The following is a 288,358-nucleotide window of genomic DNA, read 5'->3' on the forward strand; positions in this document are numbered from 1 at the left end:
CACTGAAAACTCTTACGTCATTACCAGTCTTGGCATTGAAATTCTTTTTAAACTGAAACAATATCGTGCTCACATTCATGATGGCTGCTTGTGCGCAAACTCCAAGGAATTGTGAGACAGCATTAACTCCTTTCCTTTCATAAAGGGTGGTGCAGTGTATGTTATGGTAGATAGAAAAGAAAGTGCTTTATCTTATCATTCAGATAAGGTGACCAGTTCTCATTTCTGGTATACATTATGACAACAGCCATTGTGTTGTGTTTGTGAAGTGCTTTGCTCCCCGAGCCTCTTGAGTCTGTCAAAGGTCAATGCCTGTAGGACACAGAATGAAAGTTACGAATAGTTACCTTAGTTGTAGGAGTACAGCTGAAGCCCTCTGGCCTCGGAACTCTTTTTAAAGTTGCTGACATTGTGCACGTCCTCTAAGAGAACATGACCAATTACACCACATATAGCCTGTAGGGGGCATAGGTCTGTTCTCATTAACCAACCAAGAACATGCAAATTTCAGTATGGTTCAACGCAAGACACGAGGGGTGACCAGCAGAGAATGTCAGAGGTTACAACTGGTAACTCTACATGTATGGGAATAAACATCAAAAAGAAAAATTAATGATCATTTTAAATCATGAAACTGTGGAAGTCAAGAAAATTAAGGAAATTAAAATTTCATAAGCATATATCTCATATTACTCTGCTCTAAGTCCTCTGAGAATAACAGAATCTGCATGAGTGCATGTTAACTACCCAAACAGAAGAAAGTAAATTAGATACCTGAACATTGTTAACAGGCAATTAGTGCTGCTGCAGAACCGTTCTTATTTTTTATTTAACAGATGATCAAATAATTTGTAGAAACAATGATACAGTTGTTTAAAAAAAGTATCCATTACCAGTAAGATTACATTACAGTACCTTCCAGTGTAATACATACTGTAACTGCGTATAAGTACAATACAATCAGTTAAATGATCTGAAAATATAGATCGTTTTCTCTATGGGGGGGTGGATGTTTCCTGTAGCTGTATAAACTTATGATGCCAACAAAAATAATCTGTGCAAAGTAGTTCTCTTAGTGCAGTACAATAGCACTTTCTCAGAGATAATCAAATGTGCAACAATAAAGTGGCTGTAAGACCTGCTGCTTCCTGAAGCCACACTGATATGACCAAACGGGAAACCAGGTGAAATGCTAGCACTGTACAACCTGCACAATCACTCCAAAAACTGTGTAGCCTGCATAAAAACAATCAAAAAAAAAAAGTTTTGTCAGTTAACATCATATCCACGCATGCACACAGTAAAACTTTCTCCTTTTGTTTTTGTTTTCCTTTTGGGGAGAAGACTAATAGGATAAAATAGGTGTTGTCTCATTTTCTCCATTCATCATACAAAGGAAAAGAAAAATAGATTCCCTTTTATCTGAAAAAATCACTGACAGAACCATATTTAGAGGGTTTCATTTCTTTAAAGAGAAGCATGTTTTTCCAAAACTCACTTTAGAATAATGAGAAAACACATTTTCTTTATTTTCAGAGACGTGAAAACTGGTTCACTGATGGCACCAAGCATTCTTTGGGGGGTGGTTTGGAGTGGGGGTGGGGACAAGCGGGATGCAGCACTGCACTCACTTTCAAGCCTACCATACAGTACCATACAGTAAGCCACTCTCAACAGGTTTCCAAGAGGTTCTACATGTCCAGTGAGGGAACAGCAGTACAACTTGCTGTTAAACATACTGTTATGTAACAGTAAAACAAAGTCAGCGATAATACAGGCCACAGTGTATTATCTCCATTGAGTCTGCATTGCCCAAAGCGGGAGTGTGAGGGCAGCCATCAGCAGCAGTGTGGAGGGTCTGCAGGAAATTGACTTGCCTGCGGCTGCTGCGCGTTCATCGCTCCTGTCAGCTCCGATCACAGGAGCCTCTGTTCCAACAAAACTGAACTCTGTTGTGCAGCCGTCAGAGCAACCGCTGCCACTGCCGGAGGTGCTGCCCTCGTCACCTGGAGCAACACAAATTAAAAATTACATGAAAATAACATTATTGGAAGCAGCTAAAAGTATGGTTCACTGCAGAGAGGAAGAGAAAATACACAATTGAGCCCAGGTCATGCAAGGAAGTGGCAACAAAACCAAACAAAAAAACTCACCCACACATCCTACTGATATATCCAGCAATGGGTGTTATAATTTGGTCGCTTCAGTTATTTGAAATGTTTTGTTCAGTTCGAATATTCACAATTACTGACTTTGTACTACACTATTTTTCTTTTTCTTGGCAAACCAGTAGCATCCCTGTCCAAATAACCTTCAGTATTTAGATCAGTAAGTGACTGGAGGATGTAATGCTGTCAGCTTTGGCACAGATTCCTGCTGCCTTCAGCTCCACAGCAGGTTTTAAGCTGCTGCTTCATCAGCTCAGTTTTGTACAAATGTAGAATGTTTGGTTAACTGCTCAACAGCAAACTTCATGCATCAGAGTTACTGAAATCTGAATTCAAATACAGCAACGCTATCATTTTTGTCAGTGAATGCCTGCTTCCAACCTTAAAAACCAGTAAGAAAAACAAGGTTGTAAATTGTTCCAAAACCTCATAGCAACAGCGTCACACAGTAATTACAGTATGTTGAGGAAAGAAGACGGAAGTATGTTACGGTTAAAATTTCACAGACTTTCTCAAACGTCCTACAAGCACTTCTTTACTCATTACCCTAATAGTGCCTCCACATGCATTTACTTGTTGATTCGGGAGAAGGGGACCCACAAAGTGTGCACATGATTTTTGTCAATGGTATTGTAGTAGGGTCTCTTCGATCTGAGGAACCGGCGGTACATAAGCTGAACAGCTTATTAGTGACTGCTTGTATGGCTAAAGTAGCTGCTGAACTAAGACTTTGCCAGCTAGTGTACCTAATGAGACACTAAGTTTAATATTTTTGTACTACAGACACCAGCTTCTATTTTGGAACAGCTCGACAGGGTGAGGTTAAAATTAAAGTGACTGGTACAATAAAGCTAATGAGCTAGGCTACCTTCCTCTGTTTTGGACTCTCCAATCCCTTCAAAGGTACTGTTGAGACAGTTGCTATTGTTCGGTGGTGCAAATTTACGTGTCAAAGTTATCCACAGACCTCAGTGTGAAAGACTTGCAAGGATTTACTTAGTGCCCATGAAAAGATCTGCTTTTCAGGGCAATTCTATTTTATTTACTTTTTGTGCTCTATTTAAAGTGGTGAAAAATGTGATTGTGGATAGAAGTGTGTGTACAGTATGTGTGTGTGTGTGTGTGTGTGTGTGGGGGGGGGGGGGGGGGGGGGGGGGGCATCACCAACAAAGCACATGTAAACATCCTTTTTTATGGTTTTCTTACTTTGCCTGCCAACCTATGCCATAATTTCAGGTGCTTCAGCATTGAATCTGTGATGTTGAAGCAGACACCACTCCCCAGAGAAAAACAAACATGACAGCAGCAAAAATGGAGCTGAAGCACAAATTATGGCGGCAGCAGTCATGCAGCCACACATTTTGTTTTGTAGCTCAGAGAATTTCTCCCATCTTGTCAGCTTAAGCGGATCCGCAGAATCAGAAAGAATGGTTTCTGTCATAGTAGCATTTGAGATGTACATCTTCCTAAACATAGGCTTGGTTGTCTGTCATTGTCTTTGTCACCACACCTAGAGCTATTTATTCTCCTAATAAATGTCAGTCTTGCTTCAGTGCAACACTAAACATCCTGCAGAGTTGTATACTGAGTTCCTACATGAATGACAGCTGAGATCTTATTTCAGTAGTAACAGTTCATATATTTGTGACGGTGCTGCTTGTGGTGTAATGTAATCCATATCTAAAGTATCACACAGTGAGGGAAAGCTTTTCTTTATATATTTTACTTATTGTTAGATTGCTTCCACCTGCACATGGTGAGGCTATGGAGTGGGCTGTCAGTCTACATGTCAACATGTCCTTGAGAAAAATACTGACCCACAAATGGCCTTCATCTGTGAGTGTGTGTGGAGTAGATAAAGTATAAAAAGCCACTTTCTACATCTTAACAAATAAGAGAACTTACTGGAGTCCTGGAAGTAGATGTCATTTCCATTGTAGGCATTCTTTAGCTTGTTGGTCATGACACGCAACGCCATGATCTGTTGCCGAATCAGTGTGTCAGGCCTGGTGATATCCACTTCCACCTCTGGGTTGTTTACCTGGTTGGTCAGACCCTCCTTCACCACTTCAGGGAAATATCTGGACACAGTGACACATCAAAAATCACCCACTATTGCCAGGTGGTGTCCCTGGAAGCACGATTAAAATGGGCTGTTGTGGCAATATTTTCCAGGAGTGTTACAAAATTCCTGACTGACGTATCATTTTGTAGATAATTTATTATTATCCTTACAAAAAATATTCAGGAAACATCTTGTATGTGTATGTTTGATAATCTGGCTCCAAAAACAGAAAGGAAAAAGCCTTCATCTCTGACACTAAATCTACTGTGAGGTGGCTCACTGTGCTCAACACTATGTAACTTCAGACCATACACACAGACTGAGACAGCAGGCATAAAGCACTTCTATTTATATCACATATTTTCAGTGTAACTGGTGAAATGTGATTCTCAGTTTGCTTGTTTTCCCACAGGAGATTGAAAAATCCCCATCTCTCCAATAGTAATCATAATGCTATATACATATACAGTTCATATACATGTCCATGTATATGAACTCTTACAGTTTCCACAGGAACTGAGAGGGTAAGTAGCAGCTAGAAAGCAAATCCACTTGATTAACTGAGCATCAAGAAGTGTGAGCACCTCTGTAAAAGCAGACATTTTAGCAGTTTGCTAGTCTGGAGAATTCAGGTGTTCATTAATACACTGCCAGAATATTTCCAGGGGTGGATGTCTCAGCAAATTCAACCCAAGGTCAGACCGTGAAAAGCTTAAAGAAATTTGCAAAAAAATCCAAAAGCACATCTCAGACTCTGCAGGTTCCAGTTAACATGTTAAATGTTAAAGTTTATGACAGCAGAACTGCTGAAAAAGTGGAGATATCTGGCCATAATGCACAGTGCCATGACTGCGCTGATATCTTGTGTTTGGCTTTTGCCAAACACCTCATATCAACTCTCAAGCACGGTGGTGGAGGGGTGATTATTTGGGCTTCTTTTACAGTCATGGGATCCGGGCACCTTGCAGTCGTTGAGTCAACCACAAACTCCTCTGCATACAAAAGTATTTAAGAATCAAATGTGGGGCCATTTGTTCGACAGCTAAACGATCCCAAGCGCAGCAGCAAATCTACAACAGAATGACTGAACAAGAAAGAAAGTATTGAAATGGCCCAGTCAAAGTCTCAACCTGATTGAAATGCTGCGGTGGAAGAGAGCTGTGAATAATGAATGCCTACAAACCTCAATGAACTGAAGCAACATTATAAAGAGGAGTGGACCAAAATTCCTCTGCAACAATTTGAGAAACTCATTATGTCATACAGAAAACAATTACTTGAAGTTATTGCTGCTAAAGGTGGCTCTACAAGCTACTGACTCACAGGGCGTACTTAGTTTCAGACTTCAGAGTCCCGTGAAAACTGTTTGTCTCATAAAATCATTTACCCATGAAGGTGACCTCTTTTGTAACTGTCATACTCAGTTGTTTTAAATATGTTTTATGAGGTAAAGGTGAAATGGGCCACTTTAACGAGTAAATCATAACACGAGGCATACAATACATATAAAGTTTAATCAGTTACTATAGGTTTTTCCTTTTTTCTTCCATATGGGTCATTTAGATGCAGCGTGCCATTTAAATGCAGCATATGCGTCCATGATTTGCAGTAACAAACTAAGTCACAAAGTAGACCAAGTGAAATTATACAGAATTACAAGAGCTATTCTTTCTGATGACAGATGCTTAAATCAGACAAAACACGGCAGTGCAATCAGGCTTAACAGTCTATTTCATGTTGGGAGTGGTTGCACTTCACACAAAGAGCTCTTAACATGCCAGAAGCACACAAATCGTTGTGTTTTGTCTGTTATAACTTACTGAATCAAGAATTATTCAACGACTTTGCAGTGATGCAATATTCCACTACAAAGACAGTCTGTGCTTCATCATCTTCTCCATTCATTTTGTATTTTATTTAATAAATACAAACGGCCTTGGACACAGTCCATTTTTAAATAAGGAGTGAATCCAACGATTCCACACGCTTCTAACACAGTTTGACTGTTACTGATGTTTTATTATCAATTTACTCACCAGATTTAAGAGTGGTGCTTAAAAATGTTACTGGCACAAACAATTGTCTTTTATTGCACCATCTGGTGAATTTGTTACTTGGAGAGGGCTAAAGTGATGAGGTGATATATTTTCTCTGCTAGCACCTCTGGTTCACTGTTACAGACACAGCTCACTGACCAATCAACTGTATGCTTTAGCTTCGCACTACAAGCTGCACACTGGTGACAAGAGGCGTTGGAGCTCTTCAGTCCTCTGGGGTATTACAGCCTCAGAGATTATAAACTGTACAAGTTCTCCATATGAGTACTAACACATTGTACTTACAGAGAGAGAGAGAGGGAGGGAGAGAAAGAAAGAAAGAAAGAGATAATCTTTGAACAGAGTGTGGTTATTTTAATCCCTGGCAGGCAATATGTGATAACAGGAGAGAATTGTGACTTTGCTGTGGTTATAAAGAGCACCAGAAGTCCTCACCTGCCCTTAGTGTGGCTGTTCCAGCACTGCTCTTCATCAGACTCTGTGAGTTTGCCCTTGGCACAGATGTCATCTGGCAAGTTGGACCAGAACCTTTTGGACTCCTTAAGCTTCTCTTTAATGTCACTCACCTGCCATGGGCCAAAACAGTGGACAGAATTATACTAGATTTCTTAATAAATAAAAGAAAGAAAGAAAAGAAGCAAAACTGTATAGTGAAATAGATACATATTAAGATATGAGTAAACATACATGTAATTACAGCACACAAAGTGAAAAGAGAGTTTGCTGGCAATAAGGTCCTTTTCAAATAGCAGTGCTATGGTGCATCAAAATCTGATGGTACTTTTCTATGTTCATAATTCCATCAATTTTGACAAGATCCTCAACACCACAGCCCCAAACCAGGCTTCTTGAAGGATATTCAAAGCTCTTCTTTGAATATTGGCTACCTTTTGTCCTGTTCTTTGCCAAGATGACCCCACACTGCTTCAGTAATATTATGGTCTGGACTCTGCAGCCCCAAATCATGACACAGTGTTGTCACAGTATTGTCAGTATTGCATTTACAATACTGTTCACTATATTGTCAGGATGGCTGTAGACACTCACTGCTGTAATGCTCTCCTGACCTCCTTCCTACATATTGGTGAAAATTTGAACCCCAAATTTCAAATTTGGATTCATCGCTCCATCAGACCCATTGCCACTGATTTTCAGTCCAGTTCTTGTGTAATTTGGCACACCTCAACCTGTTTCTCTTCCCTTAAAATTAGTGCTACATTGTTTGTTAATTATGTCTAGAAAAAAAATAACACACACGCACACAAATTAACACTCCAATATTTCCATCCCTGCATAAGAGCGCGGCGCATTCTAGACATTCACGCTGCTGCAAGTTTGTGTAGTTGCACAAGCCTGTTTTTAATTCATGCCATTAGGAGACCAGTACTCTCAAACCAACCCAGAGATCTTTTTCATTCCATTTTGCTTCTCATCTCTTTCCATCCATATTGTGTTCATCTCTGATTCATACAAGACTTGAGATTTCAAATTTGATATTTGGCATGAGTGGTCACCCCCAACTGATTCCATCTGGGCTCAGCAAGAAGTTTGAGCGCGTGATCAGAAAAACATTAGGAAAAAAACCAAAAAAAAAACACATGAGGACTCATCATGTACAGCAGTGCATTGTGTTGCTTTTGTCATTTTCACAGAGTTGGTAACAATCTTGAAGACAGAAAGCAAGTTATTTTAATCCTAACATAAGGGGTAACATATTGGTTTATCATTTAGATTTACTGTATTATGTGCCATATATATATATAAATAATACCGGAAAAGGATGGTACTGGTGAAATGTCTTCCTGTTTAGCTTGTTCATGAAGCATCCAATCTGTTAGCGCATAACAATTTGCTCTCACAAAAGAGTTAGATGACGCAGAGTGTGCAGTATGAAACAACCCTATATGAATAGTGGGAAATTTGATAAAAAATACTGATCCTGCTCTTACTACTATGAAGACTGTGAGATGAAGTATGGTGGATGAAGCGTCGGGATTTGATGCTGCTTTGCTATCTTGGAGTTGTGTCAGTTTTCCATCACTGAGGGGAAACTTTGTTCTCAAGATTGTCGCTGTACTTAAAGAAGAATATCAGAGTGGTTATTTTCCAGCTGAAGTTCAGTAGAAGTAGTGAGATGATTACACTAAACATCAAAGCAAAGCTTCTGCAGAATCACTTTAAACAAAGAAAATTCATCGTTAGGAGCCCAGAGCCTAACTCAGTACAGAGATACTGCGCGCTGATCTCGAGAGAGCCAGTCACAGCAGGCGACTTAGAGCAGCTCTCTTCGTTTTGGGGAAAATGGTTTAAAAAATGCTGACATATATAACAGAAAGAAAACTTTAACAAAGTATAATATTAAAGTGAAGACATGAGTGATTATAATTGTGCATTATTAGTTTAACATTGTCTATACTTGTCACTTTTTCTATCCACCATGTCCTGCATGGAAACCACAAACTGAGCCCTGTGTTAAACATATGATATATTCATTCTGTGAGTGTGTGTGTGTGTGTGTGCGTGCGTGTGTGTGTGTGTTAATATATATTTTGGCAAGAAAGAACATTGTTGATGGGTCACAACCTTCACTTTGAAATTCTATTGCTTTCCACAGTGTTGCAATTTTTTCTGAAAATTGTTTTGGACTTGAACCAATTTCAGCTGCTGAATACCTCTAGGCTCTTCAAAGCATAGACTGCAAAATATCTGTCTCATGCAATTTACAGCCATATATTTCAAAAAAAACATCATGTTATTGAATGCGATGCCCAAAACATCTCTTCTTAATCTTGGTTATATTTAAACTGAGTTGCCAAAGTTGCATATTCAGATGCATATATTTCAACTTTAGAGATAAACCCTGTGATGTTAATCACTGCTCTGTCAGGACGTTACCTGCCCTCACTGCAACCTTTACACCAGACAGCTGAAGCAGTGGTTGATAGATGTATTAGATGTAATTTTAAGGTGTTCTTTTCATTAAGTTCAGGCACAGTTCTGTGGTGGAAACAAACTAACAAGAGGAAATTACTCATTTCCTATTCCTCTCTACTTCAACTTCTTTAATGAACTGGTGAAGTGTGACTGACACATGCTAACAGCTCTCTCTCTCTCTGTCTCTGTCTTTCTCTCAGCAGGTTGAAAAAATTCATGAACAGATGGAGTTTGGTCATATGACATGGAGAAGAACCTGCTAACACACGTGCTCGGTAACCATACAACATACAGTATGCAATAAAGGTGAAAGCTCCAGAAAGAGCAAGTGAGTGGGGCTTCTTTACCTTTAAGCCTACATTAATGGAAAATCTCAAATAAATACTGGGCAGATGAAATCCTAGACACTGCCAATATATTAATATTATCATATATTTTTATATACAGTGCTGTGCAAAGGTCTTCAGTTACACAAAACACAGTGGAGGCTCTGTCATGGTTGGGGCTGCATTTCACCCAGTGGTGTTGGGGATCTTGTCAAAACTGATGGAATTATGAATGCAGAAAAGGACTATTAGATTTTTATCCACCATGCAATACCATCTGGCAACAGCTTCATTTTTCAGCGTGACAATGATCCCAAACACACTGCCAAAATAGAAATAGAAAATTGCACAATGGAACACTATCAGTCATTAGATTGGCCTCCCCAGAGCCCAGACCTCAATATTACTAAAGCAGTGTGGTATCATCTTAACAGACAAAGGGATAAAAGGCAGCCACCATCCAAAGAAGAGGTCTGAATGTCCTTCAAGAAGCCAACTATTCCTGAAGACTACTTAAAGAAATTATCAGAAAGCTCAGGCTGAGTTGAAGAATAAAGGTAATTACGCCATATATTGGCTTTCAATCTTGTTAGAATTGTACAGACTCTGTTTATTCCTGATGTACTTTTATTCCATGTGTGCTTGCAGATGCTTGAATAAATCACTGCACCTATTTCCCATTTTCCAAGCAAAATAATGAGGGGTGGCTCAAGACTTTTGCACACGATTGTATATTATCTTCATGATAACTTTGCAAACTCAGTCTGGAGTGGAGATCAAGTGACCTGACTGAAAGGTCTAAAAAAAAAGCTAGTTAGAAATTTTTGAGTTGTGGGTATTTTGGCTGTTTACGATTTCAAAGTTTAAAGAATAAACTTTGATACATTCAGTAACGCTATTTTTTTTTTTTAAATTAAAAACTATTAATGTGTGAATCCAATTGTATTCTTATATGAAAGCCTTTGACCTTTTCAGGAAAATGAAAAATACTGCTAGAAGACTTTAGCTTGATTGTAGTTAGTTACTTCTCCATGACTAGGCTAAAATCTTCAATGTAGCCTGCAGGCTTAATAAAATAATAATAATGTATTTAGGGAATTAAATGCGCAACTCTAGGCAACTATTGTATATCATACACTAGCTATGCCAGGCTAAAGCATTATACAGTAGTATTCTTATGTTTGAAGTTACATCGATGCAGACAAATACACTTTTGGATCCATATTTTTAGTTCTCTGAAAATAAAAAAAGGCAGTAATTTGTGGTTGTGCAGCATGTATATAAAAGAGTTATGTTTCAGCTGTCTGTCACAGATGCACTCTGTAAGTTGGAGCTTGAAAATGTTGTTTTTGCAGCATGTAGCACTGCCTGCTTTGCTGTGTGAGGCTGGTGGAGAGGGAGAGAGCTGAGAGACTGGAGCAGCTATCAGGTCATATCTACCAAGCCTGAGGTAATAACCCAGTGAGCAGCAACATTTCTTTATCTTGGCTTTGGCTCCAGGCCACAGTAACATTCAGCAAAGCCACAGCTGCAAAGACTAAATACCTCATACAGTGTAGCTCTGATTTTCTTGAGGGGGGGTCTAAAATATGATAACTTACTAGTTCTTTTTTATGACAGATATTTAACAGTGTAACACAGCTGCTGTTTTTAACTCCTAACCTGAATACCTGGTGTCAAAGATCCTTAATGATGATGGCAAACAGATTTTGAATGTAATCAAAATCTGTTTGCCATCATCATTAAGGATCTTATAGCTGATTATGGCAGATAAAGCTAATACAGAACAAGAAGTCCAAGAAGTCGGTACAGCTGATTTGGGGGTCATCTCATTGTTGCCCATATATATTTAGTTCTGTTCTGTATTAGCATTATCTGCTATAATCCCATTGCTGTATTTTGTATTTCTCCTAGCTGTTACAATTATATTTTCATGTCTGAAATGACAACTCAAGTCTGAAGAAGGGCATTCCAGCCCGAAACGTCACTTTTTTAAACACTGATTAATTAAAATTTCTCAAGGAGCTTTTTGGTGTGCGGACCTCCTCCTTTTTCATTGAGTTTTGCTTGTATCCAGCACCCTGGTTAATTTTTTGGATGTGCGTGTTTCTCTTTTATGAAATGACAACTTTCCCACATACAGCTCATACTGCGGTACCTCCATTTCTTGTGGAGTGCTCTTTTGTCCAAAGGATTTGGGGAGATTTTCTTTCCCTGGGATCTGTTGCTGTTGTGGGTCTCAAAAGAGCCTGCTGATATATTGTATGCTTAGTGTACAATGCAATATCATAGGTATGGCAAATGAATTTCACTTAATATGTTGAGCTCTTCTACTCTTCTTGATCAATCAAAGATTTTTATATATGCATATAAACACTGCTTAGTGGTTCTTAGTAAAGAACACAGTGCTTTATCCATCAATCACTTCTTGTTTTTTTGGAGTGGACATGACTGTTTAGTGACGTCTCACCATTTCATTTCATTTCAATTTTATTTATATAGTGCCAAATCACAAAAACAGTCACCTCAAGGCACTTTATATTGTAAAGACACCACAATAATTACAGAGAAAAGCCAACAATGACTCCTATGAACAAGCACTTAGTGACCGTGGAAAGGAAAAACTCCCAAGGAATAAACCTCCGGCAGAACCAGGCTCAGGGAGGGGCAGTCATCTGTGGTGACTGATTGGGGATGAGGGGAGGGAGACAGGACAAAAGACATGCTGTGGAAGAGAGCCAGAGATTAATAATAACTAATGATTAAATGTAGAGTGATGTATAAACACATAGAGTAAAAAGAGGTGAGTGAAGAAGAAACACTTAGTGGATCGTGGAAAGTGGGGTGTTGATTCATTCAAACTAACATATTCATCCTGCTGTAACCAGGCTTCTTTAAGGCATAATTAATCAATATGTTGATCAATTATTAAATCATTTACTAACAGGGACTTAGAAGAGAGAGAAATGCTGTTTAATAATCCACATTTAATTGTTCCATTCTTTGGTGCAGTTGAGGATGCTATATTGTTTTCTTTGTGAATTTTTATGTCTAAATTGTTATTTGCTTATTTTTGGTTTGTATTTTGGTGGTCTGGGAGCAGGCACCATTTCTATGTGGATGGGGTTTGGGGGGATGGCGGGAGGAGAGAAGCTGCAGAGAGGTGAGTCAGACTGCAACTCTGCTTCCTCGTCTCAACCCTGGATAGTCACGTTTTTTTTTTGGGGGGGGGGGGGGGGGGGGGGTGTTACTAAATTTGGCCAGATTTCTAGAAATGAGAGCTGCTCCATCCAAAGTGGGATGGATGCCGTCTCTCCTAACAAGTTACACACGATTCAATATTAACTTTATTGACCTCCGATTTGTTGTAACTGGGTATCATTAATGCCTATGTGAATGATTATTTTACAAAATCTATGTTTAGTCTTAGCCAGCAGTTTCAGATTTCCTTCCACGTTGCCTGCTGTGGCCCCTGGAACACAATCAACTATGGTTGCCGGTGTCGCTACAGTAGCTTCATGTTTCTCAAAACAGAGTTGCCAATATCCAGAGTTTGTTCCTCGGCAGGTGTGTCACCGGGGGCTTCCGCCTGCTCGGAACAATCTTCTAGGGATGGGGGTGGGGGATCTGAATGTGTCAGGCCTGATGAAGCATCGTGTTGGACCATCTTTTTTTTTTACCTCTGTAGAGGTCTCAAGGACAGCCTCAGTGCTTGTTGTTGTGTGGTGAGCCTCACTGTATTCCCTTATCTAAACGGGATGTAAAGGGGGAATAAAGAAAACTCTGTGGAAGGAAAACCTTCAGCAGGGGCATGACCCTCCCTGCTGTAACATGTGTGCTCATTTCTCTTCTCCTTGAACAATTTCCATCAAATGTTACATGTATGTGCAGTTTGGTCCATAAATATTTGGACAATGACACTTTTTTGCCTCTGTATACCATCAGAGTGGATTTTAAATCAAAGATGCAACAAGATGCACTCTGAAAGTGCAAACCTCCACCAAGGCAGCTCACTCTGCAGTAAAAATGTGAAAAAGTAAAAATTTGTGACATGACAGATGTTTTCTTTGATTACACAAACATTTTTTAGGAGTAGGTAATGGATACTAGCTATTGTAAATAACTGGACATGAATAACTTGAGTTTATTATATAATATTATACTACAGTATATTTCTAACTAACTAGGCAGCTCATTTCCATTCTCATGACAATACTGTCTATAAAGATACTGTATGATGCATTATGCGTCAACTTGAAAAAAGGCAGATGTGAAATGTAAAAGTGAGATCAGATATTGTGGCGTGATATCTGGATACAAACTATAATGTGATATTTAGAATCCCCATATATCATTCCCTATACATATGTTGTCAAAATAAACAAAAGCAAATCAAAGCATAGTTTTAAATAGCTCTATATAGCAATAGTATCACTTTGACCTTCAGATCAATAAACTGCCCTTGAAGGAGAGGTCAGAGGTCAAATGTGACATGATATTTAAAGTCTTTATATGATACTTTCTATATGCTGCCAATACACAACATACTTTGTAAGATTTAGAGTTAGTTATAATAATAAAAAAAAAATCAAAATCAATTTTCAACTAATTAAATGGACTTTGAAGACCTTGGTGGATGTAAGCCTAATGGGTTGTTAACATGATCCCACTCTACACCCCTACAACTTTTTATCAGAATTCATTCAAACTTTTTTGAGCTATCATGTTTACAGACAGAACAACACACAAATGCTACCAAAAAATAACTAATTAAGCTGCAGACTTTCAGCTTTAATTCAAGGGGTTTAACAAAAGTATTTCATTAATTATTGAGGGATTGCGGGCATTTTCATACACATTCCGCCATTTTCAGAGGTTTAAAAGTAACTGGACAAGCTACTGTAAGATAATTTTTTATTCTGCATTCAGTTTTGTCTTCAGTAACTGAAAAGCCTACTGTACTGGCATGCTCTAGACTGCTTGATTTATAATCCACTGTGGTGGTGTGCAGAAGCATAATTACAAAAAGTGTGCCATTATCCAAATACTTGGACCTAACTATATTTTATCTGTGTCTCCATCATTGTACTCACTGTTTTTTCCATGCATGTAGTAAAAATGGTATCAAGATTTTTCATTCTTCTAAAGAATTCATTTTCCCCAAGGGTCCACATGAGAAACTGGGACAGTTGTGAAGGGCCGCACCAATAAGCAGGACTATTAATTTTACATCTTTATAAACGGCTACTGATAAGAGTAGATATTACAATTAGGCAATAAAAATGTGAAACAGGATTAGTAGAAATGCCAACATTTCATCACTATTTAATCAACATTCCCCAAAACAGTTGTGAACAAAATGTGCATGTTTTTGCTGAGAGAATCCAGACAGCTGAGAGAAGATCTATAGCTGAATTTGTTAAACTTCATCACTGAGAATGTTTGTTCACACATGAAGGAAGAAACATCTTCTGAGCATGTGTGAAAAGTTCTCCTCTCTGCGAGAAGAATAAAAATCCAGCAGACACACTGACTTGAAGTACTCTGCCAGCAGTGGATCAAAAATGCAACAAACTGTCTGTGATTCAGTGCTCTCGCCTCGATGAAGTTAACTACACTGCTAAAAAAATGTAAGGAACACTTTTTAATCAGAGCATAGCATGAAGTTAGTTAAACTTCTGGGATATTGATCTGGTCAGAGCAAGAGCAGAGGGGGTAGTTAATCAGTTTTAGCTGCATTGGTGTTAATAAAATTAACAACAGGTGCACTAGAGAGACAACAATGAGACAACCCCCCAAAACAGGAATGGTTTTACAGGTGGAGGCCACTGAGAATTTCCCCTCCTCCTCGTTTCTATTTTTTCACTACTTTAGGGTCAGTGTCACTACTGGTAGCATGAGGCATTACCTGGACCCTACAGAGGTTGCACAGGTACTCGAGCTCCTCCAGGATGGCGCATCAATACGTGCCATTACCTGAAGGTTTGCTGTGTCTCCCAGCACAGTTTCAAGAGTATGGAGGAGATTCCAGGAGACAGGCAGTTACTCCAGGAGAGCTGGACAGGATGGTAGAAGGTCCTTAAACCATCAGGACCGTTATCAGCTCCTTTGTGTAAGGAGGAACAGGATGAGCACTGTCTCTGCAAAATGACCTCCAGCAGGCCACTGGTGTGATCAAACAATCAGAAACAGACTTGGTGAGGGTGGCCTGAGGGCCCAGCGTCCTCTAGTGGGCCCTGTCATGCTCACTGCCAGACACCTTGGAGTCTGATTGGAATTTGCCATCGAATATCAGAATTGGCAGGTCCACCACTGGGGCCCTGTGCTTTTCACAGATGAGAGCAGGTTCACTGTGAGCACATGTGACAGATGTGAAAAGGTCTGGAGAAGCCGTGGAGAATGTTGTGCTGCCTCAGCACAACCAGTGTGGTGGTGTGTCAGTGATGGTCTGGGGAGGCATATGGAGAGATGCATAGACCTCACTACAGACTAGGCAATGGCACTCTGACTGCCATTAGGTATAAGGCTGGACTAATGGACCATCCTGCTGCATCATTTTTCATGTTCATTTTTGGGGTGTCTTTGAATTCAGCCCTCTTAATGATTTTAATTTTCATCAAATAATGTTGCATTCTTTCATTCCTAGCACATTTCCATGTCCATATCAGTATAGATATCCAGCATGACCCCCCCGCTTTGTTTTTCAAACGAAGCTCCAGATTTCCTGCAATATCATTGATCCATCTTGTTATGGGTTGCATAAAAAAGTGCACATTCTTAAATGATTCTTTATTCTCAGAACATAATAGCATGACAGAGTCCACCAAATACTCTTTGATAACCTCCCCATCAGAGAAATGGCTTACTTTTTTTTTTTGCACATTTGGCCACAGCAGCTTTTGTCTACAGTGGAGAGTGACAGGAAATGGGGAAAAGATACAGGGGAAGACATGCGGGCAAATTGGCGACGGGCCGGGACGCGAACCCGCGCCACCCGCGCCGCCCGCACCGCAACGCGGCGTGTGTATGTGGTCACCGGCTTCACCACTAAGCCACCCAGGTGCCCAGGCTTACTTTTTTTTGCCATTTCTGTGTAAAGCTTGGTAAAAACAGTCCTTATTGCTTTTGCATCTTTGCTGGCAAATCTTCAGATGCCAGTTCCAGCACCGCATTAGTCTCATAATGGTAATTCAGATTGTAATAGTTGAAAACAGCACTCTGCTCTTCACAAACTAAACACACAGCTTTACCTCTGACTTCAGTGAATAATTATCACCCAAAGCTTATTCAGGCATCCTGCATATTTGTCCACAACATCAGGATTCTGAGAATTATGAAAAATATTACTCTGAAAAACATGATTAATTCAAAAAACTGAAGTGCTTCTCTCTTGTTTTGGACAACAATAATACATTAAAAAAATACAAACTAGTGAGGGGACACACACACCAGCATATGAACTTATGTGCGGACACACACACACACACACACACACACACACACACACACACACACACACACACACACACACACACACACACACACACACACACACACGAACCCTCATAATGTCCTTGTTACACTGGGGATTTGAGAGAAGTGTATACAGTGAAGCCTTGGGTCTTAACAGGACATGAAAGGGCCTGTACCAACAGGATGCCACTGCAGGAGACTGCCCTCATATTTGATGTGGTAATCCTGTCATGGAGACACCAAAGCTGGTTAGGTTTAACACATGCTGGTGTGGCTCTGATTCACAATAGCCCACAGCGTCCTGGCACTGACAACAAAATATGGATCAGATCGCAATGTGCCTGGTTATTTTGCTCAAACTTTAAAATTTAACAACAGTAATGTGATATTGATACGGTGCAAGAAGGAGTATTTCAGGTGGACTGGAGAAAGGAAGGAAGGATCATGCGCACACATATGTAAATAAATTCATTTCTGATTCGTTTTGAAGTGAATGCTTATGGAAGTTTAAAGTGGTGTTTTCTATGTACAGTCTACATAAGCAGTGTCTAAAGTTCAGCTCAGTACAGCCATTTCAACTGCACAGATACAGCAGTAAACAAACACTTGTTCATGAATAAATAAATGCAAACATACACACAAGCACACAAAGCCACACTGTACCAAGGGCAAATTGTGAAGACAAAAACCTAACCACGAGTCTTTACATGAGTGCCGAGGGCAGTGAGTTTGACTCCAGCTAGAATGGTTGCTGCCTTCACCGCACATCTATGCTGCAGCTGCGAGATTAGATGCTGCTGAACCTTCAGCATTTCTCTACGGCTCACTGGGAGCCCAGAGGTTGCTGCTGCTGTGCGGCTTTACAAGAACCTTTAAATAACTGATAATATCACTGGTAGGTTCAAAACTACATCACTCACAACAGTGATTAACATGTGTCGATTGCACATTCGATTTCTTAAGCATGCGCTGATAAAACAGCTGCAATCTAACACAATTAGCAGTCCTGCAATAATTGATCAAGGTTATCATGTTCAGGTTTATTTATTTATTAGGTGTTAGTTCAGCCACATGGAGGCTGCACATCCTGGAGGGTATCTGTGGCTTGCATCCATTAAAAAAAATGGGTGTAACAATACTTCTTATATATATTTGACATCTTTATGTGCAACAATATCAGTTGGATGAAATCATTTCATAAAGTCACAACCTTATATTAAGTTAAATGAGATTATGCTTGATTTATAACAAACAGCGAAAAACTGACTCATATCTGTGATGTTTTGTCAGCCACAGTTAAGTCAACACACGTCTCACTCAGCAAAATACAACTCCAATTCCAAAGAAGTTGGGACAAGTTGTGTAAAATGCAAATCTCATAAACTCATATTTTATTCATGATAAACCATAGAAAACAAATCAAATGTTTAAAGTTAGACAGTTCACCATATCATGAAAAATTGCAGGCAAACTAGGCAAACTGTAATGCCACCCTGACTAATATCAGTGGTATCTAAAAACAAAAACTATAGCAAGTCTCTTGCAACCCTTTCTCACTACTAAGTCTTTAGGCTTGGTCAGGACCCTTAGGCATCAGCGGGCACCCGTTTGGTGTCATTTTTAAGGCTGGTTGCAGATTTTTATACTAACAATTCACAACACCTCAAAGCACTTTGTATTCCAAGGTAAAGACCCTACAATAGGTCAGTATGAGATGAGTTTGGAGCAAGAATGCATTGGAAGATGCAGTAATTTTATTATTAGCTATCAAGCAAAGGTTCCAAGGCCTGTATTCACCTTGAATGTCTGACCTGATATTAAACTCACTAAATGTGCATTGAGAGGGCCGACAGTCATCGTTAATAATCAATGAATTCTCCTTTTCAAATAGGCCAGATTTGTAGTGCCTCCACAAAAGTCTACCTTAACTGGTAGCATGTAGAGGAAGACTGATAACCTCAATTTCCAACTCTTTTAACATATGATAAAATATTAAAATGGAAAAATGCTCCAGTGATTAATTTCAAGGTTAACAGTTTAATTCTGAAAATGTTACAGAGAGTTACATATGAAGATAAGCGTCTCAGCATGATTTTTTTAAAATAAAAATCACTGACTCATTCAAAACTAGTGATATGAAGCCCACGTCGACGCCACAAGCTTCCACCAAATGTCAAACAGGACCTCGATTCCATTAAATAACTAAGCTTTATTCTAACCTGCCTTCCCTTGGTTTTGCTGAATCTTGGAAGTGGTGTCAAGTGGCTGATGAGCATTCAGCGCATGTAGCAAGTAGGGCAGACTCCAGCAATGCATGTTAATTCAGGTTCAGTAATTTTAATTAGGACTTTCACAGGTCAGATCCACCAGCTTCGATTCCAAATTTCAGACACAGAACTGACTGTAGATAGAGGCAGTGCAGCCTTATTAAACACAGAAGCAGCCTTTATTTGCTTGTTTGTTGTGTTGCATTTGTTGGCTCAGGATATCACAGGCATATAGCCCTGAAATACGATCAGCGCTAAAAGTAGGTGCCCATATTTCTGTTAATATGTGCTTGCTTGTCACCGTGAAGTGCTCCATACAGATGGGGAGCAGAGTTATAGCTCGCTGAAGCAAGGATTAAACAGTGTGACTGGCCCCTGCTTTGTTTCTGCTTTCTGTGTTAACAAGTGTGATTCCCTTCCCGAGCACACACATGCACCATTAACAAAGCCAATCTTAATCGATTTCACAAAAAACCCCACTTTGACTCACTATGAGTCACTCTGAGCAGAAAGCATCAATCACAATCAAAACACACAACACCAGTTTGTCCCTCTTTTCAAATGACTCACACAACACACAGTTTTTTTTTTTTGTTTTTTTTTATGAAGAATGAATAAGAAAAAGCAAGAAGTCAATATCTTTAAAACAAGAACACATGAACACTATATGGTAAAACAGTGAAATCAGAGAAATTTTACTCAATGACTGCTTAAAAAAGATGAAGTTTTAAATAAATAGGATACTGGGGCGCACCTCTGCCTTCTCATTACAGTGCCAGCATCCCTTTATCTGAGTTTACACAATCATATTGGGCTTTGTAAGATGATCTGAGGGTTTGCTTAGGCTCATGCCGATTTAAAAGCCCGGAATGTGCTTTAAATACTATCAATAGAACTGAAATCAATACAGATTTTCAGAGGGAGCCCGCGTCAGAGAGCTAAAATTGAGATAATGTGTTTCCACATTGTAGATGCAGTGAGATGTCTGGCTGCAGCTTTCTCAACTATAGATGCGATCTAGAAATGCTCTACCTTAAAATATCAACAAGGAAACAATAATCAGTCCGGCTGAGACAAAATCACACCTGATGATTTCCTGGATGTTTGAAGTTAAATGCAATATATCAAAGCACATTTTCTCAGCCAGCTTCTCACTTTAGTACAGTATGAGTTTTATGGGCACATAATCATGTCACAATGTAAGGATATTTCACCTGAGAGTTTTCCTTAATTGTCCAAGGACTTGCTCAGTTAGAAAAACATGACATCATTTACTTCTATGCACCAATCCAAATTAGGCAATATGAATGCAAATGCGATAGCAGTTGTGGGTTGCTGGTTTCCGTTGCTGGGCTGCTCTTAATCAAATCTGATCAACACAACACACACGCTTTTGCATGTATTACCATTATTGCTTATTTAGTCATAAATATTTAATTTTAAAAAACAATCATTTACAGGAGTTTTCAAGCCTATGGGCTTAGATTATTGGTAATTTTAAATCTATGCAAACACCACCTACATGTATTTATTAAGGCTATTTAATAATGCATTTAATTAAATGAATTAGGCATGGCAAATTGAATGTAGCAATCAGAGTAATACTCTGGACTGTTTTTTTCACTGATAGTTATAATGAAGTTCGTGCGCAAGTTCAATAAGGAAGACCCGTGTTCACTCGTCTGCCTGCGCTCCTGGGCGCTCGGGCTTCTAGTCTTTTATTTAAATCCCTTCTGCTTTACCACGCTGTTGAACTCAATTCTGTCGTCATCACTGTGGCCCAATAATTTTCTCGCCCCCCCCCTTCTGCGAGCCTCAGTTCTGTGCGCTTTAAAACTCATTCTCATTCTCTCGACCCGCCTCCTCCCCATCTCCACCTCATCCTGGTCACCCATCTAAGTCTCCATCTGCTTCCCAGCGACCAGCATCTAGATTCTGGGGGGGGTCCTGTCCTACTTCCTACCGTTGTTGGACTCCGCTGTGCTATGTAACTTCACTGGAGTCCCCTCACCAAATAGTTTATTACTCAAACTCTGTACTTCAATAAATCATGTCCAGTTCTTTCAAATGATCTCTCCTTATTGATTTGGCAGTTAAAAAAGTGGCACTGGGATCCCTAGTTAATAGCCAGAGAGACATGTGCATATGAAAAATGTTTGACTTAAAGCATTCATAAGGCTTGTGGATTAAGGTGAAAGTCATTAAAAAAATTTGTAGTCTAAGAATTGATTCATATTCAAAAACTATAAGAAAAAGAAGCTTGCACATTATAAGGAATATGGTTTTATCCACCACAATATGCTGTTGCTATCTGTGGAATCACTGATAATCAGAATGTATGGCTTGAATGGTGAAGATGCTTAGATACTAACCACGGTACTCAGAGGCAGAATTTTCCAACTGGCTCATGCTATGACAAGCACAGAGGGTCAAGGCAACAACTGCACATCGCGATATCTATGATCTTTCAAGAGCCTGCAACTCTCTCACCATTACATGGAGAATTTTAAATATGTTTTGCACTTAGACTGTGAGAGGTGAACGGAAAGAAGAGGAGAGTCCATCCTTGTTGCTGTAGGAGTGAGAGGGTCTAGAAGCCTCAGAGTTGTTTGGTTTTCATTTTAAACTGAAAGAGCAGTTACCACAAACAGATGAAGCTGATCAACATTCTTCCTTTATGGAAACGGGATTCTAGCAGGACAAAAAGAGCAGCATTTTTCAGGAACTTAAGGCACGAACTCTCCTTAAGATGTCATCTCATCTTTTAATGCAGCTTCTAGTCAAAGTGATATGGCATTAGAGTTGAAATAACACTGCATTACCTTCTGGATGGAAACCCAAGGACTTTGATGAAGTTAATGTAAATACGCACATCTCATCATTAGGTGTTTAACGTGTTTCAGCGGCTGTAAAAATAAGGCAGCTATTGGTCATTTCTAAATAAGCTAAATATCCCAGTTATTACTGCTGTGACTTTCACAACAGGTGAACTTGTTAACGTAATATTTTGATCCTTTTCCTGATTATGTACACAGCTAATTACACAATTAGCGGGGGTTCTGTAAGCATAATGAAATATCCCACACATCTGTTAATTCCAGCAACAGGCAGCAGCTATACAGTAGTTAGCATGCACAATGCAACTTCCCCCATGACAACAGCTTTATCCAATAGCCATCGTGTACTTTACAGCACTGTGTGCGTGTTTGTGCACACTTGTTATTTCTGTAATCTTATGTCCAGTAGTTGTTTCAAATAGAAATTACTTTGTACTTACTGTAATATCGGTCAGAAAGCTCATACAGTTGACGTATAGATTCTCAGAATTTAGCTTCAATGGGAGAACAGACCTAAGATAACTGATATAAAACACGTATATGAAAAACAAAAAAAGAAGAAGTAAGGATTACAGGTGGCTGCTTTTACAAACTCTAAGTATAAAAGCATTGAAATTTCAGAGCAGGAAAGAGTCCAGGACAAAACCCTGCTGTAACTAAACAATTAAAGCCATAGCAGATGCAGCAGCAGGAGATTACACACTAAACAGGGTTGTTCCACCATAATAATAATACCAAATGCATGTTTACAATGCACCTGTGAACTGCTAGAGGCTTTCGGATTTGAAGTGTTCCTCTGTTTCCTTAAAAACTGACCAATGCAGAATAAAAAACTCCAACCCAGACTGTATAAATACTTAACTCAAATAACTTGTTTTTAATAAAGTGTACATGTCACAATATAACCTGACTCCATAAAGCTCTTACTGGTTACTTTAATATCATTGTAATGTATGCTCTATGAGGTATTTTTGTGCTATATACACTGGAAAGTGTTTAATTCACATTACTATAAAGTAGAAAAAATGGACCTCAAATGATGCAGACACTGAGCAGTTTTAGTACAGCACATTCATGCTAAACAAACCGTGACCTGACTAATGTAAGCACAGATGGAAGTTTCATACGCAGCTGGTTTTGTGTCCTATCCCAAGGGTAAACATACCATTTGGGGGAAAAAAAAAAACAAAAAACACCTTTATAAACAGATGCCTCTCTGTGACGTAAAGTTACTAAACCAACTTCATGGAATAAATTAGTTCAGATCCCTTGCATATTTTAAACTTGGGAGGCAGGCAACTTTAAATCAAAGTAAACATGTTGATGTGGGGGGAAAAGCCCCTTTATCAATGCACCTCTCGAAGTAACTAAGACTAATATTAAGGAATGAATTTATAATGGGATTATGCCGGTACTGACTGATCTTAAAGGAAATCTGGGTCAGTTGTTCTACTCTTTGGTTCAAGACAGGGCGGCTCAATCTTTTATCTGTTGGAATTATTCAGACAAAAAATAAAATAAAATACAAGAGAATTCAAGAATCTTAGAATTGTTTCTCTTACAAATTTTCCTTGAGTTAGTGCTTGATAACAATTTTACTTTTCTCCCTTAATGCAAAACACACAGTACTGTGCAAAGGTCTTGAGATACCCTCAGTTCTTTATATTTTGTTAGGAAAATAGGAAATATATATATTGAAACACGTGCAAGCATACATGGAAATGCAGTTTATAAGGCAAAAACATTTAATTTCTAACATGACTGAAAGTCAATATTTGGTATATTTTACCACCTTTACTCTTCAACATAGCCTGAACTCTCTTAAACAAGTGTTCTCTTAATTTCTTTAAGCAGTCTTCAGAAATAATTCTCCAGGCTCCTTGAAGGACATTCAAGGCTCTTCTTTGGATGTTGGCTGCCTTTTGTTCCGTTCTCTGTCAAGATGATTGCACACTGCTTCAATAATGTTGAGGTCCGGGCTCTGGGGAGGACAATCCAATCCATCCCGGTTTCCCTTCTTTGAGAATGGCTTCTTGACAGCCACCCTTCCACTGAGACCATTTCTGATGCGGCTTCAGTGAACAATGGATGGATCAACTGAAGGCCCAGATGCATCTCTCAAGTCCTGAGTCAGGTCTTTGTTGGATTTTTTCCCCCTGCTTATTAAGGACTTTCAGATATTGCTCACCTGCTGTAGATACTTGTTTTTTTAGACCTGCCACTTCTTTTGTCCTCAACTTGTCCAGTTTTCTCTGATTTTTTTAAGGACACACTGCACACCATGCTGACATAAGTCAAGTTTTTGGCTATAGCACTTTGAGAATCACCTTGTTGGTGCAAAAGTTCTATTTCATGCCTGTCAAACTGGGTTATCTTTGGTATTTTTCAGGGTTTCAACTAATCAAATGGGAACAAATGATATGCTTTAGTAACAGGCTGCTAGTATCCTGTGCCTAAAGATGCAAAACTCTCTTTTTGTTAACTTATGTGGAGAATCTGAAAATGGTCGGGTACAGAGATTGGACTGAAAATGAGTGAAAAAGCAGCCAATATCCCCCAAAAAGTTTAAAGACCTTCAGAAGGTCTGGAGAACTATTGTTCAAAACCACTTTAAAATCATACTTTAACATCCAGTCACCCTCTCTATCCTCTAGTAAACTTTCAAAACATCAATTTGTCAAAAACTCTAGGAGACCTTAATAACACAACCACTTATAGCCACCATCTAGCTTTACCTTATTTGCCCAGTGAACACATTAAACACAGAAAACTTTAGTCATCTTAGAACATACTTCATGCACTATACTAAATATTTATTACACAAATAGAAGAGATACTGCTGGAAGGAATGTGTGTATTGACCAATCTTCACCAAAAATGTGTTATATAACCTTGATAAATATGCAAGGATATCCTGCAGGATCACTTAAAGTCCTGTAGTTTCTAGGTCACATGGACACCACCAGGAACCAGCTAATGGTACTGTGGCTTGAACCAGTCTGCACCGGGGGATTTAAATTATATAAAGCATAGCAAAGATGGGCTTTGAAAAAGTAGGAAAATCTCCAAAGAGAAGCAGCACAAATGGTCACTTTCTTGTTATGCTCACAGCAATTGGGTTAGCTTACTTCAAACACAATGGCCCTGCATTTTGTGATTCAGTGCTTTGAATAATGCGCTAAATAGGATTTTCTTGGCCACACTGGTTTATTTCAGCTTGCCTGCCAACCTATGTAGATGAGTTAAGCTCACAAGGCTCTGCAGTGTTAAATCAAGGTAAACACCTTCTACCTTTAGGCAGGAGTGATAACCACACAATGTCAAGGGAAACAGTAGTGGGCTAAACAGCCTGATGATGAGAGGAGATGCTGGAGCCGAGGCAGATTCCAATAAATGCTGCGACTTTCTGGCGGCACAAACACACAGACTGCTCAGAGGGCAAAGCAGCCAGGTTTAGCTGAGCAGTTTGTGCCCAAATTTAGCTCGAGTTGGGAAATTCTCATTTATACTGAAAATGAAGATGATGTGTAGAGAACAGGAGAGGTTGAGCTTTCTTCATTATTGCGAGGAGATATGAATGAATAAATGATCTATGATAGATCACTGTTTATCTCATGGACATTTTGCGTCTTTGATGGTACTGGTCTTGAAAAATGGCAGCACAGATGTTAGATTACAAGGAAATTTTCAATCACTGTTATATGACAGAGTCTAATGACCAGTTAATTAATCAGCAGACTGAAAGTGCTACAGTATACTTTATGTATAACATGCTGTATGTACAGTAGCAGCATGTTAATTAACCTGTTTTCTGCATATGCATGCATATAAGACACAAGGGAAAGATATTAAGAGTTAGGCAGTGGTTCATCAGTATCAAGTATTATCAGAGTTGTTATTCCAAGTAATACTGCAATGCCAGACTGACATTTGCAATCTTATGATGACAAATACACAAAGGGAGGTGAGCTAGATGAAGGATGCAACATGATGAAGGGTGGGGGTGGGGTGTGGGGTGGGGTGGGGACAAGAGGTTTTATTGTGATTTTATTCCAGTCAAAAATGCAACGAAACTTTGTGCCAGCAGTGAAATGCATTCAACCATGAAAAATACTGCATCAAATGTATTGAAGCCTTTGATATAACAGTACAGCAGCAATATAGAAACAAAACCTGGTGCAGAAAAGGAGGTGGAGGAGGATTTTAGAGCAGGGCACGGTGGTGGAGAGTCATTAAGTGGACAAAATCCAAAAAAGCTTGTTGGTGGTTTGCAGTTATACAGTCTGGCTGATTACCAATACCGGATATTAATTACTGTTCCAGTAAAATTGGTTTGGTTAAAAGGAGCTGGCTAGAAAGGTTCCATGTCCCTTTTTTTTTTTGAAAGGGTGTGAGTAGTAAAACAAAAAAAAACAAAAAAAAAACTAACCTTTCAAACTTTTCTAGTGACTTCCCCCAATATTAAATTGCTTGATTAAAATATATTAATGGTACAGTACAGTACTGTACCAGGGTGCTTTAAAAGAAATTCATAGTAGTTTGTTTACAGTGCCTTTCCCTCAGTCACTAGATTGATTGTTCATTAAATTCTAGGAAACTTCAGAACTAACTGTCCACAATTGTTTTTTTTATTGTGTATTTTTTTATAAGAAATACTTTTTTAAAATTGTTGCTCATCTTACCTCCTCAGTTTTGCTTGACACAGCAAACACATTTTTCACATCTGGATTTGAAAGAGTGTCACTGATCTCATTGTAGTTCTTGGGTGAGACTGGAAATCTGGCAGAAGTTTTTGCACTCTCTCAGTCAAAGAATTTTGAACTCTGTTGATTCTGTCAGTAGAATATCATACAGTGCTCTTGCACTGTAGTGTAAGATTTGTAAAGAGCTCCCAGAACAGGGAGCAGCAAAAGCCCAGAAGAGCTTGCAAATAACTCAGGCAGAGTAGCTGGAAACCAGCAAATAACAAAACATCACCATGGTTTTGTAATTTACTGGAGTATCTCCCTGCAGCACGCACCATACTGTGCACATTTCCCAACCAGCTGTCCACCACAATAGGTGTCTAGCTTCTTTTTTTTCCCCCCTCCTCCAGCAGAACAAGCACACTGAACAGAGAGTTCTGCAAACTAGTCTTTCTTTCAAGCTATATTTTTGCTCAACTGTGTGTTTTTGTGAAATTGGGAGCATTAAAAATGCAAACCACCACAGACAAGGAAAATATTTCACCGTTTAATACACGGTCAATGATGCATCATTTAGTGCTTGCACTGGGAACTTGGCAAAGTGAAAAAGTATTGGAGAAAAGACTGCTTAATGTGAAGAATACAGACGTCGTTGGGCAATTGCTCAATTGGACTTAGCATAAGAAAGAAGCAAGACATAAAACTTAAACTATACATGAAATAAAAGAGCAAACTATCCCAAATTAGCCGTGCTGAATTAGAACAGGTGAAGCAAAGGAATGAGTGCAATGGAAACTCCTTTACTAAGGAGTTAGAAGGTGGCCACATTGATCTGTTGAGTCTGTCCATGTTCATTAATCCTAATTCATTGTGTGAGACAGGTTTCTGTTGAGCGAGCATGGTTGATTACACATCAATCACTGTCAGATTTTCATCTCTTTTGACAGGCAGAATTATCTCTGGACAGTTGAATTCATTGCCCTCTATATAGCCATAGAGGGTAATCCCGAGACAACCCAGTTCACACCATCCCATTATTTGGAACTCCTCATTAATAGGTATCAGATGAAGATTTAAAACAGCCCAACGAGATGTCGGATTGGCTAAAGGTTTTCGAGCTTAGTTCTTAATTTAATTTGAACTCAAGAGCCCTTCCTTTACTGGAGAACTCAATGAAAAAAGACTGACAGTAGCAAAGAAAATCTTGTGTAGCTGTGTGGTTTCTCCCCACATACACAATCCTATAAAAATAGAGCTGAACTGAGGTACATCATCAATCAGTGGATTTCACTTTTCTCAGGTCAAATCCAGTAAGCTGATGTCCCTATCTGCAACACGTGTGACCATCTGAATAAAACAAAGCCTTAATTGAACTGGAATTAACTGATTTAGTAGATGATATTATGCTGCAAACTGTAGGCATGCATACATTATGTCCCGCTTAAAACGCCAGTATGATGAGCATCATAAGCTCATAAGAGTATAAACACTGCAATGTATGGGATTCTTTCCCCCCAGATCTCTGTCAGCATAATCTAAAATAGAATTTAGAAACCCCAATAGCACTCAAGCCCTTTGGTTGTTACTGCTTCTAAAACATTAGCTCAGCATGCCCAGTTTTACGAATTAGCATGCCAGTGCGATTAACTGGTCTTAACACTTGTTCTTTTTTGCCTGCTGATCTGCACAGGCTATAAAAGAGAAAAACTGTAGAGAACAGATCTGCATTACATGCCAGAATTTCATTAGGGCTGTAACTTGATCCATTTTATGGCATGACTCATGGATTTACCCAATTTGGCTCTGCTACCATCGGTCATAATTGGCAGTTGTGTCTACAATTGCACTGGGCGGAGTGATTTCTATATGACTGATTATTCTGGCAGAAAGAAACTTTCATGTGGGAATAGTGATGCCGGCTGCCATTCAGAAGCTGAGGGATGCTCAGATCGGTTCTTTTCATACATTCAAATTGACAGTGTGTTTAGCTAAATCTCTGGAAATCCCTTCATTCTTTCATGATAGTGTGGCTATAGAACGGTTGCACAATAAAGTACATATAGGTGGTGCCTTTCAACACTGGATTACTGTGATTGATTAAGAAATAAACACTGATCATTTATTTAACTCCATTTCCTTCCTGAGAAAAATGGCATTTGCCAGATCGTTTCCCGGTCCTGGCACTCTGCTAAAAGAATGTGAAATGGAGCATGGAGAAAGGCCTGGCCACTGCTAATGACTGATTTACTTTCTTTTCAACTGCATCCCCATTTCAGCAGTGCACAGCAACAAACAAGCCATTAGGGAGGCTCAAAATATTTAGAATTTAGTCAAATAAATCAACAATTGAATCACCTAAAATCCATCACATTTTCTCTTTTTTTTTTTGGCAAGCATTTGTGGAATGGAGAATCTGACAGTAATGTCTGGTCAGCAGTGTTAAACAAAGTCATTTCTGTAAGAATTGTGCTATCAGACATCTGCTTATCATTGACAAAATAAATACAGAATATAAATGTTGCATATTCGAGGAATACAATCCTTTTCGGCCGCCTCTTGAGTGTGAACATGGAACACATGGTGGATGCTATGCTCAAATACTGCTGTGTGCACTGAGCAAAAGGATTTATCAGTTAATGAAGACTAATGAACACAGAGCATCTGCGTTACATTTCACCTGCTGGACAGAGGATCTTATTGAGCTTATATGAGTAAACAAGTGTGTTGATTATACTCATTGATGTGCCTAAATTAATGGCAGTACTTTGTAAATCAAGGCCAAGAGTCCACAGTGAGGCTAGCAGCCCTGTGAGGCTGTGCTTATCCACAGTGTTATTTTGGGGTTACAGAGAATGCTTAGCAATTCTTTCTCTTATATATATATATATATATATATATATATATATATATATAGTGTGTGTAAAAGAAAGACTGGTTATTTTTTGTCTCACTCTTTCTGGAGTTTGGCCATGTGTACGTTATTGAAATCTGTGTGAATGGAGGGTTTATGTATATGTACATGCTTATGGTGCTGAAGAGCAAACAAAAGTGCACGGGGAAGGTGTTTTTAAAGGCATTTTTGGCCCCAAATTTCCCAATCTAAATACAGATTTGTTTAGGCTTTTGTTTGCATCACAGGAACTGCACACACTATCAGCACTGGATTGCAGCCGCCAAAGGTGGGTGAAACCTACAAAAATAAGTGTTCATAAACAAAAATGGAGGGACCTAAGTATAAGTTTCTGTTGGGCAGTTCCTTCTGTAATGTTTAGTGTCTTAATGTTGTCAAGCCTACATTATATGTCCTGGGTGCAGTGACTCTACAACGATGCATTACTAACTGGTAAGCATAACTTTCCAGTTACAAACACTGCTATAAAGCAGAACCGTCAATCTGCCCCTGCTGACTCCAGAAGAAGCCCTTCTTTGAATTACAAAGATCTCATTCAGTCCCAGTAATGAATGGGCCCTGGACAGATTTCATTGAAAACACTTCATGGCCGTACCATTAATATACATCATGCATTATCAGTAAATTAGAATTTAGCAGTCACACCTCAATTATGTTTCACAAACAAAGCAAAAAAAGACACACCAGGCATTTTTTTTTAATTTTTTAAACAGTATTTGAATTTACTTACACAAGTCAGGGCTACTGTGTGGTCAGCTGTTAGGACTTTGACAGTCTGATCCACCAAGTCAGGCTTTCAGCTTAAAATTGTTCAGGAACGAGGCAGTTGAGATAGTGGAGTACTCAATACGTATTGTAGAACTAATTCAACATTATAATGCCTTAGGGCCTTAAAGTCAATAATTTACTTACTAAATGCTTTGCTCTGTGTAAAGCTGATCGCTTTTACTTCAAACCAGTACAATCACACAAAGACTGTGCCACCAAACCACACCTTTTGACCGTTCCTTGACTTGAACGTGTGCTGAAAGTCAGTCTCAGACACTGATTATGTAATCAGCAGCTGCTTTAACAAATCAGACTGTAATCACATGCAGAGTGTGAGAGAGAAGTGAACAAAGGACTCAGACATTCACCCTAAAACTGAATGCAATGAGACCTTCAACTGCTGAAGGTTTGGAGACTTTTACGAGAAATTACTATCACAATTATTAATACAAATAAATATATTGAATAATTAATGTAGGTGGCACAGTGTTGCTGTGATTACTGCTGCAGATATCAAGAAGGTCCCGGGTTCAAATGTGGCCTTTCTTTGTGGAGTGTACATGTTCTCTCCAGTTACTCCAGCTTCCTCCCACAGTCCAAAGGTGTGCTCGTTAGGTTAATTAGGGATTCTAAATTGGCTGCAGGTGTGAATGTGAGTGTGAATGGTTGTCTGCTCTGCAGTAGAATGGGGACCTGTCTAGAGTGTACACTGCCTCTTACCCGGTAACAGCACTGACCCCACGTTGGATAAACACTTAAGAAAATGGATGAATTAATAATTAATTAAATAAAATCAATACTAATATTGATGCAGTACAGTATACACACTAGGGTTGTCACCATACTAGAATTTCAAACTCAAGGAAAATTCTAGCTACTCAATACCATTTTTACCAAGGAAAAAAAGAAGACAAAAATAAGGTGCAGAATTTTTTCATTGCTCATCAGTTGGAGTCATTAAGGTAAGTTGTCTCTGTTTCTGTCTAGATGCTGCTAGACCTTTCACTGCCTTCAATCAGTAAATCAGGACTTTAAAAGAAACCTAACACTTTTAAAACACAAGTTTATGTGTGATCCTATTAAAGTAACATCGTCTATTAACATTACAGACTGACAGGATTGATAATGTTGGCTGCTCAACTGCCTAATGTTATCATTTTATTATTACCATAGCTGCTAGCTGCTACCTTAATGATAACAAATGGATAATGTGGGTAACAGCTAATAGTTCATCAACTAATGGGAATGTGTGTCCTGGCCAGGTTAATATTCATAATAACTCTCTGATACTTCAATGTTGTCTCAAAATTCTTCATAAAGACAGCGTTGTCAGTGTTTAAAATGCTTTGCCAAGTTTGTTGCTACTGTTCATGTGTTTGTTTAGCTGCCTGTGTGGAGAGGGGTTGTGTGAAGATTGGTCAGCTGGAGGAGGCAAAAATGCCACTGTTGGTATGAATACTGCTCCAAATGATTATCTAATCCAATAGTAATTTTCAGCATCAATTAGTATCCTTTTGACAACCCTACTCGGTGCTTATGCTGCCTACAGCACCCATGGTACTGACGTACTGTCGTGTTTTCAGAACTTTGGGTATCCAAAGGTACTATAAGAATCAGTTACACATAGGCCATTGAACTTGAACTTATGTAACAGGCAGTAATGTGGAATTTGTTTCCGAATCTGACAAAACAAATAATCATGTTTTACACTTTTTGCCAACATAGTTTCAAGCAATTTATGTAACACTCATGACAAAAAGTGGTGCAGCTGACTGCTGAATGACTGTTTGCTACAGCAACTGATTAAATACTGCAATAGCTATTGCTCCGTACAGTACACATTTCTTAAAATCCCTCAGATTCTTCTGAATTATACTGAAAGACTCGAATAATTGCATAGCTTGTCTACACCCATACAAGGAATCCAAAAAGCCATGCACAACAAAAGCAAAAAGAACAGGGAATACTCATGCACAACACGGTCATAGCAGTGTTAATGTGTATCAAACCTACAGTACAAGCAAATTATTTAAAGTCTCCAATCGAGTTGAGCTACCCTTTTAACAGTGGGAGGACCATATAGGAAACCCAAAAAGAAAATCCCTCCAAAGCTGGAGGGCAACTGCTGAACCATCCTGCTGCCAATATAACCCGTGTTAGACCAAATAAGATGCAAAGAAACACAGTTCTAAATATTGGTTTCAGCTGCTTATAGTTTAATTGTAGTTACCGAGAAACCCAAATAATTCAAGCAAAACTAAAAAAGCAGACTTGCCACAAACAAGCAATCAATTTCAACTTTGAATAATGCAGAGAAGTGAAGTGCTATTGGCAAGTTGATTAAAACACCACAAGACAGATGACATTGTGAATGTAAGAGGAGGAATAGAAGGCTTACACTGTGTTGCATTGTCCTCCAGACAGCCCTCTGAGAGCAGCAGAGAATGAAGAAGAAAGCGATTAATTGGACATCAGAGAAATAGAGACTGAGAGAGAGAATAGGATCAAAATAATGACTATTAGTTAGTGAAGCAAAAAGTTAAATGATAAATGGTGCTGTTTAAAATATTCTATTCACCACCCTATGAGACTGAGTACCTCAAACCATTTTATTCACAATACATTTTCCAGTGTGAAATCAGCTGCCATCAAGTCTGATCAATGCGAGGATCACAACCTGCATACAAACAGCAGCCTGATGTGGGAAAGCAGGCTGAAGTGGACTAATGCAATGTAGTCCAATCAGTTTAGTAACGATATACCAACTTGTTTAATACTTAAGTGTTTCACACTTAATTGTACTGTAAGTATATTATACACAGTGAAATGCAAGTACAGTGAAAGATGGGATAGATGTTTTCCTGAACAACCCAGCTCCCTTTTCTTGAAAGAAGTTTTCAAATGTTTTACGAGCAGTGGACTGGAGTGCATGGAAACATAAATTATTAAAGAGAGTAAAACCAGTGGATTTTCTCTAAATGTACTTTTGCCTTTTAGATTTTTTCCCCATTCACACACATCTTGATGTGTATGTGATGAATCAGAAAACGCGGACTTGGTTATATTGCTGATATTTCAAAGAAGGCCTGCATATAAAGACGTGATGCGTTCAAGAATAACATTTTAAATATTCTGGGCATGTTTTATACAGACATTGTGGTATACTTAACATGTTTCTTTCTAACAATTACAGCTATTTAGTAGTAAAGACTACTTAAAAAGACAGCCACAATACACTCTGCAGCCTATAATCACTTCTCTGCTCCTGCTTATTTTCCATTTTAATCCCATGGAGCAACTTCACAGCAGAAGATTATAAAATGTACCTTTTATTTAAAAGACAATACTGCGTTTAATAAATGGATTTGCTAGTTGGAGTGAGGATTACATAAAGAAACATCCTCTAAATGGATTGGCCAGAGGAAAAATTCACAACAAAAAGAGCTTTTCTTCAATCATATCCAGTCTGTATGAGCATACACTTCAGCTGATATTCTGCTATTATTACTTTATGTCTTCTGGCTGAATTTATTTGAACATTAACTGTTGTGCAATATAACATATTCATGAAAGGTTTGTGGGAACACCAAATTACGTTGGGGATAGTCACAGACTGTTGGTGCCAGACAGGCTGGTCTGAGTACAGTATTTTCAGAAACTGATGATCTACTAGGACTTTGCTCCACAACCATCTTTAGCGTTTACAAAGAATAGCCTGAAAAAAAGAAAATATCCAGTGAGTGGCATTTCTCTGGGTGAAAATGCCTCGTTGATGCCAGAGGTCAGAGGAGCTGATAGGAAGGGCAGCAGCAGTAACTCAAATAACTACTCGTTACAGTCAAGGTAAGTAGAAGTGTCTCTGAATACACAACACATCAAACCTTGAGCTCCTTAGTACCAACTGAGCATTGTTCAAACACCACAGCCAACCTAAGTACTGTTGTTAACTGTGCTCATCCCTTTATGACCAGAGTGTGCCCATCTTCTGAAGGCTGCTTCAAGCAGGACAACATACCATGCCACAAAGCTCGTATGTTCTCATACTGATCTCTTGGTGGAGGGACATCCCTGAACAGGATAAGCGGAAGAGGATGGATAGATGGATGGAAGTGTAATCTCCTTTGTTTTTACTGTTGTCAGATACAGTATTAATCAAAAGTTTGGACACACCTTCTAATTTTGTGGTTTTTCATTTTTTAAAAAGTGTCTGCATTAATACTAAAGTCATCCAAACTATGAAGAAATATATATGGAATTATTTAATAAGCAAAAAAGTGTGAAAGAAACCAGAATGAGTTTTATATTTTAGATTCTTCAAAGTAGGCACCTCTTGCTTAGATAACAGCTTTGCACATCATGGCATTTTCTCAGTCACATTTGTGAGGTAGTCACCTGGAATGCCTTTCAGTTAACAGCTGTGGCTTGTCAAGAGTTTATTTCTTGCCCTCTTAATGTGTTTGAGACCATTAGTTATATTTACAGTGAATAGCCCTATTTGAGTAATGTTCTAATCCATATTATGGCAAGAACTACTCAATAAAGAAAAACGAGTCCATCATTACTTTAAGAAATGAAGTCAATCTGAAAAATTTCAAGAACTTTGGAAGTATCCTCAAGTGTAGTTGCAAAAACCATCAAGTAGTACACACATCTCAACATCAACTGTTCAGAGAAGACTGTGTGAATCTGGACTTTATGGTTGAATTGCTGCAAAGAATCCACTTCTAAGGAAGGAAAACAAGGGGAGGAGAATGGCTCGGGTCAAGGAACACAAGGACTGGACATTAGACCAGTGGAAATCTGTCCTTTGGTCTGATGAGTCCAAATTTGAGATTTTTTGGTTCCAAACTCCATGACTTTGTAAGATGCAGAAAAGTTGAACGGATGTTTCCTACATGTGTACAGTAGTTCCCACCGTGAAGTATGAAGGAGGAAGTGTGATGGTATGGGGAGGTTTAGCTGGTGATACTGTTGGTGATTTTTTTCAAAATCCAAGGCACACATAACAAGCATGGCTACCACAGCATTCTACAGCACCATGCCATCCCATCTGGTTTATGCTTAGTGGGACCATCATTTGTTTTTCAACAGGACAATAACCCAAAACACACCTCCAATTCAATTCAATTCAATTCAATTTTATTTATATAGCGCCAAATCACAACAAACAGTCGCCTCAAGGCGCTTTGTATTGTGGGTTAAGACCCTACAATAATACAGAGAAAACCCAACAGTCAAAACGACCCCCTATGAGCAAGCACTTGGTGACAGTGAGAAGGAAAAACTCCCTTTTAACAGGAAGAAACCTCCAGCAGAACCAGGCTCAGGGAGGGGCAGTCATCTGCCGCGACTGGTTGGGCTGAGGGGAGAGAAAAGACATGCTGTGGAAGAGAGCCAGAGATTAATATCAATTAATGATTAAATGCAGAGTGGAGTATAAACAAAGTAAATAAGGTGAATGAGAGAAACAGTGCATTATGTGAACCCCCCAGCAGACTAGGCCTATAGCAGCATAACTAAGGGATGGTTCAGGGTCACCTGATCCAGCCCTAACTATAAGCTTTATCATAAAGGAAAGTTTTAAGCCTAATCTTAAAAATAGAGAGGGTGTCTGTCTCCCGAATCCAAGCTGGAAGCTGGTTCCACAGAAGAGGCGCCTGAAAGCTGAAGGCTCTGCCTCCCATTCTACTCTTAAGTATCCTAGGAACCACAAGTAAGCCAGCAGTCTGAGAGCGAAGTGCTCTGTTTGGGTAATATGGTACTACTGTATGAGATCTTTAAGATAAGATGGGGCCTGATTATTCAAGGCTATGTAAGGGTTATTTGACCAAGAAAGAGGGTGATGGAGAGTTGCGTTAGATGACTTGGCCTCCACAATCACCTTATCTAAACCCAGCTGAGATGATTTGAATCTCAGAGTGAAGTGATGACCTCATGAAGCTGACTGAGAGAATGGTAAGAGTGTGCAAAGCTGTAATCAAAGCAAAAGGTGCCTACTTTGAAGAATCTAAAACATATTTTGGTTTGTTTAAACAACAAGTTTACTACACGATTCCTTATGTGTTCCTTCATAGTCTGGATGACTTCAGTATTAATTTACAATGTAGGGGAAAAAAAAACATTGGATGAGAAGGTGTGTTCAAACTTTTGACTTGTAATGTATGTAAAAACACATGGTGGTTTAAACATCACTAATAAACAACTAAAATGGATGCATCATGAATGCGTTACTTATTACCAATAACACAGCAGTGACGTGTGTGTGTGTGTGTGTGTGTGATTAGATTCCATGATGCACGAAGAGGAGTAAATACAGAAAACCAAAGAGTATAACGACCCTCAGACTGTGTGGAAATGAGGTCAAATTATTCATATCACACATCTAACATGTGCAGTCATTTAAAGTGGGGTGGGGAATCTCAAGGAACTGTGAAACATTCCCAGTAAATATCGATATATAAGGGAGAATCTGAAAGCAGTTTTGTCATACTTCATGTTATCTCTGCATATTGCTGGAGTTTGGTTTCATTTCTAGTCTTTCCTTTAACCTATTTCACATGCATAACAATAATTCAGTTGACATGAAAAGCAGAAAGCATAGTTAATATCAGGTAAATCTCAATGTCTAAAATGTGACACGCAGTAGGCTTTTGTGGAGACATCACAGCAGCATGTATTTTATTGCAGTAGCTGCTCAGTCGTGGGCTGTGAGGCTGTGAGGTTTAACATTGTGTCAACTTACGGGCTTCTGCGCAGCTCTATAGTGAAGCTTTGATGTTGACAGCCTCCTACACTATGTGCTTCAGTAGCATCGGGGCTCCGTAGACCTTTTTTGTAGCCTCAATTAATGTCTTAGGATTTTTCATCATTTTGAAGTTTGGTGGGTGGATGCTGAATCTTTTGTAGCCTCTTGTTCACTCAACATATTACAAATTCTGGGATAAGGCTTGGGCATTATCCTGCTAATAATGCTCATGCTGAGAATATGCATTAAAAACGCGACCGTGGAAAAGCATGTGCTGTTGTGATTTTTCTGCAAGCACTGGCAGCGAGTGCAAGAATGGAAATATTTTAAACTCTGAGTTACAGCAGCAGTGGAAAGTCACACAGCACCTGGGGGCTATATATGGACTATAGAACAAGCCTCTATTTTTTCTGGCCTTTTTGACAACATGAGCCCCAGTAAGCGACCCCTTAAATCAGCATGCCACCACCAAGTCTGCCTCCGCCAATATAAAATTTCAAAAACGCACTTCTTCTGTACAGTGGAAATCAGTTGAGCTTTTGAAAAAAATGTGAGAAAGGAAGCATGTTCTGCAAACTATGGTGGTAGAATTCAGGCTTCTTTATTGGAAATCATTATCATTGTTTCAGCATGTGTTAGGCTTTGAAGTCAGAGCCCTATATTAGAGGTTATTTAGGAATGCATTAGTTCTTCCACATAAATGATTCCACCTTTCAGTCATCTCTGGAGTGTTGTTTATATCACACAGTTATTTATTATATAACTACATTTTCAACTCAAGGTTGACAGATATTGGCGATCTTATCTAGTCTCTGTGCTACCAGTCTATCCAGGCTTGTTCCAGCTGCTGGGTTGGTTCTCTCTTTCAGGGGTGTAGGGCCTGAAAACGAGCACTGAACACATCTGAGATGCCCCGCGGCAGACCTGCCTATTCCTGATGGCTTTGGTTGGCCACACCCTTGAAAAACCTAAAACAGAAGAGAGGTATATAAAGTTACCACAGAGAAAAAGGCAGACACAAGGGAAAAAGAGGGAAAAAGTGGGAATTGCCCAGTTTTGCAAACAATAATGCAATATTTCCTGATAATGATGAGAGTGTCCTTTTGCTGTGATAAATAATTTAGTCGTCAGCATTCAGAGGATGCACAAACTCTGCACTGAGCCGGGGCTGAGTCTGTTACTTTGTAGATTACACATCCATTTGATCCCACAAAAGTTGTACTTGCTCTACCGCTGATATTTTTTTTTCCCTCTGTCAATTTGCTCTCAGCACCATTTCTGCTCTGTGATTTGAAACAGTAAAGCTGCAGAGAGCCAGCCTGGAACCAATGCTGTCTATCAGTGATGAGTCTCTTTTAAATGAAGTGTGATATTGGTGGGAGAAAAGGAGTGACCCCTTGATATGTTGTTGCTCAGCCATTGTTATAGAAAAATATAAAATTAAGGAAATCTGACATTCTCTGTCATATGCTGGTTATCACAAAATACAACTGAAATGAGGCTGTCAGTGTACAGAGGAGATAAAGTAAAAGGCTTCTTTTATTCTGAATTGCATATAGGATCATTTTGGCAGAGGAAAATGTAGAATTGTAGCATTTGTAATTTTAGTATGACACTGCTGAGCAGAAAGTAATACCTGAGAACAATGCAAACCTGGACCAGCACTGGCTTTGGTAAAAGGAAAGTTCTTAAACACAAAAGTTGCATTGTTTATGGTATGAGAAGTGCAGAGGTTAATTACTTGAATCTTACATTATCGATTGTGTGGCTCAAAGAGGCTCATTTGAACAATAGATTGCTTTTAGGGCCCTAAACAACACCACTCCAGGACAGCACAGCTCATTAGCATTCCTCCCTGGCTCGTTCGCTTGGCCCCTGGCTCGGTATGTGATGGAGCACTCTGATGTATAAGATGGCTGTCATGACAAGAGAAATGTCTTTTCTCTAAAATTTAGCAATTTTTCACCATGATTACAGGTCCGATATCTTGGACATCACACAAGCAAAAAAGATGATTTCCACAGGTTTTGAGGAGCAAGACACGAAGCTCGGGGAAGGACTACGCATGGTCAAAATGTGAATGATTGTTATCTGGGTCCAATCTGTCAGCACAAGCACAGCATCGGAGGAGTGAGACATCAAGTGCATTGACAAGGGGTTAAGTTGCACACTGACAGCTGTTTGATATGGGAGAGAATGGGATGTCTAATTCACAGCGACTTTTGTAACTCTGGCATGGAGATATGAGCCAAACGAAACGATCAGAATAATAATGACGAGGTGAAAGAGCTGCCTTTTGACAAGAAAGACAGTGCAAAACTATTCACTGTGTGATAATATCCTAATTGTGCCACTTCATATTTAAAATATGCCAAAGTCTGATTAGCAATTTGAAGTCTAAAGAGGACAAAGAGAAAATCAGCAGCTTCAACTGCATGTTAATCTGTCTTCTACAAATCACCTCCGAATGGCTCAATACATTCATCCAGAGGAAACGTGAAGACCAGAGGTTGTGTGCTGTGTGGACTCCACAGATGGATCGCAATTTTGGTGATATACCGGAAACGTTAATATGTTCTGTCTCGGATCTTAGACGTGGATGTAAAGGAGAATGCTGACAGTGAACAGTTTTCAGTGCCATATTGCGACCGATATGATTTTGGAGAGTGCTTCTTTATGTTGCTAAAAAGCCGCGATGAATGGTACTTATTGTCTAAAGAAGCAGTATGGAATTGTGATGTTTAGGAGATTGTGTGTAAAACCTTGCCTCAGGGTTCCAAATATATATTTACATTTCATCATCCAGTGGAATATTATTTTCACTCATATCATGGCGATTCAGATGAACAAAAACTAAAATAGTGCAATGAGAAATAGATACGTTGAAGTCAGTTAATACAGTCCAATTATTATGCCTATTATTTCCTCAGTGAGATATTAGATGAGCCATTTTTTTAATGCTGGCTGTGGTTTTACACTACTTAAAAACTTAAATACAGTTTATCACATCAAATATTGTTTTCAGTGCAATGTCAAGACGTGCATGACTACTTCAGGATACAGTACCTTGGCTGATACTTGCATGCTGTTGTCCTGCATAGTCATAATAGCCTCAGAGATCTTGATGTCAATTGGTTGTATAACTGCTTCAATATTGAAGGGGCCTTGCAGCCTGTCTGCCACCAGCAACATGGCATCTGTCAAAACACAGCGGACACATGTCAGTTCAGAAATATTTAACTCGAATGGATTTGCTCTACATTATGAGTGAATATCAATATGTTAACAGCACATATGAGCATCATCAGCTTTCAACAAAACCCTCAAGGTACTGAGCTCTAGGACTTGGTTTTTAACAAAAGCACAAACGACTGTCTTGAGAGTGTGTTGAGAAGAAAAAATGAACCTGCCATCCCCTTTTTTTTAGGAGGATATGCTACATCAAGCAGAAAATAAATTGCAATGTTCAAAGCTAACAAATGACTCACACAGAAAACAAATCATTGCATCTGCACACATGTTAATGGCTCCAGTTAGCATAAGACCAGATTTATTAAATTATCTGTATGAACTCGTGTTTGCATGTCTAAAGTAGAATTTAACTAATTTCTGTAGAAAAAATGAATCAGATAGATGGAGTTGCAGTCAGTTATTGGCAGTTTGTGAAATAGTCATGAAAAAATTATTTTTTTCCCTTCAGGGACATGGATTGTTGTGGTTTTTGTATATATCCGTGAATATGAATTTGCAAGTGACACATTTCAGTAGGAAATATTAAAGTCAGAAGTATGTATTTTTTGTATTGAAAGCAGGGAGGCATTACCATGGCAACCAAGAAAACAAAGTTTTAAAAGACTGGCAGCCCTTGTATTTGAACCCAAACCATGTTTTTTAATGCCCAACCTTAACCAAGTAGTTGTGGTTAGGAAGCTTGATTAATCAGGTCAAATTAGTTGTAAGTAATAACGTAAAAAAATGGTACAAATGATGTGTGAAAATTGTGTCATATATAAATTAAACTTGGGTCTCTGGTGTAAAAGTCAAACTAGCATAATCCTCCACTGCCCCACCAGCATCTCCATACTTTTAACTTTACCTTTGAATTAGAACACGTGAGTGCAAACTGATTAAAAAAAAAAAAAAAAAAAAAGTTGTATTCAGGGATGTGAAATAATGTGGGGGAAAAAAAGGAAACAGGAAAAAAAAAAAAAAAAAAAAAAAAAAAAAAAAAAAAACAAAAAACAAAACCTAAAACAATAATTTGCGCTCACCAAACAGGAATGAATAGATTTAAGGTGAGGACTCATATCACAAAACTGCCATGAGGAACCAGGTTGAATTATTAAATATCCTTAACCTAAGTTTTGTGAATACAAAATAATGTAAATATTTAAATGATATAAAAATATATACAGTATAGTAAATTATAAAAAATATTATTATTTTAACAAAAGCAACATATTAATAAAAATCCCTGGATGCTAAACAAGCTAACAGTAACATCTTCAGGACTCTGTGGTTCCAGAAACATCTAGGGTGTCGTTATGATTTTAAATCCTTAGCTGCTTAAAATTTGCATTTGACTTCATTTCTGATTGCTTGCTTCTTTTTTTTTTAAATCTGGACAGATTATTTTCAGTGAATATCATATCTTGAGACTCAAAAGGGCAACTGAATGATGCTCCAAGAATGAATAATGAACTGATTACCAATCATCAGGGGACTAAGCCATCACATTCTCTTCAATGGAAAAATTTTTTTCAAACAACATGACATCTTGATTCATGGCTCCAAAAAACAGTCATGGTTTAGTCTCACGACTGTTAACAGAATCCTTCAATCTACAGGGCTGATCTATACTTTCTTCACATTAAGGTCAGCTCGTATTTTCTTATAGTCAGTAAGAGTGAGCAGCAAAATGCCACCACGAAGTCCACGCTTGCAAAACAAGGACAATGAGTCTTAAGGCATTTTAGCAGCCTTTTGATTCTTGCACGCTTCCCTGTGAAGAAGACAGATATTTCCTAGATGTTCACAGTTTTGATTTCCATGTGAATTTTTAGCCTGCCCTCCTTTCCAGCAACACCACCTATAAATCATCTGTGTCATGTTCTTGTGTTACTTAAGTGTAGATGTTGTATTTTATTTTCAAAAACCCCCGATTGAAACCTTCCAGCTGAAAAAATATAGCTATGTAATATTTCCTTGACAAAGTCCTTGCTTGTTTAGTGTTCTTATACTCTGCAGATTCTTTGTTCCTGTTTTCATTAAGTCTTTGGCAGTAAGTGTATATCCAGGGAGGTTTCCTGCTATACAGTGATTGTGTATCGTGCTGCCAAAAAATGTATCTTGGAACTTGACGTCTTTTAGCAATCTTTTTTTTTTTAACCCCAGTGCTGTGGTTTTTAATGAAATAATTTTATCTTAGCTTTTGAGACAGCCTTTATCTTATCCAAGTTTTCTACAGACCGTGGACACCTGCATAGGCGAGAATAATGTCTGTACCACAGGATGGTCTGGAGTTCCCAGAAGCTTAATTAATTATGTTTTTCAACAATTTGACGGCCTTATACTATAAGTTTATTTTGAAAAAAAAAAAGGTGGTGATGTTTTGTAAATATAAAAAAAAGGGCAACATTTTTTTTTTTTTTAGAAGCGCATGATGGCAGTTCCTGGTGCACCATCTCATATTACTTGAAACGAGCCTGCAAGCTCCTTCTCACAACACCAAAAACACCCTCCCAATTTAATGCTTTATATAAGCATAAAAATGTCCCCATTTGCCACTTGTGCCCCACATTGCTGCCTGTTGTTTTGAACTCTCCACCACCACCCCGGCACCCACCTGTAGGCTCTGGACAATATTTGCTCATCCACTTCCCAGTGTTCTATGTAGTATATTCACAGAAGTGATGAGCACAGAGCCTAGATGCTAAATCTAATGGTATTCTGCTGCTGTAATAAATGAATCATTAGGTTATTTGCAAATGCTCGGTGACATAACTGAGTATAGGAAAGAGCACACCAGAGAGGGCTGAGTCATGAAGAAGAAAAGGTAGACAGGGGAGTTAACCACTTTGTGAGACAATGCAAGGGCACATAGTTGAACAGTGTAACTGCTGCAGAGTGTTTTAAAAGAGGTAATTATACCCACTGGCAGGCATGTGTGTGTGTGCCCGTGTGCACACATATATACACATACATACATAAAATAGGGTGCATGACCTTGGACAAGTCTTTGCATGAATCATACCTAAAACAGATTACCCACTGAACCTGACACTTTTCATTTTCATTATAAGACTGTGATATTAATATGTTCATGCAGAAGAATGGTGCTATTGATTGAGTTGGGCTGGGAGATGTCTGAGGTGAAATAATGTGTTTGATAATAGACTGTCTTGTTGTCTCTCAAAAAGTAATTAAAAGTCTTGTCTGTGGGTTTAGCACTGGTTAAATGGGAGGGTAGAGATATCAAGGAGACGTCTATCTCTGCGCAGTGACATTTGCAGGAATGTGAACAAATCAGGAAAAGCCTATTTAGCCTAAAGGGCAGAGGAAACACTGTTCTGGCTCCACTGAGTCCTCAGTAATATTTGAATCAAATGTGTAAGTCATTAAATGCGATGTGATTATAACTGGGGTTTTGGCTCAGAGTGATAAGCAGCCTGTAGGTCTGAAGCCTGAGGGGGGGGCACAAAGCCTGCAGTGACACTGCCAAAAAGCAGAACTTCCATCATCCACGGACACTTAAGTCAGGTGTAAATGACTATTTTATATAAAATGCCCAAACAACATCCAAAATTGCTTCTGCTAACATTTAACAAATGATTTAGTTCATATGTTACCTACTCAGAATAACCCAAAGCACAACTAAAGGAAAAAAAAAAAAATCAGTTACTTTTTGGGATCATCTCAAAATTAGACACAATGCCCGAGTTATAAATGAGCAACATATCAGTTGTGACACGACAACAATGGAAATCTATGGCACAGAATCTGCGTAGACAATACCTGTCATTTGAGTATGCTGTTGGTTTTTGGCCTTTTTGTGGAATCTGTTAACAGCGAGGAAACTATAGTAAAACAGCATTGCATCAGTGCATTGTCTGCTGCTGTCTTATCACTGCTGTTGTTTTGTTGTTTCAAAACAACTCAGTAGTTTCAGACAATTGAGCACTTCAAGAAAATCAGGACAAGAGACCCTTATATCTAAATGACAAAGCAGGTCATTTGTCAGCATGATTTTTTGAGTGCATGCTAATCGGACACCCCTGTGGTTCAGGCATGATTATGTTTAGGTAACTGAAATTACTTTGTAGCGGTCAAAAAGTTGTTGATGTTAAACTGAAACCAAATCAATACTCACTGATTGCTGTTAAGTGAAAGAAAATAAATTCTCATCTAGGAGTCAAAACCGAACTCTTTATCCCCCCTCAGTGACTGCTGTGCAGAACTTTTCTAATACTCAACTGTAGAAACTCTGGTTTAATATTATGCATTTTAGCCGTGGGTGGAAACTTCACTTTGTTGACTAAGAAAAGCTTAGAGGTCTTGTAAAATGACAAATAAGATCGTTGGGGTAAGTCAGTTACAGCTCTCGCAATTACAGTGCAACACGCAAGCGCTGAGGAAAGCCAATACCATTCAAGACTGTCCTGACCAGCCATTGTAGAATGTGTTTAGTTCTCGCCTTCAGGCCAGCATTTTTGAGTGCTTATCATGAGATTTAAAAAATATAAAATGCCCTTTCTCTCAGTGGCAATTGACAGGGCAGGATATTTAGCTCACCCACCTGACTAAGAGGAGTGATTCAGGAGACAGATGAGTACAGAAGAGGGAGTACTAGCCTTTTTCAAGAGGGGTCTATTAAAAACAAAGATTAAATCACTAACCTGGTATGAACAAATTAACAAATTAAGCTGTAATAGCTTTCAGGTCTAGCAGAGTTGTGCAACAGCTACTCTGCAGTGCAAACCTCATCAGAAACAATGATAACATTATAATATCCATTATTAAATCCCTTATTTAAACACATTGTCTCATTGACATTGAGATCTCTTTTTCAGACCTTTGAGACCTGCGTACAAAAAACACACAAAAACTGAGACAACAAAATAATAAAAAGGCACCTTATATATGATCAGAAATTAACATATTCAGGGGTAGTTGCAAATGAATAAATATAACCCTTTAAAATGTTCCAATGAAATCAGAGAATGTGGCTTTATAGGGTTTTTTTTTTTTTTTTTTTTTTTTTTGTAGCTTGTTCAGTTTAGAGTCAGAGTCAAAGTATTAAAGTTGAGTTTTTCCAAGTTCAGTGTGAATAAAAGGTACAGCTAATGTTAAAATGTCCTGTGGCCTGACAATGTAATAACTGTGTTTAAATTCAAAGAGCAGAGGTAAGCAGGCAATCTGCGCAGTAGAGTAGTGTAAATTAGCATCATACAATGCTGCTGTCTTTGATTCTTTTGGGAAGGACATCCCACTTTTTCATAGGAGATAAATTGGTGGAGAAAGAGTCCAGAGGCTTCACGGTGGAGGTAGAAGGATGCATATAAACAATGTGACCAAAATCAAGCGCAGAGAAAATTGTGGACACACACACAGCATGTCGGAAAGTATGAGAGAACAGTGCAAAGTATATAATGATGTTTGAGTTAAGAAATCTTTAACTTTATATAAGTGTTGACCCATGATAAAGTCACCTCTCTGACCCCATTTGTGTATCGTTTGTTTAGTAAAAGATTGTGGTCGACTGTATCAAATGCTTATTTAAAATTTTTTTTTTTTTTTTAAGATCTAAAACTTGTGAAGGTGGGAGATCTGGGACCTCTAAGTGGTATCAAGTGAGAATATAGCATTATTCTCCGTTGTTTTTTTTTTTTCAGTGGGTTTTCTCTTTTATTATAAGTCATAAGAGCACAAAAGTGAGTTGTTAATTATGGGAGTTACTTACGACTAAACAGCAAACTAAGAATTATTTTCAGTTTGCACAAAATTTGTCGTTGTTTTACTTTGTAATATTTCTGTTTTTTATTTACATTTCAACAGTTGTGTGTTAATATTCTTTACACACACACACACACACACACCACACACCACACACACACACACACACACACACACACCACACACACACACAGTGCATATTATTTAATTTGTTTGCTGCTGTAATCACTATCTGAAAATGCCTCATTAGGCCTAACAGTTTATTTTCTGAAGTTGTTAATAAATTGCTTTTAATTTGAGACTGGCTATTCTTCATTTGACATTTTGCTTGTTTAAGAACAGAAATTAGAGTAACAGGCAGCTCACACAGAGGGCATTTGCAGCATCTCAGACACCAAAGATCAGATTTTGACATAAAATGGAGGATTTATTTAGTATGAGTGTGAAATTTGAATTTATTATTAGTCTCTTTTTAGGATGCTAAGCTTGAATGTTATTTTTTCTTTGTGGCGTTTGCATGTTCTCCCCGTGTCTAAGGTTTTTTTTCTCAGGCTTCCTCTCACAGACCTACAGTTAGTGGGGTTATGTTAATTAGTAACTCTAAAATTGCCCATAGGTGTGAATGTGAGTGTGAATGGTTGTCTGTCTCTCTGTGTTAGTCCTGCAACAGACTGGTGACCTGTACAGGGTGTACCCTGCCTCTCGCCCTATGGCAGCTGGGATAGGCTCCAGCCCTCCCTCCTGGCCCTGAATTAGATAAGCAGATGAAAATGGATGGATTGAAAGGTTATTTACATGGCTAGGCTACAACAGCAACATTGATTTTGATAGCAAAAGGGATCTGTCTATATCTGTCTAAATATATGTGTTCTTATTGACTATAATTCAGTTCACAATTTTTCCTGCAAATTATCATTCGCATAAACATGCCTATGTTCTATGTTGTCTACTGTATGTCAGGCCCCTACTTTTAAAATGTACTGAGTCAATACAGACACAGAGAGTCACATTCTTTGGTCTGTTAGTGGCTCTGCCTTTGAAAAGCGCTCCTGTTTGTTTACTCTGTAGTCTCAAATTGGGCGTGATGCTTGGGTAGATTTCCATCAGGAGCTGGCTGGAGGTCATTGCAGGGTACCAGCTCTAGTCCTGTGAAGTCTTCAGTTGCCTATGTTTAGCAGAGTACTTCTCTAATGCTTTTGCAAAAAAAAGCCTCAGTGGGATTCAGTGAGAGTAGAAGGGAAATTGGCAGCAATTCTGTTACACATTCCATAAAAGACTCAAAGACCTAAATGATATCCTCAGTGGAGTTCTGACAGCCTATTTTTCATATAGCTTAATGAATATTTGATGGATTGTGAGTATGAGTCAGCCATATGAACTGTTAGGAGGAGGTTACTTCTACATGCTTAAATAACTTCTGAAAAAAAAATCACATACAAGAAACATTTAAAAAATATTTGTTTAAACCATAAATGATATTAAAGTTTGCATATTGTTTCAGTTTCTCAATCTTTAGTTCCTAACTTATACAATCTATGCCATTACCCTTCACTGCACTGGTAGCAGCCATGTGGGAAAACTTATTTATTTTTACTTGCTTCCTGTCCTGGACACTGTTACTCAGTTTTAGATGGATAGGTTGTTGCCTATTGTACTTGGAATTCCACTGAATTTACAATCAGTAATGACACCTTACACATAATTTAAACACAGATATTTTGTGATTCTGCTTATGGAAACTATTTAAGATTGCAAAGTATCTGTGACAATACACAACATAGTAAAATTATTATAAAAGGCAAAAGAAAAGTCTGTACGTGACCTGTATAAATTCACTTCAGCTAGATATGGGTCCCTATTTCTGTAGAGCCTGCCATTTGGTTCAGAACACAGTCCAGCTCTCCCTGCTCAGTGCATCTGTGGTGTGTCAAACTTTACTTTTGGTGGTTTCATTGTAGGCCTGTTGGTACATATTAAGTGTGCAGTGTCATATAGTAGATTATAGGCAGGCACAATAAAAGTTAAGAAAATTGTGGCCAATCACAATAACTACTTCTACACTCTTTTAAAAAAATGTTGCACCGATAGTATGCAAGAAGGTTTTTCTCAGGATCCAAATATGAATATTGAATACAACAGTGCAAACATACTCTGATGAAGAAATCTATTTCAATTAAATTCTGGACATCACATCCTGGAGCCATCACTGGTGATCAGCAGAATAACCTCAGGCATTAGATATGTAAAATATGACATTTGTGGGAGTACCATCATAAAACATGATCTAAATGTTAGGTATTTAAAAACTAGATGATGTGTGCAGCTGCTGATAGGATAGCTGGGTGCAGTGGGCTTTTCTGTGTACATAGATCTGTTAATGCCCTCCATTCGAGAAACAGATCTGTGATTGTGGTTTCACAGTGCACAATCACTCCAGTTACACTGTACCTTTAGATGACTGTAAAGAGTAATAAACCAGAGTAATGAAAAGACCTCTAGTATAGACAGCTTACTGAGTGCCATGGATTATAGAGCTGGTACCATCCATCCATCCATCCATCCATCACATTCCATCCATCCATCCATCCATCCATCCATCCATCCATCCATCCGCCAAAGAATAATACCGGAAAGAGGGGGAAAAGATGATAAGGGGTTATGTAATTTTAGTACTGTATGACTTATGTGAATAATATGGAAGTGCACTGCGCTGTTACAGTACCTGCTCTAAATTGCTCATTTGCAACTCCAAAAGCCCCAAGAATTAACTTTAAATGAGGATCTGGACTTTATTGAAAATGGTTCCATTTGAGATTTCTTTCTGGAAATGCCATTCTTAGGTTTTGAGACAACAAAGATTGTGTTGACTTTTATGTTATTCAGATTTGATTTGTTGGACATTTTTCTGTCTAATGACCAACAGATTTACATTAAGAACAAATGTTTAACAGAGTTGTAGAAAAATGTGATTTACATCAAAATGTTTTAGACAGGGACTTCTGATACAAAGGTCCTAAAGGTGCGCACACCAAGAGATTTGCTTTCATTAGTATTTCTGCTTCATTCTTTCTGACAACTTGAGATTTTCTGCAATGACAAGCACATTTTTCTTAATAAACTGTTTTAAAAAAGGCTTTTCTGTAACTGATCTTGAGTAATTTGGCCTTAGTTTATATATATATATATATATATATATATATATATATATATACATTGATAGGACACAGTGGGCCATATTGGCACAGCTGTTTAGGCTAGCTGCACGGTTGCCAAACATTGCTTCAGCAGGCTTTCTAGAGTTGTTTTCTAGCTGAAAACTCCTTTTTTGTCACTCTGTGGGATCTGGAAAGACTCCAATATACTACCTGCAAGTGTCTTTGGGATACACAGCAGTCATCCTTGGATGAATCTGTGAAAATCAGCTAACTCTGATGTGAAAATGTTGGAGAACAAATAAAGGGCAGCAGTAATTAATCAGCACAATTAATAATAATGTTTAATAACTTTAAATTTTAAAATTTTTTTGTGTAAGTTTGTGGTTTAAATGGCATATTGACTCCTATTGACTTTGAATTTTGCTTATTTTCACAAGAAGACAATTTTTTTCCACCGACCAAGGTTAATCCTGACCCAGGTAAGTATAAAATCAGGTATAATACACAACTCACAGTATGTGCTTGTTTCTTGCTATTGAAGAACCACAAAGCCAAACCAAACCAAACCAAAAAAACAAAACTACATATGAATAATTTTAGAACATGACAAGAACATGACAAAAAGTGACTCTGTGCCCTCCTACACTGCATTTAAAATGTCATGACATTTTACTAATTCAAAAAAACACTTATTTTGATCTTTCTATCTTTTTTTTGATAATACAATAAAGTGAAGTTTTTAAAGGTGCTCTACGAAACTGTAGCAGCACAAACTAGATTTAACCTACTTTAGTTAAACGACTGAATCAACTATATTAAAATGGGACTTGTTTGTAATGATTTCTCTTCTCATTCGCTGACTCCCCTGGAATCACACTCTGATGTAATTGGTGGAATATTGGACTGTTTCACACCACACCACATAAGCCAGACTGGCCCAAGTGAAAAAAGAACAGGCTCACTGAGCTGTGCATGACTGCTTGGAGTCGGTGGAGGAGGAGGAGTGTCAAGTCAAATGCACAGAAATGGTCCCTTCAGGCCATTTTATCCATTGTATTCAGCTCAATGCCTCTTGTGTGACTGGGGTTCTTTAGAATTAAATTAAAAGCATTGCAGTGTTCCCAATTAAAATGAGATTGTGGCATTTTTCATTTGTAATGTAAAGATTACTCAGAGCAAGTTGTTTATAGTTTATTACAAACAAGTAAATCAGTGATTTTTTTGTGTATTCCCAATACATTTTGAATTTATTCAAAACTAAGTATTTTTTTCGAACTTTTCTCGGCTGTACGGTGCCATGAAAAAGTGTTTCTCTGTGTCACAATTTCTTACTTTTTTCCTCACACTTAAATGTTTCAAAATATCCACACAGCTTTTAATATTAGTCAGAGTAAATGCAGTTTTTGAATGATGATTTCACTTATTAAGGGGAAAAAAATTCAAAAAACACCTGGCCCTATGTGAAAGTATAATGCCAACTCCCATTTTGTTAAATCAAAAACAAAGTTTACTGACATCTGTCAGTCTGGAAAAAGTTACAAAGCCATTTCTAAGCTTTGGGACTCCAGCAAACCACAGTTAAAGCCATTATCCACAAATGGAGAAAAACTTGGAACAGTGGTGAAGCGTTCCCCAGAGTGGCTGAACTACCAAAATTACTTCAAGAGCTCATTGATGACTCATCCAGGGTCACAAAAGAGAATCCAGAACAAACATCTGAAGAACTGGCAGGCCTTCACTTGGTCAGTTAAGGTCAGAGTTCATGATTCAACAATAAGAAAGAGACTGGAAGAAATGACGAAGAGTTCCAAGGAGGAAAACCACTGCTGACCAAAAAGAGCACAAAGGCTGTCTCACATTTCCAGACAAAAACATCTTGATGATCCCCCCGAGACTTTGGGAAAATATTCTGTGGACTGACGAGACAAAAGTTGAACTTTTTGGAAGGTTTGAGGCCTGTTACATCTGGTATAAAGCAACACATCATTTCATTAAAAGAACATCACAGCAACAGTCAAACGATCGTGCTAGTAGTGTGATGATCTGGGGCTGCTTTGCTGTTTCAGTGCCTGGAAGACTTTCTGTAATTGATAGAACCATGAGTTCTGCTCTCTAGAAAATCTGAAGGAGAATGTCATCAGTTTGTGGCCCGAAGTGCAGGCACACTTGCTGATCAGAAACACACCAGCAAGTCCACCTCTGAATGGCTAAAAAAACGAAAGCAAAAAAACAAAATGAAGGGTTTGGAGTGGCCTAGTCAAAGTCTGGACTTAAATCAGATTGAGATGCTTGGCATGACCTTAAACAGACCGTTCATGCTCAAAAAACCCTCCATGTGGCTGAATTAAAATAATTCTGCAAAGAGGAGTGGACCAGCATTCCTCCACAGTGATGTGAAACACTCACTGCCAGTTATCACAAACAAACCCGATTGCAGTTCCCTGCTTGCAGGTATTAGGGTTATGGGCAGTTGCTTTTTCACACAGGCCAGGAACGTTTAATAACTTTTTTCTCTTAATAAATGAAATCACCATTAAAAAAAAAACTGCAGTTTGTATTTACCTATCGTTGTCTAATATTAAAAATCTATTGGATGATCTGAAACTTATTGTGCAAATATGCAAAAAACAAAAACAAAACTAGGAAATCAATACTTTTTCATGTTACTGTATGTTTCCAGTGATCATTTTGTAGCAGTTTGTTTTTGCAGCCATTGCCCTTCCAGTTTTAATATGAATTAATGAAGGGATATTCAGCCTATGCTATAAAATGATGAAGCTGATGCTACACAGCACCCATAAATATATGTCTGCCTAGTGATTCAGGGTTGCAGTGATTGAAAATGGAAAGAATCTGCCAGTGAAAACTGCAGAGATTGTCTGCACACAAACACCTGGAAGCTGGAAGTCTTTCTCCACATGCCCGAAAGTCGTCATGAAAGGTGTTACAAAAACAGCGCGTAGATGTTTACTCTACACTCTAGTCAACAAATGTGTCTCAGTGAGGATCAATATGATAAATTTATTCATAACTTCTATTTTGCTTGCAATTGTGATGAATGGAATGAAGAAGTGAGACTCGCTCCCTTTTAAGAAATGTGGGTTGACAAGTTGACAGTAGGAGAACATGGCCAACGAACGTGGTCATCAATTAAAAAAAAACAACAACAACAACACTGTGATTCAATATGCAGAAGAAAGCTCCACGTCAGGGACAAATCGCTGCGTCACTGCACATGCTCGGGGATCATTGTTATATTTGCTTGCTATTTTGACAAACTACGCTGGCTTTGTCAGTGGTGGAATGTGTCATTAAATACAACAGTGCAGTGCTGCCTCCTTTCATTTCGTGTCCTATCACGCATATAAATTGCTAGTCAGCACCTGCTAAGCATTCATGGAGTGGGCGTGCTGTAAAATGCAAACATATGTGCAGAATTTTGATCTTTACTGTTTAATTTTAATTTAAACTCTAAGTTCAGCTGTGTCGTAGGGGTGCATGCTAAATTTTAAAACAGAATAAATGAGAAAACTGGGAGGCCTGCAGATGGTTTTAAACATTGCGTATGAGGCATATGACATATGAGGACCTTAGAAGACTAACTGGATAAAGCCATAGAATAATTTTTGCCCACGGGGCTTGCTGATCTTCCTTTGAAGGGCTGACAGGATGAAAACATGCCAGTGATTACACATTATGGTTCTGCAGCTGTGTTCCCCAGTAAAGTGGCATATTTGTACTTTATTTGAAGTATGACAGAATAAACTGACATGCACATGTTATATAATGTTTATCATCCTTCCTTAAAGACAGGCATGGTAACACTCGTGTTTATGAAGATAGCTCATAAACCTCAACCTTCCACTATTACTTCAAGGCTGCCTTGAAGTAGTCCAGCTCCATATTTTTATCTTTGGACTTTCCCAGAACAGCTTTGCATGATTCACAGCTCAAAAAAAAATCCTTATTTATCTTTTACTGGCTCCTCATGCAGCACCTCACTTCATCCTCAGTCTGAAACAAGCCATCTCATTGCAGCTCTCCTCTCTATAAGCCTGCTTTTGTCCGACTTCCTGCTGCGTCACCTCGTTACTGCAAACAGAACCTGGTGCCTGTGAGCGCTGCTTCCTCTGCTGCTTGTGTGTAGGTTTTAAAAACAAACTGTAAATCTACTACAAACATAAGTTCTTCTTCTTCATTAAAATTGTTACTTATCAAACCCATCCATTTATGTTGAGACCGAATCTAGTCTGGAACATGAGAATGGACAGCACGAACATCTGCAGCAAATCCTGCTTCATATTTCATACTTCCTGCCTGAATGGACAGATGCATAGGGTTGAGGTTGAGGCTGGGATGACAAAAATAGATTATAGCCACTGTTGTTTAGTGCTTTCTTCCCTGGAAAAAAAGGAAAGCAATCAAATTAAAATTTTACTTTATAACCAGCAAAGCAGAACAACAGAAAAAAGTTAGACGCAGCAGGTGGTTGCTGTACTAAAAAAAAAAAACCCACTTAAACCCCATTTAGAGCAGCAGCCTGAAGCTGCTTTTGGTTCACAGAGATAAGATGTGCATACACTGACACTTGAAACTGTATGTGTCTAACATTCTAACAATATTTACATGACAGAACATGAGAGAAAGCAAAAAAGGTCCACTTTAAACATTGCTGTCTAAACAGATTCACTGACAAAACTATTATGCTATCATGTCATTTTCCTGTAACATTTTTTTTTTCTAGTGTGCAGTTGCAACAAGTGAATCAATTACAAAAGATTCACTACATTGCCAACATTTCTGTCTGTCTTTTGGGAGCCTGCACAGCCATTCTCTCATGCACTTACAGCTGGATTGTAGCTCAATAACAGCACCAACAAATAATTCTTGATGGACTTTTTTCAGCTTGTTTGACTTTCAGCTATGTCTGGTTTACTCATCTGACATCTCAAATACCATGTCTGTTCTTCCACATACTCTGTCTTTTTACATTGGCAATTTTTCTGCTGCAAGAAAAAAAAATCTGCTGCCTCTCTGTTAATTTTCCTGTTTCCCTGCATGGAAACAAATGTATACTGGTAAAGGAAAACATTAAGAGAAGATGCAATACTCACTGTGATGGATAACCCCAAAAGTAACCGTATTACTAGGGGCTTATGTTCTGCAGTTTCATAATCTGCTAACACACATCAACCCCACTGCCCCACATGCAGCAAGTACAGAGCTGGGTTTTTCACACTGGTGAACATAGCACCTTGGGAACATAAGAATGGCCTCTGCATAACAAATTGAACTCAAGCTTCAAGCATGTTGCAGTTGAGCGGGTTGAATATGATGCCACAAACCTGCAGCTCCCTAAAAGGTAGTAGGAATCATCTTTGGGAAATGGCTACTAGTAGGTTAGTTGGGAAAACAACTGTATGTATTAAACAGCTACGTATCACGTGTCAATCAATGAGCAGCTAGGCAGATGTCTTTACAAAGAGCCAAGGAGGCTTTCCCCTTATTTTCAATGTTTTTAAGTTAAGCTAACTGGCCTTAGCCTTTATTTTACTGTCTTTATTTTAATGTAATGGATGAGTATGTTTCCAAAAATGTTGACTCATTCCTGTGCAATCTGATTACAGTAGGCCACAACCTTAATAAATATGTAAAACAATATGCTCCACAATATGTAACAATACGCCTTCTGCAAATGTGAAATCTGAGGATGAAATCTTGCCACACTCAGTGTGCCTGTGTGAATGTAATCAATTAAATAAATGATCACTGACCATCAACTTAGTTATTTCAGAATATTATAAAATGCATGTGATGCTTGTAAATATAAAGAGCAGCTGTGTGAGAGTTCTTGCTAGAGATACAGGAAAGCAGTACTCTGCAGATCCTGCAGAGCCAGTAGCAATTACAAAGAAAAGACATTGGTTTTTGATGATGCTGAAGATATGGAGATCACTTCCACTCGCCTAAGTGAGTCATCCAGCCTTTTCAGGTCTTTGACAGGAAAAAAAAAAACAAAAAACACTAGCTACCTTGTTTGTTCCTGTCATGTCTGTTACTGAGACAGTAATACTCGATACTTGTTTGAGTGCCCATGTGTCTGTCTGTGTGTGTGTGTGTGTGTGTGTGTGTGTGTGTGTGTGTGTGTGTGTGTGTGGGCCTATTAAATGTTACAGCTTTAATTTAGAGATACAGTACTTCATGGCATGCTTGAATGAATCTTAATTCCTCTAGAAAAACTGATGTTGGTTGAAGTATTTTATGGGTTAAAAAAACATCAGTCTTTGCAGAATAGTACACAGCTTGAAAGCTGTGCAGTAAAGTGAAAGTAAGCATAGTTTCTGCCAAGTTGTCTATACCATTTAAAGCACTGACACACTGTTCATCTTCATGATCTCAAAGACATCACAGAAAGTCTTTCTTGGAAGAAGAAGAAAACATTGGCTTCATGAACTGTGGGTTGTGGGAAGGTACAGTTACACGGGGACCCAATCCGAGCAATTAAAAAGAAATGAGCAAATAAAATCAATGAGGATCACTTACGCTGTGGTGTCAAAGGACTCACCAGAGGACAACACAAGTCTATATCTTAATTAGGAGAAATAATGTGTCCATGGGCCCAGCACAGAGAAAGAAGTTAGGAAAGTACACTGGTTTTTACAAATCACATTTCATTTAAAGCTAAAGAGAGCTGATTATTTCCCCTGCACATTCTTTTAAGTATGTTTACTATGCACCATGCCCTCTGCAGGTACTACACATCATTGCTATAAAACAGTTTTCGTGTAAAGGTCTTCATTATTTAGTGAGGGTGCACAAATGTTCAAATTTGAACTCTGCTGAACTTTGTGGGTGCAGCCAACTGAGCACGACTGAAAACTACTCATACTAAAAAATAGCTTGGTACAAAACATCTCAGTCACAGAGGCCTACACAACAGAGTCGGTCATCCCCTGGCAACCTCTGGATGCTAGGGAAAAATGTGTATTTCCTGACCAAAAGTCTTGTGATTTCTTTGGTTGTCCATAGTTCGAACGAAAGATGCTGACCTGTCTGCAAACACTCACCATTTTACTCTCGAAGCTGTAGCGAAAAAGTGCAACAGGCAACAATCACCTTCAAAGTAAAAGTTGTGCATAACTGCTGCAACCAACACATTTCAAAAGGTGCAACTTTTACCGTGAAAGAGAACGGTCTCTGTTTCTGGTTTGCTTCTCACTTTTCATAGTTTCACTAGTGGTTTGGAGGCAAGTCAGTGTCTTACACACAAGCTACAGGCCACAGTGACAATCTGCTAGTGACTGAAGTAATTGCAAGGCTTTAAGTGCAGCACCACATACCTCTTTGAAACCAATTTTACGCTAGCAAATGATAGCAACCTCCAGAAACCTCTCCCCAACTGGTCCCAAACAATACACAAGACTCCCTAGTAACCACTGTTTGCAAGGGGGGTCATTGACTGCTCTCTAGGCCTGTATAATTAGAGCTTTAGCAATTGATATCACAGCAAATACCCACAACCTTTAGTAACTTTAGTAACCCATTTTTGGGAAACATACATTTTTTTTTTTTTTAGCGACCTGTGGTTGCCAGATGTCACTCACTGGTCTCTAGTCTTGTGTGACTGAGGTCTAACAATTTTGTTCTCTATTAATAGTTTCCCCTTTGATATTTGATGTTTGAATTCTACAATGGCTGATTTTCTAACTCCTCTTGGACGTTCAGCAGTTTAATGTTAGTACATTAGATCATAACTTATATTTTGTTCAAATATTGTGACTTTTGGCTTCAAAAAGCTAACAAAAAACCAAACCAAACAAACAAACAAACAATAATACTGAGTCTTCCAAAAGTGACTGTTCAAAACCAGCGGGTAACATCATTGTGGCTGCATCATCATTTGAAATTCTTTGAGCAATTTTGGTAGTTGTCAGTTTTGTCTGTAACTGTAACTATACAATTTTATCAGCTGGTAATAGCTAGCTACTTGGCTAGGTACCTAAGCTAATATAAACTCCAGTTAGAGAATGAAAATTGTGTCTCTAGGTGATATTTCTGTTCACTGTTGGCTAGCTTTGAAATGATCAGAGTCTTTTGGTTTGTTGTAACACTGTTTAGCTGCCAGGTTTGCAGATTCAATTGCATTTTCTAATAAATAATATGTTCACTTTTAACAAGAAAGAAAAAAGCAGTATGTATGCTGAGTGTTACTGAGTGTTAGCTGGGGCATTGAACAAGAACATTAAACTAGAATTAAGCTAATTAGTTGAAGATGGTAAAAACACCCATCAGAATCATTACATATCAAGATTTTCTCTAATATGAGAGCCAATGAAAAGCCTATTTTTTGGAGCTACAGCTGGAAAGCGATTTTTAAAACTGCTGTTTGAGAAACGGCTTTGTGGTCAGTTATTATATCTTCCATTAATTTTGGCCACGTGTAGCTGAAATTGTTGTTACACTGATGGCATTTGCTTGTCAAAAATGGCATTGATCACGGTGTAGCCTAAGCCTAAAAACCTACTGTAGAGTTTGAATAATGGCATGCGCGTCCCTTCCTCTTTCTCTCTCTCTGTCTCTGAGGGTATTTTAACAAGGTGCTGACAAGAAAAATGATAATGATGTGTCTGTCATGATGCAGGGCTGGGTAAATTTGTCACAATGGCAGGTGACTGATGGTCTAGGATCATCCAATGGCCAAACCCTGAATTCTTTCCCTGAACATCTGAACACACACGTAGACGCGCACAAACACACACACAAAAATCACTCAGCATGGGTAGCTACAAGCAGGTAAATCACTTTCTTCCTCAGGTTTATCCTCATTGTTCACTGACTTGTCTGTCTTTTTTTCAGCCTGGAAGGCACAATGTCATTACAGTAACCTTTACAAAGCGTAAACTACTGTACTGTGACTGTAACTTTATATGTATGGAACGGAAGCTGTGATTCATTCTTCTTCTGCATAGCAATATGTAGGCTACATCAAAGTATTCACCAAGGTCATTACTGCTTCAATGTTACACAGATTTCACGAATAAAGCAGGAACACGTTTTCTCCCCTCTCCGCTGTAATGCTTGTTTCACATTGTGATTCTGATATCTTAACATGCAAACTGCTTGCGTTTATGTGTATAATAACATCAGCAGTTGATGTTAATTTTTTTTTGATTGCCAAGATTTTAGTTTATATCTCAAGCTGATGAGCTCATGGTGGGGCCCTGTTAATGTTAAGTGATGTTTAATGGTTCTGTAAAGCATTTAGAGCAATCCCATATTTTTTATTCAAAGGCAAACATAGACTCTTTTCACAGCAGCTATTCTGATATGAAAAGGTAGATAAAACACAGCTGTTGTAAGGACATTATGAAGGTTATTATCTGCATTTAACTATTTCATGTCAAAATGGCTGCTATGAAAAAGACTTCCTGTGTAATATAAATAGGAATTAAATAAATACTTATTTAGTATCACTGCGATATCATTTTTTAATTCTTATAATATTAATATTTTAATTAAGGTTAAAAATATATATAGCAAGGTGTAAAAAGCATGGCTTAAAAAAAAAACAAACAAACATATTTTATAGATTAAGATTGATTAACTAGTACAGTGGATCCTTGATGTAAAGACCTGTTTTATTTTGGAAGGCTTGTAAGATATTTTTGTAACTTACCTTTAAAATATATATTTTTTTCTGCTACAAGAGGCATTTATAGCATGTTTCTAAATTTCCAAAACATCATCACCCAACAGACAAATAAAAATCCAATCACAGCAATACTAAAATTACAGATCTCTGTTTCACATGTTAAATGAAGGCCAGAGTGTTTCTTATGGCAGACAAATCCTGACCATCATTTTCCCAGCAAATAAAGGATCGGGTGTGTAATGTAACTTTTATGTGCTGAGAGAGAAAGGACTGATGTCACTGTGTGTGTTTTGTGTTTGGTGACTGAGCGACATGCAAAGAACATTTTCATAAATGTTTGAAGAGAAAGCAGGAAAGCAACACTGTTTTCATACAGTGTAGCAGTCGCTCTCCATGGTTATAAAAATCCAGCTCTCAGTGTTTAGGTGTATTAAAGTACAATATAGCATGTAGCCAGAACCTGATTATTTTGACACAATTTTATTTCCATTAGTCTAAATGGCATGTGTAATAAGTTTAATAAGGTTAATGCCATTAACATGGTGAATCCACTGGCATTTAGCAAAGCTTGGCTAGTCCAAAATATTTTCAATGTTAAGAAAAATCCTTCTGCAGAAAGAAGATAAATTTAAAAAAAAAAGAAGAAAAATCAAGGGTTACAAATAGGAAAACAGCCAGTTAATTATCTGGCAAAAAACAACCAAAACAAAACAAAAAAACTCAAGGTGAAGAAAAATGTCCAATTTTGTCAGTTTTGAAAAGAAATCTGTTTTATGTCTTCTTCAGTGTGATTACAGATCACATTTCCATGGTGACTAGTAGGCATACAAGCCATGTAACTAATGACATTATGATTTTATTTTAAGCCAGAAAGCCTGCATGAGCAGGGCTCTGGGATCAAATCACCTTGATGTTATTAACTACACCTGTGCTTTTTTTTTTTTGCCATGACATTTCAGAACAGCCATCATTAAAAATAGATCTATCTATCTATCTATCTATCTATCTATCTATCTATCTATCTATCTATCTATCTATCTATCTATCTATCTATCTATCTATCTATCTATCTATCTATCTATCTATCTATCTATCTATCTATCTATCTATCTATCTATCTATCTATCTATCTATCTATCTATCTATCGTAAACACACTGGCAAGAATTTTAGTTACCACAAATCAAATGAGCATTTATTTAGTTGATTTAGTGTAGTAAACCTAAATTTAGGTGCATCTGTTTGATTTTTATTAAAAATAAAAAACAAAATCTTTCCATTAAATAAATGCTCCTCTTGTGCTTTCTGTGGAATAACAAAATTTAAAAAAAAAAAGCTTCTGTGGTTGTACCAATCAATGATATCAATAGTGGCATTTAAACGTGAACAAAGTCCACAGGTAAATGTCACCGGGGGTTCGTAAAAACCGAAGACTATGCATTTAATCTAACCTCCCCTAATAGTTGATGATTGAAAAGGAGGACAATGACAGATTATGTAGGGGTTCAATCCATACATTTCTATAATGCAAAGATATGCTTCAGTGGTGAGAACTGACCTGTGATACATTTAGAAGTTGTCTCTGAAGGCAGATCAATATTTCTTGTGAGCTGCATAGTAAGCAAATTGAAGTACAGTACTTTAGCAACAGATAACAAACACAAAATGTCACCAGACATCAAAAACAAATCTTTGTAGCAAAAATAAACATCCCCTGGGCTCCACATTTCTAATTATAATACAATGAACAACACTGGCTTTCCAAAGCAAACCCATGTCTATACAAAAAATGATTTAAAATAATAATAATAAAAAAATCTTTTTCAACACCCCAAGGGTGCTTGGGTCTAACTAGATTCATCATTCCGTTGCAACAACAGCTTTTCCCATTACTGTCAAGCACATCATCCCTTTGCGACAATAGATTTTCTTCTTCACAACCAAACAAGACACTAACTTTTAACACATGTCATAAAGCTGTGAGACATCTCATTCAGTGCATGGGGGCCCATGTTGATCTGAGACTTCAGACATGCCATTGGAGAGAACAAACGGTACGTCATCTCATGGTTTCTCAAATGACAGGCTTGTCACAGAACAGCGAAAAGCTTAGAAGTGCAGTTCACTTGACACACAGTCTTTGGGGATGTCTCTTAAAAAATGGTGCCCCGTTTAAAAAAAAAAAAAAAAAAAAAAAATCTGTTAGTGCGGGTGGGAGGATGGATTGGGGTACATAACAAATAAAGCACTGGCCTACAAAAGATCCAGAGGGAACCACTCTATATGCCTCCTTGGTATCCATTTAACAGGAGGGCTTACAGCAGCCAGCTGCTTACAGCTGAACTGAAGTGCTATATTACTCACCAAGCTCAGCTGGAAACACTATAGAAAATGTGTTTGCCTAGGGTATACTCTCCTTTATCAATCCCAAACAGCAGGGACCAGAGCTTTAAGCACTATGCCAGGGTTCCAGCAATAGCAAACAACATTTCAGACAGAAAAAGAAGAAAGGTTTCACAAATAAGATTTCAGTTTGTCCTGTAAATCCTTTAAAGCTGAATCTATCACAGCGCATCCTACTGAATTCCCACCGAGACTATTCAAAGACACTGCCTTGGAAAAGAAACATGTAGACTTAGACTAGAAGTACAAGCTCAAGTTTGAACACATGCAGACGAACCTACAAAGGAGAAGAAAAGGAAACAGGCGCAAGGGCACTCGATTCAAATCTTACCAATAAAGAGGTTCCATTCAGCGTCTAGGTCTGCCTGGTTGCTAGACAGCCTCTCATAACGTTGTGGCAGTAGTTGGGACAGGGTTTCAGCCCGGCATTCCACGACAGTATGGACAGTACAGCATCCTGGTCAAGGCTTTAACGCATGCTGGAACTACATTCACCTGCAAAGCAAACAGATGCTTTTTCCGTGCTTTTTAAGTGCTTTCATCTCATTAAGCAGCAGTAATCATAAGCAAAAATCTGTTATGATTCCAAGAGAAGTTAGAATGTGGAATGTAGTCACATTTTCACAAAACATTAGGAGGTTTCTGCAGGGCACCAATGCACGCCAAAGCATCAACAGAAAGAAATGCAGTTCTATTTTGAAATTATAGAAAGGAGGGGAATTGGACGGATTTCAACTTTTGACAAATACTACACTCCATCGCATCTTCTGAAGCTTGAAATGTGAAAATCCACAGATAAAACAGCATGACAAGGTTTACATCTCTGTCCATCTCCATTCATTGTGAAGGCTGTGCCTTTTGTTGTTGGGGCCATGTAACTGTACTGGCTTGAGTAAAAGTGACAGGATTCTCACATCTGCTTCCCCTCAGAGGTGGGGATGCAGAACGGGGAGTACATCTGATAATTGGCCTGTCAGCCTCTATATTCATGACTTTAGATTTTGAACAGCACACACTGGAGACTTCTTGTGAGTGAGTGTGCATTTGTGTGTGTGTTGTGTGTGTGTTTGGGGACGGTTGCAGATCGGTCAGAAAAGTAGGATGGTTGCAAAAGACAAAAAAAAAAAGAAAAAAAAGAATAAAAGTAAAGCTAACCAACGTCTTACATCTGATCTAAACTGTTTCTATAAGCTGGTAATCCAATTTACTTTTATTCATGTTGCTAAACGTTCATTTTTTCCCCACAGCTGTATTGCTATATTGCTATTTAAATCTTTGGTAATACAGGTACTATCAGAAAAAATAAAATAAAATAATAAAAAACGAGGACAGACAGCACAAAGCATGTGACAAAAATAAAGCACAAATAAAACAAGAATAAAAGAAGATAAAAATGAGAGGGAACTGAAAAAAGAACAGTTACTGTAGCTCCATGGCATCTGAGGCTTTGCTATGACACTACATAGAGCCTGCGTCTGTTTTAACATTTCAGTTTGTCTTTGATTTCACTCATACCGTGACCAGACCACCTGTGTGTGAAAGTGTGAGTGTGAGAGAGGAAAAAAAGACGAGCGATGGGAGAAAATGAGACAGAGAGAGAGAGAGAAGCAGAAGGCAGAGATGAGCGCTTTTCATGTACTTGCTTCCACTGCTGCTCGGCACCAAGCAACAAGGATCAAATGAACCATCTTTGACATTTGCAATCTGCCACTGACATCACGCGATGCCTTGTAAGAAGGCCATTAAACCAGGTTGCTAGCTGTCAATTCTACCCCTGTATGTCATCCGCTGGTATGTGTTCTTGTAAATTGTTTATATCTCTCTGGGAGTGTAGTGAACATATGGAATTTTTCAGGAACAAGGTTCATTTGACAACACATTAGAAAGCTGACATGCACGGAAAACCGGAGCGTTGTGTTTGAAACCGTTAAAAATATGGGGTACTACTGCATTATAGACAGAATTAGGAAGATACTACTACTGGAGAGTTAGAAAGACACACACACACACACACACACACACACACACACACACACACGTGCATGTGTGTCTATGCATGTGTGTGTGTGTGTGCTTTACTGTGCTGACATTCATTTTGTACTCACACACCACAGTCCTACTTGGATTCTTATGATGCCGATGAGGAGTTGTAGATGTTGACAATATTTTTATAATCAGTTAAAATCTGCTTATAGCTACATTACTAAGTGTTATAATTCATTTAAAACTTGCTCATGAGAGCTTAATATAAAACAAATGCTGCTTATAGACATATTTGTAAATGATTCATATATTTAATATGTAGCTAATTAAATATATAAATAAGTGACATATTGTATATTCACTATACTTTTATGGGCGTATACTATAAAATATCATGGAAACATATACTCTCATTGCACTGTGTAGTGTATTATTGTAATTTAACATCTACATTTTCTGATTCATAAACAGTGCTGGAGGAAGTTTTTTTTTTCCTTCCCTAAAAGAAACAGTAGAGCAAGAGAGAAAACAGGCTGTAGAGAAATCCTAAGATGCTGCCAAGGATGCAGAGCAACAAACACCAAGAAAACAGAGAGACAGATTCAGATGAAGCAGACGGAGAGAAAACCGGACAAGACACTAGCAGACAAACAGAAGGAACAGCAGGTGCTGTCACCACGTTTGGACAGAGAAACGGGACCAACTAAATGCCAATCACAGTATTTGGTTTGGAAAGAACAGCCTCTAAAATTCCACAGACTTTCTGCTTCCAAATGCACACTTTATGATTTTCAGGATCCAATATATATAACACTAACTAAGCTTTGGTCATCTATTTACAGACTTTGCAGTGACACTGCGCTTATCTTTGGATCTCAGTCTGTTTTTTTTCCCAAATGTCTTCACTACTTGTACTTTATAAAAATCAGTATCACCAAATTCACAAAGTCTTCCTGCTAAATGTACTTCACCATTGTATTATGACAGTTTTCGATTACACTCCCACCCACATCCCTGTGTTTCTTCAGCAATATCTCTTGCCCGCTCCCTCATCAATGACTCAAATCCCAGATACATATGCAATAGATAGATACATTATCTTATCAAGCATTGGAATCATTTTATTTCACAGATTTAATTGGCATATAATATGTTTTGCATAGTGACAGAGGACAGAGGGAGGGAGAACTCCTCCCTTTTGTTTTATCTTTTGGCTCATCGTGGCCGGGCTACTGTACCTGAGCAGCAACATTAAATCCAGTTTAAACACAATTGTGAAGCAAGAACCAGTTGACAGCATGACTTTGGAATATACATGCTTGATAAATTTCCTGTTTCACTGCTGTGGTATAAATGATGACAACATTATAGAGGAGCCTAATGAAAATATAGTTTCTGCATCATTTACTGAACACAGCAAAGCACTGCAAATTACATTTTGCACAACTTAACATCAGTGTGCAATTTCTTCCAACTTGTACAATAAAGTACAGCATTTATTCATTAGAATATATATAATATATATATATATATATATATATATATATATATATATATATATATATATATATATATATATATATATATATATATATATATATATATATATATATATATATATATATATTTAAAAAGTCTATGATTAATCTCCTTCGTCAATTCAATTTGATTCAACTTGAGAAACTTGGCCCAGTTTTCTCAACAGACACAGGGAAAAGAGTGCTACAGTTTTTTTTTTTTTTTTTAACCACAGTCCAGTTCCAATACATGCTTTATATTTGATGTAGGTTTTTTTTGTGGCAACTGAAGAAATACATTTAATACTGCAAATGGGAAAAGTGCTTTAAGCTGCCCTAAAGCTTTGTGAGCCTTTGGAAATTTGCATTAAAATGGTGCCTCCTAACACATTATCTTAGTGGGATTTTTTACATCATTGCTGTTACTGTGCCCAGCAGTCGTCGGATGCCCTGGATGATGAGTAATCTGATAATCTTGTTAGCCCTTATTTAAGGTTGAGTAGATAAAATATTTCACAGCAGGCTGAGGGTAGAACTTGGAAGTGAGATGCCTCAGAGTCAGAGTGAGATTAAACACTAATCTACTCATCTGATGTTTAAGTGCAACAGTAACGCCGCATGGAGAGCATACACTTATGTGCGAGCCACTGTGTGTGTTTTGCAGTCGTGGAGGAAGGATTCAGATTCTCTAATCAGAAAAAAAAAATCTAAATTAAAGTCCCAAACTGATAAATATTACATAAATCTTATTGTCTATTTTATTAGAAAAAATGTAGTTCAAGTTTTAAATGTATTATATTTTTTAAAGTAAAGCTAAAACACTGCATAGTTAATACATGGTAAATTTTCTTGCAAATTCATACTGTTTTGTTGACATTATGTGATTTTCACTTTGTTCCATAAGTTCTTTACTTAAGTGAGTGAATGCATTATAAGAAATAATAACGGGGTGAGCCATAAACAGCAACCTGCTCTTTAGCCTGCTTGAAGATGCGGTCAGCTCCTGATGTAAGCATAAAGATACCTGAGAATTCCAAGTGTAAGATTTTAAATGCAATGGGCCTTATGGGCAACAATATAGCAAGCTTCAGGCTTTCTAATGGCATCCCATAAAGGCCACAGTCAGGAGCCATTACACACACCTGAATTCAATCAGCAATAAGACACATCCATGATGGCTGAATCATTAGAATAAGAAGAAAGGCCTTACTGTACCATTAAAATACGGGATAACTCCAAAAGACACTCGGAGGGACATCACCTCGTCTCTCTGACAAGGTGTTGTCATGCGTAAATGGTGTAAGCTCCCTTTAGGGGTAACAAAGTAGGAGAGGCACAGACGATGGAAATTGCTTTGAGCCACCAAGTAATGAAGTTATGAGAAATGACAATGACTTTGCAAGCCACCAAGGCCAATCAAGGGGAACACTTGTGGGACAGTGAGGCTGTCGCCAAAAAATTGTCTCAATAGTTCTGTCATAATTATTGTGACAGGTTGTGTTGCTTCGCGCTGATTGGACATGGATGTAAGACTGCATTGCTGCCCCAGTGTCCCCATTCAATTCTACAGCCATTAGTGTCAATGGCAATATGAGTGATTTGTTACTGTGCAAATAAGACTACCATCTGCTACCAAGAGAAACATGTGCTTGGTTGCATAAATCAACAGTGTAAAACTTAACCACTTATTTCTTCCTAACCAAAGGGTTGCATTAAGGGATATTACAACAAACATCTGATATTAATCCTACAAGTCATAGAAAATGCTAACTGTAGGAATACGATTAGCATTTTCATGGAAACGCTCATGTGGCATGTAAAATCGGATTAAATTATTTTTAATTTTGTTGAAGGCTCACTTTAAACATAATGTGACAAATACAACTTTAAAATAAATCCAAATTTAAAAAGTAAAATAAAATAAAAATCTAGACTAGCTCATGCACAAGTCAGTCCTTGTAGAAACAAGGACTTGGGGACCATGGGAACAATTTTGGTGATGAACAAGCTTTATTGTAATGGCTTGCCAAATTGCCCTCTCCAGAAAAGTATTGCGTTCGTTTAACCATGAAGGTGATATGACCCTGACCAAGTAGTATTACTTCTCTAAACATAGCCACATCTTAATCACAAGGGTGCCAGAGCAGAAAATACTCATATGGGTCCTTGTAAGAGGTGCCAACAGATGTCCTACATTGTACTCTATGTAAGTAGACACCGTGTGCTCCAAATTGATGTATGTGTTTATTTATATATATATTTATTGTATCATGTATCTTACATGGACAGTCAAATTCTGAATTTTTGATTTAGCCATAATGTATACCAAGGTATATTAGAAAAAATGTATATAATAGTTTGGTATTTGCATAGCGGTATTTGTATTGTGTGTAATACTATACAAGAAGAGTCACAAATAATTTTGTTATAATCAAAAGCCATTCCAATATAGAAATATATTTAGAGACTTACATTTACTTACAACAGATTTAGAGAGCTGAGGTTAAAACAAAGTCAACTTGAGATAAATATTAATTCTTCAGTACACACAGACCAGGAAAAATAAATGAACCAGAGTTGTCACTGAAAATAAAACGTGGTCTGTAGCACTTTCACTCTACTTTCACTAATCACGCTTCCTTTCTGTGCTTCTCCACTAACTTCGGTCACCCTCCACTCTGCATGTTAAATGTAAGTTGGAGCCAAGACAATTCCAGAGGGGTTGCACTAAAATCAGCTGCTGTCAAATCAATGAATGTCTGAGACAGACAGAATAATCCACATGTGAGCAGCTGTGCCTCAATGAAACAACACAGTGTTACTTGGGGGACCCCTGTGACCCACTCAAGTCAGCTCAAGTGTCTGTCTTTGTTGAGACACGGGCACACCCGTTGATCTACCCTGACATATACCATGTTATTTTGCATGTCTGCAGCAGCAGTTGGGTCTGTTTCTTTAATTTACAACGACAAGGGGAAACATGTTAAAAACCAACCTCGTGCTGCTCATTGACTAGGCACAGTGTACCATGAGTGATTCACCATCTCTAGTGGGTACAAGACCTTCATACACTACATTGTTATCCATCTGCCGTGGTGCCTCCTGGATTTAAGCGTAGCGCTCGCCCTCTGTCCATCTGACTCTAAAGGTCCGCAGCCCAGCCTGAATGTCAGGGGCAGACAAGTCTCAGGGCTGCCAAGAAACCTCTGAACAAATGTCACAACACTGCTGCTGACAACCTTCTCTAAGTGCTTGTTAAATAAAGATGTGGTGCCATACACTTTAAATCAAGGTGCAAAAAGTTGTCATAAGAGTGATGTGGGTTGCTCCAGTCAGATGACATGTTTTCACAAGTGGATAAGAGATGGATAAGAGGTATTTTAAAGGACACGTTAAAATATGATGGATTATTTTTCAAATTTTTTGACAAATTGCCATCCTTTTGTATTTTGTTCCAAATTTCCACCCACTGCGTATCTGGCTCACTGTGCCCTTTAGAGTATACTGAAAGGAAGATAGCGCAGCCTACTATAGAGAGGAGGATACAGTATATTTCTTTATTATCCTTTCATATAATGTTCTTGTATTTCAGACCACATGCTGTCTTTCATTTTTTCCAACATTCTGCAGTTCACTACAGATCAAAATCTTTTAATTAAAAAGGACATCTTTGGTGCAGCACATTTCCCGATGACGTGCCAACCTTTTTGAGCCAGTTGCCATCTGCCGTCACAGCACTGTGGCTGAGGCCTTATCCTCAGCAAGCTGTGTGAGCTTTGAGCCAACAAGGGAGAAGGAGACAGACAGAGAGAGAGAGCGGGAGAGAGGAAGTTTGTCTGGTGCATCTGCATGTGTGGACCTCAGCTAAGAAACACGGATGGACCACACTTTCTCACGAAGGAGGTCACTTAATCTAGCCCTGAGCAGAATCTGCTGTCAGATTGCTCTGGTCCACTGTTTGGTTGTGCAACATATTAATTACAAGTACAGATACTGAACTACAAGATCATATGGATGCATTCACACTTTCTTAATCAAATTAAGGCATTTTGTATTAATGTCAACAAGAAGTGATATTTCTGTAATTACTAATTCAATCTGTAAAAACATAACTAGCTCCACTGGCGCTGTTTTGCAGTACCAAAGCATACTGCAGTGCCCATTATGTGAATCTTTTGAGGTGTGATTACAGAAACCCATTTTGGTCTATTACAATTTCCTTTTCTACTTAAAATTATATCATAATTTTTATTCTGGCAGTTGTTGTTTTTTTTCTTCCATTAATTGGGTAATGGTTTTGTCTATAAGTATGAGAAAGGAATGAAAAATGTCCAGCCACATTCCCAGAGGGTTGTTTTGCTCCAACCACAGATGCCTGTAAATATATTTTCTTTATTTACTTTCAAATGTCAACATCCTTGCCTTTAAACTGCTACTTGAGTGATGAATGTAGAAACATTATACTAATATTATTTTGAAACAAATTTAATTCAATCTGATGTGAAGCCAGCAACTAACTTCCACAACCCAAATTAACTTAGGAGGATGAAAATTAACACAGCTATCTAGCTGAACTTAATGAGGTCATTTCTGGTTTGGCTTTTGCTGGACAAACATTTTAAAAGGACAGCACTGGCCAATAAAATCCCTATATTTAAGGTGCATGGAGTAGCAGCATAAAGTAGTCAAAACTACAAGACTAGAAATATATAATGAACAACCTCATCAAAACACACCAATGACTGCCCTTCACTGAAACAAATTTGTGTAATTCAAAAGAGACTTTGTCAGGTACACCTGTTCAACTGCTTGTTAATGCAAATATCTAATCAGCCAGTCACATAGCGACTCATTTAGACATGTGGACATAGTCAGGATGACCTGCTAATGTTCAAACAGAGCATCAGAATGAAAGGTGATTTAACTGACTTTGAATGTGACATGGTTAATATGGTTAACAGTGTCAGTCAGGCTGGTCTGAGTATTTCAGAAACTGGGATTTTCCCACACAATCATCTCTAGGCTTCACAGAAACTGGCTCGAAAAAGAGAAAATATCCAGCGAGTGTCAGCTTTCTGGGTGAAAATGCCTTGTTGATGTCAGAGGTCAGAGGAGAAAGGACAGATTATTTTAAGCTGATAAGAAGGCAATTACAACCTCATTACAACCAAGGTATGCAGAAAAGTGTCTCTGAATGCACAGAACATTGTGTGTTGACGCAGTTGGACAGCAGAAGACCACACCAGGTGCCACTCCTGTCAGCTAAGCTGAGGATACAATTGGATACTGGAAGCTGAGGCTACAATTCACATGAGTTCATCAAAATTGCACTACTAGATTGGGGAAAAAAAAATTGCCTGGACTGATGAGTTTCAATTTCTGCTGTGACTCTCGGACGGTAGGGTCAGAATTTGGTTTAACGACATGACAGCATGAATTCATCCTGCCTTGTATGAGCAGTTCAGGCTGCTTGTAGTGTAATGGTGGATATTTTTTGGTACACTCTGGGCCACTTAGCACCATCTGAGCAGTGTTTAACCGCCACAGCCTGGCTAAGTATTGTTTCTGACCATGTCCATCCCTCTATGACCACAGAGTGCCCATCTTCTGATGGCTGCTTCCAGTACGATAATGCGCCATGTCACAAAGCTCAAATCATCTCAAATTTGTTTCTAGAACATGACAGTGAGTTCACTGTACTCAAATGGCCTCCACAGCCACAGATCTCAATTCAAGAAAGCACCTTTGGGATGTGGTGGAATGGGAGATTTACATCATGGATTTGAAGCTGATAAGTCTGCAGTAACTGTGTGATGCTATCACGTCAATATGGACCAAAATCTTTGAAGAATGTTTTCAGCACCTTGTTGAATCGATGCCACGAAAAATTAAGGCAGCTCAGCGAGCAAGGCGTAACTAGTAAAGTGGCCAGTGAATATACTTAAAAAACACAAACCACTGCAATGATTTAACTTTGTAATGCTCAAAGTTTGCAAAATCAAGTTAAAGCTGAGGGTTGCCTTCCAGTTTACACACAGTATAAAAACCTCAGCAGGGGTTGAGCTGTCACTTGAGAAAGCATCATCACCAAAAGAAATCCTTTTAGAAAAAAAATTGTTGATGCTCACAGAGCACAAGATGGATACAGAGTTATCACAGCGTTTCCAAATGTTACAAACTGGATTGACAAGTACCATCAAGAAATTCAAAGAGAGCCATAGTACAGAACAAGATTTCAAAAACTAGTGAGAGATGTGTCTGAAGACCCAAACCCCCCCCCAAAAGAACAAAAAAACCCCAAACAAACAACCAAGACATTCGTGAATAAGACTGGAATTGTAGTCTCAAAGAAGACAATCACTAGAACCCGGCAGAAATGGACTGCAAGGTTGCAGACCAAGAAAAACTCGGAAGTATGCTAAGGACAACCTGGAGAAAGATTATACATTCTGGAAGTTCACCCTTTTTGGCCACAGAGACGCTGCTTGTGTTTGGACAGAGAAAAGAGAGACGCCAAAGAACACTGTCCCCACAGTGAAACACGGTGGTGGGAGTTTTATGCTGTTGGGATGCTTCAAAGTGTCTGGAACTGGGAATCTTGTAAAGGTAAAAGGAATCATGAAGAAAGAAGGACATGTCAGCAGCAAAACTGGGTCTGGGACGTTGCTTTGTTTTCCAACACAACAACAAACCAAAACATACATCGTTTGTGCTGAAGAACTGACTGGCCTGCACAAAGCCGTGACTTGAATTCCACTGAAAGTCTGTGGGGTGAACTGAAGACCAAGGTCCAGGCCAGAAGACCATCAAATCTGGTGGAGCTTGAGAGATTCACCAAAGAAGAACCAGCTGGGATTGCTCAGGAGACATGTACTGTATGAGGCGTGTTGAAAACTACAACAAACAACCTCAGGCTGTTATCCAGCAAAAGGATACACAATTGACTATTAGCTTCAGGGGGGGCTAAAAATATTGACCCTGGTAGGTTTTGTGAAATAAGTTAGTTTCTGTGTGCAAAGTGGAAATAATGAAAGCGTCCAAAATAAAACTAGGATGTTTGGAAAAGCTGTGTTAGAAATTCTTCTGTCTTTTTAATAGCAATTATAACTACAACTGGTGTACAGTTTTGAACCTGAGACACAGCACTGATTCACACTGATTCACTGCAAAAGTGAAAATATATAAAATGTGTAACATTATTTCCAAAGAGTAAATTGAAGTTTTATCTGATTAGATATTAAAGTCAAACAAGCACACATCCAAACACACAGGTCATGTGTCGGCAATCTGTGTTTTTCTATCTTTTTTTTGTTAAACATTGAATGCACTCAATGATCAAACTATTGTAGGACAGTGAGTTCAAAAAGCAGAACCACAAAACATGAAAATCTATGGAAAGCACATGGAACTGATGATGATATTTCTCACATGTCAGCAAAGTAATCTGGCAGCGCATTAATCTAAGGTAAATGTTGTGTAAAGATTAGAAACTGCCTCAGAGCTTAATGTGAAATTATCTGACAGTTCATGGTCGGAAATGAGTGTATAATGAGATCACCGTGGCAGTATAAGCCATCAGGGAAAACAAATCCCTCTCCACAAAATACCCTACTTCCTTCCATCATCACGACTAAAAGTGCACCACGGAGTAGGCCAGCTTCCAATGCGTATGCAGAGTGAGTGATAAGTGCTTTAAATGCCTGAACTTTAAACCGTTCAAAAATTCCAAATCCCTACAATCTTCTTTGAGTAGGTCTTAATGTAGTTGGACTGTGTTTTAAGTACTGCTAGGATAAAACTCCTAATGGTCATCATAAACTGTAATCCAGAGGGATTCTGCTCTTAATCCGGGATCGAGGTCCAGGAAACTGTTCAGTGCAAGTCTAGTGCAATCACATTTTATGGACTGATATCGCTCCTGTTCCGACTTCACGGCACACAGAGCTGTCTGTTCGCAGTAAACATGTATGGCTCATTATTGTCAGTGCATAATCCTGATGTAAAGTAACATGGAAAATTAAACAGACAACTGGTTAAAAGCAGGCATTACATGAGGGGGGGGGGGGGGGGGGGGGGGGGGGGGGGCATGTTTTGCCATTCTAAAATATGGGTTTTAAATCTTTAATGATCAATTTGGATATTTGAAATTGAAGCCCCAATGGTGACTTGTTAGAGTTGCCCACTAAGGATCATTTGTAGTATGCAACACTTTACATATAAATTAGACTCAAAACTGGTGGCAAATGACAATTTATTTCTCCATTTGTCTGCAGTGCTCCTGATAAACCTGTTGGTCTAATGATCTTTCACTCTCAACCTGTAAAGCACACACATAAAAAAAAGAAAAAAAAATCAATGGCAAGTGAGAAGACTCCATCTTCTAAGACTGCCTCTAAGTGGAGTTTGTGGTGAGACTCTTTTGTCAACTGGACAAGCTAGACTGATTAAATCATGCTCAATCTTAATGCTACCTTCCATCAGGGACAATAATACAGTTTTATAAATTATATGAAATATTCAACTAATCATTTAACTAAATTATCTTTATTACCTATTCATTGATTTATCATTTGTTCTGTAAAATATTATTTACTGTAAAGTATTGCTTACTTTTTATGTCTCAAGAATAATTTTAAACTAAACCTGCAGGAGAATAAGTACACAGAATTTTACCTCCGTGACAGATGGTGAATTTGTCACAGCAGTCCAGCTCTGAGGTATTTTTCAACACTATGTGTTCGCAAATGGTCTGCTAATATAACACACTGCCAAATGACCAAACACTGATTTATAGAGCCATAGTAATTGCAGTAGTAACACAAAAGAAATGTTGCATTCTGCTACAAAGCACCTAAAAATTTCTGATTCTTGTGGATATAAAATTGAGCGGGATGCAACAGTGTGCTTATACACACGAATTTAGAAAATTGGTGTTTACTCTAACAGTGTGCTGTAAAGAGATGCAAGTGGATTTCTGCCAGTGAAAACAGCACGGCACCGAGGGTGATTCTTAGGTCAAGGTGATTTGTCATGTCAAACAACTTTTCACCTCGACTTCTACGGTTGTTCACCAGCCTGACAGCCTTCAGCAATGCCGCACTGTTTCCAGGCTCCGCTTCATAATTGATGAGGAAGAAGGGAATATGGGATTTGATCCAGAGTGGCGGCGCCTTTTGGGCCTAGGACAGATGTATGGAGGTGCTCATTTTAACTCTTCATCTGAAATGGCTATGCCACTCAGGAAATGGTGACTGACTCAGTGGTAAGCTAAAAGACATTATGAGCATTAAAAATGACCAACTCTTTAGGGATAATGCATGGTGGTAGAATATGACAGAGCACTTTAATATGTACATAATATTGAGGTGGGAAAATTCACAATCCTCTGAAATAGAGCAAGCATGGGGGGGTGGGGGTGCATAGGGGGAGGCTGGTCATATATCAAATTGATGGTAAAGGTTCAAAGATAAAATATAAATTGAGGATGATTTGGTGTTTGGTCTAATGAAGAAATATGAAGAAATTAGAGAGTGAATTTAAATGTAACCATTTCTTGTGGTTAATGATAGTGTGACTTCTTATAAGTCATAATATGGTGTACAATGTAACAAATCACCCTGCTGAATTATAGAGAACCACTGCCAGCTATATTTGTCAGCATGGAAGTCTGCGGTGTACTGACTGTAATGCAATTTTGTTTTTAATTGTAGAGAATATTACAGTACTGTGCCGTAATTATCTAAAGTAAGGATTTGAGCCTTACAATATACAGTATTGGGCCTAGTCCTTGAGTTTTTGTACGATGACTGAAATTAGGTTGTGTGACATTATGCATTATGATTTCACTTATATGGCAGACATATGCCATCTTGACTTAACGTAAGAAAAATATCATATTGCATTCTAGCTTGCTATTCACAATTTATTCCTGGAAAGCATGAGAATTTACAGCATTCACTGTACTTAAGAAACATTACAGCACTAATTTTCCTCTATTTTTCTAACAATATGCTTGAATGACATCCAAATGATTAAAAAAAAAAAAGAACTGGAAATAACGTAAATCAGAAGCACCACCATCAAATGATACAACTGAAAATAACATGCAAATCGCTATTTACAATGAAACACAGAAAATTTGGGTGAAATACCGCCCCAGGTGAAGGTTGGCTGTGTGGTTTTTGTTAAAATATTATATTTTATGTAGTCATAGAGCAAAAGTTCTAATATAAATTTAATGCATTCTGTTGTGTTCACATCAGGGTTATAATAGTTTTGGATTTTACATTATAGTTTAGTTTTAGTTAGTTTTTACTTTTTTTTCTCTAATTCAGTTAGTTTTAATTAGTTTTCAGAGTGGTTTTGCTCGTTTTATTAGTTTTTATTTTTGGTTTTATGCTTAGTTTTAGTTAGTTTCAGTATTAGTTTTAGTATTTTCATACTTAATCAGGTACCCTTTAAAGATACCCTTTAAAGAAATATATTCAGCAACCAACTGTTCACAGACAGCAGAACTACATGCTAAATGTGTGTAATATTAAGGACACACATGAACATCAACAGGGAGAAACTGCTAACAATATGAACTCCAAAACTCAATAAATTCTACAATAAACTCCCAATAAAGTTCAGCCTCAGTGCAGCAGATTAACAACAGCTACATGTGGTGTTTGACAAAAACAAACTCCTTGAAGGAGTCAAAGCTCAAATCCAGCTGCATCCTGATGTTCTCTCCACCTGATGCTGCTTCTGTTTTGGAGCTAGCTTGGTTAGATGCTCGCTGATTAGACTTGCAGGGTCTTTGCGGCCTATGTAGCCTACGGAAGTGTCCGACCTCATGTCCGCATTTATGCATGTATAGCTGGATTGCGTGTGTTAATTACCTTGTGGTTGTGTGCTGGGGTTTTTTGGTCCTCGCTCTTTGTGCTGTTTTTAGGGTGCAAACATATTTGTTCCTGTTTTTTCACTTTCTTCGTTCCTTCCATTCCCATAGTTTCAGCAGCTCCCTCCAGGAATTTGCTGACATTTGTGAGTCCTTATATCGATGCTTTGATTATTAGTCCTGATTGTTATTATCTGACTGATAAAGTAGCCGGAAACGCACAAGGACTAAACACAACATTGTGGCTGCGTTGACCCGACGAGTAGTCACGTTTCTCTGGAGGTGCAGGCCAGGTTGCCTTGTAGGATGAGAGCGGTTTCCGTAGCTGCCTTGTGTGCGCTTCTCAGGTCTACTTTGATGTTGGTGTTTTTTTTCCTGACTAAGAAGTGTTCCGTACATCATCCACAACATCATCCACAACAAGACACTCGCTGCTATCTGTGCTATCATAGTAAAAAAAAAAAAAAACACCACATGGGACACTATGAGGAGCAGCGCGGTGTGCGCCCCCACCCACATGCGCACCCATTTGCCCGACGGCGTTCCGAGCTTAAACTCGGAGAGAGGAAAAAATGATTTCATATCAATCCACAAGACTTTTGAAAAAATAACAATATCTATAATTTCAGTTAGTTTTAGTTAGTTTTGTAAACTCACAATTCAGTTTTAGTTAGTTGTCGTTTCTTCCTTTTAATTTTAGTTTTTATTTATTTCAGTTAACGACAATGTTTTTTCAATTTCAGTTTTCGTTATTTCGTTCGTTTTCGTTAACTATAATAACCCTGGTTCACATTCTATGATCTGTCTCTACTTTACACAGAGAGTTAAGTCTCCAACATGAAAGTGAAGTGCACACATCATTTATTTTTTGCCCTGCCACTCTTGCTTCCACTTTCTTCTTCTTTGCTCTTCTTACAATTTCCTTCCCTTGTTGAATTGAAAGGGACAGCGAGCTTTAAGCTCAAAAGGAGCCCGCAATGAATCTTATCACCGCTGAACTCTGAAGACATTTTTAAAACTTGATGTTTGAACTTGTGAACAACTAGTTTTATATAATCCGCATCTAAAAGCAGGTGAAGAATATTAATTTTGGAAGGGCCAGCACTTTCCAGACTAAAATTGTCATTGTGACTTATCAGTAATTTAATTACATTTTTAGATAGATAGGTTTCTGCAAAATAGTTGGTTTAGTTTCTTTTTCTTTTTTTTTTTAAAGATAAATCTGCTTCTGTAATCCTTAAAATGTGCTATAAGTTTAGAGCATGTAGAAAGTATTTTACTGGGAGCTTGCTTTTTTAATTTAATGCTCATAAATATTCCAGAAGGCTTTTTTTTGTGTTCCACAAAGTGTAAACCAACAGAATCAAAAGCTGATGATGAATATAACTAGAGGAAACTGCCTTCAAAACAGAACTCTGTTTAATTGAGCTTTCATTTCCATATTTCTCTCCACTGTTTTCATAAACACACTCGCTTTTAAACTAAATGACGGAATCCAAATGTAAATAACTCAAGTTGGATCATTAATACCAGTGTTTGAATCTACTTCATGATGCAGATTCTTTCTGGAACTCTGCAATGCTCTGCAAACAGCTGAGGTTATATCTTTTTTTCCTAGTTTTGACGTCCACTAAAAACTGTTGTGAAACATTTTGTGTGTACCATGGAATTAGAAAACCTAACAATTAAGCCTTTGAAAAAACATTTGAAATCTTCAGTGTTTGACAAAAGCCAATCTAATCTAATCTAATCTAATCTAATCTAATCTAATCTAAGTTTTCAGACCAAACTATTATCAGTTTTAAATGATTTAATTAACTGTCACATTGAAATGATACACATTTTTACTCATGCACAATGCAGAAAAAAGTGATATAATACAAACTGCAAAGAGGAACAAATGCAAACAGAACCCCTACAGGAAATCTCAGCAGATATGTGCTTTAAACCTTTCCCTTTTGCAAAGCTTTGCTCTCTGAGAAAGAGTAAAAATAATGTGTACACCATCATATATAATATGAAAAAATGTCTCAAACTGCCTTCCATATCTTGTGCATCCACAAAATGATCTTCACATGGAATGAAAATCTTAAAGCATAATGGTGTAAGTGATTTAAGGAACAAAATCACAAAGCAAAATCACACCCGAAGCAGCTATGAGATAAAAAAAAAATTAAACTCACCTTAGCAACCCTGTTGGCAACCTCCCGACCCACCATTAGCCCCTGGACAAATGTTCGTGCGGCGATGAACGCTCTGGTGACCTGGGCCTTAAGTTTTCTGGGAACATCTCCAAAAGGCTTAAGCTGATCTGTGTATTTACTGACGCACTCCAGGTAGTCATCTGTAAAGTGGTACTGGGAGTTAAGTAACTGGAACATGCGTTCCAGCAGCCTGGACCAGAAGTCATTCAGCATCTCTTCCAAGTTGACGTTGCCTCCCGTGTAGTAGCGCTTTAGCTCAGTGAACAGGTCCTGGAATACTTCAGAGTTCTGCATATACAGCTTCCCGTATGTCCGTGTGAACATACTGTTGAGAGACTTCTCGGAATTGTCCAGCAGTTCCAAGAAAAACTCTATATGTATGGATGTTTGGGGAGATGGGAGAAAAGGAGGGATAGAGAAAGACACAAAGCTGGGTCATCACATCATGTTAACCTTCTTCTTTCCTACAGTTTAAACCAAGCAAAAGTCTTCAAAGGCATAAAAATATCTACTCAAAGTATGGCTGTTGTATCTCTGGTAATTCAGTGACTTATTTTATGGGCCTATCTGCATATACAGGAGCAATGTATAGCAGCCAACAAAAGGTACTTGATTATGTGAAGAAAGTCAGCCCAAGGCATTAATAATTTAATAGCAGAAATAATGGGCCACAAGGACTATGAATGATTAATGTAAAGTTTCTGATTGCATACTGTAACAAAATATTCATAAGTTTTAGACACAGACACTAGTATACATTATCATCCTGGGCACCCACCATTATTCCCAGACGCATTAGTTTCTCACTGAAACAATTTATTTGTCCACTGAGGCAGCTGGCCAGTGAGCCTATAATTGAATATTGCGTTACAGTGCCTTTATTCCCTTTGCATTATCTGAATAGTATATTACAAAATTGTTACTCTAATAATCTTTTTTTTAATCACCATAATTGTCAGTGAGTCAGAACATAAACTTTACACTGTGCAACGCTGTCATTTAAAAAAATAAAGCTTTATATCAAATATCTTGGAACACAAATTCTTGCATTTCACAGTCATTCAGCAACTACTCAGCACTTCATGCACATTAATACAAAGAACATCAAAATTCACAAGTGAAATTATACAATTCAGATTTAACATTCAAAGCAATTATATTAGTGTTTCTTTGTCATCTGTCTAAGTGCCTTTCTTCCATGTGAGCACCTGATCTCTGGAGGACTAACTCAGCCAACAAAGAGAAAAACAGAGAGAAAAAAAAGTAGAATTAGCTGGGGAGTCTCACTGAAGCCTAGCTAATAGGATCCCATGTTCCTGAGTGCACAGGCGTAAATGTTGGGAAGATTATAACACATCTCTCCAAGTACAAATGTCAAATATTCCTCCACTCTTCTTTGTAAACAAACACTGCAGACGTTTTACGTGTCATGCTTGCTAATAAACCATCAGAGGGGCTCGTCTTCTGGTTGGTATTCTGGGTGGCTGACATTCCTTTGCATTGTTAATGATAGCTGTCATACCCTTACATGGTGGGCATGTGTTGTTCTAATAATAGAATTTGGTTTAATAGTACAACAACTCATGAGTCATAAAGAATCAGTTCACGCATAGCCAAGCAGGGCTTACCTGTGAATTATCAAGGAAGACACAAATCTAAAAATCATGTGGACTTAAAAAAATAATACTATGAGGTAGAGTACAGTTAATAAATTGTATATGATTAACAATAAAACTACCATTATGCCCTACACATTACACTCGTTCTTTACTGTGTGCATCATAAGATTCATTTTGACACATAAGTAGAAATAATTTAGATCTTTATATAAAAAAAGCAATGCTTAAATGAACTACTGACCATGTCATCTGAAAGGATATAAATACTCCTGCAGCTGTGTTGAAGAGTCAAACTTTGCAAAGTTTACATAAGAGTCCCCATATCTGCACAGTGAGCTCAGCCACCAGTGTCAGAGTTTGAGAAACATACTGTAATAACAGTATATCTGCATATTCACTGTTCTACTTAATATTACCACAGATTTGCTCTTACGCCACTTTTCGCAGCAGTTCACATGCGCCATGTGACCAACTTTGTATTTCTTGCACTTTTTCTTGCAGATAGTACAACGTGTCCACACCAGCGACACCTAGGAGTCCAATCCCTAGTTGCTCATTCTAGTTTCTTTTCAGCTAAATGACCTGCCACTACACCAACATTTGTTTAAATATTAGCAGCCTGCAGGGCCTTTTTCATTCCATTTTTCCAATTAGATCTGAATCAAGGACACGTAAGCCCCTGTGTATTGCACATTCTTTTGTATTTCTACCATTTAACATGCGTGCACAATGAGCAGTAAATATGGAAACTCGTACGCAGCACCACGTACGGACATTTACACTAGTTGTGTCTAAAATTATTTATACTTAATTATATTCTGAAATATTTCTAAATATTTGGCAAAGGGCATTTTGAGCATAAATACTACATTCATTGTGTTGGCTAAGGAATTTATTTAAAGTAACTTGACACTAAAGTGCCCTACTGAGCAGCATCAAAACATGAGCAGGTGAAGTCCAAACTAATCCAGAAATCCATCATGATGAGCTCTCACATTATGGAACTTCACTGGTGAAAAATGCCCCCTTATAGTCAACTTTATAGCACTAAAAAAAGCACAATTGTTGCCACAAGCCTGTGTATTAGAACAGTTAGAACAGAAAAGATTTGGGCAGTAAAAGATGATGAAGTCCTTAACAGTTAATTCCCTGAAAAAACTACCTAAGGAATAAGATGAATTTTGCTAAGAAAAAATTAACACACAAATTTAATCAAGTTTTACACAGCCTAATGTGGTCCCGGGCAATGCTATGAGTGGTTAGAAGTAGATTACACACTATTCTGTTCAGCGGTGTCAGGTTAAGTAAAGTGACTGCTAAAAGATAATAATTAGATAAGATAACCTGATAAGATGCCCTCAGGACCTGAGCTACTTACTGTAAATGACACTGACAGTGTTTTACATACGCAGGTGAAAGCCAGTGGCTAATGACATTCAGGGTTCCTGTGATTATATGCAGCTGACTACACCCAAACCTGGGGATGCTAGACGCCTGCAGTTCTTGATTTCCCCATCGAAATATTGTTAAATGAGACCTGCTGGCTTGAATGCTCTTATGTAATTCATGCTTTTATGCACTAAAAAAACAGAAAGAAATGGAATGCCAGAATTTTACCTTGTCCATAAAGTATTTTTAAAGGCATATTTTATAATAACTCGTGTTGAAAGTACAAAGTAGTTTCAGCAAGTGACAAAAGTTTAAAGTTTTGTATTCTGAGTCCAAGAGTTTTTGAACTGATGAAGTACATAATAAATAAACTCCAGCCTTGTGTTTGCATAACTGTTTGGTTTTTGTGTGATTTCAAGGCCCGTTACCTGGAAAACTGGCTGTACTGAGAGTTTCACATAGCAGCTGCAGCTTGCCAACTCATGGAGAGTGAACTGCTCTCTGCTGGCCAAAGCACATATTTGGGAGAGAATTATCATTGAGTGTTATTGACCTTGGATAACATTCAGCTACCCGGTGGTTAGGGTCTTAATACCTGGAAACATGTCAAACATGTTGGAAACATACAGGAGCGTATGCTTACTGACACAAATCATTTAGGAATCATTCAGCATTGAAATTTCTCAAGTTATGAAGGTAAGTTTTAAGATAAAAGATGTACAGATATGGTATTAAATTAAGAAAAGAACACTACCTGCTCTGTGAACTATCATTTGGATCAATAAATTCAGCACATCTAAAAAAAAAAAAAAATAATAAATTAAAATGGAAATAGATGAAACCTACAGTAGTTAACACAGCACATGTAATGCTTTGCAATTTTTTTCCCCTGTTTTAGTGTCACTTAATTTAATCAAATGAAAAACAGGTTTCAAACTTTTATTGTGATTTTTGATTACTGTATATGTAATCAAATATTTAAACAGTATTTTAATGCATAATAATTCTGAATTTTCACTTTCGTGGTGAAAAAAAACCCCACTAACCATCGGCTAGAAGTAGACAAAACTTAGGGAAAGTTTATGATTCGTCCTCTGGGCACTGTCAATATCAAAATTTTCAAGTTAATCCACCAAAAAAACTTTGCACAGAAAGTAAGTAAATTTGTGCTTCTTTGCAATAAATCTTATAGTGTTGGAAAGCCTGTTTATTTCCCCTTAAATGCATTTATGGCTTGAGCAGCAGAGTTTAGTATGTGGGCTGCGCCCATGAAAAACATGACAAATCTTCTCTGCCAATGCCAAACAGCTTATTCTGCTAATTTCTATTGGTTTGAGCTTCTGGTAAACCAGGGGCTGACAATCAGGCTTATCATCATTGGAGGTAATCTCAATGCAGAGGCATGAAAATCTGCGACCATTGGCAGTCCCAGATCTCCACAGTCTGGGACCAAACTCAATCCATCCTGAGATGACAACGCTCGCGCCCACAGAGCGGGTTTGTCAGAGACTACCTATCAGAGGATGGGATGGCCTGCCTGCAGTCCTGACCTCAAATAAACTTGTAGGATCAGCTTGGGCATGCTGTTTGTGCCAGAGTGACCAACACAACCACACTGGCTGATTTGTGACAAATGCTGGTTGAAGAATGGGATGCCATCCCACAGCAGTTTATGATCCAGCTGGTTTACCAGCATTATGAGGAGGTGCCAAGCTGTTGTGGCTGTGTGTTGATCTTCCACATGTTACTGAGGCCCTTATTTGTTAATTGAATAAACTGTTAAATTGCCAGTACATCCGGTTTCTTCAGATTTCAACAATCCAATCCAATAAACAACACCAAACAAGAACAGTAGCAGAAGCTCTTTGGCATTGGCAGAGATGATTTGTCAAGTTTTTCATGGGCGCAGCCCACATACTAAACTCTGCTGCTCAACCCACAAATGCATTTTCCTTACAAATGTGGCACCATTTAATAAACAGGCTTTATAACAATATAAGATTTATTGGCAAGAAGCATTGTTATAAGAAAGAAATAACTGACCAAACACAAAGTTTAGTTGTTGAGCTAAATCAGTGTTAGTTTGTAAGCTGAGTGTAAAAGCAGCCAATGTGCAAAGAAAACCTGTGAAAGACCTTCAGAAAGCCTTGAAAACTATTTTTAGGATGATCAATTAAACTGTATCTTTCGCTTCTCTCCTCTCACTCGTGATAAGTTCTTGTTTAAAACAAAAAAAAATTAAATAAATAAAAAAGGGAAAGTTTTTAGAGTGTAGTACAACCTTCCTAAAATCTTGAGGCATATAACTCTAATTATGTTCCTTTTTTATTCTTTTTGGTTTTATGTAACATCTTAGTTATGTAACATACAGTATCTTTAAGTTCTGTAAAGTGCATGAAAAGTTTATTACATAAGGCTTCAGTATAAACACCATTGACGAGCACTGTAATTACTATTAATCATCTTGTCACCCATAGGTTTTCTTTGATTTTTTTAACCAGGAAAAACACAGTGAACAATAAGCTGTATAAAAACTGTGATAAAGTGAAGCTCCGGTTTAGTGCCAGTCATAATTGAGGGTGGACCTGCATACAAAACACACATGGTGTTCGTACCCTTGAAGCAATTCTGAGTGTGAAGAATCAATTTTCTCCGAGAGCGGTACAAAGTCCTCCTTTGATATCTGGCCTAATTACTGTAAATAATTATTATGATTAATAAAGGTGACCTTTCTGTTGCTCTGATAATAACACATTATCCACAAAAAGAAAATGTGTACTCACCCATTAATTTTACTTCACACATTTTGAGAACTCAGTCGCTCTTTTTTTAAATGCCTCAAACAATGAAATTCCTCATTCTTTGTATGGTTAATTAAGACAAAATTTCAATTACTGGTTCGCCAGACTTGAATGACCAGAGGGTTATTGTATAAAACTTAGCATAAATATTATTACATTTTATATAGTCTAGCCTGGTAATGTCATGGATTTTGAATGCAGACAGAGACACAGAGCTGTCTGTATAATACCAGAAGAAGCTCAGTGTTTTACGGTTTCCCTATAGAAAAGGAGATATTAGAAAATGAGTAAAAGTCAGACAAATATATGTTTTTGCCTCATTCACGTTAACATGATGTGTCTCCATAAGATATCCATCACTTGAAGCTGTTTTTTTTTTTTTATTTATTTATTTTTTATTAATACAACGCTTCAAGGGCTCCTGTTATCTACCAAGTAGGATTCATCAGATGAAGATTGCACATGAGCCTCCCATTGGCCATAAAATTCCTCCCCTTCCACTATCTCGGTATTACCCTTTTTTCAAAATCCCCTTTACTCTGGGAAAGAACAGCTACCAACCCGCATGCAGTAAACAACAAGTCTTGAAAAAGATTTGGGTGGTGCAGTAAAACATGTGCACTGGGTTCTTTCATTGAATTAGCCACTTTAATAACAGTGCTTACATCTGTACCACCAAAACGACAACCGCTTGACTCCAGTGAACTGCTTCAACTGCAAGTAAACGCTGTTTAGTATTCCTCTACCATGCTTTTCACAAATGGAGTACAATGTCAGACAGGCAACAAATTGCAGTGAATTGTTCTGTTTCTTGTGAGGTTTTTCAAAACCAAATGGCACAGCGGTGTGGTTGTTAGCCCTGTTGCCTCACAGCAAGAAGGTCCTCGGTTCGTTTTGACTGTTAGGTTTTCTCTGTAATTATTGTAGGGTCTTTACCTTACAATATAAAGCACCTTGAGTAGACTGTTGTGATTTGGCACTATAATAATAAAATAAAATTGAATTGAATCAAATGTACTGGCCAGCTGGGGCCTTTAGGTGTGGAGTATGCACATTCTCCCTGTGCCTGTGTGGGTTCTTTCCAGGTACTCCAGCTTCCTCCCACCGTCCAAAGACATGTATGTTTACTGCTTTTAAATGGGTCATAGGCGTGAATGGTTGTCTTTCTCTCTGTGTTAGCCCATTCACATTCACATCTATGGGCAATTAAGACCTGTCAGTAATAACACTGCTGAAAATATTGTGGTCACCTTCTGTGCTGACCAGTAAATTGTGCTGGACAAGCACCTAACAAACCTCTGACCTTGGCAGCTCCTATGATACAGATCCTCTTACAGCTGTGAAACAGAAGTGTCGCATATTCCTGGTTGAAGAAAAAGGTTGTATTTCGTTTGCTGTTATCTTCAGTGTGTCACTTTACACTGGTACCGACAATAAAGCTATTTTAATGCATGTTTATTAAAAGACATCCCGGCTAAAACAGAATGCATTGGTTAATCACACAGTAAACCTTTAATGTTGGCTGTTATGTGGAAGCAGAGAGAATATTAACTGGGTTTTACAATATATTGTAAAATAAGTGAAACAAGGGCACATTACACATTTGAAAAACATGAAATAAAATGTGTATTTAAATCAATATTTATCTTGTTACATTCTCCGGTTTCTTTTATAATTTGAAACTTGTACTGCACAACTAAAAATAACAGAAGTATTCCTAAAGGGGCAATTTTCTCATAAACCTTAATGCTGTTTGGCAACGATAAGCTACATTACTAATAAACATAGTCTAATCATAAAATCCATGTCATTTCCTGCACATGATACTGCACATTGCCTGATTAAATATTCAGAAACATCTGTTTTCATTTGTGTCCGTGTTGATGTTGATGAATTCCAATCATTCATTTAAGGGTGTAACGACAACAGGACCTTAATTATCATGAATTAACATATCCTAATGACACTAGATGAGGAACAACAGATTAGTCAGTGGTGAACACCCAAATTTATTTTCAAAAGGACCATCATGACATTGATGAAAGAAACAAATAGAAGCCTCAGGAATGCTGACTTCCAGACAGTATAATGGGTGTCAATATTCAAACAATCTAGCAGCAGAAGCAAAGACAGTGCTGCCTCACAAAAAGAAGAGGAAAAAAAGGATCACAGAGGCAGGGAACCAGCATGTTAGAGAACCAAACATACAGGTATTTTGATTTTGCAAAGTGCAATGTGCCAAACAGCAGCGCAGAGGAAAGTTAAAGGCCACAGCAGAAGATACCACTTTGCTTTCCCAAACTGATACCGCTTCCACTTTGTTTCACGTGGGAACAGTGATACCCTGCACTTTAACCACTCACCAACTGATGGACTCAAGGAGAGAAAAAACTAAACAAAAAAACCCAAAATGAAATAACAACAACAACAACAAAAAACAACAACACTGCTGCCCAAGAATAAAGGAAGTGCCTCTTCACAGTGTCACTGCAATCTGTTTTTAGCCTTTGGAGTCACAAAAAAACCCCGAAAATATCATCTACAATAAATGGACATTTAATTCCCCAAGCTTTGCACTAATTACAACCTTGTGCAGTTCCCAGTTTACACACATTATACTGAGCTAAATGTAAATTAGACTCAGACATCAGAATAAACTGGACTACAGTAAATGTTAATGACTACATTTTTCACACAGTTTTGAACTGCTTACTGTGCAGAATGGATGCAGCGCTATTCTTCTTTGACTGACTTAATTTCTAACACGATGCATTCAGGTGCACATTCTATTTTGTAGTCATTGCCCTTTAGCTTCATTTCTATCTTAAAAATACTGTAGTGACTCTACATTTAAGTCAGTCCATCTCCCAATGAAAATGGTGAATAAAACTTTAATTTAACCTTTTAGTTATTATATTGAAGTATGAAGAGTACCATTTCTACATGAAATTAATTTTGCTGTTATGGTAATATCTAACCTAATATAACAGAAATTTGCTAGCTGTCACAGAGTTGCTAAAAATAACTAACCTGTACATGTTACATGTTATCTGGCAGAATTGTCAACTCATTATATTCAATCTTCATCTTCAGGCTGACATCGCCACCACTCTAAATACAGTAACATCCATGAGGGAGGGGATTTGATTTTCAGCCACTAAAATCAGCCACTAATGAACCAAAGTGTGAGCCTGACTCCTTTGTAACGACTAATGCCCAGTGACATCGACACACTGGTTATGGGTTTTCAGAGTGGAGTGGAGCGACCTAAAAAAAAAATTGTGTCAGGTGATATTGAGGATGCATATCACATAGCCATACAGCTGGTTGACACTGCTGTTATTACTTCTCCAGATAGATAGAGACCTGAGGGTGAAGCAGGTCTCTAAAGAATGAAGTGGTACTTCGTGGTCAGAGTGTGATGGATCTGGTGCACATGTCCAATTCCAGAGTAGGCAAAACATCCTCAAACTTGAATTATCTTACCACCATATTTCACTTTTCTTTATTTTCCTTTTTTTTTTTTTTCTCTATTTTTTTTTCTTTTTTGTACAACAATGTATGATTCTGTCTGTCCTTTCATCTCCGTGAATATTTCTCTCACAGCCAGAAATTTCAAACTAATTAATTATTAACTGGACTTTTTTCAATAATCTACTGACCAAAAGTATTTGGCCTCATTTCCTCTCCTGAGAAGTAGTTTGGAGATCCTACTCATCATCTGACTAGATTGGTCTCTTTTGGCTTTGCTTTTGCTGATTCAAGTCTTGCGTCTATTTATCAAAATAAGTATCTGTTGCGAAGCTGTTTTTCCATTTTGCAGTTGACAGAGCTGAAGTATTGATCTTTTGATGGTGTGCTCATTTTTTTTCTTTGCCAGATCCAGTGTTTGTAAAACTGTTTTAGAGTGCCATGCTGCACCCCCCAAAAAACATAGTTCTCTACTCTGCCACTTTTTTCAAAATGACAACTTATTTATTTTCCTTTGATAGTTTCTTACTATCACATTGACACCTGGTTAAAAAAAAAAATGCTCTGCTGGAAATTTGAGCAACAAGCCTCTGAAAATGAGTCCACCTGACCATCATCTGAATGCTGCTGCCATGAAAGGGATACAACTTGGGCAAATTGACATTTTGTACAAAGGGCATAACATCTGATTGCTGATTGAGAACTAGCAGGCAGTCTATAATATCTATTTCTCATTTTAAATGTGGGAAGTTTGTGCGTTTTAAATGATTCTTTAGGTTTACGTGAAAATATTCAATGAGCCTCAGCTGTATTTCTGCAAAGCAGTATCTGCCTCACATGCTCAAATAAACATTTATTCTATCATCATCAAAATAATATTAAGATATGCTTATTTATTTTAACCTAAAATCATGATCTGGTTTGAGATCTGTGCATGTGGAGCAACAGATTCATCTCACAGGACATGGCCAGGCTTAAAGCTTTGGACGCTCAAGTTACAACTCTAAAAAGAGTTTTTACTATTCGAAATGTCAAACTGTAAAAATAAAAAAATAGTTTTAAATTTCACAGTGATTTCCAAAATACTTTTTTTTTTAAATCCTGAATGACTTATATTTGTATGCACAGGGAAATTGATTGTTTCCATGAAAAACAGACACACAGAAGGTAGATACTGATTGAACGGCAAGTCAGCTCATGCATGATTGTTCATCAATCATAATCAAATTCACTTTAAACTATGAATAATAGTAAATGCATGAGTGAATATATGAATACCAAAGGCCTTGATCCCCAAGCAATATCACTCCACACTGATGACAATGCATTTTCAAACGATGACATTGTGTGCAATGAGACTGCAAGCAGCTGGCTGCCAGGTGGTAAAATCCATTTTCCTCACATACATGATGCATATCACAGTGGAACTGACAGCATCGATACAAGGGGCTCGTAATTAAAGCCCTCTGCTGTAGGACACAGACGAACTGGAGGCAGGTTTCTCACAATCTATCAATCACAGAGTGGCAGCTCATTTGAAACATCTTTAAAATTAAAGTTGCAGCAGCCACCGCCTTTTACAAAGAGCAATTGTTTTCTGACAGCTAAGTGAATCTCTGCTTTAAATCTCGGAGAGAAAGGTTGAGCGTGGAATTCTTTTATGCCGAGAGCTGACAGATTGAATTGAGAAGAAGCCTGTTCTCTGCTATCAAAGAAACAACTTTGGCTGTACTTGATGCTCTCTGATAGCAACAGAGAGGGAGGTCACATATTTGCCTTGGATAATGGGCTTTTAGACATAATGGCATTCAGCCAGCTAGCCAAAACAGAGATATTTCACAATTCAGCATCTGCTGTATTAAAAGATACTTGATGGTATCCAAACGTACCATCTGGCCGTGTAAATATCAGATGAGTGGATATTCATCCCAGTTCCTTCTGCAGATTTGTAAGTTAGATGAAAGATAATGTGTATCCAGTAAATCTTAATGAAGGATTTTAATCAAATTTTGTCTAATGCGGTACGCCATCTGAAGAAAATACTACTATTATTTGAGGTAAACAAAAATACACTGTTGTAGATTAGTCTATACACCATTGTTACAGTCTACTATATAACTTCCATCATACAAGGGGCGATCAAAAAGTTAAACCTTAATCGGATTTAAATTTGGCTGCCCTTCCACTCAAGATCATTTCACCACAGCTGCAGTTTCTTTCTCGAAGTCTTGCTGTGTCCCCTTGCATCTGTGCGTCTGTCCATCCGTGACGGCTGATGGATCTTGTTCACACCACCAAATTACTTGTATTCTCTTCTCCTCAGGCTTGGAAACTGTAGTCTCTTTGACTTAAAATACCTGAAACAGCCGGAGACCAGTGATGATCCGTCACACAAAATCTGGGTCAGTTAGAAGGAGAAGTTGGATTTCTGTACAAGTTTGATGTTTATGTTGTAATCGCTGAGAGCACAGGCTGAGAGGTCCAGGGTCAGGATATCCCAGGAGCAATCTAAAAGTAGCAGCCGAAGTAGAAACTGTCATGACATGCCCAAGAAGATGTTCTTGAACAGGAGATTGACCAAATTTAAATCAGTAAAGGCTTTTCATTTTGACGGACCTGCTCCCAGACTTTTTAAATCGATCCACGGCCTCGGTGCTGGTACTACTGCTGGTGCCAGAGTATAGACAGGTCTATAGGTGCCACATCTTATTTACTCACAGACAGGTTTGACACCTGAATTATTCTGAATGTATACTAATGTATCATGACATAACAGAAGAATGTAAGGGATGCAGCTTTCTTTCTTTCTTTCTTTCTTTCTTTCTTTCTTTCTTTCTTTCTTTCTTTCTTTCTTTCTTTCTTTCTTTCTTTCTTTCTTTCTTTCTTTCTTTCTTTCTTTCTTTCTTTCTTTCTTTCTCATGTCACTGGTTCTAACTTTGAGACAGTAACTTTTTGGTGTGGTGCCGATTCCTGCTATTAGACACCACTCTTTCTTTCAGTAGAAATGCATGGAACCCATTTCTATGGAACAGAGTTAACACATGAGGAAAATATGAAGTTCTAAAGCATGAATTCAAAGCATAATAAATTAGGTTAGTCTACCTGAAAAATTCATGGATAACAATTCATTATTTCTCTTTGAAGATGCTCTTTGAACACAGGAGGAACACATACTTGAAAAGCGTTAAGATTCACACGCTGGTATAATCATGGGAGAGCCACACACCGACGTTGTCATTTCTCACATGAAGAACTGCTGTCATTAAAGCCTGACGCCTTGTACCTTGAATTTATATTCCAGTCTACAACTGTATTCCCTCACAGCAGAGGAAGAAGTAGTGTATTATCTCAGTGACAAGACAAATCACTGAAATGCATTAATAAGACCCTGTTTGGATTTGTGTAGTGTTGTCGTTTGAAATGCAGACATGTCAGAAATAACGTGTGCATTAAACGAGTTCCATGATGGCAGGTAATAATCACCGCGCCACATGGTAACACTGCCAGCACCTTTACAGGATTTGCATCTGTTACATTGTGTTTCTTTCTCTGGCTTGCTTCAGTTCATCTGCTGAATTTCTGAGATACTGTATGTTACACAAATCTAATACTGAAGACACATGGCACATAGATCAATTGCAGGGATGGCCACCATACTCAGCCATCACCTACTATAGCTTTTTAATTAGGATTATAAATGTAGATGTTGGTGGATGAAGGCCATTTAAACTAGGTACGCTGAGCGCCATCCGCATTTTCTCACTAAATTAAGGCATGTTAGATGTTTGAGTGAAATGCTTTCCATGGGATATAATTAGGTGATTCTATAGCACTGTAACAACAACTTGAGGCAAAAATATGCAATTTTTGCCACCAAGGTGGTTGAAATGCTCTGTTCATTTACTACCTTCATCACTGCAATGACATTACTTACTCTGCCTTCAGGTATTGGTAACTTCTGTTAAAGCATATGGCTGTGACACAGATGCTCATTCATGGGTGCAAACTTGCAAAAACTACATTTACTTTACTTGAGTAATTAAATTTACATAATACTTTTTAAGGTTAGATGTCCAAAAAGACAATACTGTAAGAAATGTTTTTACAGTATTAGATGGGTATTTTTACAATAAAATATCTGAGCTACTGTAAAAACTTCACTATAGAGGGCTGATCAGGAGAATTTAAAAAAAAAATCTTTATACATTTGCTGTTCTCGTAATTTTGAAGCTGGTTCCAAAGAAACATATGGTGTGATGCTGGCTTCAGCACAAGAGGCACCAGGCGGGCACAAAAAATGAGCAGCTAAATCATTTAAAGAGAAGAGTGATTTGTGATAGCCTCCGGTGTGGGTAAGACAGGGCAATGATTGTTTAAGACATGCTGAATGATGGCATGAACCAGGAGGGAGTTGCCTTTTAAATAACGGACGGTGCTAAATTATATGAGAGGGCTGAAGCTGAAAGGCATGGCTTAGGCATAAAAGTGAAAGAACGAAAGGGGGGGAGACATCTCTCTGCTGGGTCTTTCATTAAGTACCAAGGCTTAATCAAAGAAGACGTTCTTCTCTTGTAAATTTTAACATATTGACCCACACTAGATCTACATGATTACTAACAAGTATGATCAAAACTTCATTACCATGCTTGAGGCAATTCAACATATTGTATTCACACCTAATTCATCTGTTTTTATTAAACCTTCTTCTATTATTACATTTTAAGGGAACAAATCTTGGCAGATGCCTTAATTTTCTAAGTGCAAGTGCAGTTGTGTTTCAGTGGCTTGTGTTTCTTCCTTTGTTCTGTGCAAATGAAGCAAGTCTGAAGCTCTGCAAACAAATGGTTGATCCAATTTTTAAAGAAAAAAAAATATATATAAAAGAGGAGACTAGTTAACTGAAAAAGTAGAACAAATATGATCTGGAAAATGGTTATTATTAACAAGCATGCAAAGAAGGATGAATGATGAAAAGTGGTTCGGATGGCTGTGAGCAGGCAACGGTCTGATATTCCGAATCCTTCTTTAATCTGTTTCAAAATCAGCAAGTCTCATTTCTTATAGCATGGAAGTTCTTTTAAAGAGAGGGGCAATCTGTTCCCAGATCCATCACTCCTGCCACCCATCAGCACCCTGTGTGACAGGACTGGGAGCAAACGAGCGGTTGCTACATGGGCCTTTCATTGAGAATCACAGGAGATGTGTGATTTATGGGCCACAGAACATCAGGGCCAACTGGCTGTGTCATAATTTTTCTAAATAAATGCTTTATAAACATCTTTGTTAACACTGGTGTAATATAACTTAAGTTAAACAGGCAATAACACATGTTATTGATTACTGATCTCTTCAGTGCACATGTTTTTTTTGAAGAAAAAAGAAGAAAAATAAAGCAGCTAACCAGATCTTCCTGTTAAAGTTTAATATATATATATATATATATATATATATATATATATATTTGTAATTTTTGGTTGGTGTAGATTGTTACACATGAACAATGGTGACAAGGATTTCTTCAGAGAAGTGAATTCAGCTTAAAATTAGATATTGCCTGCCCTTGGCTGCAAATATGAGGTGCCATATATTTGTGCTTTGCAACTCCCAGACAAGGACATCTGTTTTCTCTTGGGAGAATCCACCCTTTACTCTACTTTCAATTGCAAAACTAACAGCACACCATGTAGAGAGAGCTCTGCTTATTAACAGGAACGAGAGGTACTGATAGTGATAGACAATGATTGATGCTCAACCTGAACACACCTGCTGATAATGTGTTCTTCCTCATCCCAACTCACTCCTTCCCGCACAGCAGGTGAGATGTATGCCGGTGTCCTAAAACAACAGCCATAATCACCCTGGTATGTGTTTCTGTATGTCAATCACTGCACGGTGCGTGCAAGTGTTTTAATATGCCAAGACAATAGATATTAAAAACACTGACACTTGAAAATAAATTTATATGTTACAGTAAGACTTTTGTGGTATTTCAAAGACATTTGTCATATACAATAATGCACAGTGAATAATACAGAGTAACAGCAGAAATAACAAGAATTACAGAAAAATGATCAATTGGCTAAAATCCACACTATTATTTTTATTATTATTATTATAATACAATATCAACCATTATCAAACAGTCAGCACACTGTATAATGCATTTGGCTCACTTGTCTAAAAATGTTCAAGTTTTTCAATATATAATCCAACAGTAATGACTGCTCTTGCTGCAGTGTATTATTATCATAAGTCATTCTACGCTATGAATATAGTTGCCTCAAATAAATATATGCTGCATGGCGTATTAACTTTGTCGCCAGGGATGATGCTATAGTGACTCTAGTTTGGGCCTGTGGGGATAATTTTCCTTCAAAACCACCTACTAGATTGAATTTTGAGAAGTTCTTGTCATTATCTTAAAGTACTAAAATAATTGCCCTTGAGGAAATTAATTACCTTTGTGCACTGTTGCACTCTGTGTGGAAAGTGATTTAGTTAATGAAAGCTGAAGTACTGTCATCTCTTCCATTGTCCCCCATTTTTCAAGCTAATAAAGTCACTGGAACTGGTGAGTTATTCCAAGCAACTGAGCGCCCACCTTGTTCACGCACACACCATTTAACACCTTCTTTGTCTTGTTTGTTTGTGCCCATAAATAAACCAGTAAAAAAAGTAAATTAATTTCTTTATCAACACTTTTTTAGCAATATGGTGAAAACAGGGTGTAAAATCATCTCAGTCACGCGCTTGCTTTACCTTACATTTGCGAAACAAGCAGCAGTCTCTACTGCAATGAAAATTAGTAATGCGAGGATAATCACAGACAGCTAATTGCATTACACTTTAAAGATTGAGATAAGATTATGAAGGATGTGGCACATCATACTGTTATCAGGCGTAACTGTAAAAGCAATTAAAATTCTACCATTTTTGTGTCACAATAGCTTCTGTGAACGTCTGAGATTCAGTGTCAGTGAGCATATAAACCATTTGAGGAATTAAGTGTAAAAGAAATGAAGATGGGATGTATGTTGGCAGATAAGCTTCAGTCTCTTTAAAATGTTACATAACTAACCATCCTATTAAAGCAACGAAGAAACCACCCTCATGTAATCACACATATCCATCACTGAACCAGCCAATCACACAGCAGGATACTTCAGATACAAAAACAGCCTGAAAGAATATCTCACTGTTTTAACAGCATGCAAATTATGACCTATGGAAACAGCATGAAAAACGAGTGTTGACTAGTGTCGTACTTTCCCCGTTTCCAAGTTTGTGAAGGTCTGCTGAGTGCAAGTGATGCAAATTTTGTCCTCAAAGGGTACAAGGCTTTAAACACATGTCACGTGACCTTCAATTTATTGTTGCTGGGTACAGTACCTGTGCACTTAGAAGGGAAGTAAACACCGTTTATTTGTATAACTCTTTTAACAGATACGAGTTGCAACAAAACCAAAGTGGATCCGGTTTGCATGTGAAGAGGTTCATTGCTACCTCTGTCTATACAATTCTTCTCAAGCATGATACCTGCTGCAGGCAGTTTGCCTAAATTTTGGAAAAAGATGCCAGCGTGCAAATGTATAAAATGTGTTTTCCAAGCAAACAAGAAAACAGAACAATAAAAACAACTATGCATCTGTGGGGATCCACATGCACATCCACAAGGGAGTCCCTGCCTTTTAACCACTGCCTTTTTTTCCATCCAAATACACTGAGGTATTTCACACCCACATCCATGTCAGTCTGATCCTCTTATTTGCTGTGAGTGCGTCCCATCAGCCTAAGGCTCAAGAATGGAGGGCTGAAATTCTTCACTTTTAGTGACTATTATATCTAGAATCTGAGGGGAACTAAAGGTGAGATATAGCCAAGATGCCCACAGGCTAGGGAGGGCTGCCAAGCATAAACTAATTAGCATGTGCAATGTTGAATGGGAGAGCATTAGTGGAGTTGAAGTCAGTTACAGCTGCAGGAGCAAGTTAGTATCCCCCAAAACCTTTAGTTTGTTTGATTTACTCCCTAAAATCTCGTTAAACTCAATTCTCTGTCCAGCTGCCATATACGAGTTTTTTTCCTCCCAAAAGATCATCTTTTTTTCATCACCATAACGTCAATGAAAATGTTCGTACACTCATCAGAGTCGCCTCCTGGGGTTAAATTTGGACTTGAGACTAGTATAAGTCTGTGGATTGATTATGACTGGGGTTGCTTTTACAGACACAAAGCTCACAGTTTTTTTTTTTTTTTTTTGAAGAGACTATTCTTCAGTAAAAAAGCACCCAAAGGAAAACTGTAGACACTGTTCTGTGAATGTAAAATGTCCAGAGTAACAATGGCACAGTTTCTGACAAGAGACGCTCCTTTTGAATTATCCACGTCTTTTTTTTTAATGCAAGCCCACAAACTAGCAGCATCTCCTCTCTGAATAATCATATATTATTAATGAAGGATTAATAACATTTCTACACCAGCAGTAGTAAAGAACAGCAGTCTTTGTAGATGCCCTATTTATCATAAATCATCAATGACTCAGTTTACATAAGACTTTCATAACGGTTTTGTTAAACTCTCAACAATAAACACCACAACCAATTTAATCATGATTTGAACACAAGGCAAATGTTCAAAAGGTTGTCAGTAAATACGTCTTCTGTGCCTAAAGCATCAATGCCATGAGCAGGTCATGGAATTAAGAGCAGAAAATTAATAAGAAACCCACCTGATGACTAACAGCAGGAATCATAATCCCATGTATGAACATTTAATTCAGCAGTAATTTGTGCCTAGCGGCAACATCCCAGCCTCCTTGAGTCACACTCGTGGTGTGTGTATTAGTCATTAATTGGCACGTCGACAATAACCTAAAACCATAACCTCTGGAGAAATCTGTGAAGCATTTCACCTGTGTGTAAAATATATGGATTTAAAATAAATAAATAAATAAAATGGCTATTGTGAATAATTTAATTCTAATTCCATGATTTAATTTATATCAATTACAAATCACCACATGCATGTTGGTCAAATTAAGATGTTTTGTCATGCATTAATTACACAGTTTTTCTGTTTTATAAGTCCAGGTTTATTTTAAAATGGATCTCAATCGACCTTTTCAGAAGACCACTCCGGATTTTCACTTATATTCAAGCCACACTGCTGGCACAAAGTTTGATGCGATGAAAGAATCTAAAAGGCCAAATCATGTTTAAGTGGCATTTTGATGACATTTCTTTGGCCTGTTTAACCTTTGGTGAGTTTCATTTTTCTTGTGCATTACATCTTATCCATGCAGAGCCATTTCTCATTCCCTCTGCTACAAAAGACTATTTTTTATGACTTTTCCCCAATCTCTCCACAAAACCCTCCTGATAAATGAAAAAAAGAATCCCAAAATGCATCAATACAGCTACAGAGCTGAGAAAACTAGAGTATGAAGAGTGTGAAGTTCAGGGCGCAAGAGTGTGTTTGTATCAGGCACTATGGAAGAAAGCAACGAATCTTAATTTTCTCTGTTTACACAAGGCTCCAGGCTGTAAACATGTTGCTTGCCTGCTAAGTCCATCGAGGAAAGATGAGATAAGCAGTGTGGAAAAGTGCAAAGATGCTTCAGACCAAGACTGATGTTAGCCTGCTCTCACTGCTTACATTGTCTGTTGTCTGCATCCTGTCTTTCATTGAGGGTTGTTGCTTCTACTGTCTCTTACTGCATATCTGGGAGGAGGTCTTCTGAACCAGGTGTCTGTACTAAAGTACAAGATTTCTAGTGCAGCACTTGTTTTGAAAAAGCTGAGTCTCTGTCGCTAGCCAAGTAAGAATTCAAGACATAATTACAAGTGTCTGGAATGCACATTGAGAAGCTTCAGCTTTTAAGGTGGGGATGAGATCTGTCAGTATGTCTGCACAGCACTGACTAACACTGATTTAGCTCAACAACTATTTGGTGGATTAACATGGAATTTTGACATTCATGGTGCCCAGAGGATGACTCATTAAATTTCCATGAGTTTAGATCTACTGCCACCCAACCATCAACGTTTTCACTTTTCCTGTAAAATATCTTATCGTTTGGCGGTTTATTGACTTTTCTTTCACTGCTGCTGTTTGGGCATTCATGCTTTCTGACGCCAGCTTTCTTGAGAACTGCTCATCCAAACAACATGACTGAGTGATTTAAGTTATTGGTCACCTTCCCACATAAGAAAAAAAGTTCCCAATTATGTGCACTCATTTCACGTCATCTCAACTGACTCTCTATCGTGCATAGCTGTACTAGTTTCACTCTGTGTGTTTCATTTTAATGATTCTGGCTTATAGTTCATAAAAATCAGAAATCCAGTATCTCAAATTTTTATAAGATTTCCTATGGTCAGTCAGAAAGGATTTATAATACAGATATGCCCGACTTCTGAAAAGCGTGTTCATTTATACGCTCAGTGCTTGGTTGGGGCTCCTTTACCACGAGTTACTGCATCAGCGTGGAGTAGCATGGAGGTAATTAGCTTGTGGTGCTGCTGAGCTGTTTAATGAAGTCCAGGTAGCTTTGATAGTGGCCTTCAGCTCGTTTGTTTCTCATCCTCTTCAGGGTAGAACCACATAGATTCCCTATAGGGTTTAGGTCAGGCAAGTTGGCAGGCCAAGCAAGCACAGTAATATGATGGGCAACAAATCATTTGGTAATAGTTTTGACTCTGTGGTAATGTGCTAAGTCCTGCTGGAAAAGGAAATCAGCATATCCATAACGCTTATCAGCAGATGGATGCATGAAGTGCTCTAAAATCCCCTGGTAGACTGCTGCATTGACTTTGGACTTAATAAAACACAGCGGACCAGCTACCACCAGCAGACGACATGGGACGGACTGTGGAAACTTCACGCTGAACTCCAAACACCCTGGATTCTGTGTCTTTACTCTTCCTCCAGACTCTAGGATCTTTATTTCCAAATGAAATGCAAGATTTACTTTCATCTAAAAAGAGGACTTTGGGTCACTGAGCAGCAGTCTAATTCTTTTTCTCATTAGCCCATATAAGGAGCTTCTTACATTGTCTCTGGTTCATAAGTGGCTTCATATTAGGAATGTCCTGAAGACGTCTGTGCATGGTGGCTCTGATACCAGTCTCACTCCACTCCTCATGAAGCTCTCCCAAGTTCTTCAGTTGACTTTTTTTTACAATCCTCTTTAGGTTGCGGTCATCGCTGTTGCTTGTGCACCTTTTCCTACTACATTTTCCCTTCCAGTGAACTTTCCATTAACATACCTCGATACAGTACTCTGCAAGCAGCCAAGTCTTTTCAGCAGCGACCTTCGGTGGCTTGCGATCTCTGTGGAGGTTGTTGATGATCGTCACCTGAACAACTGTCAAGTCAGCAGTCTTCACTCTGGTTGCGTTTACTGAATTATAATTTACTCAAACTCAAAATGAAATACTGTATTTCTGATTTTCATGAACTATAAGCCACAATCACCAAAATTAAAACAAAAAAATGTGTGAAATGTTTCGCTTTATCAAATATATGAAAGATTGCCTTTGTGAATCAAATGACAAAATGCGTGTGTGCCATTTCTCCCACACACAGTAAAGCAGACCACTTAACAGTTGCAACACAAAGCTGCTTATCTGAACAACCTTTAAATACAACACAGAACCGATTCTTTGATTTATTAAAATGATAAAAATCAGAATGTAATATTTCAATGTCCACACCATAGTGAACTTTAAACCTTGCTGCTGGGTACAAGAGACACCACATAAAACATGAAACTTTTTCCATTATCATCCGCCTCAGTGACAGCCCTTTCCACCAAGGGCTCTGTCTCCCTGCACGAAGTGCAGAGCCTTTTCTTGGCTCAAGCAAACGCTACAAAACATTCACAGCAGCTAGTTGGCTTGTTTTCAAAGTTAATGAGGCTTGAAGAGTTTTAGGAATGAGAAAAGTAGAGCACATTCTCACACTTCAGTTTTCCAGTGAGAAATGGACACTGTTCTTTTTATACATAAGGTCGTACTTCAGATTTAATGAGACACTGCGTGCATATTTGGGTACTGAAATAAATGCTGTAAGGCAGAAACATGAAGCCAAGAGAAATTTAAGATCTACATTTAATATTAATAAAGGGTGTTCCCGACCTCTTGCTCAATGCATGCTGAGATATTTTTCAGTCTGCACAACACTCAGCAGAATGAGTGGATATAGAAAATAAACACAATTTGAAAAAATGTTTACATTTGGATGCTAACATATCTGCCTCGGGTTTCTACTTGTGACTCTGTTTACTTCCTTTAATAGAATGGCCGCTTTAAAGATTTCTTCAATTCATGCACTCCAGCCTAGCTAAAAAGAAAAGAAAAGAAAAGGAAAAAAAAAAAGAAAAGAAAACAAAAGAAAAGAAAAAAAAGACGGGAAATAACAGCTATGAACAAAATGCAGTTCAAAATGCCCAGGAATTACACTTGAATTTTGCGATTAATTGTTAGATTTTGTTGGAACTATAATTTGTGTTTGTTTATTTTTATGTCTCTTTTTTATTCAAGTATATATTAAATTGCCATTGTGAACTTGGTTGCACTGAACAAAGCCCTGACAGCGAGCTATCACAGCAAACCAAACATTTATTTAGCCCTTTACTTTTCCTTGTCACTCAAAAATGAGGTGACTCAATCTCTCATCACACAGGCTGAAACACCGTGACTTTTAACTGCAGCTTGCCTCTTGTCCTCCACCCAGCCTCTTGGCTATGAACCCTAGAGAACAAAGGGCTCATAACCAACCACTGTTTGCCGCTCTTTTGTTACTTGTCTTTATTAAAGGTCTTGTGTTCAGCATTTTCACTGCCTGCTGATTTGCCTTCTGGCCCTGTTGATGCTTGAAGAATGTTCTAACACTGACAAAAGTTAAAAAAAAAAGAAAAAAAAAAGATTTAAATGGATAAAAGACAGCACTATGTACTGTATGACAAACCCTAGATACTGAAAGGTACAAATGACAGGATCAAGAAAAAGTTTGTTAAAGTGTGTAACAGAGCCCCATAAATCAGTGTTTGTGTGTTTCTGAAAGCCCGATGGCCAAAGACCTACGCTTGCATTAAAACCAAAAGTTAAATATTTTGGGGCTGACTGACACACCTGCAGAGTTGTTTGTTTAAGATCTCACTCTTATTTTTTTTTTTCTGTTGAATACTTAGCAGAATCCCTGTTCACCTGACATCCCAGAGCTCAGAGCAAGCTGTCAGCACCAAAAGATAAAAATGGTTGTTGTTTTGAAAAAAAAAAAGGAAGTGGAATGGAATTAGTGTTACTTTATTCTGGTAAACACTGTTCTGGGATGGAGAGTGCCAAAAACACATTGCTCCAGAGCCCAGGTTTCAGTGTTCCCAGTGGGGAACAGACAGAACTGGGAAGAGAGCCTTAGATGGAGTGTTATTAGAAAGGTCTGACTCGGAGCCATCTCTGCTGACCATTTTCTCCCTGCTCCCGATCTGCCTGAAAACTCTAGGTGAGACTCGAGAGAGCTGATGAGGTCTGACAAGTTGTCTAAAGACTGCATGTTTGGGGGTGTGGAGTTATTACCTGACGTACGTATCTGCTTCTAATCTCTGCTTGAGGCTAACACCTCAAGGTTACATAACACACACTGATCTCACAAGTAACTGTGAGCATTTGGGCTGCAGTGAACACAGCATAGTATCACTCTTATCATCATATCGTGCATCGTTTTTTATATTTTTTAAACTGTTAGCAACACACTGTTACTCAAAAATGCAACTAATATGATCCAAAAAGTATTAATTTATTTTGATGCTAGCTGAGGCACCTTTTATAAGCTGGTGGCATCTCCACTAAAAAGTTAATCAGTTAATGCACTGATTGCTCAAGATACTGCAGTACTTATTTTTCCTAATAATGAATCTAATACTGTGAATAACTACAATATAAATATGAAAAAAAAGTAATATTACCTAACATGCAGCATTGCCAAGGCAAAATGCATTTGACTGCATTGGATCTTAAAGTATAAACCATTATTCTGGGAACACTGTTGTATTTAATCCTTAAAACACAAAGCAGTTATTAACTTAACTGCTTTCAGACTCGGCTCTGTATTGAAACTTGGTTAGCGAAGCCAGTTCTTTTATTGTTATTTTAAAATCCCACCTTTGCTGAGGGCATCTCTTTATCTTCCAGGATCTTGACACAGAGTTCAGTGTTGAGAGGCATGGGATAAGTCAATAAAGAAGGCTCTAAAAATCCTTAATTCTTTTCATGGGTGATATTCATACAATTTGAATAGCAAGGAGCAAATTGGCTGCACACACCATTACATTACTGTGACCCTGTGGATAAGCAGCTTTGTCTCAACCTGGCTGTTGGAGTGCCTCTCCCCATGAAAGCTTCCATGCAGAGCTTTGTCAGACTAATCCATCCTCCAGAGTGTTTCCTGCGCCTGACTGAGAACACTGAGGGTTTCAGAGAGGAAAAAAGGGAATATAATTTTAAAATGAAGGTTAACTTTTGACTAGGCAAGATCAGGAACTACACTGGCTGTGTCATCTTACAGTGACACAGCCAGTGATGTTAGTCAATCTATTATGAGAAAATTACACTTGCAATATGCAGTACGCTCAACATTTGTATGTATGATATGAGTGACTGCAAATCTTTTAATGCCTTAAGGGCAATCATGTGCAAGAGTGAGTTTTGTGATCTGAGAATGAGGCAACATCAGAAGAACTGCACAAATATTTCAGAGAAAACACACAACACCATGTTCACGCACGGGATTTGGAAAATTTGCTGGAATATATTTGCTGTGTAATACATGGTGCGGTGCTATACAGCCAAGATAGAACCTGAATTTCCTAAAAAAAAATTTAAAGTCTAAATTATTGTTTTGATTTGTTTTTAAACTAGGAAATATTTCTTTATTATTTCTCAGTTGTACCTTTGTTGTACTCGGATTGAAATGAGCCAAGAGACTAGTAATTTCTCATTTTATCAACTAAATGGGACCTAAAGCATTAACTTTCAATAAAACAACTGCAAAAAAATAAGCACTTCAGGCAAACGGGCAAAAACATTAAATCCCAAACAGGTCAGGGTTTGCCATCCAATAACAGAAAGTTCTCAATCTTCTTATTTATTAATTTAATAACTTTGTTATTTATTAAATGCAACACTCATGATGCTACAAATGACTTGTGAACTACATTTAAAAGACCTTGAAGCGAGCGTTTTGGTGGCCATAACTCTTTTCTCTTTTTGAAACTGGGCATAATGGGGGAGCAGTAACTCTAATGTTACACCACCAAATCTAACATTATAGACAAATTATAATCTAACATTATAGACAAATATCACCAAAAAGTATATAAAGATGTGAAAATGGTTCAATCAGCAGTGCAGGAAAAAAAAAAAAAGTTTTCTTTTTTTAGCTCTCCTGATGTCAACTCTCTCTTGCTGCAATCTATGCACATGGCATGACATGCCAATTACTCACTGTCACATCGCAAGTGAATGCTGAACTAAAATGATACCAACCTCAGAGTCACCGTATTCAGTAGAATTTAAATGACATGTGGAAATCAAACGGAGGTGAAACCGCAGGAATCTATGAGGGAAGCATATCAGCAACTTTGCAAAGGGGGGGTGATGGTGGTGGTGGTGGTGGTGGGGGGTAACATTTTTCATCTGTTGCAGCAGACGGCATGATCTCAGCTTCAGTCTGAGCAAACTCAATATGCAGAGGATAGGATTTTTTTGTAAGTGAGTTTTCACAGTGTATGTGTTTCAATATCTGACACAAAGTTTAAATTTAATAAATTTATTGAATAGAAGGCTCACATTGCATCAGACCCATGTATTTCCTCCTCTTTTCGCTACAGCAGCTTGTGGAAAGGCATACCTCTCACAGCCTCTCCTTGAAGCTCACCAGTGGGACAGACTTAACAGTGTCCAGACCATACAGAGCCATCCATCCTGAAGTGCAAAAGTGACACTGGGCTGCAGCCTGTGCCAGATGATGGAGGCTGCCACCAACTCCCAGCTAAAGCACTACTGGACAGACCCCATTCACTCAGTCCTCGGAGATTTACCGTCTCCCTGACATTCACTTAGGATAACGCAGGGACACCAAAACAGAGGTTATTTATTTATGAATATTTCCAGGAACTGTGTGCCCTCATGGTTTTAGATTTCATTAGAAACTAACATGTGACAGTAACAGAGGTTTCAACTTTAGGGGTTAAATCAATGCATGCCCTGTCCTCACCAGTGTTCTGCCCTGTGTAATTTAGTGTCATCTCCTGTGTAATGAAGGTCTTGTACCATCCAATGGTTACCAAGTTGTGGAGTGTCCTTTGTGTCCCATGCATTTGTTTTATGTCCTGTGTAGTGTGTCCTCTAATAGGAGATGTAGAGGTTACAGTAGAGTCATGATGTCATTGTTTTGCCCATTTTACCCTATTAAAGTTTTTTGGAGCAGTTTTTATGTTAATCTGGGATGTGTGATGCTGTTATGTTGTATCAGTAAAGCCCTCTGAGGCAAATGTCTAAAGAATTTTTTGTACACAGATGACATTCCTGTCAATGTTTCAGTGCTCTTTAGGCAGTAATAAAATACCAAGACAAGATAATACAAGGTAATAAAATAGCAAAGACAGAAAGAGGCATTCTGGTAGCAACATTAATCTAAATTCTTGTAAGAAAAGAGTTGTTATACACAATGTGTTTTGGTAAGTGACAAACCCTAGGTTTATATCCCCTCACAGTATAGCAACTTAAGACAAGTTTTTATTGATTTATTTTTTACTATTTAGAATAGTAAGTAAGCAAGTAAAAATTATGTATATAGCACCTTTCTAGATAAGGATCATAAAGTGCTTCACAACAACAATCAACAAATAAAAACACAAATATTAAAACTCAACAATGATACTAATCACAACAATATATACTCATCGGCCACTGTTCAACTGCTCGCTAAGGCAAATATCTAATTAGCCAATCACATTACAGTATCTCAATGCATTTAGGCATGTACTGTATGTAAACTTGGTCAAGATGACTTGCTGAAGTTCAAACCAAGCAGGCAAATGGGGCTTTAAGTGACTGAACATGGTGTAGTTTTTGGTGCCCCGATGGGCTGGTCTCAGTATTTCAGAACTACTGATCTACTGGGATTTTCCTGCACAACCTCTAGGGTTTAGAGAGAATGGTTCAAAAAAGAGAAACTAACCAGTGAGCGACAGTTCCCTGCCTTGTTGATGTCAGAGGTCAGAAAAGAATTGTCAGACTGCTTCAAGCTGCCAGGAAGGCAACAGCAAACTAAGGCTACAATTCACCAAAATTGGACAATAGAAGATTGGAAAAATAGTGCCTTGATTTCTCCTGCAACATTTGGATGGTAGGGTCAGAATTTGTATCAGCAGTTCAGGTTGGTGGTGGTGGTCTAATGATACACTTTGGGCCCGTTAGTACCAACCGAGCATCATTTAAACATCACAGTCTGCCTGAGTGTTGTTGCTGACTGTGTTCATCCTTTATGACCACAGTGCACCAGCTTCTGATAGTGCATTATCCTGCTGGAACAAGCTATGTCACAAAACTCAAATCATCTCAAACTGGTATCTTGAACACAAAAATGAGTTCACTTCAATGGCTTCCACAGTCACAGGCTCTGAATCCTACAGAGCACCTTTGGGATGTGGTGGAATGGGAGATTCTCATTATGATGTCCATAACTGTGTGATGCTATCATGTCAATATGGATCAAAATGTCTGAGGAATGTTTCCAGAATGCTGTTTAATGTCATGCAGAATTAAAGCAGCTCTGAAGGCAACCTGGTACTAGGAAGGTGTGCCTAATAAAGTGTCCAGGGAGTGTATATTAACATATCTAAATTCTGTTTAATTAGTGGTAAAAAAAAAAGGAATTAGTGGTATCTATAACTGAATTAAAGATATTTGTAAAACAATTAGTCAAAATGTACTTTTACAATGTAAAAAAAAAAAAAAATTCTAAATGAAAACTAAATAAACTATCTTACACTTTATTTTACTTTTGTTCCCCAAAGAGAGTGATAAGTAAGAACTTTGGACTTTCAGCCTTCTTGGTCATGTCGTCTGTAAAAAAAATTACATATTGAATATAATTAGTCCATTATCATTGCATTACAAATTGATTTTATTTTTAAAAAAATAAATGTGAGAAGTACTATCATATATCAATAGAAATGTGAATGTATGCACATTTTTCGGTAAGCGTATGTGGTGAATTCACACAGTTTATCTCTGCTAAATTTAGTTAGCAGTTAGCCATGGCGGAGAAACAAACTCAACGAAACTGTCTAAACAGGGCAAAATCTTTCCAGAATTCTGTATTGTGTATGTGAAGTATGTGAAGTATAACCCTCTCATTAAATTTATTCATAGATTCAATTAATAATGCTGGCTATTATATTATGCACAAAGAATAATGGGAATTACAAATCAGTCCACAAACTCAAGTATTCAGTTTGCAACAATGGACCGTGTGTGTGTGTGGTGTAATTACATGTGTTCAAGTTATCATTTAAAACTGCAGAAGCAAAACAGACGTAACCCATTAAACCGTGGATATTAAGGATGAGCTTTAAAAGTTTTAGCTAAACTCTGTGTTTACCTGCTTTCAGAAATTATGATGTGAGCAATGACAAAACTGGTGATTAGAATTCTAGTTCATAACTTCAGAGCTGAAGTGGGGCAATAGCATAATGAGGACCTTTGAGATCCTGTTTTGATGTAACTATTTGATGTCAGCAATGAACGGTGGGCATTTTCAAAATTTCACTTGCTAAGTACTTCAATGAATGTCATACATAAATAATAAATGTAAAAGAATCTAAGTTTGTGATGTCTGGGGAAAATTACCAGGGGTTTTATACATCAATAAATGGTATATGAACAGATACACTGTAGGATACAATGGCTTTAAATTCAAGTCAGAACATGCATTACGCTGTGGTTTTTTTCCCCTGTAGCCAAGAGGAACCATGCACAGAAAATGTATGAAAAATGCTTTGCTGTTAACATTGTGCATTAAATCCATACAGATTAAAAGTTTAACTTGATGTCTTAAAAAAAGTATTATTTATTCCTGTACTAATAAGGGGTCTCTGCTTGAAGCTCCAATCAAAAGTGAAAGTTTGTTGAGTTTGTTGACTTAGATTAAGAAAGAAACATCTGACTCACCAGCTACATGTAAAAAGAGGTTAATTGAATCTATTCTAGTTTTAGCTTAATGAGGACAGAATGCACAATAGTTAAAGCAAAGACTTTACTGTGGGACTTTACTGTTAAGACAATCAGTTACTGTATGTTGGTTCACAGACCTCCATCTTTCACTCTGATTCTGAAGTGCAGTGACTCCTCTTCCCCTGGTTTCCCAGCAGAGATTTGTTTAAAAGAGACCACAATATCATGTACAAGGCTACTATGCTGCATGCTATTAGCTCCCACTTACTCCTCTTTCATCCCTAAAAAAAAGACCTAGGTGCTTATTCCTCAAATTCTTTGACACATTGTGTGATGCACAAACAACTCCAGTGCACTAAACATATCATGCAAAAAAACAGCAAAATTGAAGTCAAGGAGCCAAGAAAAACCCACAGAGGTTCAGCCCGTCCAAAATGATGGATTTTTGTATTTGATATTAAACCAATAAAATCATTTATTTTATGTCCTAATCAGTTCACCTATAAATAAAATAAAGAGAACCTAAATCTGTGAAATGCAATAACTCCGGTGGTGCTTTCTCCCCATCTGTCAGCTTACACAGTCCAGTAGGAGCCCGTGAATTTGTAAAGATGACAGATTAGAGAGAATAGGGTGCTGTGTTCAAGTCAGGCCTGGTTTAAGTCGTGTGTGAATAAGTGATTGTTGAAGAGAATGAGGGACACAACACCTCTCAGCGTTGAGCAGAGAAGCTCTACTGAGGCAGGATCAAAGAACTCAGTCAACCAGCGCACTGCTCAATGCAGACTGTAGTCAACCAACCACGCGCTCTAATCTCTTGCCGAGGTCTTGCGAGAGAAAATAAAAGTAACAACCAAACTGAATCTAATGAGCATCTACCATACAACGGGAGCAAATGGCAAACAGAAAGGTAGAGACAGATGTCTCAAATTTCTCTCCAATTCTGCCTTTTAACTTCTAACAGACCCACCAATGCTCAATTACACTTTGAAAAAGGTGAACAAGAAATCTGAGTTAATGCAATCTTGCGACCATAAAGCAGTGACATGCTCTATAATTTTACTAAATGAAAGCTGAAATATTATAGCTTGAAGCAAAGAATAGGAACAAAATGACAGATTAAATTCTTATGAAGTGAGGAACTTTTGCTGTACCTTACAGCTACTGATATGAAAATTTGAGGTTAAATTTGTATCACACTATTAACCCTTGTAAGTGTGAGTCATAGCGATAGCTGAAACCTCCTAAACCTCACAAAGAATGTAAATAGATTTTCTATGTGTGTCAGTTAGAATCCTTATTTATATTGTCACTTGATTGCCAAGACTTTGCATAAATAAATAAATACTGTGATGGCCTCGGGTCAGAGCTAGGTTAAAGTTAAAACTATGGCGATAGGGTTTGGGTAAAGAATCGTATAATTTTTAATAAAAATGATTTTTGTGAATGGGGGTTATTTTGCAGGTGTCAGGTGTCTCAACTTGACACCTAAAAAATAACCAAAGCACATTAACAAATACACACTGATTTAAATCAGCTACATTTGCTGGTAAGTCACACCACGCTACCACACATTCAATCCATTTTTGAACTCTCTTTTTTTGGCAGAGCAAAAATTTCTTTACAAAAAAACCAGAAACATTATCAATTGCACAAGTGTATCCGCAGTGTTACTAAATTACACACAACTAATGTACAGAAATAAAACATGGGCATTGCTTTAGAGGTCACGTCTCTGAAATGGCGCTCTTAATGTAGAAATATGCCCCTGCCTTCAAATGATTTTGCTGAAAATTTAAAGCAGTCTAATATCAGTTCCATAACCTGTTAAACTTTTTTACAAAAGAAGAGATTTGAAAACCAAACCAAATCCGTCCGTTTCTGAACTCTTTCACTCTTTCCATTTTTACATGAACCTCTTTTGGCAAAGTTTCACATAAAATGCATTATCTGCAGACAGCGATGCGCATCTCTCAAATAAACTGTTTTACATCAGTGTCACATTGACGACTGATGTGGAAATCCAGGTTCACTCATACAGGAAAAACACTGATAATTCTATTTACCTTTTTTAAAAGTTGTTCCAAATATTTTTATTTAGCGTTACAAATCTTGTCTTGCCCCACCCTCGTTTGTCAGTGTCCCCACTTTTTAAGTTCTTTTTAAATGAGGACATTTAACTTGTTTTAAAACGAGCTAAGCTGTTAGTTTGTTAAAGACTACTTCTGACTGGCTAAGGGAAGTCCCAAATCTAGCATCAAAACTGTATTTCCCAATGATCAACAATACAGTACATACGTGCATTCGTTAGTTTGATTTGTTTTATAACACAATTCTGTATTTCCAAAAAGTAGGCTTCATCAAAAATGACAGCTTCAGTGGCTACAAACCAGTCTGTGGTTTCAATCTCAAATCAGTTGACTGAACATGAGGCACCTTTCATCATGGTTCATCCACAGCAATTAATCTTTAACAGATGCGATGCAGCTCTCTCCCGCTCTGCCTCTTTCATGCACCAAGTCTGTTTTTCTGCATCTCAGTGTCGCTCCAGCTTTCACTCTCACACATAAATACTGCAAATATTTATCACATTTCTTGTCCTTAATTCAAGTTACCTTAGAGCACCTACTGGGCCAAACAGAGAGCACTAATACTTTCAGAGAATTATAAAAGTCAATTCTTCGGTGGAGAAAAATGGAGAATTGCAGCATGCACTGCAAAATTGGTTGTGAGGCTCTCTTTTACAGCCTCTTCTCTGTCTTGGGCTGGAATATTACTGGACTCCAAGTCTCTGGGAGAATATATGGCATACTGAGAGATGGGGTAAAAGGGTCCTCAGCCAGATTATTGGACATGCAGAATACCCAAGCCTAAATTCCAGAGTGCAACAGTCATTTATGGCTGCAGGATTGCTCAATAATGCATCAAAACCCACAGGCCTCCAGGGGAAGCAGTCAGTAATCAAAAAGTAAGTTAAGGTTTTCATAATAGGGCCCTATAAATAACTGAGGACAGAAATGAGGGCATGTAAAATTGATGAGGGATGATTCAAAGCCCATGAGGTGGATGGAGCTTAACACAAGGAGAAGGGATGTGATGTTGAGTGGCCCGGTGATACGGGCATATGTAGAAGGTGGAATTGCACATTTGATTTGTGTCCCCAGTGTTACCATATAAATGTACAGATATACACTGTGGACATTGCTCTAGAGGCAATGTCTCTGAAATGGTGCTATTAATGTAGAAATACACCCCTGCCTTCAAACTATTTTACTGAACATTTAAAACAGCCTGGCAACAATTTTATAACCTGTGGCTGCCTGTTAAGACTTTACAGAAGAAGAGCTACATCTTTTTTATGCCCCACGTTTATATTATTTAATCAAAACTGTGGCTCAAAAATCTCATACATGTTCTCATAAAAAGCTACAATACGGCAAAACCGTGAATTACAAGTTTGTTAAATGTGTGAATTGATTTTTGTGTTCTGTGCATTTGATGTACGGGTATGATTAAAAGAAAATAGTAGTACGACAGTCTGACATCTTGGTCATTGCCACTTAGTTCAAAGAAGACATTAAAGTGAATGTTTTATCTTAGTTCATATGCAAAGGTACAGAGAGCACTAATCAGACAACTGATATAATCTGTCGTACAGCAGCAGTGGCAGTTTATATGACCCACTGATAGTGGTGTTTGTCATTTTAACTGGTTAAGCTGCAGTTTTACTGTCAATAATTTATACACATAGGTTGCACCCTTTGTCTAAATTCTCCACTCTCCATTGAAAGCAATCTCTATCAGGTCTTCAGTCTATGTCTAAAAATTATACAAATAAACTTATTTTGCCAGTTAAAACAATAAAAACAGAATTTCTACTGCACTGTTGTTCCAAGGACACGCAGGTATTGTCCTCACTTGACTGCCAACCTGTCAGATGGCTCATTTAACACTTGGCAGTAACAAATTTGACAGAAACTACCTTTGATGGTTTTGGCCAGTAAAACATTGATTTCTCTTATTCCAGCTATACTCACTACAGTTTGTATCACAAAAGGCAAAAAAGGAGATTTTAGACCCGTAGTCAGCCAAGGATGACAGAAATGCCCTAATTCAAGATTCATTAGTGTCTATATTTTGTACTGAAGGACCGGCACGCAGAACATGCAGAAGACTGACAGAATTTTGGTTTATAGAATAGAATAATAGAAAGCTAAATTAAGCAACCATTTCATTTTTTTTAAAGATTTATATTCAAGGATTTTTATACAGACAAAGGGGGAGTGTACACAATAGCTTTTCTTTTTCTCCAGAAGCCAGCATAGTTTTTCAGTTGTTCACAATTGGATCACCTCATATTTATACAATGCTGAAAACACCCGGCACTCGAGGCAGTGAGCTTCTAATTTGCAATAAGCATCGCATATTTGACTGCCCCCCCCCAAAAGTAGAGACGTTCATCTCTGGGTAAAACACTGTTTGTCACAGTCCCTTCTTTACACAGCCATCCATTTACAGAGGATGGCTGGACAAATAACACACCAAGCAACTGCCACATCTTATTTGTACAAGTGCGAACAACAACGGAGGAGGTTAATCCTGCTGGTCTCTGAGTATCCATGTCTGTACCAGATGATATCTAGAGACTTAAAAAAAAATTATTATATATATATATATATATATATATATATATATATATATATATATATATATATATATATATATATATATATATGTGTGTGTGTGTGTGTGTGTGTGTGTGATTTTGGCTCTGCACACCACCACAATTACTTTTAAATGAAACAAGTTGTGTCTGATGTGCAGGCTTTCAGATTTTATTTTAGTATTTTATTTCATTCACAGCCTTGGAGTTTTTATACATAGATCCCTATTTTCAAAGGTAATGTAAAGTAAAGTAATTGGACAAACTAACATGATTTCAAAAACACAAGAAGTGTTTTTAATACCTGGATGAAAATCCTTTGTAGTGAACGACTGCCTGAAGTTTAGAACCCATGCACATCAAATGCTGCATTTCCTCCCGTGAGATGCTCTGCCAGGCCTTTACTGCAGCCACCTTCAGTTGCTGCTTGTTTGTGGGTCTCTCTCTGCTTTCAGTTTTGTCTTCAGGAACTGAATAGCGTGCTCTGTTGAGTTGAGATCATGTGACTGACTTGGCCATTGAAGAATAATCTCATTACTTTAGCTTGAGAAACTCTAGTGTTGTTTTTGCAGTTTGCTTTGGGTCATTATCTACTTGCACTGAGGAGTGCTGTCTGATCAGTTTTGTCTGAATCTGAGCAGAGAGTACGGCCCTGCACACTTCAGTATTTATCCCGCTACTTCCATCAGCAGTCACATAATGGATAAACACTAGTGACCTGGTTCCCCTGGCAGGCATACATGCCCATGCCATCACATTGCCTCCACCATTGACAGATAATGTTGTATGCTTCGGATCATGAGCTATTTCTCTGCTTCTTCATACTTTTCTCTTTGCATCACTCTGGTACAAGTTCATCTTGGTTTCTTCTGTTTTTTTCTTTTTTTTTTCTTGCCCAGGACTGTGCAGGCTCTATTAGATATTTTCTGACAAAGTCTAATCTTTCTTTCCTGTTCTTGTGTGTAACCAGTCATTTGCACCTTATTTACATTCATGGAACACCTACCTCCTCAAGAGTGTTCTTGACTTGACGAGTTGTGAAGGGTTTTTTCTTAATCAAAGAAATAATTCTGTGATCATCCACTTTGGTTGTCTTTTGTGGTCTGTCAGGCCTTTTGAATAAACTCCAAAAACTTCTATCTGCTTATTTTGTGCTTAATTTGTACCGGCCATGACCTTATCAGTCAACTGCCCAATTACTTTCTATCGAGATCTATCTAGCTCTACTGAAGAGGACTGAACTTAAACTGAGTAACTTTTTCAGCATTTGAAACAGCTCAGCAAACACACAAACTGTTTCTGTACAGCTTGGTACACAATCTGTCTCCTACCTTAAGGTACAGAGGCTCTATTTTCCAGTGAGGGAAAAAAATACATTGATATGTAATAACTTTACTCTCAGAAATGGAGAAAGATGTATAGCAAGAGAGGACAGCAGAGGAAGATTGCAGATTACTTTCAAAGGTAAGGACTGTTCTGCAAGTAACATTTAATAAACTGGAAATGTATAGCTTACATCTCCACATTAGTGTTGGATTTTTTTTTAAATCAGGCAATTGCCCTGTACATGCTAAAGTTATCTGGTTATATGGGTGGCACTTTCAAAGATGTTTTTGAGTGAGAAAACATTATTATATGTCCTGATTATTTGTCTTTAAGGGACCCTGTGCATACACAATGTTTGATTTATTATTTCATGTTAAGTTAAATAGAATTCCCATCAGCACGTAACCAATGATTATCATTACATTAGTTATGGTAGTGTTGAAAGCTGAATGGTATTAATAAAGCAAACTTTAATTCATTTTCACAGAAATCATTTTATTAGTAAAGGACAACTAAACTGAAATGACATCTGGTCAAGATGTAAAAGTAAGCAAATGTTTTGCTTTTGTTTCCCTTCATAGGTCTTATGGTGTGATCAGAGCATGCATACAGAGGCACTACATCTCGTATTTGCTCATTAATGAATCTTTTGTGAACTATGATTTGAAGAGTTAGACCACCATTCAGCCTGTATACAGTGGCTATGTATATACTGTTTTTTTTTCTGAGTGGTGTAATATAAAATAACCATAACACCTATGTTTGATTCATGATTATAATATTTGAATTTAGCAAAAACAGACATGGTTTTCTGGTCCTCGGTTTTCAATTGTAGGGATTATTACTAATAATTTAATAGAATCCTATAGTTTGCAAAATGTAAACTATATGATTCTATCATATACAAACTATATGATTTGCGCCACCACATTTCCTCACATTACTTTAAGTTTGATTTAATAAGTTATTAACATGGAATTAGACAGAAGCGGGCAGCTTTGCTGGGAACATGAGGTAAGATTAGTTCCAGTATTATAATATAGTAATCTTCGTCTTCTTCTTTCAGCTGCTCCCTTTAGGTGTCGCCACAGTGGATCATTTGCCTCCATCTCATCCCAGCCCTAGCATTCTCTTCTGTCACAGCAACCCTCTGTATGTCCTCCTTCCCTACAACTACATCCATGAATCTTCTCTGTGGTCTTCCTCTTTTCCTCCTGCCTGGCAACTCCATGTTCAGCATCTTTTGTACAATATTTCCACTGTCCCGCTGCACATCTCAGCCTTGCCTCTCTAACTTTGTCTCCAAACTGCTCAGCCTGACCTGTCCCTCTGATGTACTCATTTCTAATCTTGTCCATTCTGGTCACTCCCAATGAAAATCTTAACATCTTCAACTCTGCCACTTCCTGCTCGCCCTCCTGTCTTTTTGTCAGTACCACCGTCTCCAAACCATACTTCATAACAAGTCTCTCTACCATCTTGTTAATGTTCCCTTTCATTTTTGCTGCCATCCTTCTGTCACAAATCACCCCTGGCCCTCATTTCTACCCACTCCACCCTGCCTGCACTCTCTTCTTCACCTCTCCCGTCTGTTGCTTTAGATGGTTGAACCCAGGCATTTAAACTCATCTACCCTCACTTCCTCTACTCCTTGCAGCTTCACTGTGACACCTGTCTCCCTCTCATTCACCCACATGTATTCTGTCTTGTTTTTACTGATTTTCATTCCTCTTCTCTCCAGACATACCTCCACCTCTCCAGACTCTCTTCCACCTGCTCCCTACTCTCACTACAGATCACAGTGTCATCTGCAAACATCATAGTCCACAGATACTCCTGCCTGACCTCGTCTGTTAGCCTGTCCATTATCTTAGAGCTGATCCCTGATGTAACCCCACCACATCACCATCATCACTCCTACTGCACACCTCACCACTGTCTTGCTGTCCTCACACATGTCCTACACCAACCTCAAATACTTCTCTGCCACTACTGACTTCCTCATGCAGTACCACAGTTGCTCTCTTGGTACCCTATTATACACTTTCCCTAAATCCACAAAGACACAGTGCAACTCCTTCTGGCTTTCTCTATACTTTTCCATCAACACTCTCAAAGCAAACATTGCATCTCTACCAGTACACTTTTTCTTCATTCCTCAGGCATTCTCTCACTCTCCAGGATTGTGTTAAGCAATCTGGTCAAAAGGTTCACTGCCCTCTCTCCTAGACATTTCCATACCTCCACAGGTATGGAATCTGGACCAACTACCTTTCCACTCTTTAGCCTCCCTATAGCTGCCCTCACGTCTCCGTACTAATCCTCTGCACTTCCACAGTCTCCCATCTTTTTCTGATTGTACGTTCTGTATAAGATGTAGTGCACCTGTATGCACCTTCCTCTACTCTTATGTTACTCTATGATGCTCCCTATTCTTAAAGTACATCTTCAGCAGAGCCATTCCTATTCTTTGCAAAGGCTACTACCAACACTTCCTCATCACCTCTGTTCCCTTCACCTGCATGGCCATTAAAGTCTGCGCAGTCACAAATCTCTCCCCTCCGGGGACACTTTCTATCACTTCATCCAGCATGCTTCAGAATTCCTCTTTCTCTCCTGACTTAAAATCGCTGGGTACCTGCACTGACAATATGATGATAATACTATCTTAATATGTTAAAGCATCAACCAATATTACCTTATAAGTATGTGGTTGCTAGTTTAAAATTAGTATATAAAAAATTTAAATACACATACATTACCATTTTATTGCTCATAGGTTATCATTGTTACCAAAATACTACTATACTATTGCTAATTAGTTTCAGCTATACTCAGCTCAGCTATACTCAGCTATAATTATTGTTGATACAAGGTATTATTTGGGTAGTAGTTTGGTAATAAAGAGGTAATAACTTGCTCTTTCCATATTGTTACCTTCTTGCTATCTGACTATTGTCACGTTATTACTGAGTAGTAATAGAAAGTGCTACCATTATTTGCTGTCTTTGAAAGCAAATTGGGTTGTTTACAGTGTTGTTTTACAGTTTACAGTGATGTTGTACTGGTGTAGGGCAGACTGTGGTATCCACAGTCACTGTTATGCTCTATATTTATCAGATTTAACTACAATATTCTGTGCATTGAAGGATGTGTTTCAGTATGGCTGGTGACTTAGGTAGGAGTCAATTTGAACTTAGGTGATGATATTTTTTGGTAACACTTGCCAAATTCCACTTTTATACTAGCTTTTTATAGTGATTAGCAGTTGGAAATCTGCCTTGATGGATAGTGTAACATCTGTTTAGATATTGTAGAATGTCGCTGGCTCAATCCACAGAGAGCCGTAAACCTCAAAACCAGCAGTAGAAAAGGCCTGCTGATCACAGCCTGTTCAAAAACAAAACAAATCTACTGGAGCTCATAAAATAAATTATAATGGGACTTATTTCAAAATGAGTCATTTCCCCACATTGTACTGCTGCACCAGGCTTAGGCTTCTCCCACCTGCCAAATCCTAGTTTAACCCCTCGTTATAGAGACAGGTTCATTAGAATGAAAATATTTTCTAAAGCCACATTAGTGTCATCTTTTACTGTCAAAATGTCAGTAAATTCACGGTGTGCGTGAGTAAAGAAGAACAAAAATGATAGCTAGCTAGAAAGCCCTGTGGATAAAGAAAATGCAAATAATAAAACACTGTAGTGAAGAAGTCAAATTTAAAAGCAAGGCTCCAGAATAACCATCTTCAAACCCAATCTGCTCATTTCTTATTGATAACAGTCAAAGTAATTATTAATAATGGCATCAGTAGTCTGTAGTTACTAGTTTGACAGGGCTCATCTTAGTATATTCAGCTTAGAGTGGTGGTGTCTGGGATACCAGTTTCACAATCTTTGCATGTTAAATAGATAAAACAATTCAAACTACTGGAACTTACCATCAAACTTTTTATGCCTGGAGACAAATGTCGTTCTCATTTTATGGCTGCTCTCCTCAACCAAGTTCTCAAACTCCAGTTTGCTCTGCTGGTTAAGTTTGTCCTCCATCTCTGACGTGCAGCAGGTGTATCCCTGAGGACAGACACGCAGGTGCTCACCTGAAGAAGACAGAGGTACACAGCAGCATTTTAACACACATCGCCGCCTCAGCATTCAGATGCTTGAAAAGGCTAAACTGAGTCTTTGATCAAAAGTCTCTTGTTATTTTGTCATTCTCATCACTGAGGCAATCAAAGTGGGACAGACTGTAACAAATGGGGCAGGAAAATATTTGTCAGTCATCTGTAATCACGAAACAGAGCGTACCTTTGATACCCCAGCGCCTACACCTCATGCAGAAAATTCCTTATATCACAATGCAAAGCTCTGCAATGGTGACAGCTCAGCTTTTATGAGTGGTACATACATGAAATGAAAGGAACAGCATTAAGAAATGTTTGAGTTTGTAGAAAGTGCTAAGTTAGGTCAAGGCAGTTTTATTTATATAGCCTAATATCACAAATTGCTCTGAAGGGGCTTACCAACGTGCCCTTAGCTATGACATCAGCCAAACGTTTAATTAATGTGATAATCCTGCATGAATGAATTATGATGACGTGAATTCAGCAGAGCAAGCAGTAAATAAACACTGACACTACAATAGAAACACTTGCTCATTTACACAGTCACCACATACTGAATGACATTAAATTCCATTTCAAGGCGTGCTTTCAGACACCTGATGAAGCCAACTCTCCATTCAGTTCTGCTCTTGGTCTTTATCAACACTGGAATTAAATATTTGTCATTCTGGCTGCCAAATGCACCATCATCTTCACCAGCTTGTTACTAACTGTGTGTTTGCTGTTTGGTTCGGAGCAGGAAGGCTACAATGGATTTATCATAAATTTTTTCCCCCCTAAAAACAACTGTGCTGTGAAGATGAGACCAAAAACAATATAAAGCTGCTAGACAGAAAGCTGAGAATATTGTTTAACAGTTTATGGTGATGGACTATGTTGCACTGGTATCCATGGTCACTGTTGGGTTAGCTCCTGGGTAGCAGCAGGGACATTACATGCGCTGAAAAACTCCCACCACATACAGTATATACACAGTTTACATTCAGTGAACTGTTGCTAATGTAACAACACCATTGTAAAGATTTATTCACTCAGATTAATTTTTCTTTGCCTTAATGTCATTTAATATGCTCAGGTAGTAAAATCACCACCATTAAGACTATGCATGCCACCTGATTGCAATTAAATTAACTCAAGGGCAGCAGCAGTTCTTTTTGAAACAATGCCTTGCTTGTTTGCTTACTTTTTCAATTCCAGGCATCACTGGGAGTGGGTTAAGAAATACTTGCTGTAGTCCCTTAAAGAAAATTAAAGATACTATGTGTTTATAATGAGATGTTTTACAGAACCTTAGCCTCTCAACTCTTTCTACATAATTTGGTGTTGAAGCATCAGTTGAAAATGTTTAACAAAGTATGAAGCATTTACAGTTAACAAGTGGTAAAAAGATTAATCTAAGCTGCAGTTACAGTAAGTAAGTGTCTGGAAATCACTTTGAATATCTTTAAACTATTACATCAATCAGAGAAATAGAGAAGTGTAAAGCCAAGCAAAAAAACTTACTGTAAGATTCAAAGAAAGAAATACTAGATCTGCACAAGTGTAAAATTTTCCAGATTTGGAGAATTCACATCAGACTATTTTTGTTTAATTGAAAAAAAATTGCTCAATTATACTCTGCTGGGTTTTGAGAAAGGCAATAATTAGTTAATTATGCCACATATCTAAATCTCTTCTCACTAAAATAAGAAGGGGTTATTTTCATAACTGTGGCTTATTCTTTGTGAATAGAGTAGTTTGTCAAAAGACATCTCGACAGCAATAATGCCCAACACTATCTGGCAGAAACCGGGCTTAAACAAAAGTGCATTTAAACTAATCTCTACCTCAGAGCACAGTGATCACAGGCTAGTGTGAAGGAGTCGGGAGACATAATACAGGAAATGATGATTTCTGACAAATAAAAGAAACATTGTGAGAGTGCTGAAGTGTGACATTGTGAGATTTGGATTGAGGATACTTGCAGACAACACTAACCTAAATCGACCAAGCGTGACTTCATTTTGCAGTAAATAGATGAAATATACAACCAGACCCAAAGTTGCTTCAAAGCTGTTTGACAAAAACTGAAATGAACGTTTAATCCAAGCAGTCTTTAGTGATAATCAGTGAAAGTGGCTATACAGGGACTGAGAGCAGCATGGTGCATACGTACCCACACCAAAAACCTGAAACCAGACCAGTGTTTTTTTTTCTTTACACAGAAACTATTCATAAGGTGTTTGTATTTTCATACCACTACCTACATTTTTCAAACTCTATGGCCAAAAAATGCTCAGACACCCCCCCCCCCCCCCCCCAAAAAAAAGTAAAAAATACTTACTCATAAAGTATTTTATGTAGTATTAGTATTATATTATTTATTTTTGCCTAATTTTGGCAATTTCTTTGGAAAATAACTGCCAGAATGCATATGTCACCTCTTCTGCATATATGCAGTATTATATCTACTGAGCGCATCAAACATAAAAAAAAAGAAGCAGTCACATGAAATATTTTGTTTTCCCCATTCTATCTATTAACATTTGGGAAACATGAAATGGGCATCAATTTAACAGTGGAGGACAGAACAGAGAGATTGTAGGATTTTATTTGAGGAATCCTACAGTGCAGGCACTTGCAGGCACACTGATGCTCTGTATGCATATACAGTAAGCTGCAGATAAAGGAGCTGTGTATGGATAATGAAACAAGGAAGATGCAGTATGTACGTGCTGGCACTCTCAAACGTGCTTAATCCTTAATCAGTCCTTAGAGAGGCACCGAGCTACAGTAATGAGGTGCACCATCAACAGCTCAACACAAACTCATTTCTCCAGAGTAATGCACAAGCCTCCTGGCCACAGAATCCAAACTCTCTACAACACAAAATAAGCTGAAATGTACCAGTGAGTTTCTATTAGGTGATTCTTTAAGGCTCTTTTGTTTCTTTACTAAACAGTAATGTTCTATGTTTTAGCAACAGTCATAAAACTGTGGAAATTCAATCATTTCAACAAATGCACTGTATAGGCAGTTGTAAATTTTACAGTAACGTACTGGCAGCTGGATCCCAGAAACTTACTGTAAAAGGCATTTACAGCAACTTTACCGTAATTTACAGCAAATAAAGTGGCTACTGTTAACTGCATTTACAGTAAAGTTACAGTAACTTTACTGTTGCTCTAATTACATTTACAGTAATTCTACTGTAAGTTAAATTACAGCAACTTTCTAAAATGTAAATTAAGTTACAGTAAAGCTGTAAACACTTTTTACAGTAAGTTGCTGGCATCCAGCTGCCAGTAAGATACTGTATTTTCATTTACAGTATTTTCTTACAATATTTTTTTGTACATTTCAGATTTTCTACACATAAAGCTTTGGTGTCTTTGGCTTTTCAGCCAATTCTCATGTCTTTCACCAAGTTGCTTCAGCTTAGGTTACATTTAAGCTCTCACAGACAGAAGAACAGGATATTTAAAGTATCAGTGTAGTACAACCTTGTCAGTTGGGATTATGATGGCTGACTTGAGGTCATTTTCAACTGGCATTAGATGGTTGGCATGTTTTTGGGCATCTTAAATTACATGGTCATGAAACACTACTCTAGGATGACTTTGGCACACAAGTATAAAATTTTATTGTCATGAATGATGAATAAGCCGAGGAAAATTACATTTTCTCCACATTGTAATGTGAAGCTCTGAAGTAAGTCAATCTCAGTTTGAAATTTCCGTTGATGCAATAAATGAATTTAACTTGTCACTGTAAGTAGAATACTACTCTTGGCCACTAAAGGGTGGCAAAAAGAAAAAAGTAAAGAAAAGAAAAAACATCAATAACAGACAAAGCTGTCCTTAAGTGTGAATGACAGCTGAAAGGAATCTGTGGTGCTTTTAGCTTTCATAGGCTGTGCACCACTCTATTCATCTCTCAGTCTTGTTTTGGTATAAACACATAATTTGACATATCCAACTATTTTCCTGTTTTGAAAACTGTTGTAAACCAACATAAAATAGAACTTTGTGAGGAGCAGGCACAGGCGTGAGCTGCATGTTTATGATGCTGCGACTTTGAGTTTACATGTTTTCCCTTTTCTCTTTCTCTCACCTGCGTATTGTCTTCCTGCTTCCACAATACAGATACAAAGATAAATAGCAGAGTATATAAAACAGTAATGCAAAAATGCACAGCAACAACATCAAAAAACATCAAAAACCCTGTTCAACATTTCTGTGCATGAAACTTTGCTGCACATTTTCCCGATATACTTTTTGTGTGCGATCTGTTCCCAAAGAACACCCCCCCCTCCCAAAAAAAACCCAACCAAACAAACAAAAAAAAAAACATAAAATCCTACCTTGGTGAATTTTGGAGGTAATTGTCCTCAAATCTAGATGGGATTTTGGCTCACTAGAGCATATCTGTCCTGTTCTAGCTGGTTGCTTTGCACCCGAGATGGAATTTGAAACCACACTGTCAATATGCTGCACACTTGTGAGATCACACTTGTGCGCGGTCTCTGTCAGTGAGAGTTAAACTTGTAAGACTCAATACCAACAGTGCCAACAGAAATGAAGACACAAGGGTGGACACAACAAAATGATGGCTAAAAGCGCAAGGGTTGTTGCTATAAAAATATATTAACAAGGTGAATAAAAGGAATTAATGTGCTTACTTAGCTGGCAACAGCTCACTGACACCCACTTTACACCTGTCTCAAAGCTGTAGGATACTATATAGTTTTATAGCTCTTATATAAATCAGTCGGGCCATTTGTTACTGAACATTTAAATTAATATTTTTAAAAAAGCTGAATAAAGAGCAATTTGTGTAAAATAACATTATGTTTATCTATTCAAAATTTCATTAGGAAACATAATAAAATCTCACTCAGTCAATTCAAAAGGAATATAGAAATATATGCTTTTTCTGTTGTTACAGATTTTTACAAAGAGCTGTAGTAAAGTGAAGCATTAAGGGGGGGTGGGGGGGTGGACACATAATTTTACTGCTAGTGAAGAGGAGCAAGCGGAAAGTTGGGAACAATCCCAGCGCATATCTGTAACATCTGTTAAAATGGCCTGCCAGATCAGCAATGGCACCACAGCTTTCACTGCTGCAGGAACTTTTGAACATTTATTAAAAACACATTAATGGGGTCTCCAAATTTTGCCAATTTCTAATAAAATGTATTAATTTTAAAATGCACCACTTTGTCTCTAATAAAGCTGCCTTTTCTCTGTCTGTAGCAACCACTCTGCAATCTTGAGTAATGTCACAGCTGATTTGTTAAACATTTGTCCAAGTAATAACATTTGATGAACACATTTACAGAGTGGGTTTCAAGGTGAGATAGCAAATATTCTCTAAATCACCAAAAAACAAACAAACATAAAAACCCCCATTATAATCCTGTGGTCTATGTCTATGATGACCACTGTGCTTTGGTTTAAAGTTAGCCTAAATATTTCTGGATAATGGATTGGAATAGTGCTTTTCTGGCTTTCCTGATCACTCAATACCAGCCACATTCACCTTTTCACACATATTCTTCCGGCGTGGAAGAATATGTGAGGAAGCCTGGAAGCACTGGAAGCCTGGAAGCACTGTGAGCCTGGAAGCCTGGAAGCACTGTGAGGATCATGTTCTTTGATTTCTCCAGTGCTTTTAACACCATCCAGCCAGGACTTCTGAGAGACAAGCTGGAACTGTCAGGAGTGGACCACCACATCTCCGAGTGGATACTGGACTACCTCACTGACCGCCCACAGTACGTGAGGACACAGGGCTGTGTCTCTGACAGGCTGGTCTGCAGTACGGGGGCCCCACAGGGAACTGTGCTGGCACCGTTCCTCTTCACCCTCTACACTGCAGACTTCTCCATCAACTCCCCACGCTGCCATCTGCAGAAGTTCTCTGACGACTCTGCCATAGTTGGCCTCATCACAGGTGAGGATGACTCAGAGTACAGACAGTGGACTCAGGACTTTGTGGACTGGTGCCGCTAAAACCAAGGAGCTGGTGGTGGATTTCCGCAGGCGCAGACCCACCACACGGACACCGGTGAACATCCAGGGAGTGGACATTGAGATAGTGGACTCTTATAAGTACCTGGGTGTTCACCTAAACAATAAACTGGACTGGACTCATAACACTGATGCGCTCTACAGGAAGGGTCAGAGCAGACTCTACCTGCTGAGAAGGCTGAGGTCTTTTGGAGTGCAGGGGACACTCCTGAAGACCTTCTATGACTCTGTGGTGGCATCAGCCATCTTCTATGCAGCAGTATGTTGGAGCAGCAGCTTGTCTACAGCTGAGAGGAAGAGGATAGACAAGCTCATCAGGAAAGCCAGCTCTGTCCTAGGATGTCCTCTCGACTCAGTGCAGGTGGTGGGAGACAGAAGGACTCTGACCAAAATAACATCACTGATGGACAAGGTCTCCCATCCCATGCATGAAACTGTTGCTGAGCTGGAGAGCTCCTTCAGTGACAGACTGCTGCATCCTAAATGCACAAAGGAGCGTTACCGCAGATCCTTCCTCCCAGCAGCTGTAAGACTTTATAACCATCACTGCTCCCAACAAAAACCACAATAGCCTACACAATGTAGGATAATATATAATATACTGTAAATAGTCCGGCCTGTTAAGGTTCAACACACAGGCACATCATGCACATTGTATATAGTGTTATTATTAGTAGTATTAAGGTTAATATTGTTTGTTGATTCTATATATATTCTTTTCTTAATAGTGTGAATTATTATATCTTTATTTATATTTATAATAACTGCGGCTGCTGTTACACCCAAATTTCCCCTCTGTGGGACAATAAAGGCTGTTTCTTCTTCTTCTTCTTCTTCTTCACATTTCACTTTAGCATTTTATTTGCCTTGCATACACACCTACAGTATGGCCAATTTAGAATCAGCAGTCTTTGGACAGTAGGAAGTAGCACCTAGTGTCACAGAGAGCATACAGAAAGGCCCGAGGCAAGCATTACATTTAAATGCAAACAGTGCTTACAACTTTACCACAGAGCCCCTAGCATAAATATTAAATATTATGCAGCATAAATAAGCAAATGCATTTGAATAAAGTGTTGCAAGTTTTGTTATTTTCAAGATTTTATTGCAAATTTGTATTGATTCCAAATATCACTTATCCGTCTCCAGGATTACCGCTTATTAGGTTTGATATCGGCTTGAATAAAACATATCTGTCAACTCCTAATCTATTTCTGACAACCTAATAGGCAAAGGGAAAAATGAGTGTATAGTCTGACTTTGACTGAGCAGCAGAGAAATGCACACTGTACAGTAGCCTGTGGTGACAACACTGACAGAAGTGCTAATATGATGGTGTCATATCAGATTTTACAGAGAGAAGCTTACTTCTGTGCAAATGTGAAACAACAAAGCTAGCTTTAGGTCTGGCACATGCACCCACCATCCTGATTCATTGTACACCCGGCATGATCAAAATAATGCATCAGCACACACAAGCATAGGCACATGTACATGATGGATTTAATCACAGATGATTTATGAGTAAACAGTTATGTAATCACTGGAAAATAAAGGAAGATAAAATCTGTCACTCATATGTTTAACCTAGTCCAGTTTGCTAATGTACCACTCTGTCCTCGAACGCAGATGTCAGAAGACGCTGCTGCGCATCTTTCAGAAAGAGCTGATTAGAGATTTAAATGTATGTAATTACAGAAAGCAAGATAATTAAGGACAAATGGTAATCTTCTTTGGGCATTTTGCAGTGAAATGTTCTGGCATTAACTCAAATGTTTCTTAATCAAAAGGAAGTAAGGCAAAAGAAATATTGCTTTGTTTGCAAATGCAATCAAACACTCATTGTTTTGTTCCGTTTCTTTGATGTGCAGATGTGTTTGGTTGCTCTCGATCACTATCTTCATGATGTTCAAAACATGACTGAGGCGTCGCATTATAATTAGGTGAAATTGCTGACTAGATTCAGACAACGTGCAGATGGACCAGTTTGATGCCTGTTTAACATGCAATCAGCCACACAGGCACTTTCATAGAATTCAAAGTCCCCTGAACCCATTATAAATGTTACTTTAAGATGATTTTTATATAATATCTATGTTTAGCCAACCACACAGACTAACTGCTAACTAGGAATATGTAGGTCAGATGACCTAGAGGTATGATCAAGCAAAGATTAAAGAACTAACTTCATATGGCATGCTTTATTTCAGCTGCCTTGTATATGGCCTCGGTTTCCTTTGGCTTCACATCCCTTGATGTTAAAGGAGCATGTACTCAGAGTGTTTGAGGTTTCACATGCAGGCAAGGCACATGCTGCAATCGTGCCTAATGGGCAAGCAAAAAGGATGGCACATTTCTTATCCTTTCTAACAGTGGTTCATTAAAATTGGCAGCAGAGCCTACAGTTTGTTAGGCAGCCGTGTGATGTTAAAAACGCAACAACTGGAGCACATTCCCTGGTGACATGCAACAGATCTGAGTTTAGAAGTGCCTCAGATGCATTAAAGTGGAGGACTGCCACTGAGGTTTAGATTTTGTGTGTAAGTCTAGGTAACCATTTCTCACAACAAATACAAAGATTTGTTTTCACATATACATGTGTTTTCTTGACTAGACACATCAAACTATTGACAGCAACACCAGTTATGCCTTTAATGCCATCTTTTTGTTGAGGTTTTCCACACGCCGTAGCCATCGACAGTTTTTTTCAGTTTTGCAAATATTGCCAACATTTTCTGTTTTACATTTTTAAGTAGTTTTAGGATGTTAAGGGAAAAATAAGAGCTGCTGTGTATACACTGTAAAGAATTTTGTTTCTGCAACACTTGCAAAGATAGACACTAAATTATTCATAATTATAAGAAGTCGCATCCGCTGCAGGTAAAATGACATAAATTGTAGCTGATAAAAATTTAAGTTTGAACCAGGTTTACATATTTTAAAGGCTAACGTCCAATCACACCAAATTCAACAGCTGACACTTTTTTTGGCAATCACCACTCCCTGCTAAAATGCATGATTAGTTAGAGAACACCCCAATGAATGTAAACATTACTAGCTGATTATTTCTACAAAAATATATTAAATCTCTAAAGGTAGTACTGCACACATTGTGATGGTACATGCTGAAAATTATTCAACCTCATTTATTGATTCACTTTGGGTCATTTTATTGCCAAAAAACAAGTTTTTTTATATTTCAGACCCCCCCCTCCCCAAGATATTTTTTTGTTGCCTAGGGGCAATGTTGTGCAATAGTGGTTCAAAACTATAGAGAAAATTATTAATTCATAGATCATAAGGCTACTGTTTCAGACCAATAAAAACACTAGAAGTGTTTCCAAAAATGTTAACAAATGATGAAACAAAGAACTGAAAAACACTCGAAACATATTTGCATATGATATACATATTTGCCATGTCGATTATCATGTTGTAAGTCATTGCTGTCATTCTGTGTGTGAAACTTCACAAAACAGTTCTTCTGTGCTGTAAAACAGAGGTGCGCATTTTATACACATTGCTTTTGGTGTTCCTGTGCACCTATTAAACCTCCATCTTCCTTTGTTCTCACATATTGTTGGCCAGTGTGATGTACTGTCCAAGTGGATATCATGATTTGGAATGGAGGCCATGGGTCTCTGCTACTTCCTCTTCTCCTCATACTTTTGAGATCTCCCACCTCTGGATTTGCACACACTTTGTGCAATTTGGGATTTTAATCCATACACGTGCATGTGCTCACTTTTTGTCATCCCATTCTCAGTGCAGTCCAGTCTGTAGAGCAGCCAGTATGTCACCACTGCCATGTATATCAAAGGAAAGGCAGCGACACCACTCCGCCTGAGTCTCCCTCAAGAAGTACTGCACAACGTTTCCCTGAGGCAACGAAAAGAAAACCTGAATTTCTGAAAAAGCAAAATTAAAAAAAATCCTGACAAAATCCCTCTCTACAACTTTATAAACACTCCTGTATTTTATTTAGGATTTCTGTCATTTTAAATGATTACTAAGGCAGTTATTCCTACCTTCCTCTCACACCACGTGCTCCTCAGACATTGTGTCAGAAAAGGATATCCCGCCTTCAAATCATGCTTGATAGTGACTCCAATATGTTGTTGGACTGAAATTCAGTCCTTTTTAAAAACCATTCTGATTGGTTTGCATCATTTAAGTTCACATGTACTGGGCAACTTTCTGTTGCCCCAAGGCAACGCTGTGCTGTAGAGGGATGGATTTTTAAGACTGAAGCTCTGAATATAACACATATCTGATATCTTAGGTCTGTATCAATGACACTAAATTTGATAGGGTTCACCTGCTACAGATCACCTTTTCCTGTCCATGCAATAACACAAGGGGATGTAAGCACAAATAGTGGTTCTATAATGTAAAATTTTAAAATTCAAGTGTTAGAAACAGATTTTTCCAAAAATGTGCCTGTTTCACTGAGAAAAAACAAAAAAGTTCTGCCAAAGAAGAATCACAGCTATTATTATGTATTGTATTGCAGCAGGGGGTATGCAGGCATGTTTACAAAACTTGGGCCATTATGCTGAAAGATTTTTCTCCTTTTGTTATAGGCAGAAAGTAAACACAGGCGACAAATATCCAGACCAGTGGGGAAAACTGAAAAGAAATGTTTCTTCAAGAACTCAAGTGACTCAGTGCAAAGCAATGGCGTAACATAGACAGCGGACAGTGGTACACATGGACATGTGGGCCTTACTGGTATTTGCTCAGTAACTGATCTGCTTGGTCTTCCAGCGAGTGAATTTCTATATTGTGTTGTTGTGCTACAAGGTGGGGGACCTCACTAGTCATAGTGCACCGAGATGAATTTCGATTAGTTTCAGTCACTTTGCCAACTCATGATAAGCCTTCAAAGGAGAACCTGAGGATAAAGCATCAAAGCTGGATTTAAGGAGGTCCTAAGATATCTACTTGAACATGGTAGATCGGGTTAAGCGGAGAATCTGATGCAACAATGAAAATGAAACATTGCTGTACCGTTCTTTTTTTTTTTCTTTTTTTTTGGCCACAATTTAAGCGTTTCTTGAGAAATTGCCTATTGGGTAATTTTTTCAGCTTCTCCCCTCTGACCTTTACAGTCTGGATTTAAAAGTGCAAACTAATTCAGTACATTCAGCCTGTTTGTGTGTTTGTTGTTATTTTTCCTCAGAGCCTGTGTTCCCAGTGTAAATATGTCAAATTCCACTGTACCACTGAAGTAATGGAGATGTCGCTTGAAGGCAGAGCAGATTTAAACAGCCTGAAAATAAGGCAGCAGAATTCTTTTTATTTTAGTATAATTATATAATTTTAAATCTAAATCCAGTATCATCAGCATAACTCACATCAGTGACAGACCCCAAAATGTCCATCACCAAGTAATACAGTACATATAGTATAGAACTGGTTATGTTGATCAAGCATACATTATGACCACCTCTCTAATATTGTGTTGCTCTCCCTTTTGCTGGAACACAGGCCTGAACCATAGAGGCATGGACTCCACTAGATCCCCGAAGGTGTGCTGTGGTTTCTGGCACCAAGATGTTAGCAGCAGATCCTTTAAGTCCTGTAAGTTGCGAGGTGGGGCCTCCATGGATCGGACTTGTTTGTCCAGCACATCCCACAGATGCTTGATTGGATTGAGATCTGGTGACTTTGGAGGCCAAGTCAACACCTCATGCTTGATCTGTGTATATTCTCCTGTTTGAGTGATTTTACAATACTAAAAATATTTTTTTGTTTTTCCCAATTTTATTTCTAGAGCTTCAAACATAAATTAAAGTGGAATATTTCAGGGCAGCTGTGGGAAAAGGGTGGGTTCTACGCCCACTGAGAGTCTAATGCCAGATTAACTCCCAAAAGGGATTCATTAGTCTACCTGGCCAAAGGGCAAACTGCATATGGGTGGTGCCATCTGGTACATCACTTGACCACTCTTGCCAGCATTTATAAAGTGAAGACATTCTTGCCAGAGCTCCATGCCAAACAAGCCAACAGGTCATGAAGTCGAGAGAGAGAGAGAGAGAGAGAGTGTTCATTCATGCTGAAAATTCATAAAAAGATGTAGTGAGGCAGTAAATGAAATTAATGGCTGCAGACTGTAGCAGCATCTATTGTACCATGAATGGGTGAAATGTATTCCAAATTCATTACGCTTAAAACAGTTTGATAGAAAGAGCGTATGTGCACACTACACAGTAGATACTATGCAAGTAACTTGTACTGAAATATGGATTTGTTTTTATCAGGTTCCAGCATTTCTTTGACTGCTGCCAGTTAGTGCAGTTTTCACACCACAGAGGAGCCATGCTCGATAACTAGGAAGCACCATCTTGAATGAATCACATTTATTATCATTGATCTACCACCAAATTCCTGCTCCAGTCTCATTGAGGCTGCCTCCAGAATATTGGCTCTTCACTGCTCTTATAGCACAGCTGCCATAAAGTACCAATGTGCACAGAGACTCACTGACTATGAATGAGGGCACAGGCCTATAGAAACGGGTCCATGCTCTTGACATTTTAATTCACCAACTGAGATTAGTCTAGCGCCATCTCATATGGCATCCAAAACACAATTTATCTTTAGCTTTTTTTCCCTTTGCTTTTAGCACAGATTCCATTCATAAGCTTTACTACACGGTGTTACATACCAAGAAGTATATTGTTATCCAATACACACACAAAAGAATCCATTCAAATCCCAGGAAACCACAGGATTCTTTTTAACACAGTGGAACTAAAAATTATAAAACAGAGCTATTTTAATATCTGTGATTGAAAAATTACTGTATAAAAGCTGTTGTTCACCTTTTTACATACTGAACTACTGTTATATTTAGGTCATCTGTGTCATAATTAAGTTTCAATTTTTCTGTAATGCACATATATATATAAAACTGCACTGTATATACATATATATATATATATATATATATATATATATATATATATATATATATATATATATATATATATATATATATATAATTTATATATAGAATAAATATATATATATTTTTTTAGAAAATATATACATACTGTATGTATGTACATTGATCCAGGACTATATATCCTTTAGTGACCTAACATGCATATACTCACATGCTGCACAAAATGCTCTTACAGGTATTACTCCATTACTGTAAATTTCTTTACATTACTTTTTGTCTGGTTTTTTTTCTGAAAAAATCCCATAACTGTCAATTTAATGAATTGAACAACCTTCAAAGTAAAGTTTATTTAAGCTTCCAAAAAACATACACTTGACAAAACTATACTGAAAACAGCTTCACCGACATGTCGGTAAATGACAGTCCCTGACAATGCTCGTTATTGTTTTTCCACTTTCCACTTCTCTCTTTCGCTCTTTCTACTCTATTTAGCCTAAATGGCACAGGCCAGGTTCAGCACACTGGGCAGTAATAGCTAAAAGACTGCTTGAGCATGTGAAAGGTTGACACCTCTATCTTTGAGATCTATTGACTCTGGTACAGCTAAGGCCCCCTCTCACATCTGAGCCTTGACTATACTTTCTTTATTCGAGCTGTGGAACATTTTAAAGGCCCTTTATTCAGCTGACATGACCTACATTAGAGGGCAAAAGGGAGCTCAATCAAACTTGCAAACAGAATTAAAGGTTGTTGAATGATGGAAGCCTGTGTGAACACTCTGCAATGTTAAGAAGGTGGAAAAAATGGCTCTGAGCAAACCAATGCACTGTTGTGGGATTAATACGCAAGATGAAATGTTAACTTTTAAAATAAGCATAATGAATGACTGTAATCAAAGGCATTCTGGATGTAATGGGACCTACTTTTTCCCTACACCGATCTAAGAAACATTTAAAATGCAAAGTAAAAGTGGGTTACCAACTATCTGATCATACACTGGTTCCGGCTCACTCTCTGCAATATACTACTCTACATCATATTTTTCATTACCTCCAGACATTTTTCAATTCAAAAAGTTTAGCTAGGAAATTAAAGATATTAAAATACAGCATGTGGTTTGCAGCCTCTCAAAAATCATATTTTTATATGACTGGATGTAACTGAACGTGCGCCCTTTAACAGAATTTCACGTTGAAGTGTCCCTTATGAAATTTATTTCCATTATTTGATGACTTCTATTGTAGGGCCAATAAAACAGGTGCCCTGCAATATCTTGTAAAGCTTTATCTTGCAACTATCAGTAATTAGCCATATGCAGGTGCACATTTTAATAAAAATATTGCTGTCACTCTAAACCAATTATCCCACCAACCTGGTGTACTGTGGTCACTACTTCCTGATTCTGACCCCTATTCTGTAAAACATGACCTTGGTTTCCTGGATAGCATTAGTAAACTTTGAAAACTCAAGCTGGTAATGCTACAGTCAGTGGGGGGAAACTGGTTGAAGAGTGCAGAAATTACAGCAATTATGTGCAGTGAACTTGTGATTTCATTGTCTTTGAAATTCTTGCTTTGAAGACAGGGACCAGGTGTGTGACCGACCGCAGTCAGGTGCTGTCTTGACTTTATTTTGGTGCGTCAAGACACCAATAAATTGGCAATAAGATAGTGTAAAGCTGGCAATTACATGCAATATGGCCAGTAGCTGTGATAAATCAGCAAAAATCACAAATCTGTTGCTGTCTGCACGCACAGAAATTCACCGTAACTATTTATATTCAGAATCCAACCAGAATGTCAGCTTTGAAACAGAAATTCAGAAATTTGGTTTTTCTATCCATGGCTGCTCCAGTCTGCATGCCAAAGTACCTTGGGCAAGAATGAGTGTGAATGAGACATGTTGTATAATAATAATAATAATGATAATAATAATAATAATAATAATAATAATAATAATAATAATAATAATAATAATAATAATAATAATAATAATAATAAACAACAACAAAGAAGCGCTACATAAGAACCAGTCTATTTATTTAATGTTTAAGCTTTTCCTGTGGCATCTAATGCCACATTTGCCAATCTGGAAAAATCCATATTTATGTATTTCTTTGGAGCTTGCTGGAGAAAACTGAACAAAACTACTTGGATAATAAGTTTATTGTTTAAGTCTTTTTCACACGTTTGATTTCTGCCAGTCAGATGTTGTTTTTCCAGTTTTCATTCGTTGGATTATTTCCTAAATGACAATCCAAACAACCCATCTTTTAACACTATTATGTGTGATTTCTTACTATTTTATTCTTTAAAAAGAGTCAAGGAAATAAATCTCTTGATTAATCAATAACTCAAATATCAGCTGCAGCCTCAGTATTCATCAATTTAGTCTTTACATCAGTAGAAAAAATTTTATATCCTAAAGTACATCTTTATGTAGAAAATGAACTCTAAGCCATAAACAATTTCCTTTCAATGGCCTATTAAACCTGGAAAAATGATTGATGATAAATTGTTGGAATAACACATGAAACAATGCATACTTAAGAGCTTTTACAAGCATGTTTGCACATTCTTTTTACAGTTTTATTACTTGTCAACAGAAATCCGCAAACTGCAAGTAAACCCAATTACTGAGTTAAATCACATCTGTCTGCATGTTGAAGTGGGAAAAATGCATCGAGCATGATTGATCTTACTGCTGCTCTGCCATCTGGATCTCCTCTCCATCACCCAAATCACCCACTTTCAACTTTTTCCACAGGGGCCTGAGACCCAAATTGAATATGTCCAAACAAGATGACACAGATAATTCCCACAATTGCTCCAACCATATGTTACCATATTTGGAGACTACTGAAAGATTTTCTAACTTTCCGACAACTTTGAAAAGTTGGAAAAATGTGTTACAGTAATGTATAGATACAAATATGTTTCACAGCAAAGCAAGACATAATGCCTGGAAAACAATCATCCATTTCATCAAGTTCATAATTTTATGGTGCGTTCGCATATCTCTTGTCAGCTCTGCCCTCCCTTGGTCCTGATGAAAGGCCGGTGTACTTGACACAGCAGCAGAGAAGGTGCTAATACAAACACTGCAAATATAAAAATACAAAAGACAATGTGCAGACTGTTTTGTTGAAATTATCTCTTGCTTCCATTAATATAAACTGAGAGCACAGCAGATAGACAATAACAACAGAGGAGGTAATTACATCTGCGGTCTGTTCAGTACATCTATAATCAAATATGTTTTTTCACTGTGAGCCTACACAATACAGGTGTTTTGTTTGGGTTGAAATCCCGAAGGGCACTTTTTCCTTTTTTATTTTTCATCCGAAACTGTTTTACTGAAACAATGATAAGTGCTAGAGGCATTTCCATTCTGTACAATAAAATATCAGTACTAGCCAGTTCCTGTACTGAAAAATCATTTTGCCTAAATGAGAAGCTACTGCAGATTTGGCAATATGAAAAAGCTGTATCACAAATTGTAGGAAATTGACATGAACCTTAGATAGCAATTCTTGTAGGAATAAAAGAGAAGCAATTTAACAGTAGTGACAAGCACAAAGCAAAACTCTCAAGTCTCTTGCATGAGTTTACATGAGTCACTATTTTTGTTCTAATGATAGAATAATGCAGACAATAACATAATTTTGAAGTTGTCTGATGCAAAGGAAAAAAATATAGTTAATATAACTGTAAGGCATACTGTATGTATGACAAATATTTCAAAATCATTTTGAGGTTATTCAAAATGATTAAAAAATATATGTTTCTAGATAGTTGGAGGTAGTGCTGTTCTTCTGGTAACTTGGCGCCACATTTTCAATACTGATCAAATATAGCTGGTAAGGTGCGCTGCCACAAATAATTATGTTATCCGGCCAAATTAAGAGCATCGATCGATGTTACAGAACTAAACTAATAACATTTGCTGCGTATTTCCAACATGAACCTAGTTTTATTAGCCATAGCTGCAAGCTGCTACCTTAATGATAACCTAACAGATGGCTAATAGTGCTACTGGGTTACTGCTAATAGTTAAACAGTGGGTGGGTGGCTGAGCCAGGTTAACATTTATGGTACTGTAACTATTTAATATTTCTAACGGGAGCTTGACCGACCTCTTGAAAATTCCTCATAAAGTGTTGTTCACAGTTGTGAACATCATCTACTGTTCACAGCTGCTAGTGAGTGGAGAGGCCGTGTGAAGTCTTGTGCTACCTGGAGGAGGCAAAGATAGCACTGCAAGTGAGTATCTAATGAGTATCTAATCTAATCTAATCTATAGATAGAAACACTTTGGATATATACAACAAAAGTTGTACAATGGCAGTTACTGTAAACATGCTCTTCTAGAAATTCAATTCATGCACTAATGGATTAATTCTTTTTTCTAATGAACTCAATATGAGGGAAATAATTATTATATTATGCTCACAAGATGTACTTCACAAAGCCAATAAGGTGAGCATGTTTTGGATCTTCCACCTAGACCGCAAACTCTCTCAAACCTTAAACCAAAGTTCTTCAGCTGTATCAGTTTAATAATGCCCCAGTTACTAGGACTTATTATTAATGTAATGGTGGGCAACTTCAACTACTCTTACCACACTCATTCTTTCATGTATACAAGGAGTACCCACTGAGCTTTTAGCATGCCTCACATCTGGCGCCTTCATTCTGCACCTTTTAACTCCATTTCTTATGCGTTATTGCTTAAATTTTCATTGTTGAATTTCCAAATTAGAGCCTTGAGAAGAGTTCTTGCATGCAGCCTTATAATGTGTTTGTGAACTGTGCAAATTCCTAGACTTCTTTTTCTTTGAAAAAGTTTAAAAGATAAGAGATTGTATGCATCACACATCAAACTGTCAAACTCAGCAGGAAGAAAAATGTTTTTAATATTCATTTAATTATAAATTTCTTTCTTTCTTTCTTTTTAATATTCAACCAAACCGTCTGAAGTCTAAGTCATGATTATTTTACTGGATTCTGTTATTACTTATTCCTAAAGCTTGTTAAGTTAATGATTAAGTTAACACGCTTTTCCTCAATTGAAAATTAATTCAAATATGATGTAAGTTGAGCATTAGTCAAAATGAAAAAAAAATGAAAAAATGGTATTGAAATTAATTGCCTTACTCCCACTTGTATTTACTAATTTCAATTAATGGTCAAATACAGTGTCATTGTACCAGTGTTCTTCTGAGCAAACTCACAAGGCACATGACAGCCTGCAGAGGACTGACAACTCATTCTGGAGTGGAGTACACTGATACCTGTATCGTAAAGATTTATTCTAGAACATTAGTGCAGCTGCCTAGTCAAGGCTGATGCTTTGTGTAAATTCAGGTTATAAAAATGTGGTAAATCTTTGTGGATATCTGGTAGGGAGGAACGGTAAAAGAGGAAGTGGTTATTGTTGACAAAGTAACCAACACCCATCCATCCACTTATCTACTGTGGTGGGGGTGGGCGCCTGCCCTAGCTGTCATAGGGCGAGAGGCAGGTCACCAGTCTGTCACAGGACTAACACAAAGAGACAGACAACAATTCACACTCCCATTCACACCTGGAGCCAGTTTAGAATCACCAAGTAACCTAACGTGCACGTCTTGGGACTTGGGCACTTCTTGGGCAGGCATAGGGAGGACAAACGGTTGGTTAGTTAGTTTGCATCGTAAGATGGCTGCACTGACGAGCTCCGAGTCATCTCAGCTAAAAAGTTATTTGCTTTTTATTTAAACACATTTCATTGTAATGTTGACCCTGTGTTAACGTACATGTGTCAAAACTGAAACTGAAATATGCAAATTGCACACAGAAAGGCTCCAGCGGTGGTTTCAAACTCAGGACGCACTTGCTGTGAGGTGATGGTGCTCACCAACGCATCGTGCCACCCACTATTTGCAGCTTTGCTCTTGGACTATTTTTATCTGTAAATTTCATTATATTGTTTGCTGTGTTGTACTGGCCCTGTACGTACTCCTCCAAGAAACTAGACACACTTGGACTGACGGAAATTGTCAGCTTCTCTTTTCTAATTACTTTTTAAATAATTTCACAGTAATTCATCCACACAAACTGATGCAAGTGCGACCTGAAACAACATTATAAACTGACTTAATTAATTAATTTACTTGATTTAATTTGCTCCAAGTCACTCTCTGTGTGTGTACATGCTCTTCATCAATCAATCTCTTCACAGTGATTAATCAACACCTCTAAAATAAACAGTTTAAAGGTATGCCTCGCTCTTGTCTTCAAGATGTTTGGTGGAAACTTTTGCACTGCTGTATTTTCACCCCAGTATGTTAGTGCATTTCATCACGCTGGTTTATAGTAAAGGCTAGGAGGGAAGAGGAAGAGACATACGGCGAGGTTAAAGCTTTGTACTCACGCTCTGGATTCATCATGCTAACTGGTGCATGACTCAGTCCTAAACACAACAGCTGGTGGTCTGAAGAGCCCGCAGTAGAGCCCCGGGGTGTGAGTTGACCAGCCCACTCATTTACCGGCAGCTTACACAGGGGACACAAAACAGCGGGGTTCTGGGAGCAAGAGATGAGTCTGGCATCTTTTCAGATTCTAACACCCTGCAGCTGCCAAAGAACAAAGATGAGCCAAGAAGCATCACAATGGCACCTGTTTCACCTTTCGTGTAATGAAATTCAAGAGTTAAAAAGATTTAAACACTGAACAGAGGCTGTTCAGTCGTAACAAACCTTTCTGAAACACCGGCGCCTCCTTTCCAAGCACTAGTAAAGCTGAAACTCTTATTGCTGATGGTACTCTTAATCAAGCCGCATCAACATTCTTTGAACAGCAAACTAGTCTTCAACTAATATTAAGACTACAGAGGCTTGTCACATTTGTCGTAGTTGGGCGCTCTGGAGCTACACTATGTGGCACCACTCAAGTCAGTGGTGTGAGTCTAGTGAGGCTAAATATCTTTTCTTGCAAGACTTGTAGCTGTACATTCTCAACAGCTATAAGGATAGGTGATTTAACTGGTTTGCTGGCTCAGCCCCCGCTGTACTTCTTTAGTTCCAGATGAGTTCCGATGTCTTTAGCACATTGCAAGTTGTACATCGAACATGCCTCATTACAACCCAATTTTATGAAAAAGAAAAAAAAATGCAATATAAAGAGCGTTCATACATGCAGGATGATGGCTCCAGTTATACAGAGCTATTATAACAGACTCTCAAAAAAAAACTCTACATGCTTTTTTTTAGGCAAGCAGAATCTTTAGAAAGATGCATTTGCAATATTATCTAAATTGCAGAGCCTCTTTGGAAATTTTTTTTTTCATACTACAGTGTAATTTTGGTTCTCATAGATTTCTATGTGTATACAGTAGAGAAATTATGCAACACGGGACGAAGGAAGACGGAGCAGACCTCTGACACAAAAAACAGTGTCACTATATCCCCTAAGGCATTTCACTGCAAAGCCTATTATTTAGTGTTATAATTAAAGCTCACAAATGTGACTGGGAGGGTTAAGATCTGCCCTCGACATATTTGCATTAATATAAAAATAAGAACGACCTCCAATTAGTCTCTCCACCTCAAAGCTGCAAACGCGATCACGCTAAACTAGGTCGTGAACTTGTGTAATCAGTATAAATTTCCTAATTTATAACCGGAACAGCGTGTCTTATGCTGACTAACAACTGCTGCTATTTGAAAATGCAATTTAGAGCAGATTGTCAGATGTGTTGCAAGGTTGGCACTGTGATTTCCTCTTGTCTTGTTGCTTTGTGAGCCAACATCTATTCACTGGAGAGGTATAGTCTTACAGTTTAGACTCTTTTGTTAAGACTGCTGCAGTGCTGCTTAAACCAACGAATTGGACTTAAATAACAATTTTTGAAACATTACAGCATGCTGCCAGATATTATTAGGATAGACTGTTTCGGTGAACTAGTGCATGTGACATTTAGCTCATCTTTTACTTTTTCATGTTTTGGAAATGAGCGAAGCACAAGCAAACACAACTTCACACAAGCAGCTTGCTGTGAACACAAAGCCCTTTTTTTTCTTCTCACCCAATCTCCCAAACTGAACCTTCACTGGCTCTAAAAAAACACAGCATAAAAAAAGCATCCACCAAAAAGATCTTAATCCAGTCATCAAGTACCTTAAGTGGACATAATTAGATTCTTATTTCAGTCATGAAAAAGTTTCTGGTTAGAATGCAATTTGCTCATGAGTCATTCGACTCCTGCATGGCTTTGAGTTGATTTCACTCGTTAGACACGTTGCTTCTCAGATTGTTGAGTACTTTGGGTTACAAGAACAGAATTAACTGATTTTCTGGAAGAAGGAAGATGGTTTTTTTTCCCCACAAAAGAAGAAAAAGCCAAACACATTTTAGTGTGAGACAACAACAACAACCTATTCTGAATATCAATGTCTAGCCTACTTATAAAAGTTTAGAGTGTTACAGACAGAGTTTGGTGACAGCTTTTAACAAAATGCTCCATGTGAAGGCCCTGACCAACAATAAATTGATGCCAGTAGCAACTATAATCTATGCAGCCAATATATTAGTTTATTCGTCTGTGTTATGCAACTTTATTATTGTGCAAAAAAACTTTAAAAAGGCCCCTTTGCTGAGTCCACACTGGACACAAATCGCTCATTGCTTTGAAGCTGACAGTCGGTGGTTTGCTGACGTGCCAGGCTCTGGTTGCCTAGGTAACCCCCTTACCATAGACAGTAAAACACATGTACACAGCGTCCGGATCAGAGAAATGAAGCCAGGCAAGAAGTGCCTTAAACCTGCATTCTCTCTGAAGGCCACCAGATGGCACTAGCTGTTGTTGCAAAAAGACTTCTGGCGCTATAATTGGCTGCGGGAAATTAGCTAATGTGTTTGTGTTGTGACCAACAGACCCGTTCCTCCAAGTCACATCTGGTTTTTTTGCAACCAAAGACGATTATGAAGAGTCTTCAAAACAGACCATCACAAACCAATGGGTTACGTCATAGCAGCTATGTCAATTTTTTTTTATATTGTCTATGGTATTTACTGTACTGCTACTGCAAATCACTGCTATTCTTTACTCTCATTGGTAGTCACTTTGGTCGTTCATCTGGAAGTTGAGAAAAGTTTATCTTGGGTTCCGTAAACTTCCCATCGCTAGCAGCTATTTTGCCCATCACTCACTTTGTATGGTGTCTCTGTGGACGCAGCTTTAGAATGTAGAGCTCGCTAGAAATAGCTCATAAATAATGTGTAAGTCTGAGTTATGTTTTGTTTTTTTGGTTTTTAAATAATACTTTTCATTTTTTCTGTGACCTGTTTGCAAAGGTTTAGGTTTTCAGTGGACCTGTAGTAGAAATCTATGTGCATGCTGGAAAAGTATTAAGGAACGGACTAATGCACAAGAGGCCCTTCCATAGGATTTGTTGACAATAATAACTGCTCATTTCAAGACATTTTTTTACTTAACATGACATAATAATATGTTTCTTGTTTTTCAACTCTTCCCCTTTTTTTCATTTTGTTAAAAAAGCAAGATCATTACAGTATTGAAATATTTAATTTGTTTTGCTGTGGTTTTGTTTGTTCTGGAAAAAAAAAAAAACACATCTAGATGTCAGAGCATCTGCCCTATTGATTTTGATACAACAACCCCCTGTGGTTTCACTACAGTTAAGCCACCACTGAGGCCTTTCAGGGTTAGACAGCGTCTATGTATCTTTAACACAACAAGCATGTCATTTTCAGCTCTGTGATGCCAGTGACACCATTGCTGTCTGCATTTGTTGACAGCATCTGATGTTTCCATGACAATTTCGGTGCACAATGTTTATTTGTACTTAATGCTTGTTTACTTCCAAGTCTCTGAGGGTTGGCTTTTTTAACAGATCACCTCAGCCATGTGTACATATCTGTGTCTGAAAAACAAAAATAAAAACTCCCCAGTGTGAAATGTATTTGCATCCTTGACACCTCGATGCAATATACCCATGTGGGTTTCCCAGAGCACCGTGCGGCTCTCATCTCACTAAGCCCTATCATTGGTGTCAGGCCTGGGACTTCTATTCAGAGACTACCCTCCAGAGGCAAAAGGCTCTATGGGTAAAAAGAAAGACCATGGCAATAAAAACAACAGAATGCATTGGTTCTCTAACATGCATAATAAATAATGGTAGGAAAGCCACAAACACTTGTTTGTCTAGAGGGTAAAAGAGAAGTGATTAGTGTTGGCTGTGCAGTAAATAATGTGTTTGATATGCCTTTAGGTCAAACCCAAGACATTAGTAGGGGAGCAGCCATATAATCATGAATAAACACATCTTATTTCCTCATGTCAACCAATTATTTGACAATGTGACACCCACTTATTTTTCCTGCAGCAGCCACCTCACCCACTGACAGAGGAATCCTGGGGGTGGGGCTTTCCTTCTGTAACAGCTTTTTTTTTTTGGGGGGGGGGGGTGCACAAAAGGCAGCATATAGAAATACTTTGATAAAAAATAAACAACACATCAGGTCACTAATCCTTCAACTTCAAACTGTAACTAACTTGCTTCACTGTATCCAAGAGCCAGTCTCACTATCATTTCAACACACGGTTACTCGATAATGCTCTCCATTACAAGGAAAGCTTTATTTCATTAATCATTAATTAAAGCTAATTTTCCTTTGTCTCTGTTCCAACCATACAGTCACACCCAAAACTGCTTCAGAGGGTAGAAATTCTTAATCCCCCCCCCACCATTACTGATTTAGGCCAGCAGTTGATTGAAAACTGGAAAAAGTGCTATAGCAGTCTCCTACGCTAGCCGGAGGCTTTTCACACTACTTGCAAAAAAAATAAAAATACATGGTACAGAGGAAGGTTCCAGGAAGCTTGCAGCCCATGTGCATTTCAGGCATGAATGCCTGCAGAGGGCTGACAGATTCTTCAGGTCAGGACAACTGTCAGACATTCTTTCACCATATCTGAACAGCACCACAGGAGGATTCACAATCAGACTCATTTGGCTCTTCCATGCACACAATCTGTTTCACCAAATGAAGAACAAAACACTTTTTGTCATTTTCTACTACAATAGAGATGCAAAGCGAAAGAAAGACCCAGATAGTGAGGCTAAACTGTTGCAAATACACACGCAGACAGAAGCACACACACACACACACGCACACACACACACACACACACACACACACACACACACACACTCGCACACAGCCTAATCTCTCTCACATCTAATTAACTGTTCTCTCTGAAGATGTATACAGGCTGGCAAGAGACTTATTTCCAATTTGGCAGAGCCAAGAGTATCTTAATGGGCTCTGGAAAAAAAATTGCCCCTCAGAATTTTTATATGGATATTTGCTGGGCAAGGGCTTTTACAGCAGTATTCCCACACTTTCAGTTGAGGTCTGATGTGTTTCCATTACTTAGTGATTAGACACACACACACACACACACACACACACACACACACAAATAAATAAATAAGTAAATAAATAAGAGACAGACAGACAGACAGACAGACAGATAGATAGATAGACAGATAGATAGATAGATAGATAGATAGATAGATAGATAGATAGATAGATAGATAGATAGATAGATAGATAGATAGATAGATAGATAGATAGATAGATAGATAGATAGATAGATAGATAGATAGATAGATAGATAGATAGATAGATAGATAGATAGATAGATGGGTCTTGAACAATCAGGCCCCATCATATATTGCCCCAATAGAGCCCTTCACTCTCAGACTGCTGGCTTACTTGTGGTTCCTAGGGTATTTAAAAGTAGAATTGGAGGCAGAGCCTTCAGCTTTCAGGCTCCTCTTCTGTGGAACCAGCTCCCAGTTTGGATTTAGGAGACAGACACCCTCTCTACTTTTAGTTACACTGCAATAGGCCTAGGCTGCTGGAGGGTTACCATGATACACTGAGTATTTCTTTTCATTCACCTCTTTTCACACTGTTCTCTGTCAAGATGATTCCCCCACTGCTTCAATAATGTTGAGGACACTTCCCAGGTGCCATGTGACATATTGGAACCCTTCTGCATTCATAATTTCATACATTTTGACAAGCTCCCCAACACCACTGGCTGAAATGCAGCCCCAAACCATGACAGAGCCTCCACCATGTTTTATAGATGGCTGTAGACATTTTCTGCTATCTCCTGTTATCTTCTCCATACATATCAACAGTAATTTGAACCAAAAATTTGGATTCATCACTCCATGAGACCTGATTTTTCAGTCCAGTTACTGTGTAATGTGGCATACCTCAGCATTTTCTTCCTGTTCCCATTCCTTAAGAATGGCTTCTTGACAGCCACCCTTCAACTGATACCATTTCTGATAAGGCTTCAGTGAAAAGTAGTTGGATCAGTTGAAGGGCCAGATGCATCTCTCAGGTCTTGTGTCGGGGCTTTCCTGGATTTTTCCCCCTGTACCTTAAGGACATGACTTTCAGATACTGTTCATCTGCTGCAGATTTTTTTTACACCTGTCACTTCTTCTTTTGTCCTCCACTTGTTCAGGTTCCTCAATTTTTAAAGGACACATTGCGCACCATGCAGAGATATGCCAAGTTTTTGACTACTAGGGGCTACTGCTGGCTCTTTGGGAATTGTGTTGTTGATGCAAAAATACTATATTATGCCTGCTAAACTCTTTTATCTTTGGCATTTTCCATAGATTCAACAAAAGAAATGAGAAAAGATTATGTGCCTCTGCAACAGGCTGCTAGTAACAAAGTGCCTAAAGATCATTTTTTTAAAATTAGTTCTTTGCTAAGTTGTTTGTTTGCACTGGTTCTCATAGGTCAGTGTTAAGTGGCAGAACAAACAAGAAAACAAATAAAATCCTCTGAAAATGGTCTGAAAAAACAGTCCAAAGAAAGACCTTCAGAAATCCTGGAGAACTATTGCTCAATACCACTTTAACAATTACAAGAAAGTCTGGCTCCTTGGAAGCAAAATATAAAGATATGAGAGGTGGCCTAAGACCTTGCACCACACCACTCACACACTCACATAGAGAGAGAGAGAGAAAGAGAGAGAAAGAGCAAGAAAGAGAGAGTTCATAGTTCAAAGTTCATCAGGGTCCTACTGTAACAAAGTACAAACAGCAGCGTTATCTGATATCTGGGTTGTGTTTAGAGGAATTTGGGGACTGCACACATCTACAAGAGCCAAGCACAGATCAGAGCGATAAACAGATGGAGCATCAGGAACTCACACGAGGAAAGACAATGCTGGATTGTATAACAGCTAATAACTGTTCTGTTCAGACAAATCAAATAATGTTCTTTAAATTTGCTATAGATGAACCCCAAAGGTAATTGTTATTCTTGAAAAAGGAAACAGAAGACTCTGCACTGCACTAACAGGAACTGCAGCGCATCGAGCGATTTTGTTTGAAAGCCGTAGCAAAGAGTCAAATCCACCCATGAGAATCCCAACTGCTCTGTGCAAGTAGATGTTAATATTAACAGCAAAGCCTCAGAGAAAGAGCTCCATGGCAGGGCCTTAGTGAAGCATTCACAAGCAGCTGTGTCTTTGAACAAAGGGCTGACAATCACGCAATAATGTGTGTGACGCTATAAAGGCTGAGAGATGAGCAAAGGGGTGATCCTCACAGGCTAGCTGTACTGTTGCTTGACTGCTGTAGAACACACCAGGCACAGGATGGCATAACAACAGAATGGACACACAGTAGAGGAATCACAAGTTCAACCTGGTGGAGTTTAATGAAGTTGTCCAAGAGCCTGTTTTAGACATTTTTCAGATTCACCCCAAATCCAACAGTGTATTTCGCTACCTCCACTCTATCCTACCCACCCGCTCTTTGCACAGAGTCTTGGCACTCTTCCAAGAGACCTCTTACTGTATGAAAACTAAAGCTGGTAGGATTTTTTTCTTACTGCCCTCTACATCTCACTGCTCCTGTACTTTAAACCAGTCGAAGCACTTAAGAATCCTTAAGCAAAAAAAGTATCACTCTTCAGTCAATGAAGAGGCTAATCTCCATCTAAATAAGTTCATTCTGTCAATTTATCTAATGTCTGCATTAGTGCTAGTTATTAAATCCCAGAGTAAAACATTTTGTGTAATCAAAGTAAACATCTGTCATGTTAACCTTATCTGATTTGTAATGCACTACAGTCTTCTTAAAGTACGCTTAAAATAAAAAGAACAAAGCAACATAGTTAAAATGTACAAAATACTAATCACTTAAAAGGGAATACCACCCAGAGAGTGAGCTGCCTTGGCAGAGGTCTGTGCTCTCAGAGTGCATCTTGTTGAGTATATGTTACGTCTCTTCACAGTGCACAGTAAAACCATAGATGTAAATCTGACTGTCTCAGAAGCAGGAGGGTAGTTTGTGCTAAATGTGTTGATTTTATATCAAAATTCTAATTGTTAGCAGTTATTAATGCAGGCCCCTCTATCATTAAAAAAATGACTAGGTACCATACCATACCATACCATCTTTATTTATAAAGCACTTTAAAACAACCACAGCTGACACAAAGTGCTGTACATTAAAACACAAATAAATAACAATTTAATAACTCTTAGTTATAAAATACATGGAAGTGCAAAAACTATTTTTCCCTCTGCTTTACAGATTGGGATTTTAGAAAAAAGCCACAAAGAAATGATGCAGTAGCCGGCTGTAATCCATGGAACATCAGTTTGAGATCTCCCTGATGGTGCTCTGATGGTTTACCAGGTTCTTTACTTTCTGGATAAATTTTATGGCCCTAGAACCCATGAGACTCATTCAGACTCGTCTTCAGGTACCGCTGTGTGGGTGGAAGAGAGCTTCCATTTAGAATGCACTCACCAAAATCACATATATAAAAGAAAGGTCAACTTTTTCAATCTTTGTTCTTTTTTATTTCATTGTGATTAATTGTTCTAGGTTTATTTTAATTAGCATTAAAGTGTAGATTCAATAATTATCACCCTGTTATATTTCATAACAGATAAACATGTGGGTTTGTCACCTCTGAAATAATGTCGCCCAGCTTGTCAGTGGCAGAAAGCTGTCAAAATAATTAGCTTATGCAAATGGGAGCTTAGGACCTGAGGAAGCCACCTCTGCAGAAATAATAAACCTGTGTGTTTTGTATCTAGAGGCATAGCAGTAGCATGACATAGCAAATGATGGAGGGATGAGCGCTAACGCTGCTCATGCTGCTTACCACACGTTTGTATTGGCATAGCTAATTAAGCATAATTGAGTGCTTTCTACTATCCCTTCTCCTGAGGCCCATATCTACCCTCTGTTGTATTTATGCAAAGGTTATTTGGAGACAAAAAAAATAAATAAAAAAATCCAATTACACAAAGACAATAGGCTTTGCAAAAAAAAAACAAAACAACAAAATGCAATAAGAACTTGATCACAGTACCCTCAAAACATCTTGCTCTCTAATAAAACCAACAGGCTTTGACTTTACCTTGGTCAAATTCTAAGCAAATTTACTCCTTTAAGAGCTGTCAAACAAAATTAAAGCAGCTGCACAAATGCTGTATTATAATAATCTAACAGGACTGAATAAATAATCCAAAGAAAAATTCAAAAACTGAACTTTGAACAAGAACTTTGTTCATGTTTCAGTATTAGGCTGGGTAATTACACTACAATTCACTGCAGAATCCATGCGCTGCCAAATAAATATTTAGAGTTCTTTTACATTTTTGGACAGGCTAAGTTCAATCACAAACCATCACTTAGCAACCTCCATAACAAAAATGAAAGAGGAAGACATCAGAAGCCACCATGCCTGCCTTCATTTAGTTCTAACTAAAAAATACGATAAATTCCTGATATACAGACACCCCCCCCCCCCCCCCCCCCCCCACACACACACACACACACACAGGCTAAGATTTAAACACACATTCGATCATCAACAGAATGATCATATTCCCATCATGCCAAAACCATGTTAAAACCATATAAGAGGGCTCTGTGATCATTACGGAATGACACTGCCAATTACCAACACAGCATTTCCGTTTTGTCTGTAGAGGCAATAGGGGATTAACTTCAGGACACTCTGCCTCTCCTCTTCCCTCTCATGAAGCAGGCTATGTTTACTGACTAATCTCTTTTCTTGCTTTAACCATAAATGTGATTACCACTACACAAGAGATAATAAAACCCCATATCTTAGCAATACCAAAGAGCATGAATTAAAACCTAAGCTGTAGCCTTGAGGAATATCTAAACCAAATAAAATCCACAGCATAAAAACTATTTCATGTTGGGTGCATACAGCCCCCTACTGGTAAACTCTATTCACTATTTAGCCAAATCCAACACAACAAGCTCCATGATCATCTTCTGTTGAATATGAGCAACAGGTATGCAGCCACTTTCCAAAGGTATGTTCTTGTGTAGGTGTTGCAAAGTCAGTCCATTACTTGCCCCGATTAATAAACTTTAGATAATCTCAAATGTGGGTTTTAGCAGACACACTATGCTTTCACATATGAGTCATGTTACTTTGATTCTTGCTGTCACCTCTGTCACCAACTCTCAGAGGAGAGGAGGACCCATCTTTAATTGTCAAACAAGTTCAAATAGGTTAAAGGTCCAAGTGAGCTGTTGTGTGAATTAAATTTTTGTGCAACTACCAAATATTTAAATTGGTTTTGAAAATGCAAAATTCAAAAATACCTTTAACACATACTTGCACTACATACTGTAGGCGATTATACTAAACGTTTTTACATAAAGAGCAAGGTGACTGATGCTTTTACGCAGGTGGCTCATTTTTTGTGTCTATTTGATGGAGGATAATATACGAAAGGCAGTTCAATGTGATTCACCACTGAGCAACTCGGAAATGGAGAGGATCATACTGACCTTCAAAAAAAAAGAAAAAAAAAGAAAAAGCATATATAGATCCGTTAAGCCGCAATGGCATTCACTGGTTTTATGACACTTTTTAAATACGAGTAAGTTCAGTTTAACGCTTCGACAAAGTCGATCTCATGGAACATATTGCAATTTTCTCACACTCACACTTTTTTCCTGAAACCACGGACTCTATACGAATCCGTTATTAAAATGAGGGGAAATGCAGCATGTTAGTGCCAGGGCATATTGAATGGTTAAATGTCTGAGGGGGGATCAGAGTGATTATTATGAAATTGTTTGATTTGAGGGGGAAACGAGACGTGACACGTGGTGAAGGGGGCCAAACGCAGCGATGATTTGCCAGTTTCGCCTACCTGATATTTCCTGATGAGGTACATTGACGAGGCTGTATCCTTTAGCGTTATAAGCTTGTCTAACCTCGCTACAGCTCCGCGCTTTGCTTTCACCACCGGATGACAGGGACAGCACCGACAGAGTACATAAGGCGACTTGCAGTCTCCACATCGCATACATCAGTGAAATCCTTGGTAATGTTTCACAGAGAAATGCGAGATCCGATAGAATAAGAGAAATCCAAAAGCCTGATTGAACGATTTCTCCAGTCTGCGCAATAAGATTTTCATTTAAAAAAAAAAAGGAAGAAAAAAAAAAGACTCCTCACTTTAGATGCTGGTGCTCCCACCTCATTTTTCCTTCGAAAAGAAAAGAAATACCCAGCGAGTCAGATCGGTCCTAGTTTGAACAAATCCTTGTGAAGAATCTACCTGGTGCTCAGTGTGCCAACAACTTCTCCAGCGCACACACGCCACTGCCCCGTGTTTATGTCAGTGTGAGGAAAGCGAAATGCAACGGAGACGCACACTGCACAGCGAGCAGAGCGCACAGGGCAGGGCAAAACATGGAGTGGAGTGGCTGCGACTTCAGCAGCTCACATCCAGGGGCGCGTACTGTCTTCTGCCATTTATGCATCCTTGGTAATGCACACTACTGCACATTAGAGTGGAAACACATGTCGGAGGCGCGGGAGAGTGTGGGTGGAGTAGAACGACACATTGACCAGACACTTGAGGTTATTTTCTTTTAATGTCATCAATCCTTTGTTGGTGCACAAAGTAGAAGAACCCTCTGTGACCATTCCGTGTCTTTTAATGAATCTAATAAATGGAAGTAATAAGAGAGAGGCTAGAAAACTTATCTGAAGAGGAGGCGCAATATGATCCTAGCAGCTATAAACATTTGTAACGCACGAAATCCTGTTTGCACCACCTCAGAGGACTGCACATTATTTCCTGGAGAAATAACCCTAACACAACCTTTGGTTAAGAATATACCAAGTATTAAAAAATTTAATAGTTTAGGCTGCATTATTATTCACGTTCCCCTAAATGTAGCAATGTAAAAGTCAGCAACACAACTAATACAAAGTGTACACAGACACCCACATCATTTAACAATGACAGTAACTCAGCATAACACAGTACATCACACGTCTGATCTCTCACCTTTATTTGCTATTTTAGTTAGTTTAAGGTAATGCTCTCATTAAGTCAGGACTGTTTGTCTGTCTTATATTTATGAAGATGATTTGACCTAATTTAACTACACTACCCACAAATGGCAACGCTCAACTGACTGATCACACTATAGCATCAAAGTGATTTTCAGCATCTTGTAACAATGAGGTAACTTTGTTAGAAGAGGAAGGGAAAGTTTTACAGTCATAATGAAGAAAATCTAAGAGGAAAAGTATCTTGTTATAATGTGAAATATTTCCTCCTGAGAGTTAAAAAAAAAAAAAAAAAGTAGACCGAATCTCATAATATTCAGTATAAACATTCCCACAGTGTTTTTGTGTTTCGGGAGCTACTGCTTGCTTGTTAAAATCAACTTTAAAATACACCACATAAGCGCAATTAGCCATAATTCAGGGCTGCAAAAAGCAACGGAAAACTGAGAAAACAGTGCAGAACGAAATCACAGAACGCATAAAAATTTGAGGAAATTATTGTGTCTTAATTTGTTTGGTGTTAATGCAACATGAAATTATGCATTTAGTAAGCAACGTAGATGGGACTCATCATTATAGAGCGTGAATGCACTGATGCTTTGATTATTGCTTCAGGATGTACAGAAAGACCGATCTGCCCCAGTGAAAAGTGTATCTCATTTTTAATATTTGATTATTAGGATCTTTGAGCCCTGAAGCAACACAGCATCCCAGGATCTTTCAGTAACAGGCAGGCACATTTTTTCCTGGCAAATACAAAATGTATGGTGTCATAAATACTTCAGACTTCAGTTATAGTTAGGACCGATAATTAGAAGCTACCTGTCCAGTTCAAACATAAATATTCAGATGTGGGTATATTTCTCAGCTTATTTGAATTCAGCTCCCTTTATCCACACATCTACTTTGAATCATTTGCCCTTCCCTTGCAGTTACATAACACAATAATCCCGAGTAATAAACATCCTGTAAGTAAACAAACTTTATTGAATTTTTGTTGATACTGGAATAAAGGTGTGTCAGATTAGCCTCCAGGCCAATGAAACTGCTGTGCACTCAGCTAATGTTGGTAATGATTAAATACTGTGCAGGTCAAGCAGTTTGATACTTTACAGAATAACATGATTACACTTTAACTACTACAATAATTGTTGACGGTGAAAATTTGAGGGGAAAAAATTTAATTATGGTGAACTTTGACCTTTATCTGCAGAGGTCAGCCAAGAGATCAAAATAAAACAAGAAACATGCGTTTGAATTGCCATCTGTATCTAAAAGGATTTTAACTGAAGCAAATATAAAGGGAGATTTGTAAAATGACTGTACTACAGCAAATCATTCCATCAATAGAGGAACCGCGATTGGAAATCTTTCTATAGGTGGATGTATGTCATCTTGCTTTGACTCTCCATGGGTTGGTCAAATTACCCAGCAGGCCTATTGACAGATAAATGGGCATGTGTCTAAATGACAGCTGTTACCTAAAATTGTAGATGACTTCAGTATCTATAAGCGTAACATCCACAGGCGTAACAACTCTGTGACAGATCCTGGGGCAGATATTTTTGGGCCCTGCAAACACGGCATCTCACATTCTCTCTCTCTCTTTCTCTCTCTCCCTCTCTATCTTTCTCTCTCTCTCTCACACACACACACACAAACAATGAAAGTGCAAATATTATACCATTTTGATCAGCACCATGGACAACAACTGCAATCAGAGATTATGGTAGTGATACATTTATCTAAGCTTATGTTATAAACTTCTTCATCCAGGCTACCACAAGCCCAAAAGAGATTCAGCCCTGCTAAAGTAACACATAGACAGCTATAACATCTATAGCATGAAACAAATGAGAGAAGCTCATTATCCGGAGATCCTCACAGACTGCCTGGATGGGATCACCGTACCATTTATGGAATTCCTCATTCAACAGTCACATCCAATGGACTAGTTTCTCTCTCTCTCTCTCTCTCTCTCTCTCTCTCTCTCTCTCTCTCTCTCTCTCTCTCTCTCTCTCTATATATATATATATATATATATATATATATATATATATATATATATATATATCTATCACACACATATTACCATATGAATGCATATTTTCAACATGTAAGTGATTACAATGTTTCAATCCATTACAAAAGCACAGACTACTCGCTCATCAGAACTTCACCTTTCGGGCCCAGCAAAGTCGTTGACAACACTTCTCAAATCCTGGTGGTATATTCATCTCGCTCTCTTTTTCTCCTTCCTATTTTGAGCACCACCTTTTTGCTTTGGCTTGCTAAACATATTTTATAATGCTGCTGCACCAAACTACTCCACAAATTACTCACTGAAAAACAAACTGTTGCATAGTTCATGTTAGCAGTTTCACAGAGGAAAGAGCAAGGTCAGGAAGTAGAAGTAATATATTTCCCAGCATGCCAATCTGCCATCAAAAATCTTTGGAAAAAAGCACCTATTTTAATCAATGGAGTGTAAATGACTGAGTAAATAATTGCAGCTAAGATTAAATTCATAACAAAAATATATACTGCAAAAATAAAGTTTGACTTTGGTTCGAAAGCTAGAACCACGACATAAACATATAGCCAAACTCATATAATCTGTCCACGTTAACTCTATGAATAGGTGGTTTCTGTGTAGTGTGTGTGTGTGCGTGTGCGTGTGCGTGTGTGCGGGTGGGTGGGGGGTGCCGTCAAGAGGGCCTGTTCTGTCGTTTGGGCCCCGGGGCTTTCCCACTGCTACCCCAGCAGAGTTTTTGCCTTTGGCCATGGAGATTTAAAGCAAAATGACCTATTGGCTTCAAAAATCACAGTGTGAAGACATTATGGCAAAGTAGCTCTGTTAAAGTAATTAAATCTCACAAAAATCTAACACTATAAGTAAATCAAGATTAAAAAAATTGAATTACTTGAATCCATTTATTCACTGGCTTTCAACCCATGACACAGCAGTCTCAGCATTCTGTTTCTTGGTGGTTTCATTGTGGCTGTGAAATGTGATTGGTTGATATAGACAGGATACACTCCATGCATTATAGGTGTCACCCATGTTTCTACATGTAAAGTATTCACACATAACAAGCAAGTGTAAGAGCTGTAAAAAGGACCACGATGAATGAGCGTAGAGCACCATACATGCTTGAGCATGTATGTCAATAAACTGATTATTTTACAGCCTAATTTACATTCATTTTTCATATAAAATCTGTAGATTGCCATATAGTACTGTGCTGCTGTCCAGAAACACAAATAAAATGATCTTCCTTAGATAATAACATTTCTCATTAAAAAAATAAGTAAGCTCTTGTTTTGAATTGCTTTCAAAAAGGACCATGGGGCATCACTACATCTAACCTATAAAACAGTAAAGGAGCATAGTGACAACCACGTCACTGTTAAGGATGCAAACATGTAACCAGCAGCTGTCAATATAGAGGGACTAAAAAGTATTTCTGTTGGAAAATTATCAAGAAGAAAAGATCTCCATGGACCTAAATCAGGCACAAGATATTAGTTCTCTGTGTCAGATCTGGACATTATATTGGCACTGCTGAATATGACAGACTCAGTCATTTGTGAGATCTAAATTAAATGGAAAATGAAATTAATTTTCTCTCATTCTATTATTTTTGTACAAGGCCTTTGTTTCACAAGATTAAGAAGGAAATCAGTTTTTGTCCACAGAGGATTGTAAAGAGCAACAGTGACTGAAAGGGAAACATCTGGTGACGATTTAGAAATGGCTCAGGAATTTCTGTTTCTCTTGTGAACAATTGTGAGTAAATTAATTTTTGTACTAATTACACTTCTATTTATTTGGGAAGTTAATGGCTGCATTGTTTAACTATATTCAAATAAAGGGTACATGATAGGCAGATATGTGATTGACTCTTTGCCACAAAATTTGGCAAATGGGCATTACAAATTTTCCTCATTGAGATCTGTTACAGGCACTGCTGCTTACAGTGTTGGTCAGTATAATATAATATAATATAATATAATATAATATAATATAATATAATATAATATAATATAATATAATATAATATAATATAATATAATATAATATAATATAATATAGCCTCCATACTGATCAACAACTCAAAATCAGGTGGTTTTATCTGCTTTTTGTTCAAATCATCAGCCCAAAATATTGTAAGTCTGAACTAAATTCTTTATGGTATCCAAAATGTTTTATCTTCAGGCTAAATTCAGTTATCTATTCTCTTTAGTAAGAACTTGCCAGTCAGGCATAAAACATGTTCTCCCTGTTCACCATGGGTTTCATCTGCACAGCACTGTAATAGCCCTATTCGGCTAATAAGTCCTTGTTAATGATGCCTAAAGATGATGGCCAGAAGGTGATCCTGGAAGTGGATCAATAACTCACCACGAGGAGTCAGCACAGAGTTCATCATGCACCACAGGGAAAACTGAGCTTTTACCATCCAGATTTGCTGTTTCATACTACAGTGTTAATTGTCAGAAATTTGATTTCACTTTTTCATGAGATAAGAAAGTTTCATTTCAAATGCGAATCCATCCATCCTGACCACGGCAGCTGCACTGATAGGTAGACCTAAAGATAGATCGACCAATCAGTCAAAATCAATAGATAGAAAATCTACCCATGAGACACCTAGAAGAAAAACAGCTGACTGACACCATAATTTATACTGTGGATGAGAGGATGGTTATATATGCTTCACTGATGGATCACCATGGATATCACAGTAAAAAGAAATATCTGAATCAAAGGTCAGAGATTAAATGCATAAACAGACCCCAAATTGTTAATATTTCTCTTTTAACTTAGAGTACAATGCACTGTAAACAGAGCTGCATACGAGCTTGCGGCACCTCTGCTTCCTTTTTTGTCTTTTAAACAGTGTGGCATGCAATGTCATAGCTGGTATGTGAGATACACGGTAAGCAGATGAAGAATAAGGTCATTTTGTTCACATTAGCACAGCAAGCAAGGGCATGAATAATTAATCATATATTTATAATTCATGAATGTTTAAGACAAATATGTGCAATCGCTTTTTCAGATAGAAGACCCTTACTTTTTGATGGCTGTACTGTGAATACAAAAATTGCCAACACAAATATTAAGTTAATTGTTCTCATTGTTTTTCATTGTCATTAAAGACACAATAGCTATCACTCTTTGAGAGCCACATCGATTCATCTGTTTGCATTACTTAAGAATGTGCTGTACTAAAAAGAGTGTCCATGTTTTCTTCTTCCTGTTCATAATGCCTGGAATATCTCCACATGGAGAAATCATTGCACCATCAAAAGAATATATTTAAATGATCATATAACAGATTTTATTCAGCCAACAGTTTGTTCTCTGTGTCTTTAGCTGAACCAGGACCTTTTTATCCTTTTTATTTAGCCACTATCAAAAGCTGTAAAGACATAGCAATTAAACCACAGTTTAAGGAAACGGCATGCAGCTTAGCACTACAACTTTCAAATAAAAGTATTGTTATGTCATCCAGTGTGGCTTACAAATTTGTGCCATATTTTAATTGGCTTGTAGATGTGTTTTCTTCCATGCGGGGAAAGTCTGGTCCTAAATCGCTGACACTTTCAGAATATTACATTTAAATATCGAAATACCGCATGGAAAAGAAATTTTTTTAAAAATTAAAAGAACATCCCATTCCCTTCAACAATAAAAGGTAGTTTCATATTTAAGTCCTAAAATGTATTGATTCATACTTAATGTATAATCAAATTATGTGGAAAAAAAAAATGCTTAATTTATTGTATGAGACATATGTAAGTTTTATGAGGCACATGGTACATATACAAAATAGCAATTCAATTTCTTCCTGTACTTATTTGTGCAAAGCAGTATAGACTATAGAATATAAAGTGATCAAATAGAATCAAATATATTCCAAGAAGTCTGCGCCGTCTAATGATTTTGGATGTGAAGACACAATCAATAAACTGCATGGTTTCTCAAATGTTAAATCACAGTAGGCCTTGTCCTTAATCATTTTCACTCAACATGGAAAAGGTCATGTCAGAATAGCATCAATCCACTGCTGACAGGCATTAATTGGACTAAACAGGCGGATTTTGATCTATTTTTTTTTTTTCTGATTAGGCCTTGGTTGAGACTGCCAGACATAAAAACACAGTCAGTGATGTAAGAAAAAAAAAAAAAAATCAACCATTTAAAACCATCTAATATCAAAAGACGATAGTGGTCTATGAGATTTAAATTAATGTATTTGTTTAGCTTTTCTTAGCCTGGGCTAGGCTCCAGACCACAGTAGTGACCCTCTACAAGGAAAAGCAGTTAGAGTTGATGGATCAAATAAATCAGATATGCCAACATGCAGTGATGTAAATGCAAAAATGTTTCCCCTAATTCTTAACACAACATTTCATTTTCTCTGATATGCATTTAAACCTTGATAATTTATTCAAATTATTGCAGTGTGAGCCATTTCTATGTATCATGCATAATTCAAAATAGTTTCAGGTGGTTGTTTTCATGGAGTAAAAACTGTTTTGAGCTAATGATTAATGATGTCCTAGGGCTTGGTAATTAGGGATCTGAAACCTTTTGTAAATAGGGTCTGAAGACTTATGGAGACTGTTGGAAGAAAAATAATCATTCTAACATCAAAATCAGTTAGTGGCTATTTGAGCTAAAGTTCTGTTTTGCAGAATGTTAGAAATTTCACAGGACCTGTTGAATACAAGTGGAGAAAATTTTACTTTTCGGTGTATAATATGCATATTTTATGATGGAATTGGAAGCTACGAAAAACCTTCGCCACATGAGGAAGGAGGCCCTCCAGAAATTTCACACATCGAGGCTGTGTTTTGAAAATGTGGTGCATGTTTGAAAGCCATCAGCGTTTAATGAACAGAGATGCTTTAATCAAAGCTGCTATCCGTTTGAACTATAGAAAATGTAAACTTCCATGTTTCTGCATCCTTTGTCTGGCAACCTGTAACAGTCTGAAAAGCCATGCTCACTAGATGGGGGAAAAATTCAGCCCCACAGTATGTAATGGAGGACTGAACCACTCACTATGTAAAATGGGTATTTTAGCAAGCTACTGTATTTGCTCATGCATTTGCACAAAAATGTTTATATATTGTTTTTAGACTGTTGGCAGTACCACACAGAAGTATTTAGTCTTTTTTTTTTCTAGTAGGTGGAACTCACAAGGATGTGCCTTTACAAAGCCATACAAAAGACAACAGAGAGCTAGGAATTGTTTCTCCTTTCTATAGGGACAAGAGGCCTGTGCCAGTGGGTGATCTGATCAAGTATCAGAAAACTACAGTAAGATGAAGCCCTCAAAAGGGGTTGCACTGCTTAAAAGTTTAAGAACCATCAGGTCAAGTGTCTAAAACAGTAAAATCACAGCTGTAAGTACAGTCCTCTGAAACAGAAAGCTTTCACAGCACTGCACAAAAATATGTAAACCCATCATTCGGCAGGTTGTAGAACCACTTTTAGCAGCAATAACTGGAAGTAATTGTTTTCTATATGACTTTATTAGTCTTTCACATTGTTGTGGAGGAATTTTGAGCCATTTTTCCTTTAGAGCTTTACTTCAGTTCATTGAGGTTTGTGGGCATTCGTTTATGCACAGCTCTCTCGAGGTCAAGCCACAGCATTTCAGTCAGGTTGAGGTCTGGACTTTGACTGGATCCTTGCAACAACTTGATTCTTCAGCCATAGCTGCTGTGCTTTGGATCACTGTCCTGTTGCATGACCCAGTTTAGGCCAAGTTTTAGCTGTCAGGCAGATGGCGCCACATTTGTCTCCAGAAGACTTTGGTAAACAGAGGAGTTCGTGGCTGACTCAGTGACTGCAGTGTGCCCAGGTCCCGTGGCTGCAAATCAAACCCAAAACATCACCCCTCCACCATTGTGCCTGACAGTTGGTATGAGGTGTTTGTGCTGATATGCTGTATTTAGTTTTCACCAAATGTGACACTGTGTTTTATGGCCAAAAATCTCCACTTTGGTCTCATCTGTCCAGAGGACACTATTCCAGAAGTCTTGTAGTTTGTTCAGAGGCAACAATCTTCCCAACAAGCCATACTTGTTCAGTCTTTTTCTAATTCTACTGTCATGAACTTTAGCTATTAATGTGCTAACTGAGACCTGTAGAGTCCGAGATGTGGTTCTTGGGGTTTTTGCAATTTTCCTGAGCATTGCACAGGCTGACTTTGGGATGAATTTGCAGGGATGTCCATTCAAGATTGCGGCATTATGTTAACACGCATGTGTGTTAACATAATGCCGCTCCAGCCTCTGACGGGGACGGTCGCATTCTATCTCTCTCCCTGTCTGTGTAGATTCTCAGTCATCCAGGTCATAGTAGTCTCTGGAGCTTGAAAAAGGCGACTGGACTTCTTTTTGTTTCTTGAAGACGTTTCACCTCTCATCCGAAAGGCTTCTTCAGTTCTCAACCAAATGGTGGAGAGACCCAGGTATTTAAACCCCTGTGGGCGTAGTCCCCTGGAGGTGGTTATGACCCTCTATTGATCATGTGCGTGAACACATGTGCCCAGGTGTGAACTGGGCCTTCATCAAATCAGCTAAGATGCACAGGAATGAAGGCCAAACACAAACTACAGAGAATAGGAAGGACAAGAGGAACAACATTGTCATCCCATATGTGTCAGGCTTGTCAGAGAAACTCAGAAGAATTTTCTCCAAGCATGACATCTCAGTATACTTCAAACCAAGTCACACCCTAAGACAAAAACTGGTTCATCCCAAGGGCAAACCCGCCAAACACAAGATCAGCGATGTAGTGTATGCTGTTCAGTGCAGTGAAGAGTGCTCGGACCTCTACATTGGTGAAACCAAACAGCCTCTTCACAAACGAATGGCACAACATAGAAGAGCCACCTCGACAGGACAAGATTCAGCAGTACATCTGCATCTGAAGGAAAAAGGGCACTCTTTTGAGGATGCCAATGTCCACATTTTGGACAGGGAAAACAGATGGTTTGAAAGAGGAGTGAAAGAAGCCATCTATGTCCACTGTGAACAACCATCATTGAACAGAGGAGGTGGATTACGTCACCAACTTTCCCCCGCTTACAGTGCTGTCCTGAGCTCCCTTCCCAGACGTCTCAACCCCCATTCACACCTTTGTTCCAGTGACCTCAATAGGCCACAGGAAACAATGGAGCGGAGTCCTAAATTGGTTTCAACTGAAACCACTGATTAAATATGACCCACGCCCCCTTCACACCTGGGCACATGTGTTCACGCACATGATCCATAGAGGGTCATAACCACCTCCAGGGGACTACGCCCACAGGGGTTTAAATACCTGGGTCTCTCCACCATTTGGTTGAGAACTGAAGAAGCCTTTCGGATGAGAGGTGAAACGTCTTCAAGAAACAAAAAGAAGTCCAGTCGCCTTTTTCAAGCTCCAGAGACTATCTCTCTCCCTGCCCTCCCTATCTTTCCTGCTTGCTGCTTGCTGTGAGAGCGTCTCTTGCACACTGTTCGAATAAGAATAAGATTGAGAGCAATATGGATTTGGCAAACTGGGCCTTCAAGACCATTGATCGAATTTTTTCCACTATGAGATCTGGGAAAGGGGAGCCTGCGTGTCCGAGTGGAACAGACCCGGTTGGATACGTCATCGATTCTTGGAGCTCGTGGAGACCTGTGTGCTTCTCGGCCCTCGAGGTGGAAGACGTGGAAGACGCTTACATATTTGGCTATCTGGTAGCGGTATCTTTTCTGTTTGGGCTCGGAGGATACCTGATTTACCGAGAAATCAAGAAAACCTGGACGGCAGTTCGACATCTGCAGAGGCTGCCGACCCAGGTGGATGGGCTGACCAGAACCGTACAGACTCAGACTCAAAGCCTGATGAACCTGAGCCGTAGACTTGGGGAGTAGCAGGTGAGAGGGGTTCGATCTGGAGATAAGGTACGGTTCTGCACAGTGAGGACGGTAACTAATGAATTTGGATTATTGGATTTATTGAATGGTTTCCCAGTGAGACTGAAGGCTGTTGAAAAAACAAGCAGCCTGTTCCAAAACAACATCTGCATTATCAGAATTCGGCTCCCTAGCCGGCCTTGGCTGGCAATCATATCTCTCCAGAGCTATGCATAACGGCAGCCCTCCCCCTCAGCCCTCTCTGTGATTTGTGAAGCTGGATCTGGTGTACCAAGGCCGCTGATGAACTTCCATCACTATCAGCGAACTGTTTGGCTAGGAGCTGGCATCTGGGCTCCACAATGCCCCCACCCTCTCGTCTCCGTCTGCATCCCCTCCTGACCCTGACCCTACCCACCATACTGCTATCCCGGCTTTATATGTGCAATATGCTTTTTGCTGAGGTGTTTTTTGGAACCTCGTAAGGTGTTCTTTATGAACACAGTATGAGATGATTTTTTTGAACCTAACTATCCCAATGTATCTCTTTCTGTCTTTCTGCTAAAGGTAGCGCCGTTGAGAAACGGTTGCATGACCTCAGACATCTGTCCCCCCTGTCTGTGTTATGTTTATGCTTGTTTTGGATGGATGTTCTGTTAACTGCAATTTCCCCATTTGTGGGACTAACAAAGGCATTCTTGATTCTTGATTCTTGAATGCTTCAGACCAGCAAACTGCCAAAGCTTCTGTTTTTATAGAGGAGCTCACACTTGCTGATGATCAGTTAATCAAGTGTATTTGAACAGCACCACCTAGCTGCTACTTACTCTCTTAATTCCTATAAAAGCAATAAGGGCGTATACTTAGTTTCTCACGTGACTGCATAGAATCCTGTGAAAACTTTCTTTTTCACGTGACTGTACATATATGTCTGTAGTTATAGACAGCTAACCCTCAGAGCAACGATGGCAAATTTTCCAAGATGTTGGAATGATCTCCCGCCGAGAGCCATGAAAACAGTCCCATATACCTTGGTGCTGCTTTAAAGGCAAAGAATGGTATACAAAATGTTCAGTCAATTTTGTTTGTTTTCATTTACTGCAAAAGGTAATGGGTAAATAAAAAAAAAATGCACTCCTGTAAAGTATCTGCATTTTAATTTATTTCTTAAAATCTATACTTTATCTCTGTTGTAGCACTAAAAATGCTTACGTTTATATTCATTTTATCCTTCTAGAAGCATTTTATTGGGTTTCACCAATGTTTTAAGTTGCGTTTATAACAGTAACCTATACACATAAATATATTCATTTGTTCTCCTCAACTTGTCAAACAGATAGATGAATCCATGCTCAAAAACCAGGTTTTATGGACTCAGCTATGGTACGCTCCTGTGCAGTGTGAATGTACATAACTGTGACAGATCTTAACTGCAGTTCATTCATCATAAATGATTTTCTGCCTGTACATTTATTTATGTGTTTTAATAATGGATAAAGGAAAGTATGTCAAGTTGAGATATGGTTCTAGGTACCAAATCTTTACGCTGCAGCATACTTTGGGCTTTATAGAGATCCAGAGTTAAGTTAGGGAAGCTGACTAAATCTCTGTCCTAAGTTTGTAACAGAGGATGCACAGCCTCCTGCAAGAGTTTGATATTTATCACTTCAACACTTCAGTTGATGAATAGGATGACTCTACTCATTAATGACACGCCTGGGGGTGACACTGATCAAAGATACAATCTGAGAATGAAGTGATAACTTGAGCACTATATATCCATGATAATGAATGACTCACACGTGAACGTGTCTCTTGGGATACCCTGCAAACCCAGGATTGAAGGTGCCTGAGGGTGGTGCAACTTCTCTTTGAGTAAGCAACACGTTGGGAAAGAGCAATCTTTTGGATTCTCTTTTTGTATCTTCAAACAGAGCTCTGAGTTTCGAAAGGTGTGAGGCAACCTCTGGTAACATCTTACTTGTGGAATTATGTCCTTTAATACATCCCCTGATAAAGTTGGTCTGTGTAAGTTTGTAAGACAGGAAGGCTGTGGCAGGTTCAGTTGATTCTTTGGCCATTGATTTTTCTCCAAGAACATCAAAATTGTTACCGCTTGACAAATCTCCTGGAAATGCTTGGCTGTAGCAAACCCACATCTTTATATAATTCAGCTTTCCGTCACACTTTCCCTGTGCTAACCACCTCATCTGTTCACGGTGGTGTATGTGCTTCTAAAATATTGCTCAGTTTCCTACGGTAGAAGCTACAGCGAATAAAAAAAAAAGTAATTACATCCTGTGGAATCTGTTGTACATACTTTATGTAAGAAAAGGAAAAGGAGGACTTTGTGGAATGTTTCTCTAGTGTCCCTACGTGCTGACAAGTTTGTTTTTAGTGAACTATGCTGATAACTGTCAGACAGCTTGCCAAGAAATTTAATACAGACATTCCTACAATTCTTTGGTTTATAACCAAATACCTGCAATTCGCCTTTAGTGCTACAAGCCCTGTGTTGCCATCCAAGCAGAATCCTCCAAGGCTGAAAATTTAGGCCAACCACAAAGTATCAAAATCCTGTGTTTCAGGTATGACTGCTCTGAAGCTAATTAATCCCTAATACCCCTCCAAATCCTAATAATAACTAATAACTCATCAAGTTAGATACTGGATACTGGTAAAGCTTGAATTTGGAGCTGAGACAGACATTTTATACTGTAGGTCAATTTAAAACAAAAACCCAGGAGTACATATATTCCATCCAATCAGACATCACACTTCAAGCCAACCCTGTTGACCAACCCTGTGCACACCTCAAACTTTCTTTTGTAGTTCCTGCTATCTTTGAAGCTGTGGATATTACCATCTGATGCAGATGATAGCAAAGCTCACTGCAGCATTTGAAGGAAACCAAGAAGCACAAGTTGCCTACAGTTACAGTTCTCACAGAGAGTAAAGCTTACATAAAAAACAGTCATTTTGTATTTAATTAATTGTCTATTTAAATAATTGTTTGTTCATTTAATAATTTTTTATCAGCTTCTAGTATATAAAAAAAATACTTTTTTTTGTGGTTTTGTGTGCGTGTTGGCCATTTTAAATGGGTTTTGAGCTGGCAGCACTGCTGCTAGGCTTTATTTAATTAAGTCACTGAACTTTACCTCTCTGTCGTGCTTGTGCTGTTGGTGCCTATTGGATCATTTTTTTCAGTTTAATTATCTGCCAAATTCTGTGGCTTGCTGTGTGGTACAGCACATTCAAGAAGTCTGAGGTTCAGTTTTGTTGAGTGAAATTCTGGTATTTTATTTGCTACTCAGCACTCACTAGCAGGTATGTGGGTGTGTGTGTGTGTGTGTGTGTGTGTGTGTGGGCACTGTTTACGCACAGTGTATGAATGCAGCATGCTAAAAAAGCCTAGTCACCTTATTTGATAACTTAGCACGCCAATGTCTTGTCCAAATATGGTTCTGTAACACCCTGCCCTCCACACACTCCCACACACAACCCCTGCTTAACATGTGCACATTAGCAGTAACACTGTCAGCATGCTATTGTAACAAAGAATAACATTTTCTTTTCTCATGACTGGAATACTTTTGGAATCTACAGCCACTCAGGCTGAGTTTGTGTGCATTAAAGCTCAATGCATTCCTGAGATGTCAGTTTGTGTTACCATTATACTGCGACAACAATTAGTTTGTCTTGGTCTCAGCTGGCAGATTAAGGTTATTGCGACAGTACTGCAAAGTCGTTTACCTTCGTTTACCTTCATTATACCTTAATATCATTTTTCTATTTCTTTGCTTGCATCTTTGGAGATTTGTTTTGGTCTATAGCTGTAGTCTTGACTGCTTTTTTCTATTTTTTTTTAAAGAAAGTATGTCGCTACAGTAAAAGAAATACTGGCGATGACAGCACAAAAAGTTGCATCTGTCATTATCAATGACAAGCAGGGCTTTTTTTTGAAACTTTACCTCACTTTTTTTTTTCTTCTCCCAGTCAGACTTCACAGTACTTTTCTTTCAGTCTTTCAAGAGATATCACCCTGTCATTCAACCTTTTTAGAAAAAAATATTTCTTTGGGACGTCCACCTAAGAATTTTTATCTTCTCTGTTTGGTTTGTTTTCCTGTCCTTTCAGATTCTGCTACCTTATAGGCACGCTATTTCTTAACACACACACACACACACACACACACACACACACACACACACACACACACACACACACACACACACACACACACACACACACACACACACACAGAGCCTTGTACTGCACTTGCATTGGTCTATACCTAAAACTCCAATACATATTACTGGAAACCTCGAGGTTTATTTTTTTCCCCCTATTTTTATCATCTAACTAGCCAAACAAAACTCTTATTTTGTACAATAGCAAAGATTAAACTATTTCAATTTTAAACTCCTGTAATAATGTCAGTGCTTCCTGGTTTAAATGTGCAAATTTGCTGCCAGTTAGTCGAAACAATTACTGTGATTGTCTCACTCTGAGCTTTGAGACTATCTGAATATTCGACTATCTGATTTTTTTTTTTTTACAAGAATCGGTTCAGATGTTTTCATTCTTTGTGTAGAAACCAACAGCAGCAAAGCAGTTTGGGAAGAAAATAAAATAAAAAAACTTGCCAAGTTTACAACTGACCCACTTAGCTCACTGTGCAAGTTGCCTGACAAAGGAACAATAGCAAAACAACCAATGACAGAAAAACAGAGCATCTTTCCAGCTTATACACAGAATTCACTTTTTTGAAAAGTGTCTTGGCTACTGTAACACAAACATTATACTATTAAATACTATGTACTGTCATCTGCAGGACCAGAGACTGGTTGGCGACTCCCTGGCAGCCACTGGTGTTAAGAGAAAGATATGTATTCCCCAGAGGTTAAATTGGGATTTCACAAGTGGGGGAACCCTAAGATCAGGTGTAGCAGTGCAGCATGAGGAAAGTGAAATAAAGAAAGAAATATATCACCACTGTTCTGAATCTTTTCAGCTCACTTTAACCCCTGGTATTCCACAACTGGTAAGATATTGCTGGCTGTTCATGAGTAAAATGGGTCACATAAAAAAACCTCCTTGTGATCCTTGTGATTACTTTGGTCACCCGATGATTGCCAAGCAGTCGCCAACTGGTCTCTAGGTCTGTGTGACTGGGGTTTAAACAGTTTTAGCAAATAGCCAGTGATGTAATTTTTCTATTGACTAATGCATCTTTCAGTCATGATTAGCACCACAAAATGCTTTTCAAGGTTTGTAAATGTAAGTATGAATGCAATGGCATACACATGTAAAAGTGTATGTCATTGCATAAAATGCCAGTTAAGTGCCACTCATATGAATAAAGATGTATTTTAATACATGGGAAAATAACTTTGAACTAGCATGGTGTCATTTCCATTTCATTGAAGAGGCATTTCAGCAAGGGATCCATTTTTAGTCTCTCACCCATCACGGGATTTTTTTTTTTCAATATTTAGTCTGATCTGAAAGACGCCATTCTTGTATCTCTTTCCAAAGACAAGGTTGGCCTTTCTTACTCTGTTAAACTTAGAATAAAAAAAGGGGGGGGAAAAAGTTACACATCATATCAGCTCCAGGACTCTAGATATTACCCTGACCTTTACAGTTGCAACAGGGGAAGCAAAGAACTCTGTCTTTAAACTTCAGATGCATCATTCTGAGCTCTTGGGCAGTTAAAGATTGGCTGTCAGAAGAATTAAATTGGCTCTGTAACAGGCAATGGAAATCTACTGTAGCCTCATTACACAACAATAGATTAGAATTTCAATGCAACAAGAACATCAAATCTTTAAGCAGAAAAAGGTTATTCTTTGCTCCATTATACAAAAGTAAAACAGGAACACGTAAATCTGTTTGTGCACAAGAATGCTTTTCACTGCAATTCTAAAACAATAGAACTCCTGAAGCAGCTGTACTGGATTTGTGGCAAAACACCTCCAGATTCAACTTAAGAAATAATCCAAAAACAGCTCTGGGGAGAACAGAGCATGCTGTCCTGTGCTGGTTGAATAGTCTAACTTTTCACAGCAAAGCACACAAGTGAGTTAATTGAAATACCCTCGTTTCCAGCAACATACGAGAGGGTGCGATTACCTACTTGTTGTATAATACCAATAGTAAAACAAGGAGTATAGAAGTTGCTTGCTCTCTGGGAATTTTGCTTAAAGCTGTATTATTCTGGATCAACAGTGCAGTTCAGCTTTCAGGGAATCTGCAATGGGTAATAGAAGGCAACTTCTGAAGAAGCTGGGCTTAAGGGCAAGATTATACCATGGCTGTTAATGCTGAGAATGCTGCTGTAAGCAATTAAAATAACCCAAAAAGGAAAGATGAGAGTTTTAGAGCATTAAAAGAAAGGTCCACAGACATGTTATAAGAAACTTATAATTCTAAAAGGTTCATTTAGAATATACTGTGTGGGTGTTTTTGTTTTGTGTGTTTGTTTTTACTATAAACTCGTGTAAAAATATGTGAAGTCCACAACACTGGTACAAAAGAACTGTTTAAAATTAAGGGAGGTGGATTAAGTATGTCTTGTCTGCCAATTATGTCCCTACAAGGCAATGATTCCTTTATATATATATATATATATATATATATACAGTATATATATATATATATATATATTAAAAAAATAATATGACAATGCTTGCTGGGAAAACATATTGATATTACTCTGGATTGGGTTACAGTAACAAAGGACATCAGGCCCGTGAATCTACAGAACCATCAGGATGAAGGATCATTCATGAACCAGCTAATCCAATTTCTCTGGTGGTTAATGTTTTGTATGTCACCACATTTATCAATGGACACCATCTAGTCTACTTAGAGTGAAGAGACACAGAAAACAAATAACTGGAAAGATATACCAGTCATTCAGATGCTTGTAGGCTTGATGGCTTCATAGAAGAGACTTCCAAACACAACAATCACAAAAAAATGTGGTGTTATGTTTCATTAAATATTGTTGCTTGCAAGTTACTGACATGTTTGCAGAGCACATATAGGTTTATAGTCTGCATAGCATACATCCCCTATCTATAAACTCACGATATGAATATTAAAAAACAAACAGACTTAATATTCGAGTTACAGTAATGACTGACTGACAGAGACTCAAGCTGATACTGATACCGATATTTGGTGATTTAAAACTCTGCTCTATCAGCTGATATTTTTTTTTCCTTTCAAACACACAAAACGTAGTTATTTATAAGTCCTTACTAAGATAATATGACAATGAAATTTAAAAATAACCTTGTTTTTATTGTTTTGACAAGTCATGAATTACTCATTTATACCTTGCCCAACAAGTTGCCAACAGGGAAGCTGCAGAATGCCCTCTGCTGGACAAACCATGCAATATCACTTCTGATAACATGGTTACAGTGTGTTTCTCCCATCTCTTCTTTACTTTTAAAATTTTCTTTCAATACTGATATAAAAGCTACTATTAGCTGATTTTTTTGGATTGGGCTCTGGTTATAGGTGTTATTTATAAGTGTTAGGACAAAGACACAATTTTTTTTCATTTTTGCTCTGCACAGCACCACAGTGGGATCAATCGAGACATGATTCACTTACAGACTTTCTGGTTTAAATCAGTGGCTTTAACAAAAATTATCAAAAGCTGAATGATTTGTAGCCACTTTTAAACATTGTCTCCCTTTTATAGTAATTCAGTAGTAACTGGACAAACTGAGATAATTTTAATATAAGGATTTCTTTATGCAGTCAATGACTGCCTGGAGTCTAGACCCCATGGAAATAACCGAACGCTGTGTTACCTCCCTTGAGATGCGGCAGTCAAATGATTAATTAACACTAGTGGCCTGGTGCCACTGGCAGCTATACATGCCCACGCCTTAACGAATACTCATGGACCCAACTGTGATCATAGGAGCCTGCTTAAAGAGCCACTAAAAGATCACCTTTCCAATACAACTCATGTTAAGCTATGGAGAGTCAATTATTCTCTGTAGATAAGTGCTAGTCGTTGCTACTGAGTGTTTGACTGAAATAAATTAACAGTTATTACAACAGAAGAACTGTTAAGATGATGTACAAAGAAGGAAGATTAAAAAGCAGAGGCAGAGACCAGCATATATTAAAACTTTTACAGCATTGTGTACTGTAATACAGAAGTTGAAGCCACAACATGGCATAAATTAAAGCAGCTCTTTTAGACTGCAAAGAGGCAAATGTAACTTTAAGGAATGTTTATAGTTTTCTTCCTGAGAAACTAAAAAGTGACTCAAAAAACATTTTGGGCTGGATTTGGTATAGAGTTTTAGCATACTTATTTTTACAGCATAAAAGACCTGCTAATATTATATTGAAGTAGTTCTCAATGGTAAATAGTATAACTCCTGCATTCTAGTATGGTATTTCAGGGAGACTTTAGACAGTAGACACTGTATATAAGGTTGCCAGCAGATAATATGATATCTGTGCAATTAGAAACCATGTGGCACATGACACATTGCATAGAGATGCTGATAACTTCTTCATGGGTTATGTCACGAGTAGGATGACCAGATCACAGAAACTTAAATGAAGAGCAAAGAGCATGTTCTCTTGGAACTATTTTAGAATAGAATAGAATAGAATGCCTTTATTGTCATTATACAGGATGTACAATGAGATTTTGCATTTTGCACATGTTACTAAGAGGTTGCATGAAATGTTCATTTATGATTTAAGAAAAGAACAAAACAATAACAAACTATGCAGATACAAGCATGTACGTATTTGAATTGAATTTTCCCAGCTTCTTAGAATCATAAGTTGAAGCTAAATTTTGTATTTATGGGCTTGTGCAATAGTCTTTGTACACTCTGGTATTTCCTTTTACTATTGCAGTGAGTGTTAAATTAGCTGCTGTTCTGTCAGCTACTCCTTTTTGGGTTTCAGTGGGGCTTCATCGATACATCAGCACATCTCTCTTGAGCCACAAGTTTATTGTGAGGCATGTCTTTACTTTTGTAACCCACAGCCAATAAAAATGTGGGACATTGTCTCAGTATGTGGGATGATGGGACAAGAGATGAAATTGCTGTAGAGTCTCAGTGGGATACCTGGTCAACATAGTCATGAGTGGCACAGAAATAGAACCTTACCAAGTAAATGTTTTCTCTTAGGTTACTTGAAGATAGATATGTTTAGACATGCATGCTCACACAGATCTGTAATGCATATGTCTTACTTAGCTTACTTATAAGGCAGAGAACATTTCTGATTTCTTTACATTTTGCTTGGAAAATGGGAAATAAGTGCAGCACAAACACTGAAACATGCACAAACATAACAGGAAATATAAAGCAAAGGCAGAGTTTGTATAGTTTTAACAAGCTTGAGCACCTTTTTTCTTCAAAACAGCCTGAATGCTCTGAGGCAGCTTTCTCGTAATTTCTTTAAGTCGTCTTCAGGAATAGTTCTCCAGGCTTCATGAAAGACGTTCAAAGCTCTTCTTTGGATGTTGGCTGCCTTTTGTTCTGTTCTCTGTCAAATTGATCCCACACTGCTTCAATAATGTTGAGGTCCGGGCTCTGGGGAGGCCAATCTATAAATGATAGTGTTCCATTGTGTGATTTGATTTTCTAACAAGGTATGTTTTTACTGCACTGGAAGTGTGTGTGGGATCATTCTCATGCTAAAAAATTAAGCTGTTTCCAATCAGATGCTTTCTAGATGGCATTGCATGGTGGATTCAAATCTGACAGTACTTTTCTGTATTCATAATTCCATCAATTTTGACAATATCCTCCACACCACTGGCTGAAATGCAGCCTCAAACCATGAAAGAGTTTTTACTGTGTGCTACAGATGGCTGTCAACAGTCACTGTTGTATCTCTCTAATGATCTCCTCCATACATGCTGAAAACAATTTTAACCCCAAATTTTTCATTGATTCATCACTCCATCAAACCTGTTGCCACTGATATTCTGTCCAGTTATTATGTAAATATGCATGCCTCAGCCTTTTCTCCTTGTTTCCCTTCCTTAAGAATGGCTTCTTGACAGCCACCCTTCCACTGAGACCATTTCTGATGAGCCTTCAGTGATCAGAAAATGGAGCAACTGTATGGTGCTAAACTGGGGCCATAAAGTTTGTTCAGATTCAGATTGTTCAGATTCAAGTTTTTTTTTGTTTTTTTTTGTGCACTTTCAAATTTTTTTTTTTTTTTCCAAGTTCAAACTTTTGGTCCTGTTTTGGTGTGGGGACGGAGCCTCAGATGACGGGGCTGTGTAATGAACGGGCCGCTTCCCCGGGTCCCATTTCCCGGTCAAAATGCTCTCAATCCTGCTCTGGTGGAACTTGGGGATCGAGGGCGGGATGCTAAATGATTTCACCCGGCCACGGCTCACTTCCCTCGGATACAATGTGTGGAGGAAGTGCCTCCCCCTTCAGCGGAGGTCAGGGAGGCGGGCCCGGGGCCGTGCGAGTGTGTTTCCCCAGTCCCTCATCTCCTCTTTCTCTTTGGAAGGGGAGATGTCCCTCATGTCGAGGGACCGGGATGGCCACACACTGTATCCGCGGATGGTGAGCCATGGCCAGGCAAAAAAATTCAGCATCCCGCCCTGGAGCCCTGAGCTCCCCCAAAGCCGGAATGAGAGCATTTTGACCAGAAAATGGGACCTGGGGAAGCGGCCCGCTCACTCGCACGGCCCCAGGAACCCTCCCTGAAGAACGATAAATATTTGAATGGGCGTCGGACCATCTAAAATATTAAGTTAAATTTAAACGTCAGTCGTTTTTATTCGGAAAATCCACTCCCTTTGCATGTGGTTTCATTGATTTAAGGGTGACTTGCCACTTCCAATATGGCGGAGAGGCCAACTTATCGCAGTGACACGGTCCATGTCATGCTATTTCTGTAAACTGCTCAGGTATCAACAGTGAATGTATCTGTTCTCATTCCTAGCATTTGTTTCGATGTCTCACTATGGGATGCGCCTCCCTGCATATTCCTCAGAAGCATTTATCTCATTCCGCCAATCCTGATTGGCTGGTGATCGCGATGACCATGTCGGGCAGAGCCACCCCTGCCTTAAGTAGCCTGTGCTAAAACATAGTCATTATTCAAAAACCTCTTCTCGCTTTGGAGCATATCTCAGGCAAAAATAGGCTAGCTAGTTTAGCTAATAGTTAATAGTTTAGCTAGTAGTTCCACAGACAGGAGCGCTATCCGACTTCTCCATCGCCAGGCGCTAGCTGCCCTCTTTTTTGCTTGCCTCTTCACCATAGACCAGGGCATCTTACCACCTACCCTCTGGTAAGGCGGTTATTTGTACGGTTTGGCACGCCAGCTAACACCGTTCTTCTTGCTGTAGTTAGCAAACCAGCTAACACGCTGTCATCATAGTTAGCACTCCAGCTAACGATGATGAACCCGTCATTCCCTCACACCAGAGGAACCGGAGACTCCGGGGCTCGACTCTGCATTTGTGGCAACAAAATCTTAAGTAAAGACACACACCAGGTCTGCTCTTGCTGCCTTGGGCTGGAACATGCCCAGCTTTTGCTCGAAGCCCCCAGTTCATGCGTACACTGTGCCTGGTTCACCATGAAGAGTCTCCGGCGATGGCTAGCGCACCAAGCCAGCCTGTCGGGAGCGGATCCTTACTTGCTCACAGCCGGGACCGCGGCAGATGGTGGCGACAAGGAAGGAACCGCGGAAGCCAAACCGTGCGCTAGCACCAGCTGGGGCTCACAGCTGGAGCTAGCCGCGGCTGCCCCGCCGATGGAGGGCGTGCTAGAGTTGGATTATGAGGATGACGATGAGGACACCTCAGAGCTCCTCATATCCAGCGATGAGGCGGACGAAGATGAAATTTTCGTTCCCTCTTCTCAGGCTGCCAAGCCTAACACTGCGGCCGTCTCCTTGGGCGAGTAGGACAGTGCACCAGCTTCCCCCGCTCCCAGCATGGATTTGCAGAATGTGTGCAAATGCGCTGCGTCCAGGCTAAATATTCCGTGGCCCGACGTCGTAACGGAGACCACCAGATCACGTTATGAGGGGAAGAAATTGCCCCAGGCCACCAGGGCGGCAAAGCAGTTACTTCCAGTCTTTCCCGAGTTGTTGGAAGAGATAGCGGTCTCATGGAAGGACCGCCTGTTCAGCAGCAGGAGCCCAATACAAGTGGCTTCTTCCCTGGATTTTGAGGGCATGGAGAAGCACGGCTTACTCCGCATGCCCCCTATGGAGCCGTTAGTTGCAGCCTACCTCCATCTGCGGCGAGCAGCGGGAACCCCACACTCCCGTCACAGGCAGACCGTTTTCAGTCTGCCATGACTGACTACAAAGCGGCGGCTTTGATGGTTAGGGCGCTGAATGTTTTGTCTATGCTTGCTGCTTACCAAGTGGAGCTGTGCGAGGATAACCGAGCCGATGCCTCCTCCGGCCCCGCGACAGACCTTTGCACAGGCTGTCTCTCGGCCACCCCCTCAGTTCAGAATCCCAAAACGTACAAAGCCCCAGCCACCCCCCGTAACCCACCGAGGCAGCAGATGGGGCAGGCTGGCCGCGGAAAGGCCCAACTTAGACGGCGGCTCCGCCTGGACAACCAGCGCAGCCCCTGAGTCAGCAGGCCAGGAAGAAGAAAAGAGCAGCCTGACAGGCTGCTCACTTTCCTCATTTGAAGAAGCTGGATGTTCCCCGTTCACCAGCCCCACCTGCTATGTTCTGGAGTGTGTTCCAGGGGTAACCACCCCATTGACTCCCTGTTGCTGTGCGTTATGCCCATACGGAGCACACATGTCCAAGCCACAAGGAAAGGAGACTTTGTTTCGGGAACAGCAGATCCTGTCCCTCTTCTAAGTCGCAGAAACACACACTCCTGTTATTTAATAAACAATGTTCCACTGCAGCATCCAGACTTAAGCTGTGTCCAAATTCAGGGGCCGCATCCTTCAAAGGCCGCATTTGTAGGCCGATTACATCACAGCAAGGTGACGAAGGTTGTCCAAATTCGAAGGCTCCTCCAAATGCGGTCGACGAATGCGTCCTTCTTTTCTCGAATTTGAAGGATGGGTCCGGTGTATCCTTCGTGGCCTACCATATCCCCTGATTCATTGCGCATCAAAACTCAAACAAAAATGGCGGAAGATAGCGGCCAAAAAGTTTGAAAAATAACTGTTTCTGTGACACAAAGTAAACTTTTAAGATGTTTTCAGGTGAGAATGTAAATGTGTAAACCTCAAATATCAGCTTGTTTTATCAAGATATTGCTTAATTGCAAAAAGTGCTCCGCTGTTTTCGGAGCTGTTCATTGCCGCTGCTCTACCAGCAACTCGCCTCGCTAGCTGTCAGCTGACCGGCCTATCGAGGCTCGTTTAGCTGGAGAGAATGCCCGACTGCCGGCACATCATTCTTAAAACCCAGCTGGCTTTTGCCGCTGAGTGGAAGTTTATAATTCACTCAAATGATCTCTAGCTGCTGATGTTTGGTTTGTTTCAGTGTTTCATTTGTTCCTCAGCAAATCGGTTTGCTTGAAAATTAAAGTTAAGCATCATAACTGGATAGTTTTATTCAACATTAATGTCTCACTTAATATAGTTGGAAATTAATCATTCGCTAAGCTGTATTCCTTGATGTTGAAATGTGCTACATGTATGCTTGTTTTAACAGCTTATTTTGAATTAAAGATTTAAAATCAAACCACAAAAAGGAGCAAAACTTCGTTCTCCGTTTAGCCAGCTGCTTTTACACAGCTGTGCTTCGCACTGTCACGGTTGCTAGGCAACATGAGCTATGCCGAGGTGGGGGCAGGTGATGCTGATATGAAGGCTAGACCGTCCAATTTCACAGCCGCTCACTTCCGGCCTTTGCGGTCTTCTGGTCTATGGAGGACGCAAATCCTCCATAGACCGCAAATCCCGGATCCTGGATTGGCGGGCTCTGAACGAATTTCTCAGAAAGTACAAGTTCAGGATACTGACTCATGCATCTCTGATACGTTTGGTGCACCAAGGCGACTGGTTCACTTCCGTCGACCTAAAGGACGCATATTTTCACATTCCCATTTAACCTCCACACAGGAGGTATCTGAGATTTGCTTTTCGGGGCATCTGTTACGAGTACAGAGTGCTGCCCTTTGGCCTGTCCCTGAGCCCCCGAGTGTTTGTACACTGCACCGAAGTAGCGATAGCGCCGCTGAGGCAGCAGGGCATTCGTCTGGCTACATATCTAGACGACTGGCTCCTTCTAGTGCGATTGGAGCAGGAATCTGCGACACAGATGTTTGTCGTTGTGAAGCATCTAATCAATCTGGGTTTCATAATAAACACAGAAAAGAGTGCGTTGTCTCCAGCACAATATATAATCTTTCTGGGTTTATCTCTGGACTCGATCTCCTTCACAGCCAGTCTGTCAGCGGAGAGAGTGAAGGCATTCAGAGCGTGCCTTGCTCTTTTTCGTCTACACAAAACGGTCCGCTTCAGGCTGTGCCTTTGCCTACTGGGACTGATGGCTTCAGCCATCCTTGTAGTGCGACTGCATATGAGAGATTTTCAGCGCTGGGTAGCTTCACTCAGACTGAACCCCGTGCGTCATGGTGCGCGGAGAGTTACAGTAACAGTGGAATGCACAGTGGCTTTATGCCATTGGAGACATCCGGATTTTCTGACTCAGGGGGTACCCATGGGCACTGTTCAGTGTTGGAAGGTGGTCACCACAGACGCGAGCCTGTCCGGTTGGGGCGGTGTCTACGAAGGGCGATCTGTGAGAGGTCTCTGGAGCGGCACTCTCCAATGATCCCACATAAATTATCTGGAGCTTCTGGCGGTGTTTCTCACCCTCAGGCGCTTTCTCCCATTCCTACAGGTACATCACGTCCTCGTAAGGACCGACAATACAACGACGGTGGCTTATATCAACTGTCACGGGGGACTGCATTCACACCAATTGCACATACTGGCACGCAGACTGATCCTGTGGAGCAGCAAACATTTCCTGTCTCTGACGGCGACGCACATTGCAGGCTCTCTAAATCTGGGAGCAGATCTGCTATCCAGAGGCACTCTGCTATACAGCGACTGGGCCCTGCATCCGGCCATTGTAGAACAGCTGTGGCTGTGCTACGGCTGGGCTTCGGTGGATCTTTTTGCTTCAGAAGAAAACGCGCAGTGTCCGCATTTCTTCTCCTTGCACGATCAAAGCGGGCCTCTCGGTGTGGACGCGCTTGCACATGTTTGGCCACCCGTGCTCCTGTATGCTTTTCCTCCTCTGGCGTTAATATCTCCCACTCTGTCCAGAGTGAGGGAACATCGCCACACACTGATTCTGATAGCTCCACTCTGGCCGGCAATGCACTGGCTAGCGGAGATATATCAGCTTCTGTGCGGGCAGCCGTGGCAACTCCCGCTGTGCAGAGATATGCTGTCCCAGGCACGGGGGTTGATTTTCCCCCCCTTTCAAGAGTGCCTGGCACTTTGGGCCTGGCCCGTGAGTGGGTTAATCTAAGCATGGTGGACTGTCCCTATTCAGAACGCTAGGGCATCCTCCACCAGGTCTCTGTACAACAGTAAGTGGAGGGTGTTTGAGGACTGGTGGCCCTCCATTTGAGCCCCTACAGGAGACTGATTTAAAGCATCTGTCCCTGAAGACTGTGTTGCTGCTTGCTTTAGCCTTGGCTAAGCGTGTCAGTGACATTCAGGCCCTTTCAGCACACCCTTCATGCACTCAGTTTGCCCAGGGGCAGGCTAGGGTGCTGCTGAAGCCCAACCCGGCATATGTTCCTAAGGTGGTTGGGTCATTTGTGCCAATTATCTTGACAGCATTCTCCCCGCCTCCTTTTTCTTCTGATGAAGAACAAAGGTTGCACATGCTGTGTCCTGTTCGTGTTCTGCATGCTTATCTGGACAGGACTAAGAGTTTCCGAAGAAGTGACCAGCTTTTCATTTCATGGGCAGGTCCTCACAGGGGAAAACCTATCACTAAGCAAAGGCTCTCACACTGGATTGTGGAGGCGATTGCGCTGGGGTATTCGAGTCAGGGGCTGCAGGCTCCAGAGGGCCTGTGGGCTCACTCCACTCGTGGTCTGGCAGCATCCTGGGCCCTGTTTAAAGGGGTGTCAATCCAGGACATCTATGCAGCCACAAGCTGGTCTTCACCTCTCACTTTCGTCCGGTTCTACAGACTGGATGTCTCTGCTCCAAGTGTAGCCCAAGCAGTACTGAGCTTTGGGGCCTCACTTGGATAGGTGGACTACTTGCTTTTTTGCTGGCGATTGCTAGAGATAAGCTTGTCTGGCAATACGGGAGTCTCCATTTCCCATAGTGAGACATCTCACTCATGCTAGGAATGAGAACTTTAGGTTACTTGCATATCCCCGGTTCTCAGAGTAGCATGAGTGAGATGTCTCACCAGACAGCCCTTCTTGCTGGGGCGAACCGAGAAGAGATGCTTATCTTGAATAATGACTATGTTGTAGCGCAGGCTACTTAAGGGTGGGGTGGCTCTGCCCCGACATGGTCATCATGATCACCAGCCAATCAGGATTGGCGGAATGAGATAAATGCTTCTGAGGAATACGCAGGGAGGCGCATCCCATAGTGAGACATCGAAACTCATGCTACTCTGAGAACCGGGGTTACACAAGTAACCTAAAGTTTTCTTTCCATCTCTTTTTATTACCTGATCACTGCTAACACCCGCAGATGAAGATGAGGCTTCTGCTTTACTTTGAGAGCATGGGAAATCTCCACCACGGACTTAAAATGCTGTGCAAATCTGTCAAGATCATCATATTTTTTCCTCTGAGATTTGAGTGGTGTATTCACATAAGCTGCTTGTATCGGTGAAGCATGTTATGTTTCAAAACCAATCACATACATCGATGATGCGTTAAAGACATTTCCAGTTCTCACGGCCCCTGAATGCAACAGCTGGGACTATGTTGTTCAGCCACTGTGTTGAGCTGTCAGTCATGATTCCACACCCCCATCACCTGAGGCTCAGCCCCCACGCCAAAACAGGGCCAAAAGTTTGAACTGACAAAAAAATCTGAAACTGCGGGAAAAAAAAATCTTAAAAAATCTTAAAGTTTAAATTTTTTTTTTCAGGTTCAAAATAATTTTTCAGTTTCAATTTTTTTTTTTTCGAACGAACTTTATGGCCCCAGTTTAGCTCCATACAACTGAAGGGTCAGATCACTAGCGAAACAAATCAGAGCCGGGCTGGGGGCGGGGCAAATGACCGGGCCCTTTATACCCATAACATCATGATGAACAAAATGTGTGTCCAGTTTTTGTAACTTGGCTTTTCCTTGCTCTCGTTTTTTTCTTTTCTTTTCACTTTGCCGCTCCACTTTTATGCTTATATGAAGTGCCACTCATGTTAGCTTAGTCCGTAAAAAGGCTCCACTTAGTTTACAATCTGTTGCCAAGTGACTGATGATGACTTTGGTGGACGGTTGGTGATGAGTTTTACCCACAATACACTTCGAGAAAATATTGGCGGTCCACTTGAAAATTTGCGTGTCATAAAGTTAAATGTAAGAGTGAAAATAAAGCCAGTCATGCAGCACAAGATCTTATTCAGTATTTTACACCTACTATATCACTAAAGTCAGTCGGTCTTGTAAAGTTTTTAACAACCATGACTCAGTCCTGACTGTGGCAGCCTTTAAACCGCCCATGTAAAACATGACTGATGGGTGATATATGCTATGCTTTTACACTGTGCTCATCGGGATACAGTCAGGAGAGGGTCCGCCTTCTCCAGCTCTTCTCGGATGTGATAGAGGCCTGGCTACCTGAACTCTTATCCTCTCTCCCATCAGGGCCCCCTCTAGTCCCAGGCCGGGGGTGTGCCGCCCTCCAAACCCCCCCCGAAGCTCTGTCCCTGGGTCAGATGCATCTCGCAGGTCCTGTGTCAGGTCTTTGCCAGATGTTTTTTTTTTCCCTATTTCTTAAAGGACATGACTTTCAAATACTGTTCACCTGCTGCACATAGGTTTCTTTTTTAGGCCTTTCACTTCTTTTTTTTGTCCCCCACTTTTACAGGTAACTATATTTTTAAAGATAAACTGCACACCTGGTGAGATTTGCTAGGTTTTTGGTCAATAACTTGTTGATAATTGTGTTGTTGGTGTAAAAAATACCATTTTATGTCTGTGAAACAGTGTCATCTTTGAAATTTTTCAGAAAAAAATGGAAAAAAATTATCTGTTTTTGCAACAATCTTCAAGTAAAGACTTGTCTAAAGATACAATTTAAAATAGGCTCTTTGGCAAGTTGTCAGTTATGTGAAGACACAATGGAGTTAAGTGTTTTTTTGTCCTTGAATGATTCATAGGTCAGTGTTAAGTGGCTTAACAAACAAAAAAAAACATTCCTCTAACATCTGGTCAAGTAAAGGAAATGACAGAAAGTGAGTGAAAAAACTTTCAGAAAGTCTGAAGAACTATTGTTCAAAACAACTTTGCAAAAAAAAGAGCTCTAGCTCTTTGGAAGCAACATATGAAGAAATGATAGGTGGCTTAGGATTTTTGCACAGCACTGTACACCTTATTATGACTAACGCATTATTAGAATTAATACAGTTTAATATCAAATTGCTTTAGAGTGCTAGATGACTTTACATTAAAATTGCTAAGGCATTGGACAAGCAACCCATCCAGGATATCCCCTGCATCTCACTCTGTGACAGCCACAATAGTCTCCAGCACCCCTGTGACCCTGATAAGCAGTTAATGTGTATAATTAAGTACATTACTGTACAATACTACAAGTGTGAATAAAAAGGCTCACATGCTAGTAGGATTTACTGTAGTAATAGACCTTGTTTTAGCCAAGTTTACCTAACAAACTGGCAAATGCATTCAAATGTTTTTAACAATACATCAAAATCAGTGTATAAAAAACAAACAAAGCAAAAAAAAAAAAAAAAAAATATCCTGTGCTTCTATGCACATATTTGCATATACATATGGAAGCATTTGTGTGCTATCTGTAGTGCAGATACAGTTTTGAACAATACAAGTGCAATTAATGGAACTCCCTGAACCCTTTGCCTTCAGTTAATGCTGCTGTTGCCTCTTGGAAAGTCTTCTCTACCTGATGATGAGTGAGAGATTCCTGCTGTTGTCATAAATAATGCTCAGCTCTCTTGGATGACATCCAAGCCAACTTCATATCAACAATAGTTCCAGAAACCTCCTGCCTTGACAAACAGCTGGGCTAGATTCATCATTTTCTGGTGCTCCTTCTCTCTATCCTGCTGTTTTTCTGCTTCCCACCATTAGCCTCTGTCACACCATGCACTGAGTTCGAGAGTTATCAGTCAAGATAAAAAAGTCTTAATCCAAAAGAAAGTCATTCTGATGCTGCAGTGGAAAACTGCAAATATTATTTTTTATTATGGTTTTTAAAAAAATTATGCAGCCATTTTAGTCTTTTGGAGTTTCTGTATGTACAGTAAGAGAGTGTAAGACTAGGTACACTTCAATGTGATATCAAAGAAATACACTATAGTGCCAAAACTATTTGGTCGTCTGCCATCACACGCATATGAACTTGAGTGATATCCCATTCTTAATCCATAGGGTTTAACATGATGTCGGCCCACCCTTTGCAGCTGTAACAGCTTCAACTCTTCTGGGAATCCTTTCCACAAGGTTTAGGAGTGTGTTTATGGGAATTTTTGACCATTCTTCCAGAAGCACATTTGTGAGGTCAGTTGGATGTGAAGGCCTGGCTCACAGTCTCTGCTCTAATTCATCCCAAAGGTGTTCTATCAGGTTGGGGTCAAGACTTTGTGCAGGCATGTTGGAACAGGAAGGGGGCATCCCCACACCTGTTCTCACAAAGGAAATTTTCCAAAATGTCTTTGTATGCTGAAGCATTAAGAGTTCCTTTCACTTGAACTAAGGGCCTGAGCCCAACAAACCCATTTCATGAAGCTCTCTGTGCACTGTTCTTGAGCTAATCTGAAGGCCACATGAAGTTTGGACGTCTTTAGCGATTGGATCTGTAGAAAGTTGGCAACCTCTGTGTACTATGCGCCTCAGCATCTGTTGATCCCGCTCTGTCATGTTACATGGCCTACCATTTCATGGTTGATTTGATGTCATTCCCAATCTCTCCCACTTTGGTATGATAGCACTAACAGTTGACTGTGGAATATTTAGTAGTGAGGAAATTTCATGACTGAACTTGTTGCACAGGTGGGATCTTATCACGGTACCAAGCTGGAATTCACTGAGCTCCTGAGAGTGACACATTCTTTCACAAATGTTTGTAGAAGCATCTGCATGCCTAGGTGCTTGGTTTATACACCTGTGGATGGGACTGGAACACCTGAATTCAATGATTTGGATGGATAAGTGAATGTTTGGAAATATAGTGTATCACAAAAAAATTGTAGTTTTATGAATATGATTTTTAAGTTAAACTGTAATATCTAATTTTGGGCTGTTGCATACAAAAGATGGCTAATGTGAAAGAATGGTGATGATCTCAAACTGTGACTGCTACTATGACCTGCACCAACAAACCAACCAATAAGAGCTATGTTATACCCATCTGTCCTTGTGATGAGGGAAAAATGGAAAAGATGGACCTAAACAGTGCAGAAAAAAATTTCTTGGAAGAAAGAAGAAAGTGTAGTTGAGCTGTGGCAGCAAAGATCTTGTTGGTACAACCTAAATTCCAAAATTGTTGGGATGCTGTGTAACACTTAGATACAAACAGAATGGAATAATTTGCAAATCTCAAATATCCATATTATTTTCACAATGAAACACAGAAGATATGATCAAATGTTTAAACTGAGAAAATGTACCAATTAAGAAAAATTTTGATGGTAACAACACATCTCATAAATGTTGGGGGCCATGTTTACCACTGTGTAGCCCCCCCCCACCTGCCTTTTTAACAACAGACTGTAAATCTCTGAGAATTGAGGAGATCAGAAGCTTTACTTTTGGGAGAGGAATTCAGTCCCATTTTTGTCTGATACATGATTTAAGCTGTTTGACAGTCCTGTGTTGTCGTTGTTGCATTTTTTGTTACATAATGCACCAAATGCTTTAAGTTGGTGAAAGGTCTGGACTGCAGGCAGGCCCGTTCAGCATCTTCTCTTATGAAGTCATGCTGTTATAATAGATGCAGTATGCAGTTTAGCATTGTCTTGCTGATATGCAAGACCTTCTCTGAAAAAGACATTGTCTGGATGTGAGCATATGCTGTTCTAAAACCTGTATATACCTTGCAGCATTAATGTGCTTTACCAGATGTGCAAGATGCCAGTTCCATAACCACTAATGCACCTCCATAACATCAGAGATGCAGGTTTTTGAACTGAGTGCTGATAACAAGTTGGAAGGTCCCTCTCCTCCTTAGTTCAGAGGACGCGGTGTCCATTTTTTTCCAGCATTAATTTCAAATTTTGATTCATCTGATGACAAAACAGTTTTCCATTTTGACTCAGTCAATTTTAAATTACCTTTGGCTCTGAGAAGAGTGCAGCATTTCACACATGGCTTCTGCTTTGCACGATAGAGTTTTAACCCACATTTATGGATGGTACAGTGAAGTGTGTTCACAGACAGTGATTTCTGGAAGTGTTCCTGAGCCCATGCAGTGACTTCTATAACAGGATCATGCCTGGTTTTAATGCAGTGCTGCCTAAGGGCCTGAAGATCACATCTAATATGGATTTTCAGCCTTGTCCCTTGCAGACAGAGATTTCTCCACACTCTCTGAATCTTTTGATGATATTATGTACTGTAGATGATGAGATAAAAGCCTCAAAGTCTTCAAAATTGTACATAGAGGAAGATTATTTGGAAATTGTTCCACAATTTTTAGATGCAGCTTTTTGCAGATTGGTAAACCTCTGCTCATCTTTACTTCTGAGAAGCTCTGCCTTTTTTGTACCCAATCTGTTACCTGTTGCCAATTTACCAAATTACTTGGAAAATGCTGTTGCAGCTGTTTCTTTTTAGTACCACTTACTTTTCCAGCTGTTTGTTGCCCCTGTCCCAACTTTTTTTGAGATGCGTTGCTGCCCTCGAATTCGAAATGAGCTAATATTTTCCCTAAAATGTCTCAGTTTAAAACACTTGATATATTTTCTGTATTCTATTGTGAATAAAATATGTGTTAAGGAGATTTGCAAATCACTGGATTCTTTTTTTATTTACATTTACACAGCAATCCAGCTTTCTTGGAATTGTGGTTATACTGTATTATGTGCTGTTATTACTGTGTCAAAGAAAAGAAAAAAAAACAATGGAGGAATTGCAGCCATACATTCTAGTGCAAGATCCAGGCATTATCATCATATAGTCTACTGTACAGGCATCAAACTTGATGTTCCACCAAGATTTATTGTGTCACAAAGAGTGGTTTGCAATGAGGCCATAAGACTGCTGAAATCGCACAGTTTTTAGACTGCCTGCACTGAAAATATAGATCCCAAAGTACAACCTTGATGATAAAAAAATGTGATTTTCCATCTTTATTATTTTTGGACTGGCCTGTGTTACATGGCTCCTGCACAAGTAAGAAACCAGATTGTGAGACTTCATAAAGATGGGAGAAGGGGCGAAAATGAGATGCATCAGTATTAGTAGCCTATGATACATAAGCTGTAACACAGCTGCAGCAGCAGTTAGGAGGCATAGAAAAAGCCATACTACCAATAACAGAAGGTCCAGTGGCCATCTTCAGAAAATGAGTGCTTTGCATTGATAAACAGATGGATAAGTGCTTCTGAGTTGGCACAAGTATTATCTGTGGAAAATAGTATTTCAGTGGTGGCTGGACAGTGCAAAGAACTCTGCATGAAAACTAAAAAACACGACATTTCAAATGTTGCCAAAGAACATTTTAAAAAGCCTGTTGAATTTTGGCCGGACATTCCAAAATGCAATTGTTTTGATCATTTCGGGAGAAGAATTGTTGCTTGATTGTCAGTCACAGAACTGGTAAGGGACATAACGTTATAGATGGCAATATGAATGTAAGCTTGTGCCCAAATGCTGAATAAAAAGTCTCTCAAAATGCAACAATGCACACATGTTTTTAAAGAAGAAAAGATTTTAAAGTGTCAGCTGGTGAAATGTACTATGGTTTCTGATTTGAAAAGCTTTGGATTACTTCCCCTCTAGCCAAACATAAGGAAGGGTAGAGCATGAGATATTCTCTAATCTGGCATCATACATGCCTAGGAAAATATTGTTTGTCATTAAATATATTAAAAATAATAATATAAACAAATTTATTTAATTAAGGTTGTACTTTTGGGATCCTTATTTTTGAAGTGTTTAGTTATACATAAACTCAGATATTCATCCACGAATCCTTTTAACAGTTCGGGTAGAGGGCTAGGATCACAGCTTAGCTTTGCTAAAACCTTACAGCTGCTATCTGTTCTAGCTCGACAGCACACCCTTCTACATATGTCTGTGTAGATTCTCAGTCATCCAGGTCATAGTAGTCTCTGGAGCTTGAAAAAGGCGACTGGACTTCTTTTTGTTTCTTGAAGACGTTTCACCTCTCATCCGAAAGGCTTCTTCAGTTCTCAACCAAAAGGTGGAGAGACCCAGGTATCAGGCTTGTCAGAGAAACTCAGAAGAATTTTCTCCAAGCATGACATCCCAGTATACTTCAAACCAAGTCACACCCTAAGACAAAAACTGGTTCATCCCAAGGACAAACCCGCCAAACACAAGATCAGCGATGTAGTGTATGCTGTTCAGTGCAGTGAAGAATGCTCGGACCTCTACATTGGTGAAACCAAACAGCCTCTTCACAAACGAATGGCACAACATAGAAGAGCCACCTCGACAGGACAAGATTCAGCAGTACATCTGCATCTGAAGGAAAAAGGGCACTCTTTTGAGGATGCCAATGTTCACATTTTGGACAGGGAAAACAGATGGTTTGAAAGAGGAGTGAAAGAAGCCATCTATGTCCACTGTGAACAACCATCATTGAACAGAGGAGGTGGATTACGTCACCAACTTTCCCCCGCTTACAGTGCTGTCCTGAGCTCCCTTCCCAGACGTCTCAACCCCCATTCACACCTTTGTTCCAGTGACCTCAATAGGCCACAGGAAACAATGGAGCGGAGTCCTAAATTGGTTTCAACTGAAACCACTGATTAAATATGACCCACGCCCCCTTCACACCTGGGCACATGTGTTCACGCACATGATCCATAGAGGGTCATAACCACCTCCAGGGGACTACGCCCACAGGGGTTTAAATACCTGGGTCTCTCCACCATTTGGTTGAGAACTGAAGAAGCCTTTCGGATGAGAGGTGAAACGTCTTCAAGAAACAAAAAGAAGTCCAGTCGCCTTTTTCAAGCTCCAGAGACCACCCTTCTACATCATAAAAAAAATGCTCAGGAATATGCTCCAGGAGCAAACCCCCTTAAGAACAATAATCAAGCACCCGCAGAATGCTCTGGAACAAGCTTGATCCAGGAAGCCCATGTGATAACCTGCAGGACACCCCAGGAGGTCTTGTGCCAATGCACTGATGAGTCAGAGGTGTTCTGGCAGCAGATATTTTGAATTTTGTGGCTGACTGGTGGATATGACTAAACCCTTAAATGTATTTCACTTTAAGTGACATATGATATTTCTGAATCTGTTAAAGTGTCAATATGTGCTGAAAAAAAAAAAAAAAGACAACCAAAAAATATTTACTACTTAAGTGAATTATAATTTCAAAAGGTTACATGTTTAGGTGTTAGCAGCAGCAATTTGTTTGGCCGGGATGGCGCTGCTCTTAAGGAAAAGAAAGTGCATTTAAGACCTCCAGAAGTACCTATGTTCCTTAGTCTTATGGAAAGCAATTATTACTTGGTTGCTGTGAATCACACTGTGCAGACAGAAATAATGGATTTCACTGATTAATTATGGTGAGGGAAATTTAATTGCCAAAGTGCTTCCTTTCAGACGAGTCCTTTGAAAGAAGTCGGGATCTTTTCTTTTTTTATTGCAAATGGACTAGTATAAAGATTCACGTATTGATTTAAATAATAAAAGACATGGTGCACAGAAGTCTTTACAAGGTGAGTCATGTCGCATATTGACAAACCATCTGTTTATATTCTGTTCTTTTTGTCATGTTAAGGTCACTGCACAACATCTCAAACAAGACATTTAGAATTTTTTCTCAACACATCCCTTGCAAGAAATACACTAAACTCACTCTACAATTGTTCCAGTTTGTAAAGTAATCTTGTTTTTTATCACTGAAGTAATATGTTAATAATAAAATCATGGTGATTGATGTGCAAACCAGCATCTGGTTCATCCAGCCTTCTGATCTGTTCCCAGAGCTGCTCTGCTCACCAGCAGTTTTCCTCCAGAGAGGAGGGCTGTATGTATGAGCCACTGCTGAAAGATCAGTGTGGCCTGAAATTAACTGGATATTGATTCAGTGCAGAGGAGTCCCCCAGACAACTATTTGAAGGTACAGCACATAGAAACAGTTTGACAGCACATTTCTCTGAGATTTAGACTGTCTTCATTTGGTCATAGAGCCTGGGATTTCTAGCTAAGAGGAGACCTACAACAGCAAGACCTACAACCTACAAGATTGCACTATCCCATCAAATCTTTTTCTGCAGAAATTCTTCTTACTACTTTTATATATTTAATATTACAAAGTTGTTTGTTCACTGAAAGTCTGTTTTTCTTCAATATCCAGGAACAACTAAAGCACCATAAATCACTTGTCAAGCGCATGTTTCCACTCTTGGGTACAGGTGTCCTGTCCTTATAACCAGTTTCTGTCAAATTATTTGCAATCCCAAAATGGTGTATCCCCTCAATAAAGTAGCGCTCGATGACACTATAAGTGGTCAAAAACTCCAACATAGAATCTTTCCTTAAACTGATACAGTTGCCTAAATCTCTGTGATGTGTTGGGCAATGTTCTGCTGGGAAACCTTGGGTCCTGCCATCCATCTGGATGTTACTTTGACATGTTCCACCTACCTAAGCAATGTTGCAGACCATGTATACTCTTTCATGGAAATGGTATTCCTTGATGACTGTGGCATCTTTCAGCAGGATAATGCCACAAATCAAAAATAGTTCAGGAATGGTTTGAGGAGCACAACAATAAGTGTGGGGTGTTGACTTGGCCTCCAGAGTCCCCTGATCTCATTCCAATTGAGCATCTGTGGCATGTGCTGCACAAACAAGTCTGATCCATCGAGGCCCCACCTCGCAACTTACAGGACTTAAAGGATCTGTTGCTGACATCTTGGTGCCAGATACCACAGCACACCTCCAGGGGTGTAGTTGAGCCCATGCCTTGATGGGTCAGAACATGAGACAAAATGTGAGAGCTGAAAATTTCTGGCTGTTTTATTTTTCTCCTGGAAAACATAGGCAGCCTCTATTGAGATACGTTAATGAATGCACAGCACGGTGCGCTGTGTTCCCTGTGTTGATATAGGTCAGTGTAGCTCACCCGTAGTGTCTTTCTTTCTCATTTGTAAGACAGCTTATTTATTTATTTAACTACACTTTGGATCTCTGTGTTTAAGTGAATGGATAGCCTACGGTGGTGTTCACAATGCACAGTAAAAATAATCACTTTTCTTAATTTGTAAACACATATGCACCTGCTTGTAATAAATAGAAGTGGTAGTATTAAAAACATAAACTTCTGTAATTACAAGCCCAGCTCTGGGCCATCCAAAATCAGGATCCTGGCACTGTGCCTAATGTAGGTATCCATATACATTGTACATATGAATTTGAATAGCTATTCCTTTGACAGTATGTTATTATGTTGCTTCTCTTGAGTCTGGCTTTGAGCACAAATGAGAAAGCCATGTCATTCTTTGCTTAATAATACTACAGTGTAACATGTATATCAAAACTGTCTCCAAAATCAAGTAATTGGGGTGCTGCTGAGCGGGCTATCATGGTTGAGTGGCACAGTGACAGTAGCCATTAAGTTGTGTACAGAGAGCACCAAGCTGGCTGAAGGTCTCCAGGGAGATATGTCAGAGCCTTTTAGTGGAAGAGGAGAAGAGTGATGGAGTACCCCACCCCTCATGTATCTCCCACTCAATGAGCAGTCAGACCACTTAAAGAATGCCAATGATTGGCAACCTGAAATCTACAAACTGCTTATTGTGCTGAGAAAATGTATGAATAATACATGCCCGACAAAGGGCATGTTGCAGTGTCTTAAAATGAAATTGTGTATCACAAGCTACAGTATACACCTTTGAGGTTAATAAATATTCTGGCGGTGCTGCTTTTATAGTGATTTTTTTATAGATCCGTGGTTTGCCTTTGTGTGGTTGGCCACTTTTGTTTGTGGCTGTGGTAATAAAATAGCAGTTAGGGCAGCTGGCGTTTGCACCAGAGTGATGCTCTAAAATGCTGAATAAAGAAAGAATACAAAGCACTATATGCATTTGCAAAAAAAGTAAGGTAGTGAACACAAATTGCACAATTTTCAGTAGCCATGTCTGAAAAGGTTCCTGAAATTACTTATGCCTCTTACTGTATAACAGCAGTTTGCAGTTCAATATGCATATCATCTCAATTGAGTGAAATCACATTTATGCGGTACAAAGGAAATTACAGACCAGGATTTCATTTTTCTTCATTCTTTAAGCAACAAGTACGTTCTATCAATTTGGGGGAAAATAGACTAAAATGGTAACCTACAATGCTGAATACTGTTGTGTAGCTGCAGCTAATGTTTTTCATCTTAAGTACATACACCAAGTGACAGCATCCCAGTCTGTAGGCTTTACAATTGCCTTGCAGGGTGTATGAGTCATATTTTTGTCACCCACAAGATTTTACTGAAAAGCACTCACATGACACTTTAATTGCTGCAAATCAACCTAATTGTACCCCCTTTCAGAGTTTCAGCTCACTGAACATCTTTATTACCTCATCATTGTGGTAATTCCTCTCCCATTTGCAGATTAGATTCCATCCAAACAAATAAAGGTGAAAAGTTTAAACTAAACAAAACATCCAAAACAAACAAAATGTTTTCATATAGTTTTGCCTCCATGTATGTTGTCCCTGACAAGCTATTTGAATGCAAAGCAGCAGCACAGCACACACAGGTGATTAGTATGCTGGTAAAACCCATACTCTTAAGGTCATTAGAACAGATAAACACATGCAGCACATTTGCAGAATGCTTAATGCCAAATTGTCTGCTTCCTCTCAGGGCAGAGACAGCTGTGAAATGTTCCTCAACAGGCCCAAGTCTCATAATATTTCCATTTAAATGCCAGGACAAAGAATACCAAACTGCAGTGTTATTCAGAAAGAGCAGCAGGCTTTAGGCTGACAAGATTAGCTTCTTTATCCTCTGCCTCCTACTCCACTCCCCGTGTCATGGTGCCTAAATAAGCCTTTCCTCAAGCTTTTTTGAGAGACATACTAAACTGTGGATTCTACTCAGCACCCTGAGGCGACATCAAAGCCAATCTAACTCCAACTGCATGACATCAAACAAGTTTAACCATTCTGATTTATCCCTGCAGAGCACAAATTATCTGAATGTGATCTTATGCTTAACAGGTTATGACTTAATGAGAGCCCAATTGATCCGTTTGCCTCAGATTCCTTGGTTTTCATTGCACTCGTGTCATTTATTGGTGGTAGAGGTACTGGAATAAGCACCCGCTAATGCTGATGAGCGTATATAAATGCAATACCTGCTGAGTCTCTGCATGAATTCATATAACATGGAATCCTACACTTGAATGAGCAGCGCTGCAATAATTGTGCATAGATCACAATAAAATGAAAGAAAAACACTGACTAATCCTTTTAAATTGCATAAACATTAACCTGTTGCTTTATGCTACTACTTAAAATGCTACTTATAATTTTTTATCTTATGAGTTGTCATTAACCTGTGTTTCCTGAAAATGCTTTCTTTACTTCTTACCAACAGTGGGAAGTAACAGAGAATCACATGTAATGTACAGTTGGTAAACAGCCAAACAATATCCTCCCAGCTTTGAACTGTACTGCTGTGCAGACCAATACTGTAGCCTTTGACTTACATCTCCAGTTTGTTTGCAGACCTCTCATACGCCACCCACATATAAGTTTTTTTTTTTCAGCAGCTAAACAGCTATGCTCAACCACATTACAGCTTAAATAAATAAATAACCTTTAAATTGATGTCTTTTTTTCTGTCATTGAAAGAAAAAAGAAAAACTTAACACAACAACCAAAGTGTGACCAATGGGAAAATGTGTTATATAATGCAGTGAATTAGTCTAATGTCTGTAATATAATGGTGCATGATTATTTAGAATACGAGACACTTTCGTGTCAACATACAGCAGTTGCGGTGCTTTTTCTTTGATTAGTGGTTCGCTTGAAGTCCAACAACCCCACAAATACCTGAGGTTGTGCAACCAGGTGTGTTTTATTTTGCTGCCGTAACATGACATGGCTTTTCAAAGTAATAACTTCACACCTTAAAGTAAAAAATTCACTATTGCCCTGACCTGGGATATCTACCTTTATAAACCCTTTACAAGCAAGTGGATGGCACTTAAGCTCCATTACCCTATGCGCAATGTGTGCTAACCTCTGTTTCTATGTGACTCTCAGACACAATAAGAGTCATATTAATAATAATAATAACAATAACCTTAAGATTTACTCAAGAAAGTGACAGTTTTTGCCTTTTATCATTCATGTTTAGTGTAGCCATAATTCATTTTACAATTAATTCGATTAGTTTGGGTTTTTTGGGTTTCTTTTTGAAGGTCTGATATTTGTGATGACTGGCATCCTACACTGATTTCAACATATTACATCTTAAGATGAGCCGGTAATGTGGTCTGACCTGCAAGTCTCTGCAACACAGCCATGTTTAAAGACTGCTGTCACTCCACATGCTTCTATCAAGCCAGTTTGTTTAGAGCATGCATGAGTGAAAATCTGTGCCTTTAAAGAATGGAGCAACTTCTTTGTCTCCTTCTTTGTAATTGGCCTCAACTCAATTTCATCTCACACCCTGGTCAGTCTGGTCAAATTGGTACAGATTATTAGTTCTATTTTCAAAGTGCATATGCAACCACAAGCAGCAGGTTTTCTTTAATTAAAGCTCCTGTCCAGCATTGTTAGCATGCACATATGGTGTTTTATTATATGGTAGAAGAAAAAAGCAAAAAAGGCAGTGAAAGCCATTGCTGAGCATTTCTACCTTGGAACTACTGTACATTGTGTTAATGAGAGCCACATTCAGGCAGCCTGGTTTTAAAACATAGCAAACAAGCCAATCTTGATAACAATTGGAGTGGGGTTTTCTATATAATCAGTTAATTTATCAGAGATGGACAAATGTAACAAGGTTCATTTAAGATTAGCAATAATTTCTTAACTGTTTGAAAACAGGCTAAAGGCTCATGCATTCTGTTAAGGTTATATTTCTAATTGACTGTGTGCCAGTGAGCACATGGTTTCACAGATAAGAGACAAGATTTTCAAAATAGACTTAATTTTTTTAATTCACTATGAATTTAAAAAAATCATAGTGAATTAAATGACCAAACTTATAAACTCAAGAGGAAAGTTCAAAAAACTGTTTTCCCATAGACTCCCATTAGGACTAGGCCTAGGACTTCAACCACAAGTATCACCATCTGGTGGCCTTCAGCTAGAATGCAAATGATGAGGTGTTTGTGCTGATATGCTGTGTTTGGTTTTCGTCAAACGTGGCCGTGTGCATTCTGTTTGGTCTCATCTGTCCAAGGGACATCATTCCAGAAGTCTTGTGGTTTGCTCAGATGCAGCTTTGCGAGCCTAAGCCCTGCTGCCATGTTCTTTTCACAGAGAAGAAGTAAGTAAAGTTTTTTCCTTGCAACCCCTCCAAACAACCCACACTACTGTGCCTGCTCAGTCTTAGTCTGATTGTACTGACATCAACTTTAACACTTAACATGCTACAGTAACTGAGGCCTGTAGGGTCTGAGCTGTAGTTTTGGCTTTTTTGTTTTTTTTTTTCAATTACTCTGAGCATTGGACTGTCTGACTTTGGGGCAAATTTTCTAGAACATCCACTCCTCCGACGACTGAAACAGGGTGTTAACTTGGATGCTCCAGATCAGAAATCTACTGAAACTTCTGTTTTTATAGAGGTGCTCACACTTCCTGATGATCAGTTAATCAAGTGCATTTAATTTGCAGCACCTGGCTGCTACTTACACTCTTATTTCCTATGGAGGCAGCAAGGGTGTACTTAGTTTTCACAGGAAAGCACAAGAATCCTGTAAAAAAAATTCTTTTTCACATGATTGTACACTGACCTGTAGGTAATTACATAAAAAAAAATTCCAAAAAGTTATGGAAAATTTTATATGATTTAATGGGTAAAGGCATAAAAGATGAGCCATCCTTCATAATTTCTTAACTAAACCAACTAACTAGTGCAAATTATTTTAATAACTATTTTATAAATAAAGTAGATAACCTAATAGATTGTATACCAACACAGCTACTGCTTTAACTCAAATGAGAGATGATTGACTAAAAAGTATAGGAGAGAAGACAATGGGTGGTACAGTACCGCTGGACTTTACAGCGGCATTTGGAATAACTGATCATGATTTATTGTTGATGAAACTGGAATGTGATGGGTTTTTTTTTTATGGATGAAGAGTTATTTACAGTAAGTAACAGGAAACAAAACTTGTCTTTAATAAGACTAATATTTCTATGCATGCAGATGATCTATCAGTTACTGTATTACTGAAAGAGAGTTAAATGTAGTTTTAGATTCTGAAGTGCAATCAGCAGTTAAATTGACAAGGAACAATAACATTTTTGACTGTGTCTAAGATAAAATGCATTATATTTGGTTCTGATCACTTTATTAGAAAGAATCATTTCCATTAACAGTGTGCTTGTTGACAAGTCCATGAGACCAAGCTCCTGGGTGTAATCTTAAACAGTAAATGATCTTGGACAGAACATATCAGTAAGATGACTGCTAAAATAAGAAATGGTATTTCTGTAGTTAAACCATGTGGGCTTTGATATTGTCTCATCTTATTCTTGTTTTATGGTCTAGTTGTACACTGACTCAGATTAAAACACTGCAAATTGCATAAAGTAGAGCAGCACGACTTGTCCTTCAGTGGAGATATAGAAGAAATACCGTAACAATACACAAATGTCTGAGCTGGTTAACTGTAAACCATAGATTACTTTACTTTTTATTTGTATTTAGGAGAAATATTGGTGTTACAAAGACTTCAGTTACATTGTGCAAAAATATATATTTCACTATATATTTCAAACAGGAGGAGATCTTTTAGTACCCCTAGCAAGAACCAGTTAAATTAAAAGACCAGTTTCATATTTGGCATAATGAAGTACGGGAATACACTGCCAAAACAAAAGACAAGAAACCAGCAAAACTGGATTTTAACAACTTTAAAGACAATAACCATGACTTCAGATCACAGGTAGAAACTGTTCATATGAATCTGGGCTACTGTGTGAGCGCTATAGTAATGTATATTTAATTTGAATTTTATGTTAGGTTATATAACTGTTATGTTATGCTATGTAAATTTTTATTATATTAAAAAAATCATAAATAGATGACAATATAATATATTGTTATCTTATGTAGTGTTGTCGCAGTGCTTACCCTGATATGGGGCTTAATTTATGTTTTAAGGAGCTATTTTGTTTGTGTGTGTGCGTTTTGTTTAGTTTTTGTGATGATGTTATATATGTCTGTGTGGGGGTTGTTATAGTGCGCTGTCAAAATGTAAAAATGTGTGACTCCAGGAAGAATAGCTGCTGCATTCCTGCAGCTAATGGGGATATTAATAAACTAAACTAAACTAAACTAAACCCTGTACAATTTGCTCTTCATCTTCAGAGTCAGTTTCCGTTAAGGTGAGCAGGCATGCTCGAAACCAAAACCTAAATACGTAATGCTGTTGAATAAAGATGGGTGTTAAGAGGTTTAAATAACAAACAACAAAGGATGTGAACATTAATAAACACAGACTCAGCCAGTCACATCTATGGTCTCATCATTCTGAAACAGCTGTGCCAGTCAGAGGAATGCATGAAAACAATCGCTCAACAAATGGTCACATTAATGTGCAAATTATGAAATGGAGTGTGACATGATTCAGAATGCTTTGTAAATGCACCTTGTTGCCTCCATACACACTTGTTTTAAAGTAGATATAGTACCACGACTCGAATAGTGCCTCTGATGCCTGCATACCTTTCTTCCACATCTGTATCTGCCTCAGACGTCCTCATGGAGAAAAAAAAAATATTTAAGGGAACACAACTTAAAAGAGGAAATCAAATATTGATTCCACTTCACATGAGAGCTGTGGTTCTGGAGAGGATAGACCACAGGCATCGGATCTTAATCAAGTGTCGGGAGAGATGCAGAGATGCCATCTGGTGGTCCAATTTCAGCCAAGCTGGTAAGAGAAATGTGTTCTCTCTGCAAGAAGCACAGACCCTGTGAGCACTGTGAATCTCTCATCACAGCACCATAGGCAGTGTTCCCTTGGTAAATGTTGGCAAGCTGCTTTGGTGACTGAAAAACTCCAGAGTTCAAATCACATCAGTTTCAAAAGTTTTCCAGTTTGTTTGCCATGCAAATAATGTGGTGGCTCTTTGGCTTCAAGACAGTTTCCCCTGAAGAATCAAATCAGCCAGCAGCTGCTTTCATATTAGAAAACTGTTCTGCACTGTGTCTGGGGTCAACTAAGAATATTTTCTAGTTGCAGACCATGTGGCTTTTGTGGCTTTCTTAATGTGTCCTTATTTCATAAGCCTTTAACCATTGAAGCAAAAAAAGACCCCCCCCCAAAAAAACAAAAAAACAAAAAAAAACAAAAAAAACAAACAAAAACCCACTATAGCTTCTGAAACTGATATAACCCACTTGATGTCACATGCAACCCGCCATCAGGCCCAGATTTTATGCACAGAGAATACAATGTTAAAAAAGCTGGTACAATCAGTTTCTGTCAAGCTACTGTGTAACCATTACCCTGAAATTTTCACATTTGGAAGACTTAAAAAAGCAGTGTTTAAAGAAGAATGTCAAAACTCCCAGAATCACACTATATGGACTGCATTTAGACACTAAAGAAATGTGCTGATATTATATATAAATTCTCCAGATTTTTTTAAATAAAGTAGTTGCATGAAAATTGTTTACAACCAAAACTATAAAATAAGAAAAAAAAGATTTAACTTCTAAAAAAAGATTCAGATTCTATTGTCTGTTTTCATTATGCCTCAGCTTCCTTGTGACTAGGAAAAATCAGTAATTGCTTGGTGATTCCACTGAATTTTTTCCACATTTGGCAGTAGTAAACAGTTGTGGTGAGCAACTGGTTGCCCACCACAACACTCTCAACTCTCAATGTTTGGGTGACTACTATTGATCACAAGGCGATTGCACAGGTTAGCTGGTGCAATCGCCTTGTGATCAATAGTGGTCACAAGGTGATTGCACAGGTTAGCTGGTGGTCCCCACAGGTTTCCAAATAATTGTGATCTGACTCAGACTGACTGCAGTCACTCTCAGACAGACTGGCAAAGGTTTGCAAATAATTGCCATCTAATTTATACACACAGACAGATTGCCAACACACTGCCATCAATTTGAGTCACTCTGTGCCAATAAGCGCAACTTATCTTCGACATGTCTCTTTGCAACAGGGGACTTGACTCAACTGGCTGTCAGCTGGTTGTATTCTGGTTATATTTCTATAAAATATTCTATAAAATCAAGGCTTCTGAGTGCTCGTGCTATTTTGGAGTTGAATTGTTGTCCTGCAGCAACTACATCACTATTTGTGGAGGAATTTTTGTTGCAAATCTGTGATGTTCTGGGTGGATGTAAGTATTTCATGTGGATTTCTGTCTATGGTTGTCTCCGTCTATCTGTAGATGCCAAAAGGTTTGCAAAAACAAAAGTGATTTTAGACCATTAATCACTGTATTTTAATAAACAGGTTGCATGTAACTGGCAACTTTACGTCATTCAATTGCAAACTGATAGCAGACTAATACTTTCTTATTACCAAAGTCACTTTAAAGATGGCAACTAATTGCAAGAGGTTACAGACTTCATTGCAGAGTTCATTGCAAGCAGTTGCCATAATTTTGTTCATGTTGTGGTCTCCAACCACTCTTCTAGTTCTAGTGTGACTGTACGATTATGGAAGGAAAAAATATGCCAAAAAATATAAAAATAATTGTAGAACATCTCACTATAGCCTTATATAACACCATATTTGCTAAGCGATGTCAGCTTGGTTCAGAATGATACATCATGTATACGTTATAATGCAGACGCTACATGCTAAATGCTTTATTGTGCAAACATTCGTAAAATACAATCCAAAATTTTACATTCAGGAACTGCAGTTGTATGTAACACATTTTAGAAGTGTTTGTTCCTTGCATATTTCAGAGTTAGTGAGGATAGCTAGGTATTGGCTGACAGCATGCTCTCCCAAGGGCAGATCCAGTTTGTTCTCAGGGATGCTCTAGTTGATGAACAGAATTATGCTCCACAGATTCTTCACAGATTGCACACTCCTGCATTGTAATTTTCTTGACCTGAGCACACCAGGCTGCTGTCCTGGGGTGGCAGGCTGCTGTTTTGCTGATGAGTTACTTTACAGCATTCACACTGAGCAATTGCCCTCAGTTTGCTTCTGTGCTGGGAGCTCTCCGTCGAGCTCTTACATGCCAAGCATCTGTGAATGAGAGGTTCAGGCTGACATCCAGGAAGCACTCTGTTGTAGAAGTATAAGAAACCCTACATCCAGGCTGCATGTACCATCTCATAAAAATAAATAGAAAAAAGGCTTTTAGATTTTATCACCCCATTGAGGATTTATTGAGTATGCAAGCAGTTTTTGAATATCCCTCACACCCCTGCCTACAGCTTGGTTGGTTTTATTCTGATCTTCAAAGTTTATCATTTGTTCATTTCTGAGATTTGATGTTGATTGTAGCAACCTGTGTGAGTATAGGCACACACACACACACACACACACACACACACACACACACACACACACACACACACACACACACACACACACACACACACACACACACACACACACACACACACAAGTACAGTACCAGTCAAAAGTTTGAACACACTCACCCCAAATTATACATATACATAATATGATTGTGCTTTTTTGTTGGTTTTATCTTGGGTTTTTGTAATATTTTTTCCCACTGTTTTCGGTTTTTCTTTTTTTTTTTTTTTATGTTGTTTTTAACTGAAGCCAAAAATGTGTCCACAAGGCCGACATGGACATTTTATTTGGCACAAGCTGCTCAAGTTGTTCAGTTGGCTCAGTGTTTGAGTTTTCCTCCAATGCTTCTAGGTTGCATACTGGATGGGGCAGAGTCACGTGACAATACACGGCACAATGTTTTAAAGGGGATAGTAATACAAAAAAACAAAAAAATGAAATAAGTGAGCACAATTACGTTGATTAGAGATTCTGACTATCAGTTTTGCCCAGCTCTAACTGGTAATTTATTTAACCAAACACTAATGAATTCAATCGTACACTTTGAATTGGTTCAATTTACTGCATTCTCAAGTCACTGGTCACATAACACAAAAAACAGTGTATGTACAACATTATCATCAGTGCCACCATGCAGTGACTAACTGAAGTTGACCAAGGCTGGGCTGCTGGCATGCTGGATGGTGTCCAAGTTGCTGCAGCCTTGCATGTCCATGAAAGCACTATCGTTAATCTAATTGTTATTGGTGTAAATCTGATTTATTCAGCATATACAGTCACTTCCCTGGCCAACATTTATTCCTGATATGTGTAATGCAATGCAAAATCTTGTGTTAAGGATGGATCTAAATGATCTGTATTTTCTCATGTGGGGGTAAGGCAAGACGAAAACCTTGTGTTTTTGAGAGATATTTAAGTCGTTCTTGTAAGGGTTTAGAGAGCTTTGCATAGGAGTTTTCTGAATTTTGTGCAAATGATGACATTTAAGTGTTTATCAGGTTATATGTACTTATTTATCCAGATGATACTATTGTTTTTTTCTTTTTTTTTAAATAATTGTTATGTTATTATTCTGATACTATTGTCATGGCAGAATCTGTTGAAGTCTTACAGTTGGCTCTTAATTGTGTTTTTGATTATTGTAATGACTGGAAACTCAGGGTTAATACATCTAAAACCAAAATTATTTCATTTTGGAGGGGTAAAATTCTGAATCTTCCCATTTTTCAATTCAAGCTTGTAGTGATTATATATATTTAGGCACCACCTTCAATTATAATGCAACTTTATTAAAACAATTTTACAAACAAGTAAGTCAAGCCAGATGTGAACTGGCTCTTGAGAATCAAGGCTCTTGAGTTAAATTTTCGTATTGAGATTCAGTGTGAACTTTTAAAAAGATTATTGTACCTATCTTATTATATGGATATGAGGTATGGGGGTTGGATCAAATTATTATGTTTCAAAAGAAATTCTTGAAAAATGTACTTAGATATAATAAAAGCACAGCTAATAGTTTGGTCTTTGGGAAATGGTTCAATTCAGTATTAAAATATTATTACCCAAAAGAATGATAAATTTCTTGGGTCATCTTATTAATAGTAATGAAAAAACTTTCCAATTTTAGGTTTAGATTACTTAAAGATATGTATATAAAGATGTTTTCAAATCAAGATGGGTGTTAAAAGTTAAAAGTTATCTGAGATAATTGTGTTTTTTCTTATGTTTGGAATAACATTGGTTTTAATGGTGTTGACTGGTTCAAAAATATGATTAGCTTAAGAATTACTGATATGCATAAGTAGAAATGGTTTGGAGAAATTCTGAAAAATGGGTTATGTTGTAATTATTGTTATTTTAAACTAGAAAAGTCATTGGAAATAACTTTTGCTAAATTTTGATGTGGAAATCTTTTTCTCCTCATCACTGAAGGTCTTCTTGCCAATAATATAGCTCAGGCCAAACATAATCTTTGTAATATGAGTGCTATAGGTAATACATTTCATTATGTACAGTGTAAAAAGTATTTGATACATTATTTTGTTCATTGCTCTAACTTATTTAAAATTTCTGAATGATCCCAACCAAGAATGAAACAATATTAAATAATCTTTTATCAACAATCTTATATCATTTCAAATAATTTTATGTAAATTTCTGTTTTAGTTGAATTCCTTCCTTTTGTATATTTTGTACATTACTATCTGAATATATCTTAATTTGACTTTAATATTCTTTTTGTATACATTTCATTGTGTTAATGTTCAACTATCTAACAGTGTGAAACTTATAAAAGTAAATTTTTAATTGTACTCTCATATCCTGATATGGGTTGTTTTATAGATAGATAGATAGATAGATAGATAGATAGATAGATAGATAGATAGATAGATAGATAGATAGATACTGTAGATGGCTCCGGAGAAACCTCATATCCTGTTGATCACTGTTGGTTTATAAAATCTATTTGAAACCAGTTTAGTTTTTGACTACTATACTACGAAATAAGCATCTAAACCAGTGACTACATTGTATACAGTTATTAACTTTGTACACAAATAGCCTAAACTAAATGTAAACAAAGTCTTACCTTCATAATTAAAAATGTATTTCTTTCAAACATGAAACATATTTAAACAAAAAATAAAATTCTGTTTTAAAATAAGGATTCAAAGATCTAACATTTTGACTGAAGTGTCAACATTTGCTGGGAATTAATGTTATTGCTGTGTTGTTATGGTAATGCAACATTGCTACAGTTCTATCAGCATTATATTCTCTTTACCTGTTTCTGTTTGCTTTGTTGTGAGTGAGTGAGGAGGAGGTGCACACACAATGAAACTAAGAGCAGAAAAATAAGATTGTTGATGTGTACCTGCTTGATGTGTCAGCATATATGGCAGATTTGTACGCCAATTGTGATGTTTGATCGAGAAAAGCACATTGCTCTTTTTTGTTTTTTCCAATTTTCCAGAAATATCACGTATTTTGAAATTTAACGCACAGCCCAGCAAATTTTTAGAAGTACCCTTTTCTCTCCCCAGAAAACTGCCCTATTAGAGCTCTTAAAAGAGGAGTTAAGGTAGTCAGAAAACACACAAAAGTCACCTAATACTGGATGCTATTCTGATTAATTATTCCAAGATGAAATTCATTGTCTGATCCCAATCAATGTTAAGGATGTTAACAAAGGGGTAGAATACAGCATTGTTACTACATTTCTTTTTTTTTTTTTTTTTTTTTTTTTTAAAGCCTGTCATGTCTGGTAGATCTTGCAAGCAGAACTGTGATCTGAATGCGTTGTTGTGCCAAACATATTTGCTATTTCAAGATGAGCTCTATAGGTTCTCAATAGGCTCTTCTTGTTGATGTTTTAACCCTTTATTTTATTTATCTGAGTTATTTTTCCACATACTATGTAACAGCCAGAGCTGACAGGCTGAAGAAGAGGAAAATAAAGAGAAGAAAAAGGGAGAGAGAAAGGGAGCAAAAAAAAAAAAGGGGAAAGAGCACAAGTCTATTAATCAGATACTTCATCACTTTAACATATAAAAAAATACTATCAATACTTGCAAAAATAAATTTGTGTGTGAAAAACAAAACTAACAAAGCATGTTACGCACACCAACAATTTTGTTGAGTTGTGATTGAGTGGGCGTTTGTGTCTGTGTCATGTTTGTGTCTGTGTCATGGAACGTACTTACCAATGAGGGCAAAACGCTGCAGCTCCACCCATCAGAAGCCAGAGGCAGGTACGGAAAGCCCCCGGAACCCCAGGCCACCAGCAGCCCACCAAGAGCCAGGAAGACCCCCGGCCACTCAGTCCAAAGACAACCGCACACCTACCCCAGCAGACGGGAGAGGGTGGTCTCAGACGGAGCCCCCCCAGTCGAGGAGCGAGGGCTCCAGGGAACCCAAGGCGATGAGAAGCCAGCCCCCCCCCAGCGGCCAGCCCCCTGCACTGGCCGGCGGCAGGGCTCCCGGGCCCACGGCACCCAAGGACCGCCCGACCCTCCACAGAGCCCCCCCCCACGCCGAAGAAGCCAACGCAGCCCCGCACCGCACCCCCAAGGGGGGCAGGCCAGTACCCACGCCAGAACACCCAGCCCCACCCAGGAACCCCGAGGCACCCCCATCCCAGGGGGGTAGGGGGGAGGAGGCAACCAGCAAGGAGCGGCCAGGAGGCAAGGCACAAGGCCCAGACCCAGGTCCAGCCATACATACAAACACACCCAGACACCCGTGTACACATTTATACACAGATACTCATACATGCCCATACATACTTACCCACACACAGATATGCCATACATACACATTCACTCACCCACCCATACTCACGGAGACGGTGACAAATACACAAAGACACACATTCATCCATAGCTACCCACCCTCTGAAGGCGGGGCAAGTGGAAACCACCCCAGGGCCAACAGCGACCCCAGGACGCCACCAGCCCGGTCCCCAAGGAACCACCCGACCCCTACCCCGGGCGAGACGCAAGAAATCGGGGTGTAAGATGACCCATCCACCCCTCCTCCTCCCCAACTTGTAGGTCTATGTGTTAATGTTTGTGAGTGAATGAGGTGTATAGGGTGCGGTTAAAATTGAGGGGACAGTTATGCCACAAGCGCCAACTGTTGGTCGTCAGCGCTTGCCCACACTGCCCCCCCAAAACCCTCCATGTCTAAAGTGCAAATAAAATTTGGAGACAGACAGTGACGAGGATCCGAGTGGGGCCGCCTCAGCGGCCCATCTCATCAACCTCTGAGTAACATGCCTGCCCCAAAGGTCCTATGTGTATCAGGGTGTAAGTGTGTATGTGTTGTGAGTTATAATGACTAAAGTGCAATTAAAACGGAGAGGCAAGTGGTGGTGCAGCTCTCCACGTGGCCTCTCCATCCTACATCTGTGAGTGATGTGTATTCTGTGTGTGTGTGTGTGTGTGTTTGTGTATGGGGAGGGGGAGGGGGGGGGGGGGGGGGGGCATATGACCAGGAAAAATCCTGGAAGAAGAGAGCCAGCTGTCCGCTGGCTCAATAGGCACCCCGACCTCCCACACCCCAGCACAGGGCAGGGGGAGGTGAGCCCGGGGCCGCGGTGACAGCATCCCGGAGCACTGCAGCACCCGAGGTTGGCGCCCTCGCCCCCACCGCAGAGGGCGGCCCGCTCCTCCTAGATGCCCATTCACTCAACAATAGACACAAACAGGCGACAGGACATACTGGCCTGGGCATGGAAATGCAGTGCCCAGTCCCCCCCAACCACCCCACCGCGGCCCCATCCCCCACCCCACCCCCCTGCAATGCAGGCACCCCAGGGCCCCAAAAGCGTAGACCGGACATCCCGACGTCAGGCCAACCCACCCCACCCGGCGGCGCGGCCGGGACAGCAGAGGCCCCCCCCGCGCCAGGGGGGGCCCACCGGGAGCCGGCGTGGCCCCAGTGCCGGGGCCCCAGACCCCAGCCCCCAAGCCATACAGGGAAGACCAGCCAACCGACCGAGGGCCGGCACCACCCCCCCAAGCACCCCGCCCACACCCCAGGACCGAAGGCAGCACCATCCAAGCCCCCACCACCATCAACCAGGACAGGCACACAGACATCACCAGAAGGTCGCCCCAGGACCCCAGCCTCAGGAGGCTACCAGCTACCCAGGCCCCCGGAGTCCCCCCCCACCCCCCCACAAAGCACATCAGGAGCAGAGCCCGCAGCCCACCACCCCCACTAAGTAATGGAGCTGAGCAGTGGGAACCAAAGAGAGTCAAATTCCTCCAATTTGTTTTTAGAAGAAGCAGACATTCTCTCTAAACTAACATGATCTACTAATAAATTTCTGTACTGAGTAATACATAGTTTATTTTTTGTCTTCCAGTTCATGAGGATCATCTTCTTAGCGATGCACAAGGCAGTAAGAACTATGTGTGATATATTTAACTCCATAATTAATTCACTGACATCACCTAAGATGCATAGTCTGGGGGAAGTTGGGATACGACAGCTAAACCATGTGGATAGATCTTCACAAATCCTCTGCCAAAATCTCTGAACTGGTACACAAGACCACAGAGCGTGTAGATGATTATCCTCTGAATTGCTTGTACAGTGGGTGCATATGTTTGAGTGTGTAAGGCCCATTTGGAACATCCTTTGTCCAGTGTAGTATGTTCTATGGAGAATCTTATATTGTACAAGTTGTATTTGGGGTCTTTTAGTCATTTTGAAGATATTTAAACATATTTCTGTCCATAAATTTTGATCCAGGTTGACAGAAAGATCACGCTCCCATTTTGTAATTGGGAGGGAAACTGAATCATCAGTTTTTATTAATAATTTATATAATTTTGATAACAATTTTGGGGTACAGAGGTTAAGAAATTCTGTTACCCAAGTAGGCATTTCTAGATTCAATTGATTAAGGTTAAATCTTCCCTGTAGGACGGACTTAACTTGTTGATATTCCAGAAATCTACCGTTGCCAATTCTATATTTTGATATAAGTTCTTGGAACGTGATAAAATTTCCATCTTGGATAATATGTTCTAAGTTATTTATACCCTTATCACGCCATAACGGAAAATTCAGCATTTTCTTTTTCTGACAAATATCTGGATTGTTCCAAATGGGTGTTAGTTTACAGGGGATGAGTGAAGACTTAGTTATCTTTAAAAATTCCCACCAGGCTGTCAGAGAGGTATTTATACTAAGGACTTTATAGCAGTTATGATGTTTAATACTGGAACTAATGAAAGGTAAATCTGAGATTTTTATTTTTCCACAAAATGCCTGTTCTAGATCCAGCCATGGGTTGTCTAATGAATTGGATTTGATCCACTTTGAAATATACTGCAATCTACTGCTTAAGAAATAGTAATAAAAGTTTGGTAATTCTAGACCTCCACTGTGTTTTGGCTTTTGTAAAGTTTTTAAGCTTATTCTTGACGGTTTGTTTTTCCATAAAAATTTTGAGATGTTTGAATCTAGTGACTTGAACCAAGGAATAGAAGGTTTATTAGGGATCAATGAAAATAGATAATTAATTTTTGGTAAAACCATCATTTTAATGGCAGCAACTCTCCCCATGAGTGATATAGGTAAACTGTTCCAACGTGTGAGATCATCCTCTATTGTTTTTAATAAGGGGGTATGATTTAATCGTACCAAGTCTGAGAGCCTGGCGGAAAAATTTATGCCTAAATATCTAATATTTCCTGACTTTAGTGGGGTCCTAGAGGTTCTCTGGAAATTACAATTCAGAGGCAAAACTGTTGATTTACTCCAATTGATAGAGTAATCAGATATAGATGAGAACTTATCTATCAGTGTGATAGTCTTCAAAAGAGAGCCTTGTGAATTCCCAAGGAAAAGTAATACATCATCAGCATAAAGGCTAAGTTTATGGTCCATATTTTCAGTTTGAATCCCTTTAATATTTGCATTTTGACGGATTGCTGCTGCTAGCGGCTCAATGAAAATTACAAAAAGAGAGGGAGAGAGTGGGCAGCCCTGCCTAGTGCCCCTCTGCAGACTGAAACTTTGTGAAATGAGATCATTTGTCCTAACACGCGCATTCGGAGAGCTGTGTAGTGTTCTGATCCAGTTTACAAAGGATGAACCGAATCCAAATTTTTGCAGAACTGCTAGTAAGAATTTCCAATTTACCCGATCAAATGCCTTCTCTGCATCTAAAGACACGATTGTCGTCTCTAATTTGTTAATAGAACAATAGTCTATTATATTTATCAGTCGACGTGTATTATTGGCTGAGTGCCGACCCTTGATAAAGCCTGTTTGATCTGGATGTACAATAAATGGAGTAATACTTTCTAATCTTTTGGCAAGGGCTTTGCAAATTATTTTAAGATCTACATTAATGAGAGAGATTGGCCTGTAGCTGGATGGGAGTGTGGGGTCTTTGCCTGGTTTAAGAAGCAGGCTAATGTTAGCAGAGTTTAAGGTTGGAGATAAGATGTGGTCATTCTGAATCTGAGTTACCATTCTGAAAAAAATGGGAGCTAGCTCAGACCAAAATTCTTTATAAAACTCGGCTGGAAAACCATCTGGGCCTGGGGCTTTAATATTTGGGAGATGCTGTAGGGCTTCACTAAGTTCAGACAATGAAAGAGGTAAATCCAGAGCTGCAGCCTGGCTGTCATTTAGTTTTGGTAGATTTATATTATTAAGAAATTCTTCAATTTCAGTATCAGATGGGTTAATCTGTGGTGAATATAAGGCTTCATAGAAGTCTCTGAAAGAGTTATTTATTTGTTGTGGGTCATGAGTAATAATACCAGTCGAGTCTTTAATAGAAAAAATAGCTGTTTTTTCTTTATTCAGTTTTAATTGCTTGGCCAGGAATTTTCCAGATTTATTTCCATGCTCAAAGTTTTCCAAACGCAGCCTCTGCAACATAAATTGTGTCCTTTTATCAGTTATTTCATTTAGCTCCAGTTTCAGTTTCCTCAGGCTGATAATTGTATGTTCTTGTGGTGAAGCGGCATAGGCAGTTTCTAAAGATTTAATTTTCTGTTCTAATTCTAACACAAGTGCTTTTTCTTTATTTTTCCTATGCGAGCAGTAAGATATTATTTTGCCCCGCATTACTGCCTTTCCTGCTTCCCAAAGAACACATGGTGATATTCCTGGAATATCATTATATTCTAAGTATGCTGACCATTCCTTTTTGAAATAATTAATAAAATCTTCTTCTTTAAGTAATGATGTATTAAATCTCCAGTTCCTGATTGGTGGTGTGACTCTTTTCTGTGTCAGAGACATAGACACCGGTGCATGATCGCTAATAGTGATAGGGTGAATCTGAGTGTCTGTGATATCCATCATTATGGAGCTGCTAACTAAAAAGTAATCTAAGCGGGAATGAGATTTGTGTACTGGTGAGAAATAACTATAATCTCTCAAAGTAGGGTGATGTGAACGCCAAGCATCGCAAAGTCCAAAATCCTTCATGTACTGTTTAAGAATGTCTGCAGACTGCCAGTTCCTCTGACTCACTGCTGTACTGAGCCTGTCAATATCTGCATTAAGTACCAGGTTGAAGTCTCCTCCTATTACAAGTGTGGTGTCAGAGTGATCTGAGAGTGAAGTGAACAAAGCATGAAAGAAGGAGGGGTCATCAACATTTGGTCCATATATACTAGCAATACATAAATCTGTATTCTGTATAGATAAATTAAGTATTATAAATCTACCTTCAGGGTCTATTGTACTGTTGCTAATGTTAAAGTTTATCTTCTTGTTAATCAATATAGCTACACCTCTTTGTTTGGAGTTATAGCAGGCTGAGTACGTGTGAGGGAACTGTGGAGAGGAAAGAGTGAGCACAGATGTTTTGGACACATGTGTCTCCTGTAGAAAAACAACATCTGCTTTTAAGTCTTTTAACCGATTAAAAATTTTTAGTCTCTTTTCCCTCGAACCAGCCCCGTGCACATTCCATGAGACAAATCTGAGTGTGCTCATATTTAAACTAACTGATGGACTGTTGTGTGCTCACTAAGGGTGTGTGTGTGTGTGTACATATGTTCTGTATGTTGGCGTGTGCCCTTTATATTGATGTGTGCGTGTGTATGTGCGCTGTATGTTGGTGTGTGTGCATCTGCGCTGTATGTTAGTGTAGTAAACTGTAGCATTGTAAGTGACGTAAACATATTGCTGAGTGCAGAAAGAAAAAAGACGTGTAAAAAGTGACCTAAGTGACATAAGAATGAAATTAGATGAGGGGAAAACAAAACAGAACAAACAAACAAACAAACGATCACGGTACTATGCTGACTCGTCGGCGTTAATGGTACTACTTAGACAGATTTAGACTATTTAATGGTACTGTTTAGATGGTTGAGAAAAAAAAAACTCAGAAAAGAACGTTAATATGGACACAGATCACCTGATCGATCAGCAGAGCCATGGCGTGGTGTTTTTGTCTCGGTAAAGCTGTCCGTTTACATACAGTTTGTCCACGGCGATGACAGCCCGGGAGCCTTCCTGCATGAGCTTCTTCCGGATGGGGAATAGAGCCTTGCGTCGCTCCAGAATCTCCTTTGGAAACTGGTCGTTGACGCTGAAGTCCGTCCCTCTCAGCTCCCGGCCGCGGCTCTTCACCAGTTCTTTTTCTTTGAAGTGTTCGAATTTGGCCACGATCGGTCTGGGTCTGCGTGCTCCGGGTCGCTTCCCTCCCAGGCGGTGGACTCTATGGAAGGCGATGGTCTTCACGGCGTCCTCCGGGAGCTTCAGGTGAGTTTGGATAAATTCCTTCACTGTAGCCTCCGGGTCCTCCTCTGCCTTCTCCGGGATACCTGAAAACACAAGATTTTCTCTCATGCTGCGGGCCTGAAGCTCGATAATCGATTCTTTAATTTTCTTATTTTCTTCTGAGAGCCGGGTCGTTTCCTCGGTGAGGGAATTCACCGACTCTCTGAGGACAGCGTTTTCAGCAGCCAGTGTTTCCACCTGATGCTGGCTGAACTCGACTGACTCCCGCAGGGCCTGAAACTCCTTGTGAAGGATTTCAACCAGGGCCAAGCGGGCGTCAAAGCTGGACAATTTGTTATTAATGGACTCCAGAATGTCCACAATATTGGTGGTGGGTGGCGAAGTTGCCTCTGGGGAATCTTCTGGGCGGCTTCTTTTTGTGGACGGCGTTGCTTTGCTGGTGGAGGGAGTCGGCGTCTTGTCTGTTTTCCCCATGACGACTCGCTCAAAACACCCGTCGATGTACCGCAGCAAACTATCCAGGTCCTCTCCACCGTCCTCCAGATTGTTGAAAATAATTTAAGTTAGGCTAAGAAACTACCTATATTTTTTAGTTTTAAGCCTGTCTAGTTATAAATTGGCGAAAAAAAAAAGGCTAATCACGCAAATGTTTGCTGATAGAGTCACGCCGCCATTAACGATACTGCCGAGATTCACAAAGTCTCGCGTGACTACAGCATAGTCTCCGTCCTTGTTACTACATTTCTAATGCATTGTTTCATTTTATTTACCTTCCACAGTTAACTCTCTGTACTTTTTATTCTACTGTGTTTTGAATGCTCTCTTTGTGTGCTTGTGTGCAGGTAGAGCTGGGTCTTAGAAGAACTAACCTTAGCCCAAAAATTAAGGAAATTTAGGTTTAGTTGACTGTTGTAACAATGCTTCTTGGTAATAAATCTTATACCACTGGAAAGTCTGTTTATTTCCCCTTAAATGGTGCCACATTTATAAGATAATGCATTTGTGGGTTGAGCAGCAGAGTTGAGTATGAGGGTTGCACCCATGAAAAACTTGACAAATCTTCTCTGGCAATGCCAAACAGTTTATTCTGCTATTGACTTTTGTTTTGAGCTTCTGGTATCCCAGATGCAGGCTTGCTTAATCAGGCTTGTCATCATTGGAGGCAATCTCAATGCAGAGAGATATCAAGATGAGATTCTGCAACCAGTGGCAGTCCCCTATCTCCACACACTGTCATCTTGGAGGACAGAGACTACCTCCAGAATTTGGGAGTGGAGACGATGGCAAAGCCTGCCTGCAGTCCTGACCTCAACCCCATTGAACACTTGTAGGATCAGCATGGGTGTGCTATTTGTGCCAGAGTGACCAATACAACCAAACTGGCTGACTTGCGACAAATGCTGGTTGAAGAATAAGATGCCATCCCACAGCAGTGTGTGACCCAGCTGATGACAAGAATAAGGAGGAGGTGCTATTGTGGCTGTGTATGGTTCTTCTGCATGTTACTGAGGCCCCTGTTTGTTAAATAAATAAATTGTTAAATTGTATGTCTTCTTCTTCAAACTTCGATCATCCAATCAATTAGCAACACCAAGCAAGAGTCAGTAGCAGAATAAGGTGTTTGGCATTGGCAGAGAAGATTTGGCAAAATTTTCATTACATACTCAGCTCTGCTGCTCAACCCATAAATGCATTTTTCATTACAAATATGCTTTCTAATGGTATAAGATTTATTGCCAAGAAGCATTGTTACAACAAAGAAATAACTGATCAAACACAAATTTCCTTAATTTTTGTGCTAAATTTATTTAGGACAAGTGCTATATTGATTCAAACAAGTCTTTGCTCTTTCTAAATGCAGTGCTAATCACACTTTTCCACTGACTTCTTGTGCAACTACACTTCCTCTAAAAGATGCCTCCCAGTCTGTTTTAAGAAATCACTTCAATATCCTGTAATCTTACTGTGTACTTGGAATTAAAAATCATTATTGCCTATATTATCACAGATCTCTTTATGGCTCCAGTCTTTGTGTTTGAAGGTAAACCCCTTCTGCAGCATATTGAGTTTGGAAACACCCACGTTTCGTTTTCTGCGCCCACCAATTATAATTAGCTACACCATCACAGGTTGATAGAAAATACACCATTTCCCAGGATCAACACTGAAACGGCAAGCAGCAATTTTATGACATTCATTTCCCAGGTCAGCGCATCCTGTACTTTACCTTGACTATTTCCCCGTTCTCTATTACATGTCCAGGCAGTGCAGCAGGCACATACAGAATACGATGCATCAGTGTATGTTAGTAAGCTATGCTGTTTTGTTTTTTCCTCATGTGACAGTAAGCGCTGTTGGTTTTGATTAAAACCCATCAACGTCTTGTTATAATATAGCATCCAGAAATTAGAAAGGGTTACAATGTCTGTTATTTGCAGTTAACATTAAGATTTTGAAAGAACACATTTTTGTTTAAGATAACAAGGAAGATTAACATATACATTGTTTTATGTAGTATCAACATCATCTTGCACTCATACCTTGTGATAGCTCCCATAAGAATTCCTTCTGTTTTAACACAGTCTGTGGAATTGTGTTAATTAAAAATTCCATCTGCTTAGGAGACTCCATGGCGTCTCTGCAGTAGAAAACACTCCTTTCCTAATATCCTCTGTGCAATCTCACAATGAAAACCAAGACTGAGCTCAATCAATTTAACTCATGAATTGCTTTTAGAAGTGTGATGAGCTATAACAATTTAATGTGTTGCCTTCCTTCAATAACATTACTGAAGGCGTTTTAGCTGTGTGTGTGTGTGTGTGTGTGTGTGTGTGTGTGTGTGTGTGTGTGTGTGTGTGTGTGTGTGTGTGTGTGTGTGTGTGTGTGTGTGTGTGTGTGTACTAGATGAATCTGTTAAAGATAGAAAAACTACTTCTACTGGGGCTGATCGGGAGTAAAGGGGATAAAACAAAGACAAGACTGTTAATAATTCCCAGTAAAACTCATGCTTATCTGGTGACAGTTTCCAGACACAGAGGGTGGGCTCACTGATTGAAAGAGCTCGCCCTAGTGCTCAGTATTTCAGCACCTGCAAAGAGTAAAAGTATCTCTCTGAAAGAATACAGCTGAATATCCAAAGAAGAACTAACAGAATAATCCTTTATATTATGTTCTGATGTGCTCTGATCTACAAAGCAAAGGCAGTGAACACATAAATGGATTTATATGCCATTAAAATCCCAGTGGGTTTAAGGTCCCAGTCACACAGGCCTGATTGCCATGAGACTGGTCTGCGACCCCTTGGCAACCACAGGTCGCTAGGGAAAAATGTGTATTCCCCAGTAAGTTGGATAGTGGATGCTGGAAGCTGCTGGCAGTAGCTAAGTGAAATTGGTAACAAAAAAAAAAAAAAAGGTATACAGTTCAGCAACAAAACTTTGTGACTGCTTTAGTCACTAGCAGATTGTCAAGGTCATCCATAGTTTGACTGTAAGACGTTTATTTGTCTCTAAACACTCGACAACTGCTCGCCGACCGATTTTGAAACTGTGGAAGTGAAATGCAAACTGGAAACGGAGACTGTTCACCTCTTGAAATGTGTTTGCAGAAAGGCACACATTTCACTTTGAAAGGAAACGGTCTCTGTTTTCAATTTGCACTTTTTCAAATTCCGAGAGCAGTTTGTCAGTGTTTGCAGACAAGACGGCAACTTTCATCTAAACTACAAACAATTGTGGTGATCTGCCATAGACCAAAGCAGTCACATAGAGCTTTTTCGTGCAGCACCCTCTTTGTAACTAATTTCACCTAACAGCAGCTAGCAGCCTCCAGCAATCACTCACCTACCAGCAAGAAAATATAAAATTTTTCCCATCACTGACTGATGTGACTGACGGGGGTCAGCAGATTTCAGGTACAATTCAGACCATTGCCACCTACAGAAGTTCTCAGATGATACGGCCATCATCGGATGCGTATCAGATGGGAACGACCAGGAATACAGGGGGGTCATCAGTGACTTTGTCGGCTGGTGTGAGAACAACGCACTCCAAATCAACGCCAGCAAGACGAAGGAGATGATCATAGACTTCAGGAGGAAGCCACCCCCTACAGCACTGGTGAACATCCAGGGAAAGGACATTGAGACAGTGGTCTCCTACAAATACCTGGGTGTTCATCTCAATAACAAGCTGGACTGGAGTACAAACACAGACGTCCTGTATAAGAAGGGCCAGAGTCGACTACACCTGCTGAGGAGACTGAGGTCCTTTGGTGTCTGCAGGACTCTGTTAAAGACTTTTTATGACTCAGTGGTAGCATCTGCCCTTTTCTACGCAGTGGCCTGCTGGGGGGGTGGATGCACCGAAAGGGACAGGAGCAGGATCGACAAACTGGTGCGGAGGTCTAGCTCTGTGTTGGGATGTCCTCTGGAGTCTGTGATGGTGGTGGGTGAGAGGAGGATGTTAGCAAAGCTGACATCCATCATGAACAACCCCCATCACCCTCTTCATGAGACCGTGGGTGAACTGAGCAGCTCCTTTTGTCAGAGACTGAAACATCCTCGCTGCAGGAAGGAGCGCTTTCGCAGGTCATTCATCCCAACAGTAGTTAGACTGTATAACACATCATAATGTCTTGAGTCACTTGGACACTTTACCTACACTGCCATCACTTTATCCATACAGTCAGATACATTTTATTTATTACACTCACCCATATAATGCATACCGTGTATGCTGTGTACCTTACCGGCTACAAATGTATATAATATTTTGATATCTGTATATAGTGTTTGACATGTGTGTATATGTGTGTATATGTAAATATATATATATATATATATATTTATGTATATAGTGCTTATGTATATGTGTATAGTTTTTTGCTATTTTATTTTATTCTATTGAATTTTAGTTTTAGTTTTTAGTTTAGTTATTTGTTCTTACTCATCCTTTTCATTTTTTCTCTGTATTGAGCTGCTGTAATGCACAAATTTCCTCGTCGTGGGATCATTAAAGTTTTATCTTATCTTATCTTATCTTATTTACATATATTTTAACAGGCATTTCCTTGATTTTGAAACTGCATCATTAAGTTGTTTTGTTTGTGATTTTCTTTTCTTTTTTCTCTTGATGGGCAACTTGACAATAACTCAAGAACATAATGAGAGACACAAAGGCTGTCTTGGCCTATCTTAACCTTGTTGACTGCCATCAGCCTATCGGCATTTATCAGAGGCACTGGATGATTTTTATATGGTAAATGGTAAATGGACTAGTTCTTATATAGCGCTTTTCTACTCAGTATGAGCACTCAAAGCGCTTATACAACCTGTTTGCATTCACCCATGCACTCCCATTCATACAAGCACTTCCATTTTTATGAAGCTAAGTGCTTTTAATTAACTAACATTCACTCACATTCATACTCCGACAGAACGGTCGGAGAGCAACTTGGGGTTAAGTATCTTGCCCAAGGATACATTGGCATGTAGCCCGGAGTAGCCAGGATTCGAACCTCTGACCTTCCGATCAGTAGGTGACCTGCTCTACCTACTGAGCTACAGCCACCCGCCATAAGGTGTCATATGACTTTTGCGCTGGTCAAATGTTGTGTAGCTTATTTTTATAACATATAAGTTTTTGAAAGAGCTTAAAAAAAAGAATATTTGCCTTAAAGAGGGTTATATTAAAATCATTCATCCAGCTTGTCATACCGAACAGTTTGGTTACAGTTAAGATTTCTATCTTTTTATGCCACAAAAGGGAGGGTGCTAATGACAACAAAAAAAATAAATAAATAAAAAAATCAGCCCGAATTTTTATCCATTTCACATGAAAAAGTGAAAAAGTCCAAGGTTGAAGTATTTTTTTTCCCTCTGCACCAACAGAAACAGAAACATTAGCATGTTTTAACCACATGGCAAATGGAAGTCAGCTTGCTCTGCTTTTAAACTAACTTAAGTCACCAACATTGTCATGTTCTGCTGGTGCAGGCAAAGCAGAGGACCCCAAAGCAGGACTCGGAGGCAGAGCTTATACTTAAGCTTAAACTTTATTTATAACGACAAACCAAAGCGGTGCTGGTCAGGTGCCGGCAGTACACAATACTAAACTTCAACATAGCTAAGAACATAACATGGCATGAATCATGAAGCACACAGCAGGGCAGTGACGACAACACTGACCATACAGAGAAGAGGACGCAACAACAAATGAGTGAAAACACAGACAATATATACACAAAGGGATAACGAGGGAATGGGCGACAGGTGAAAGCACAGCTGAACACAATACACTGACAACTCAAGGGGAAGTAAATCTAGATACAAAACACAAGGAACTCAAGATTGCCAAAATAAAACAGGAAGTGACCCAACCTAACCCACATGCAAACCTAACACAGAAAACCTGACAGAGGGAACCAAAGATTACACAAGGAAACAATGGGAAGGGAAACTAAACACAGAAGGGCCAAGATATGGGAACAAAACAGACAAGATAAATGGAGAAACCTGAATAGATAAATAACTAAATAGATCACCCAACAACAAACTGAGAAACTGAAATATAAGAAACACAACCTGAAGAATATAACAAAACAAAACTACATGACAAGATATAAAGGACTAAGACATGAGAACAAAACAGATACACTATAACAGAAAATCATAGTAACCTAAAATCCTAACTCAGAACTGAAAACAGAACTCAAAGAAACAAGGCGCATAGGGCCACTGGCCCAGGATCATGACAAACATATCTGAAATCTTCTTGTAAGATGATCTTGCTAGGCTCTTACACATTGCTCACTATTCATCAGCAAGGTGCTAAATTGTCTGCCCTGTGGTGCTGGAAAAATCTTGTTGCATCTTTGGTTGAAAACAATCCCAGCTCTGTAACAACAAATTAATTTATGGCTTTGATTAATATTTGAGGCTTGTTGATGTTTCACTTCACTAAAATTAATGGAATGAAAATCCCAGAAAAGCTACAGCAACAAGTAAAAATTACTTTTATCTGCAGAATAATATACTGATAATGTACTGCAAGGCAAAGCATGGTTTTCACAACAGAGATGGAGAAAGGGAGCAAAATGAATATTCATCTGGAGCTATGTCGTTAATCATCTGGCAAATATGAGTCATTTATGTTTTGAAAAAATTGGTTTGGTTCTTGAAAGCTGATCTTATGAGATGTTCCTCATCATTCATGAGGGAATAGCAAACTACACTATATTGCAAAAAGTATTCACTCATCTCCCTTCACATGCATATGAACTTGAGTGACAACCCATTCTTAATCCATAGGGTTTAATATGATGTTAGTCCACCCTTTGCAGCTAGAACAGGTTCAGCTCTTCTGGGAAGTCTTTCCAAAATGTTTAGGAGTGTGTTTATGGGAATTTTTGACCATTCTTCCAGAAACACATTTGTGAGGTCAGACACAGATGTTGGATGAGAAGGCCTGGCTCACAGTTTCAGCTTTAATTCATCCATGAAGCTCTCTACGCACTGTTCCTGAGCTAATCTGAAGGCCACATGAAATCTGGAAGTCTGTAGTGATTGACTCTGCAAAAACTTTCACTGATCCCGCTCTGTCATTTTACGTGGCCTACCACTTCATGGCTGAATGGCTGTCATTTCAAATTGCTTCCTCTTTATTATAATACCACTAACAGTTGACTGTGGAATATTTAGTAGTGAGGAAATTTCATGACTGGACTTGTTGTATAGGTGGCATCCTGTCACTGTACTATGGTGGAATTCACTGAGCTCCTGAAAGTGATCCATTCTTTTACAAGTGTGTTTTGTAGAAATGATCTGCATGCTTAGGTGCTTCCTGTGGCCATGGAAGTGTGGCCAAATGTGCTTTTTGCCCCAAGCTGTACATGTGGACAATGTCTGAACTGCATTCCAAAAGTCCCAATGAATAATATAACTGTCATCTAAGTCAGTGCAAAATGTGCAAAAATAGCATCTTCCTTGATGAGTGTTATTTTCTCCCATGATCAAAGGGTGAGAGTGAAAAAACTATTATTACAGTAAATTTGGCCGATTTTGTAACAGATCAAGCAGTTATAAAAACACTGTATTTCACATCTACTTGCAAGAGTACAAACCAATTAGCTAGTTATTTACATAAGTAGGTAGGCAGGCTCTGAAATTGCACATGACTTTATTTTTTTTACCATATGAAGGGCAATGTATGATGCATTTTGGGCCCTCTTGAGAGGTGCAAGGTCAAGGATGAATGATAAATAGTGAGTAAGCTGCAGGACTGAGAGTGGCAGTACAGAGAAATGTTCCATATTGACCCTGTAGAAGTGGGAATGTGCCATGAAATGAGTTTCTGAGCATGGTGATGTTTAATTTAATGCAAAGTAAGCAGGATGCCACTGCTCATTCCCAGGACATTTCATGAACAGCACTAAAATGGACTCTTTTCACAAGGTGAAGGATACTAAACAACTTGATCTGCATATACATATTTGACAGTAGCTTAACTGGTCAGAGAGAACCTCTCCTTATTGTCTTGCAAATTAACACTCTTGACAGTGAGAGAATAATTAAAGCAAGCATGGAGTGATCTGTAATTCATGGTACTATTACATTTTATGACTGCAGGGATGTTACAATAGATGTCTTTGCTGACAGCCCAAGTCATCAAGTCAAGGTTCTATTTATAAAGTATATTTTTCATTTACGATACAATCATCATCAGTCAATGAAAGAGTTCTTCATATAGCCAGAAAAAAGAGATATGAACCGAACTGTGGCCTGCAGCAAACTTAGGATAAGGAAAATAGTATGTCTGTGTAGATTCTCAGTCATCCAGGTCATAGTAGTCTCTGGAGCTTGAAAAAGGCGACTGGACTTCTTTTTGTTTCTTGAAGACGTTTCACCTCTCATCCGAAAGGCTTCTTCAGTTCTCAACCAAATAGTGGAGAGACCCAGGTATTTAAACCCCTGTGGGCGTAGTCCCCTGGAGGTGGTTATGACCCTCTATTGATCATGTGCGTGAACACATGTGCCCAGGTGTGAAGGGGGCGTGGGTCATATTTAATCAGTGGTTTCACTGATTAAATATGACCCCAGACGTCTCAACCCCCATTCACACCTTTGTTCCAGTGACCTCAATAGGCCACAGGAAACAATGGAGCGGAGTCCTAAATTGGTTTCAACTGAAACCACTGATTAAATATGACCCACGCCCCCTTCACACCTGGGCACATGTGTTCACGCACATGATCAATAGAGGGTCATAACCACCTCCAGGGGACTACGCCCACAGGGGTTTAAATACCTGGGTCTCTCCACCATTTGGTTGAGAACTGAAGAAGCCTTTCGGATGAGAGGTGAAACGTCTTCAAGAAACAAAAAGAAGTCCAGTCGCCTTTTTCAAGCTCCAGAGATAAGGAAAATAGTTTCATCCCATCCCTAGAGACAGGTTGGCTGTGTGCCCATGTGGCACAGTCTGTCAGTCAGTCAATTACAGATGCTTCTGATCTTAACTTGTTGTGTATAAAGTACACCTGCAAGATCTTGCCTCATGGGGTGAGGATGATTATGAGAAAGGTGGTGGATCAGGCCAAAACTACGCAGGAGGAGTTTTTTAATGATCTGAAGACAGATGGGACCACAGTTACCAAGAACACCATTGGCAACACACTACGCCATAATGGACTGAAATCTTCCAGCGCACATAAGATCCTCCTGCTCAAGAAGGCACATGTGCAGGCCTGTCTTAAGTTTACCAGTGAACATCTAAATGATTCAGAGAAGACTTGGGAGAAAGTGCTGTGGTCAGATGAAACACAAATCAAGCTCTCTGACATCAACTCAACCCACAGTGTTTGGAGGCAGAGAAATGTTGAGTTTGACCCAAAGAACATCATCCCCACAGTCAAGCGTGGAGGTGGAAACATTATGTTTTGGGACTGTTTTTCTGCTAAGGATACAGTACAACATCACCCCATTGAGGGGCCAGTGGATGAAGCCATGTACCTCAGCAAGAACACTGAAGATGGGTCATGGAGTGACCCAAAACATACTGTCAAGGCAACAAAGGAGTGGCTGGAGCAGAAGCACATTAAGGTCATGGAGTGGCTTGGTCTCTAGACCTAATCCTATAGAAAATCTGTGGAGAGAGCTGAAGCTTCGAGTTGACAAGCGGCAGCCAAGAAACCTGAAGGATTTAGAGTTTCTGTAAAGAGGAGTGGGCCAAAAGTGTGCAAACCTGGTGACCAACTACAAGAAATGCCTTACTGCTGTGCTCACCAACAAGGCTTTATCCACCAAGTAATAGCTCACGTTTTGTTTGGGGGTCAAACACTTATTTTACTCAATAATATCTATATAAATCAATTTATAACTTACAGTATGTAATGTGGAATTTCTTTCTAGATTTTTGCTTGGCATTCTGTTTCTCTCTATTAAAACTCGCAACTTCACAATTGGAGCAAATAATTATTTCCCCATGCATGTTGTTGTCATTTAAGGAACGTAAAATAGTGTTTGTTTAATGCATTAGGATGTAAAGAGAGTCATTTGTTTAATGTTTAAAACTGGCATTTCAAATGCTTTAGGAGGAAGATGATGCACTCAACACAATAACTAGACACACAAAAGACACACGGGTGATTCCCCTACTGCAAAATGAACAATAGCTACACCAAAGAGCTAAAATCCAAAAAGTCGACCTGTTGTCCTCAAGCTCATGGAAAACCCGTCAGTGCTTTCAGCTGTCGGTGGTAAACAATATTCAACACGCCATCACTTGTTTAAAAAAATAAAAAAATACAGCAGGACACGGTTCAGTTTTACACTGCTAATGGAGTGTTAGGCACAGAAGCATTAAAGAATGAGGAATGTTGGCCAATTTATTCCATAAGATCTGCTCATTCAGTAATGTACATGGAGAAATATCTCCCACAAAGTGTGACCATTAGCAGATTTCAGTGCCTGAGTCCTTGAGAAAACTGGTTCACACTGCTGCTCATATAGTCACTTTTCATTAGGTGCAAGAAATATGAATTTAACAAAATATGACACTTAATAAGAGTCACGATACAAACAGATGGTATAAAGATCTCTCACAGAGGCTCTCATTAACCAATTACTTTATGTCAAGTACAAAAGTTCAGGTACCCTCTAAAAACCATATGGCATATCTAAACTAGGCTCTGGAGGGTATTAGGAGACCCCCCCCCCCCTTTCTCTCTTTTTCACAATACCACAAGTATCACAATGAAGTAATACGCAATGAAAAAATTAATCTGCTGCACTCAAGTCTGCCTGCATCTGCACAATCATCCCATGAGGCAATAACAACAAAAGGTAGGGAAAAAACACAAATCTTAATTTGAACATCTATAAGAAGGGGCAGATGTCTGCACAAGATGAGGGAATTGTAGCAAAGAGATGTCACATAACATCTGTAATTTGGAAAGGTTCCAGTGTCATTTTCACCATTGGAAAAGGCTAACACTGCCATGCTACCAGCTGTAAGGAAAGTCAAGGCTGGCTGTAATAATAATATAAAAATAAAAAATGCACTTACATTAGATTTATCAGCAAAACTAACTAATGTTAGTCCAAGTCCCATATATATATATATATATATATATATATATATATATATATATATATATATATATATATATATATATATATATATATATATTAGGGGTGGGACTCGATTAAAAAAATTAATCGAATTAATTACAAGCTTTGTAATTAATTAATCGAAATTAATCGCATTTTAATTGCATTTCAATATTTGACATGATAAATATTAATTTAAGTTTAGTTGATGAATGAATCAATATACATAAGCTTAAACTTCAAAATCTTGTTTATTTTCCCACCAGTCTACTACACAGACCAACAAAAGGTGGAAGTGCTCCTGTGATAAGCAAACTCCTAAAATTAAAGTTAAGCATCATAACTGGATAGTTTTATTCAACATTAATGTCTCACTTAATATAGTTGAAAATTAATCATTCGCTCATCTGTATTCCTTGATGTTGAAATGTGTTATGCTTGTTTTAACAGCTTATTTTGAATTAAAGACTTAAAATTAAACCCCAAAAACGAGAAAAAGTTCGTTCTCCGTTTAACCAGCTGCTTTTACACAGCTGTGCTTCACACTCACTGTTGCTAGGCGACATGAGCTACGCAGAGGTGACGGCAGCTGATATGAAGGCTAGCCGCTCACTTCCGGCCTTTGCGGGCTGCGAAAGACGTGGGCCGGGTCCTTCGCAGGATGCGGCCCCTAATTTGGACATTGTGCGTCGATATAATCTGTATGCCGGGAACTCGCGCACTGAGAAACGTTCCACAGTGCAAAGTGCGATTAAAATGCGTTAAATTTTTTAACGCGTTAATTTCCCCGTAATTAATTAATCGAAATTAACGCGTTAAAGTCCCACCCCTAATATATATATATATATATATATATATATATATATATATATATATATATATATATATATAAATTTTACCAAAAGGGTCAGGCGTGCCTGGGGTGGAATGCAGCCAAAAGTATTCACTCACCCAACCAAATCACTGAAGTGTTCCAATCACTTCCACAGCCACAGGTGTATAAACCACGCACCTAGGCATGCAGACTGCTTCTACAAACATTTGTGAAAAAATGGGTGGCTCTCAGGAACTCAGTGAATTCCAGCATGTACTGTAATAGGCAACTTTCTGCAGCGTCAATCATTACAGACCTCCAAACTTCATGTGGCCTTCAGATAAGCTCAAGACCAGTGCGTAAAGAGCTTCATGGACTGGGTTTCCACGGCCGAGCAGCTACATCCAAACCTTACATCACCAAGCACAATTTAAAGCACTGGATGAAGTGATGTAAAGCACGCCCCACTGCTCTAGAGCAGCGGAGATGTGTTCTCTGCAGTGACGAATCACGCTTCTCGAACGGTACTTGTCTGACTGCATTGTGCCAAGTATAAAGTTTGGTGGAGGGGGGATTATGGTGCGCTTGTTTTTCAGGAGTTGGGCTCAGCCCTTTAGTTCCAGTGAAAGGAACTCTTACTGCTTCAGCATACAAAGACAAATTGGACAATTAATGCTCCCAACTTTGGGGGAACAGTTTGGGGATGGCCCCTTCCTCTTCTAACATGACTGTGCACCAGTGCACAAAGCAGGACCATAAAGACATGGATGAGTGAGTTTGGGGTGTAAGAACTTGACTGGCCTGCACAGAGTTCTGACCCCAACCTAACAGAACACCTTTGGGATAAATGCAAGTGGAGACTGTGAGCCAGGCCTTCTTGCCCAAAATCCTTGTCTGACCACACTAATGCACTTTTGGGAGAATGGTCATAAATTCCCATAAACACACTCTTCAACGTTGTGGAAAGCCTTCCAAGAAGAGTTGAAACTGTTCTAGCTGCAAAGGGTGGGGCAACATTATATTAAACCCTATGGATTAAGAATGGGATGTCACTTAAGTCCATGTGTGCATGAAGGCAGTCAAGCAAATATATTTGGCTATATATATATATATATATATATATATATATATATATATATATATATATATATATATATATATATATATATATATATATATATATATATATATATACACATACATACACACACACACACAGCTTTCTTAACATCAGTAACATCAATACTATTCATCAAAACACAATTATGAAATAGAGTATTTGAGATTGGTTATCTCATGGTCCCTGGTTTTGGTCTCTGGGCTTTGAGATGCTGTGGAGTATTTGTGTTGAGTTCTTTCTCCCTGTTGTTCGTGTGCTTTACATTTTTGATTACTGTTAGGTTTAGGTTTTGATTTCTGTGTTGATTTCATTATCTTCTATGTAATCTCGAGTATTCATTGTTGGAACATTTGAGGTCTAGACATTTTTTTGAAGTTTTGGACTCCTGATTTTAATCTCGTCATTATTCCATTAGCAAGTTTGATTTCTTGTGTTATTACAGAGACTTTGAGCTCTGTTTTTTACTTAATGAATTTTCCAGTAATAAGTTTTTGTAATCTTGTGTTTTGGTTCGTGTATTCATTGTTATTCCAGTATGTTGCACTTTAATTTTATCGTGGTATGTGAGTTCGGATTCCTATCTAGTTTGCGTATAGTTTTGGATGCCAGTTTGTATTCTTGGTCTTTATTAAGCATCAGTTTCTGTTATGAGTTAATTTCCTGTGTTTTGCTCCCTCAGACAGAACTAGCTGTTCTTTCCTCTGTCTTGTCCTGCTTTTTGCCCTCTGGTGTTCCCTTGTCTCTGTCATGTTAGCGTATCCATGTTTAGTTACATGCTCTTTGGGCTGTTTCCTATTTTATGGTTATGGTTTCTTTACTGTCTTGTTTTGAGTTTTGCTCCTTGCCTTGTCTCCTTCTGACTGTCTGCACCTGTGTCTTGTTCCCCCAGCTATACCTTATTAGTAATCAGACTGCAGTGTTTATTCCTCCCTGTGATCTCTGTCATGACATCTGTTGTGTCACCCTTAGTGAGTAAATACATAAGTTCATTCCTAGACACAGACTGGGCTGATAGACTACTGGTCTGCTTTAGTCTAGCTCCAACAAAGAAAAAGCCTTCCTTGAAAAAATACTGGTGAGCATTTGCAAAGAATTTTCAGCCAATATAAACACAACAAAATAAAGGTAGGTCGTTTGTTAGAGAACGCAAATGTTTAATTTGTAAGTTGGAAATAGTACCTGCTGAAACACAGGAGCAGCTTATTGCATTCTCTACAGTGCAGGACACATGAGGATTTTTAGGTGACTGTGGTAGGGAGGGTATTGAGTGAGATTCTACATGCAGAATAAAAACAGCTTTCCACAACACTAGACCTGTGAAACAGAGTGGCAGGTGGATACAGCACACATATGAACTTTAAACAATATCATGTGTCTCCACCACCATCAGAGTCAGAGTGCATTCATTAGCGGTTGATAAAACAGTGCAGGAAAGCAGGAAATTAGTTTCTTTGCTGCTAATGAAAATGAATGGATGAATGTGAAACTGAATCCATCAAGTTGAATTTTCTCTGGTGATGCACGTTCATGTGTATTTTAAACAGCGCAGAGCTTTGCTTTACACAGAAATTGAGCTGTATGTATCTTTCAGGCAATTATCTGTTTTTATATGGAAGACGGTTTCTTTTCCTCTTTTTTCTTTCATTGCTCTCTGCTCGTTAAGCACCACCAAGGCCGCAGCTGAAAGAATAAAAACTAAAACTGTCTTTTAAACATTAATTGCATGAAATACTCAATTAGAATCCATCAGATTCTCCTGTGTTTTGATGATGGAGGTGTGATACTGATAAATTTGTCAACTTACACAGTTGGAATTTTTGCAGACTTTCCTTCCAGGTTTTAAATGGGCTAGACTACATTAATATAGGAGGTCTTTTATCTTCCGTGGTAAAATCAGTCACTCTGCTAATGTTTATGACTGGTGCTACCAACACCACCCCTTTCAGGTGCATGTGCAGGGGAAACCCTGCGTTAACTTAGTGAGTTGCTTCATATGACCGTTTATCCCAGTTAGCAGTGTTTGGATAAGTGAATCCATATAAGAGAAAGATTCGCAGGGTATGTTGAACTTATTTTGCAGTACAGCCCTCGGATTATGTTCTAGATTAGCAATCAACAAGTATGAAATCACCACCTACTGAACAATTAAATCTCTGAAAAATAGTGTCACCATTCCTGGAAATTCCCTTGGACTGCAAGGAGAGTAAGAAGGTCTTTTACTCCTTTTTAAAGGTCTTTCATATTGTTAAGTCAGGTGTGTGTGTGTATGTGTGCGAGCGCGTGCATGCGTGCGTGTGTGTGTGTGTGTGTGTGTTAGATGAATCTGTTAAAGATGGAAAAACTACTTCTACTGGGGCTGATCTGGAGTAAAGGCGGTAAAACAAAGACAAGACTGTATTCTGCTAACTGTTCTATTGTTCTATAAGCATTAATGCATGATCCTGAAACAGGAGACCTATTTATACTTGTGGACTGTATACAATAATTTGCACATGGGCTAAACATTTGAATTCTATTCTTATTTTATTCTTTAGTTTCAGGCTGTTTAACAGCACCAAGGCTGCAGCTGAAAGAATAAAAACTAAAATTGTCTTAAGTCCACCCAACCCTTAATTCAATGGAATAACAACTGTAACCCATCCATCAGATTCTCCCGTGTCTTAATGATAGAGGTGTGGAACTGAGAGGTCTGGCTACTCACACAGTATTTTTTTCCCATGTTTATTTTCTGGCTTCATACATTAATATAGTAGTAGTAGGTTCCAGTCTTACTGACCTGATCTGAATTGCACACTTTCATGCACTGCTTTTAATTTTATGCTACTGTACAGCTTTTTCTGTTACAGACACACTGATTTGTTTGCAGCAGCCTCTTATTTTTATGATATTATTATTTTATGTTCCTCTGTAGAATCAGTCACTCTTCTGACAGTAAACTCCACATCTCTGATTGGTCAGATGCTGCCTAACTTGTTAACCTCCTTTATGTGACCCCTTAGACTGACTGCCAATGTTACTGTAGCATAAGTGAAGCGGGATAATGAAAGGATATGATTGGGTATGTTGAACTTACTTCTTAGTGCAGGGCTCAGGTCTTGCAGACAGTGTTTTGCTTTATTTAAGATGTGTACAGAGACAGAGTAACACAGGCCTTTAGGCCCATTTCACTTTTTTCCCCCCATTGATCAGTGACTACAGTTCCTGTAAATAAAATATATGTTTTTTTTTTCCTCCTAGCTTTTTAAAGCTATTGTAAACAAAGAAAGAAACACCTGTCTAATGCAGGGAGAGATGCATGCAAATTTCTGCTTCTGAACATCCACCAAGAGGCTAAACATCATTACAGGTGGCACTTTGATGAACGAGGAGGTCACGAAAAAGCCTGGCAGAGGCCACACGTTATGACCTGGTCGATTGCTTGATCACAAGCGTGAAATTGTTGTCACAGATCAATCGCCACTAATCTGGAGAAGGGACAGATTCAAATCACAAGGTCTCTAATCAATGGTGATTCATTTTCAGCAACACATTTCCTAAATAAGACACTTCATTGTGCGCAATTAGATAATTACCCATATCCATTTGAGACATTAAGCCAGTGGATGAAAGGCTTTACAGAGTCAGTTACCAGTGAAAATGTTGCAATTATGATGGATTCGTGGAGTAAAGGTGGATATGCATATCACACTGCAAACTTAAAAATGATTCACTTGCCTTTGTAACAACATATTTATGACAGATGAGTTTATTGATCGGTTACTTGATTGATTTGTAATGTAATATGCTACCTGACAGCCATGCACAACATATTGAAACATTAGTAATTGCTGCACTAAATCACGGAGAGTGTTTAAGTGAGTAAACTGGAACTTAGCCTTCAACCTTTTCTTCTTTTTTTTTTATTGAATTACACATAAAACACTACAGTAAACATTTTAATGAGCTGATTACAATATCTGCATGTTGTTGCTCATCAAAATATTTTCACAGATCTTATAGCAGTCATATTAGATCTGCTTGGCAGAGGATGTCTCCAACAGCTTCCTGAAGTTAATACACTGAAAATCTGCAAGCTTGATGACTTACAGCAGGAGACATAATGATACCTCTCTTAAGCTAGTGCTGTGGTTTTATTCATACTCATGGCAGGGAAAGTGTGGTAGCATGGGATAAAGATTTTCACACTTAGTAAATCACTATGTGAAATCTGAAACCAAAGAGCACTAAAGAAAACATGAACATACAAACTTTAAGGTTCAACATCTTAGTGTAGAAAAGTTCGCCTTTCTTTCACAGTAGTGTGAGCATGAATGGATGTCTGTCTGCTGACCCTGTGATGGAATGCCGACTGCCTTTCTGCCAACGTCAGGAGGGACAGGATCGAGCCTCCCGAGACTCTAGTTGGATAAGCAGTTAAAAAAATGGAAGAATGGAAGGATGGATAAATGGATTGATGTTTCACAATAGGGATATAGTCTAGTGCATATATGGACATCATTACACACATCATTTGTAATTATCCAACAACCCACCTGCTGAACAAACCTTGTTGTCGCCTGATGACACTGGCCCAAGGAGGGGAAAAGTCAGTTGAGTTTGAGGACAAATAAATATTAGGCTAAAAACAAACCCTAGCTGATCTGCACTTCCCCCACTCCAGCAAACAAAGAGCTTCAGCCATAAATTGTTGGTCTTTCACTGACTGCATGTCATCCAGTATGATTGAAAAGAGGTCAGAACTGCAGACTATATAAAAGAAAAATATATTCTCTGGGCAGCGCTACATCTCATTCACCTAATGTCAAGCTGTGGAAAAACTGGATCCTACAATGACTACACCACTTGGGGCACAAAGTATTATGATGCAAGAGTACAAACTGGTGTGGGCTAGTTGCATGCTAAGTTTAATGGATACCTCAGAAATGCAACAGATGGGCAATTATTTACATTCTGTTGGTAATTTTATATCAGTCCTAATGACATGAGTAATTCATAAAGGGGACATAGAGTTTTAAAACCTGCAACCCTCAAACCTTTTTTATTGTGCCTGCACACCAGTGGAGAGAAACTAAACTAAATGTTGTCATATTATATATTATGTAATTGTTGATAGACCGTTTCAAACGAGTGTGCATATAGTTGCATATTTACACATCCATAGATGGGCAAAGATAGAATAATTTGGAGTTGCATTTGTGGCCTACAAACCTACTTGCAGCTTGTTTCTTTCTCTATAGAATGTGGATGTTAGCATTTGTAAACTCCACAAATAATAAAAAAAATGGGGCAGAACAAAGTCATTGCTACTTAAAATTCAGAGAGCTATTCTTGCTGTTGAGTGGCAATGGTGCTGAACGTGATGAACAGATATTAAGCGGAGCTGATCAGGCAGCGCATGGAACTGTAAGTGAAAGCAAAAAGTACTCAAGTTGCCAAATATTCTATCAAAGTAGCACAACACGCTGGTGTAATGAAGGGCTCTCTGGGGTATCTCCTCTGTTTGAAAGCCCTTCTCAGCTAAATGGCTGTCCTTACCTGCCCCAGAGAAGCTATTCAGCATCTATACAAATGTGACTCAAGTCTGCGCTCGCTCTCTTTTTCATCTAGTATCTAAGAAGGAGTGAAATTGTGCAGCGTTTACCTTAAAGCAGAGTTAGACTGATGTTTATGAGGGCAGCTGACAGAGAAATATCAAATCCTCCTCTGCTGGCTGATAAGCTTTTCAAAGAGGTTATAGGGGTTACGGTGTGGTGTGGTATGATGTGGCATGGAGGGGAGGATCCCATTACAAGTGCATAGCACCCCTATTTTATTGTTTGGACACATTATCTGAGATGCATATTTCATTACCCAGTAGGAGTTGTGATAAAGCAGATTTTATGAGGCAATGCATCATATCTATTAAACTAAACTGTCAGGCTTAGAAATGTTTGTTGGCAATATTAACAAATAAATTTCTGACACCCGATCAGAGGGAATTCTGCTGCTTTGCTTTTGGTTTCTCATGAGTGATCTGTGGAGAGATAAAAATGAGGCTTTTTTCACTGCTATTCCTACTTTATAAATGATCAGTTTTATTGTTTTATGTGCATGTTCTGTGACATGTCATCGCTACATGTAATAATTTCCAAGACACAAAAGCAGACCCATGTCCAAATAGAACATATGGTTTGGTCACTATTATGTGATATTATTTATATTGAATGTTGCAATAACAGAACCATTTACAGGATTTTTATTGAAAAGTAATAAAGTCAATTTGGTAACTTTTTACATGTATGTTGTACTCGTTGAGTTTATCTTGTTGCCTGAGCAACTCAATTGAACTGTTTTATGAAGACAGTAATGGGAAGTCTGCGCACGGAGAGGTACTGCAGTCTTGTGGCAATTCCATTACTCTTAATGAGATGCAAAGTTTAGTGACATAATGCAATTTCAGTGACATCCAGGGTTACAGGCTACACCTGACAGCAATGTTAATAAATTCATACTGTAATAATGCTGATAAATTCATATAAGCTTTCATCTTGATAAATTCATTAGTGGTAAGTGATGTATTGCATATGCTATAACGTTATGTTCACATTATACGTACTGTAAATGACCATACTCTGAATACAAACTGTAATTTCTTACAGTTTCTCCAATGACTCTAAGATAACCAAGTTGAGCATTTATGGTTTTAAAACTATCATGACATGTGTTTTGTATTATCATATTGCCTGAACATATTGGCAAACTCTTTAAGAAACATATTGCGCACCATATCTACTAATCAGGTTCTGTCATTTTTAAGTTAAAAGTTATTGCTGTTGGCAGAATAAAGGAGATGGGAAAGAAAGAAAATGGACATTGCTAATGATGTAAGGTCTCTTTTGGTAGGGTGATTTTAGTGTATCTGACACAAGGCTGATTACAAATGGTCATAACAATTCATAGAATGACGTGTAATTGACCTTCTCATGGTTTATTAATGCTGATGTGTGCTGCGCGCTGGCTACAGCTCATTAGTCTGCCTGTGAAATGGTCAAATGAAAGATGTGGAAATTAGAATAACATAATATTCAGGATGACAACACTAGTGTCAACTCTTATATTGTGCAACAGTTAGTTTAATTCAACACAACGTAGTTAGGTGTAGTACAGTACATCCTTCATAAGTTTATATTATATCCTGTGCCCAGCTGCCCTAATTTTTCAGCATGTCGTTCTAAGGGCTGCCATAGACTTCAATGGCAAAATACTTTTGGCCTAGTTAATATTTGCAAGTTGAGACATATTAAAGAACCTAAATGACTTAAAGTCATCTTTGTCACTCATAACATGTTCCACAAAACCTGACTTTATGAAAGAAAGCTCACAGAGCTGATCTTCATATCTGCTTTCAGAGAGTGTTACCCCTTTATTAGGCTCTACAGTCGTGCCCAGAAATTTTAAAGTAGCCATCACAATACAGATTCACTAAAAGCCTTAAAGTATCTGATATTAAATGGAAAATGAATCAGCTAGAGCTTTTTCACCACGTTTTTCATGGCACTACGTTTAATATGAGTGTCCTGACTCCTCTCTGTCAGTTTGTATACCCGACGATGTCTTTCTCTCCTTCTTTTAGCCTTTCATATTACAGAGTACTGTATTCTAATAATTACATAACCCAGTTATAATACAAAAATAGATAAATATATTGTATATAGCTAACAGGCCAGGCCGTCTGTGGTTTAGGAAGTAGGGTGGTTTGTCTGCTAATCGGAAGGTCAGTGGTTCAGTATCTTGGCTCCTCCAGTCCACATGTGGACTGGAGGAGCCAAGATACTGAACCCCAAACTGCACCTAATGCATCCAACGGTGTTTGTGTGTGTGTGTGATACAGCAGGTAAAAAGCACTTAAAGGCAGAATGAAGTATTGGATGAATGTGTGTGTAAATGGATGAATGTGTCTGGTAGTGTAAAAAGAGCTTTAAGTGCTTAGTAAGGGTAAAAATACACTACATGGACTAAAAACAACAAAAAAACATTAGGACCTAAAATTTAAGAGCAAAACTTGTTTTGTTTTGTTTTTCCCAATAGGCCTCATAATGGGGTGGACGCCTGGGTGGAATTATGATTTACTGATCAGTACATTTCAACTTGAGGAAGGAGTGTTTCCTGTTCTCGCACAGAATATAGATGCCTATGTTTATCAAGTAGATGATGTCTAAATGCACTGCAACCATCTCATTTTTGTATGATAGTAATTTTACACGGTTAATGTGCATTTTAGTGACAACAGTTTTTTTTTTTTTAATTAAATTCCTTATGGTGGGTGTATTAATTGATGCTGGAAACTTTCAGTGGGTGTGTTAATCAGTTCTTGAAACTGGTGATATTACGTGGACTACAAAGCCGACTCACTGCAATATTCAATCTCCCAGCTCTCTGTGCGGATAGATACAGACAGAGGACTCATCATATGATACTCATGATAAGGTAAAGAGGACGCTCTAGTGTTGCATACTATAATGATCACATACAATGCAGAGCGGAGGTGTGTTGTGCAGAAAATCTCCCTCACATATTATTAGCTGCTGTGCTGTGATGAAGAAGCAGGAATCAGATCATGTAATCCCCTCCTGAGACACTATTAATTAATGAGAGCTTTGCTAAAGAGGCCGTCCTCCACTTAGGCGCTCTGTGCTTTCTTGCAGGAAATCGATTTGTGTCTCTCCTGCTGCCAATGTGTCTGGCGGACATCTTTTAGAGTACAACCCTCACGCCATGAGCAGTCTGCGTGTCTGCCACTGAACCATGCAGGGCCAGATGACACCTTCAGAGCCAGGGATCACATTTCATTCATGGTCTCTGCTTCCTGCTGGATTTGCAAAGCATTGTATGGGTTGCAAGTTAGACACTGACAGTCTAAGGGGTATTGTGGTACAGTATGTTATATATCTTTTTCTCTTTACAAACTTTCTTCAGAGGACCCAAACTTTCTTGATGGAAACTTTCCCTCTGACAGAGACCGTTTCTTCCAGGATCCAAACTCCCTTTAATTAGAAAGAAAACTACACATATCTAGAAGATTAAGCTTAGCTGATGCTAAAAACATGACCAAAAAATAAATAAAAGATAGGGCCTATTAAGGAAAATATACAGATTTAAGCATTTTCGTAATGATTATAGCTGAGGATACAGCAGTGCAATAGAGTTATCACATTGACACGTGTGAAGCAGCAGTATTAATAACTGATGCACCAGTGCAATGGAAGAATTATTAAGTAGCTCACAATCAAAACCTTGAGAGAAATGTCACATATTTATCTATCAGCATTATACAACAAAGCAATAAACGCATTTCACCACTAGACTTGAACAGTCCGACTAATCTGTTGCTTTTTTTTTTTCTAAGCCAGTGACTACAAAGAGCACACCCTGCAGAGAGACGCATCAATACAGTGGTGTGGGCACACTGTACTTCACCTTTTGAATCTATTAAATTGAATTTCATTGGAGATCAACTAAAGAGTGACATTATGGGCTCAGCTGTTATTTCTAGTTTTAAAAGACATCAGTGAGTGTTTTTCAGAACAAATATCTTAGAGGAAAACTATTTAAAACCTGACCAGAAATTCTGTTTGCCTTGAGATCTGCAATAAGCCTCTAAAGCTGTATGATAAAGGAGGATCTGAGAATGTAAAAGGGTCCACAAAGCGCCCTGTACTGTGCATCCAATATTTACTAATCATCTGGGATGGTTTACAGAATATTAAACTGACATGCACTTTAGACATGTTAGCATCTGATAAACAAGGCAGTGTTTTTTATTTTGCGACATAAAAATTAACCTCAGTTTAACACATTAAAACATCCTCTGCAGCTTCAAATATCTAAATTATCACCTCTAAACACACCCAATTTTGGTATTCTGCTTAAGATACAAATAGAACTGTTGAATTTACTACTGAGGTTTTGATTCTATGATCTTCAAAGTTGCTCCCTACTTTTAAGTATTCAAAAAATTTTTCATAGCCTTGTCTCCTAGCCTTGTAATTAATTTACTGGTAATTAAAATATGCATGACAGACAGTGCCAGAGGGATGCACAATGTGTGTTTATAAGATGTTTTTTTTTCTCAAAGCATCTGTTAGATTTGACACAGTGTTTTAAAAATTGATTCTTGTCAACACGATATCTGTGGATGCTAATGGACAAACAGTGAACAAGAGCACAAACAGCTGAGGGACACAGGAGCATTGGCTTTAGCTTTTGAAGTGACTGGAGACTGACTGGCAGACAGTTTTAATGGATGCCCCACCAACACTGACTTCTGTTTACTCATTTTAGCTGACTGCTAAATGGATTGATCTGGCCTGCTACTGAATAGATTAATCTCGAGGATTTTGGTATATCACGGTATATTTCAACAAACAGACCTGGTTCTCTTGCTTGAATGTAACTCAGATATCAGCAGTTAGCAGTCTATCCATGGTATTTGCCACCACTGAAAATATGGTTTCATCAGGCAGTCCTTCTTATGTACTGAGAATACTAAATAAAAATTATTTGCATACATTGCATCATGAGCAGGGATTACATTCTCTACTGTCCTACTTTATGCCACTCTGTTGCATGCACAGTGTTGTAAAATGTCATATCTTTGCAAAATTAACCCAGAGCATGCTAAGTGGAGACTATTGAATGATTCTTAATCTTATAAGAATATCTAAGAAAACACAGTAAGGCAGCCTACAGGTCATTGAGCACTAGTTGTGAAAAAGAAGAAAATCTTCAAAGGAAACACGAAGCGTCTATTGGCAATGAATCATTTTCAAATGGCACAGTTACAGTTAATATCCCCATCTCATTACGCAACCACCAGTCCTTGCCTTATTAGTATTTTTTTTTTTCTTCCCCAAAAGCATAAAAATAATTTGTGTAATATTGATACAGAACAAGACATGACAGTAGTTTAGGGCTCAACATTAGTCAAAAATGTGTTTGAAGAGAAATTCTTAGCTAATAAACCAAAACCGCTGATCCAGATTTACTACTATTTACACTCACAAGACACTTTATTAAGTACACCTTGGTAGTACTGGGTTGGACTGCCTCAATTCTTCATGGCACAGATTCAACAAGGTGCTGGGAACATTCCTGAGAGATTTTGGTCCATGATAGCATCACACAGTTGCTGCAGATTTCTCAGGTGCACCGTGCACATCAATGATGAGAATCTCCTGTTCCACCACATCCCAAAAGCTGTTCTGTTGGACTGAGATATGGTGAATATGGAGGGCTTTTGAGTACACTGACCTCACTGTCATGTTCAAGAAAACAGTTATGATATGAGCTTTGTGACAGGATGTCATCCTGCTGGAAAAAGCCATAAGAAGATGGGTACATCTCAGTCATAAAGGGATGGACGTGATCAGCAACTGACATGCTCAGTCTGCATTTAAATGATGCTCCATTGGTACTAACGGGCCCAAAGTGTGCCAAGAAAATATCCCCAACACTACACCACCCCACCAGACTTAACTGTGATACTAGGAAGGATACTATCATGCTGGTTATGCCAAAGTCTGACCCTACCATCCAAATATTGCAGTAGACAGAGATGGAAGTGACCATCTCACAGGACCTGTCCTGGACTCATCACATAAACATCACTGTGAAGAAGGCCAGACAGCGTCTCTACCTCCTCAGGCGGCTGAGAGACTTCAAGCTCCCACTCAAGGTGCTCAGGAACTTTTACACCTGCACCATCGAGAGCATCATGCGTGGGAGCATCACCACCTGGATGGGAAACTGCACCAAGCAGGACTTCATGGCCCTAAAAAGGGTGGTTCGTTCAGCTGAACGGACCATCAGAACCACCCTCCCCAACCTGCAGGACATTTACACCAAGCAGTGCAGGCTGAGGGCCATGAAGATCCTAAAACAGCCCAGCCACCCTGGACACTCTCTCTTCTCCCTGCTCCCATCAGGCCGGCGTTACCGCTGCCTGAGGGCTAAGACTGAAAGGTTGAAGAAGAGTTTTTACCCACAAGCCATCCGTCTGCTCAACTCTGAGCCCTAACTGGACCATTATTGCACAGTGTAAATATTATAATTTAAAAAGTGTGTATAGTGTATAGTATATAGAGTATAGTGTATAGTGTGAATTACTTTTTTTTATTTTTATTCTTCTTATTTATATGTGTGTGTATATAAGGTTGCAGGTACAAAATACATTTCACTGTGCATTGTACTGTGTATAACTGTGCATGTGACAAATAAACACTATCTTATCTTACATTGAAACTCAGACCTGGCAACGTTTTCCTATTCTTCCATTGTCCGATCTTGATGAGTCACACCCAGTGTGGTCTTCTGCTGCTGTAAGCCCATCTGCTTCAAGGTTTGACTTGTTGTGCATTCAGAGATGGTCTTCTGCATACTTTGGTTGGAGGTGAATATCTGAGATATTGTTGCTCGTCTGTCAGCTCAAAGCAGCCTGGCCACTCTCCTCTGACCTCAACAAGGTATTTTCTCACAGAGAACTGCCACTCACTGAATATTTTCTCTTTTTCAGACCATCCTCTGTAAACTCTTAGACATGGCTGTGTAGGAAAATCCCAGCAGAACAGCAGTTTCTGAAATACTCAGAACAGCATGTCTGGCACTCAAATCACCATCCTTCCACATTCTGATGCTCGGTTTGAACTTTAGCAGATTGTCTCAACTATGTCTACATGCCTAAATGCTTTGAGTTGCTGCCATGTGATTGGCTGATTAAATATTTAGATTAACAAGCAGCTGAACAGGTGTTCCTGATAAAGCCTTGTTGAAACCGCACAGTCACTAAAGCAGCTGAAATCTAAAGCTGGATATCACTAAAACCACTTTAGTTTCATTGCAGATGAATTTGAATGAAGTTTTGGTTTTCATGGTATAAAAAAAACAAGATTTCATATTTTATGACACTCCTCCAAACTGTACCCCACTAGCATGACCAGGAGTATTTCAATATTTCTTTATGGTGATAATGAATAGAAACCTAATATGTGAGATTCAATAAGTGATTCCTTGGCAGTCCTGGTATTTTGCACAGAAACTATATTCAAAACTGAAGCTGAATTGAATTTAACCCTATATGTTTGCATCATGTACCTAATGTTTTATTTTTTTAGGAGTTATGAATATGAGTTAAAGATTAAACCATTTCCCTCCCAGCAGCTCTTCTACCAACTTCTGCAAGTTAAAATATACACAAGATGCTGCAATAGTCAATTACAGATGCAATGTTACATAAAATATGGGCTGTTTTAAATCCCTGCAATTATTAAATGTTGTTACACTAATGAATATGCACATTCAAGCTACATGAAATGAAACCTTAATGGTCCTTAAGGGTATGTTTTTTTTTTTTTTCTTTTTGTGCTATTATCATATTCCACTGCATCTTAGTGAATACTACTTGGTGAATAATTATACCATTGTGACATTGAATGTTGAATTAAGTCTTATATTTTTTAACAGCACTATGCCGTACAGCACAGCTCTGAGGGTGCCAAGCCAATCTTTAAAGAAAACAGCAGCACTTCACCTTCAATAAATGACTTTTCTTCAAAACATTTGATCTTAGACATTCAAATATCAGATATCCTATGGGGCAATGTGAATGTAGGAGATAGCTGTCTCTAAGGAGCTTCTGTGGAATGAAGTAATCTAAATGCATTTCTGCTCCGACAAAGCCGACTTTGACCAAGGCCTTCATTTGGTTTATAGAAATGTTGCAGTTGCCAGAATGATCAATAACCCCATTAACACTACAAAAAAAAACACACTCCATCCACTTTTTTTTTTTTTGGGGGGGGGGGGGGGGGGGGGGGGGGGGGGGGGGGGGTATCTTCTAAAAGGGTCTGCTCTGGGAATTTATTGGGATAAATGCACCCAGTTAGATGTGTGTGCATCTGTGCATGTCAGCACGTATGGCTTTGTGTGTAAAAGTAGAAAGCACTAAATGAAACGATTCAATCATATGCTGCACACATTGCGGCTATGACAGATGAACATTTATCCAGAACACCTGGGAAAAATGTTTTCTTTACAAGTTCACAGAACAGCTCACTGGTATACAGTAGCACAGCAGTCTCAAAGGGGGATAAATCGTTCTTGTTCCCAAACATTTCATTACTTCATTAGCATATTAAAGTCATACACCAGTGCACTACTCTGAAAAAAATAAATGCTGCAGTCCAGGGAAGAGTCTTAAGTCATACAGTAAGTCAGCCAAAGGAAGTGAGGGAAAAGGAGACAGTAATGTAATCAGCCAACAGAGCAACTCACTAACAGACTGACAGTGTCATCACTGGAGCCACATCAGTGGAACAGCTAAAACATTTAGGAATGAGGTATATTAAATTTGATTTTCGAAGCAAGATATATTGAACATCATACAGTTGTTATAAACTTGTCACAGCTCCCCGGTGCAAAAATTCAATAATGTGAAGACTTTCTGTAAATATATATCTGGCATTTTGACATTTGTGGAAAAAAAAATAATATAAACTGATATATCAGCCGTACAACTTGATCAAAGGTAGACATTAAAACGCATCACATTGGGCCCACTGTTTGCTAGTTCGCTGACATTTCACAGGTTAAATAATTCATTCATTTTTTTAAATTGAAAATTAATGAATAATTAATGATGTAAAAAAACCAAACAGGTTGCATCTATTTAGGTCAGAGGCAGAAGATAATGTCCACATTAACATTGGTGATGTCCAAAAGGAAGGCCGCTGAACCTGATTGAAAGAAAATGTTATTGAGATGTGCAGTGAGGCGAACTAATAGATATCACACAGACTGACATTTTAAAGAACAAAGCAGTTGGGCCAAAACTGATTAATAACAGGCTTTCCTCCATCCAGAAAGATGCTTATTAAAACATGAAATTTTAATGAATCAGTCGTCAAAGCGTTGTCCACAGTCGTCCAGTTGTAATTTGTTGAAGCTTTTAGATGATGGTATCGCTTTAGTCTGGCAGAGAGGTGGTAAAGAGACCCTGACTGGCAAATATGTGGCATAAATGTAATTTACAAATAACTAATGAATTTGTTACACTTCTGATTTACATTTAAATGAAAACCTTTTATCTGCTTCTCTACCTACTAATGAAGAAGCTCTGCTTTGACAGATGTGACTCCTCTTCCCTTCATAAATGGAGCGAATCAACGGTATAATGTTGCACAGCGTGTAGACTACACTTAAAAATACTTGAAAATAAATCAAGTATAAAAATAAAGCATGTTTAGACTTTTGCTTCTCCTGCTACACTATCTGTTTTGTACATAAACGTGCAAATGGAGGTCAAGGTGATAAACAGGAGTGGATTAGAAAAGGTGCAATCATTTGTGTGTGTCGAGTTGGGCGGAAACATTATCACTTGGGCACAGATAAAATTCACTCGCAACACTTTGTTCTAAAAAAGAAATGTCACATTTTTATGGGTCTCAGCAGCAGAAGATAATCAGCATCTAAATATTGTTATGTTAATATTTGATGTTGATCTCTTAGATATATCCTGCTGGATATATTACTGATTAAAATAAGTAACATAAACAGGATTTTGCATGCATGTTTTCAGTGTGTGAAGGTAACTTTTAGCTTGCACTAGTTTTAGACAACACTGGAATTGTGACCTTATTTTGGGATAGTCCTTTAAAAAGTTACTTAAGTTACTGATAAGTATGAGTTATTTGATTAATAAATAAAAGATTTATAAATGTGAAGATCTAATTATTTTCCCATTTTTTCTTTGTGAGCTGTATTTATGACTTGATACAAAATAGTAGAAGGTTTTCTTCATTAGGATTTGTTCAAATGCCATCATAGTAAATCTATGGAATAGCATATTCCATTGATATATATATATTCCATATTCCATAGACAGAATAAAAGATGCCACAGTGATGTCACACATTAGTTAGGACTCAAGATTAGTGTTTTGGCCACTGTCAGATACACATATCAGCTAATTAGTGCAAAGTAATGGACTAATAAAATACCTGAATTTCCAATTTCTTGGATGATCTGTACCACAAAAACAGAGAGACTGGAATTTGCCAATATGCATATTGACAAGCCTCAACGCTTCTGGGAGAATGTCCTTTGGGCAGATGAGACAAAATCTGAGCTTTTTGGCAAGTCAGCTCTACGAATGTTCACAGCTGCAAAAAGGAAGCATGCAAGGAAAAGAACACTGTACCTGCTGTGAGACTCAGTTATGTTATGGGGCTGCTTTGCTGCAACTGCTACAGGGTGTCCTGAATCTGTGTAAGGTATAATGAAATCTCAAGCCCATCAAGAGAAACTCTAAAAAAAAAAGAAAGTGTATGTACAGAGAAGTTACTTAAAATTAAAAAAAAAAACAATCTACATTTCTGCTTTAGCCATGGAAGAAATGGGGGGTAGATAACTTCAACTTTTTTACTGTGCACTCTGGATTGAAATGTGTTCCCCAGTGTCAGAAAGTTTTGTCTCAAATGAAGGTCAGGGGGCCTCCAACAGGGTAATGATCCAAAACACACAGCTAGGAACACCCAGGAATGTCTAAGAACAAAACATTGGACTATTCTGAAGTGGTCCTCTGTGATCTAAATCCTAATGGAAGGAACTGAAAGAATACAGTCTGGAGAAGGCACAATTCAAACCTGAGACAGCTGGAGCAGTTTGCTCACTGGCAGTGGGCCAGAAAATCTGTTGACAGGTGCAGAAGTTACAGAAGAGTTACAGAAATTCCTTGCAGTGATTGCCTCAAAACGTTGTGCAACAAAATATTGAGGATACCATCCCATGCAGGAGGCTTACAATTATACTTTATAAGCATTAAACAAAACGAACCAACAACACCAACAACCTCTTTCCAGCTTAGGAGATAGTATGAATGACTTTTAGTAATTCTATAATAAGGCAACTTACCTTTCCAACCCTTTGTTTTGTTAGTACTACTTTATGATATGATGCTTTAATAATGCAATGGAAGATGGTGAGGTTAAACCACTCCAGCATATAGACCATGCCCCCAAAAGCATAGCATATTTACAATGTAAGATGGAGAAATTTGTAGTTTGCTTTACACATAAGTTACTCAATAATTTCATCTTTCATGTAAAATACTTCAAATTACTATTTGAAATTATTTGCAATATAATTTTTCTTCTTTCAAGTCTAAGAACCTGAACTTTTACTCCCTTATTTTAGTATATTTTAGTGTTTTAAATTACATCCTAATTTAAAAAAAATACATTGAAATTTCATTTTAAATCTGGGGGAATTACACCCTTATTCATGGCCGTATTATAAAGTGCCACCAAAGCTTCATCCCACTTAGAGGTGTTATGAAGGAAGGAAACTATCCATCTAGCCTCAAACCACTTTTTTTTTTTTTTTAAATCTGGCTGTTAATATGCTGTTTAATGCTGTACAGCTGGGCATTTTAATATGGGAGCCTGTGTGGATTGGCTCCCTTTTGAAGCCAACCTCAAACGACACCTAAAGGAACTGCCGTTTCTGTTACTTCCACATTGGCTTCATTTTTAACTCCAGAGGTTTCCCCTTGGAATATTCCTAGGCACCCGCAAACACCATTTCAGCCACATGCTCTTCTGTATCTAAGATTTACTGACATTAAACCAACACCTTAACCTGAACGGGAGATCAATTCTGGTGTTCTGTTTCTTGCATTTGTGACACAATGCCAGAATATTGTATGACTGGCTGCAGCTGATTTCATGTTATATTCAGTTGCCTGAAGATTTCTTTCAGTCTTTCCCAAACAGCTTTTCGGTCAAATGAACTAAGGCTATTATTATAAAACTACATTCACTTCCACCAGCAGGTCACTCTAACAGCGCTGTGATGGATGGGCAATTTATCAAAATCTTTTCCTGCCGTTATGAGCAGGTAAGCATGTTTTAAATGAGTTCTATGACACACCAAGACAAAGATAAATGCCAGCACACGGCATCCTGATCACAGTGGATATGCTTCTTGATTAGAAAAATAAGTTTTGATGGTAATGATTAAGATATAGAGTAATGTGTAAAAGAAAGTTTGCTAAGCACTCTGTGCAGTTCTGGAGTGGACATCCCAGCAAGGTTTGACAAAACTCAGAGAAATTGAAAAAAACTTGAAAAAACATCTTCAGCTCAGGCTTTAAAGTTCATGACAGTAGATTTAGAAAAAGACTGAACAAATATGGCTTGGCAAAATTTCATTTAAAGAGACTGCAAGACTTCTGGATCCTTGGCCTGTGGAGTCCAAAATGGAGGTGTTTGGCCATAACGCACAGCTCCACATTTGGCAAAAAAAAAAAAAACACTTGAAAACAAAGCATATCAGCACAAGTGCCTCATGGCAGGGTGATGATCTGGGCTTGTTTTGCAGCCACAGCATCTGGGCATATTGCAGTCACTGAGTCAGCCATGAGCTCCTCTGTATAGAAAAAGTATTCTAGAGTCAAATGTGAGGCCATCTTCCTGACAGCTGAGGCTTGGCCAAAACTGGGACAATGTTCCAGAGGACACCAGCAAATATACAACTGAATGGCAGAAGAAAAAAAAAAAAAAAGAAGTGGGGTGTTGCAATGGGCCAAAGTCCAGACTTCAACCTGATTGAAATGCTGTGGCAAGACCTTAAGAGAGCTGTGTATAAACAAATGCCCACAAACCGCAATGAAGTGAAGCAATGTTGTAAAGAAGAAAGGGCCAAAATTCCCCCACAATGATGACAGACTGATTAAGTCATACAAAAAAAGTTATTTCAAGTTTCTAAAGTTGGTTTCACAACCTACTGAATCATGAGGTGTATTTAATTTTTCACAGGACTATATAGAGTTGTGAAAACTTTTCACACGACTGTATGTACAGTAGAGAGACAAAGAGAAGTGATTGTGTTCACTGATTGTCGACTTCATGTTTGTCACAGATCTAGATGATTATGATGTTTAAATACTTTACCTGCCCCAGATTTGAGAAATGCCAACATGCTATAGTGCTATTAAAGCTCAGCTTTGAAAGAGTGTGTAATACACAACATTATGAAATTCAAATACTCAAATACATTTTTTTTCTCTAGGTTTCTAAGGAAGTGTGATAAAACCTGATTGCCATGATAAATAAATAAAAAAGTACACAAGCGAAAGTAATGAAGCTTCATTTTCACATTAACTCACGAAATCAATCAAAACTTGTGATGCTAATAGAAAATACTGACTTAGCTGATGGACCCCATTGAAGCAGAAAATAATCTTACACTGCAGTAAGTTCAAGGAAGGTGCTTTACCAAATGCTGAATCATGTAGCTGGTTGAACAGAAATTAATTACATTAGCAAAACCTTTACCATCATTATTTAATAAATATGATAAAAATCATGAGGACGCATCTATAGAAAAAAAATGATTGCCTTATCTTCCTGCCGTTACACCGACACTGATATATTCTCATTTTTAAACCCTCTGCCAATGACATGCAGCACATAATGTTACACGGCTGACATTCAAACACATGGACTCGTTTTCTGATCTACTGCATAAAAACAGTGCCAAGTATCTTTACACCAAAAATACAAAGTGTGAATCTATTATAATGGAGTGTATGCATCATTGCCAGCACAGACACACTGGCCTGCTGAAGTGCTCCACCACTGACACACCTTTCCTTGTCATTTAGCCAAAGGGGTTTCTACAAGGGACATGGAGTGTGACTTCCAATTAGTTTTCAGGAGATTTATTCATGGAACTGTTAAAATGTGTTAAAGAATGTTAACGGAGTAATGGATTTTAAATGACTGCCACACTGCAACGCTACATATAGCATAGTATGAGCATTAATGGGTTTTGTATGACCCTTTATGTAAATGGCAAGCTTTAAAGCTTCATTTGGCTGACGCTTGTGCTTTTAATGAGACAAAACAAAACACAATACATTTACTAACAGTTTGTGTACACTTTAAAAATATGTTTGTTTTACTAACAGATATCTAAATCTCATCTGTAATGTGCCAGTGCGCACGTCTGTGCAGTTTCTCAAAGCCATTCATCAAGCGTATTGGTAATTCTAAATAAATATATAAGGAATAATCTATAGTGCAGTAAAATGTTCCTGTGGACAGCTGTGTTTTGAAAATGCCATGGATGTGTGGCAGAGAGGGAAAGTAACACAGAGAGTGGAGGAGGAATGTGTTTGGTGTCCAGTGATTGTATAACGTAAATATTCAATTTGTCAAAGTGAAGAGCATATTATTTAGATATACAACAAATAAATGCCGGATAAGCTGACAGACATTTAATGTTGGTCCACTTTGTTTTGTGGCCCTTTTTTTTTTCCATTTATTTATCCTGTTTTCTATTTTATTAGGATTGAAGAAGGATTTTCATCAGGGTAAATATTTCTGATCCTTCTTTTAAGTCATAATACCAAAACTGAGATATGTTTTCCTTTATCTGTATCTTAAAATATTGGTTTGTAATTCCTGAGTCGACTGCTACAACAAGCTCTGGATGTTGTAGGTCTGCCGCTGGATTGGCAGGCCGGGGTGGTGGTTCCCATTTTTAAGAAGAGAGACCAGAGAATGTGCTCCAACTATCGAGGGATCACACTCCTCAGCCTCCCCAGTAAGGTCTATGCCAGGGTGCTGGCATCTCATCTCTACTCTTTGCGGATGATGCGGTCCTGTTGGCTTCATCATGTGGTGGCCTCCAGTTTGCAGTGGAACAGTTTGCAGCCAAGTGTGAAGAATGAGAATTAGAACCTCTAATGTCTGAGGCTATGGTCCTCAACCGGAAAAGGGTGGAGTGCCCACTCCGGCTCAGTGATGAGTTACTGCCCCAGGTGGAGGAGTTTAAGTATTTTGGGGTCTTGTTCACGAGTGACGGTAGAAGGAGCTGAGTGTGAAAGCAAAGCTGTCAATTTACCAGTCGATCTACGTCCCTACCCTCACCTATGATCATGAGCTTTGGGTAGTGACCTAAAGAACAAGATCGCAAATACAAACAGCAGAAATGAGCTTCCTCTAAAGGGTGGCTGGCCCTCCCTTAGAGATAGGGTAAAGAGTGCAGCCATTTGGGAGGGGCTCAAAGTAGAGCTGCTGCTCCTCCACATCAAAAGCAGCCAGCTGAGGTGTTTCGGGCATCTGACTAGGATACCTCCTGGGTGCCTCTTGGGTGATGTGTTCCAGGAAGAGGCCCCGGGGCAGACCTAGGACAAGCTGGAGAAATTATAGCTTTCGGCTGGCTTGGGAATGCCTTGGGGTCCCTCGGATGAGGTGGATGGTTAGAGGGAGGTCTGGACTTCTTTGCTTAAGCTGTTGCCCCCACGACCCAGCCCCAGATAAGCGGAAGGAAATGGATAGATGTATGGATTTGAGTGCTTCAAATCAGTGCTTTTGTTGTTGTAGCTGTTAAGTTGAAGCTAATTTTAACTTAGACATTGTTAGAACCAACAATGGATTTTTTGTGTATTTTTAATGCTGTGTATGTAAAACAATAATTAGTAAAGAAACCTAAAGTGGTCAAAAGTAGCATGCAATAGAAATAAAAGAACACGACATTTGCACTCAAGCACAGTTTGGAAGACTTTTCAGAAGCATTGATTTATTATAAAACTATCTTAACATGTTCCCTGGCAGAGTATAATTTTGAACCTACCAGTGACTCATCAAGCACTAATCAGTCAAGACTTTCCATTCCCATTCAGTATATATACACAATACTGGATAAAAGTCTTGAGTCAACCCTCCTTTTTCTATATTTTGCTTCCAAGAAGCCAGGCTTCCTTGTATTTTTAAAGTGGTCTTGAATTATAATTGTCCAGGCTTTCTGAAGGTCTTTCAGAGTTTTCTTTGGACATTGACTCATTTTTCACTTTTTTTTCATTTTTTCCAGTCCTTGTACCTACCATTTTGTACCTATGACTTATTCAAATATACAAAAGGCACCTAACTCAAGGGATGTATAGAGACAGCTTAGCAAAAAAAAAAAAAAAATTGTATCTTTAGACATTTTGTTACTCGTAGTCTGTTGCAAAAAAAAAAAATAATTTTTTTCCACATTTCCCTAGTTGAATCTATACCAAAGATAACAGTTTGACAAGCATAAAATAGTACATTTGCACCAACAAAGTGATTCCCGAAGTGCTATGAGCTGAAAATGTGGCATATCTTGACATGATGTGCAATGTGTCCTTAAAAATTTGAGTGGAGGACAAAAGAAGTGACAGGCCTAAAAGCTATCTACAGCAGATGAACAGGATCTGAAAGTCACATCCTTAAGACATTGGAAAAAAAATCCAGAAAAAGACCTTATACAGGACCTGAGAGATCCTTCAGGTGATCTATCTACTAGTCACTGAAGCCTCATCAGAAATGGTCTCAGTGGAAGGGTGGCTGTCAGGAAGCCAAGGAAGGGAAGGGGAGAAAAGGGAAGCAGGTAGAAAGATTGAGGTATGCCATATTACACAGGAACTGGACTGAAAATTAGTGGGAACAGGTCTTTTGGAGTGATGAATCTTTAGTTCAAATCATTGTAAATATTTTGTCATTGTCCGATGTTGATCCACCATGCAATACCATCTGGCATGTGACTGCAGCAGCTTCATTCTTCAGTGTGAAAATGACCACACACTGCAAATACAGCAAAAACATACCTGGATAGAGAACATACAGTGAAACACTTTAAATCACAGATTGGCTTTGTTGAAGAATAAAGTGTTCATACAAAATATTGACTATCAAGCTTGTTTAAATTGTACAAACTCCATTTTTGTCTTATATACTGTATTTCCAAGTATGCTTGCAAATGTTTCAATATGTCAATGCACCTATTTACCCTTTTCCTTGTAAAATATAAAGAAATTGGGTGGGAAAGGGTGACTCAAGACTTTTGCACAATGCTGTACATGTAGATATCAAGAATGAGCAGAAAAAAAAAAAAGAATCATCTCGGGGGCTTGTTCTTTAGTGATGGGAAAGGGGAGCAGGAGTGACAGGCGGATTGAGGCTGCAGCTGCATTCAGAAGAGAGAGCTGAGTAAAAAGTAAAACTGTTGATTTGCCGGTCAGTCTATGTCCCCACCAGCACTTATGGTCACAAGCTTGAGGTAGTGACTGAAAGAAGAATATCGTGAATAGAAGCGGCAGAAACAAGCTTGCTCCAAAGGGTGGATTTCCTCTGCCTTAAAGGTAGGGTGAAGAGTGCGGTCATTCAAGAGTGGCTCAGAGTAGAGCAACTATTAACATCGAAAGGAGCCTGTTGAGGTGGGTGCCTCTTGGGTGAGGTTTTCCAGCTGTGTCCTACTGGGAGGAGGCCCTAAGGTAGACCCAGGACCCGTTACAGAGATTATATCTCTCGGCTGGTCTGGGAATGCCGCTGTCTTCCCCCAGATAAAATGGAGGAGGTGGCTGGGGAGAGTTAGATCTGGGTTTCTATGTTTAAGCTGCTGCCCCCACAACCTGGCCCAGGATAAGTAGAAGAAAATGGATGGATGGATGGATCACATGATGTGGAAACACTGTTTGCTGAAATATTTTGTCACTAGTGGGGATAGAGTTAATGTGTTTATGATATCAGTGCTTGTTGTGTAATGGTCTGTGGGATGTGCAGACCAAGCGTTTGTGTAGAGGACCCAAATGCAGATGCGCAGAGATAAACTGAAAGCGAGTTCTTTTATTGACTGATGACAGGTTCCACACACGGAACACAAAATATAAAAGAGGAAACTAAGAGCTATAAACTTAGAGAAACTAAAAAACTGGAGAAAACTGCTGGGGTTAAATACCAGGACGAGGAGATCAGACTCCTGACAAACATCAAGGGGAGACAGCGACAATATATACGCAAGGAAAGATAATAAGAGGAAGTGGAGATAGCTGGGAGAACGAGACATAGATGAATTAAATCACAGCAGATGAGACAAAGCCAAAGCAAAACTAAAAGCAAAGCACGAGGAACACAAAATGTCAAAATAAAACAGGACATTAACTAAACAAGGAAAAACACAGATACATGAATAAGCTTAAAACAGGAGACAAGAGGATGGAACATGGAGGGAGGAATTAACTGAAGTACTATAAACAAAACTAAATACGAAGAATACACAAAGTCAGTATAAACATCAAACAGGCCTGGAATCAAATAGAATATTTAAATGACAAAACTAGAAAGTGCAAAAACACAGGGTAACTGACCCAGGATCATAACATGTTGTGAGTCTTGGAGGCGTCATACTAACATGTCTCATGTCTCTGAGATGCTTTGTCTTTGGTGTTACTGTATGACGCACCACAATAGAGAGATGATGTCAGTCCCATTTTAACACATATTAGTTCAGGACCTTTTGTCCTTACTTTTTAAAGCAGTGCGTGCCAGTAGGTGTTATTTAAAAAAAAATGTAATTCATTATTTGCTAAACCTAACCAAGCAGTTTAGATTTCAGAGGATGAAATTAAACAAAAAGTGAAAACAAAGAGCAAAACACAAACCTTCGAAATGTTACTATGTTAACAACCCAGATTTTTTTTTTCCTGGCATTTGTGGCCAGAAAAAACATCATCTGCTAATGACTATAACTGACTTGCTTCCTTGAGCTTTAACGGTGCTCGTTTAGACCTCGCACGTCAAAGTATTTTTATAGCGCTCAGAGCGCAAACAGCAGAGACTAATGAAAGGTTTGTCGAATTACTGTTCGGAGAAGTCGGAGTGTGTGACAGCCTATTAACGACTAGCAGAACTTCAAATTCTTATAAGTATTTTCTATTCATTTCCCACACATCTCAAAGCTGATTGACTCCAATTTCCCACCTGGAAAAATGTTAGATTTTTGTTTTTAACTTGACATTGAATCACACTGTTTTGGGTAATTACTGTAAAAACAATTAGGATGCGAACGATCAGTCAGTGCCATCTGCTGAACAGAGTTCTGATGGCCTGTCTCTTAAAATCTCTTTGAACTTGAATGCAGTCTAAACAAATGCGTCATTCATTAAATGTATGGTCTCTGCAGTGTGATAACACCTCTTGTGTTTCTCACTCTGGTTCATTCATTCAAGTTGCAGATATTATGGGAGGCTGGGTTCATGTCAGATGGGTTAGAGCATCGACACTAAAACCTTGGCTCTGCCTCCATGTTGTTAAGAACAAGTGAAAAGGAAGAACAGGTATGATTACAGTACATAACCGAAGATCTGAGTTATTACTCCAGCACGGGGCTGTGCTTTTTGTTGATTTTTCAGTTTTGTTTTTCATTTGGTTATTTGCTTTTTAATACTGCTACAAGTTCTTAAAATACACGCAAATGACTTCATCATTAAGTGTATTCCACTCAGTTACTACTGTGAGCTTCTGCATGCCATAAAAATAATGGAAATCAAATTATGCTTCCTCGGAATGAATTGCTAAAATCAGTTTACATTTAAGTTATCAATAAAAGGTCATCAAAAGTAAACAATGTAAATAGTGCTGGAGACATGCAGCATATCACGTGTGATTTTACAGTGAACGCTCAGGTTTCAGTTAAAACTGAGAGATCTATTTTGATATATATATATCACTATAATATTTTTCTTCTGTGTGAAAACAGCCAACTTTTATGACATTTGACCTTCCAGATATGAGTATGGATTTACTTGACCAGACGTCTCAGATGTAACATATAGCTCCCTTGACATGTTAACCACGGCGCAGCAACAGAATTTAGAGTTCCTACTGCAGTAATTGTTGAGAAAGTGCGCAGGCTCACTGAGGCTTTCTGTTGACATTGTTGATTCTGGTAGGGCTTCTTAGTGGACTCCAGGGGTGGACACCGTGCCAGCAGCAGAAGCCTGGGACCTGTATGGTGGCAGATGTGATGGAGAGCCACATTTAGCCAAGCTTTGTTCGAGCGTGCTTCACTTTCTGTGTGTGTGTGTGTGTGTGTGTGTGGGGGGGGGGGGGGGGGGGGGGGGGGGGGCACAATGAGAGGGAAAGACAGTGAGAGAGAAAATGTGAAAGAGAATGTGAGAGCGCTCAGAGGAATACTCACTCATTACGGCTGTGTGGAGGGGTGAGGGTGTGACAGGGATGAATATATCATTGCCTGCCCTTTGGTCAGCAGCCATCAGAAGTATAACAGATGGAACTGATGAACTGTTTCCATAGAGTTTTGGCACTTTACAAGCTGCGGTGTCCAATTATCTTTCATCATGTGCTCACAGGAATGCATAATACAACAGTGTAGACAAAAGATAAAAATGCAAGCTGTGTTTGAGCTATGTGACCCACAACAACTTTACTACTGTTAATCACTCCCTTAAACAAAAGCTTAAAAATACAGTATTGAAGCTTTTTTTTCTATGCATACAACTCTAATATTGAAAAGAACTAAGAGAACACACACACACGCACAAAGGCGTATATGCTAGACGACTGGGTCAAAGCATCTCTAAAACTGCAGCTCTTGTGGGGTGTTCCCAGTGCGCGGTGCTCACTATCTATCAAAAGGAAGGAACTGTGGTCAACCAGCGACAGGGTCATGGCCAGCAAAGGCACATTGATGCACGTGGGGAGCAAAGGCTGGCTTGTGTGGTCTGATCCAGCAGGCGAGTTACTGTAACTCAAATTGTAACCCAAAAAGGTTTAAGCTGCTTCTGATAGAAAGGTGTCAGAATACACAGTGCATCACAGTTTGTTGTGTATGGGGCTGCATACTAGTCAGGGTGCCAATGCTGACCCCTGTCCACCACCGAAAACGTCAAAAATGGACACATGAACATCAGAACTAGACCACGGAGCAATGAAAGGTGGCCTGGTCTGATAAATCACATTTTCTTTCACATCACATGGTTGGCCGTGTGTGTGTGTGTCACTTAGCTGAGGAACACCTGGCACCAAGATGCACTATAGGAAGAAGTCAAGCTGTGGAAGCATACCACCCACCCAGCATTGTTGCAGACTACGTAAACTCTTTCATGATAAGGTATTCCCTGATGGCTGTAGCCTCTTTCAGCAGGATAATGGCCCCTGCTACAAAGCAGAAATAGTTAAGGAATGGTTTGAGGAACGAGTTTGAGGATTTGACTTGGCCTCAGAATTCACCAGATCTCAATTCAGTCGAGCCATGGAGGCCCCACCTCACAACAGGGCTTAAAGGATCTGATGTATCTCTGCTTCAGGGTTCAATGTGTTATGCATTCAGAGATGTACTTCTGCATATCGTGGTTGTAATGACTTGTTATTTGAGTTGCTACTGCCTTCTTATCAGCTCAGAGCAGTCTGGCCATTCTCCTCTGACCTCTGACATCAACGAGGCATTTTCACCCAGAGAACTGCTGCTCACTGGATATTTTCCCGTTTTTTTGGACCATTCTCTGTAAACGCTAGAGATGCAAGTGGGTGAACAGTTTCTTAAATACTAGGTTTGAACTTCAGCAAGTTATCTTGACCATGTCTACATGCCTACATGATTGGCTGATTAGATATTTGAATCAATAGGTGAACCTAACAAAGTAGCTGGTGAGTTTGTTTTTGTTTGCCATGACTGAACACAGTGAAAAGTCCCAAGAGACATGCTATTCTAAAGCACAATTAAAAAGTTTTGCATCAAATACAGAACAATATTGTATTATTAAAAATTATTAAATACTGTCAGATACTCAATATTTTTTTAATTTCTAAGAAGCAGTCTGGGTAGTTAAAATTTGTAACTGACTTCTACTTGAAAAAGGAAAATATTTGAAAATATAAAAATGGTTATTATATTAAAAAGAGAGAGTTCACTTGTTTAATTTTGTACATAAGCACTGATTTATCAATCATCATAAATTTCATATAACCGTTATAGCATTATCAAACAGACCTGTATTCTCCTAAGGGATGTGCACTCGGAAACCTTGACAACTGAGGCATTAGGCCTGAGGCTTCCTGGGAATTCTGTCGAAGTTAAATACATTTTTCTTCGATGACATACGTAAACCATCCCATTACACATGTGAGACTTGAGGTCTTTCATGGGATTGCACATTTTCTAGAACAAACCCTAATCTATTAATCATGGTTATTTTAATGAGGCTAATAGTGTGTGTGCGAGGAGCAGATGAGGGAAAAACACACAAACAAAAGCTGTGCTGTACATCATTGTTTCATTTTTTGTTTCTTGGCCAGAGTCTGGATAAATTGTGAGAACACATATTTAAGACTTGAAATTTAGGTTTACATTCACAAAAACACTGTTGAAATGCACCAGTGCAAATATGCTGAAGATGAGCAGTTTAACACAACATTTACAGCCAATACCAAGAGTAAACATGATTCAAATACAAAATAACTGGAGTTTCGTCATGGTCTTCTAATATAATTACCACAAGAGATGTGACCTCGTCTTCTAAAAATGTGTTTACATTCTATATGTTTTACGACTCAATGAAGTGATACATTTTTGTATCATGCTAAATTAAGTAGGATTTATACTGTTGTGGTAGATCTACGCCATATGTACATCACAACTAGAAACTCTTCTGAAACCTTAACGGCACGGCACACAGGAAGCAACGTCGCTCCCTCTCCATTCATTTCCTATGGAACTTGTGCGAAGCAATTGTCGCCTCATCGCACAAGTTCCATAGGAAATGAATGGAGAGGGAGCGACATTGCTCCCCGTGTGTTGAGCCCCTTACACTGTAGCCTGATGACCACATCTGTAGAAATGTAACTATGGCCTTTGATGACTGTGACTGGCCTATTCAGTGCCATTGTTTCCTCCGGCGCATTTCCAGCTACTTCTTCTACCAACATTTTTCAGATCGACCGCAAGAGAATAGATCAGCTTGAAGAGAGAATCTCCTCCTGCCAACAGGTGTTTTGGCAGGAAAATTGCAGAGCAACGCAGGCACACCAGAAAAAGCGTGAATGCTGGTAATGGTGTTAGTTGCTATGGTATGCCATAGGCTCCAAAAATAAACCAAGGATAAACCTTCAGAAAGACCTTTATTAGTGTTTTGGAAGTAAGGGGGCTTTGATTGTAGAAAAAGTCAATGTGTTCTGGATTTAACCACAATGACTTGCCTTAGCATAAGCATAAAAAACATTTTCTGAGCTTCAGTGACCAAGAAGAAACCAGGTAAACAACTATTTCACAATGAACACCTTAGAGATGCATTCAGTCCAGGTGTGAAGTTGCATTAAAAATAAGAAATCTTCTACAGCTCCCACAGCACATTTGGTAATGAACATCCAATTGTGCTGTGTGTTTTAAGTTTAATGACTGTAGATATTCAAAACCATTTTCAGCATTTCAAGTCTCTTTACTTTCTCATTTCAGGTCACCTACAGTGATTTATGTTTGATACACAAATCCAAGTAAATGAGGCATCAGGCGTTTCACTGGTTTCTCTCTCAATAGTCACAGAGAGAAAATCTCTGGAGATACTTGCAGATATCTGCCATATAAAAGGGATGGAAAACAAAGCATTTCTCAAAACCAAAGCTAAACTAGCACCCAGGAAGGTTGGTTACATTCAAACGAACAGTGAGAATGTTATTAAATGAAACGTAAATCAGAGGAACACTTCACAACTCTAAATATTTGTTCAATCATATTGACCATGAACATCTTTCTGAGGTGGACACATTAGTGTTTAAGCATGGCTGCACTGGAGAGTTATATATTACACGTTTTTCCTCACATACTAGTCAGCCTCATACTGTTCATGACACAGAAAACATAAACCACCAGGTTCTTGCTGGGAATTCTCATCTCTGGCAGCAGTGTTTCTTTAAGGAAAACAAATTCAAGCATGCATTGATTTTTGCAGAAAATTTAATCTTATGCGCGTCCTAATCTTGTCCATCTTTTACTTTACGTAAAGATAAGATACCCAGCACTTACGCTCCTCATGTTTCTTGTCCTTGTATTGATTTTTGTAGCAACCCAAAAACACAGAGAATAATGATCAGTTAGGATGATGGAGGAATATTGATCAAATCATAGTCTTTCTGCTGTATAGTATAGTGGATCCTGAGATCACAATTCATAAAAGGAAATGCCATACAACTGCTGGCTCCCTTTTATTGCCATGTGACTGTGCCAAGCATACAATAATGAGATTGCATCCACATAACCTTGCTGTCAAACTCATTTCTGTGCAATACTATGTTTGGCAAAAGGGTCAGCAAGCCAAATAATTAATTTGTGGATTCATTACAGAAACCTCTGGTCTCATTAGATCGTCTTCAGCCAACAAACCTCCTCCCTCAAAAATCACTGTATATTTCACAGATGAAGTGTGGCTCACATCAAATTTTCAAATTGGACTTTTCTGAAGATAGAGTAGCTCTAGATGATTTTCAGAGAAACAGCTCCCAACCCTGCTGAAAAACAGCCAAACAGCTTGCTATTTATTATCTTTCCTTCTCCAGCCAAGGCCAAACATGCCCCAGACACCTGAGCACACATGCATTGCTGATGTTTTACTTTGGTATATCAGTCAATCAAAAACATGGTTTGAGAAGCACCAGGTCAATGTCAAAATTCAGAAAATGTGCCACATAGACACACACATATATTTTTGCCTTGTGTTACAGAGCATTTTGGACAAAGCAGGAACATTTTCAACATATAGTTTTTTTTTTAAATCATTTTAATGGTAATGTGAGCTACTGTATACACCAGTGACGTGCGGTGAGGGTCGTGACTGGTGAGGCACTGACGTCATCACATCAGATTTACAAACATATAGCTTATTCACCATTTGATTGGCAACAGTTGTTTTGTTTAACATTAACATAGTCTGAAGCAAACCTTTTAGCTCCGGTGTTGGTCTTCCTTTAATTATTATCTTCTGCTTCGATTGAAAGTCCAGTTTAGAAAATTCTTTCAGTTGAGTTATGTAATCTTCCATGTTGAACATAAGGCCAAGCAACAGGAAAAACTAACTGGCCTTGCTAACTGTTTATGGTAGCTTGCCGCCGAGGAGTCGTAGAGTCCCTGGGATCACCAGCGCCCCCTACCATGAGGCACGAGAACTGCGTGCCTCACCTAGTGTCTCTTCGCAGCAGTTTCATGATCGCTCAACACAAGAATGCATTACACACACATACAGTTGTTAATGAAAAAAACAAAAAATAAACTGTGCATTATATACACCAGCTAAAATATGGAAATTTAGTTCATATAGTAAAAGTGCAGTGAGACCGGAAAGTAATCCGGTCTCACTGCATAGCATGCCAGCACAGTTAGTAGTCATTGGCAATGACTATACTGAGCCGCACCACGGATTGCGCAATCCGTGGTGCGGCTCGCCGGGCTGGTGCCTCACCGTTCGTCTCTTAGTATTTGACCGGCAAATGCGAAAATTCAGCGATTTTGAAAAAACTGATCTAAAAATGGTGTAGTTAAATGGAAAAGAACTTTAAAATACAAATCACTGAATGAATATAACCATTTAATTTATTTTTAATTTTATATTTCCACGATGACAGGTGAGGCCGTGCCTCACCTGCCTCCCCTGACTGCACGTCACTGGTATACACTCTCATAACTTCTCATTAGTGTTTTATTTATTTATTAATTTATTGACAACCGATTATTTTTACCCACCTCTCCTTTCATTCAAAGTATCATTACTGTATATATGCTGCATCCCTCCAAAATTTTCATTTTTTACTAGTGACAATTTTAATAACAGGCAATGTGCACATTGTCAATCTTGCACTTGTTGAAAAAGCCAACAGGGCGTATTTTAGCTTAAACACAATGTTTTCGACCACCCCTCCCTCCTACCCCCGCACCACAAGAAGCCAAAGTAAACAAAACATAAATTAAAACCAACATATTTGAATCTATTTGACCCAACTGCTGTGCCCTTGCTTAATTTCAGCGCAAACTGCAGTGAGACTCAGCTGCAATTTGTGGCCATGTATGCTCGTGTTAGTTTCTCTCCCCTGCTGTCATTCTGTGTGTGTGTGTGACAGAGGAGAATAGCCGGGTGGTGCACACACAGCAAAGCAGCAGAGGAGAGATGAGAAGAGAAGTCACTTGAGTCCATGACCACTTATTAGTTATCGTACTGTAGGTGCAACAAAAGCTTCCTCAACAACTGTTAATTTCTGTAAAACCACAGATGGAACCACAGAAACTAGTGGATGGTGCGCTGACTGGAGTTCATGTTTTAATCATGTAGAGGCAAAGGGAAGCACACACTGGGCTTTAGTGGCAAATCCAACTGATTTAAAAGAATTCAACGATTATACTGCTGTAGTCATGACAAAATTAGCATTCACTTCATCACATCATCATCATCCTCATTCCCACCATCATCATAACGTGCCAATTTATTTGGAGAATTTTAAAACTGCAGAATGTGTATTGGCATATTTCAATAAATCAACTTCTACAGACAGTGAAAATTCCCTAAGGCTGCATGTACGCTGGTAGTGACATGGCGACCAAAGACCACAGAAAGTGCACGACATGCCACTTCTTCAAGCATCTACAAGCAAGTATGTCTGTGTGTCTGTGTGTGTGTGTGTGTGGGAGGGGGGGGGGGGGATTCATCTGCTGTTGTGTAAAATCATGTCAGCACAGTTAGTAAATATCAGTCTGTTATGAGCTGGGCAAACTTCAATAGACTTCTAAGGTCTGCTAATGAATGACATCACTGTCTTTGTTTTAACGGGTCTTTGAGTATTTTGCATGCTAGATGGCCAAAACATTGTGAGTTTGGCTCTAAATTGTGAAGCAATTCTACATGCTGGTGGATGGTATGCTGGGATAATTTAAAACTCCCTTCGGAGAAGAGAGAATGTCACAGAAAGCCATAAAAAAGTGAGATTACCTATCGCTTAAGGACTGACCTATATATATTAAGTGATTTTTAATTACAGTAATTTCTAATTGTGCACTGTGTGTGAATGCTTTCCTCTATCTTTATGTCCAGGGGCACAAAGAACAGTAAGTAAAAAGTAGGTGTAAATAATTAATGCACCAGCAGGCATGTGGGACTGACCACAATGTCCTGCCAGCAAGGCTAATAGAAACCCTCAAGCACTACAGCATCACCATATTTGTGGTACACCCCCTGAAGCAACCACATAAAATTAATCACAATCTAATCTTATTAAGCAGACTCTTTCAATGATTCAACTGTTGCAAGCTAACCCAACTCTTTCCATTATAGTGTCTCTCCATTGCATCTGTGGTTTCATCACTAATGGAGAAATGATTGTGAAACTACCCTCTATGTTCACACGGTTATTCTAAAAGACATTGGTACAGTTTATGTCACCACTATGGTATGTATGCCCATGAGCAATGCCTGCCTGTGGCTTCTTAGGCTCATGCTTTAACTGTCCCATTAATATCTTGTCTTGGTCTCAGTGGCTGCTGTCTCTTTGTAAAAGAGGATGGGTCATTACCATTTCATAGCAGTGTCATCCTTCTTCAATTTAAAAGTGCACATAGCATTAAGTCAGTCACTATTTTCTCTCCTGAGAATGTTTCCTCACAGTAATGTTACTGTTGAGACTCTGAGACTTGTCATTTTAAAAGAAATAATTAATGAAGTCTTTCTTAACTGATACAGCCATAAAAATGGTTTCCAGAAATAATTAAATGCCCCTGCCTCACTTCTGTATCCGTCACAACAGCTGAAGCAACAACATCATGCTATTCATCTTCCACAGCAATGTAACAAGCAACAGCAACAAAAAAAAAAAATCTTTGTGGAATTTATTATTTCAATGTTAATAATCTTCATTAGAAAAGCCTTTAAAATCATCACAAAGAGCTGGACTCAGAGCTTCTACTTGTTGCCACTTAAAACATGCCAGTTGTGTGCCTGAGTCCAAAATGATTTTTAATTGACACCAGTGCATAGCTATCAACATTACTGGTTGTCACTACAGTAGGTGCTGAAGAGTGCAAGGCAAAGCAAAGATGGGTCAGCATGTTAGTCCATTTGTTGTATAGTTGATCTGAAGGTACTGAAACCAAGCAAGCACAGGCCATTTAAAAAAAAAAATTCCTGTTGTGGTGAGTTAATCACACCCATGTTAATGACTGGTTAATTGTTCTCCTCCCGTGGCATTCACTCGACCACTGTTTTTCCTGAAAGAAAGAAAACTGCTGATTGGCATCACAAGTTAACTTAAGAGAATGGATTCAAAGGTCTAAACGCACAAAGGCATCAGAGACATGTTAGTACATCACCACATTTCTCACACATCCACATCTATAAATTTAGACTCAGGGATGTGGCAATCATTAAATTCTCCTTAGGCAGGTGGAATATGTCTTTAACTTGCAATGATCTCTTTGCTAATGAAGTGTGAGAAGTCTTCATACCAATAAATAAAGAAGTGTTAGAGGAAAAAAAAAGGTTGATGATTACTCTGGCAAGGAATTTAAAAATCTAAAATGTTTAAATTTCTTTTATTTCCACTGTAAGGATGAAAATTCAGGATCTACATGTTTCACGAGTTTGAGCTGCATGGAAGTTTTTTTATTCTAAATTTCAACAGTTTGAACATTTAATCATAGACCATAGAATGATGACCTAGACCAGGGATCTTCAACTCCAGGCCTCAAGAGCTGATGTCCTGCAGGTTTTAGATGTGTCTCTGCTTCAACACACCTGAGTCAAATATAGAAGTCATTAGCAGGACTCTGGAGAACTGAGGAGGTAATTCAGCTATTTGATTCAGGTGTGTTGGATCAGGGACACATCTAAAACCTGCAGGACATCGGACCTCGAGGCCTGGAGTTGAAGACCCCTGACCTAGACTGTCAAATCAAAGAGAGTTGTTAACAAAAGGACAACTTCATAAGAACACTGTATATATAAAAAGGTATCGTGGTAATAGCTTAACGGGCCTTGTGGGTAATAATATACTGAACCATATAATGCTGAAATGAATCTGCGTTTATTTTCAAAATATTCCTTTTTATTTCAATGCGATACTGTAATAAATACAAGCTTAATGCTGTTGTTGCTGTTATTTCTCTGTAATCACCATGAATCAGTGCTGCAGAAACTAAACTACATGTTTCTATTTAACTTTACTGTAATATTAGATTAAACCAACCATCAAAAATGAAAAACACTTTTGCGGCCTCCTGTGCAATAATCATAAAGCAAAGCTGCAAAATGTTAAAGTAGCCATTTCACCAGCATTTCCTTGTAGTATTTCTTAAAATGTAATAGGGATAGATTCAATATTCATGAATAATGGGGTTATGATTATTATGGCTATTTTACTATATACTGACACCACTGCAGTAGTAACTGGAATTTCACTGAATTAGTTTTATAAACTCATGTCACTTCCCAGACTTGATTTTATTCTAAAAAAAAAATTCCACCCTTTAAACTCTGTCGTATTCAGTATTTATGCCAGTTCTGTATGTGACAGTTTGTGCATTTATGTGCAGTTTTGGATTGTTTATATTCACAACCCTGCTCTCTTTAAAATGCAAATGTGAGACAAAAAAAACCCCATGCCATAAAGATGCAAATACTGTTGTATAAGGGATAAAAACAGTCAACAAGGAGAATAAAATCAACCTGCATTCCCAAAAGATGAAAGTGGAAAAATCTGTGTATGACAGAAAGAGCAAGTATATTAATTATGAACGTGTTTTTATTACTGTGAGAAAAAAAAAGTAACTTAGAGCAATTTGTCTCATTAGAGAGGCCTGGATTTAAACTTGTTGAAAGTGTGTTGCCAATGACTGTCTCACAGGGATTACTTCTATGGGGATGTGTTGACTGAAGGCTTGTTTAGTTTTCTGCACTGTTTCTTGCTGCTTTGGCATTGTCATTAATGTTGAAAGATAACCCCTTCTGTCATTTTCTAACATGAGTTTTTAATGCCTGTTCCTCCATTATGAATCCTGACACTGTGCCCATTAAACTGAATCTCATTACACTCAAATAGTCCCTTAAATTTAAATACTTTATTTCCATTTATTTGTTGTTTATACAATTAGCATGATGATATGTTAATTTGATTCTTTCCTTCTGTTTTCTCTAAGGACATTGGCTGTTGAATTGTTCAGTTGCACACCTTTAAAATGCTGGAAAAAAACAGAGCAAACAAGTGAGTGGACAAAATAAACCACAGACAGTGGATTTCAGCTACAGCACATTGCTCATATTGGGTATGAAGGTGGGCTGCCATTATCCTACCAACAGGTCCCTGCTACATCATAGTGATACACAGGGCTTACAGTAGAGGCAGAATCAGTGATGGCACTGATATTAATTTTAATTAGATCAGCTAGCACATGCACATGCTGCAGTATTGGAAAAAATGTTCTATATATGCAAAAAATGGGTTATTTAGCCCATTGCTGGTGGTTGCTTGACAATGTGATGGTGTCATAATATCTGATACACTGTATATATAAGAACCTTCAGGGACATAATAACCATCATTTGATATTGGTAGGGACATGTCCTTAATTCTACAACCCTGCATATACTGTACACTATGCATTGAATGAACACATTATCAGCTCTGATGCCACAAGAATAAAGGAAATCTTTCTTATGTCCTGCAAAATCTCTCTACAGTGTAACACATTTGTCATCTATTTTTCATTTTAACATTTTAATCCCATTTTAATTTGATGAATGATTTTAAAATATCTCCTTCCTATTATCCGTATTCTTATTCTAAGAAAATAATTTCCCAAATCTGGGTTAAAGTGCATCTTACCTCATATTATTTCCTTATACATAAAAGTTTGTTCTAACTCTAGTTTCTTTCCTTCAAAATCATTCCATCAAAAAAAAAAAAAAAAAAAAACCCTCAAAGACCACTGAGGCAAAAGTTGCTAGAAATTATTATTCACAGTATTATCCACTTCTCTGTTCCTGAATATCTGCTTAATTGCAGCTTCTTTCAGGTTCACTCAGATTTTTCAGATTCACTTTTTGGCACAGAACGCTCGTGTGGATTTTGTTATTAGTCTGGGTCCCCACTGATCATTAGTTTTTCCAGGCACAACCTCTGTTTAGGAAGCAGGCCCTGTTCATTTTGTACATGCATTATTTACACAAAAACTACAAAACATGTGGCCTTATCAGGCTCATTATAGATGTTTATGTTTTTAGAATAAATGATTATGTCACATCAAAAGACAGCCAATCAGTAAGGGAAAAAGGGACCTTTCAATTGATTAGATCTTTTCATAACAAAATGTTTGTTGTTCTTTGCAACCTCCCTATGCAGCAGATTTCTTGTTGAAAGTGAGTGACGAAGGTAACTGTGAAATGGAATTAAAACCCACAAAACATCACACAGCTGTGAGTAGTAGAAGCAGGGTTTTATGTATCATGGGGACTTTTTACCTGTCAGAATCGTGCACATTTAGCTGCTATTGTCTGTCATTATGTGGAAAATTCACTATGAGGATTTTAATGCGCCGTCTGTCGACACTTTTAGCAACCTCTCCAGGAGGTTCACTTGGACATAGCTGTAAATAGCAGAATGGATATGCCTGCTCACTGTTTTTTATTCTTATTTTCCTACATCAAAATCCATCCACCCATCCATCCAGGAGGGCTGGAGAATATCCCAGCTGTCATAGGGCGAGAGGCAGGGTACACCCTGTACAGGTCGCCTGCCAGTTGCAGAGCTAACACAGAGAGACAGACAACCATTCATACTCACACCTATGGGCTATTTAGAATCCCCAGTTAACCCCAAAGACCCCAGTAACTGCATGTCTTTGGACTGTGGGAGGAAACCGGAGTACCCAAAAACCCACAGGGAGAGTATGCAAACTCCACACAGAAAGGCCCGGGCCAAGGTGGATTTGAACCCGGACCTTCTAGCGTTGAGGGAATAGTGCTAACCACCACGCCACCAGAGCAAAAATCAGATTGTAAATAAAATTTTAGTCACTTAAAAACAAAAAACTAGTTAATGCAAATCTTAGAAAAAAAATTAAGTTTTTATGTCAGCATTGTCTTCAACTATAGAACAATTTGTGTCCATCCCATTGTCATATTGTGGACTACTATCATATACAAAAGTTTTAAGGTACAGTGCCAGTCAAAAATTTGGAGACACCTTCTCATTCAATGTTTTTTTTTTTATACGTTGTAAATTAATACTGAAATCATCCCGACTATGAAGCAACAGACAAGGAATCATGTAGTAAACTTAAAAGTGTTAAACAAACCAAAATATGTTTTAGATTCTTCAAAGTCGGCACCTTTTGTTTTGTTTACAGCTTTGCACATTCTTGGCATTCTCTCAATCAGCTTCATGACGTAATAATCTGAAATGGTTTTCCAACAGTCTTGAAGGAGGTGCTGAGCACTTGTTGGCTGCTTTGCCTTCACTCTGTGGTCCAACTCATCCCAAACCATCTCAATTGGGTTTAGATCAGGTGATTGTGGACGCCAGATCATCTGACACTCCATCACCCTCTTTCTTGGTCAAATAGCCCTTACATAGCCTGGAGGTACGTTTGGGGGTCATTGTCCTGTTGAAAAACAAATGATGGTCCCACTAAGTACAAACCAGCATGTTGCTGCAGAATGCTGTGCTGTGGTAGCCATGCTGGTTAAGTGTGCCTTGGATTTTGAATAAATTGGGAACAATGTCACCAGCAAAGCACCCCATACCATCACACTTCCTTTGCCATACTTCACGGTGGGAACTACACATGTAGGAATTCAATCCACTCACCTTTTCTGTGTCTTACAAACGCACGGCGTTTAGAACCAAAAATCTCCAATTTGGACTCATCAGACCAAAGGACAGATTTCCACTGGTGAAATATCCATTCCATGTGTGCCTTGGCCTGAGCCATTCTCTTCCTCTTGTTGTTCTTCCTTAGAAGTAGCTTCTTTGCCACAATTCGACCATAAAGTCCATATTACTCAAATAATGCTTTTCACCATATACCAACTCTACCTCTTCACAAAACAACTGATGGTCTCAAACAGTACTGATTTTAAATAATGAAAAAGCACTGAATTAGAAGGTGTGCCCACACTTTTGACTGGTACAGTATGCTAATCTATTCTTGACCTTTTTTTTAATCTGGTGAAAGTATTGTTGATTTATGTTGCACCTCATTATATATTTTAAAATAACTATTTTATACCATTCCAATAACCAATTCCCACTGTGTATCCATTCCACACGATCTCATATCACAGCCTGAAATAGTATGAAAAATTATTTTCACTTCATCCAAGTAAACACTCTCACATATGAATTGTTGAACCCCGGGCTTACCGAGCCTGTGACCACAAACTTTGTGACCACAGCGATCCAGGATCAGTAAGTCACAGTGAAGGTAGGCAGTGCAAAGATATCAAAAATGTACTGATTCTCTAATACAGCCTAAGCACAATATCTAAAAAGTGAACATATTTAATTGGATTTATGTTAAATGTGTCATTTTGAAGTGTGAAGTAGTACCTTGCTTTCTCACCCTGGCATAACACTGTGCTTTACAGAAAATAAGACAAGTGATTAACAAACCAAAATTAGTATATAAAGGTACATTATTTTTTTATAGAATAATTATAGTTTACTCTTATCTTATATGTTAAACATGAGAATTAACATTCAGTACAAATGGGTGACAAATTATATGAAAAAACTAAGTAAATGAATGAAGACACAATTGCAGGTGCAAATGCACTGCAAATACAGAATCTCCTACTACTTCTCATCTACTATGTTTTGTTGTCTTTATCCTGTGTTCTATGTTTCACAGTGTGTGTGTGTGTGTGTGTGTGTGTGTGTGTGTGTGTGTGTGTGTGTGTGTGTGTGTGTGTGTATGTGTGTGTGTGTGTGTGTGTGTGCGTATGTTTATAATACCTTGTGGGGACAATTTTCCTGACATATACTACGTTGTGGGGACCAATTGCTCCTTGTGGGGACTGGAACCTTGTCCCCACAAGGGGAAACCCTGTTTTTGGGTCAGGGGTCAGAGTTAGGGCTAAGGTATGAATTGAGTTTAGGTTAGGGTTAGGGTTAGGTATGTGATGGTTAGGGTTAGGAAAAGGGTAAAGGTAAGGTTTAGGCTGTAGAAATGAATGGAAGTCAATGGAAATTCCCCACAAAGATAGCAAAACACACTTGTGTGTGTGTGTGTGTGTGTTAAATAGTATTTTAAATTAAAATACATTGAATGGATTGGACATAAAAATTATTAATAATACTGTTGTAAATACACTAACTGTCATGGTCCTGGGTCCTTTTGACCCAGTGTGTTTTGTTCATGCTTTGTTTTGGTATTGCATTTATCTTTTCTGAGTTTCTTTTGTTATGTGATTTGGTTATGTTTTGATTTCTAGTTCCTTGTGTTCCCCAGTGTTTGGTGTCTAGTCTGTGTCTTTGTTCCCTTGTCTGACTTCCTGTTCTATTTTGATAGTCTTCTAGTCCCTGTGTGTTGTGTTCTGTTTTGCATTCCCCTTGTCATTAGTGTTCCCAGCTGCTTCCACTCCCCTCATCAGCCCGCTTGTGTATGTAAGTCCTGTGTTTTCTCTGCCTGTTGCCGTGTTCTCGTCATCGTTTCCTCATTGTTCGTGCCAGTACTCTCGTCATTGTTCTCTTTGTTTTGGCCTATGCTGTCTTCCGTTCCGCTGTGTGCTACCTACTCTGGATTTATATTTTTGCCTTCTGTTCTGCACCTGAGAAAATAAAGCTTTAATTTAAGTTAAGCTTTCCGCCTGGCGTATGCAGTACTGACAGAGACTAGAAAGAGAGAGCATATTTCTCCCATATTGGCTTCTCTTCATTGGCTTCCTGTTAAATCCAGAATTGAATTTAAAATCTGACATGCAAGGCCTTAAATAATAAGCCCCCACCTTATCTTAAAGATCTCATAGCGCCATATGACTACAATAGAGCACTTCGCTCTCAGACTGTAGCCTTACTTGGGGTTCCTAAGATATTTAAAAATACACTGCTCAAAAAAAATAAAGGGAACACTCAAATACCACATCCTAGATCTGAATTAATGAAATATTCTCATTGTATACTTCTGTACAAAGTTGAATGTGCTGACAACAAAATCACACAAAAATCATCAATGAACATCAAATTTATTAACCAATGGAGGCCTGGATTTGGAGTCACACACAAAATTAAAGTGGAAAAACACACTACAGGCTGATCCAACTTTGATGTAATGTCCTTAAAACAAGTCAAAATGAGGCTCAGTATTGTGTGTGGCCTCCACGTGCCTGTATGACCTCCCTACAATGCCTGGGCATGCTCCTGATGAGGTGGCGGATGATCTCCTGAGGGATCTCCTCCCAGACCTGGACTAAAGCATCCGCCAACTCCTGGACAGTCTGTGGTGCAACGTGACGTTGGTGGATGGAGCGAAACATGATGTCCCAGATGTGCTCAATCAGATTCAGGTCTGGGGAAGGGGCGGGCCAGTCCATAGCTTCAATGCCTTCATCTTGCCGTAACTGCTGACACACTCCAGCCACATGAGGTCTAGCATTGTCCTGTATTACGAGGAACCCAGGGCCAACCACACCAGGATATGGTCTCACAAGGGGTCTGAGGATCTCATGCTACCTCTGGCGAGCACATACTGTAGAGGGCTGTGCGGCCCTCCAAAGAAATACCACCCCACACCATTACTGACCCACTGCCAAACCGGTCATGCTGAAGGATGTTGCAGGCAGCAGATTGCTCTCCACGGCGTCTCCAGACTCTGTCACGTCTGTTACATGTGCTCAGTGTGAACCTGCTTTCATCTGTGAAGAGCACAGGGCGCCAGTGGTGAATTTGCCAATCCTGGTGTTCTCTGGCAAATGCCAAGCGTCCTGCACGGTGTTAGGCTGTGAGCACAACCCCTATCTGTGGACGTCGGGCCCTCATACCATCCTCATGGAGTTGGTTTCTAACCGTTTGTGCAGACACATGCACATTTGTGGCCTGCTGAAGGTCATTTTGCAGGGCTCTGGCAGTGCTCCTTCTGTTCCTCCTTGCACAAAGGCGGAGGTAGCGGTCCTGCTGCTGGGTTGTTGCCCTCCTACGGCCTCCTCCACGTCTCCTGGTGTACTGGCCTGTCTCCTGGTAGCGCCTCCAGCCTCTGGACACTACGCTGACAGACACAGTAAACCTTCTTGCCACAGCTCGCATTGATGTGCCATCCTGGATGAGCTGCACTACCTGAGCCACTTGTGTGGGTTGTAGAGTCCGTCTCATGCTACCACGAGTGTGAACGCACCACCAACATTCAAAAGTGACCAAAACATCAGCCAGAAAGCATAGGTACTGAGAAGTGGTCTGTGGTCCCCACCTGCAGAACCACTCCTTTATTGAGTGTGTCTTGCTAATTACCAATAATTTCCACCTGTTGTCTATTCCATTTGCACAACAGCATGTGAAATTGATTGTCAATCAGTGTTGCTTCCTAAGTGGACAGTTTGATTTCACAGAAGTTTGATTTACTTGGAGTTATACTGTGTTGTTTAAGTGTTCCCTTTATTTTTTTGAGCAGTGTAATATGGGAGGTAGAGCCTTCAGCTTTCAGGACCCTCTTCTGTGGAACCCATTCCCAGTTTGGATTTGGGAGACACCCTCTCTATTTTTAAGAAAATAGAGGTGAAGCAACAAGGTACTCAAAAGTCAGAACAAAGGTGAAAACTTCAGATGCATCAGTGAAATAACAGTGAAAGTAAAATCCAAGATTTTGTTCAGCAATTATGAAATGAAGTGAATCCTATATATTATCCTAAATATTGTATATTCACCCAGGGATACACAGGAAAATGTTGCCTCAGTCAACTTAAATCTTAAAAGAGTCACTGTCATATCATATCATATATTATATTATTTGGATAGCAGCAGTAAAACTAGGTTGCTGTACATTTTCTCAAAATGGGCTTAATGTTAGTTCTCACGTTATGCTAGATCAAAACGTCGTCCTTCATTGCATGAAAGATTCAAAATAATGGATTGCAAATGCTACACTATGTGCAATTATTCCCTATAGGATGTCAGAGCTTCAAAAGAACTCTGTAATCAAGTCTGCGTGGTTTCAGGCCACAAATCTTCTGTTAAGTAAAAGTTCTGATTACATGTTACACAGGCACAATGGGATCTTTCCCAATACATATTTAATATGTTACTGGGTTTAGAGAACAAAGCTGTATCATGTGTGTAAATGTTTTTGAATTCTTAAGCCTAACATTTATTTTAGCTACTTTCACCTTTATTTTTTTTGTGAATGACCTGCAAAATGCTTATTGCAACATTGTTATTTAAACTGATTCCCTATGTTTTAAATTTAATAGTTTCCATTAACAAACAAGCAGTTTATTGAGAATCTAGACCTGCTCTTCTTTGTTTTGTCTTGTTTTTTAGACCCTTAAGGAAATGAGAGACACACCAGAGAAAGTCTGGGTGGTCCAGTTATACATACTAAAACCATTTGCTGAAGGCATGCTGTGCTCATAGGCAAAACTGTTGTTTGTGTTCTGGTTGCAGCTACATTTATTCTGAGGGTTATCTGCATCACAGAGTGCACCTTTAAACACAAAAAAAGAACGCCCTTAAACCCTCTTTATTTTAACCTTATCTGCCTTCTCCTTTTTTCTATTCACACTGTCCTCACACATCCATTTAGCAAAAGACTTCTGCCCTGTACCCCAGCCCTCTCCAGCCAGTGGGAAGCACCGACCATTTGAATACCCGTGTTGTGTCGCACAGCTTGACAGCAGTTTGCCAACAGCATTAATCCTACCTATGGAGTGCCTAGCTAATCGTTAGTCCTCACAGACTCCTGGAGCGGTCCACAAAAACGGCAGCACAATGTTTTAACTTATCTGCTACACTGCCACTACTGTTCAGAACTAAAGTGGTGGCAGAAATAAATGCCCATGCCTGAATCCAGTTTAGTATGGAATCAGACTCAAATTTGTGTTCAGGTATTTCTTAAGTGGATAATGTGTAAGTGACAATTTGGAAATTGGTCTATAGTTATTTGGAGCACTTCTTTCCCTTCCGATGTAGGAGGGGATGACATGCAGTTTTTCAGCCAACATCATTTCACATGAAGAGGGGGGACAAGATGAGATGCTTGCAATTAGTACTACTGAGAGATGAAGCAAAGAGGGAATATCCTCACAGGTAGTTTTATTTATTTGTTTAATTATTTGTTTTATTGGGGGGGGGGCAGGATCAATGGTTTAAAGTGACTTTTTTATCTGCTCTGGAAGAGACTGGAACAAGAGTTATTACAAGAGGAGAGTTGTTAAAAGATAAAATGTGGGCTACTGATTTCGATAGAGTGTTGCATAACTCTCAGTTGCCCCAAACGGATTTGATTATCCTGGCCAGTACAACACTGTATGGACCAGGTTGGCTGGAAGAGGTTCAGCCAGAGTGGTCTGGATAAGATGAGGCCAACTGCCATGTTCGGTAAAGAGCCATTAGTAAAAGCTGGCATTCAGGCTGATAACATGTATTTGCCTGAGGACGAGCAGTAATACCAGCAAGCGAGTTGTCCAAACGTATACTACAGTCAGGTATGCGCCCTGTTAAGAGTGTTAAATGTGTGTCACATTTGTTAAATGAGTGTGCAGCACATAGCTATAGATAAAGCAGCTGAGTTGTTCAGGAATTATTTTGGTTCAATTTTAAAGTTAATATAAAATTCACCTGTGTTTTCAGGTGAAAATGATTTTGGTGAACCACCTTGAAGTGACAGTGTGTGAGGATTCAACCTCTAGGCTTTTAGGCACACGTTGTAGGAGTTTGTTGATAATTGTGCTTTTTAAGGCTGAGGTTTGTGTGCATACAGACGTAAATGTCTGGCTGGTTTACATGGTTTGCTTGCTTGTTGCAGTGTTCCTGTTAGAATCATCCCAGCACTGTTATGTGCATGTTTTGCACAGAAATAAATTACATTACTGTCTGAATCTCCATTCATTTTAGATATTTTGTAACAAGGTTCTCTCTGACTGTTGTAAAATTTGATGATAAAATTGAATTAACAAGAAAAAGAAAATCTTTTTTGAAAATTAATCTTCAATTGTACAAAAAAAAACCAAAAGCAGCAACACTAGCACAGAATGCAAAGCTGGATTTCCACTATAAAAACTGTTAGACCCAGCGGTGCTAGGCGGTTAATGGAGCACTATCCACCCACTATACTGCATACTGTGTGGCAAAGTAGGACCAGCTGTGTGGCGTAGGTGAAGCTCTCGCTATTACAGACTTCAGGTATTCTCCTGCTGGTTTGAGGAGAAAGAGCAGTAAGTGATTCACTCTACCCAAATTAGAAAATATAAAAGGATAGATATCAGCTGAAGAACTGGAGGTAAATGGTGTCATAAAATGTCCCTGATTTGCTTTTTAACTCTTTCACTGGTACTATATATATATATATATATATATATATATATATATATATATATATATATATATATATATATATATATATATATGTGTGTATAAATTGTAGTGGTAATATAAGTTGGTAACAGCAGGCTAATATGTCTAAAAATTTCTAAAAGAAAACCACTGATTTTAATGCTTGCTGGGGCATCAATTTACATGCAGAATCATTAAAAAAAAACAAACAACTGTGATAATGACGAGGAGTTCAGTTTGGAGTTTGTTTAGTAGCCAGCAGAACTTGTGGAACCTTAACTATGCTGACTGAAAAATAAATAAGTTAGCTGCAAACGTTTCATGCATTATTTCCATTTCGTGCTGAGGAAGAAACATTTTTGTTCCGTGTTTTTCACAGCAGAGCTCATCCAGAGTCTGACATCAAGGGAGGACAGCTACAATGTAAAGGCAGAGATCACACACACACACACACACACACACACACACACACACACACACACACACACACACACACACACACACACACACACACACACACACGGCAGTGATAGAGTGACCCGTTATATTCATATTTTCCTAGGATCAGCGGTGTTTTCCTGTCTTTGCATCTCTGTTAGTACCTTTGTTGCCCTTATCTCCACTTTTTTGTATTTTGTTGTTTTTCTTGTTGTTTTACTTTAACCCCCCCCACCACCACATTTTTTTTTACACACTTTACTTAATCTGTCTGAATTTTTTCCTTTGTGATTTTCTGTATTTCCTTCACCTGTGTCCCATTCTGAAACCTGCTCTTTGTGCATACTGTACAATGCAAAAGTCTTGAGCCAGCCCTCATTTCTCAGACACTAACTGTTGTACCCCTCTCCTGACCTGCTCTGTATATACTGAGAATGATTTGAGCCAAAAATTTCATATTACTCCATAAGACTTGTTGCCACTGATTTTCAGTCCAGTTCTTGTGTAATTTGGCACAGCTCAGCCTTTACTCCCTGTTTTCCTTCCTTAAGAATGGCTTCTTGACAGCCAACCTTCCACCGAGACCATTTCTGATGAGGCTTCAGTGAACAGTAGATGGATCAAATGAAGGGTCAGCTGCATCTCTCCAGCCCTGTGTCAGGTCTTCTCTGTACTTTTTCCTATTTTTAGTTCTGCCATTTCTAATTTTGTCCTCTACTCAAATTTTTGAGGACACATTGCACATCAGATATGCCAAGGTTTTGGCTAATAGCTGTTTGTAAATCACCCTGTTGGTGCAAAAATACTATTTTCTGCCTGTCAAACTGTGCTATATTTGGCATTTTTCATACATTCAACTGAAGAAATTGGAACAAATGATATGTTTTTGCAACAGATTTGTTGTCTTTTATGCGTAGGCACAGCACTGGTTCATCAGTTGAGTTATGTAGGTGCCTTTTTTATTCTTGACTGATTCAGTGAATGAATGTTAGTGTTAAGCAGCTAACAAAAAAAATGAAGAAAAAAGCATACAAGGACTGGATTAAAAATGAGTAAAAAAAAAAAAACAGTCAGCATCCAAAGAAAAACCTGAAAAACCTTCAGAAAACGCCGAAGTAAAATGCAAAGAAAATTATAGGTGGCTCAAGACTTTTGCACAGTGCAGTATACTATCTGGTCTTTAACCATTTCCTTTATCAATTAGTCTTTTGTTTCACTCTCTTTGTATTCTCAGTTTTTCTAACAGCTAAAAAAAGGTGTTACCTTTTGTAAGCCCTTTTTTAGACTCTACATTTGGTTCCTCTATCCTGGACATATGAAAATACCTACACCAGTCATGTGTCTCACTGTAATGGTTTTCCTTCTATATCACTGTATGCAATATTTCCATGGTTACAAACCTGTCTGGGTACATTTCAGATTGAACACTAAGAAAAGGCAACCCCAGATTATGAAACATTATTTGACAGTGGTAGCCTGATGCAGAATTTGTACACTGAAGCTTTGTTGTGGTCAGTTTGATGAACCACATTTGCCTTCAGTCTAAGAAGGTAGGTTACTATGATGGTAAACCAACAGAGAGTGTCTGCTTTATGACCATACTAAATTTACAGAATAAATGTATCATTGTTAACCAGTACAGTTATTTTGATGTATAACATAGATGCACTACAATATACATTATCATCAAAATATAAATTTATGTCTCCTGGTGGAATATTCCATTAATATTACCCACCCAGAATACTGATTGGACCTGATAGTAACTTTTTACATGTGGATGAATGAGTATCAGTAAATTATGTAATTCTTTAGCTATACAGTAAAAAGGTCCATATTGATTTCAATACATTAATATAACCAACTAGACAACAATATACAGATTTTGTCCTTTTTAAGCACAAATTTAAACTTCTCTCTAGAATTTCACTTTTCATAAAGGTCAGTTATAGCATCACTTTCTGGCTCCTAAGCCATACAATAAGTCTATAGAAAGTAGGATTCTCCCCAGGATTTTTGATTATAATTGGGCGTGTAACTCTGAGGGGCCCTGGTGTTCCAGTCCCCCTGCAGGGATAGACAGTTGAACACATTCAGCTCCCAAGCATTTCAGAGGCTCTGATTCTTTATGTGACCTGCATGCCATTAGACTGGGTGCCTCGGTTTCTTGTGAAGCACAAAGCAGGTTTCAGCCAATATACTGTACACACTAAAAATAACCTTTCATCAATTTTTTCACCGGCAGCAGCAATATCAACAAACCTTACAGTGTAAATAAAAACCCACTGAATTGTAAATATCTAACATACTAAAGAACCAAAATTTATCATTTATGCCTATGAGATCAATAATCTTGAGAAACACTCATTTTGCTCGAGAAGGGGCTTAATGTTACAGATATCAGCACAGTATCACAATATTATCATCAAAACTCAGATACAATCTCCTGCTTCATAGCTTGGGAATAGAAGCTGGTCACTTTGGAAAATATAGCTTGAAATGGCAGGGGTTTAAAGGTTTCTCAAGGGTGCCATTGAAGCCAGGACTTATTGAGTACCTTCATCTCTTGTGTGTGTATCTGAGGAAGCATCAGGCTTCGTGTGCTTCAGGGCTGGGTAATGATCGATTAAATCTTGTTTTTACAATGTGTTTTCAACCATTTTGGAAATCAAATAAAAATGTCGGCTACACTCAAAGGCGAGAGGAATGAAAAGTGACACATCATAGCGAGAGGGGAAAAAAAAACATAATATTGTTTAAATATGAGGATAATAACAAAATTTTATTCTCGGTCTCCGAGGGAAGGCATTCATAGTGTTGCACTCGGCCTTTCGCAGTGGCTAGTGATAAAAACAGCTGCATCAAGAATGGAAAATAATAAATAAAGCTAGACAGATGTTCCAACTTTGGCTCATTTGTGCCTCTGTACAGTATGTGAGACATTTGGTTGGACTCAAGAAATTAGGATTCATAAGCAATAGCACACTTGTTGTTAAGGGTGTGCAAGAGTGTTTTCTCTTTTTTATGTTCTTCACCCACATACACCCCCCCATACACACACACACACAAAAAAAACAACAACAAAAACAAGGCAGTCCACTTGTTGTTAGAAAGTCACTATTAAGATTTCTTGCAGCACATAGAAAGTATCTGCAAATGCATTCTTTGATCCCAGCATGTGCACAGGTAAACTACTCCAACTACTGAAACAGCCTGTTTAGCACAAGCAGAATTAAACTAATTACACTACTGTCAACATTTAAAACAATTGACTAATTCAGCCCACTACTTAAAAAGCTTTATTAGATTCTCCACCATCAGACACTACTCTCTTGGTAACTGCCCTGCTGACAAGACATAAGATTATACTGAGAGGAGGAAGGATTAATGTCTCAACCACCAAATTCATACATGCTGTAATGGATCACGTTCGGATTGCTCAGGCAGATTCAGACTCTGGATCTATGCATTACAAGTCAAGCACTAGGGAGCATGCAAAAAAAAAAAACAGTTTTGAATAGTTTTAGTCACAGTATTATTTTCAACATTGTGCCATCCTCCTCCAAAGTCAGTGCCGTATTTTGCAGTTTTAAAGACCCTGAGTTGTATTCACACCAAAATGTAACAAGTTCTTCCTTTGCCCTCTCCATCAAGTTTCACTAAATTCAGCTTGTTAGTTCAGTGTGAGTTTGCTGACAGACAATCAAACCATTAAAACTTGCAGAATTATAACTTAAAGCAGCCTGAACAGGGCAGATTTTGACAGCTGCAAACACTGTGCCCTGTTGTTTTGTTTTTTTTCTTGTTTACTTCAGATTCAAAACCTGTAATTCAGGTTTAAGCGCACTGATTTGCACTGTTACATTGGTTTGTCCTTTGTGCCGGAGCATCAATATTCTTGCTAATTAAGATTTAGGTCAGTGTTGTCCCCTGTTGAGTCTTTTGTCACCACAGTGTAAGTGATATTCATTGATTTTATTTTCTCATTTCTTTTTAATTGCATGGATTGTATCCCAGTGTAATTTAATCCCACCATAGTCAGGTTCGTGGGATTACTAGGATTTTTCTACACAGAATGAAATGTTTAAAACATCAAACAGCACCTTTATACTTTTTTTTTTATCTGTTTACTTGGTTTTTATTTTTGTTTTTTTCTTGAAGTACATGGATAAAACTACACACACACATGCACAAATACAATGCAGCCAATGCATGCCCAGCACCTACTGTACACTTGCAGCCAGCCTGCAATCAATGCCAGTGAATGTATTCTCATCTAAATTAGAGAATGAATGTGCAAACCTTAATAGACTATACTAATTCATAAGCAAAAAATTATTGAAGAATACAGACAAAAGTAAAGGCGAATGTGTGGCTACTGCATCTGACATTTATGGATATTGTTCTACTCAACACTTCCATCATTCTAGATTTGGCAGTGTTGTGCGACGTGTTGCAAATGACACAAAATAAACAGTGAAATCCTATTTTGACAGCCAAGGCAGCCACTGAGACAAATCTGTAGAAATCTGATTGTAATCATATTTCAAACCACCTCCAAATATAGCTTGGATTGAAGTTGTAAAACTCATGTGTCACATGTTTTTTACTGTCCAGTATCCAGGGGTTAAAGTGGGATTTGGCAGGTGGAGGGATGCTAAGAACCAGCATTGTGGTACAGCTTGGCGAAAACAATCACTTAGGTATAATTTGTATTGTTAGTGCCAGTAAATTTTTCTTTGTGGACAGGCTGTGGTCAGCCGACATGCTGCTGCTGCTGCAATGAGATTCACTGCTCTTTGTGGATTTAGCCTGCTGAAATCAGCACAACATAAGCAGATGTTACATGAGCTGTTATGGCTGTTAAAGGTGGAATTTGGCAAGTCAAACTAAAGAGCATCATCAGCTTAAATTTAAATTGATGACTCACATAACCTAAGACTGACCGTGGACACCACATATGCACCAGCCCAATGTATTCCATTACTGTAAACTTTACCACACTAACACAAGCCAAAACCAGTTTTGGCATGTACTGCACTGCCTAGTACTGTGATACAATACACATTGTTATTCAAAATTTGTTTTCAAAGCCTTTACAATGTGAAATAACCAGAATACTTCAGCAACACGTCATGTAGAGATCTACTGTTCCACTGTCTTATTTTATTTTATTTGTTTTGTTTTGTTTTGTTTTTTTTACATCTCAGAGTGAATTTATCACACATTACTTTTTTCCCTGGGAAATAAAGCCTCTACCTCTGTTCCTTTAGCTAGCAGACACACCAAACTGCACAGAAACAATGTGTTTCTTTGCTTTTGTGGAGCTGTTTAGAAAGTTGCATCTGACATTACTTGCTGTTTCCAAAAACAAAAAAAAAAAGTTATTTATGCTCGCTCATGTTCTGCACAGCTAATTAGATGCTGAAGTACTGTGTCTGCAACTTTATTGAAACTTACAGCATTAACATCACAGGGATGAGAAGGAAAAAGGAAAGTGTTGAGAGTGTAAGCGCACCGCTTTGATTGACAATACTTCAACTGATTTGTTGAGTGAGTGTCTCCATGGCATCAGCTGGAAGTAATGCCAAGCTTCAGCACATAAAAAACTATCTGTCTTCATATTATTACATATTACGCTGCCTCTCAGGTTTAGCAACTCATTAATTATAGGTGCCAGAAGCCCTCCTGATCATTCCACCCTACTTTAGTCTGTGCCAGTAGCCATTCTTGGCACAGTCTAGATATGCCACAAAACAAAAAGATTTTTGCTGAAAGGCTGAAGAAGATCTTTGAATATATTTGTACTACCAAAAGGAGCTATCTTGGTTTTTGGAGTCAGTTTTAAGTAAATAACTGTTTCTAAAATCCTTCCAAGTGTAGATTCATTAGATGACCCTGTTGTCAGAGCTTAGTATGCAGCTGAGGTTTCATGTATCAGCTTAGGAACTAATAGATGCTTAACTTTTATACAGAGCTCAGTTGTTGTACCCTACACTGTTTCCCGTTTCCTTAATTGTCTTGCTACATCACATAGAATAAAAACAAATCCTGATGGAAATAAAGAAAATTAAGTTTTATGGTTGCTGTCGCTGGCTAAAAGCTAAGTGCAGAATAAGGGGCAGATGTAATCCCCACCAGGAGTTTTAGAGAAAATAAAACTGAGACAACAAAAGATAGAAAATTTAGTAAAATTATGTGTCCCATTAAATAGTGTTTGGGTGCTGTCTGCTGTTTCAAACACATTTAGAATAGAGTCGGCTCTTTCTAAGTAAGACCGGTCTGTAAAAATCACACCTCAATCAGGACAACTTCCACAGAACCTTAAAGGAATATTTATAGAGATGCATGAAGCTTGGGAAAGCTTCAGATTTGTTGGGGGAGCTTAAATCCACCATAAGACAAGGGGGGGGGGGGGGGGGGGGGGGGGGGTCAGGACTCCTCGAAAGATCACACTAATGTCCACCCTAAAAGAGATGAAAAACATTCACATTTTCAAGACAAAAGAAATAGTTATGAGGATAAAACCATTCCAGCATTTTAGACAGGAAAACATTTGCCATAATAATATTATAGCAATTAAATGATGATATTAATTAAAATTTGATTTATGGCAGTACTGAGGTCCAGTGTATGACTATTTTACATAAGCACAAGTATTTAAGGCCTAAATTTTATTATTCATTTGCCTAAATTTTAGGCAAATGAATCATTCTCTAATCTGTTTTTGTTTGTTTGTTTGTTTGTTTGTTTTTGTCCAGAACTGGTATTTTTATGGTATGACTGATTTATCTCATTTAAAGTACTGACTGATTTTAGCGTTGGAGCAATAATCTGTACCGCATGGACTGCTCCCTCACAGAAAACATCTATTTGCAACAGCTAAAATACTAAGAACAAGAAACAGAGCAAACTAACTGAAGCATGAAGGAGCACTAGATAAAGGAGAAAAACAGGGATGGGTGACTGAACAATTAATTGAAATGTAACACAAAATACTAAAATATGCCATCTTGCACCAGTGACTAACATTGGTTTATTTTTCTAGATCTTGATCAAGAATTTTCAGTTGCCTGCTATGTCTTGTTGGTCTGTTGTGTGCTTCAGTGTGACTCGGGCTCATATTAATCATATTGTCCACAATAATACTGGTGAAAAAAAAAATTTATGTGAAATAAAAGTGTCGTATCATCATCGATACCGCCATGCATTTCTGTTCCCTAGCTCAATGGCACAATGGCACAGGCACAGACATGTCTGAGAGCGAGAGCTGCATGCCAGCCTGTGATGAACGTCCCGGGTAGAAAATATTTTTTAATTTAAAATTTATTATATGACAATATTGTGTAACTGAAAGAAGTGGCCCCATTGTGTGGTAGTTTACATATTTGTTTAGGTGACTGATTCAATTCCAGCCAGAGACACAAATCCCCCTTGGGAGTGCATCAGGAAGGGCATCCGGCATAAAAAAAAACCAAATAAACTGCCAAATCAAACATGAGGCGCTACCCGCCATGGCAACCCCTTCGTGACAAGGGAACAGCCAAAAGTAGCTTTACTATTGTGTAAGAGTTACAAGGTTACAGTAAATTAATTTAGTTATTGTTAAATGAAAGTGTTGTAAATGAAGTTATGTTATAATTTTATTTAAGATTTCCAAGGAAAACACTACCTGGGCTGCTTTTGTGCTTACATTTGACTGATGCTATCTCACTGGATATTTCTCCTGTGTCACTACTATTGCATTATAATCCTGCTGCTGGCATCCTGTGGCAATAGATTCACACTTTGAATTAGGTAGTGTCTCATCAGTGACAGCAGCTCATTGGAAAAGAAAGATAGAAATGCTGCTGCCTGTGAGCCACAATCACCAATAAAACGTTGAGTATTTTTTTCTATATCGTCATATGTTTCATTATCGCCAGAAATCTCCAGAAGTCCAGAAATCGTGATATAATTTTGAGTCTATACCTCCCACTTCCAGGTGGGACAACATATTGTTGTAGAAATTCATATAGATCTCTTCCACGTATTGCGCTAAAATAATAAAAATAAAGCCTGTCCCTGCTGAATCTTCGATAATGCTTTGTTTTTCCCTCTGTCTCAGTGGAAGTAGTAACTGTTGCACTCCTCAGGGAAGGACAACTTCAGCTGAGGCCTGTTCATTACCTTGCTACTGTGCAGAGAGTGGTCTGGTAAATGGCTTTATAATGGCTCTTTGCTTCCACTGTGATCTCCCTGCCCATTTCTCTGAATTCTGATGCTTCATCGTGCAAAGAAAAGTGTGACTTGAAACTGTTATTAGTCTACTAATATGCCTCAACCTTTTATCTTTACCTCAAATTTTCTGCCTGTGGAACCCTATGAAAAACCCCTGTTGTGCTGGGTGAGACTGTCCAGAGCAACCTGAATATTCCACATTCATTTGTTGCTTTTTTTTTTTAACAGAATCTGAAGTCAGTAAGGAGTCAATTTTAATTTCCCAAAGCAACCAAAACAAGAGCGAGCTTGCTAGATTTAACAACTCAGTATTGATAATGATCATTTTACCATACTTCACGTTACTCACATGCGCACTATGACTACAGCAGCATCACTCTACCACCATCTACCACAATCCACCCACACAGCCAGTGACCTCTGGATCACCTTGTGTGATGTATTCATACTCAGTCAGGTGGTTATTGCCAACTATTTGCAAAGCTTTTCATGCATGTTGCATGAGAAATATATGATACACTATGTTCATGAAGAGGTCAAAATGATGGATCCTGACCAGGTGAAATGCTCACAGAAAATAAACAGGCAATTCAGTGTTTCTGGGTCTGAGCAGGCATGCTGCTCTATGATGATAAAAGGTCATAACATAAGTGAAGATGTGAATGTTCCCACCAACTAGGATTGAAAATATTTTTGTAATATTTATTTGGTCGTATGAGCCAGTTATTTGTCCGTTTGAATCATTTTGTGTGTTGTGGAGCATCTCTCATCTCTTTATACACTGCAGGACTGCACGAGAGGCAATCACAGGAAGAAAGAGAAGACAAGAAAAAGCTTCCTGGAAGTCACTGGCATTTTCTTTTACAGTAATTCAGTTGTACTCCTGCACAGACGTTTCTAACAAATTGTGTGAAGCACTTTGATTTGTCCAAGGTGTAATCATTTAAAACCCTCATATGAATGGTGTTCATCTATGCTTCCCCATTCATTCTTTGCAACCCATGTCTGTTTTTATGCAAATCACCAGCATCAGCTGTAACTTCTTTCCTTTGGAAATTCCCAAAACTGTAGAGAGGTTCAGCAGCTGAAAGACTTTTTTTTTTTTTTTGAAATATACTTCAGTGAATTATTTTTGTAATATAGGAAATGAGCTGCCATATTGGTCGAGTATCAGACTACAAGAATTGTTCATCCGTTCAGGTGGAGCCAGGTCATAGGATTCTGCAAGAGGAGAGCACTTGTCAATCATCTTTCCAGATACTGCTCAGTGGCCCACCCATGGCCCCCACGACCACATACCGTTATAGTGTTCCTCATGAATATAAATCTAGTACCAGGAAGAGCTTCAAACTTCCAAACCACAGTAAGCGGTTTTTAAAGTTTTAAAGACTTTGAAGTCAGCAATGGGATGGAGCTGCACACTGAATTCCTGATTGGCTTGTTATCATTCAGAGGTTACTGTATAGCGCTTAATGTTATCTCACGCTGACTTGCACTTTATGTTTGCTCAAAACTGGGTTGCTGATGCTTTTTACATGTCAAAATGTCAATTCAACAGTTAAAGTACTGCATTTATTCATGAAAATTTTAAAAGATGGCACAAAACTTTTTTTAGTCCTATGAATTACTACTTTTAGTTCCTGTGTTCCTGACTGAATACATGCAATATTTTGCTCTTATTAGTTATTAACTGTGGGCTATATGTATACAATTTCCATCCTCTTTTATCTGGAAAGTGGTCCGTTATTTCCCTGGAATAATTCCCTATTTTAATGAGAAAGGAAAAAACTGGTAATACAAAATATTATATTTATTAATGCCTAAGCGAGTCACTAATAGAGCAGATTATAATATACTCTCAAAAAATGTTTTGTGAAATATTCAAAACACCAGAAACCTTTGAAAAAAGGTTTTCTTTGGACATTAGTTACTTTTTCACCCATTTTCAGTCCAATTCATGTACCTGACCATTTTCAGATGAGTTTTTTTGGTTTTGTTTATTAAGCCACTTAACACTGACCTACAACTTATTCAAGCAGGGTTGAATCAGTGTTGTATCTACACATAACAGAAAACTCAGCAAAGAACCAATTTTAAATCGTATCTTTTAGGCTCTTTGTTACTAACAGTCTGTTAAGGTGATTCCTATAGTGTTATTAGCCAGACATATCAAAGGCATATCTTGTTATGATGTGCAGTGTGTCACTAAAAGATTTGAGGGAACTGGGCAAGTGGAGAGCAAAAGAAGAAGAAGCAGGCCTAAAACACTATGTACAGCAGATGAAGAGTATCTGAAAGTCATATTCTTCCGAAATAAAAAATAATAATTCACCAACAACCTAACACGAGACTTCAGAGATGCAATGGGAACTTCAGTTGATCGATCTAAGGTTTACTGATGCCTCGTCAGAAATGGTCTCGGTGGAAGGGTGGCTGTCAGGAAGCCATTCTTAAGGAAGGGAAACAGGGAGAAAAGCCTGAGGTATGCTAAATGACACTAGAACTGCACTGAAAATCAGTGGTAACAGGTCTTATGGAGTGATGAAACCAAATTTTGAATTTGAAATTATGGTTCAATGGAGGAGTTCAGGAGAGAGGCATAACAGTGAGTGTCTACAGCCAGCTGTAAAACACAGTGGAGCTCTGTCTTGGTTTGGGGTTTCATTTCGGGTGTTGAGGATCTTGACAAAACAAATGGAATTATAAACACATCAGATTTTTATCCACCATGCGATACCATGTGGAACATTTAATTTGCAACACCTTCATTTTTTAGCATGACAATGATCCCAAACACACTGCAAATGCAGTAAAAGCATACCTGGATAGAAAAATGCACAATAGAGCACTATCAGTCGCGGATTGGCCTCTCCAGAGCCTGGACATCAAGATTATTGAAGCAGTGTGGGATCATCTCGACAGGGAATGGAACAAAAAGGCAGCCAACATCCAAAGAACATCTTTGAATGTCCTTCACGAACTGTTCCTGAAGAGTACTTAAAGAAATTACAAGAACGTTTGACTAAGTGAGTCCTACATTGAAGAATAAAGGTGGTTAAACCAAATATTGACTTTCAACCTCATTAGAATTGTACAAACTCTGTTTTTGCCATATATACTGTATTTCCAATTATTTTTGCATAAGTTTCAATAAATTGTTGCATCTATTTCCATTTTCCTAACAAAATATAAAAATGAGGGATGAGTCTAGACTGTTGCACAATGTACAGTATTGAGCAAGGCCCTTTAGGTGGGTTGATTATAATCTATCGCACAAACCATCAGGGAGGCATCTGATGAGTCCCACACTCACTCTGCAGAATGACAATGACCCCAAACACAGACGGCATCATAAAAAACAGCAAGGACTCCTACAACCAGTGTTATGACCTCCACAGACCCCTGATCTCAACATCATGGCATCAGTCTAGGACAGCTACAGTTCACTTAAAGAAAAAAAAGTGCTCAAGGTCATATTCACTTCATCATATTTACTTCATATACACTTTTTTATGTGCTGTTACTGCTGTCAATAATGTTTCTGATTCATGAACCAGTAAAGAAGCAGTATGCATGTTATACATTATAAGACAAACTGAACATCTCCCAATAAAACAACACTGTAGTCGTCAAAGGTTTCAGTTCTGCATATACTGTGACCCGGCACTGTTCTCTAGAGTCTCAACTGGAATAAATTAGAAAGAAGAAATCTTCAAATATTGATAAAAGGTAGATAAAAATGGCAAACCAAAACATAATCTTAAAAGAAAGTTACAAATAATGGTTGTAAGTGATGGCAGGAAAACACAGGTTGACTGTAGAATCCAGGGAAAGCTAACACAGTAGTACTAGGAAAGGGTAGGTGCTAAAGACACGGAAGAAAACTACAAAAATTAATACAAGATCAAAACTCCTGGACAAAAAGAGGTATAAAACCGCAAAACCACAACAATATCCACCATTCTTCTTTCGTTTCAACTTTGCTTTGTGACTGTAATTAAGTCAAATCATGAGCTCCCATTTAAAATACCTCAATTTTACTCTTCTAAATGTTCAGTCAGAGTAGATACACTTCTGTTTTACTTCACTTTGGTATGAATGCAGGCTCCATTTCCTCACAGTGCAAACTGTATGCACATCATAATAACAGACACATTAAAAAAAAAAAAAAAGAGCAAGCCATCCCTAACTCGCAGGGGTGCATTGCTGGTGAAGCAGCAGGCTCCGTGCGTAATGGAATTGGCAAGTCATTGATGCACATTTTTTTTTCTTTTAAATACACAGTCAATATTCCAGTTCCACTGTACAACTCCTTCGGCTTAGCGAGCTGCATGGATTTACTTCTGCTTCAATTTTGGATTTGCTTTGCCAGATTCACTGCCTTTAAGGAAGTATGGTCCCAAGTTCTTTGCACAGTTAGTCGAAGAAAATTTCCAATTTAAAATGATTCGACACTAATGCATATTTCCTTTTAACATGAGACCGGGAAATATAGATAAGTAGCAACTGGAGTAAATGCCAACAGTTAAAAAGCCTTAATTAGGGGTGTAGTAACTAAAGCTACTCACAACTATGTAATTGCACATCACCCCCCAGAGCATTTATACATTCATGTTTAAAGGAAGTCCCAGGTTAAACTCGTATAGGGCTTGTATTTTTTTTTTTTTTTTTATCTCTTGCGTTATGATCAGCCACCCCTTTTGATTTTGAGAGAAGATGAAAAGAAATAACAGGTAATGTTAGTTTGAAATTTACATTATTCTGATGAACGCGCAAAATTCTGTGCTGACTTCGGATGACACCTTTTTGGAGCAGAAGAGCTGATACACAGTTGCTTCCTATACGCTGTAAAAGGTAGTTCATCTAAATGTCCCTCTTGTCTTGTGAGAAGTTATTTGTCATCATTTTTGACTAGTTGCCAACAGCAGTCAGTGTGTGTATGTGGCCTGTCACATGGTAACAACGCAATACATTTAGGCATGTAGACATAAACAACCTGCTGAATTTCAAACTGAACATCAGACTGAGGAAGAAAAATGATTTAAGTGACTCTGAACATTGTATGGTTGTTTTTGGTATTTCAAAAACTTCTGATCTACTGGGATTTTCCCACGCAATCATTTTCAGGGTTTACAGAGAATGGTCCAAAAAGCAGAAAACATCCAGTGAGCAGCAGTTCTCTGGACCAAAATACCTTGTTGATGCCAGAGACCAGAGGAGAATGGCCAGACTGCTTTGAGCTGACAGGAAGGCAACAGTAACTCAAATAACTACTTATGACAACCAAGATATGCAGAAGAGCATCTCTGAAGACGTCAAACCTTCAAGGAGATGAGAGAGAGCAGCAGAAGACCACACTAGGTACCAAGAAACTGAGGCTACAATTCACACAGGCTGACCAAAATTTGAGGACAGAATATTGCAAAAATATTATCTGGTCAGGCAAGTTTCAATTTCTTGACTTTTTCTGCAACATTTGGATTCGTGAAAATTTGATGTAAACAGCATGAAAGCCTGGATCCATCCTGCTGGTGTAACGGTGTAATGGGGTTGATACAAAGGCACACTTTGGGTGTTCATTCCTTTATGACCACAGTGTACCCATCCTCTGATGGCTGCTTCCAGCAGGATAACTAACTATGTCAGATATGTCAGATCATCTCATTGAACATGGCAATGAGTTTACTGTACTCAAATGGTCAAATGTCAATATGGACAGGAATTTTTGAGGAATTTTTCCAGCATCTTGTTGAATCTGTGCCGCAAATAATGAAGTCAGTTCTAAAGGAAAAAGGAGGGGATCCAAGCTGGTACTACCAACATGTACCAAATAAGGTGACCAGTGAGTGAATATTCAAACAAAATGCAGCAGATTCATGAATCCCAGACAACAAATGCATATGCATACTGTTCTACTGATCTGACAAAGACAAAATTATGATTCATTATTTCAGAGAGTATTAGGTGATAGCTGCTGTTTGGTAGTTTCATTTTGTGGCCTTTACAGGATGGGTGCAAATATCACCTTTGCATTTGTATTGCTGGGCTACATTATTTATTTATTTATTTTCTTTGCCAGGCAGCCCTGCTTTTTTCTGCGAGAGCTCTCTGTCTCACCACCTTCACTGGCCCAACAAACCTGTCACAATGAAATGAAGGCAGGTGCTGCATTTTTGCCTTTCTTCTCACTCAGTGATGTTTTCTGTGTGGCTAGAGGCATCATTCCATTTCTTCTTGTGAAAAAAAAGGTATTTTTATTGGTTGACAGATTTTTTTTTTTTTTTGTAGAATATGCATTAGACACTAACACATAACATTTTACACATGTTAAACACACAATTCGTAGAAGAGCCAGAGAGCAACGAGGAATACAATAGTGCGAAATGAGAGCAAGTGGCCAATTTCACTGTGTCCATGCTACATTACTCCCCTCCACAAAGCACAAAAATTTGAAGTGCAGAACAATACTAACTACCGATACTTATGGTCAGTCAGGTCCACAAAGCCTGTTATCTCACATTTGTGACACCTACAATTAACTGGAAATTGGTCTGCAGAATATGATGGCCAAAGAAGCAAAAAAAAAAAGCACTACAGTTAAAGCCACAAGGACTCTTGCCAACGCTGGCACAGATGTGATACAGATGAACTTGCCTATTGAAATAATATGTGTGTTGTGAAAATGATCATGTTTTATTATGTGCTGTTTTTTTAGTCTTTTAGACATCCATAAATGTGAATGACTATTTATGAACAATATTTTGTGTGCTCTTTGACTGACCATCAAACATGAACCGTTTGCCTTTAAATCTAAAGGATGAAATCTTGTAGCTGCAACAGTAAAATAAATATTGACTTACATTTAAGTAAACCCAGACCAAAGGTGCTGACGCATCTCGATGCCTTCTCTGCTCTTCTTCCCAGGTCCTCTATTATCATATCGAATTTGCATCAATTCCTTGCTGTCCCAGAGCAGGAGCAGCACCTTTATCACCATTCCAAACGTGTTCTCTCACAAGCAAACCCTTGCATTAATCTCTGCCCACTAACGCAAAGATGTAGCCACTCTCTGTTTTTGTATATGGACTTCAGTATAACCACATGAATCTTTACAGTGCATGTCAAACATGAATGGTAAGACTTATCAGCATTTCTTTTAAACACTTTAACCGTGTCTTTGCTTCTATGCAGATCTTGTTCATCATGTACTGATTTTGTTTTCAGGCTGATAAATTGGTTTGTTTTGTTGAATGAATTGTTTAATGTAGTTTTTGACCAGTCATTATATACTAAATATGTTTTTGTGATGTTCAGTAATTATTTGCTCTTGAGTAATGCGTACAACAGGACAGATTAACATGTTGGGGAAAAAAACACCAGTGGAAAGTTAACACAACTGCTGCTAAGCAGGATTTGGGCCTTAGTGGAGTAACTCAGGTTTATCCATGGATTTTCAGGGTCACAAAGGTGGTTCATTCAACAGTGGACAATATATTGCTGTGGTAGCTTGTGCTTCACACCTAGTCTTCTCCAAAGCAGATGATCATTGAGATAACACATAGAAAACCACCACATGCTGGGACTAATTCTCTGGAAAATACTGGCATCATTCCTGGAAGAGCCAGCAGACCTCAGTGCACAGATAATAAGAGGGTATCTGTGATTCTGTGAACCCTTTCCTGCCAGTTGTAAGCAAATTTAAAGCCTACTATACGGCTGCATAATTCTAAGATCAGCGAGTCCTGGACTTCACTGGAGTGGATATGAAATCTGTCAGCATGCTTAACAATTTAAATTGTGATTTTTATTTTTCCCTACTCTGTCTCAGACAGATTAACAACACCAGAAAAAAAAATAGGCTAAAAGTGTGTCACACATTGTACAAATACATCTCAAACAGGTTAATTTGTCTGCAATTATAGTAAGATGGTGTCTTTTAACTTACACTGTCTGCATTATTTTTTCCCAGTGGTGGACAGTAACGAAGTACAAATACTTCGTTACTGTACTTAAGTAGATTTTTCAGGTATCTGTACTTTACTTGAGTATTTATTTCTCTGACAACTTTTTACTTTTACTCACTACATTTTTTACACAAGTATCTGTACTTTCTACTACTTACATTTTCAAAACAAACTCGTTACTTTAAGTTTAATGCGTCTGAGAAACGTTTGCATTTCCGGTCAGTGCGGATTTGATTGTAAGCGGTTTTTTCTTGGAAGTCGCAACAACAGGTTGGGAACAGACACCCCACACGGTAGAGGGAGAGGCTCCTGCAACGCTCGCTCGGAGACCGGAAAGAGCCAGAGGAAGTTGCGCTTTACATAGAGGCTGCACGCCGGAACGGTGAGGAAAATAAATGACAGAAAACATAAAAAAAAGAGGACAAAAAAAAAAGTGTGTGCAGTTTGTCACACAGTGTGTCTGCTAGCTAAAAGAACAGCTGCTGTATTTTAAGGGAGAGCAAAGAATGAGCGATAACTTCACTCAGATGAAGATGTAAGAAAGATGTAGAAACGTCCTCCAAGGAGCTACTTTTACTTTCTTACTTTGAGTAGATTTCAGAGCCTGTACTTTTTTACTTTTACTTGAGTACAGAAGTTGGACCAGTACTTCAACTTTTACCAGAGTAGTTTTTAACGCAAGTACTTGTACTTATACTTAAGTACAGAATGTCAGTACTTTGGCCACCGCTGTTTTTTCCCCCCCATCTATCCTTGGCGGCTTTAAACAGCTACATAAACAGTTACACAAAGCACTTTAAAGTAAAAGCTAATTCCATTTACAAGGCTTTTTGTAATAAGACTGCATACAGTGCTGTGGCTATTATAAAAACTCAGTAACAGCTGCTTTGGCTGCACTTACCATATTGCTTCTAATTCCTATAAGTATTCTTCAGGAATAATTCTCCAGGCTTCTTGATGGAGATTTCTGCATTCATTATTCCACTGATTTTGACGAAATCCCCATCACCACTGGCTGAAATGAAGCCCCAAACTGTGACAGAGCCTCCACCATATTTTACAGCTGGCTGTAGACACTCACTGTTGCGCCCCTCCCCTGAACTCCTCCATAAATATTTAACCTTCTTTGAACCATAATTTCAAATTTGGGTTAATCACTCCATAAGACCTGTTGTCACTGTTTTTCAGTGCAGTGCTAGTGTCATTTAGCATACCTCAGGCTTTTCTCCGTTTCCCTTCCTTAAGAATGGCTTCCTGACAGCCACCCTTCCACTGAGACCATTTCTGATGAAGCTTCAGTGAACAGCAGATGGACAAACTGAAGGGCCAGATGCATTTTTGATGTCGTGCTTTAGGTTCTTTTTCCTATTTCTTAAGGACATGACATTCAGATACTCTTCATCTGCTGTAGATAGCTTTTTGGGCCTGCCACTTCTTCTTTTGTCTTCCACTTTTCCAGTTACTTCAAATGTTTTAAGGACGCACTGCGCACCATGCCAAGTTTTTGGCTAATAGCTCTTTGGGAATCACCCTGTTGGTGCAAAAATACTATGTTATGCCTGGCAAGCTGTGCTATCTTTGGCATTTTTCATAGATGTATTTAAAGAAATGGAAACGAATGCTGGTTTGGTAGAAATAAGTGTCAAGGTTTGGGACAGTAACTTGCATTCAGTTTCTGCAGTACCATTAAACTCAGCTGGGAATTGTTTTCATTTCAGTCCAGATCACTGAGGTATTTACAAAATATCCCACGTTTTGATTTTTTTCTTCTTACTTTTTCTTTTGTATTGCCTTAATAATAATTATAATAATAATAATAGTAACACGTTATAATAACATACATATCAAGTACAAACCAGTTATTGAAACTGAAATGTTTCATAGCATCTAACTTACATCCTAATTCCAAAAACGTTGGGGCTGTTGTGTAAAATGCAAATAAAACAGAATGCAATTATTTGTAAATCTCATGGACAATACCATAGAACATAGAAATCATATCTTAAGCTGAAGTCTTTCAAATCCTGTAACCTCAGGTGTGCCTCAAGGCTCTGTCCTGGGACCCCTCCTTTTCATCACTTACCTCCTTCCCCTTGGCAAAATTTTCCGTAAATTTAACATCCATCTCCATTGTTTTGCACATGATACCCAGCTCTGTTTATCCACCAATCCTAAATCTTCCCTCCCACCCTCTTCCCTCACCACCTGCTTATCTGAAATCAAATCCTGGTTCACCTCAAACGTTCTTAAATTAAACAGTGACAAAACTGAGTTCCTCAATCCACCTTATCCAAAGTTGGTAGTTTCTCCCTCATGATCAACAGCTCCTCAGCTCCTCCCCTCAGGTTAAGAGTCTGGGTGTCATCCTTTATGGCACTCTAACCTTTCACTCCCATATCAATAATATTACCCGGTCTTCGTATTTCCACCTACGAAACATAAATCGCCTTTGCCCCTCCCTCTCCCCTCATTCCACCACCATCCTTGTTTATAGTCTCGTTACCTCCCATTTTGACTATTGTAATTCCCTTCTAATTGGCCTACCTCACAAATCCCTCCAGAAGCTTCAAATAGTTCAAAACTCAGACACTTGCAATATCACCAGAACCCCCTCATTTCTCCACATCACCCCAGTCCTACAGCAGCTCTACTGGCTTCCAGTTAAGTTCAGAATTTATTTCAAAATCTTCCTGTTCTCATTCAAGGCCATTCACAGCATTGCCCCTCCTTATCTAGTCGAACTTCTTCACATCACCTCCTCATCCTATATCCCACACCCTCCGCTCTTCCTCCTCTATCCGCCTTACTGTTCCCCCCTGGCCGCCTCAGTACCATGGAGAACAGAGCTTTCTCCTGCTCTGTGCCCCAGCTATGGAACTCTCTCCCACCAGACATTCGCAGTATCGACTCTTCATATCTTCAAATCACAACTTAAAACTTACCTTTTCCAAATTGCATACTCGCTTTAGTTCTTTTGGTCATTTTAGTTTCTTGTTTGTGCTTTTTGTGGTTTGTCTTGTTTTCACCCCTGTAAAGTGTCCTTGGGTGTCATGAAAGGCGCTTATAAATAAAATTTATTATTATTATTATTATTATTACATCATTTTCCTTAAAATGTATAAGGAATGCCACTCCTCTTTTTGTCCTCCCTTTGTCCACTTTCCTTTAAAAAAAACTGAGGAAACTGGACAAGAATTTGAATTTAATTGCAGCAACACATCTCAAAAAAGTTAAGACATGGCAACAAAAGGCTGGAAAAGTAAGTGGTAGTAAAAAAAAGAACTCAAGGAATATTTTGCAACTAATTAGGTTAATTGGCAGCAGGTCAGTAACATGATTGGGTATAAAAAGAGTTTCTGCAAAAAACTGTGTTGACAAATTGTGGAACAATTTCAGAAAAATGTTCCTCAACATAAAATTATGAAGATTTTGAATAACTCATCATCATGATTATAAAAGTTCCCTGAAAAGCCTTCAGCTGATACAAATATTTCTCCCATATTGGCTTCCCTTCTTTGGCTCCCTAGAATAGAATTTAAAATTCTCCTCCTCACATACAAGGTCTTGAATAATCAGGGCCCATCTTCTCTTAAAGACCTTATAGTACCATATTAGAATAGAATAAAATAGAATGTCTTTATTTGTCATTATACGGAATGTACAATGAGATTGGAGGGCCACTCCTGTGTCAGTGCCACACTGTAGAAAGTCACACATAAATATATAAAATAGAATGTATAAAAAATAAAATAAATAGATAAATATATACATAAAAACATGATGTACAGTGGGTGAGTATTGCACTTTGGTAAATGAGACTATTACCCCAATAGAGCACTTCACTCTCAGACTTTCTTCCTGTTAAAAGGGAGTTTTTCCTTCCCACTGTCACCAAATGCTTGCTCATAGGGTGTCGTTTTGATTGTTGGGTTTTCTCTGTAATTATTGTGTGGTCTTTACCTTACAATATAAAGTTTGTAAATAAAATTGAAGTTTACAGACTGTTGTTAAAAGAAGACGGGATGCTGCAGAGTAGTAAACAAGACCCTGTGACAACATTTTTGACATATGTTACTGACTTCAAATTCAAAATGATGATGATGGTGATTTTCTCACTATAAGCATTTGATATGTTTTCTGTGTTCTGTTGTGAATAAAATAGATCTTTTTACAAATCATTGCATTCTGTTTTAATTCACATTTTAAACAGCAACTCAACTTTTTGGAATTGCAGTTGTAAATGCAAACTAAGTATTTAGATGTACATTTATACCTAGATTGATTAAGATATTTGTACTAATTGTGGGTGTTTTAATAAAGGTTTTATAATCACTTTTTTTTATAATAACAGGTTTTTTTTTGGGGGGGGGGGGGGGGTGATTTATCTTTGTCGTGTGTCAGTGTTACACTGTGTACAACTGCAGCAGCTGTCTTGTTGTGCACCATTGGTGCTAATAATAATATGAAGTGTGCTTAAATACTGCACATGTTCAGGTTTAAAATTATAACCTTAAATGTACCAAGTGAATTGATGATATAATGTGCTGTTATTCAGTTCATAATTTAAAGCTAAACAAATATACTGTTGACGTTTTATGATCATAATTGGTGATGAAATAAAAAGCCAAAAAGAAGCTAAAAAAGACTGATCTAAAAAGAAAATGTAGGAAATGCTGCACCAAAAACAGTGCTGTATTACAGTGTGTTACAGTAGTATTTTTATTTTGAGAGTTTTTATTTTATTCATTATGGACACTGAGGTTTGGTATTTCTCGATTTGATGCAATAACTTCCCTGTTTTATACAGGCTGGGGTTTTGAGATTTGATGGCAAGACCTACTGATTTGGGATTCTCTCTGATGAAGGAGATGGTGAGCCACCCCTGAACTCAGAGTTTTCATTGTGCTGGACGAGGAAACCATCCGCTGCTTTCATTTCATTTCAGTTCACCTGTGTGAAAGCTCAGCATTGGGCAACTTGACTTCTTTGTTTAATTCATAAGCACTTTGGTATGGAAACTGACTTAACACTAAAGCTAGCTATGTGACTATAAACCAGAGGAAAGTTCAACTTGAGGAACAAACTAAGGAAATTCCAAAGACTGAAGCATCCCAGACATATTTCCTGCATTACCAGTTTAATGTGGTGTACACTTGTTTGTGAAGCTCTGTGAATATTCACCGTTGTTTTGTGATAACCTTATTCATGTTTTATTTTCACTGAATGCTCTTCAATATGCAAACTGTTCTTGTACTCAGCCCTGCAAACCTTAGAAACATGATGTCTTACCAGATACTTACTCTGGATGGCATTACTTTGGCCTCCAGTAACACTGTGAGAAATCTTTTTGACCAGGATATGTCCTTCAGTGCACATATTAAAGAAATATGTAGAACTGCTTTTTGCATTTCTGCAATATTTTTAAAATTGGAAACATCCTGTCGCAGAGTGATGCTGGAAAGCTTATTCATGTGTTTATTACTTCTAGGCTGGACTATTGTAATTCATTATTATCAGGCTGTGCTAAAAGCTCCCTGAAAGCCTTCAGCTGATCCAAAATGCTGCAGCTAGAGTACTGACAGGGACTAGAAAGAGAGAGCAGATTTCTCCCATATTGGCTTCTCGTCATCTCTTCTCCTTCATTCCCTGTTAAATCCAGAATAGAATCTAAAATCCTTCTTCTCACATAAAAGGTCTTGAATAATCAGGCCCTATCTTAGCTTAAAGACCTCATAGTACCATATTACCCCAATAGAGCACTTTGCTCTCAGGTGTGCAGGCTTACTTGTGGTTCTATGATACCTACATGTAAGAGTAGAATGGGAGGCAGAGCCTTCAGCTTTCAGGCCCCTCTTCTGTGGAACCAGCTACCAATTAGGATTCGGGAGACAGACACCCTCTCTATTTTTAAGATATGGCTTAAAACCTGCCTTTTTCATAAAGCTTATAGTTAGAGCTGGATCATAATATCATAATATCAATAATCATTTGTTATTATTAATCTCTGGCTCTCTTCCACAGTGTGTCTTTTGTCCTGTCTCATCCCTCAGCCCCAGTCGGTCACGGCAGATGACTGGCCCCCCCTGAGCCTGGTTTTGCAGGAGGTTTCTTCCTGTTAAAAGGGAGCTTTTACTTCCCACTGTCACCAAGTGCTTGTTCAAAAGGGGTCGTTTTGGCTGGGTTTTCTCTGTAATTATTGTAGGGTCTTTACCTTACAATATGAGGTGACTGTTTGTTGTTATTTGATGCTCTATAAATAAAATTGAATTGAATTGAATTGAAACTCCACACACCCTGTGTGAACAAGTGAGCATGTTCTTCTCATGTCTGCATGGGTTCTCTCCAGGTACTTCCTCCCACAGTCTAAAGACATGCATGTTAGGTTAATTGGAGATTGCAAATGGCTATAGGTGTGAATATGAGCGTGAATGGTTGCGTGTCTGTCTGTGTTAGCGCTGATTGGCAGCCTGTCCGGTCAAGGTGTACCCCGCCTCTTGCCCTATGACAGCTGGGAAAGGCTCCAGCCCAGCTGTGACCCTGAATTGGATAAATGGAAAGAAATGGATGGATGGACTTTCAATATATTTAAGTTGAAAGTACCCTGTGTCTTCAGGTGCTCAGTGTGTCTCTTTCTCTTTTAAACTCATCTGCCCTGTACGTATATGTTCTGTTATTCTGTAAACCTCAAGTGGTTTCTGTTTGCAGCTTGCAATAAATGTGTGTGTGCTGTTTCCTTCTTCTGGCCTTTCAGTTTTATTTGTAAATGTTTTGTAAGTATAGATAGTCCTCAAGGTCATATGACAGAAAATACTTTATGAAGAACCAACAACTGCCTGAAATTAACCATTAGTTTCAGCTTTAATAAATGTTTATAAGGTCTCTATTAGCACACACAATTGGTGCATATCTCAATCAATATGCGTACAAATGTGCTTCTAAATACTTAAGCATTACTGTTAAGCATTTATTTAGACTTTCTAAATGATGCCATGAACCATTAATAGCTCCTGAATAACTGGATTTTAGTATAAAAATATTGTCATTAATTTGTTAATGAAGAATAAACTATTCTTTATTATGAATTACATATTAATATCTACTATTAGCTAACTAATGTTTAATAGTGTGTCGTTCTTAGAAAGTGTTACAATATAATAATAATAATAATTTTAAAAAATTATGAAAAACATGTAAAGGTTGACTTTGGTACTTGTTGCCAATCAAACCAAATCTATGTGTATCTGATCACAAATACACATCAAAGTAACCATATTTGAGGAAAATAAGTCCAAAATAAAATTGGGATGAGTCAAGACCTTTTCCACAAAAGTCACATTATGGAAAATGCAGATGCACTTAAGGATGACTCATTTCCGATGTTCCAATAAACCACGACAAAAGCTGGGCCTCCCATAAGCAGGATGCAGTCATCATTAATACAGCTGTGCTTTTCCTGCTCTGATGTGTTTTAATGTCTGCTTCAAAAAAACATCTACTGCTTTCCAGTCATAAAGGACTAAAGCAAAAATTATACAGCTACAAAAACTTACCTGACATGCTGTGCATAATTCCTGTGTCTGCCAATTTATGACCATAAATAAAATGTAGACTGAGCCATTTTTTCTCAGCTGAAGATACAGAAAAAAAACATGAATCATGACTTGCACAAACCAAATGTGTACATACAACTTCAAAGGAGAGCACCCTGTTAAGGCTGTTTTCAAACGATGGTTGAACTACATAGCAAACTGATTAAATATTATAATTACAGGTGGCTGATGAATTTCAATACAGCAGGACACATTTATCACATCAAGTACAGTCATTCCTCATCAGACATATGAACACATTATGCATTACTTTGTGTGCATTACTAACAATGCACACAAACTCAGACTAATTAATAGCAGCCATCAGTAAAGACAGCTGAAACTTTTTTGTCTAACTATGAAAAATAACAATACCACCTAACAGGCTGGTCAGCAATCACCCCAAGCAAAACTATTTCAACATGCATATAATGTGACCATCAATAAATCACCACAGCACATTTACAGCAACAATACAGTGAATATTATTATAGTCAATAAAAGTTTACTTTGTGCTGTTGCCCCTTCATTGACACATTACAGGGATCCAGGGTTATCCCACAACATTGCAGCTGCCTTCCTCTTCATTTTCTTCTTCTAATGGTTTTGTGGTGGTTGACACAAAAGCATTGACTGGAAAAGTATACCACCCAGCTGAAAGTAAGAACCAAGAGAAGTTAGTGATGAATCCATTTTGTCCTCTTCCAGACTAAAAATATCATGTTTTACCCAGTGCATGTGGCTGGTTCATGCTGTAAAAAGTGCCTGTTTCTTCATCTATATATTAATTAGCTCTTAATGTTGTCATTTAGCTACCTTTCTGTGGAAGCAATAATGGCAGAATAAAGCCTTTGTAATGTACTGCTTTTGTCTAGCAGTGGTGAAGAGTTTAGATTGTACAGTAGTGGTAGTTTAGATTGTCTGGTTTTATTTTTTCCTGTGTCTTCTGTGTCACCTTGTCTCTGTCATCATGTTTAGTGTTAGCCTTTATGCCTCAGTGTGGTTTCCTTCCTGTTTTACTTTGAAGGTTAGTTTTCTGTCCTTGGTGATGGTTCAGCCTCATTAGT

The 288,358-nt window shown here is 38.7% G+C and overlaps 1 protein-coding gene and 1 pseudogene across 1 annotated transcript; one reads left to right on the forward strand and one right to left on the reverse strand.

The window, feature by feature from the left end:
• Positions 1-1,324: 1,324 nt before the first annotated feature.
• On the reverse strand, positions 1,325-146,959 carry gpc6a (glypican 6a). Its single transcript, XM_030725049.1, is given in 15 exon segments — positions 1,325-2,006; positions 4,074-4,249; positions 6,726-6,856; positions 32,890-32,919; positions 38,058-38,099; positions 38,101-38,121; positions 38,123-38,152; positions 38,154-38,204; positions 40,303-40,433; positions 61,729-61,770; positions 61,773-61,817; positions 61,820-61,892; positions 77,963-78,354; positions 116,431-116,589; positions 146,800-146,959. Coding segments are annotated over 15 exon segments (1,701 nt in total). The 3' UTR covers positions 1,325-1,788.
• Positions 146,960-171,661: 24,702 nt separating this feature from the next.
• On the forward strand, positions 171,662-174,117 carry LOC115778201 (uncharacterized; annotated as a pseudogene).
• Positions 174,118-288,358: the final 114,241 nt, after the last annotated feature.

The sequence above is a fragment of the Archocentrus centrarchus genome, chromosome 3 (genome assembly GCF_007364275.1).
Source record: "Archocentrus centrarchus isolate MPI-CPG fArcCen1 chromosome 3, fArcCen1, whole genome shotgun sequence".
Taxonomy (NCBI): Eukaryota; Metazoa; Chordata; class Actinopteri; order Cichliformes; family Cichlidae; genus Archocentrus; species Archocentrus centrarchus.